Raw genomic sequence first — 284,833 nt, forward strand, 5'->3', positions numbered from 1 at the left:
TTTGAATTGTCATACTGCTTAGGGAGATTTTATATTTTTTAGTTAGTCGTTCACGATTCTGATGTTAGATGCTTGCAGGGTTGAACTCAAAAACTTTTGTAATTATTCTGTAGTGGTATAACTTTAGATACAGTCTACATATATTTTGCGAATAGATTCAGTCTAAAGCTGACACGTGTCAAGGCGTGGCTAGTTATGTCGTGGCTAGTTATGTCGTGGCTAGTTATGTCGTGGCTAGTTATGTCGTGGCTAGTTATGTCGTGGCTAGTTATGTCGTGGCTAGTTATGGTGTGGCTACTTACGTCGTGGCTAGTTATTCATTAAATCCATGCAAGATATGTTGATATCATTATTTGAGAAGATTTAGGAATAAAAAACTGTCTTTTATTTTGTATTAGATTTAATTCTAGTTATTTATTATGTTACGTTTCAAACTTACAAATAGGCCTATTGTCAGATTTATTGACATATATCCTAATGGTCGCTTTATATTACAGATAATCAATGATATTTTGCGTCGTAATAAATTAAAGGTATGATTATTTGGTTATAAAAAGAAAAGCGGATAGTTCTAAAGCATTTATTTCATCCCTCCCCCGGCCATACCACAGACTCTATCCAGTCCAAGTATGAAGAGACCCTGGTGTAGACAGCTGGACTCCCAGACTGGGCGCATCTGTGACCGAAGGACGTGATGCCGACTATATGGAACACGCACTTGTTCTCCCGGGACACCACCTGGAGGGGGGACCCAGAGTCGCCCTGGAAATGTGGCTCATACTGAGAAAACTGGTCCATACTAAGGTAGTTAGAGGAATAGATAGATATTTGTTAAAGGACTATTAGCATTCAAATATATATAAGACTGGTTTTTTTATATATAATTCTACTGTACGTGTGTTTGTCACCAATTACTAAATATCTGGATCGATTTCAATGAATGTAAGCATTTGTGTGTATGTAATACAGATGGTTTTAATTCACAAATCATCCCGGCAGATGGCGCTGATGAGATCTCATCATCATCGTAGCAAGAGTCTTTGCAGACTCGTCGTGGTCACCACGTATCAGTGATCCGTATACATAATGATTTTCATGGGAAGATACTTGCATTGGTTTCCCCTTGCTTTCTGCACCAGCACTTTTATGGGGCTATTTAGACCCCAAGGCTTGCTATGGCCTCCTTCCAGCCAGTGGTGTCTAAACACTCTTATAAAGTACATATGACTCGACTCGGAAAAGATCACATTGGTACTTGCCAGGTTTCGAACCCGCGCCCCCACTTATGAGAGGCGGGCCTTTAACCTCCGGGCCACCACGGACGGTACGTAGGTTATTTAAAATGCATAGTGTGCAAACGCAGGTTACTTCGTCGTTTTAACACGATATATACTACTCTCAGCGCAACTCTGATGGTCCTGTGTACGAAGTTGCGGTCAAAAACTAGTGTTAAAAGAGGCGCCATCTGTGCCGTACTAACTAATTACTAAAATATACTATAATCCTTATGCTATTATAATTAATCATAATACTGAACCATTGTAATTTTGTTATGGCAACATTTGAGTATCAACTTGTATTTGTAGCTATTAATACTGTCTTCAGCCATTTTGTAGGACATTACTGGAAGTAGCGCTGAACATTGAGAATGAAGCCTGGATTTGTACCTGGAACTCTAGGCTTATACAAATAACAATCATTTTTGATTGGCATTCCTTGTTTGTTACCTGACAGGTGTCCTTGCCGCCTCTCAGTTCTCCAGCACACAGCTGGTCCGCAGTGAACCCGTCCATCCACAGTCTGTTCCTCTTCGTCTTTAATAGAACATTACAAAAATCGTTCTCTAGTAGCGTCAGCGATACTTTCTGTAATTCGTTTGAAGCGCGCTGTGTACCTGTGAAGAATTAATTATCATTGTAGGTAAAAAAAACATTAAATGTGATGAAATCTCTTAAATTGTGACTACCCACATACAAAAGTTACATCGATATTGGTCGTGTTGTTTCGTATAATTGATAACAAACATACGAACATATATAATGTTTAATTATCTTCTAATCGCACGCTTTGGTGGAACAAAGTGATTTTTTTTTCCATCCAATGTTACAAAAAGTCGACAGTTAGGTGAAAATCTATATATTCAATAGTATATTCAATAGTATATGTTCAAAAGTAACGAGTCAAAAGATTAAGAGATTAGTAACACACACACACACACACGAGAACACATTTACACAAATGTATACACGCTCACACACACATATAAACACACGCACACATACACACGCATTTCCAACATCAGTAGTAACAGAAAAAATACATACGCGGGTCAACAACCCCCCAGCCGGTGGCCACTGCTTTAGTGTGTCCAGGGAAGTCGGGTCTGTACCAGAGGCAGGCTGGTCTGATGGAAGAGTCGAAGTCCACGTCGGACGCCAGCTCCAGTAACGCTATATCATGATACTTGCCCGGGGACTTGTATAGCGGATGCTTTATTATATTCTTTATTGGCACCTGAATATAAAAACATTCGCGTGAAGACGCGGTAGCTTTACTAGTAAAGCGACCGGGACGCTACGTCAGACGTGTCGCAGGTTTGAATTTAGTAAAGCGACCGGGACGCTACGTCAGACGTGTCGCAGGTTTGTATTTAGTAAAGCGACCGGGACGCTACGTCAGACGTGTCGCAGGTTTGAATTTAGTAAAGCGACCGGGACGCTACGTCAGACGTGTCGCAGGTTTGAATTTAGTAAAGCGACCGGGACGCTACGTCAGACGTGTCGCAGGTTTGAATTTAGTAAAGCGACCGGGACGCTACGTCAGACGTGTCGCAGGTTTGAATTTAGTAAAGCGACCGGAACGCTACGTCAGACGTGTCGCAGGTTTGTATTTTAATCTATATATTATTCATTAAGTAATATATACAATTTAAATTATTTTAATTCGTACGTTGGTAACAAATTTTCTTGAAAATACATAACCGCTAGTTACAATTTATACCTTATAACCTGTTAAAAAGAGGTTCAATTTATTTTGTAAAACGAAGAAACCATGTAACTATTCAGTCCTAAATTATATTATTATTATTATATTATATAATACATGTATATATTTTTGGACATTCTTTATATTTGTAACCGACTTCAAAAAAGGTTAGAATCAGTATATATTTTTTTATCATTAATAATGAGATCTAATATTTCGCGAGTATTGATTTAAATGAAACTAATATTTTTAAGATTTACTATGCGTTTTTTTGTTATATTACCGATTGTTACTTCGCAGCAGCCGTGATCACGGACAGACGAGATGTGAAATACGCGTAGTTATCCGAAAATATTAGTTTAATTTAAATCAAACTTCACCTCAATGGGGCTGGCGCCGTCGTTGACGGACGTGTCCAGGTTCTGGTCTCCAAGCCTCACGATGACCGGCTTGGGTTCCCTCATCTTGGAGTACTTGGTGCAGTGCGCTGCTGTCAGGATGAACTTGGAGCTGATCAAACTGCCGCCGCAGAGGAAGGAGTATGAGCCTTCCAAGTTAATCCAGCCTATTGCGGCCTTTGACAGGTAATAAATCAAATATAACCATTTTATTAACGTTTTACTTGTAAATTTTATTATATTTATTTCGACTATATATATATTTATATATATAATATAGACGCGATAAGTCATCTGCCTCGATAATCACAGAAAACAATTCAAAAGATAATTTAAACAGATGAAAAAAAAATTATTAATGTCGGTACTCTATGTTATTACTTTATATAAAATACAAATAAAATATACCCATTTTGTTTTTCTAAGAAACTGAGAGTTCATTATTAACGGAAATCGTAATATTCTTGTTGATTTCTAAACTACCCTCCTAAATCTTAATACTAACCATGTGTGGAAACTCTCCTGTATCAGCGTCCTCTCCGCCCACGATCAGCTCCACACCGTTGTAGTCACATTTTGGGGCGGATATAGACATCGTTTCCGGGTCCGGTACCAAAGCTATGTAACCCACCGTCTCGTACACACGTTTGCTGTACTCTTCACATTCTAAGATATAGATAAATCACATCACTAATCATCGATAAATACACATCTGGTAAGTAATGCGTTAATATGCTATCACTAATGTGAAGTAAATTTAAATTTAACTTGATTTTATATTATATTTATAATATATATTATATTATTTCTACTTACTCAATTCACTCAGTCTACGCCCGTCTTTTGATGCTGTCTGCTGATGAGGCAGCGGTTGTTTCCGGCTGCAATCATGAATAGGCTTTGAAGTTACTTCGTGGAGATTATTGGACAAAAATTCATCTTGATTTGCAATGATTTAATAAGAAATGTTGGGGAAAATGAACTGAAATAGTCAATGGGTCATGACACAGGTTGGATACGAACTAGTCAGTAAGTCTGGCAGTCCCCTTCGCCCTTCCCCGAGGGCGGCGGGGCTCCAAGAGGATTTATCAACCCGAGACGAAAAAAAAGGTTGGATTCGAACTAGCGACATCTAGTAGCGACCCACTCAGTTTACCAAATGAACTATCTCGTAAAAGTATACGTTAGGTTTGAATTGACTGTAAATAATACTTATTTCTGCCTCTTTCTTAGCTTACGTCATTAAATTTTGTATTAATATTTGAGATATTTGTTAATTAATAATTATAGCGTCATTTATTCAGAATTTTATGTTTTATAAAACAAACTTACACACACATGCAAATATACACAAGCTTACACACACGCACACACTCTCACACACACACACCGTCGTATTTATAAACCTAAGCCTTTTTGAGTAGTAACTCACTTATTAGCTGTATTCAGTATGGAACTAGCGTCACTGCAACAGACAGTGATCGACTGGAGGCTCCGGCTACAGAACGTCGGAGTAATCCCATTGCTTCTGGAACCAGAAACATTATGTTATATAATACTAATGTTTACATACGCCATTACACGACATGCATACAAAATGGCGGACGTCAACTGTCAAAAATAATATTATTATATATCACAAATATATTTCTTGTTATATCAAAATTGAATTACAGTACATTATCATAGGTGTATGGATTAAACTGTGGACTGCTCGTATTTAGTTTGGAGATAAACTGATAGTAAGAATTGAATCCCTCACTGATAGTCTCTCCTCGCTGACTGACAGGAGGCGGCCGGCGTACAGACTCCTAAAGTGTTAGTATGTTCCACTGTACATGACTCGCCTTCTGAAAGTTAATGACAGATTTTCTCACCTTCAATATTATTATTTTGAAGTACATTTCCAGTCTCGATTCTTAATATTCGTTCATTCTAGTAACGTCCTACAAAATCGCTGAAGTCAGCATTTAAAATTAAGACTGAAACTATCTCGGACATGTAATTACACAAAAACAATAATAAAAGATATATTCTTATAAAAATATAGACGAAATTTCAAGCGAAGAAACAACAAAAATTAATTTTAATAATATTTGGTTCTTTGACAATCCAATATGGCGTCTACAACATCAGCTTGTCTTGTCATATCTAATAATGGTCGAACGCGCGGTTTATAAAAAACAAACATTAACTATGTTAAAATTATCCAGAATTGCTTATAATTGCAGAAACATTCTTATTTGTCTGCGAAAAGAAATAATTCTACTTAAATTATTATGTTAATGAGAAACTATATATGGTTTATAATTTTCCCGCCAAAATACAGTCACGTGACTGACGTGACGTCACATATCGTGAAACATGGCGTAATTCAGAATAGAATATCCAGTTTGTATGATGATATTTGTTATTGAATAAAGAAAAAAATAAACAAAACCTCCGTTTTTTAAAATATGTCACATATTCATCCATATTAGATAAGGCAGAGAGGTAAACGGCGTTTGACAGCTCGTTGACGTAATACGTTCTTATAGGTCGCCACAGATTATAAATATTATTAATTATTATTATAAACAGATACAGTATATCAAAATAAACGTTTTAGTTGATACGCCGGGTTTTTTCTCTCTGATGACGTCATGATTTTTGTATACTTTGAAATTATCACACACACGTTTTATATGCTTATAACAATATACATATATATACTAGTTTCAGGAAGCGACTCCGTCCGTGGACATCAGAGTTACGCTCAGAGATAAATGTTTAAAGTGTATTGAAGCAATAAAACGTAGCTTACGTTGCAGGCTTCTTATTTTGAATAACATAAATACTGACTACAGCGCCATCTGTCGGACTGCTTTATGGCATAAAACCACACAAATGTAGGAATTCTTTCAGATCGGTTCAGCCGTTTAGTTCAGTGACATACATGTGTAATACATACGTCTAAAGATATGTATTTCGTAACTTAAAAGTTAAATGCACATTATGTATGAGTATCGTGTTGTTAAAACATTAAAAAAGAGAGGGAAAATGATACGAAGTAATTTTTTAAATAAATAGGCGACATATGCAAAACCTATTTTCTTCCAGAGGCATGCACCTTTGTATTTTTTAGTACTTGCAAAGAATATAGGAAACGTCGATAGGAGAATATACGAAAATTATTAAAGATTTGTTTTTTTTTTTTTGTTATCCGACAGTTAATGGCAACCTTACAATAATATACAACACCAGTGAATACGATACTAGATTTAATAAGTAAATTTTTATTTATTATACGAATAATGATTTGTTAATTGAGAAGAATTAAATAAAATACGTATTTGTAGGAAATAGTTGTGAAGTATAAAAAGAAATTTTAGTTCAGTCAAAGGTTATAGTGTTACTTAGAAAAAAATTGTTTTCGAAATCAGTTCTCGATGTCCAGATAACGAAGTCTGTGTCACCCAGAGAAGTACTGAAGGAAATTAAGATATCGCTGGCGAGAGATGAGAAATAACGTGACTGTATGACACTGATCTCGTCTTCGTGATCACGGTCTCTGTAAAGGATTCGATAGGTCGTGCTCATGTAGATATAAGATAATAAAAGTAGTATCCGAATAAGTCAAATAATTTTCATACCCGTCTACCCTCAACGAGCGGGCAACACTCAACGTGAGGTCGGTTTTCAGGTGTGCAGAGTATGTTTGTCGATAGATGTCAAAATGTATGACATAACAGAAGATGGAGTTAGTACGATGTTGGAACGGATCACGAATATACTTGTAAGTATATACATATATAAGGAAAATGCATAATTAAATAAAAAAAACAACTTGGTTATTTATCATCAATACATCTTGATCGAGCGCGTATTGTGAACTTATGTAAATAAAATATTTTAATTCGATTCTTACAATGTATACGTTTATAAAGGTAGCCTTGCTATTATTTTATTTGTGATCTTACTACAAGTGTTCGTTGTTAAACGATGGGATACGTTACCGGTTTGATACTTTACATCGATCGCGTTTAGTTTTATTTGCAAACTTATAGTAAGGATACTGACGTTAAACGAAAACGCTTGTTAATTTTTATTTCGAAGTAAAAAATAGCTTTCGATTTATTTAGCCGGAATAAAAAAATAAATAATTGTATTACTTAAGACTTATAAATCAATTATCCTATTTAGGGGCCTATTTTTTTGTCAGTTGACACGCAATAGTTATTAAAAAGAAAGAAAGGAAAGATGAAGATGAAGTTAAAGAATCTTAAAGATGTACTCACGATGTCTCTGGTGATTTCTTAAATTATATTTTCGTGTATTTTCTACACATTGATAACATTTAAACTCCTTGTGATTTCAAAGAGACGTTTTAAAATAGTCAATCAAAAACATTTTAAAATTCAATAAACAATATATTTTATATTACTATAAAATTGTTTATATAAAAAATACAATATTAGATTAAAATAAAAATTAGTTTAAAAGAAAATAGGAATTATTATACGTTGGCAGTTTGGCATTATGTTTTGTGCTGTTTATTTCTCTAAAAATGGCGACTTATCATTCTTTACTTACCTTGTTGACAGAATCCTATTTCTCCGGAGAGTATTAAAACAGCCGCGAACAGGTGAATTTTCAACATTATATCTTTTCTTTTATATATCTGTAACATAATATATTAAATAAATTACGTCAAATAACTTACCTACTATTGGTGTTAATATATATTTAGGGAACACACATTCAATTTGAACCGAACCTTAAAATTCCCGAACGCACTCGAAGGGCGCATTTTCATTGGTCGATAAGGCCCGCATTCGGGGTGCGGGAGATTTCTGTAACGCATGCCATAGGGCCCGCAAAGAGTTTATCGTTTTCACTGGTCGTCAGAGCCCGCATACGGGGTGCGGGTGATTTCTATAACGCATGCGAATTCCGTTATTCCGGAATGCGGATATCACCCGCACACGTTTAATCGACCGAGTTATCGACCAGTGGATTTCATTGGTTGTTAGCTCGCATGCGGGTACTCCCCGCAATCGGGCTAACTACCGACTTATCGACCAATGAAAATGCACCTTAAGACAGATTGAGCGGAGCGAGCGGAACGCCATGCCGGCGACTCAGGTCATTCAGCCACGGAGATGTCCCGGCAACCGAATGTACGATCGAGTTTTTATGAGATTCGAGGTTTTTATGTGTATAGCCCAGTTATCCAGGGTGGTGTTTATCGACCAAAAATAGAGGTGACCACCGACCACCAATTTAAATTTTAGGCCCAGAAAACGGGACCCATGTCTTAAAAAACGTTTCGGTAACTTTCGAAACGAAACGAAAACGAATACGTAGTTGCATTTCCCGGTTAAATTCATTAATAAAGTTGAATCAATATATATATATATGAAAAATAATTCGATTTTTATTACAAGGCACATGTTTTCTATTCAGTGAGATCTTTGAATTAATTTTATGATAAATTTAAATTGCGAGATGGCGGAAACGTATATTGATTTAAAAATCTCGTTTCTTTATTGAAAATTCCAGTTTCGATTACAACAAAAATATTTTAAGTCGCATTCTTATCACGAGTCCGCGTCCTCGTGTTACGCGGACGGTGTAGTTTCGCATTCGTAAAACTCCGCACGGTATAGTATAAACGTAATGAATGACTGAAAACTTTGAGTGTTTAGTTTCGAATTCACACTCGTAGTAAGGGTTGTGGATACAACGTGCCTGTCTAGTTTAAACCAATGCGAATGTCGATCAGCTTTTAAAAAATATACATACATGTATAGATTAAATGGCAATGTTTTTAAGCAAGTCTTTATTGAAAAACGAGGTTATTGATATAAGACCTGTTTGGACATTCCGGTAGTGACAGACATACATACATACAATAGACAACAAAAAAAAGTACGACTCAAGTTTGTTTTTCGACACTGTATCAAAAACAATGATTGCGGGATTATAATAATTACATACATACATTTTTAAATAAATTATCATTTATGAGAGAATATGAAAAAAAAAACAAATATTTTTCCTGTATATATAAAATGTTGGTTCATAAAGAACTCGTAATCGGATTTATGAATGAGAACTCTTAATACCGTTAGTGCGACCTGGCTTCGTAAACGTCAAACTTACGGTTTGCACGTTAAACGTCGGTAATGAGATAACAGTACACTCATATTAAGGTAACACTCGAAAGTTAAAGGTCTTACAATAACTAACAAAAGCAATTTTTGGTCATAAAAATTTTAATAAATATTTAAATTTGCTTACGGAACACACAAATAACATACAAGTAGCGGAACCACACTAAATACGGCGCGTTCTAAGTCGTTCTTTCGTAAATCTTGTCACATATTTTAAAATCTTCTAAAACACGCGAAAAATTTAGTATGTCCCATGCAAGCCAGTGGCGGAAAAAACTACTCGGCTTTGGCTGTAAGTTTAATAAAACGCGTCTAAAATTTTCTTTGTTATATATATATATGTGTGTGTAAATCAAGGTATAAAAAAACGTAATAAATAAAGCTTTAGTATGGAAACAAAAACTTTCAACAATAAAATAAATTCCAAACATAAACATCGAGCAAGCATTTTTTACAAAGCTCCGCTTTGTTAATTGACGCGGGCGTCATTAAAAAATGGCGGTAATGAAATTATTGTCATTATACATGAAAAAGAAAATCGTTAAAAATGTATACGCGTTATCAGTTATAATAAAAATAATAAATATTCCCTAACTTTCGTTATTAAAAATATATTTTAAACATACCTTTGTTTATCACAGCACTTATTTAAAACATGTGTTTCGTATCACGCGGCCATTTTGTATTCATAACAATCAAGAGTGAAGCGAGCATTTGTAAATAATTTTCCTTATTCTAAGGCGACGTCCGCACACCAAGACTTTACGTATATGTGCTAGCCAATAATTAAGATAAATTTTGACCTTAATCTGAGGTCGAATGATAAAAATTTTATTTGTATAGGTATTGCAGATTTAATACTGGCTTTTGTATGATGAATATTGAAAGTAAATTCAGTCCTGTTTGTTAATATAACTGGTTGTGTAAGTTAAGTTATCGTAGTTAAAATTTATAGCGTCTATGGATATTTTTTTATTCCGTCTATCGCATGTCGTGTTACAATCAGCGAATGGGTGGGAGTAAATGAAAGGCGGTCGTCAGTGCTTGGCTATTCTGGCTATAGCCGATCGGTGGAGTAAATATTTTCTCTCTTTATTATAAGTTAGAACCGCTATATCTTTGATTTATTTTTAGATTTTTATTTGTATATAAACTGTGGATAGCTTTTAAACTGATATTTATCGTGAAATTAACAGAATAATATTTAAAAGACCAGCTGAATGTCTTGTCTTTAATGATTTGGCTTTTCTTTAAAGTTAAAATTCTAATCGTTTTATTTAGTTATTTATTTTTGTGTTTTGATAATAAATATTGTCTTTATGTTCAGCAAGACTTTCAATAATCACTACATACGAAGTGTTTTATGTTTTTCATACAACGACCTACCTAATGAAGAAGAATTAACGCTCCTTTCCCAAAAAATGTGTATGATGTAAGTTTACAAGTATATATATAAATAAACTAGTTGAACGCGACATTGTTCGCTTGCACTTTGGCATTCGAGTGTAATGTATAATATGCGTAATATAATATATATGTGAACCGACAGTCAGCGCCATCTATCGTCTGTGTCACGTTACTTCATACTATACAACCGTTATGAAGTGTTCCGGTGGGAACTAGACGGACTTGAGGGTAAATTATGTACTATGTCTCATTCTTATATCTAAACTACATAACTGTGAAATTCCGTCAAAATCTGTTTAGTAGTTTTTGCGTAAACAAGCAACAAACATCCATATATATATAATATTATTAGTATAATTGTTAGTTTGTTTATCTTTTACAGAAGAACTGATGGTTAGATTTTAATGGGACTCGTTGTCGCGACAGATTGGGCTTAGGAGAGAGACATTATAATAATAAGAAGAAACTGCTCAGGATGGCGTCTTTTCGTCGTCCTGTGCGTGTGAGGCCTTAAATGGTTCGTCAGGATGGCTGGTGAGAAACGAGTTTTAAAATATGTAGATACAAAAAAATTATAATAACCTAATATTTGAGAAAGTTTAGTTTATATAGAGGAAAAAAATCTTTATGAAAATACGTATGTATTTTGTATCGTAAAACAATTTGAGATTTTAAAATTCTTTAATACTAATTCGTAAATCAAATAAATCGTCACGTGTAAATACATTAAGAATAATTAATTTCAAACATGTTTCGCTTGATTTTTATTTTTAGGTTATCATTCAATATTCTCGTTATCAATAAAATTTAAGGTATTTAAGTAAAATTTTCGTTTTATAGAAAAAAAAAAATGATTTCACCTCTCTCTTTGAAACAACCATAGAGATTTTTGTTGATTTTTGTTAATACTAGCGATGCTTTATGACGTTACCAGCTTTATAATCGGGATGATTTGCTTTGACTGTAATACAGTTAAAATTACTCACAAACTTAAAGAATACAGTCGTTGAACGGGGAAAATTGAGATTAATGCTTTTTAAAGAGGTTAGTTATGACAAAAAAGTAAAAAAATTTGATTCCGGCCAGGATCGAACTGGCGGCCTTCTGCGTGTAAAGCAGATGTGATAACCACTACACCACGGAACCACTTTGTCGCTATTTCGAATTAATCAATAAAATTAGTAAAGTATGAGAACTAAACAATTTACGTAATGTCATATGTAATTGGGAAAGACCTTTTTTTTATAGAGTAGATACAATACGAGCAGTATTTCAATTGCATTCAAAACACTCTTGTTTAGTTGATGTTTGTTTTTTCTTATTAGTGAATAGTATAGAGACTAATTTAAGAATGCGCTATTAGATGGCGCTGAAAATAAAATATTTGAACATAACATGTATTAATCAGACGAATAAAACATTATGGTAGGATTATTAGTTGTTTAATAAATCATTTAAATGATTTTCGAAATATTTTAAGGTACAATTCCGAAAAGTATCATACCTTGTTACTGGTTTTTTAAATTATTATTTGTAGCAGTTACAGTATTAGCCAATAGATGGCACTTTCGATAATAAACACGCTACATGTATTCAATAAATCAAATGAGTTTTCTAAATTTAATAAGAGATGGCGCTGAGTATAATATACAAGAATCGCAACAAATAACAATATATATATTTTTTTCTTATCTGTACAATTACGTATACATGACACTACGCAGTAAAGTAACTACCGCTGTAATAAGTTAACATAATAGCATATTATTCTTAATATACCCACATGAACTTAAGAACTTAATCTTTATTATTTTGACAGTTAGTTAGTTAGTTTCGTGAAAAATCATATATTGAGTATATCGTATATTATTTATATTTAATTTCTTTTTAAGGAACCAAGTCTCAATACCAACTTAGGAAAATATACCTTATACCTATAAGTTCTTGTTGTTTTAATATAAATTATAAAATGAGTCTAACGATTCTTATACTGAAAACTCACAAAATTTGATATTTCCGGGTCCAGAGCTTTCGTCCAACTCGATTTAAATCATATTTTCTTGTTCATACAAATGTAAATAATATTTAAAAATTTCTGAATATAAGAAAGTTAAACAAATTGAAAGTCGCTTGTATTTTCATGTCCGGGAATACTAATGTATTTTATAATTTTTCTTCCTTCTCTAACGACGTTTTCATTCAAACAGATATACAATAACTAGAAGAGACTTCAAGTGACATCGTGAAAACTATTACAGCAAAGTGATGGATGCGTCGCCTTAAAAAAATACCTTTATTTATATACAAGTTTTTGTCCTTTTCATCGTCTGTATGTACATTGTATATATATCACGTGTTTAGTATACGTTCACCAACAGTCAGCGCCATCTATCGCGTGTCGCGTTACTTAACAAGACAACTGTCATGAAGCGTTCCCGGGAACTACACGGACTGAAGATACATTATATACTTATGTTATTATGTGATATGTATCAATCTTTTTTTCCCGTAAGTAACAAACGTCCGTACACATAAAATATCAGATGTATTATCTTAACAAATCGTAAAGCATTTAGTAGAAGGCATCCTTCGAGTTTTATGTGCAATAAATTTAACCGCGCTTCACGAATTCCGTGTATTTGGTATTCTGGTCAAGTTTCTTAGCTTGCTGTTTTAGAGAATTTTGGTTGTTACAATCAAAACAGTTGATTAGGCACCCTTAAAAGTTAAACTATTTCCTTTATGAACATGTGCAAAATTGTACGCTTAACACAAGTTATGTAGACACTACATGCGAAGAGTGTCCCGTCTCTCAATTAATACTACGTGAGACGAAACCTCTCATCATTCCATGGATTCATCGTGCGGGTGCCGGGTCCATTGCAGGGAGAGGAGCTTCAACAGTGCCTGGGACTTGACCCACGTGTAGGGGCCTCTATCTAACGGACGATAAACGCTCACCTCCACTCCACCTATAGTGGGAAGTTATGTACGAAAAACTATTAACGTTACGTATTTAGTACGTACAAACTTATGGTAAGTACACTAAGTTTAGATGCTTAAATATATGCGAATAATTTTGTTTTTGTTTGTCTGTCACATAGACAGTAGTTCCGGTTAATGTCAGGAACAGCTGGACCGATTTTGGTGATAATTTCGCTTGCAGATAGGCGATTCATGATTACCTTACACGAGTTATATTTAAAATATTGTTCTTATTTTAAATGTTATAAAATAAAATTATATTCGCGAACACATCCGCGGGTAGAGTTAGTATATCAAGTGGGCCATTCTGAATGAGGTCAGTTTTGTAAAAGGTAAGTTGAATACTAAAACACAAAAATTTTACCCGATATTTGTAATAAAAAAAAAAAAGATTTTTAAATAATATTATATCAATAAGAATATTATTTTATTTAGAAGAGTCAAGAATATTTTTTTGTATACCAAAATCTAGAAAAAGAATTACGATTTCTTTTTTTTTTTTAAATAAAGTATATAAAAAAAAATCGTAATCAAATAAAGTTTTGCGTAAGACGTGACTAACTATATATACATACATTAGTGAGGATAAAAAAATCTTAAAGCTGAGCATCTTTAAGAAATACGTTCTATCTGAGCTTCATAAAAATCTTTGCTCGATTCATCAAACGAATACGTTAAGCCTTAAGTCTAACACGTATAAACTGTCGGTATAAACGTATGCATGTAACAGTGACTAATCAAATAAATTGATTCTCTCATTTATCTTTCAAAATTTAAAATTATCTTGTTGCATTAAAAATAATTTTGCTTTTAAACCGACTTTAAAAAAAGTAGTAACAGCTCATCACTCCAACCTAACAAAATGCCATTGAAACATAAAAATTTCTGTCTAACTCATCAAAAATTCTCTAACGAAGGCTTAGATAATCAGACAAAGTCGCGGTAAAGAACTGTAATTGACAACGTTATAGTCTAATAGCTGTAGGAATTAACATTATTTCTCCATTAATATCAATTAATAAGGTTACAATGTGATTGTATATAAAAACGAATGCTTCGTTATCACGTACAGTGCGCTCACAGACGCGATCATGTTGAAAACTTTGAACCGCTGTGCTGTAGTGAAAAAATACACTCGCACTATAAGTTCGAAGATACAGGGGTTTGTACTGAAATATATAAAAATAGATTTATATATATATATTAAACAAGACTATTTAAGAATCAAATAACTATTTATAATAATGTGATCTAAGACTTTCGCGAGTTTCATTCATTTTAATGTAAGTAATATTTTTCGGATAAACTACGAAATTTTTATTATTTAAAAAACTACGTAATCCCGACGTTTCGGTTACTTTTCAGCAACCGTGATCACGGGCGGACGAGATGTGACGACATCTTAGGATTGTGTAGTTTTTTCAAATATAAAAAATCCGCGTAGTTTATCCGAAAAATATTAGTTTCGTATTTATAATTTTTTTTTGTTCGTACATAACGAATGTTATTTATACGACAGATTGTCTTATTTTCTTTACGCATACCTTAACAAACCATGTCGGGTTATAAACCCGACATGGTTTGTTAAGGTATGCGTAAGTTTTTATAAAAAAACTTTTTATTTATATACAGTAAAATAAATACAGAATAATTTAATACGATTCGATTCAAGGGGACGTTTTTTTTTTTTGAAATAATGGTTTTAAAAGTCTCGATAAAAAATAATCGTTTATCGTGGAGCAATCACTAGCAACGTGTATCTTAGAGACATGCAACATATATATGTTATACTAAGTAAAGAATCAAACTGATATATAAGTACTTTGGACGTTGCAAACATATATATATGTATAAATATATAAAATTAATATATTTTTGATAATATTTATGCAACATGATTATGCTTAATCCAAGTTTTAAGATACGGCAAACGCTACGTATGCAGTGACGATACAACTTGTGTTAAGCGTGAAGTGATAATGATAAGCCATTTCGTGTTTATATCCAAGGATAAAATACGAATAGTCCAAGATTACGCCGGGGTTACTCTGAGAGTAAGCTTTTATGAGACGAAACTGGACTTGACGAACCTATTTCGAGTTAGTTCGTTTGTGAGCTCGTAATATTTACTGACCTTGATGGCTTGGTCTTTGGGGATGTTGGTTTCCTAAGACCGTAAGCTCTATCATCACAACGCGCTTTAAGATTCGCGAATACATAAATATGTCTGGTCTGGAGGACGAAGCACAAATATCCTATGGGACTTTGTATTGTTTCTCGTACGTTTAATTTAACTTAAGACAGTTGATAAAATTATCAGTACATTTATTTTCCTATCACACATTTTATTATTATTATATATAGCTTTGAAATTGCATTACAATAAAAAATATGACAGTTTGATTCATACATATAAAGGGTTTTAAAGCGGATCGTTTATGCTTATAATGGTCTATAATGGCTCTTTGTTATCGATAAAAAAAAACATCGTGCCACGATTATATCGAATGGTTTTATTCATTTAGTGTTTAATTTGTTTATTATGTATATAAATGGATAAGCAGGAAAAAAAAAGTGATTGCAGGTGAAAATTTTGATATACGTAAATAACCAAATATGTTCACTAACAAAAAACTTAAAAAAAAAATCAAAACGAAACAACTTAATGTATTAAAGAGAGTGTAAAAAAATATTCTTTAAGGAGATTACATTGACATCAATATTATATGTACGTACCATAAGTCTACAGACGAATATACTGACGTTTTTTCGTTTTTGTAGTAAGGTTAAATTATATGCGTACTCATTACGACCAATCACATTATCGAGATGAAAGTCACTCTTATTGCGATCAAAATACATGAAAATGTATATATATATATTTATATTTCGTTGAGTACGATATTTTTTAGATACCTCGTAACCAAGTTTAAGTCGTTGCTTGTATGGGACTCGTCAAGATAGGCTATACATTTAATTTTCCCTGGCTTCATTTTCAACAATACATATACACTTAGTCCAAGTTCACACGACATGACACTACATACGAAACGTTTGCCGTTTACCATTAAATAGTGCGTTAATACGTGAGAAATTGTAAATGAAGAACGTTGAACAGTCCGAAACTAAATCATACTTAACAATCAATCGCGACTATTAACTCTGTTAAGTTTTACTATCAGTTCGTCTTGTCAGACTGATTACTGATAGTTTTTAGTTTTTGATAAGTAAAATCGGGTTTAACAGATTTCATTACTCGCAATACTTTCTTGTGATTGAAAAATTTTAATTAAATGTTATCACAATATTTAAACGAATTTAGAGGTCGCATATCGTCGACAGAACCCGCATGTGACGTAACGTAACTCGACTTTAACGCCTAACAAAGATAACTACGAATAGACGGTACAATATCATTTAATTTTTATATATATACAAAACAATTGATATATATAAAATTGATGTGAAACTTTCCTAACATTTAATCATAAAGATGATTATATGAAAAATATCTTGTTAAGAGATCATTGTACAAAATAAACAACTGTTACGTAAATATTAATTTAAGAATAACATACACACACACACACACACACATACATATATATATATATATATCAAATCAGACAAGTTATATTTTTAAAAAATCCAGCAAACGCCTTACTTATATAAACTACGAAATTAACATAATAAAATAAATATCATCGGTAATAAATTAAAATTTTAATTCAACAATTGAAATTAAATCATTCAAACAGCTAGCTTCCCTTGGATGAGTGACATACCTATATTATTACAGTCACGGACTCGCTGAACTGCCAGTACGCGGTTAAACAAGGGCAGGCTGAGGTCACCTTAAACAAATCCTCATCGTTATAGCATCAATGCAGCCTTAACGCGAGAAAACGCTAACTACGCAGTTTGTGTACACAAACCCGTAATAGTTATGCGTTGCTTTTTATCAGTATATATATATCCATGTATATTATAATATATTTACCATTCTGGGACATTGAAATTCACACAGATTACAGTCATTTTGTTAGAATCATTTAAGTTCACACTCCACACTTATTTCTGTCAAACCTGTCCCCAGTCAGTCACAATACCAAATACGCTGTACCCAAATACGAGCTCTTTGGTAGACTGAATACGGTAAGTAATGCGTTTCAGCTCCAAGTCCGAGCTGTTACGTGTATAAAATAGTATATAAATCTATTTTAAAGACAAATGAGAAAAATATAAAATTAACATTGTTAACGTATTAAAAGTTAATGAGTTTTAAATAAACGTATCGACTCAGTACTAAAGTATAATCATTTTGTCCGTCTGTCAATAAGTACAAGGATGTTTTGTAGAAAAAGTATTAATTAAGGTAAAATCATTCAAGATAGTTTTAATGAAGCGATTCGTTTATTGCAGAACCTTCGAATATTTTTCCTTTTGACCTATATATATATATAAACTCATTAACTTGCAGGATTTGAACCTACGACTTCTGTTATTGAATAATTAAATTACTTTATACAAGAAAAAAATGGTCTTCATCGAAGATTTTCCTCTGACTAGCCTCTCCAAAACCTGGACCGATTTTGATTGAACTTTACTAAGATATAGCTGATACAATAAATAGAAACACGCGCGCTCTTAAAATTTATTTGATTTTAAACATTGAGAGATCCGAGTGGAGATGTTTTATATAAAACGTAAAAATCTCGATCTTTATTAAAATTAATCACAAAATATTAAAAATCTATATCCAAATGATGCAATAGGAAAAACGTCTTGTTACAAGTAATAAATTTTGCTGACAATAATTACAAAGACAAGAAAATAGCAGACTGTTTTTTTTAGTCACTTTGTAGTCACTCGCAAAAATAATTATTGGAAAATATTTAAAGATTTGGTGTCAGTTAAGACATTGTTTGAACTGACAGACAGGGAAGGAAAACATCGCGAGGAAACCTGGTCTTTATAATTTCAAATTATAAGTTTGTAATCGCCAATCCGCTTTGAGCCAGCGTGGTGATTAATGCTCTAACCTTCTCCGTGCGAGAAGAGGACTTTGATCAGCTGTGGCCTCCGACAGGCTGATGATGAAGTTGAAATACTCGTAAACATGTCTACCAAAATTATATGAAAAATATTGCGCTAACCGCGTTTAGGTGAAAGAAAGTTAATGATTCATTAATATTATACAAAACAGTCTTAATACAGGTTGTAATTAGTATAAAAAAAAAATTTCATATCTTTAAGAAAATTATCTAATAATAGAGATTACGGTGTCTTGGGAAACCAACATCCCTAAAGAACATGCCATCAAGGACAGTAAATATTACGAGCTCACAAACGAACTCACTCCAAATAGGTTCGTCGTGGATTTGTACGCGGTAGAAGTGGGAGCGAGAGGTGTAGGGGCTAAAAGACTTGGAACTGTCCAGAACTAATATCAATTCTTTCTTGGAACGTACTTTGGAGGCAGCCCTAGTAGATTTTTTTAAATTTGGTCAAGCAGTGAGAGGAGGTTGGACGGTAGAGGTGAGCGTTTTACGCTCGTTATATAGGGACCCCTTAAACCTAGGGTCGCAAGTCCCAGGCACTGTTGAAGCTCCTCTCCCTGCATGGCCCGGCGCCCGCGCGCTGAATCCACGGAATGATGGGAAGTCATCTCTTACTTCAATAAATTTGACAGAAATATTAACGATAAATAGTATGGTTAAGTAACTTAAACTACAAATCTTAAAGTTTAATCATACACACATACGTACGTTTACGTAGAAATACATAGATTTATGTGTACACATATTTACTACACGTTGAAATGTAATTTTTATGTTAAACTCGTTCTAGGAATTACTCGTGCTTATTATTCAGTTTGAAAATGCAAATTTGTAAAATAAACATATAAATTTACCCGGTTTTGTCCAATATTAACATATATGTATGCAAATATAAGTAGGAACGCCTACGCTTTTTGCAAAACAATGACATGCCATTACGAATTTTAACATAAGAGCATTAATTTGATTGGGACATTACATCTTAATATTTTATTCATTCTAAAGCCAAATTTGTTTTCTAAATACGCGATTATCATAAATAACTTCTTTTTATATTTAGTATGAGTTTAAAATATATATATATATATATACATTTTTTTTTATATCGCAAATGGTTTTTGTTATTAATTTCAAACATGTCATTATTATTTTTTAATTAACCCGCCATTACGTGACGTTCGGAAACCCGAGCTATAAATATACTAATAATGATTTTTTGATATTTTAATGTTATGTGTGATGTGAAAACTTTATTATTATTTATTTTATTTCAGATATGATGAAGTCAATAAAACAAACACACAAAATGTGGCCGACTTTTACGCGGGAAAGTCGATTTTCATGACGGGTGGGACCGGGTTTGTAGGAAAGGTACGCCGATAGATGGCGCTCATACTAATGTTCAATACTATTAATAAAAAACAATTTGTTATCACATCGACCGGCATAATTTGATGTAATAATCATATTTAAATGTTTTTACTAATATCTCATCGACAGAACAAAAACAGTTAATTGCAGTCTTTGAAAGTTCTAATTATCGCCAATAGATGTCACTGTTCTAAAAAACCTAATTACGGTAAATATGTTCATATAGGAATATTGATTAGAAATTTAAATTTAATACATTTATTTCTTTAATAGTTGCCTTTGTTACAAACTTGATGCCAGAATCTTAGAACTGCCAATTGGTATAGTATGTGATGTTTTATTTAGGATATGTATTATATTTACTTTTTGTCAAACAGTGACATCTGTTGACGATAAGTAGAACTCGTACGGACACTAATATATTTACAGGTCCTTATAGAGAGACTGCTTTTTAATTGCAATGACATAGATAAGGTGTATGTTCTGATAAGGGAGAAGAAAGGAGCGAGCAGTGACGAGCGCCTCAAACAGATGTTTGACGTACCGGTAAGAACTGGAGATGATTAAAAGTGATTGATACTTTAAAATAAAACCGGTAATTTAATTAATGTTTAACGATCTATTCGACTTGAACAAAAATACTGATTTTACTCAAAAAAATAGAAATGTTTCTATGATATGAATTTTCACCTTAATTGTCTTTGTTTTGTAAGTTTGTTAATTTTTTGCTGTTGATACAAACTTAAAATGTAAATATTAGCAATGTTACAGCTTTTTGATAGACTGAAGCAAGAAAAGCCGCAGGCTATGAATAAAGTCGTGCCAATCGGGGGCGACCTCTCCCAGCACGACCTGGCCATCAGACCTGAGGACCTGGAACAGTTGGTTGAGAAGGTGGGTTTGACCATGTGCGAAACAAAGTGTGTATGTTGTTTATCCTCTAAAGGCCTCTTCTCACATGGAGAAGGTTAGAGCATTAATCACCACGCTCGCTCAAGACGGGTTGGCGATTTCAATCTTATAATTTGAAATGAAAAGTCTAGGTTTCCTCACGATGTTTTCCTTCACCATCTGTGAGTGGTGTCTAAATACTCTTAGAAAGAACATATGACTCGGATAAATCACATTGGTATTTGCCAGGTTTCGAACCCGCACCCTCTCGTGAGAGGCGTACCTTTAACCTCTAAGCCACCACGGCTTATAGTAATAGTGATATAAGGTACTTTTATCACAAGTGTGTTTAATAAAACGAAACTTATAGTAAGGGAGGTATATGAATACTTCATACTCTCTGTATTTCGTTTGTCAAAGCGAACTGATGGTTGGAATCCCGACAATATGTCTGCATTAATAACAGTGCATGGCGTCCCTCCGGGCTGAACAAGTATAACATCGTAATGTTTGAATGAAAACAGGAAGCGGTGCAAGTTGATTTTTAAGGAAATTTTTAGTATTTGTTTAAGACAAACTAATAACATTGCTCAAAAGTCAAAATTGACCCGCCCATTAACTCTCACTCCGTCTTTTTCTATCCCCTCTCCCTTTAACGCAACCTTGATTGACGTCGTATTAGAAGATTTACTTTTAAAACTAATAATATTTGTCGTGTTAAAAAATAAACTGAAAATGATTGCTTCAAAGGGATTTGTTTAACTTTTTCCTTCCTGGAACGTTCAGATTGAGATCCTGATAATGTATATATATATGTGTCTGTCTGTCTGTCCAGGTGTCTGTCGTCTTTCACTCCGCCGCCACCGTCAGATTCAATGAAAAAATCGAAGAAACGATGAAAGTGAATTACGGCGGAACGAAAAAAGTCATAGAGCTGACGAAGAAGATGAGGAATCTGGATGTGAGATAACAACACACGCTCACTCCTTCACTCACTCTCTCACTCACTCACTCGCTCACTCATCAAAGGAATTTATTTATCCGCAGACGTTTCTCTACATCTCCACGGCGTTCTCGAACATGCACCACATGATAGTAGACGAGAAGCTCTACCCGCCGCCGAGGACGGAGCAGGAGGTGTGGGACTTCATGAAGAGCAGCGACAGGAGCGCGGGCCGCTTCAGGAAGTTCCTGGGTCAGTGACCTTTTGTACATGCGGCTACGTGAAACTATGAGATGTTTAAATTATATAAAAAATAATATTATTGTAACAAAAAAATAAGTATTGAAACATTTATTAGGAGGGAATTTAATATATATATGTTTTATTTTCAGGCGAATATCAAAATCCCTATACGATGTCCAAATGTCTTTGCGAGAACCTCGTCTCACAAGAAAAGGGCGACGCCAAGACGGTGATCGTGCGGCCATCTATCGGTGAGCGACAGAAACTAATATGACGATAAACTCAATAAGAAAAATATGTATGCAATAGCTTTGAAAGACAATTAATACGAAAATAGGTTACGATATCAAGTCTTAATAGACACATTGATTGGCGCCTGCATATTATATGTGAAAAAATATTTTAACTTCGTTATGTGGTTATGAGAATAGGGAAGGGTAGAAAGGGATTTTTTTATTAAATTTTTAGTGCTTTTCAAAACTAACTTTATTACCATTAATTATGAGCCACAATTGATTGCCCGCATGTTAGACGTGTTAAATGTTAAACGCAACCTTGTCAAAAGTTGCGTGAGAAGTTTCACTTCGCAAAACTCCAAATACCTCCATATCACTCCAGTCGGTCCTTGTCTGTCATCGCCATTGCCCGGCTGGTTGGACACTTGGATAGCCAACACCGCCTTGTTCAGCGACATCTCGCGGGGGATGACGCGGGTCTTCTACGGGGACAGCTCCGCGGTCTGCGACATGATCCCCGTTGATTACGTCTCCAACTTCATCATCATCGCAGCAGCCAAAGGCGCCAGGTAACATCTTAAAGCTCTTCATTAAATTTAAACATATATATATATATATAACCTCCAACTCGATTTAGAACATAAAATAAAAAAAATAAATATTTAATTCGCGATTGGAAGTATTTGCTATTTTTTATCGTGAGGCGTTAGAAGTTTATAATGTTTTCATTATTCGAGCTTGAAGTTAATGTCTGTTGTATCTTATTAAGTATAGATTTTTTATTCTAAGAAACGATCGGATCCAGCTCGTAACTAGTTTCTGGTCACAGTAGCGTAGAATGAAAACTTATGTCCTTTAAGAGTAATATTAAAATCATATATTAATTCGTTTCTGCCAACGAATTCGTACTACTTTCTTTGGAATAAGGCTGAGAGGAAATGTGGCCATTACAGAGCAGATACGTGTATAGTTGACTTAAGTCTACGAGTGACCTAACTTAATACAACACTCATAAAGTACTCCCATGGGAATAATCTTTCTTATATTACATACTTCATCTCGTTCCGATGTCTGAGCTACATAACTGTAAAGTTTCATCAAAATAGATTTAATAGTTTTAGCGTTATACATCAACACACACACAACCTCACGCAAATATAATATAAGTGGGATTAACTTTTCCCAGCAGTGGGATTAATGCTATACACATTACAGCAACAAGGAATTGAATGTTTACAACATATGCAGCAGTTCAGTGAACCCCATCAGCTGGAAAGCTGCCGCAGACCTGTACCTCGAGGAGAGTCTGAAGCATCCCAGATGTCAGTACCACGACGTACAAATACGATAACGAGTTATAAGATTTCCGCGAGCTTTATATTAAAACTAATGTTTTTTGTCGGTTTTACTACGCGTTTAAAATAATTTTTGTCAACTAACATCACACTAGAAATAAACACAAACATGAATCACCCGAGACCAGGACGAAGTGTCGGACTAAATAACTACAGTTTGAGAGCAAAACTATACGATAGCTCACCTAATGAAATTTTCAATGAAAAATCCTTAACGATTTTTAAGAGAAAAATATTATCTTACTGTAAAAATACTTACATTACTACTGGACTAAATCGTCGGCTGAGTTATTACGTAAAATATCTCATTTAAGTGAACATTGCGTGTTCTTTATGAGAAAAAATAAAATTCTTAAACCACAGCTACGAGATATAACAAGACCGACAGACAGACATTCATCTCGTGTCCGTGACCACGGCTGCTTCCAGCGACCGAAACGTCGGATGTATAATTTTTTAATAGTAATAAAATACGCGTAGTAATCCGAAAGTAATTTCGTTTAAATATTATATGCAAATAGATTAAATTAAACAATTACTACTAATATTATTATTTTTTACTAATTTCATAGGCTGTTAGTTTAAAAAAATTACGGGGTCTATCATATAAATAGATATTCTTTTACCAAACAAACAGCATGTTTATATATGTATTCTTCTCCAGTCCCTGGTCAACTGAAGCCCACTAAGGCTTTGACCTTTAGATCTCCCTTCCTCGTGGACAGTTTGACCTTCGCCCTCCAAACAGTACCAGCTGCTGTCGCGGACTTGTATTTGAAGATAAAGGGGGAAAAACCGAGGTACGAACTAATAACTATATATATAATAAAAATATTTGTCTGTCCGTTTGTTCCGTCTGATCTCTGGAAGGGCTGGACCGATTTCGTTGGGACTTTCGCTTACAGGTAGATAATATAATCCAAAGTGTCATAGGCTGCTGTTTAACCGACTACGAAAAGGCTGAAATTTTTTATTCTGTTACTTCTACAATTAATTTTATAAATTTTCTCATACAACAGAATGCTCTAATATATTTTCTTTCAGACATTTACACGAACAGAAGCGAGCTGTTCTGCTCAGGGACATACTGAGGCAGTTCTCGTCACCGGCGCTGTTCATAAGGTCTGACAGGTCCAGGAGACTGATATCAGGACTGAGCGAGGAGGACCAGCTGCGGTACCCCTGCGACGCTGGCGCCATAGACTGGAGGGAGTACCTGAGGATACTGTACAGCGGGGTGCAGAAGTACATGTTTAAGAGAAATATTTGACACACACACACACACACACACATAAGAAAAATAATTACAACAACCAAAACGGTCTTTTAATTTAAAAAAAATCTCAATAATATTAACAAATCATTAAAATCTTAAAATATTTATATAATAAAATAGATTTATTCCGTCGTAGACCTCGTGTGAGTCACGACGATATATCAGACCTCAAAGATAATTAGTTATAAGTATAAAGGTACATAAACTTAAAATTAGATCTTCAGAGATCTGTTCCGATAAGTCTTTATCCGACAGTGTGTGCAAAGGAGGGTCATGTTTTTCCGTATGTCTGTACATCCCCGTATGCGTGAATGCGAAACGTCTTAAGTACAAACATAATCACATTAAAATCATTCTCTTACAATACAATGTGTTTATTTGAAAGGCAAATTTTTAATACGATTTAGAGAACTACGTATTTCGGTATCCTTATTCCGAGTCACCCTCGTCACTGCGTACGCAGAGTTAACAGTGATTCGTTAAAATCCTCACTCATTATAGTATTGAATATATATATATATATAGGATTTAACGTGAAACGGTTGGTATGTAGTTTAGAAACTTGGATTAAGCATAGATTTTATAGATCGTAATTAATTTATAGCTAAAATAAATGGAAAAATCAAATTTTATATGCCATATCTATTTCTCTGCTATGTAAATTTTTATTTCTTATCTAGTAGAATTACATTAAAGAGATAAAAAAAATAATAATAATATAATTGTGATTTCTGTGTAGATTAACAAGTTTCTAAGCCGTTTTCTGTCACCTGCGTTCAGTGATAATGTGTGCAGAGCTACAAAGTTACAGAGGCGACGATATTTAATGTTTGATCAATATTTTATATGATTATATAATAATTTTTAACATAAAAAAATAAATCTTTTCTATTTATATTATGAACGATGGGAATTTATTACGGCCCTAATTGTACGCTGAGACGCGAGTTGATTGTGGCCTATAAAACGAATATATATCTATTTATGTACGTGTAGGCATGAAATCAAAGTCACGACGACTTCTATCGATAAAGAAATCTATGAATTACCGAAAATCATCGATAATATTTAATCACAGCGATAAATAGCTTCGGATTATTACAATGTGTGAAGCAGGTGTGACGATAAGCATGGACAAACAAACGATCCTGTTATTTGGTAAGTTAATTGTTTAAAATAATATCAGTACTAAAAGTATTTTTTCGGCTAAGCCTTAGAAACTTCTGTGATACGTAAATATGAGAATAATTATAGGTGCGTATTGTGTGGATATTTATTGCAAGTACTCCCGAACTGGTCCCTAGAGCGGTTCCCATAGCATCTGATGTACTAAACCTCGCTCATAGTAACCCTGGATTTGGTTGTGACAGTATTAGGAGAAAATTGAACTAGCTTCCCATATGATCTGGTGAAATCTGGTGACTAGGAACACAACCAGAATGTACCTTTGGCGACTAAGTCCATAGCAAATCACAACAATTAGTCAGCAGGATTTATTTGAAAAGATAGACTTTAAGCCTTCAAAAGAGGACAAAGTCAACCGCACTTGATTATGAAGATGACGGGGAGTGAAGACTTGGAGGATCTTCTGACAAAACGAGTCGTGGATGAACTTTGACCATCCAAAGATTCGGATATCGACTTGTCTTAAGTCAAACAACTGAAATGTGACTTACGAAACGTCACTTAAACACAGTTCAAAGTTTTTTGTATTCAAGAAAGCAGACTAAAAGGACATAGATAGCAATAGTTGTATAGTACCCAGCTTGTAGACCGCGATGATTATGCCCAAAAAGTGGCAAGGCTTTGCAATTGTTTTGAAGTATTGCTATAATCACCAGTATCGATAATTTTTCCGTTGATCATCCGACATTGTCAGCAACAAGGGACATTTGGGTAAAATTTTATTGGTCCAAATCAATAATTCTTGTTTGTAAAAACAAAATATATAGCAGGAGACTTGGTTATCACTGAACTGATCTGAACGTGTCACCAGGGATTAAAAAATAGTGATAGTAGAACTGACAACCTTTAAAACAGAAGGTGATCTGTGGTCGATATTAGGATATTTACGTCTATTGAAGTCCACAAAGAAAATAGGTTAAGATCAAAATATAAAGCAATATTTAAATAGACAATGTCACGACAGAAACAATGAGGAGTGATTCAACATTAGGCTGGACCTTACAACCAGTTGGGTGGATATGTAAAAAGTGGTAGATGTTTAACAAAAAAAAAATCTCATAAAAGTATAATATGCAAAATAAATATTCAGACGGCTAAGGTAAAAGTTATAAATAGAAAAAAAAAAATTAAATGAAACTAGTATTGTTCGGATTTACTACGCGGATTTTATTATTTAATAACTACATAATCCCGACGTTTCGGTTACTTTGCGGCAACCGTGATCACGGGCAGACGAGGTGTTTTTAAATAATAAAATCCGAATAATACTAGTTTCATTTAAATGAATACTCGCGAAAATCTTAGATCTCATTAGAAAAAAAAAATTAACTTTTCAAAATCTTATTAATAGACGTTGTGTTCGACGTACAGTCGCAGTCTATTCTTAATGTTAAGAGTTACTTCCAAAATGGCTGAATCCAGTATTTAAAGCTCTCAAATACAAGTTGACACCTCAATGTTGCCATAACAAAATTACAATGGTTCAATATTAATTATAATCTGTCATAAAAATAATTCTAAGGATAATATACTATTATAATTAGTACGGCACAGATGGCGCCACTTGTAACAATGGGGTCATATCAAATAGATATGAAAAGGTGAGACCATAAGAGAATTACTCAATAAAAGCTCTAGAAGACTTCGTTTGTGATACCAAGTGTACTGAATCTTGCTGGAAGCCACTGCAAGATGTCTATATAGGCAGAGGATGAGATGAGAATAGTGGGAAGTAATGAAGTGACTCAAATGAGATTCTCGCAAAAGTATGGAAGCAGTTTAGATTACGAGTCTAAGAGAGTTCTCCATCAGTCTATTGCCACGCTTCTCAAAGCAAGCATGCGCCATAGACAACTAATTCTCCATAGACCCATAACACTACTACGTCTTCTCCCCACTCTTCTTTAGTCCTGTGAAAACTCATTTGAATGAGCTGTCACAACACCAGGAATTGTCGGTCCCAACGATTTGTCCGTCAAACAAAGTCCTTTAGTAATTCATGTCTGATACAATATTTTGTTTTTTTTTTAAGGATTTTTAGAAAAACATAGAACTTCAAATGACTATGCTTCCCGTTCTTATATTAAAAAATATATATATTAGCAAAGGACAAATTAATTTAACGTAAACTATACTTTGACACTGCTATGAATAGTTACGGACCGTGCAATATATTTGCTTGCATGTTAGAGTCACAATTTCTTAAGTGTTGCCCACACGAGCTATTTATCTCCCATTAATCTCACAGTTTAATAGATAATAAGAACGCCTTTTTATTTTATACAAAGAAATTTAATTTTGTCGCGTGAAATACGTAAGAAACATGATGAAAACTACATCTTCCTTAAAGCCCTGCTCCTGAACGCTTCGCTGGTGTGTTCACAATGGGTGTGCAGGCAGGACAGCGACTGTTCGAGCTTGTCTGGCAGTTCATGTACATCAGGTCAATGCTCGTGTGAGCCGGGACAGCAGGCGGTGTTGGGAGGCAGTGTGTGTATAGATGGTGGGTACCAAAATTATGTCATATTTACTTATTCAATGGGACATTTTAATTATATATACGTAGGGATTCTTTTACGATTTTGCATGAACCCTGGATTAGTGCAAATATGTTTTTGACATTAAAGCAATATTTATATAGTATTTTAAAGCTGAGTCAACTTGGAACGTCTAGAGCATGGCGTTGCAGCTGCTTTGACACGATAGCTCAGCTGGTAAAGCAATTGGGACGAGCTATTCTAGAGGTAGCAGGTTCAAATTCTGTCAGCGTTTGAGTTTTTAATCTTAGAATTCATAATATAAGTCAGTAAATTGGCTGTGGAAATGATTATTTACTTATATTAACATTCTTATTACAGAAATGACTTAGATTTTTTTTTCGTCTATTTATATACTAGGTACTAGCCCAGGCTTCGCACGGGCCCTTTACCAGAAATATAAAATAGCCTATGTAATTATGAGAATTATTAAACTTATATTATGCTAACATTCAAACGGTACGCCCGATTTAAATGATTTAAAAACTAATTTACAGATACTGATGTAGGCTTGAAAACGAAGTAATTTATTTTGATAAGACTTAGTACCGTATTTATGTAAATAGCTTTCCAATAAACGCTTTAGGAATGACAATTTATATAAGTTGTAAAATGGATATAGTATGTTATCCTTCATGTATAGACATGTGCCCCCGCGGACTTTTTTGCAGACCTATATAAGATACACAATACCACCTTATATTATTTTGCTATATCTCAAAGACTTTAGGCAGCATTTTCGTTAAAAGCTGTCAGACGGCTCATGTTTTCCCGACATCTTAGACAAATATAGTTAATGTACACACAGGTAAATACAAAAACAACAAATTATATACTAAAACCTTTCTCGAGAATCACGCTATCCAGTGGTGGTAACTGTTTGGTAATCGGTGTAGTAGTTTTTCTGTTTATCGCGAACAGACAGACAGACAGACGCGGCGAGGGACCTTGTTTTATAATATGTATTGATTGATGAAATATCGTAAAATACACCGTGTTTGCGGCAACACTGTTCTTATTAACTAAGTGTTGCAAGTTCAAATTTTACATTATATTTACAGTGGCTCCCTACTTCACATCAACGTGTATAGAAGATTTTCAGTGTGGTGGGTTATTCACTGGCTTCGAGTGTAGAAAGAATGGAAACTCTACAGGTCGGTAAAGTGATGAGTAATTTTTCTTTTGTATATAAATAGACTCTTATATAGGTTAGCTTATCTTTATATATATATATATATATATATATTTCCACTGTCCGTGTGTATGTCACTGACCTACAAACGGCTGGAGCGAGTTGAATGAATTTTGTATGCATTGGTCGAGGCCTTGGATGCTTTAAATTCACAAATCATCCCGGCAGGTGGCGCTGTCTGTATGTAGGTTATTTAGAAAGAAAATGTTGCAACTTATCTTACTATGTATTATTTTAACACACTTTATACATTTCTCTCTGAGTGAAACTCTGATGTTCACGCGGACGGAGTCGCGGGCCCAAAACTAGTATATATATATATAAAACATTCTTACATCGTAATTTTACCTGATGTATTTTTTTTTTTAATGGTCGCTTAATAAATGTTACTGCTATTTAAGATTTTTATTATCAACGTCACACAGTGGGCCAATGCATGTGCCAACCTGGCTTCCACTACCTCAATGGTAGATGTTGGAGGTCAAAGGAACATGGACAGGCCTGCAGCACTAGTGACGAGTGTATGAACCCAGCGAGAGATCCCTTCAGTCTCCAGTGTAACGTGACCTGTCAGTGCGCTGAAGGCTACTCCGAAAGACAGAGAGGCATCTGCAGGAAGACAGCCAGTGGTGAGAACGATTTTTATAATAGAGAAATCTCTAGATTTTTTTTTATGCTACGGCGTAGAATATTCTGCCAATGTCAATGTTTTTATTTTTTTGACGAATTTTAATCCTGAGTACTTACTGTGGAGAAACCACTAAGGAGTTTCTGCCTTGAATTTTATTAATAATAAACTTATAACTTATCTATACATATACGTCGGTGACTTTCAGAACTGTGTTACCCTATTTAAATGTCAAATTAGTGTCGCCATTACAAAATATATATAATTACTTGACAAGTGTTTTGAAATGAAACTAGTTATATATATGTATTCATGATAATATTAAATATTATCTCACATTATTATAAATATAATTGATGTAAACTTTATATGCAATTAAAAAATTAGGTTTACATACAACCATCATAGATGGCGCTTATAATAATGTAATCAAAATTCATATATATATATATATATAACTTCAGCTGCTGGCGAGGCTTGTGTTCTGAACAGCGACTGTAACTACCCCGGCGGTGTCTGCAATCCGCGTACGTTCGTTTGCAGTCATGAAAACGGTGAGTGGTCATAGAAAATAATCACTACTGAATAGATACAAGCGAGAATGGCATGTAATGTGTCTCTTGACATCCAAGCAATGTTATTAAGCAAGGAAGTCAGCTTCTATGTCGATATTTGAGACCTGCGAGTATTAATTTAAAAAAAAATCTAATATTTTTCTATACTTCGCGTTTTTTTTGTTTATTATCTTAACCACGTACTACGACGTTTCGGTAAGTTTGTAGCAGCCGTGATCGCGGACAGACGAGATGTGAATGTTTCGCGAGAATGAAATTATTAAATAACGGCTGTTTGTCCGAAGATACTAATATATATATATATACACATATATTAGTATCTATATATACATATAGTTCTTATTAGTATATATATATATATAGTTCTTATTAAACCTCCTCACAGACACATCAACGGACAGTCCGTTCCGTAACGTTGAAATACAAACACATCAGAAAATCTCCAGAGTCCGCTGTGGCGGAGGCCAGCCCTGCGCGAGCCCGTACGTGTGCTCCGGGCTGGGCATATGCGTGTGTCCCGCGGGCTACTACGAGAGCTCCCGGGGGGGCTGCTTGGCCGGTGAGCACTTATATACTAATATTATGAAAGCAAAATATGTTAGTGTGTTTGTTAGTCCTTCCGCTGAAATATATTGAACCGATTTTTATTAGATTTCCACATAATATAGCTCACATATCAGGATGTGACATATTATATAATGTGTGTTCAGTCCGTGTAGTTCCCGGGACACTTCATGACAGGTGTATTGTGAAGTAACGCGACACGCGATAGATGGCGCTGGCTGTTGGCTATATAAACCTTTTAAAAATCACTACTTTTCATATATATATATATATAATGTTAGTGAGTATATCAGTGTTAAATGCTCTCCAGAGCTCGGGTCGCCCTCCACTCCGGAACAATGCGTGGGCTTCCTGGCGGAGGTGGTGGGCGGGGTGTGCACGTGTCGGGACAACTTCTTCTTCGACGAGAACATGAGGGATTGTGTCAAAGGTAAAAATACGTATAACTATAATATTTTAATATAATATATTTTCCAGGCATATTTAATTCTGACATACTTATCCTGGGTAAATGTGCTAGTTTAATGTCTTTTAAGATTCCCTCCCCCCCCTCCTGCTCGGAGCCGCCCGCGCGTGGATCCGCGGAGTGACGAGAGGTCTCGTCTCTGTCGTTTAATTTCTATTTAACCTCTTTGTCATGTATTTTTTTTTAATTTACATATATATTACAAATCGTTACTATTTGTCATAATGAAATATTATTGTAATAGCAATATAAACTACTTACTTATATGTGTATTATAATAAGAATTACATATTAAAACTCATAACCTATACCTTAGACTATGATCGCCCCGATGTTAGGACAGCAATCCCATTCCATAGCTTGTGTGGTATCAGGAATCTTCTGGTTCACACGGCTTGGTGTTGGTTCCGCGGAGTCAGCGGCGTCACTCGTTATATGATATTTTATCCATACAACGATATTTCCCCGGCGATGCTCATTTATTTCATAACATGCAGCGCGTGCGTTACAAACGTGACTAATATAACAATAATAAAGGATTTTGGTTCATTTAAAGTAATTAACTGTTTCGTCTGTTTCTCTAGAATAAAATTTAAATTTAACGCTTTTTCCATATAACTAGGTTTTACATGTTTCCAGTGAGCCGCTCCCTCAGCGACTCCTGCCTGTCGGACGCGTCCTGCCTCTCGTTCGGGCGCGCGCGCTGCGGCCCGCCCTCCGCCCCGCACGGGCTGAGGTCATGCGAGTGCGTGGACTCGATATGGGACCCCGGCATGGGCGCGTGTAGATACTTTTCAGGTAAATAGTTTTGGAGCGGGGAGTATTTTGGTATTTCCTTTTTTGGTCGAAACGCAAAGAGTATGCATCGAAAATAGCATATGCATGTTTAGGATTGTGATAAAATAATTTTAAATAATATATCTGTCGTATAAACTCACTACTTTTTTAAAAACAAAACGGACCTTGACTGGAACGAAGTCGTCTTAAAGATTTTTTATTCAGTTATTGTGTTAATTGGAAACAGATTAAAATTTAATTTACAAACACTTTCCCGCGCAAACAAGTAACAAAGCAAATGTCATCGCTGTGACGTCACTTCGGGTGCGTTCGGGAATTTAAAGAATCGGTTCAAATTAAATGTGTGTACTAAAAATATATATATATATTATTATAATATATTATTTTTATTATATTATATATATATATATATAATCTATTTCATTTGTTTTAAAGGCGTCGGTGAATTTTGCGAACAAGACAGCGACTGCCTGGCCGGGGATAAGGTGATAGAGTGTGTGAGGGACAGCGACGCCGCCGGGGTGTGCGCGTGTCCTGAAGGACAGGTGGAGTACGAAGGGCTGTGTCTTGAGTCAGATCTTGGTGGGTACATTGACATATTTTTTGTCTACCAAAGAATTACGTTCAGCTAAAAAAGAAATTACTGAAATTTTCTGAAAATAGAGTAATTTTAAACAATAATCTTATGATATTTATTTACGTAGGACTTAAAGTGTGTTCATTATTTGTCTGTTTAATGTAATAACTGTATTTAGTCACTGAGTATGTTCTCATGTCTTTTTGTCTTCCAGAGCTCGGTGAGGTCTGTCAGAACTCTCTGGAGTGCGGCGGGAACCACACGGCCTGCAGCGCCGGCCGCTGCGCCTGTAGCGAGGGTTACAGACAGCAGGAGACCGACGGGAGAGCTGTCTGCTTGCCAGGTACAAGACATATATTGTCAGCATTGATATCTCACACAAATATATTTATTATCACTACGAAGATATTTAAAGCTATAATTCTGTTTTTAAAAAAAGAGGTTAAACAAAAAAGGTTTCATTTGGATTGTTTAATTAAGTTCCTGGCGACGTTTAGGATAAAATAAAAAAAATAATTATATAATAGATACGTTAGAATGTTTTGAAAGTTTAATAGGAAGGTATGAAATATCGGTCTGAAAAGAAAACTTTTATATATAGCCTTAGCCATAGCCATTGTAACCATTTTAATTTTACTAAATATATATATATATATTTAGGGAACAAACATGTAATTTTAATTATATATATCGGCGCAAGCAGCTTCAATGACGGATGCAACATGAAAATAACTCAAGGCTGGCATCAATTATTATAACATCTTATTGGTCGTCGTTACTATTGTTAAAAGTAAAACGAAATCAAAGAGAATAGAACTATGTTTGAATTCTGGTATAAATATGACGTCTGGACGCACGACAGCGAACGGCAGAGTTCAGCGAGTGCGGAGCATAAAGAATGTGATTATGAAGAACCTTCGAGAAATACAAGAACATTTAGAAGAATTGAAGTTTCATTTTAAAATATCTGGAACGTACTGAAACAAGTGACATTAGAGACGTCAGCGAGGCTGGCGTCCTGTCTTTAAAACAACGAATTTATAATAAAATCCGATACATATATAGTAAAAATAAAATGGTTATTATGGTTAAATTTTATATATATATAGGATTCAATTAGATAATTTCCAACAATGTGTCCAGCCATCGGCGGCGGGTGCGAGGGAGACGAGGACTGCGTCATCGAGAACACGTCGTGTGAGGACCGCACGAGGACGTGCCAGTGCCGCGACGGGTTCACGGCGTTCGAGGACATCTGCTGGGAGAGTGAGTTATATATATATAACACGAGCTACATGCTAGACCGCGGTTTTGTCCGCGTTTATTATAATTTTTTAAATATTTATATCTAAATTATACCTTATCATACACGCTATCCGCCAGTGAAAGTCTCGACAGAATCCATTCAAACGTTTCTGAGGTTACGCAACAAACAGACAGACAAAGAAAATTTCAATGGAAAAGGCGGTTTTATTAATATAACAAACGCATCACACAATGTTATTTCTTCGTACATTTAAATGATTTCATATAAATTTTTAAAAATATATATTTTATATTATAAAACAGAACACGCGTTGCGTTTAAAATCATTACAATGTTTTACAAAATAATAGTTTAAAAAAAAAAAACGAAAAAACTAAAAAAACACGCTTTTTATAGAAAACCGAACTTAAAAATAGAAAATAAATTTAAATTAATAATAGTGTGATAAAAAAAAATGTATTTTATTTTAAAAAAATCGTGGGGTGCTTTTAAAGATATTATCGGCATGATAATCACTCTACTCATATCTGTCAATAAAATATTTATAACTATTGACACCGAGCACCTTATCGACTATACATGAAAATAGACCCTCTCATATTCCTACATTGATTCTCTCCTACCCTCTCATATTCCTACATTGATTCTCTCCTACCCTCTCATATTCCTACATTGATTCTCTCCTACCCTCTCATATTCCTACATTGATTCTCTCCTACCCTCTCATATTCCCACATTGAGTCTCTCCTACCCTCTCATATTCCTACATTGATTCTCTCCTACCCTCTCATATTCCTACATTGATTCTCTCCTACCCTCTCATATTCCTACATTGATTCTCTCCTACCCTCTCATATTCCCACATTGAGTCTCTCCTACCCTCTCATATTCCTACATTGATTCTCTCCTACCCTCTCATATTCCTACATTGATTCTCTCCTACCCTCTCATATTCCTACATTGATTCTCTCCTACCCTCTCATATTCCCACATTGAGTCTCTCCTACCCTCTCATATTCCTACATTGATTCTCTCCTACCCTCTCATATTCCTACATTGATTCTCTCCTACCCTCTCATATTCCTACATTGATTCTCTCCTACCCTCTCATATTCCTACATTGAGTCTCTCCTACCCTCTCATATTCCTACATTGATTCTCTCCTACCCTCTCATATTCCTACATTGATTCTCTCCTACCCTCTCATATTCCTACATTGATTCTCTCCTACCCTCTCATATTCCTACATTGATTCTCTCCTACCCTCTCATATTCCTACATTGATTCTCTCCTACCCTCTCATATTCCTACATTGATTCTCTCCTACCCTCTCATATTCCTACATTGATTCTCTCCTACCCTCTCATATTCCTACATTGATTCTCTCCTACCCTCTCATATTCCTACATTGTAATAATTTGATATCCTGACCTCCATATCACTAAACGTAGAGTAATATTCATCACGTCTCGCCTCCAGCCTCCGCGGGCTTCAATTCTTCTTGCAGCGTGACAGCGGAATGCGCTCTGCAATCAGCTGTTTGCACAAACGGGCGCTGTGCCTGCCTCCCCAACCACCATTACAAGGACGGCGACTGTTACCCCATGATTGGTGAGATTTATTATGAAGTTAAACATCTTATGCAACTCCCGACAAGGTTGCGTTGAACTTCAACGCTCCTGGGGAGGGGATGAAAAGATGCGGAGCGAGAGTAAATGTGGGGATAGTTGTGAATAGGCAATGATGTTAATAAAGTTCGTCTTAAAGAAACATTAAAAATTCCTTTAAAATCTATTTCTACGCCTTCAAGTTTTTAACCCAAGGTTAAAAGTTTCAGTTATATTTTTTTTTTTTAAATTTATACAATTAAAATAACTCGAATGTCCACCATTATCTGGTTTATCTATACTTTATTTTAATTTCATCGTCGTTCTTATTACTACGGGTTTGTATTTATAAACTCAACACGCATAGTTCGGAGTCCCGTTCGTATAGTTACGTTACTACAGCCAATGTTTCAGCGTCAACTGTCCAGACGGACATATTAGTATCATATTGTACTCGTCTCGTAATTTGTGTAATTGTTCTTTGATTTCTTCTTCATATAATTCTTCCTTCTTCTCAGCGCTCTTCTCTCTGTGCACGCGATCCAGCGAGTGTTTCCTGGGAGACGACATCTCTGATAGAGTGGTCTGCAGGAACGGAGTGTGCCAATGCGACTTTGACTATCCTTATTCAGAGGAATTAAGGATTTGCAGTAAGTTTATAATATTTTATTATATATACTATTTAAGTGTGTATTACTATAAGTCGTGGTGGCCTGGAGGTTAAAAGGCCGCCTCTGACACGTGAGGGCGCGGGTTCGGAACCTGGCAAGTACCAATGTGATCTTTACCGAGTCATATGTACTTGTCTAAGAGTGTTTAGACACCACTGAGGAACGGTGAAGGAAAACATCGTGAGGAAACCTGGACTTATAATTACAAATTATAAGTTTTGTACTCGCCAATCCGCCTTTAACGTGCGTGGTGGTTACCGCTCTAACCTTCTCCATGAGAAGAGGCCTTCCTCAGCAGTGGCTCCGATAGGCTGATGATGATGACATTATTTAAGTATTTTCCTATTCTCTCTGAACATATTGTAAAATATTTAGTCATATATCAAAGGCAAGTGATAACACACGTCACCCGGTCTGCATTGAGCGCTCGTGTTGTGTTCATGGATGAGATGAGGTGTTGACAGAAAAAAACAGCCTCAGAGTAAGCAAAGACGTGAGTTAAACATAGCTAACACCAAAACAACAACTTGCTCACTCTGTGCGTCACGTGTTGACGTGGATTCTAAGCTCTAATTAGCATTTTTTTTAAATAAGGCTTCATTCACACTGGATGAGTTATTGTATTCTTCTGATAGCGTCATTTTTTTTTGTCATTTTCAGCGTCTTCATCCACAACTCTGATGGCAACCTCCTTTGTGATCGTAGCTGCAATACTATCAATACTAGTTCAATAAATAATAATGTATTTTTAATATATAAATATAAGAAAAAAAAAATATTTTATTTTCCTATCCTTGCGATTATTGTATTTGTATATATCTACGTTTTTGATACACAACTAAATATATACATATATATATATTAGTTTTGTGACAGGAAACCTATACGTCGGAGTAGCTCGTATAAATTTCTTTACAGACTGCTTAGAAATAATACCACAGACTACACAGTAAAATATTTATATTCAAACTTCGGGAGTTTCGGCTTACAATGTTATCACACTTGGTGCATCCAAGAGAATAAATACCCACTAACAATATCAGCACTTTAGAGACTTGTTCTGGTTTCAATATTGTGTAGACGAGGGTGACACAAAGTGGTTACAAACTCATTTAGAGCTAAAGAATAAGAATATAAAACTTTTAAATATAATTAATATTATTCTATTATTATTATTAGGTCTGGCCCCCGGCTTTGCTCGCAAGTTTAACCTTTGGGATACGCGAATATTCTCATAAGTTTATCAAATTCTGAAGTATCCTATCATAATCCTGATATGTTAAGTCCATTAAAAAACTGCCGAAAAAAGAACGAGTTAGCTGTTCCAGAGATTAGATGAAACAAACAGTGATAGATACAGTAAAATAAAGTTTTTTGTAGCTCATATACACCAATAAACAGACAATTCAATTTTAATCATTAGTCTTATATATATAAAGATTTTATTGAAGGTATTTTGAGAAATTTTCGGCTTAAACATTTGAGTGTTAAACAACACAACACGCGATGCCCTAATAATTGTTTAACGATGTGTTCTCATGAATTTTATAAAATAAATATTAATTGCTGCGGCTATTAGCTGTGATTTTATTACAAACTGGACGCTTACTATTAGTTTGCAACGTCAAACAGACAGTCTCCCGTTCTTAAAACGTACACGATATTATTTACGTAGTTATATGAATGTCAGACGTGACATTGTTTTTATTTAGTTATGGTATCCAAGGTTTTGGTAAGAGCCGTATGGAGAGAGAAATTTATAAACTATATTTAGTTACGTTGCAGCCTTTTAAATTTAAAGAATGCTTAAATATGTTATATCTACTTTTAAACCCTATAGTTTTTCTCGGGGCATTTGTCGCCAGTGAGCGAGCTTTTCAAAAATATTGATTTAACTAAATACCTTTAAAAAACTGGTGTTTTAAGCTAAATTTAATAAATTAAAAGTTTATAACTTTCGAGGGTTAGTCATATTGGTTAAGCAGAGCTTGTGTTTTCACTGAAACCTTTAGTTTAGGATTTCGTTTCAAATATTTAAAGCTAACAAGTCAGGTATAGCAACGACCTTAAAATATTTAATGTAATAAATTATTCTATACAGTAAACGCGGAGGCCATGTTTTTGATTTCCAAAGTTTTTTTTTTTTTAAATTAACATCCAAAGGGTACACGCATGTAGCATTTAAAGAGGTCGGTAAAAACTAAAACTCCTTGCTCCGAAAGAATTCAAAGAACCACCCGCAATCGAAATTCAACTCTACCACGTACACAATACAGCATAACCCAGAATACACTACGTTTGACGTTTGTATTAATAAAACAGATTCTACAAGAATTCATGATCGAAATTCCTACATACAAACTTCAACTTTATTGCTAGTGCATTAAGATCGAATCCAGCTTAATTGTGAATTGACGTAATTTTTTTTTCAACCAGCCAACAACGCTATCGTGTAATGCCATAGGTCAGGTTAAAACATGCCCTTAAAAATAAGAATTTATACTTAATCGATAACTACATAACATGTAATTAGTTGAAGTAATTTTTATACTTATTTTCCATACAAATCATATAAGTCTTAATAAGTATAACAAGTAAATTAATAAAAACATATTAATTATATATCGGTGTTTCATTATTTGCTATTATTATCATATTCAGATTATTAAGTATATAAGGAAAATTATTACATAAGGAAAATTAGTACATAAGGAAAATTAGTACATAAGGAAAATTAGTATATAAGGAAAATTAGTATATAAGGAAAATTAGTACATAAGGAAAATTAGTACATAAGGAAAATTAGTATATAAGGAAAATTAGTACATAAGGAAAATTAGTATATAAGGAAAATTAGTATATAAGGCGCGTAAGTATATAAGTAGAGTAAGTATATAAGGAGCGTAAGTATATAAGGAGCGTAAGTATATAAGTAGCGTAAGTATATAAGGCGCGTAAGTATATAAGGCGCGTAAGTATATAAGTAGAGTAAGTATATAAGTAGCGTAAGTATATAAGGCGCGTAAGTATATAAGGCGCGTAAGTATATAAGGAGCGTAAGTATATAAGGCGCGTAAGCATATAAGTAGAGTAAGTATATAAGGCGCGTAAGTATATAAGGCGCGTAAGTATATAAGTAGAGTAAGTATATAAGGAGAGTAAGTATATAAGGCGCGTAAGTATATAAGGCGCGTAAGTATATAAGTAGAGTAAGTATATAAGGAGCGTAAGTATATAAGGAGCGTAAGTATATAAGTAGAGTAAGTATATAAGGAGCGTAAGTATATAAGGAGCGTAAGTATATAAGGAGAGTAAGTATATAAGGAGCGTAAGTATATAAGGAGCGTAAGTATATAAGGCGCGTAAGTATATAAGTAGAGTAAGTATATAAGGAGCGTAAGTATATAAGGAGCGTAAGTATATAAGTAGAGTAAGTATATAAGGAGAGTAAGTATATAAGGAGCGTAAGTATATAAGGAAAATTAGTACATAAGGAAAATTAGTATATAAGGAAAATTAGTACATAAGGAAAATTAGTATATAAGGCGCGTAAGTATATAAGGCGCGTAAGTATATAAGGCGCGTAAGTATATAAGTAGCGTAAGTATATAAGGAGCGTAAGTATATAAGTAGTGTAAGTATATAAGGCGCGTAAGTATATAAGTAGAGTAACTATATAAGGAGCGTAAGTATATAAGGCGCGTAAGTATATAAGGCGCGTAAGTATATAAGTAGAGTAAGTATATAAGGAGCGTAAGTATATAAGGAGAGTAAGTATATAAGGCGCGTAAGTATATAAGTAGAGTAAGTATATAAGGAGCGTAAGTATATAAGGAGAGTAAGTATATAAGGTGCGTAAGTATATAAGTAGAGTAAGTATATAAGGAGCGTAAGTATATAAGGCGCGTAAGTATATAAGGCGCGTAAGTATATAAGTAGAGTAAGTATATAAGGAGCGTAAGTATATAAGGAGAGTAAGTATATAAGGAAAATTAGTATATAAGGAAAATTAGTATATAAGAGAATTGAGTATACTCATATGATTAGAACAACAAAAAAAATCCTTTTTTATTTTCATAATTTTGTAAGTTTTCAAATCACAGCATTGATTATCATTGAACTAAGTTTCACTTCACGATCAACGTGTATCCGAGCAAAGTCGCGGTAATTTATATACATATGTAGTAAAGTTGTACAATGTATATCGCCTTTTGTTCTTTCAAAAGGTTACGTGGGTCTTTGAACTAAGGCATTAATGGATTAAAGTTTTTTTACATCAAACAGTGATTTTAAACCGACATTTTAATAATCCACACAACCTATTGGCCGCGGCTTCGTCTGTATTTTAAATCGATTTTCCTTGTACATATATTAATATTTTGAAACACTATAATGTTTAATAAAATATAAATACAGGTTTAAAGATTCACAAATTTAGAACCAAATTTAATGACGGTACCTAAATTTAGATTATGATGTAATGCGTACCGCTCGCTCAGTCGAACTAACGACAGACGTACAGTATAAAGTTTTTCAGTGTTAACATTCATTCATAAAACTGTCAGTATTAAGTTAAGAAAAATTAGAAAAGAACTTTCTAGAAAGTGTCCTACAGAGTGTTATTACCTAAGTACTTTCCACTGAAAATATTTACAAAATTTTTATTTCCTCCTAACTTATTCCTAACCATAGCGAGGCACTTTTCATTAAAGGCTTTATTTCATCTGTGCGAAGATAGCCTTTTTCCTTCCTCGTCCTTATGCAGAGGATTTTAAGAGTACGAATTCAATCAGAACTTTAGTTCCTGTAACTTATAGTGACATGGCAAGAGCCAACTTCAAGTGATTTTATTACGTTCGACTTAAATCCACCTACAAAATGGTATTTTTATCATAAAGAGGAAACTTTGTTTGTTTGTTTGTTTGTAATGAATAGGCTCAAAAACTACTGGACCGATTTTAAAAATTCTTTCACCATTCGAAAGCTACATTATCCGCGAGTAATATAGGCTAAAATTTATTTTGGAAAAAATTGGGTTCCGTAAGATATTTCTGTTTTTCGGACAAAAGATGTAGAAAATCGACCAGAAAAGCTATTTATTATGCGTACGCTGCCTAAACTATAAAATATAGAACCATAGAATGTAGTAATTAATGGTAGATCTCACAAATATCTAGGCTATAGGCTACATTTTATTTTTAAAAAATTTTAGGTTCGTAAGAAAATTGCTCCCTTGTAACCGGACGTGAAAAACCGAAATCCTATATATGCGTGCGCCGTAAAATCTATGTACAACAGAACAAAATAATATACTACGAATTTGTAGGTTCCACTACGATCTAGAAAAATTTCCCGAAGAGTATGTATCTAAGTATCATAGTTTAGTCACAATATCCGCTTTTGTGCTAAAAAAAATTATATTAAATCGTCTGAAGTAAGAAACTACGTTAAATGTGTTACGTAATATTAATCCTTATTCAAAGTAAGCATTGTTTTCTCGCGGACATTTATTTAAAAGTAAAATACCTTTAGTTTCATCCCAATCGGACTTTTCGTTTAGTAGTTATCACGAGTATAAGACGCTTGGAATTGTTTCAGTAATGTATTATATGGCAAAGAGTTTTATTAACGTAATACACCTAATATTAAAGTTTAGTATTTTGTACGAAGAAAATTGTCTTTGAAAACATCAAAAAACTTAATTTCAATTAAGATCTTAGAATAGTATCCCTGCTAATATTTAAAATGCGGATGGCTCCATCTATCTATGACGTTTTGACGCCTAAATCGCTGAACTGGTTTTGACGAATTTTGGTTTGATGTATATCATATATGGAAGCTTGGAGAAAGAAGTTGCTTTTTATCCCGATCCTGAATCCCGAATCCCGAATCCCGACTCACGGTCCCGACCAATCCCCAAAACTACAGGGGATGAACCATGAAATGCAGTTCTGATTTAGTGGCCGTAGTGGCAGAGAACAACTCTGATGATCATGCCGACGAAGTTGCGAACAAAAGCTGGCATTATATTATATGTATGTAATGCAAATTTTTCTTTTTGTTGTCCGTCCAACGTATGATACGTTTAAAGTTTTTAATTAAAAAATAAATAAATAAAAACATGCAAATAAATAAAACTATATAAAATCTATCCGCCCGTGATCACGGTTGATGCTAAGTAACCGAAACGCCGGGTATTTAGTTGAAATAAAACAAAAACACGTAGTAATCAGAAAATAAGAGTTTTGTTTAAATGTAATCTTGCGAAAATCTTTGACAATAATCGTTACTATATAAAAATCTGTGTTTTCTCTCAGAAATAACTTTAAATCAGACATTTAAATTATAAATGCCATAATAATAACAGTCGCTAGTTTATTGACAACTGTATTAATAAATATGTGACAAGCAAATTAATATTAAGAGTAAAATCGTTACTCCAATGACACTGCCATAGTAATGACAATATTATATATTGAAAATAAGTTAATTTTAAAAGCGAAACTTAGTAAATCCGCAATATATTCTTAATAATTCTGTATTACATGATTATAGAAAATAACATTGTCAATAGCAATTTACTTCAAACTCGGAAAGTCCGCCATCTTGTTTGTACACCAAACATGACCTTGGAGGCACGAAATTGTAACTAAATGTTCAAGACTTAAAATAAGCTTTGAAATATTTAAATATTCTCATCAATTATATTATTTTGATGAAAAGTTTTAATAAAACGAAGATAACAAAAGAAAGGAAGTAATAAATTATATTGAGACAGATAAAATATAACTTTGCATGAACGAAATAAAAATGTATAAAGAGTTGAGTAAAAAAAAAATCACTTAAATTACGTTAAAGTATACTATAACTATTTTAGATTAATGTAAAATTATACGGACATCATACTATCCCAAATATATCACTTCAAAATGGATTACAAACAACAATTATAAGAAAATCAATACATATATTATAAGATGGTAACATTTTGTTAATATATCAATTAAATTGCCATAATCAAGTAATACCTCGTTTAAATCCAATCTCCTTGCATATATATATAAGGTTTTAAGGAGTATATATTTCGTAATCAAGACAATATTTGCATATTATATATTATAAAGGCTGTTGTAAAAAATCGCGTGCCTGTAATGATTCCGTGTCACGCGATACACGATGCCGTTACTCAGCTTGCATATCAATTTACTCGGGAAGCGAACCCACTATACGGGTTTAAAGTAAACTATACTACTGTGACTACAGCTGTTATTGTTAGTTATTTACGTCATAAAAATCATCTACCCTCAGTAAAATATTACGCAACCATATTTATCTATCTGCCGTCCATCTTGTTGACAATATTTTTTGGACTTTTTATGTAATAAATGGCCTAAATTCAATAAAAGGTATAATTAAAATGACAGTTGTGAATTTAGAAACATTAAGAAAAATTTAAGATTGTCTATACACATTAATATAAATGTCAATAATTAAGATAGTTTCACTTACGCTTACTACGCTGCATTTTTTCATAGAATACGGATACATTAAATAACTTGTATTCGTATGCTTTTTTATTTCTTTGTGTAAGTTATTTAATGGCAACACCAACGCGGATTCCTGCGAGTCATTTCGTAGGTCCTGCTTGACTTAATTTGATAAAACTATACAGGACGTTCATAAAGTTCATAGTTTTATATATTAAATTATTAATATAACTTAGTTTTGGATTATTATAAGCATAATTATTAATTATTTGTTTAAATTATAATAGTAAAATAAATGCATTTTAAATTTTATTTAACTTATGAAAATAAAGGATAATAACATCATTATTTTGGCTTCATATTATTTCATATAAAAGCGCTTATCGGATTATCAATTAATTAATTATATTCAATAAAAAAAATTATCGACTTTTGTATTATAATAAATAACATACTTATGCAAACACCATGTATATCAAGAAAGTTCTTGTTGTGAGACCGCGTTCGCGTCAGTACCGCGTCGAGCGCCGCAACACCAAGTAACTAAACCATACCGGCACTGTGATTAAAACTGATCTAAAAGAAATATTATAAAAAAAAAAAAACAAAGTTTGTTTCTGGTTAAACGCTACCTAAATGACAGATATAAAAAAAGCACGCGGCACGCTTCTATCATTACTCTGTGTTTTTATGTATGTTTTACTATAATTATAGTCTTTCGTATGATCCTTCGAGATTTATTACATTTATGGGTCTTTCGTAATGATCCTTTAGATTCCTTTGTTTTTTTTTTTTGTTATTAAAATAATGGGTCTTTGTTAATGATTCTTTTTTTTGGGTCTTTCTTTTTTTTCGTTACATTATCTTTTGTTTTATATTTTTTTCACTGCCGCTTTTCAGCACAAATTCATTCGGACACAGTCTTCTAAATTAGCAATGTATATTGCTGATTTATAAGACTAGAATGACAAAAATAGTTTGTTATTTGCACATCATCGAAAGCTTGGCACTTTTCATTTATAATTCCATTAAAATTCCATTTTAACGCTATTAGCGTTATTATAACAAATATATATTGTTCCTCTTCAATTTGTACAATATTATATTTTATTTAGTGCAGATTGCATTACAAGAACATCATCTTTACTATTGAATATTTTTTTGGTATATTTCATAAAGTAATTAAAGATAAATCCTAATCTAAAAATAGTTTTTATATATATATCAATTTTTTTTTAATATATCACAAAGTTTTAACATAAAAATAGCCAAATCAGATAGTTTATATATATAAATATATAGTTCTTTTATTCTTTAATTTATAAAAATTAAATACAAAAGACATGGCTGTATGGGCTCTGGTCTCTTTGCCTGTTCTGAACGGAACGAAATTAACCAAAAAAAAATGTTTAAAATGTCACGTCACATTATGTCAAATTTAAATGTCATATGTACAAATAGTAATATCAATTAACTATTTGAATAAAAAAAATAACGCTGATGGCCACATTCCATAGTATGTATTGTTATTACTCTAAATATAAAAGAGATATTTTTTTAATTAATTCGTTAATGTTCATGCCATGTTATTAAAAATACGTCCATATTCTATCATTATTATAAATCAAATGAAAATCATTGTCATTGTCATTAAATCATTAATTTGAGAATTATCTGAACGTTATAAAGGATATAATAAAAAAAAATCCAGAACCACAGGTAAAATTAATAATGGAATTAATTATATTTTTTACAACGTACAGATAAATAAATAGCTTTATAATCCAAATTCAAAAATATTTAGTCAGGATGTGGTATTTTTCAATTAATTTATTGAAGCTCGGTTTATTAAATTAATTTAACTTTGTATTTTATAACAAAGTTAAAGAATTACAAAAATTACACAAAAAAATAACAGATAATGAACGAAAAATCTTCGAATTCATTAAAAATTAAACGCGATCCTTTAAGACGTAAGCAAAGCCTTATTCACATGTCATTCTGAAATTCAACATTCATTCAAAAAACTCAATCAACACGGACACTCACATGAACACAGACATAAAAACAAAAAAAAAAAAACAAAAAAAAAATGGCGCTTGGACCGCCATCCACTCAACACCTCACAATAATATTATCTCTACTATCTCTACCGTCAGACAATGTGGTGCATTTACATATTGTTTATGATAAATGTCATAAACGTAAACTGTTTCGGGATATCGTCGTTCGGGAAAGCGAACACAGAACCCCCAAAGCCCCCGACGACGACGCCATCACCCGGTAAGACACTAACTTAAACCAAGCTTGAGTAACGCCACATCTTGAACCGTTCTTGACTTTGGATAGCATTGGCAACTCGCGAAGACTATAAAACTATAAAAGTGAGCTGACAAACACTATATTATAATTTTGACGTTATTTATTAACTATGGCCTCTTAGTTAGGTCGCTGTCAGAATTGACAGCTCGCTTTTATATGAAACCTCTTTAGATAAGTCTAGTGGGCTGTCAAAAAAAAAAAAAACCGCGCGGCACCTCACTTTTTTAAAATTATCTCTTTACGATTGGAAATTTTCGAAACCAATAAATTATTAGAACCATAAGAATCGAGTGAGCTGTCGGGTCTCACTTATTTTCGATCAACCTTCGGGTGTTGTGAGAATATAGTGAGTTAAGAGCGCGGTATGAATGTGTTTTGGCGGGTCGAGATGTGGTGCCGGCGGCAAGCGGCGGCGGCCATTTTGCCGTTATTGTTGGCTGGATGGCTCACGGGTCTGTCCTCTGAGGCCCTGACGACCTTCGGGAAGAGTAACACGGCGCCTCCCAAGGAGCTCGCACCGACCGCGCCGCCAGGTAATGCCTTTTTATCAGACGCGGGGATAGCCACCGAAGATCTTATCTTACTCAGCCTTAATTTTTTTTTAAATGTGTGTTGCTTCTAAGTCTTACAGCTTGTACAGCGTGTTTTGAAAAGAGAAAAATGGTTCTACTCCTGATGCGACTATCATTTAAATTATATTCAAATAATTAACTCCAAGATAGAATTAATCCAAATCTATGTTAAATATAGTATCACTGAAAAGCTCATATTGTATTAGATAAACTTTAATAAATTAAGTCCATACCAAATATTATAATTATATCATGTCAATGGTAATTCTTTATAAGTTCTAGGGTTCCGTACACAGAAACGTAAAACGAGCCAATTACTAAGAGGCCAACATCAAAGAACGTACATCCGTCACCAGACTGTATCTCACGAACTATTATTATCTATTTAGACGGTTTAAATTCACACAGATTATGTATTTCCTTTAAAAGCATAAAAATAAATAACGAAAATAAGAACAAACAGATTTTTTGCTCGAGATAGTCCTTAATAGTTCGATTTGGTCCTACAAATATAATTAAGGATTTAATTTTTTAACTACAACGGCACAACAAAAAAAATTAACTACAATGTGCATATGACCTGACCTACCTACGGATACGTATTTTGGTCAACTGAATCCAAATACGAGCTCAATTTGACCCAAACACCCTCGATATTTCGAGAAAACTTGGAAAAATCGTAAAAATGATTAATATCTGTAGTTTTAATGATAAAAAATTAATTTTGGAACCAAACTAAGCGTGATTTTCATGTATTCCGATCCGCTGAAAGCTATCAAACCTATTTCAATGAATTACAGTAATGTATCTTAGACACAAGAATGGGACATGAGATATAAATTATAAGGAAATCCCATATAATAACCGCAAAATAAAATCGTAACATTTGTATCGCGTATGAATTCATTTAAATTTATATATGAATAGATTTCACTAACGTTTGATTGTCATATCCCAGCCGAATTTGAAGTCCAATGGACGAAGTCACAGGCAAAAAATAGTGTAGATATATATTTTTGTGTTTGCGCTTATATTGTTATGAAAGTTAATACTTTCCGCTGTATTCTCGACCCACAAACACACACACACGCACACACACATATGTATATATATATATTTAGAGGACACTCGAATTTGGTAACCGTGCCTGGCGCGTGCTGTCCCGGATTGGTACGTAATAAAACGATGACATTGACATTACATCAATTACAATTATAAAGTCTCGTAAACATGAAAATCAAATTTGTAACTGAAAATCAATAAGACAAATTTAATTTAATGGGACCAGCCGTATTCGCGACGTCCGACGATCAAAACGGTTTACAATAAATAAAATTTCTAAACTGATAGTAGTATTTGTCAAAGTTAGTCTTGCCAAGAATAAACAGAATGTTCTGAATATTAAAAAAAAACCTTCCTTTCTATACTTAACTTTCTATATATTATTTTAATAATTCTTCTTCGTTCCTATAAATATAAAATTATTAATAATCTGGCAACATTGATCTATATAATAAAAAAATTATTTAGAATTACCTATCAAAATATATATTCATATATTTTTTTCTACCGCCATTTAGTTCATGCGTCAAAATAGTTTTTCACGGCTATAAAAAGTATATCTGATAAGTTTGTGTGACGTAACGAACAATGTAGGCCGAAAATGTATACCTGGGTTTATATAAACTTTGACATTTGAGTGTACTAGCTTTCCAAAATGTTAGATGTCATTGCAAATATAAGAGATAGCTAAGAATAGCAAATGTTAATTTCGGATAACAATAAAGCACTGTAAAGAGTTTTGTATTAAACATAACATTTAATTAATAATAATAATTTAATGAACGCCTTTATTCCATTCGAAAAACTCCTTCGTGTTTTCTCCACACAGTATTCGAGATTATAATTCGTCCAAAAATATAAAAAACCTTGAAATCGACAAAATATTCCAAGATCCCATTGTGAAGGAAGCCATAGCATAAAAAACACACATATATATATAAACACAACCCATTAACTGAGTAGCAAAATAGATTACATAACTATTGTAGATATAAATAAAAATAATATATTCATAACATTTTTTTGTTTTTATCAAAATCATAAATTTACATAAAGCTATCGTCCAACACGACGCATTGCTCAAAACCCAAGGAACTTGACAGTTTCCATTATAGTACTATTTAATTGAGGTCGTTCGAGTATAATAAAAGTAAAATTTATTATCTTTATACACACGTAATATTGGCTGAATGTACTGTGCACGTTTTGAATGAAAATTTCTATGGCTGTATGGATTGACGTCATTGCCACTTTTATAGTATATGATTAAAAAAAACAACTGTCAAATGTCAATTACAAGTTGACTTGTACAAAGCAATAATTAGATAAATAACTTATTAATGTTTATCATTTAAATGATTTTCTTCTTATAAAAGAGTAAAAACACCTGAATTAATGATATATTCTATTATTATTTTATTTGTAACAACTTCATTGGCTACACATGATATATGAGTGACGACTTGTCAATTTAAAAGTCAGCTATCATTGGCACGCAATAGTTTACAAAATGTGATTGATAATGCCGTAAGTTATAAATAATTCTGTCAACGTTATGATTTAAACTTTGTCCACTTGAATATAACATAAATGTTTTTTATTTTATGTATGTAAGTTACTTTAATATAAAACTCGTCGAGTGCTTATTTTATTTAAAGAGTAATGAACACTTAATCAATTAAATTAATTAAGATATAAAAAAAATTGTCCCGGATCCAAAACGAAGGGGGTATGAAATTTAACTTTCGTGTGTGTGTGTGTTTATGCGTGTTGAGTGTATGTGTGTGGCATCGTAGCTCTCAAACGGTTTGACAGATTTCGATGTAGTTTATTTAATTTGAAAGTCAGTTTCCTTGCTGTGGCTTATGATTACCCGTTACGTTTTTTGTTATTTAATAAAGTGTAGTTATAATTTTAAAATTACTTATATTTTTAAATGTTTTATATAAAAAAAAAATCTACTAATCAAATTCATTGTAGTCGTAAACATTTAAAGACTAAACTTATATCTCTAAAACCATTATTAAGGGGTAGATATCTCTAATCGAAGGGACTGTCCCTTAACCTACTTATATTCACAAATTTAATGTTTTCATTTAATGACAACATTTCCGTTTCATTTGTATTTAACAAAAATATAAATATACTGATATATATATATATTAAATAATTACTAAATTTCTCTGTATCAACGAAACCTAATTCAATTCAGAATTGTTTGTTTACTAATACGTCTCTTAGCAACGGAAGCGACATGACGCTTGTCAAAACACCCACCAAAAGTGAAAGCCCTTTTGTCCTGATTCGTTAATTTGAAATGTGACGCAATTTACGGATGAGTTCAATTAATTAAGGCACTTTATATGTATATATGTGTGTGTGTGTGTGTGTGTATACAGCAGACGGCCTATCGATGCAGGGTAGTCACCGTCGCCCATGGACATCTGCAACATAGTTTTGCGGATGCTTTGCTACCCTTGATCTAGGAAGAAGGAGAGGTGACGATGGGAAATGGGAACCGTCTCTTTCACTCATCGGACGAAACGCAGCCATTAAAGACGCTGTTTCTGTGGGAGGGTGGTACTTCCCCGGTCGAGCCAGCCCATGTTCTAATTGTAGTTGACCACAGCTAGGCTCTACCACCTTAAAAATGTATGTTTGTGTGTAAAGTAAATTGAGAAAAGCTCTCTTTTATTCCAACTATTTATATAAATCAGAAAAAAATGTGTTCCAAAATAGGTCCTTGAGGAACTCTACACGTTCTTCACACAACATAACCTTAACAACAGTTGCCTATAACATTTATGGCTATAAAGTTATTAAATTCAAATAGTCAATTGATATATTGAAATGATTTTTGTGTTTTATACGGTTCTCTGCTATTTTTCTTGGAATCACTAAATCAAACGCTTGTTCCTAGACGTAGTATGGAATAAACATTATGAATCATTGTGCTTCAGACATACAAATATAAGGTTATTTTGACACTATTATAAATTAAATCTAATAGCGTTAGATAGGGTCCCCTTAAATCTACACCTGGGTTTGCGTCCCAGGCACTGTTGAAGCTCCTCTCCCTGCATGGAATGATGAGAGGTTTCGTCTCATTGTTAAGAAAATACTTGGTATATGATATAAGCAATTGTTTTTATCGTAATATTGACCTTCCCAGAAAAATTCGTATTTAAAATTAAGTCTGGGTGTATGAATGGATAATAATAAAAATAATAATAATTTGTTTATTTCAGACAATTTACAGTCCATTAGTTGGTAACAAAAAAAAAAATAAATAAAAAAAAATAAGTACATATGTGAATGTTATTTAAATTTAACTGCGATAACTTTTTTATAATAAACTTATCATTAATTATCATAAAGAATATTTACTTAAAAATATTAATATTAATTGATAAGTGAATCGAAAAATTTGTATGTCTTTCACAAAATGCAGAAATTAAGTCGGAACCGATAGTTTCGAAGATTATTTTTTTAAACTTAAACTTTAAAACTGTTAAAACTTAAATTAAATACGGAGAATATATATATATTTTAATAGATAAGAACATTTCTATCGACTGTCCAGTGATATGTAATTATTTTTAACTTAACATTTTAAAAGGAAAGGATTTACTTGTTTAATATTTAACTATAAAGCTAACAAGAATTAACTTGACTTAGTCAAGGCCGAGGGGATGCAGGCCGCTTCCGACCGAACCGCTTGGAAGTCGATGAGGGAGGCCTATGTCCAGCAGTGGAACTTACATGGCTGAAGAGAGAGAAAGAGAGAGAGAGAGAGCTAACAATATGTGGACATATAACTCTACATAATTCTTGAATTACTATTCTAATACATTAAATTTTCGGGTAACCTAAATTACGTTTTTTTTTTCGTCATCAAAGTGTACAACTTTAAAAAAAAACATTTAACCTGAATAAAATTAATGTTGAGACTATAAGGAGCGTGTCTTAAAAATTTTTAAATTAGTTAAGTACATTTTCTCTTGACTCATTTGACTTTTGCTTGTCCAATATCATATTTTCACTAGTGTTATATAATATATACGTACATGCAAACGTCTGTGACCGGATAATTATGTTTGCGGAAGTTTGTAACTCTTTCGTATACAAATCGCTGAATAGATGGTAATAAAACTATACAATGACATAGTTCATACATTATAATAGCACATAGTATATAATGTATCTTCAGTCCGTGTTCAGTTCCCGGGAACGCTTCATGACGGGTGTATTGTGATGTAACGCGACACGCGATAGATGGCGCTGACGGTTGGCTCACATGCATTATATTAAACACTTTACTCTCTGAACACGTTGCCCAAGTAGGGTAGAATTAACAAAAGGTAATCCTACATAAGTATGTGAACTGAAGACATGCCGTTAGTTTTAAAATGTTTTGGATAAAATTGTAACATACGTATAATGCAACAACACGGAGCTCACTACAAAACTGTTTCTGTCATTAGAATCTAGATGGTCCGATCAAAGACACAGCGTTCGTCTAAAATAGATTTCTAGATCGTTCCTTTCGTCAAAACTGATCGATTTATGTTTCTTTATTCCTTTTTTTTTCTTAACTCATCTTTAAAACAACACTCTATGAAATATAGAAGCGATTTGCTTCATGTTAATTCTTACTACTGATAGGTACTATATATATATATATATATATATATGTATATATATGGTTTTTCACCCATAAACTTTTTTTTTTTGAACGATTTTTTTTTTTATAATGTGGCATCAAAAAATACATACAACCCTAATTTTTTTTTATCACCAACCCCTATTCTTTATGTATATGTAAACACAATACGAGTGTATGTTTGTTTCGGCTAATATCTAAAATGGCTGAACCGTGTTTGACGGGTCTTACTGGCAGGTAGCTGATGTAATAAAAAGTAACTTAGGGAGGCAGGGCGCATACGGGGCTTTAAAGTTTTGTCATAGTTTCTTATTATTTTTCTTACGCAGACGGAGTCGCGGGTAACGGCTAGTATATATATGTCTAATTGCCTAAACATTTCACGCCCTACCCACGATTCGATACATCTAACAATCATTACATTACCAATAATTTTGTTAGTTTTCAACTGTTTATAACGAAAATATATGTGAATTCATGCTAAAAACTTCAAAACTCTCATGCAAAGAATGTACAAATGAAACTCTTTTCATTTGTAACGCTATGTCTTTCTTGTAATTACGTGATTTTAAACGAAATCATACGTTATTCTGATTTATGATTTACGATGTCGTAAAGTAAAATCAGTTCAGTAACTTTTAAATGTAACGTTCAGAAACAACTGTGGGGAAAAAAACGCTATTTAGTATTATAATCATAGTCTACGTTATTCTAATTTACAGTTTTTTTTTTTTAATAATATTAATAGTAAGTAAAAAGTGATTTGGTTTTGATACAGCCAATGATATTTTTCGACTTTGTTTAATATTTATTTATTGTGTAAATATTTAAGCAATCAATTGTTGGAATCAAGAACCTTTAAGGTTTTATCAAACTAGGAATATTAATTAAGAGTCTCCTATAAAGACTTTGGACTCCTATGGAAATAATTTTGTTCAAACAATATTAATAACTAGTTATGCCTGCGACTTCATCCGTTCTGCCTTCTCAGTTGGTATCAGACTGATCAGTAACCATCAGTAACCAATCATCAGCGATATTTATACTCTGTGGCATGTGGCGTCACAGAATACGATTATGCCTCGATTCTGCGGATACCACATAGAATTATGCGATATTTTATATTCTATGTCATATTCTGATATCTCAACTACATTACTGTGAGATTTAATAAAAATCCGTCGAGTAGTTTTGACGTTAAATAGCAACAAACATGCAGACATTTTAACAACATTTTATTTATCTTTTTAGTAGGATCGATTTATTTGTAAGTCTTAGTCCTGGTCATTCATAGTAGAGGTAAAATGTATATGATTTTCATACAAAATGTTATAACGAAAGCCAAATAGGTTACGTGTTTTAGGACGCAATTTAATACAGAAATATGGTCATTTCACCCCTTTTTATGAGCATAAGAATAATTTATTGCGTTTTATTAGCAATTTATTACACGACGAATTTATTACAGATATAAAATATAATGACATTTAATTCGGACTTTTTGGTTTTAAATAATAAAAAAAAAGACGAACGTCACTGTCAGAAGAGCCGCTATAATTATTTTTCTTCCGGCCGAGTCTTTAATATCATAGCAATAGATCCCAAAATGCAGTAACAACAATTCCTGTATAATTATATGAAAAATAGATACAAACCTCAAATGAATTTAGACCGTAAATGAAAGGAATTGGGTTCATATTTCCATGTGATTATATTCAGTACAGATAACGTAGAGATACGGTGGCGGCCTCTGTTAAGGAAGTTATATCTAGGTTAAATATAAGGGCGTGATCACACTATTTTCTTACTATGAAGGTTTTACGTGTACGAATAAACATTTTTATGTTGAAGTAATTTAAATATTTGTATAGAAATTTAAGAAATTGTAATCGTAATTATATTTTGAGTAAATTAATAACAAAACTCTTATTAGGAACTACCACTAATATTTAAAACTAAAAAACATATATACACATATATGTATACGGTAATAGTTAAATATATATATATATATATATATATATATATATATATATATATATATATTTAACTATAACAGTAGTAAGCCCTCCTAAGTCTTGATAGTGGAACCGCGGCTAACCGGAAGTGATATCGCTGAGGGTGTAAATCTCACTCCTTCCGCACGCCATCTTGAATTAGGTTAACCTACTATGCATATTGTTCTGTTATTTATTTTCGGGGATAACAATTTATACAACTGTTCTATAAAAACTATACTATGAACGACATTTTGGTCGATTTTATATCCATATGAAAGATATAATTAATGCTTTTATTTTATAAATTATTAGTAATTTTATTTCGTATATAATCAGATGAAACAAAAAAAAACTAAAATAATTATAAATAACAAATATTTTTAATCGTATGGAAAAAAAGACAATTTAAATGCATTGTATCGTTTTCTTAATACGATTATAGATTTAAAAAAAAACATTTCTGACTGACAGGTTCAGATGACGTCATTTCCTTAAATAAACTGTCATTGTTATAAAGTAATGTTTGTCATAACATATAACTATTACTTAAACATAATGTAACTCGCTTCTGATTACACCAGTTCAATAAATACACCCGTTAGCTTACTATGAGATTACATCGTGACTACACACGGAACGCTGCCAATTTTTCGTTCATAAAACTTCGTACTAAGATAAAATAATTATAATTTTATTAAATTACAATATCAATGTGTTTGGTACTAATAATTGGATAATAATATAATAAGAATTAACGTTGGCAGTTTAATAAGAGACGGCAAAAGATCGTATGTGACACAAACTTGGACTAAACATACCTACTGAATATTAAGTATATTACCACAACTTATTCATTTCATTATAAAAGAAAAATTCTTATTATGCTACAAATATTGAAATAGCTTTATAACAAAACATTATCGGTGATTACAATGTACAATATAATTCATTTATGTTGCGCGCCAAAGAAAATACGAAAACGTCAAATTCTGACACATGACATATAAGAATTTTGTGCCTGTAACGTGAACGTTTAGTTATTGCTATGAATAAATTTATTTATACAACGAAAAATATAATATATATATATATATATATATATATATATATATATAAAATATGCTGTTGTATTGCCAGTTATTATTTAAATAGTATATATTTTTTTTATTTAAAGAAGACAAATTTGTTATAAAAATCAATTGTTAATCTATCTTTTTGATTACGACGCAAAGATTTTTTCAATTTTTTCCAGTTTGTCCAGTTTGTAGTACTTTTAGTAATATTTTTTTTATACATTTCTATTTCTTATATTCAACTCTGTAATTATATGTGACCTTTTTGTATATCACATTAACATAGGTCATACTGATTGACCTGTATTAAGGGAATTAGGTAAACATTTACTTATTTATTGACATACAAGCTAATAAAAGGGCTCTAATATATTTGCCCAACTTATTGTCATATATAAATATTGGACATGTAAACTGATATGTTTTATTTTTTTCCAGGACGTTACTTCTATTTAAAATACTCGTAAACAAATACGATTTTTGTAATTGACATATTTATGTAATTTTCTAAAACAACATATTAGAAAATTTTCGCTTTGCAATATCAGGTTAGAAAGAAACAAACCCTTCCATCTCGCTCTATCCTGTTTTACTGTCATCGAAATAACTTATCTATCAGATAGAAATCTTATTTGTTACTAACCAGTAACAAAATGAGATTATACATCTGTGACTATTCACAAAAGATTGACCAACAAATCTTTAGCCCTTTAGGAACAGAATGAAGACAAAACCCGTTGCAAATGGTCATAATACCAATTTTATTAATCCCAATTTATTATGCCAGATCGTCCAAAAAGGTTCTTACATATCCAACCTTCTTGCAGCCCGCTCTTGCAGCCGGCAGGCGGAATGCGCTGGCATCAGTAGCTCGTCGTGCGTGAGGACCCACTACGACCCCACCACCAGATGCCTCTGTGGGGACAACTCGCCCCCCGTCAATGGACAGTGTGAGGCCGTCACTAAAGGTACACGCAATTTCAAACTAAAATCGATTAAGAAATTCACTACATAACAAAATCGAATACGTCAGTGTCAATTCTAATATTTTTAGGGCTTTATGTAGACAAAACTAATATTTTCGGATTACTACGGGTTATTTTATTATTTTAGACTACACACTCCGTTTCGGTTACTTTGCAGCAACCGTGATCACGGGCGGACGAGATGAAATGAGTTTTCTGTGTGAAGCTTGTTTTATTTCTTGCTAAGACCAAATATATGGATAGTACATGTTATTCTAAAGCGAGGGACACGATAGCTTTAATAGAGGAACGTCTGGACCATTATGATTTAGAAGACGCGAATTCTAATCCCACGACATTAATTTCAACACATAATATAGTTTAAAAATTATGCCAAATTAATCACAGATTACAAAAAATTTCCACTATGATATCAAAATACAATCTACCCTCAAAAATATTAAAAATTTGTTTCACCGTTAAAGGTGATAAGTACAAAAAAAATATTTAATATACATCATAAGATTCAAAAGTCATAAAAATTATAAAAATATCATCAAATAAATAAAGTAATTAGGCTGAAATTGTATTCTATATGATCAACAGCTAATTACAGCGCGAGCCATTAAAGTGGGAAATGAAAAAAAAAACTTGATTGATAGCTTTATTTACGTTGACTTCGAACAGCTCAAGGTTCTGATATGAGAAAATAAAAATATTATTAGCTTCTGATGTGTATTTTTTGAGAGTATTGATATATTTTAGAAAATTTCCCTTAACTGGCCCCAATTTTATGAATGAGACAATTTTTATTGGATTTTTCTTTGTTTATTACAAATTTTGTAGATTATTCTATTTGTTTTGTTGGAAAATTGGTCTTGTTTATATATAGATTGGACACAAGGATCTGGTCAAGTAAACAGGCGATGTCACATCATACTTAGATGATATGTTAATACGAACTATTTGATTAATTATGTATATTTTATTACTTGTAATTAAAATATAATATAGTATAAATTCATGCGGGTCGCCATTACGTGACCTTAATCTAACCAACGCTTTATTCATGTAGGCCGAAAAAAATATAACTTGTTATAAATTTAATGGCGTATTTGGCTAACAACCTCCAACAGCCTTACCGTTAACAACAATTCAACAAAGTTAATTCAATTTCGCATTAAACTATGACAGATAAAAATATAGATATCGCCTCAAAAAAATCATTTTAACTTTATAAGTAATGGTTTCTGGTTTCTAATAAGAATTTCGACGGGGTAAACTCAGTGGAAACTACTCGTAATTAGTGTATTTCAATAGTATTATAATACTGTAAGGCCACACTATCGTTATGGCATCTGGCACGAGATTTTAATTGCGACTGTTTAAGTCGAAGGGCGATGAAACACGGAAAGCTCGTTCGTCAAAGTCGACAACAGATGGCGCTGTTAGCAATTAAGGGTACATTATTTAAAAACATGAAGCAATAAAGGGTATTACATTTTTGTGGTACCTATGATTTGAATTTATTTCTCTTACTGGATAACTATCTTTTAATTTAACGGAGCAACTGTTAATTTTCTTACCAGATTTTCTGAACAGATCATTATAATTCGGATTTAACCTCCCCACTCACAGAATACACCGAGCTTTCACGTCTTTATTGTCGAATCCAAACAATTTTGAAATGACTTATTCTAAAGTATATTTGGTTTACTTCAACTCAAATTTAATTTCCTTTAATGAAATAGTGGTATATTTGTAACATTCTAATAAACTGCCTGTTACAAACGAAATTCACCAAACAATATATATATATGACAGGCGAGACGAAATTTCTCATCATTCAATGGATTACCGTGCGGGTGCCGGGTCCATCATTGCAGGGAGAGGAGCTTCAACAGTGCCTGGGCCTTGCGACCCAGGTGTAGGTTTAAGGGGTCCCTATCTAACGCGTTAAACGCTCACCTCCACCGTCCAAGCTCTTCTCTCTCTACCAAATTTGAAAAGAACCTCCTAATAGGCCTGCCTTCGAAGTACGTTCCAAGAATTAATTGATGTTATTTCTGAACATGCCCAAGTCTTTTAGATGTTGTTGGAATAGAGATTGAGCTGTTATACGCTCCCACTTTTACGCATCCAAAAATTCCGTACACTTACAATGAGACAATTCTGCCACAAAAAATCTATACCATTTTCCAATTGTACCCAGATTATTATTACTTCTAATCATAGTCTAAACAAAAGGCTTTTTTAGTATGTGCATAAATCTCGTTCTGCGAACACGAATTACCTCTGTATATCAGCAAAAAATCCTCCCCAGCACAATTCACACTTCGTCTGCCCGTGATCACGGTCTGCAAAGTAACCGAAACTTCAGGTGCGTGTAGTTTTTTAAAATAATTAAATACGCGTAGTAATTCGAAGATATTCGTTTCATTCAAACCTCCCCAGCTCTGTACCACGTCTGCGCCAACTCCGACGAATGCAACGACGGTCTGATCTGCGGCACTCCGAACATAACCGGCGCTGCACCGGCCCATCTCCGAGTACTGTCAGCCCAGGACAAGATCTGTCTCTGTGACGTCGAGAGCGGTTATAGGGAGAAAGATCACACTTGCAACGGTAGGAATACATGTATATAAGATTTGTATGGAAGAATTCGTATAATTATATAAATAAATAATATGTCTCGCGCATAATAACAATATTATATGATGTACCTTCACTATCATAAGTTCCAGGAAACAAGTTGCAAGAGTTTTGAATATAGATGTCGCTGTATAAAAGGTGTAAATTATTTTGTATCTACTTAACTATTACATTTAAATTACTGAAAGATGTTTGAGAAAAAAATCAAAGATATTTAATTTATTTACGAATATAAGTAATTGTCACAGCTGATACTGTTATATAATTTAAGTTTAAAAGTGACTCGAAAAGACAGATAAAGAAAAATATAGAAAAAGCCTTTCAAAAACATTACCACATAAATTAAGACAATAAAAATAAAAATTTTACATTATATAAATATGATCGAACCTTTTTTATTGAAAAAGATGAGTAAATTTAATATATATTTTTATAAATTATGGATTCACACGCACTATGATCGCGGAATATTATGCCAATGTCAACGTTTTTATCTGTTCGACGAAGTATTAGTACAATATTAAAAATAAATAAGCATCCTCAAAACACATGTAATACAACGATTATATTAATTTATCTTTCAGATGCTGTTATTCTCAAGACCTCGATCTTCGCCATAGCTGTCATGACATGCATCAGAAAAATATTAATCAATTAACCTTTTAAAACAACAAAACACACTCAGCACGTATTCTTTGAACATTGAAATTAGTTTCGATTCCAAACACTTTGCACTAAAACGCATAAATTTTTCTTCGATTTATAATTCCAATCAATCGTGATTATTTTTTAAAATTCAAATTTAGAATCAACAACGGCTTCGGATTTTAATTATTCAGATTAAAAATTAAAAAAAAAAAACTTTAAAATATTATATTCGAATAATCGAATTCACATTAAAACAATGGCATAATAACGGATTTTTTGAATTTGTAAATATTCTAAACTGAATCTCAAGCGTGATTGTAAATAATTATTTTATCTGTGGCACCTTTATAGCGTTATACATTGTAACTTTTAATACAAACTCAATCCGATCGCACATATACTTTTAATAGATAGGCTTGGTCTAGATGTATGAGACGTTTAGAAATGTGTGTAGCATAGACTTTAATTCAGAGTTTAAATAAATGTTCTCACGCAAAACTTCTGTTTTATTTCTAATATATATGACCCAATTAAATCTACTTCATTGTTTCAAAAGAGCCTTTGTTCTCGATTGTCGTCAGGATCTGTTATTGAAGTTTCAGTGAGGCCGCTTTTTGTTACAGTCTCGCGGCGCCAACGAAAAGACAGGCGGCCGGAAACATTTTCAAAACTACCGAATTCAATACTTTTAAAAAATAATATCCAAATAATCTTATATATAAAATTCTCGTGTCACGATGTTCGTTCCCGTACTCCTCCGAAACGGCTTGACCGATTTTCATGTAATTTTGTGAGCATATTGAGTGGGTCTGAGAATCGGCCAACATCTATTTTGCATACCCCTTAGTGATAAGGGTTGTTCACCCTTAACTTTTTTTTTAACGATTTTTTTTTTCATTTTTTTATGTTGCATCAAAAAATACATACAACCCAAAATTTTTGCTTTTCTATGACCAACCCCTATTTATATATATATGTAAACACAATACGAGTGAACGTTTGTTTCGGCTAATATCTAAAATGGCTGAACCGCGTTTAACGGGACTTATTGGCTGGTAGCTGATGAAATAAAAAGTAACTTAGGGAGGCAGGGCGCATACGGGGCTTTAAAGTTTTGTCATAGTTTCTTGTTATTTTTCTTACGCTGACGGAGTCGCGGGTAACAGCTAGTTTATATAAAACATTACTTTTTCAATAAATATTAAGGCGGCTAAGACTCATTTTAATTATTAAAGTTATCAGAACCTAATTTAAACAAACCCACAAATATTTTTTATAATGTTTCTAAAGTATTTATATTTCGTAATATTTCTAATAATTACCCTCATTATGCACATAGTTAAATATTAAAAAACCTTTATAATGTTTATTTTAAATTAATTCGTCAGTTTTATTATTAATTTAAAAACAGTTCTGAGATATGACAGAAACCTTTGTCTTTTTTATGCCATGGCTTCATTCGCACTGGAATCGTAGAATATTATGCCAATGTCAACCTTTTTATTTTTTTGGGACGAATTATACCTTGAGTACACTGTGCAGACCATTGGGTCTCATATTTTGTTATGCTCGTTTATCATCCATTGAAAATTAAGACCTTTGTTGTTCACGATATATAATTTTCATTTGAAAATATCTCGTCTTAAAGTACGTCAGCATCAAAATATACCAAATAATTTTTAAGTCATATATTTTTTGATTACATTAAACTTATGAAATGTGATATTTTTATAATCTGTACACATCTGTTTGAAATGTCAGATGTCACAATGAAGTTGACATTTATCATATTGCTTCGATGTAAACACTGCGTATATCCACGATATAACCTATAAATTAAATAAAAATGGATCAGGATCCACTGAATGAGCTGCTGGAATTCCTCAAACCAGAGTCTAGGTTAGACCTAAAACACATATCTCTCGACCATTTACTAGGTCTGTCCGGTACTGAAGACGGGATCCAAGTTCTACTAAATAATGAGAAAATAATACAATGTATCATCGAATTGACAGACGATAAAGTCGCGGAAATAAGTAAAAACGCCTTACTTGTGCTCGTTAATGTCACGGCGAACGAAAAGGGTGCGTTAGATTTGTTAAAATACAGACCCAGTAGGAAAAAAAACATAATTGAACTTTTGATCGGTTACATACTAAATCCGGACAAAAAAGATGCTGACGCTGCCTGCATGATACTATCCAACCTGACGAGATCGGAAAACGCTGTCGAAGTGTGCACGGACACGTTCCTACCGCACTTAAACGATTTATTAAACGTGTTTGTCAACACTAGTTACAACAAAACCGGATCTAACCTGAACTACCTCGCGCCTATATTTAGTAATCTGAGCTGCTCCCCGCGAGTCAGGAAATGGCTTACAGACGAAAACCCCTATGTACCGTTAATTAAATTACTACCGTTCTGTAATTACCAAGCCTCCAGCATCCGGAGAGGCGGTGCTATAGGCACTGTTAGGAACATATCGTTTGACACAAACTATCACGAATTTCTACTATCAAATGACATAGATCTGTTGACTTACCTGCTGTCCCCGTTAATGGGCAGCGAAGACTATCCAGATGATGAAATGGAACAGCTACCGATAGCCCTCCAGTATTTGGGCAAAGAAAAACACAGGGACCCCGATATTGATATACGGAAAATGATCATTGAAACGTTGAACAAACTATGCGCCAAACGTAACATTAGGGAGGTACTGCGGGATAATGGTGTTTATTACGTCTTAAGAGAATATCACAAATGGGAGAAAGATCCGAACACTTTGCTGGCGTGCGAGAATGTGGTAGATATCTTAATACAGAAGGAAGAAGAAGTTGGTGCGGAAGATTTATCTAAAGTGGACATTCCAGAGGAATTGAAAGGCAAATTTGAGGAAATGGACAAAGAATATGTTGATAATGTACAATAAACATTAAATTCTAATCATTTGATTTATTTAGAGCCATTTTTATTACTTCCAAGACGCTTGGATGTCATATTATGAAGTGTTTGCTTCCGTTCAGTTGCACTATTATAGAGCAACTTCATCAAAATCAGTTCAGACATGTTACACAATTGTAGAAAAACGGAAATGCTATACATTGATGTAAATATAAACAAATTTCACCTTATTCTAAGACATAACATAGGTTAACATCTCAAAATATAGGTTCATTCGTGTTGTAGAACAAAAATTACAGCTGAAATTAAAAAGGTTTCTACATCTAATAATAAATATTGTATTAAATTAAAGCAAAATACTATTCGTTAATTTTAATTAAGTTATACTTGCATGCATACGGCACTTAGTCAGATAATCATAAGTCAAAAATGTCAGCAGAGATAGTGTTATGCCGTTATTAACAAAAAAAATATGACCCAATGCAAGTAAATTGGTTTGGAACACAGAAAACAGCATCAAAATTAGTCAATCCATTCTAGAGCAACAATATCACTAAATAAAACAATAAAAAACTAATATGTCCTAACTTTTTGGTGTAAAGTGAGACTATATATATATTACATCCATGGTTTCATTGCAGAAATGGCCACTCTACTATTTAGTGAGAGACAAAAATAATATATAATTTAAAAATATGTATTAAGGAAAATTATATATTTTTATATTATTAATTATTAACATTCACACTTGATTATGTCTAGATGTTTTATTGTATAGGAAGTTATATATATTTATGTATGTATATATATATATATATAATAACAAAACCAATACCTGTACTAATTGAAAAAGCACAGGTATATAGAATAATTCTCTTCATGAAAATATCATTCTTTGTATATTTTTTTAAGTCTGAATAACAACTACAGGAATTTAATCTATGGTTCTCGAGATAAACATTGATTTACATACATACATACATATGATTTGTCTCATATAAAGGGAACCAAGTGAGGTCTTAGTGCTAAATGTGGGTTAATGATCAATTCTCCGAGCCCCTGTATGTCTTGATGGCTTCCATTCTAGCCTTCCGTCTCTCCGACGGAGTTGCACCTTTAACTTTGATTATAATATGATGACTTTTCTTAGCTAGATCTGGTTGATAGGACGTCACATTCGACTGTAAACAAAATATATATATGACAAACAAACAAAATTACTTTATATATATACATATATATAGGTATACTTTTTTTTATATAAATGACATTTAATGTATTATTTGATTTTACTCAAAAATAGATTGTATGAGACTATGTTGATATCATCAAAATAAAATTTTATATGAAATTTGATTAATTACAGAATTGCCATTATAGGAGCATGATAGTTCAAATGGCAAAGTGACTCTGATGACACATCACACATGTAGCGGGTACAAATTTTCACTACTTAATAAAAAAAAATTTATTAATTATTATTTAGCTGGCACATAATATATGAAGATATATATTTTGCATGTGATTACTTTATACTTCGCTGTTTGTTTTGCCTGACGAAAAATTTATAGAAATAGTGTAAATGATTTGACATATTTAAAGAGCATTGTAAAACTGATAATCAAGGATATATTACTATTGATTACATGTAAATACTCACGTCTTCCCAATTTTCTTCGCACTGCACATGAGTCGGTGCTGTAACTTCAACTTGAGGACGGTGATCATTGTCAATGACATACATCTGCGCGTCTAGCATTTCACGTTTGGGGCACACCGATATGTGGTACTGGAATAATATTAGTATGTAAAGCCAAACTGTTACAAGTTTATATTTCAGTTAATTTTGCTATCTCCTAACATCTAATTCTACGTCATTTACGACGTGTGTGGTATCAAACGGGCAGGTCATTTTGTTGCAATTAGGGTGCTGTTTACGACACTTCTGAAGGTGGATGTGCATTCGGTAATGCTCTACTTGATGTGCTTTATTGTATGGACAGGTTGTCATCTGATGTGGTGCGGGGGCCGCCATACCTAGAATCGGAATATACTTGGTTAGCAAAAAGGTTTTATGCAATCTTTGTTAGCCTTATTTAAGAGTGCCATAGTGTTTAACTTTTTAATAGGCTGAATTAGTGAGAACGTGTTTGGAGATATTCAATCACAATTCTAGATAGTTTTCATGAATATATCTATGAAATAAAGAGATTGTTGTATTTCTATTAATATTTAGACACATCATCGAGATGAATATAATTAAATGAAATTAATAGTAGTCTGGGTTGTTCATTTGAACTCTTATAATTTAAATATCAACTTTTTGCAAAATAATTGAGATGTACTTGTATCTTTTTATTAACGGTATGTATGGTATCGCATTACTCAAGTGGTATCGCAACTGAAATAATAATCAGTTTTACTTACTTGAATGTATACTTCACTGTAATATTTATTTGTTAATAATATTAAACAATTAAGTGTGTAGAAATATTTTATATTTTGTCTTGACGTCAAAACTCAAACATAAATTCATTTTTCCCCCCAAAGGCATGACATTGAGAAAATGTTTTGCTTAAATGTGACATAACTAAAAGGCACGAATCAAAAATGAAATAGGAAATAATTATTATAAAAAATATAGATTGGAAAATATCAAACACGTAATTTGAACAGTTATTTATAAATCATTTATAATGTAATATCAAATATTCCATAAATGCAGAGTGAATGAAACCATAGCTTAATTTAAAAAAAAATCAAATGGAGGGACTTATAAAATGTCATTACAACTAACAAACTTTTCAAATGATGAAAAGTTTGTATTTATTTGTTAATTAGATATGCTTTTTGTTTGTTATTATTTTTGAAGAGTCTATGTTTTCTTTTTTCTGCTTCGTATAGATTAATTTACGAATATAAATATCTGTTATCCAGAATTTAAAAGTTTTATATTTCTACGATGGAAGAAGTATTTAAAGATCCGGTGCCATTCTCAAAGGGAGTAAGACTACAGTCAGTAATACGAAACAATTAAATGGAAAATAATGTTTTATACAACAAAGGCTTATTATAAAAACGTGAATTTTCTTCAGGGATCTCATTAATGGAGAGTCAGAGTTCCACATCGACCTGGATTTTAAGAAAACTCAAATGGGTTTGATGGGGGCCTGTGACGACGACTTGTTCCCAGATATGGAGGAGAATGATAAGTACATAAATTTGTTATATAACTATCATTTATCAGCCATTATAGGGACACTTGGACATATTTAATTTATGCTATCTTGGACATAAAATTGTTCATGTGATTGTTTTAAAAATATATGGACGCAATCAGCTTATGCGAGTTCAGCTTCTAGATGTCAGGCCTAAAATATATATTTCTTACACCTATGCAATATATAAAAATATTACATTGATTCATGTGAAACTGATTATCAGATATTTTTGTAACTCAAACAAATATCGTATATATTCAAACTACAGATAAAAAATTTAATGTATTCAACAGAAATAATGCAGTCTGTGGATCAAGCAGTTTTTTTAATGTTATTAAGTGTGCAAGAATCTTTTACTATGGAAATGTATAATTAATAATTTTTATCCTAAATGTTCCTGAAGCTATCGAAATTGTTTAAATTCATATAAAGAATTATATTAAAAATTATGTATATTAACTTAAGGATCGAGTTGTATGTGACGGTTATTTTTTATTTCTCTTACTCATCAGCGATACAGATGACATGAAACTATTGGAGGATTCTATGGAGGCTGTGGTTCTGTCGTGCCCCGAATATCGCAGCTTTGACGATTTAGCATCTAAAATGATTGACTGTGTGCCCAGCGGTGATGTAAAGATGTTGATTATTGAAGAAGGTAAACATTTATTTAATACAAGCCACTATATAGCTACCTATTGTTGCAAGTGGCGCCATCTGAGCCGAACTAATTATAATACACTATAGTCCTTAGAATTATTTTTATGTCTGATTATAATTGATTATAATACTGAATCATTGTAATTTTGTAATGGCAACATTTAAGTATCAACTTGTATTTGAAAGCTACAGGCTTCGGCCATTTTGTAAGACATCACCGGAAGTGTACGGAACTGTACCTGGAACACAATATAAATATGGTGTTTAACCGATATCACATTTATTGGGTCCTTTGGATCTCTCTTTACGATAGACTCACCCGAAACCAATCTACCGGCCCTTTTACACACGACAAACAGATTTCTAGAACATTCTAAAACATCCTCACTTATATTTCTATGTACTTGTATACGAACATTAACAATAGACATGTTCTAGTAATCGTTTGGCTAATAGTTTCGCCACTCGTCACGAGATGGCGCTGTCGCTAAATGTCTATTAAACTGAAATCGAAAAATTTTACAGACTATAACAACCATATCATTAATATTGGTCTGTTTTTTAATCTTATATATCTTATTAGTATAATGTTTTCATTCTTTTAACGCCATCTCGTGACAAGTGGACGAAACTATTAGCTAAACGATAATATATATATATATATTTCTTTGTCAATCATATTATATAAGGTTCTGGATGTCTCATACCCCCGGATGCGGTTGTCACAGTCCACTATGCCGCATACTTTGAAAAGGCCAGAATCCCCTTCGACTCTACACTCACCATGAACAATGGGTTGCCATTGGTAGGTATATAGTTAGATATATGTCTGTCTGTTACAAAAACTAGTAAACCCGTTAAAATAGAATTATTTATCATAGTAATAGTTTTATAGAACATGCAGTATTTTTATACTATTTAAGTCATTCATAATAAAAAAGTTTTTATTTTTATTATAAATGTGGTTCTAGCAAAGAGTCGAATTTTTTTTTTAAATATCTTCGGTGTAAAATTCCTAAAAAACTTTAAACGGCTAAAAAGAAATATGTGTGTGTTTGTCTGTGTATATTATGTATATATATATATATATATGTTCGCCCAATGTATTCTGCAAATCCTTTGGACCTACAATGCATTGCTAGCACGTCAGTACACCATTGTTAGTAGTCCAATATTATATATCAATTTTATAGCATAGTAAATGCATTTAAACGATACATCTCATTCATTATCTGTCTACAATACATTAATATGTGAAATAAGATGAATGTATTACAGAAAATGCAGCTAGGGAAGGGCCGTTTCATACCCGGGTTAGAAATAGGCCTCACATGTGTCCACGGACCGAAGGCCCATTTTCAATTGATGCTGTCTCCTCGGGTGGCGTGGGGCGAGAGGGGAGCCCTGCCTCGTATTAGGCCTGATCGAGCCCTATTTGTTATCCAGCTATATGATGTTACAGACGTCTCGGCCCCAGCAAGGTTAGTTAAGACCATTGTGCTCACAAGCGCCATCTATTGTTGAATAGCTTTTATGTATTAATTTTTCTTTACATTAAGAAAGGTTTTATTGAAATGTAAATTTAGGTAGATAGGTCTTTAATATAAATTTAATGACGATATTTAATCAGTTTCAGAGATTCAGCTTGTTGTGTATACATATATATATAAATATATATAAATATATATTGTGTTTACAAATACAATATATAAAAAATAGGGGTTGGTGGTAGAAAAGCAAAAATTTAGGGTTGTATATATTTTTTGATGCCACATTATAAAAAAAAAAATTCGTTCAAAAATAAAAAAAAAAACAGTTTAAGGGTGAACAACCCTTATCACTAAGGGGTATGCAAAATAGATGTTGGCCGATTCTCAGACCTGCTCAATATGCTCACAAAATTTCACGAGAATCGGTCAAGCCGTTTAGGAGTTTAACCACAAACACCGCGACACGAGAACTTTATATATTAGATATATATATAATAATAATAATAATAATAATAAATGTGTGGCTTTCAGGTTCAACGACCTACCGATGGAGGAACAGAGACGGTTCCAGGTGACAATGGAGACAGTGAAATCAATACATTCCCAGGCCAAGGAGCTGTACTCCAAGAAGAAATACCTAAAGGCCATAAGAAACTACCAGCAATCAGTGTCGATTCTGAACATATCCAACACTCGAGACGAAGAGGAAGAGAATAATGTGAAAGATTTAAAAATTAAAGCCTACATCAACCTCGCTGTCTGTTATTACAAACTCAACAAACCCAAATACGTCCTCAACATGTGCGAAAGCCTAGACTATCTCACAGACACGGACAAACACAGCAAAATACTGTTCTACTACGCCCGAGCTCACGAAATGCTCAACAAATACGACCAAGCCGTGACGTATTACAGAAAAGCACTAAAAATCGAACCGCACAACAAAGAGATAGGCGACGCGTTGACAAATTTAGATAAATACAATAAAAAATCAGCTGTCACAGAGAAAGAAATATGGCGGAATGTGTTCAAAACGGATGTAGATAAGAAGGTACGATATAGCGTTGATCGAGATTTTCAAAATGGCGTCCTTGACATGTGTCAAGAATTGGCGGGAAAGGTTGAGTACTCGAGGTTTGATTTACCAAGCGGCTTGACGAAGGATGAGCTCGAATGTATCAAGGACTTATGTTCAAAATTCGAAGGACTGGTTGTCATGGAAACCGGAGAGGGCAAGAAAAAAAACGTGTCCATTGTAAAGAGGTTGTCGAGTTGAGGTTTTAATTTGTATTAGAGGTTTAAAAAGTGAATATATTTTTATTTTGATTAAATGTATTCTATTAAATTTTTGTTTATTTTGATTCTTATCGAAATCAGGACCTTAATTTTAAAGAAATTAGTTAAGGATTACGTAACTTTCTTCCTTCAATATTAGCGAACGATTTAACCTTAACACATATAACGAAGTTAGAACCACTACATTGTTTTAAAAAGAGTGACGTCAGCGTAACTGACGTCATCAATGCCTTGGTCTTCTTGGCTTCTTAGGATATTGAACATAACCTCATAAACAGTTTGACAAATCTTTTATTTCGGAGAAGTGTGATCGCTGTAACAGCCAACAGCTCGAGCGACCCTGTTTTTAATTTTACCATCCCCTCTATTTATATCAACTGACACTCATTGCTGTGACTGCACTTGCACAGGTTATGCGGGTAGCACCTAATAATTTCAACTACCCTCAATTATCGTTTATACAAACAATAGGAATTGCGCCAATATGTACGAGTCAAAGAAATAATTAATTTAAGTACGGAATAATTTGGTCGTATTGAAAACATTTATTCAGTGATGGTTATATAAATATACTTAACTTTAATTCAATAGGATTAATACAATATTTAAGTTACTTGTGAGAGCTTAACACTCGCATTTATTTTGTTTATTTTTAAACAAATTATGAAAAATTTAAAAGTATGAACATCTATTAAAGTATTAGTTATGTTATTTTTGTCCTGTATTTGCTGTTTTTGGCCGGCAGCGTATATATCTATTTGGCAACGTCTTCCAGCATCTCAACTCACAAAAATGAAACTAGTATTATTCGGATTTACTACGCGGATTTTATTATTTAAAAACTACCTCCTCGTCTGCCCGTGATCACGATTGCTGCAAAGTAACCGAAACGTCGGGATTATGTAGTTTTTAAATAATAAAATCCGCGTAGTAAATCCGAATAATACTAGTTTCATTTAAATGAATACTCGCGAAAATCTTAGATCTCAACTCACAAAACTTGTGTTGTAATATACTAAATATAAAATAATTTTATTGAATAGTAATTTAAATAGAAACAAAGAGAAGAAATTTTAATATAAATAATTATAGTTATAAAATATTAACTTGTGTAATATAATTTACAGTGAATAACGGAACGTAAATGTCAAGTGACATATACAAATGACGTGTTATTAGGTTTCCCAACCAGATATTTTAAAACGTCCGCAGAAATTGAATAAAATTTTATCGATAACATCGATTCGATAAGCTATTTTATCGTGTGTCCACGTATCACTTATACAACACATTAATTTTACACACCTTCGCGGTGTTTAAAACAATATTTGAAACGGTAAGTCAGAAATACGAGTGGAACGTAAGTTAAGTTGTGTTTAAAAGTTAGTTTTAAGTGATTTTGTGAATTGTGATAAACGTTTTCAGAAAATGATACGTTTATTGATATTACTGGCGGTGCTACAGTGCACAATATCGCAGCAGTATCAGCAGAAAGTAGCCCCGGGAGTACCGCCACAGAATTATCAGGTAACTTGTTATAATATAACAATTAATATTATAATTTTATTCCAAATAACCGGACTCTAGAAGACCGCGGCGAGATCAAAATAGAATCAGTCTATATAAAAAAAATATTTTTTGTTACATACGAAAACAATTTAAATTTTTGTGTTATAAATATATGTTATAAAATAAAAATTATGTTTGATAAATTAATGAATTACATGAATTTTCGATTAACACATAATATATTATATCATTTATATTGAATTCCTTAACACTTTCTCTTTCTCAACGAAAAGTGAAAGCTTTTTTGGCCATATTGCTATATTAGTATATGTTTTATACATAATATTGCCATATATTAAAATAACCTCAATTCATAGGACTATGAAAATTGAGAGTAAGAATTTTCCTTAATATACATATATATATTGTTGTTACGACTCAATGTGGTTGGATTGTTCAGCTTATCGCGTGATGTCAGTATCGGACTGTGTTTTTTTGATAAATATACCTAAAATTTGGGTAAATACCTAATAATATCGCACACATGATGGTCATTCGACAATCTTTGTATGGAATACTGCCTAATAATGTGTATTACATATAACTTTACCATATATATATATGTGTGTTACTATAAAACTCGGACTGCGGTAAACCCCAAAATTTTCCCGTAAAACCTATGTTTCATCAATTCGTGATGGTAAATGTCCGATATATATGGCTGGGTTAGGTAAATTGGAGAAAATAATTAAGGACATTTCGTTGTGGTATTCATACTACCAACACATAGCTGACAGCACTGGAACTTATAACTTAAAAAAAAAACATCCTCTTTTCCACATTTACAAACGCATGTCGGTAAATCCTGGGTTTTACTGGAAAATCCTAACATTATATATATATATATAATCTTTATACTATTACAATATCGAGCTATGACAAGTTCCGTCTCCAAATTTGCATTAATTACAAACACTGTAATATATATATATATATTTTTTTTTAATTTTTATTAAAACATTGTACGAGTAATTATATTATTGAAAGAATATTAAACACGTGCATTTTTTAATATCTAAGCATAATATAGATAGTTTTTAGCTAGTACCTGTAATTTTCTGACGGCTCAGAAGCTGTCACATAGGAGCGTAAATTTTGTGACGTCATCGTACTAATTCCTGTGTAAATATTCCGATCTTATTTGCGACGGAGGGACGCGACACCGTTGTTCTTCTATAATAATAAAGATTTTTTTAACTTAATTCGCTTAAAATGTCTCAGAACAACGCTTTAGTCTGTGATTTGTATTTTAAAGATGCTCTGTTTTCTTTGTTGATGTATCGTTAAATTTTTTTTTTACTTCCGTAACATAACCCTCATTTACTCCATCGGTTAAAGCACCTGCAATAATTTTCTCAGCCTAATTTTAAACCGCACTTGTTAAATTTTTAATCTCAGTCGTTCCTTTTTTTTTAAATTCAGATCTTTAACTAAAGGGAAAATCTGATACAGCGGTATATTTTATGTGGCTTATGTATTTTGAATTGACTCGTCTGAGTACTCGAGAATAACTAAACTTATAACTTGTAATATACTTGTATTAGACGTAAAGTCGGGATTACGTGCCAGTACGTAGACATTGCAAGTACGTCGATTTTAGATAGGATATGTGACTGTGCTAGACAGAACCACAACCAGTCGTCGTGGTGAGTCCCCTTTCGCAAGAGGTTACTCCTTTAAGGTTAAGTTTGATTAAGCAAATTTCAAAGAACACTTACGTATCTTGAACAAGGGCGAAACAAGAAAATTTTCAAACAAACGACCCGTCTTAATGTCGCGGGCAGCGCTCGATGACGTCATACTTTCATACGCAAATGGCGCGGCGTAGAGTTTTGCAAACTTGCGATTGTATACTAAAATTAAATTTTCTTAATAACTAAATTTAATTAATTAAAACATGTTTATTTGTAAAAGAGTTTTTTTTGCAGGATGTGCTTTTAATAAAAATTAGATTGATAGTTTAGCTTTCCTTACGAGTTCGCACTTCGCATCGTCAAATAAAACAGACAGTTGCCAGTTAATTCACACATCACCGTTGATACTGTCAGTTTGAACGTATATGAATGGAATACTAAATTTTCTGAGTTTAAATTAGTTAATATTTTCGGATGTACTACGCGTGTTTTGATCTACATACTCCCGACGTTTCGGTAACTTAGCAGCGTCCGTGATCACGGGCAGACGAGATGAGAGATCTAATTTCTACTTTTAGTTGGCAAGGCGAACTGGTGGTTAAGTTACGGGTTTGAGCCCGTGGCCTCTCTAGGTTAAACAATTGACCTATCCTGCTCTGATAGTTTGGGAGTCCTAAGCGTGGAAAGTCGAATGTTTTGCTTATATACCGTTAAGATAAGAAAAATATTATTTAAATTACCAATGACATTTCGTTTGTCACAATAAAAACCGTTGCATCGCTCGTCTTCACGATGTTCCATAATTAAAAAATTAAAAAAAAAAAAAAATAAGAATAAGTTACGTCTTGATTGAGCAATACACTCATAATATGGCATTTCGTAATTAAATATAAAATTACAATAATTTAATTTAAAACTAATTTACTATGTGTATTATGATATTTTTATTGATGGGGTTTTTGTGAGAAATTTTGGCTGTATGACGTCATAGTTATAACACGAGCACACATAGTTATCTCGTTAGACGGAAAATAAAGTATCTTCTGCTAATTCTACTCTTATTGTCTTTTGAAAATGAATATCTCAATACGTTTACCACAAGTTCGAAACGTCAAACTGAATAGTTTTCAGTCAGACATTCTTAAAACTACCCACGTGATAGTATCATGAATGAAACTGTTTGCTGTATATAGAAATATATATATATATATATTTCTTTTCCAGAACTATCAACAGCCTCCGCCTCCTCCACCCCCGCAACAGAACTACCAACAAGTAAGTTAATTTAGAACTCACCGTTCTTTAAGTCGGTTAAAAATGTCCCGTATGTATATATTTAAAAACGAATAACACCAATCTTCAACATTGTAATTTTGCAACCTCCCTTCCGCTAGTCATGTTAAAAAAAACTAACTACCCTCAAATAATTTGACATGATAATTCCTTTAAAACATATTTGTGCCATTACTAGTACTTTGTACTGTATTTTATCTTCAAAAGGTTTCAATAATGTCTCGGAAATATATGTATATATTAATGAATGAAAAATATAAAACATGTTCTTAAACAAATTACGCTAAATATCAATTTTAACGCTCATTTATTCGATTGTATATTCTCTTTATAGCAACAACAGTTCCAACAGCCGCCCCCACAACAATACCAACAACAGCCACCGCCTCCTCAACAACAGTTCCAACAAGTCCCTGTACAACAACAGGCTCATGGCCACGGGCACGGTAAGAATAAAGTTGTGACGACAGGTGGCATTAGTTGTCATACCACTAAATATAAATTACTTCACTACGTCGCCGATAGATAGCGCTGATTTGAATAAGAAATAATATTACTTGGTACCAACAGATGGCGCTAACAGGAATATTTTGATCGATCTCATATTTCGTCATAGTCACAAGAAAGGATACTTTAGAATGTTTTTTATATTAATTGTTTTATATTAAGCAAAATCGGACCTTGTTCGTATACAGTCAGGGTATAATATAATTATCACTTACCAAGTAAGTACATTTATATACATATATCGTATTTATTTTTCCAGATCCTCAACTATTGAACGCAGCTAACATCGCACATGAGAGAGAGTGAGTGGAATAATTACAAAGAAAGCAAAATAACTAAGAAAATTCCCTATAAATTTTCTCAATATTTTATCTAAAGTTCCATAATGTTATTTTATTTAGACATAGTGCTAGTTAAATTAAACAGATATGTAATTTTATTAATCCAAGCTATAGTACCGTTGTCTGATATATGTGGTATAGTTATATATTGTGTATGGACATATTTTATTAAGATCGAAGGCCATTTTCATGATACACACACATACACACACACACAGACACACACACACACTCACTCAATATCTTATACGTGGCATTACTCCAACATACCAAATTATACTGAATTGCACCAATTTTTTAACCACTCGTGTAAAAGCTAGCGCGTTTTAAATGATCACTCGCGGTTGACACCACTCAGCCACATCCAAGAGCACCTGGACGTGCCGATAGACGTGTCCAAGATGTCGGAGCAAGAGCTGCAGTTCCACTACTTCAAGATGCACGACGCCGACAACAACAACAAGCTGGACGGCTGCGAGCTCATCAAGTCGCTCATCCACTGGCACGGTGAGTACGCTGGCGGCTGCTTGATCAGACATTCCGATTTAATGATACTAAATTATTAAAAAAATAACCTATTTTTTACGTTTCATTCGTTTTTTAAGGTGATTTTTTGTTTATATCGTGTTTGCTTCTCCCTGTCGGTTGAACTTATATGTTGCGTGTGTCCGGGGCTTGGCATATCATTTTGCATGCATATGAATATTTAAACTACTCAAGATGTATTTAAAAAGCTCACTGTATACTTGCTCCTGTTCGCGACTTTTGTCGTTATCTTCTGTATTGTGTCTGTTTATTTAGCACACGTGACTTATTTATAATACATGTATTGAATTAATATAACACATTTGTGAAACTATAATCAGCGCCATCTATCGTCTGTTTCACGTTACTACATACAATACAACTGTTATGATTTGTAGTCCAATAAAATATTTTAGGCAGGAATAAATTGTCTCTTTTACGTTATTCTGATGTCCGAGCAACATTATAGGGAAATTTCATTAAAATAGGTTCAGTATATTTTAGAGGAAATATCAACAGACGTATATAATGACGATGTGAGTAGGATTACATGATTACATAATGATATAGCTCATGATGACTTCCTTAGAGCAAGGCCATAAACAGGAACAGCAGCCAGGAGTGCCGCCAGTCGGTGAGAAGATCTTCAAGGACGATGAGCTCATAAATCTCATAGATCCGATACTGTCAACCGATGACCACAACCAGGACGGTTACATAGATTACCCGGAATTCATCAGAGCCCAGCAGAAGAACGCTAACAAGGACGGAAAATAATGGCGACACTATTCTATTGTCAGTACGATCTGAATGGCAACACTGATAAAGAGATTCTTAATACTTCTAGTAATGACTCAATGAAGATTTATAATGGGAAGAACATCTAAACAGCAAACTACCCTTAACCAGGGGTTAAGGCGCGAATAGTACTCCTATATAATATTTACATACACGTTTTCCCTAAATTATATTTCTATACAGCGGTCCTCATTTTCTAACATTCCACTAGTGTTGCCAGCACAAAAGTTGTATATATTTTTCTACGAAGTGCTTCCACAACATCAATTTTTTTTTTTTATAACGATCTGTAAAATCTCGAATTAAATAAATCCTTCTCCGTCCGGGATTTTATTTAATATAATTAATTTATTTATAAAAAATATCTAATTATACAATATACTCATTATCTCAATGCGAATTCGCTTCTGGGTTAACAGATTTGAAGTTTGTCACAAACGTGGGTAGTCTCAAATAAAACGAAGCTATTGCTGTCCCTTTCTGTCTTAAGTAATTTTATATACCTATCTCACATTACTTCAAATCTGTAAAATGCTGTCCTCATTATGCAACCATCTCTTTCTACTGGATATTTTTATAGTTTTATTCAAATATAGCTCCACAGCGTATAGAGATAAGATTCGTTTTACAATAACCTAATATTCTTTCCTTGATCTAGAAAGACATGATTGCGATTTTGTGAGAAGCTCGATATGGGTTTATATTTTTGTATGTATTTTATTGGGTTGTGTCTGTCTGTGAGTTGTTGAATAAATTTTGTACGGAATGTGTTTGTTTTATTTGGCATATAAATGGCTTTATACGAAATTACTTACTCAAATTGCAATAATAATAATGAGGTAATAAAGTTTTTTAAGTGTATATTTTCTGACTACCTTCATATAAAAGCGAGGGTAGATGCTCATTTCAATCAATTCACTAATGACGCGAGAGCTCAGTAACCGCTGTGACGTAACATCACTAGCAACAGATATGGTTTTTGCTTGTTTAAAGTAATCTTTGGAGTCCGCAAAGTGAGGACCTCTTTTATTCGGTTATTTGTAATCAAGCGGTTATTCCCCCAATAATCAACACAAAATAACGATTACTGATGAAAAACAAGACAAAATACTCTCATGAAAGAGCTTTTTATTTGCTTTTATTTAGTGTAAGTCTTGATGTGAGAAACTACCTACATAACTGACACGTAGGTTATATGTTACTGTAGTTCTTCCGTGCAGTGGATTTTCTTATTTTGTGCCGTACCAAAAAATATCCCATAAAAAATGGGAATATCGAGAATAGCAACCCATGTTATCACTGGGGTGAGTATTGTTTTGTTGTTTCTATGTATGCGAACACGCAGTGTTGACAGTTAGTCACTCGTAACACCGAGTGTTTCCGAGGACAATGTAGTATTAAAGTAGGTTTTAGATGAGAAACTCGGGGTAAGCTACCGCGATAATTCATCCTTGTTTACTGCGAACAAGTTAGGAAGCAGATAATGATGATAGATTAATATATTTTTTATAAATAACGCCATATTGCAGCTGCCATATTATCTTTTTAAAGTATTTTAATCTGAAACGTTATCACTAGATGGCGTTGCACTCAAAAGCTATTCTGCAATGTTTGACTTAATACATATGACAGTTAACAATTTTATATTTTTAAGTCACAGAGCTGAGACAGTTTTAAATATACAGAATATGTACCCGCAGCTTTGCTTACCCGATAACGTATAATCTGCAAGGTGCCTCTCAATACGTATAGTTTATCAACTAATTATATAATCATATTAATTTTTCACAAAAGTTTTTATATAATATTTTAATTTTTATTCTAATTTATATGCCTTCAAAAACATTATATACATACATATACATATACATGATTTTAGATCAGATTGATGAAAACCACGAAGTTTACACTGACGATCAAATAGAGGCTGTGTTAGACGAAGCTCTGAATTACACAGACTTAAACAAAGACGGCTACGTCGACTACCACGAGTACAGGATTAATTTGGAGAAGGGGAAATTGAAAAGGAGCGGACGAAAAAACTAAACGTTTATACTACGCCCACGTTTAACTTATGCCCAGATTCTATAATTCTTAAAAACGTTATATTTTTAATGTTTCACTTGTTCTCGAAACAGTTCATTGATTTTCTTCATCGGATGAATGTAATGTGCAGTTAACAGATTTTGTGAAAAAAAAACCATCTGTCAACTGTCAAAGTGAACGTCAGTTTTGACAGCAGTAATAGTAATGTGGAAGACTCGCTATTTTTTTATACAAACCGGGCATAAGTGCATTAATAACGAATTTAATCAATTTCATTGTATTTAATTAAATCAATTATTCAATAAATGATCTTGTTTTATTTCTTTTTAACTAAACATTGCGGTTTGCTGTTGTTACGTTCTTAATAATAAAAAAGTGTTTTGTTTGATCCCATATCAAATAACCTTGGATGGATGTAAGTTTAAAATATTTATTTGATATAAAAATGAGAAAGTATTGTTTGTAATTTTGTGTTACTTTTCAGACGATGACGGTGAAAAGCACGAGTCTCCAGTCCAATACACAGATAAAGATCTCTCGGAAATAGTTGAAGGCGCTTTAAAACAGGCGGATCGGAACAATGACGGATACATAGACTATGTCGAGTACAGATCCGTCACGGCATAGACTATAAAGAAATTAAGTGACAGCGCCTGTCAAAATCTATAAATCCAAACTTATTTAAAAAAAAAAAAAATGTTGCCAAAGCAATAAAAAAATAACGATGATTATTGCTATGAGATATGACATAAAATATATTTTATATTATCTATACGAGACATTTGTTTCACACAAAATTTGTTTATTTTTATACATTTATATTATATTGTTGAACGTCTTAGTGTCTAGTCAAAATGGGAATAAAACTATATAATAAAAAAACACACTTTTATTTTATTCTACAAATGTCTTAGAAATTTAAATAAGACAACTAATTTTTGTAACACAGCTATATATTCAATTAATGTTAGACCGAATGCTGTTCTCGCTGAATCGTTTTATAAATAAAATACGAGGGTAGGTGTAAAAATTGTCTTGAATTTGAAACAGTTGGGAAATATTACTACTATGAACAGTGAAAACTTTTAAAAAATCACAGACGTATCTTCCGAATAAATCTATTAATACTAATTCGGCAGCGGTTATAATACAGTTTTCTGAATAGAAATATATAATATTTAATTATTTACGTCTACCCTCCACATATGTCGGCTCAACATTATTTTCCTCACTGGTTAAATAAATCTTCACTCTTAATACAAATTATAGCCAAAAACTAATACAATCTATAGTTATCATTAATTTGTGATGTTTATATAACTTTCTACCAGTCCAATGGGTTCTGCATGGCGTCCCTCAGTGGTATACTGTTCTTGCTGTAGAACTGAGAGAACCATGTTCTGAAAGCGCGTATCGTTTTGTCCGATTTGACGTAAGTAGGTGAATTGACGTATCTCTTGCTGTTCCATATCGCAACGTCGCGTTGAAACTGAAAAAGATATTAAAGAATTAACATAAAAATTAATTTATATAGAGAAGCGAGCGGAACGCTATACTGTGGAGTCAGGTCAGTCGTCCACGGAGATGATCTCGTCAACCGAAAGTTAGATCGAGTCGAGGTTCTTATGTTTGTTAGACCAGTCACCTGGGGTGGTTTTTGTTAAAAAAATAATTAATATACCAAAATTAATTTTAATTATTTTTTTTTCCGAGGGAAGTGAGAAAAAATAAAGTTAGATCTATTAACAAACCGACTATTTGCACACGCAACGTATGCATAAGGAAATAAATAAGGTACATGATCTGATAAAGTCCTTAATAATATACGGCTCTATATTTATTGTTACTGATAGCCCAGGTTAAGATCCGAATTCCTGTGTGAGAAATAAGTTTTGCCGTCCGTCTATCACCTTCAGAGTTTATTAGGTTCATCCATGAAAGACAAACCTGGTAGGCTTCCAAAACGACTAGTGCAGCGCCCAGCGGCGCGTTCAACGTGGGGGTGTACACGCGATGTATCACGCGCTGCAACAGAGGTCCGAGCGGCGTCACTGACTGAAGAACAACCATGGGGCCCAGAGGAGAGGTGAACATAAGACGGACGTGCGCTGGACCTATCTGGAGATAATAGCTCTGATTAAGTGGGGTGGTAGCACGAAGGAGATTTCTTTTAAAGTATTCGTAATATGCTATAAGTATTTGATTATATATAAACTTTTTTAAAATTATGTCAGATGATGTAAACATCAGGCGCACATGAGATGGCCTATCTGGAGATAAAAGTTCTGATTAAGGAGGCTGGAAGAGTTATTCTAAAGTAATATTAATCTGCCATAAGTGTTTTATTACACAGACATAACTTTTTGTGACATATGTCAGACGTCAAACGTTTTTGGTGACTTTGAATATATTTTATTTCATTTCCTCCGATATCATTTATAATTTATATGATATATATATTTATAATAATTTTAAAAACATATCTGATTATGAAGTCTCTCATTTGTACATCCCTCTTTACACAGTTCAGTATAATATTCACACGTGGCATTGGCGAAATGTATAAGGATGCCAATAAATAAAAGAAAGAGGGGGAGAGAGCGAGAGAGAGGGAGAGAGAGAGAGAGGGAAGTATTAAATATCTCCATAGAACTTCAGACAAAAATATTTCTTCAGCTGATATGTAGTGAAGAATATCATTCAGTGATTATAATAAAAGTTCCTAAAAATATTTTCTATATAATGTTATGAGATCTAAGATTTTCGCGAGTATTCATTTAAATGAAACTAGTGTTATTCGGATTTACTACGCGGATTTTATTATTTAAGAACTACATAATCCCGACGTTTCGGTTACTTTGCAGCAAACGTGATCACGGGCAGACGAGGTGTGGCACACCTCCGAATAATACTAGTTTCATTTCTATATAATGTTTTGTGGTCACTGGTCATGCATGTTTGTGTCTATTGTCGTAGCGTCTTATCCACATTATGACTGTGACGTTAACCTTATCGTATATCCAAATTTCATCCAACTGCTTGTGATTTACTTAGATCACAGACCAGTATTGCCAGTAGTTTAATTCACCCGAATTCTTTGGATGAACTCTCACTCTTCCCCGACTTGGTATAACCTACTTTACTTCTTAAATTCTTTCGATCGCTGTTATGAATCCTTAGAAACTCGCCAATGGCTGTCCGTTGGAATACAAGAATAAAAAATCTTATCAGTCGATCTAAAAATATCTTTAGAATCACCTGTGTCACAGTGACATCTATCGGGAAGATGTCTAATTTCATGATGAGGTATTTTTGAGTTATTTTCATAGAGGCGGTGTGGTCGTCACCCTTCAACCATTCAGCGTTCCAAGTGTGGTAGCCTATTATATAATATTACACAGGTTAATAGTTACAAATATGACGATTTACATTACTTGGAATTCAGATTAATTTTGAAAATAATGTATTGTTGCTCTTGTGAGTCCTTTGAGCTGTTTGCAGGTTCGAGTCCTGCTCGTGTCTGTAAATTATCCTTCATATTTTCTAAATTATAATAAAAAATGTAATACCAATAAAATGATTGAGGAATGGATATTTAAACCCGACGTCACTCAGCATGGAGACTGTGTGCACCGCGTTCAGGTGAGCAACATCCGCACCGTTCTCGGGTATTTCCTGTTGAATTTTATTAAATTTATATATTGTTACTAAGTTGTGAAAAGATATATAAGTGTAAAAAAAAATAATACTAAATGTAAAATGTCCATGACGTAGAAAAAAAATTATTTGACCAATTAAGTTACTTTCATCACCTCTGGGACTACATTACAGTAAATTTTTTTGGTCTTTACTAATTTTACGCTATAAACATCAAAACATGAGACATAACTATTGTTTACAACACTTGTCAAACTTTCAACTCACAGTTAACAGTCTACAACAAACATCTAACCTGCAAGTGAGCGTTAACTATGAACTCGTTCCGTCCCCTGTATCCCCACGTGTCTATTTCCGGGATTCTGTCCACCGTCCATAGAGGCTCCCGACCTTCGACATCATACCACACCCACACCGCCCCATCAATTTCCATCGCGTGGTGGGTCTTGATGGATATGCCTTTTGGTACTGCAAAATACATGGGTACAATTACACTGTCATCTATTAGAGGTTTTAAACATGTTTTAAGTTTTAAATAAGCTAATATCAAAAATACTTTGACGTACAAAATATTAAATCTTTCATTTTAAATCGAACTGCTCTGTATCGTAGGAGTCGAAGGTAAACACTAGTCAAATAAATAATTATAATTATAATATCGAAAAAGACTAGTTCATAAACTTACCCGCCTCAACGTTAGGTATGCTCACGCAATCTCCATTCTCCCCAAACCTCCACTGGTGGAAAGGACACTCTATGCAATTACCACAGACGGTTCCACCCACGGCTAAATTCGCACCCAAGTGGGGACAATAGGCGTCCACTATCCTGGCAACACCGTCCTCCCCTCGGTATACGCAGAAGTTAAGACCTAGAAAATACTTAACGTAGAAAAAGTCCAAATAGATCATCTGTATTGTAAAAGGACTCAGTAGTTAGTGGGCTTAGTAATAACATTTATTTTATCCGACTTTAAAAATGGATGAAGATTTTAATTGAATTACATACAAAAAAGTACAATTAAATTTACATAATATTAAAGTAGCTATTAGGTTGGACAAGACGGAGTTGACGAGCAATTCCTAGTTATGTTAACTTATAAAAATATACTTATATAAAAATAATTCACAGTGAGAAATTGTATTAATACATTATAAAGGAATCACTTATATTAATAGAATATTTTTTCGAAAATTCAAGAAAGTCTCACCCATAGCATCCACGGGTATTACGGACCCGACCTTCAAGTCCCGACTCTCAACCAGAGCGAACCATCCATTAGGGTAGGGCGGGGGCAGTTTATCCCCCAAACGTCTTGTATTCTGAGCTCTCAGGATGTGCAGGGGTCTATCTGACCCCTTGGAGAGGTGTTCGTAGCCCACTTCAGATAATTCCTGCGAATAAAATTAAAATATATATATATATATTTATATATTTCGCTTCTGTTCCACATATAATTAATAATAATTACCTTCTTGTATATAACCGGAGAGCAGTAAGATTTGTATATAATTAAACATATTATTATAAGTATCGAGAGAAATATCCCTAAATTGAAATATCTGAAGCCGTAATCTGCTACTGCGTGAAACAGAACGTTCAAAACGTAAAACGGCTCGTGACACGGGTTCGCGTCAAACGTCAATGCGTCATGGGCCGCCATCTTGATTGCATCAGCATTTTAACTGAAATGAAATCATTATTTATATTACTTATACATTAAATTTATTAAATTTCAGTATTTATATACAAGTTTTAAGACCAACATTATTATTATAATATGCAAAAACCAAGGAAAGTCACTCCAAATCGCTATACGATTGTATATAGTTTTTTTTTTTTTTTGATGATGCAGGGAAACTCTTTTTACGAGCCGTCTCACCGGCCTTGGTGGGGCCGGAGAGGATGTGTGAGACTCGACCTGGGCAGGTCCCTACTCACTAAAACCACTGCGAAAGCCATCGGCCGCTATGTTGGTGCACCCCGGATCTGTCAGCGACAGGGCACACCAGCGACTGGCCGGTCCTGGCAAAGACCGGACTTACTCCCTCGGCGATTGTATATAGTTGACCTATCTTCATCTTTGGTGTATTTAACGTCCCAAGCAAAGAGGGTTTTTATAAGTTTAACGTCAATGTGTGTCTGTATGTAACATTGTAGTTCTGAAACGGATTGACTGATTTCGATGCGGTTTTTTTCATTTGAAAGCCAGTTTCCTTGTTATAGTTCTTAGCTGTATCTGATTAGTATAGAGCAAGCGGTGTAAAAAATGTCATCTCTTTTCTAGAATGTGACGTGTTTTTATATAGATTAGTTAACGTTAATTTAATTACAAGAATGAGTTATGGTGTTTCATTAAATTAAACAATTTAAATATCATGTTGTATTCCTTATAATGTAAATCAGACTGTTTCAGATATCAGAGGCGACACATCTATGTATAATTTATAACAAATATATTGTTATGCCACAAACAATGTTTTGGCATAAACGTATTGTAAATTCAAGTTATTTAAATATAAAAGAAGAGAAAAAAAAGGTTATAACTCATGAGGACAAATCTAGATTTAATTTCAAACACATTATAATAATTTAAATACTTACACAACAAGGTAAACATACGAAAAATATTAAATTATTATTAGGAATGGTAATATCATTGATGAACTTTGACATTAATGAAATACCAGTTTTATTAATGTCACAAATATTGTCAATTTCTCTTTTATTTATGTTAATATAAATTATTAATGTGTTTAAAGTAATATATAAGTGACCCGACAGTCAGCGCCATCTGTTGTCTGTGTCACGTTACTTCATGCAATACGACTTTTAACTGTTGATTAGTCCACGTCTGCATTGTCTTATAAGATACGTAGCATTACAAGTTTCTCAATCGTGAATATTCGCAGTTGACTGAGGTTATTGAAAATCCTGTAAAACAAGGGATAAACTTGTATGCTATTCCCATGTATAAACTACACCATTGGAAAGCTTCATCAAAACTTGTTCAGTATATTTAAATGAAAAAATTAATTTATTTTTAATATAAAATTATAGAGCGAATGTGTGTTATTTGAGCGGATTACGTAGGAGGATAATCATGTCTAACATTCAAAACTTACACAAGGAAAATATATTTAAAAGACTATTATAGGACTATATGTTATTATATTTTTCACGACTACCCACTGGATGCTGTTTGTCGGTGCTTTTATGATTGACGATTATACTCAATACTGACAGTATCAAAGTTTTCGTAACTCCTCATATAATTAGTTATTAAATATTAACAAGTAGGTCCAATACTGTATCTATATAAGTTAAGTTAAGATAAAAATAAGTGCAATAGCTTAAGAGAGAGGAGCTTGGACACCCTCTCGGTGCATCCATGGAATGATGAGAGGTTTCGGTTCACCGAGTGAGTTATCGTTCATAACATTAAGTTTGAGACAAAATTATTAGGTCAGGGACATCTAGAAACAGGTGTGATAAAATTTCAAGAAAAAAAATTATAACCTCAGTATAAATTAAGTTAAGACAAGTTATAGCCTCAAATCGGAAATATTCAACGATCACGTATAATAAAATATTATATTTGGAAAGCATTGTTCTCATTACTAAATATTTTATTCCCTACATAGCATAGCAGTGTCCAAATTAACTAACTCATAACCTAACTATTGCTATGATATTTCAGTTTAAACTTACCACGATTTTTTCATTAATTTACCTCCGTTGATACGTGCTAAGGAAACTTGTCTTAACAACATCAAAGGAAAGCACAACGCGTATACATAATGAGATCTAAGACTTTCGCGAGTTTTATTCATTTAAATGAAACTAATATTATACGGATATACTTACTACGCGTGCTTTATTTTTGGTTAAAACTACATACTCCCGACGTTTCGGTTACTTTACAGCAAACGTGATCACGGGCAGACGAGATGTGAATCACACGTCGGGATCATGTAGTTTTAAAATAATAAAATTCGCGTTGTAAATCCGAAAAATATTAGCTTCATTTAAATGCGTATATAATTGACAATATTCTTAATTTTTATGGCATTATAAATTAAATAAATTTTCTTCATCATCATCATCATCAGCCTATCAGAGCCCACTGCTGAGTAAAGGCCTCTTCTCGCATGGAGAAGGTTAGAGCATTAATCACCGCGCCCGCTCAAGACGGGTTGGCGTTTTCAATCTTATAATTTGAAATTATAAGACCAGGTTTCCTCACGACGTTTTCCTTCACCGTCCGTCAGTGGTGTCTAAACACTCTTACTCATAATTTTCTGAATATTATTTATTTATGAACCGATAGTTTTGTTAATAAAATATATGTTTATATTTCTTAATATACATGTTCGTTATTTATTGATGAACTATTATATATTTTTTCGACGTTTTGAAAACTTTGCAGCAGCCGTTGTCACGTTTTACGAGTTTTAGAACTAAAACTAGTGTCTGATTTGTTTCCAGTTAATATTATCTTAAACTAATGTTTAAACTAAAACCCGTAAAACCGTGTTTCAATGAATGTTACGTAAAAATCGTGATGTTTTTTAATGTAAGACAAATAAATCGATTTCAATTCAGGATCGCATAATATCTAAGGCGATATTTATATTGTTAAAAAAAAAAATTGAATTTATGAATATTTTCTAACAAGATTCAAATTTTTTTTTTTGATTCTTAAGATTATTTTCTTAATAATTTATTTAAAAAACAAATCGTTTTCTTGAAAACGAAATGCAATAAAATTACTTTTATTTAAGATTAAAAAAAAAAAAGATTTTTTTTTTTAAATAATCGAAATACTATACGCGATAGTATAATGTTATCCGGCATTAACGAATGTTAATATACAACAATATATAAGTCAGTCTGTCTGTCTGTTCCGGTCACACTGAACGTACTTATCTTGTTCGTGATTGTTATGTAAAATTGGTATATATATATTATTGTAAAAGCATATATACTAGTATTTTTCAACTAGTATCCTGTCCTTAGGTTGCGTCGAAAAGCTGAGAGTAATTTATTTGGCACAAAATTTTGTATTAATACTCCAAACGCTTCGTATAGCGAGACGACGCAGTGTTCTGTAACGCATACGAGTACAATTTTCGTGTGAAAATCTGTCACATACAAACGTCTATACATATTTCTCTACATATATATATAAATATCAATTGAATTCAAGGCTAAATTCTTTTAAACCTCTTCAAGAATTACGTTACACGTAACAGCGAAAGCTGACACCTCAACAAAATTAATTGTTTACTTATTTAACTATAAACTATATATTGGTAATGGCGTCTGTGTTACGAGGGAATACTGAATGTTAAATAGAGTTATTATAACAAAAGAAAAGGTTAATTTTAATAAGAGTAGAAGCAGTGACTTCCGGAAAGAACTTCGTTACAACTAACATTAATCAAGATATTTTATTTTAGATACACGCGTGTATTGTATTTTATATAAAAAAAAATGTTTTTCGTCTGTCTGTTTGTACGTGTTATAACCTAAACGGCTTCACCGATTTCGATGAAACATCTCACAGGTAATAGTAATATAATTTGTGACAAATAAAAATATTTACGGCGGACGACGTCGGGGTTCAGTTGCTAATGCTCGTTCAAACAAGGTCACGGTGAGTCGTCACTCGATACGTAACGTTCCTAAAAATTAAGTGTAGTTTCCAAGAAATTTTTCCGTCCTACATGTAACAAGACACTGGTGCTGGCTTTTGATGGGTTCGCAAATTGTTGGAAAAATAATAAGCTAGTTCTTTAACGCGACTTCGACCGCGCAACGGAATTAGATTAGAGGAACGTTTAGCGTGGTAAATATAATGTGAACCGACCGTCAGCGCCATCTATCGCGTGTCGCGTTACTTAACATTACAACTGTCATGAAGTGTTCCCGGGAACTACACGGACTGAAGATACATTATATACTATGTGTTATTGTAATGTATGAGATATGTCATTGTAAAGTTTAGTCAGAAAAAATAATTCGTGTTCAGTTAAAGAGCAATAGTCCTTAATATTTCGTATTTATAATGTGATTCGACTTAAATATTATGATTAGATTATATTAAGGGTCTATTGAATTGAGACTGACGAAATTACTTGAGAGTATACAAGAAATATTTTAAAGACATATCGGAGTGTATAAGATAATTTAAATGATACCTATACTAATGTAATAAAATATATATATATACATATATATATAGTATTTATATTATTCGTTAGCTATTTTAATTTAATTGTTATTTGCACGTTTTCTTTTATGTAAACTTTATTACTTAATATATATATATTTTACTCTTCCTTGTTATTTATCTAGAAGATATCGCTCGTTAGCTAAAAGACAGCTAAGATTGTACATTTTTATATATGTGTTATAATAATATTGTCGTTATTATTATTATTTAATAGGGTAAAATCCGCTATTAATGACCTAATATGCTCAGTGGAAAATCGATTTTATATTTTCATATCTGAATCTGTAGGTAAACATATTTCCTTATTAAATTCAGTTATAATTACATTTACCTTATCTTTTATATCACAGAAGATTTCAAAGATTACTTATTGGGTGATGAAAGACGGTGATCTGACTTAAAAAAATAAATTTATTTTTTTTAAACTTCGCAACTGACAGTTTCGCGTTCGTCTAACATAGATAAGGAATTTTGCGAATGAATTTTTTTAAAGCAAAATATTTTGAATAGTATCGAAATTTTTTTTTTATAAAATTTTCTTCTCTTTCTCGAATAACGTTTTTATTTTGGTCTTTGCGCGATTTAATTAATATGCAACTGTTTTTACGTGAAAGACAGACAAGATACCTACAAAAAATACGACATATTATATATTTATTTAGAATTCTAAGACCCTTAGTACGAATTCGCTGTTTACGTTGATACGGAAAGTTTGAGGGTTTGTAATGACAAACCCTCAAACGACAAACCCTGACAAACCCTCAAACTTTCAATACAAATGTGTATGAATATATATTTGTGTCTTTATCAAGATGGCTTCATCATTATTTATGTCAGATATGACAGTGTGAGCGGAGGCTTATATGTGAAACTGGGAACGCCTCGTATTAGTTGTGTTTGAGAATATTTGGTTACTGTATGCAAACGGCATGTTTATCATAAATTTTATGTACGATCTCTCTGGAAGAAATCATAACTCTCAATATTTATGAAAGTATAGATTTTATAAATAAAAAAAAATATTTTATTTTATGAAATTTATATAAATTTAAAGTCTCATAAGTCAGTATTAATTCACGGCTGAATTCAACAACATAGTTTTCTTATGATTGTTAAAATATAAAATTTTTGATCAATTTAAGACCGTCACATATATTAACAGAGTGAAATTGAATTACCTTAACGTGTTGTTTTTGAAAAAGTAGACTAAAAAATTTATAAGAATAAATGAAATAAAATATTTTTGCTTATTTTATTTTTACTTGATTTTAAATAGCGATAAAGTGAATAATGAAAAGATTGATACGTATTTAAAAAGTAAATAATATATATATACATACATAGTTGAAAAAAAATCGTTAATATATCAAAACGTAAGTAATGTTTGCATTAAAAAAAGTACTTTTTCGATTTATTACAATTTAAAATCTGCTCACCGTGACATGAATGTTAGAAAGCACACCACCGTCATGAAACACGACACTCAAATGACTAAGTCAACTCAGTAACTCGACTCCGTACAATTTATTCATGATTTTAAATTATGGGCTCAAAAAAACTGTATTGGGGTAAAACGTTCGATTCGTTTGACAGTACCTTACATACTAGTCACAACACTCAGCCGCGTTCGTTTTTTATTTGCAAGGAATGTCTATAATTTTATTTCCTAATAACATTGTAATAGGTTTTTTTGTCCGTCAAACAAAATGTAAAATAATAATGTTTTTGGAAAGATACTACGCAAAAGACGGGCATTTTTTGTTTTGATATAGCGTTATTCTTCGTTAAAAAAGAAAGAATACTTATAATTACGTTTTTATCAACGTTAATTCTCGTAAAATAAAATTGTATTGTTACTTCTACTATCATTTTTTCTTAATTTTATTTAAACAAAACAAAAGAGCAGACGGTGTATCTGATGGAAGGTAGTCATAGTCGCCCATAAGTACCCGTCTGTAAACATAAGGGATGCTGCGGATGCGCTGCTGTCCTTGATTGTGGATGAGAGCGAGGAAAAGGTGGGAAAAAGAAAAGGGTAATCGGTTCTCACAATTAAAGACTACTTCTCGCCGATCTTCTGTGAGAGGGTGGTAATTCTCCGGTCGAGCCAGCCCATGTTCGAGCTATAGTTACTTGACCACATCTAAGCCGTGCCACCTTAAACCTTATTTCTTAAAATCCGGTAATTTTTATATCCTAAAAAACCTTACTATTGTGTATCACTTCAGCTCTCCGTCTGAATTTCTGAACTCAAATAAAACGTTAACAAAAAAGTCGAAACTAACACTTCTTATTATTTTAATATAAAATTCAAAAAACTATTTTATATTCGTTAATAAAAGCGATTTTTTCCGCATTTTGTATACTAACCAAGTTATTAAATGTACACGTCACTGAACACGTGGCGTTTATAGGAATACTATCTTAAAAGTCTAAGAACTTTTTATAAATTGAACTCATTTTTTACTCCGTTGTTCGTTGTTGGTTTTATTCTATATTTAACTGGCTATTGCTACCTACTTTGTTTGGACACAATAATTTGTTTTAAACAATATATGTGCGAACTAACCGTCAGCGCCATCTATCGTCTGTGTCACGTTACTTCAGACGATACAACTGGTAAGAAGTGTACCCCAAATATACCACATTTATAATATTTTATACGAAAGTAATTTTAAATAATAATAATAAAATAATCAGATAAATAAGACAAATAAATAATTTGCTTGGAAAATATGGATTTTATTATTTTCATCATCAGCCTATCGGAGCCCACTGCTGAGCAAAGGCCTCTACTCACGTAAAGAAAGTTAGAGCATTAATCACCACGCTTGCTCAAGACGAGTTGGTGATTTCAATCTTATAATTTGTAATTATAAGACCAGGTTTCCTCACGATGTTTTCCTTCACCGTCCGTCAGTGGTGTCTGAATACTCTTATAAAGTACATATGACTCGGTAGAGATCACATTGGTACTTGCCAGGTTTAGAACCCGCGCCCTCACGTGTGAGAGGCGGGCCTTTAACCTTCAGGCCTCCACGATTTTTATTATTTTATTAACTTATCAAATCAAAATGTATATATATATATATATATGTCAGTTATTGTATATATATATGATGCTGGCAGTACCTTCCTATTCAGTATTTAATAACTCCAATCCCTACAGTGTCTGTGATCGATTGCTTACAGACTATAAGATATTCATCATTGTTAATTAGTTTATAGTTAAATAATTTGTTGTTAAGAAAAATATTTTTAATGCACATAGATCTTGTAACCGATGTTGATTAAATAAAAAAAATATATGTAAATTATCCTATAAAATATATTGTTTTCTATGATAAAAAAAAAAATCTCAAAGGAAAAGAAATATGCAACGTCCTTCATTAAAATCCCCACTTATTTATCTGGTCTATATTGTTTTGTATTTAATATGGTTTATTTAGCTTATGATTGGGAAGACAATGTTTATTTCAAATTTTTAGTTTAATTATCAAAGACAGACGAAACTTCTGAGCATTCAATGGATCCACCGTGCGGGTGCCGGGTCTATTGCAGGGAGAGGAGCTTCAACAGTGCCTGGGCCTTGCGACCCAGGTGTAGGTTTAAGGGCTTATCTAACGCGTTAAACGCTCACCTCCACCGTCCAAGCTCCTCTCTCTCTACCAAATTTGAAACAAACCTACTAGGCCTGCCTTCGAAGTACGCTTCAAGAATAAATGAATGTTATTTCTGAACATGCCCAAGTCTTTTAGATGTTGTTGAAATAGAGATTGAGCTGTTATTCCTCTCCCTCCAGCTCGAGAGAATTTTCTCCTTTTTCATGATTGATATATTTTAAGTTACAATTTATAATTATCTATTTGCCAGGAGAGACTATTCTCAGCAATGACCTCAGCTTCTCCACGAAACACTTTTATAGTAACCAACGCATTTACCTTTAATAATTTTATTAATTGTGTCGTATCTTTGATCGTCACGAATTTGGGTTGTACCGGGTAAGGTAAAACATTACTAGCTTTTACCCGACATGGTGTTAGCTGGGACTTGACATGCATTACTATTTTCTATTGATTAACTACACTAGTTGTGCCTCGTATCTTGTGGAACTTTCTGCTATAGAAAAATTCTAAATATATATGTATATAATGAGATCTAAGATTTTCATGAGTTTTATTCATTTAGAGGGCACATCTCGTCTGCCCGTGATCACGGTTGCTGGAAAGTAACCGAAACGTCGGGATTATGTAGTTTTTAAAAATAATAAAAATCCGCGTAGTTTATCCGAAAAATATTAGTTTCATTTAAATATATATATATTGGTCTTTCACGCTGATACTGTTGAACGCTTTTTGGCTGATCAACGACTTCTTTATTAAAACATAATTCTGTCATCCGCGACGTGACAAACGGACCTTTATTCGAGAAAACACGATACCTTCAAATACCTCAGTCACCTTGTTTAAACTGGTTGTGACGAAAAAGTTGAAGGGTCAAAGGTTGCGTGGGTTACCATCGTCTGATACAATTGTAGGTTATACGTGATTTTTAATGAGACTAATATTTTAGGATTGTGTCCGCCCGTGATCATCGCTGCGGAGTAACCGAAATGTTGGGAGTATGTGGTTTAAAATAATAAACTACGCGTACTAATACGAACACATTAGTTTCTTTTAAATGTATAATATCGATAGTCTTATATATGATTCTATTCAAAACTGGTTGTTATATAATTATTCAAAGCAAATATCTATTTTAAGAAATTTAAGTACCTTAAGGTACCGAGATCGCCAGTCAAATTGATATTTCCTATATACTAATAAATTCTCTGTACACGTGTAAATATATTTTAAATAATTAAACATAGTTAAACGTATAAATTAACAATTATATTATATTCTCCCTTTTAATTACTACTAAAATTATAACAAAACATATAATGAGCACAATTTTTTTTAAGAGTAATCGCAAAAAGTTTTGAGAATTGACATTGAGAATGTCCGTCTTATATGTCGGTTAAATTTAACTATAATGATAATTTTGTAGTTAATTTCAATGTCATACTAAACTAACAAACGTAATATATAATATATCTGTTAACTGTAATATATTTAATAGAAAAATTATGTTGTTTTTCTCGTTTAAATCATCTCTGTTGCTAGTATGAATTAAATTTACGAACATGCGAACCGATAGTATCACAGTTTGTGGTTAAACGATACTAAGGTAGTATTATTTTTACATATATATAATAATATAATATTTACTGTTCATGAAGGTATTTACGATTAATTTTCAGTAGCTAATTTGATTGTCAGAAATTGAGGTTAAATAATTTATAACCATTTAAGTTACACGCAAAAGTATGTGTTTAATAAAACGGGTCCAAAATTTCTTTACTGAAATTTTGAAAAACAATTTTGTCCTTTACATTTTTGATATAACTATATTCTCGGTCGCCGCGAACTGACCGAATGTAGGGAGTGTGTAGTTTAAAATGATCAAAAAACGTATAGTAATCCAAAAACGATAGTTTTATCTTCTCTATATTGATGTAAATCATTTAAAAGGTCGTTTTACACACATAATCGATATCACTACCTTCATTTTGACGTGAAAATTTATCATTGACAATATACAACACGCTTACTATAAGTTCGCGTTACACTTCATATACACTACATATACGTTAGACGTTTCTCATTCAATAACGCGTTAATACTAAGCAACGTGCGGAGTGAAGTAATCAAAAATTAACGCAACGTATCTATTATCAAACACGTATTAAGGACGTATAAGATATAACTTAGTTATTAAATCTTTTAAAACATACGAAATTTTTCATCTCTAATAAATTAGGTATGAGAACAAATAAAGTAGTGTTATTTTTAAATAACGATAAGTTTTTCAATATATATATATATATATATAAAATTAGATAAATATTCATGTATATATATATATATATATACTGAAAGCATCTGTCTGCGTATAAGTAAAATTGACTGCGTATTGGATAGTCTATGAGATATTTAAAGGATTTTGTCATTAACTATGAGGATAAAGTTCCGAAAAATCACAATTATGACCTAATCGCTATTTAAATATCGCATTTAAAGACATAAAATTTAATATTTATATCGGCTAGACTATGACTTTTATTATATATATATATATATATATATATATATATATATAAATATTCATAAAAAAGATTAACGTTCCATACAGAGATTAAGGTTTGAAGCGTGTAACATAAAAATTAAATTTACATACACGAAGAAATTTTATGTTACTTTATAAATATACACCATTGCTATCATTGAAAACAAAATAATGTATTTACATTGGGAATGAAAAAAAAAACAAGATTTGGTTACTATTGACGTAAGACATGAAATGTATTATACATGGACTCTGCGAGTGGAGACTCGGTATACGGAGAGTGAATACATTTTTCCCCCATACATAAATATAAACATAAATAAATATATACATTACTATATAGACGTCCGGTTCAAAATAAATATAATATGGGAAAATAGTTTGAATTTTTCTTTTTTTCTTGATAAAATATTGTCATACAAATATATATATATGATAATATTGCAAGCCTATACATAAATCGATCTTGATGATTTTTACTTTGAAATGAATCGAAAATAATAATGTTACTACTAGCAAAAAATACACAGATAACCATGATTTTTTGAACCAACTTGTTTAAGTGTGGTTAGTTCAACTAGATGGCAGCACTGAACCTTGTTAGCTCGATCTTAGGACTAAGACTGTGCTTCTGTATGTGTGATCACCCTTCTTCAGAAAAAGTGTTTATACAATGAATTACGTACGCAATACAAATTAACATAACTGTTTTAATTATAACTGAAATACTTTTAATTACACCGCGCTTAACTTTATTAGAATATAGCTCGTTGTTTTTGATTCACGTAAAATTATAATATTATTACTTTTGTCTATAATATTAATGATTTATTATAATATTTTCCCCATTTTCAAAGGTTACATTTTACGTTTGAGGAAAACTGGACATGATTAATAAATTTTTTTTTTTAACTTTAGTAAAAACACGTTAACGCTCTTGGTTAGTCCCATTTTATTGCGTTTATATTTAAATATATATTTTTTAATGTGTAGATAATTAAAATTGTGATTATTTTTTTAGTATCACACGCCTCGTGTCCTTGTACTCACAACTTGAAAGTTATCTTTCAAACATCGGCAATGTCCGTTGTCAGTTACTCCAAATTTAACAAAATGAACTCGTACAAATATATATATATATATTTAAATTAAATATCGAAAAAATATGGAATACATACAAATATATAAAGTAGTGGTTTATTATTTAAATGTTACGAATATTTTAAATAATTTGTTTTCAGTGCCGCAAAATCGTTTGTCTAACATCACTAAGAACAAGTTTCCGGACGTGATATGACATTAATGGTTGAATAAAAATAAACAAGTGCGAGTCGGACTCGCGCATGAAGGGTTCCGTAGCAGCAAGTAGATGACATAATATAAAAGTTATTGCAGTGCGTTGCAAGTTTGATCGATGTTTTATTTAAAAAAAATAACTTGGTTTAACATAGTGTTTGTATGAACGAGAAAGTCGTATATGCGTTTTTTGAAAACGTATTATTTCTTAAAAACTAATAACGATATCTCGTTCGAACTGACTTTCGTTGAAAATTTCCATTGAAATCTACAGCGTATATATTTTTTTTAGTTTTCTCACTCTCTTATTTTGAAAGTCAGGGAGGGGGGGAACACTCATTTTTCCACTTTGGAAGCGTCTATTTTTCAAACAATTGATTTTGACGAAAAATACTTTTAGGAACCTCAATGTCTTTTTTAAAACCCTATCCATAGACACCCATCACGTATAGGTTAGCTGAAAAAAATTTGTGAATCACCTCCATGTATAGAGGGCCTAACTTTAATTTTTAAATTTATTATTTTTTATTCAAAATTCGAATAGCGGTTACCAGAATACATCAATCTACAAAGTTTTAACTATGTAGGCTCAACATTTTCGGACATCAATGGCTGTGACGGACGGACAGACAGACATGTCAAATCTATAAGGGTTCCGTTTTTCGCCATTGGCTACGTAACCCTAATAAAAAGATATGACAAAATAACAACAAAGTTTATAAAAATATGGCATAAAATTCTGAATTTGTTAATCATAAGATGCCTGCTCTTAAAGATGCTCTGAGTGTCTATTTAAATTTTTTTGCGGGTAAAACCTTAAAAATTACGGAGCGAAATTCATGAAAGTCACTTATAACATATGTTTTACTATAAAAGTAATATTAAAACGGACTATAGAGAAGAAAAATTTTTTTTTTGGTTGAAATTTAAATGGTCTATAGTCCACTACTAGAACGACATACTTGAAATAACAATTTTTTTTTTAGTATTTGAAAGATTCTATAAAAAAAAAATATATGTTGACATTTACGTTCAGAAAAAACAAGTTTATATATATTTTTTAAATAAATCTACTTTGAATATACAATAATAAGGATAAATTTTTGACATTCAATGGCAGTATTTTTTAAGAGACTTCAAAAAGGAGGAGGTTTCTATATTCGACCGTATATATGCTATTTTTTTATGTTTGTTCCTGGATAACTTCGTCGTTTACGCATCGATTATGATGATTGTTTTTTATTGGAAAGTAAGTATTTCAAAGGTGGTCCCATTATGAGGAAACCAGGGTCTGATGACGGCAGACCAGAGAAATCGAGGGGCACTTTCAAAAATAATAGTAGTACGTATGTAAATTTTTTCATTAAGTATTTTAAGGCACTACCATTTGATGAAGGTCTGGGGTAGATCTGAAGATGGAGATGAGAGACGGTCGAGGAAACTCTCCAGCGATTAATAGCAGACACTTTGTTGGATTTGTATTGATAAGAACTTTACAGATAGATAGACGGTGACTGTCATTAGGGATCTGTTGACGAAGACGAAGGGAACTCCTTAACGGTTTACAGCAGTTGCCTCGTGTTTGGAATTAATTCATTTATATTGTTGAGAACTTTGCACTATATGGACTATAATGAAGGTCTGCAGTGTATCTGATGATGCACCATCGCTCGGTCTGCCCGTCACTTAAAATCGTGTAATAAAATATTTTTTAACCAAAACAAGAACCGACTTCAAGCAGTGAACTAATACGCAAAAAATATTATTTTTTTTTCGTAAAAATAATGCGTATTTTCATTTAGTTAAATAGAAAATAATATTAAAAAAATATTTTATAATCTTGAAGTTGGTGCCGAGTGTGTCGAGATATAAGATAGCTGTTATCAATCTTTGTCACAACTAATTAAAATATTAGTAGGTTATTATCAGGCAATATCTGGTCAGTGGTGATTTTCAAGACTCGGCGACCACGCACTGACACAATTGCACATATTATATATATATATATATATACAGTACTAATAGACGAATGGTCATTAGCATGATATATGTACATAGCATAAACAGATAAAAAAAGGCCTTTTAATCCATCAATATATAAAAAAATATATACCAAAACCGAAATAAAAGCGAATTTTTATCATCAATAATCCCCGTAAAAATATAATGTTAATTTAGACAAATTAATCGTTACTGAACGCTACCCGAAACGTCAGTAACAAAACTTTATTCCCGCGCTAACTCCATCTCCGTTATGAAAGTTCGAAATGATTTTAAAAATAGAATAGGTATATGTTAATACGTAACGGTTTTGAAAACGAAATTTTCATCAATAAACACTAACTGTAAAACAATGAATTTCTAAGCGTTTTGATTTTCACCGTTACCCACCGTCCGCCATATTGTTTGCGTTCGGATTGTTGTACTGTAACAATAATAAAAATATATATATAATAATAGCAACGATTCTCGCGTTTAAACAATTGAAATAAAATTATGTTTATTTGATGAAAATAATAAAAAAATCGATAAACTATCGGAAAAACTATTCAATATAATCTATTTTCTAGACATATCAATGTTTTTCTTTTTCCTTTTATCGTATAATTTAAAACCCTCTGATAGAATGACATGGAACGATTTCGACATATAAAAGTAATTCACTTCTGATCTGATGAAGTGATTATGAAGGTGTACAAATTAGCAAAGTTATATATATATCATGATATTATAATATTTAATAGATGTGTTTGTTAGATACATTAAGGAAGACAGATAAATGATTACAGTTATAAATAAAGTTGTATAGCTAAGATTTGAATCTTAGTAGTAATTAGATTAGATAGATTAGATCTAAGACATCAAGAGCATCCAGAGCGGTACGAAAGAAAATTAAGAAATCGATGGCGGTAGATGACAAATAACAGGAACAACTGACAGACGTTCACAACTCGTCTGCCCGTGATCACGGCTGCTGAAATGTAACCGAAACGTCGGGAGTGTGTAGTTTTAACCAAAAAGAAAGCACGCGTAGTATATCCGAAAAATATTAGTTACATTTAAACAATCTATCACAGCCAACGTATGTGCTGAGTATCCTTAAGGTGGAATTTGTTTGGCGAAATTAATTGATCATTAGTTACATTTATATGAACTTTACTAAGAGTAAGTTATAGTCGACAAGCTGATATCTCAGATCAGACTAAAATGAAAAGATAAATCCATAATTGACTTCGTCTCTGCTTTGGTTTGTGTGATAATGGAGGGTCCCTCGATCCCTGATCTTCTTAAACTTACTACTACTATCTACAAGACAACTGTTTATACTTTAAATGACAGACATTTTACTTAACCGAGTTGTTTATATATTTATATACAACACTATAATCTCCACATAGGTTTGGCTGTTTAAACTCAACACACGCTAACCTGAAAGTCTTTTTATTTTTTTATAATAGGAGTACTTTTACCTTTTAGTACAAAACTATAATAATCTTTAATTTATAAAGAATGTCACCAACTTAAATAGTTAAGTAAACTGATTGTACTTAGGCTAGTTTTAGAGTTTAGCCCACCACGCCTTTAAAATTTGGGTTGCTGGGACACAAATGTTTAATGTAGCTTCTGTTGTGGAGATTTCAGTAGGCCTTGGCCCATACAGCAATACGTCATACGAAGAGAGACACTATAGTCTAATTGGAAGAGAGAGAAAGAGAGAGGGTGAGAGAGAGAACAGAGTTTCGATTTCAGCTCGTGTTGTATATATTATTCGTATATTATTATTTCAGTTTTATTTAATATGTTTAAAACTTCGTAGTTAGGTAAAGAGCAATGTATACGTACATCGTGTTAAAATATCTCACGGGAACTAATTTGTTTCGTATTATTTTGATGTGCAAGCTACGTTATTGTAATCTTACATTAAAATCTGTCACTCAGTTATTGTGTGAAATAAATCTAACAAGATTCGTATCCTAAAATATATATATATATTTATGTGTTGAATAAATACACCCAGTGCGTGTATCCGAACAACAGTGGCCGCAATACAACATTCATGTTCTGCCTGCGTCACATGTTTGTATTTATATTAAGTGTCTTGCGAAATGCATGACCGTGAATTCATATTTGTTATATTATTTGAAATTTAAACTTATTGAATCGTCCATTTATATATAATTTATAGAATAATTCATTGCCTTCTAAACTAAAACGTGTTACTAACATATACTATTTTTTTTGTTTACTTTTACGTACGATAGATGTCGCTTATCTTAAACATCTATTAAAACTATAATAAAATTTTCGTTCAATAAATTCCTAAGTACATACGGAAGGAGTCGCGGGCAGAGATAATAGTTGATAATTTCAATTTCTTGCTATAATAAGCATTTATTTTGTTATTTGCGTTATATTTAATAATATTACTTTATAAGAATTAAAGAATAATATGTAATAGTGACCGGAAATGACATTTTGGAAGAAAATTTCAGATTCCTCGTTATGAAGAGGCTCTGTTACAATAGAATTTAAATATTTAAATGTAACTAATATTTTTCTGATATACTACGCGTGCTATTTTTTTCTTAAAACTACACACTCCCGACGTTTCGGTTACTTTTCAGCAACCGTGATCACGGGCAGACGAGATGTCATGCACGCGTAGTATATCAGAAAAATATTAGTTCCATTTAAATGAATAAAACTCGCGAAAGTCTTAGATCTCATTAAATTACAAATATATTTTACTTGTATTCAATAAATTTTTCATATAAAAAACTTTATCAGTGGAAGAAGTTGTCGTCTTATGGCTAGCTCCTGGATTGCAACAAATTTTCCAGTCTATCGTCCAGGTGTTACAGAATATGGAAAACGGAAATACAGCTGGAAAATATATATGTTATATTTTTTATTCGGAAAGAAACTGTGGAATATTCTGTCAACGCTTAGCGTTACATTTACTGAACTAATTATGATATAACTTTGAGTACTGTACAGAGAGAACAAAGGAGTGTGTACAGTTAATTGGTATCCCAAGTAGGTTCACGTATCCAAACTTAATATAAGAAGCTCAATAGTTTTTACTCTGTAAGTTTACGTGAGGTGATTATTTAAAAAGGACTTTATACTAATCTTTGAATTAACTCGATTTAGTATCTGTACACTATTTGAACAGAGTATAGAGTGTCAGACGAAGACAGTTCTCGTAACTGACGCGATCGTTAAAGAATAAGTTAGCTAACGACAGAAAAAAAAAAAAAATTTTTTTTTGGCCACAAATATATATATTTTTTTATTTCGTTGTTATCTTGAATCGCCACTGTTTTTAGCCGTGGTAGCATCTATCAAGGAAGGCGGATAAATTATCTCTTTCGAGTTTTTCTAAGACAACTCGCGGTGTGATACTGAACAAGACATGAACATTCAGCACTACGTACCATAAATTTTCCACTTCTAACTTATCAACTGCCAGTTTGTAGTATTCACGAAAATACCTGAAATATTGTTTTTGAACGAAAAACAATTAAATAAGCAAGATCTTAATCACCAGCACCAATATCAGATGCAAACATTACCAAACGCATTCAGTTTAAATCATATAAAGTTATTTAAACTAATTCAGAGACACGGAAATACAAAAAGTGTATCAAAAAAATAGAAAAAACACAAACGAAATATATTCTATTCTAAAAAAAGCAAATTTAAATAAAATAAATAAGAAAATATTTGGTATTCAAAATCGTATCAATGGCGACCGTCCCCAAATATACAAAATGGCGGGCGACGGGTTTTTTTTTTGTCACAAAACGCGGGATACATGATAATTTTTTTTTCGCTCGTCTGTCTCGGTAAGGTCAAAGGAGTTTTGCATATTTTTTCACCGTTTCCGTGTAACGAGGGCTGGCGATACAATATATGGAATAAAAAAAATCCCACTCCACTTATAATCAAATGACTTGGCCCTGTCATATATATGACTGTCGACAGACATATGAGTTACGTGTATATTTTATTCAACCGTATTAATATCGATGTTTTCGTCAGTCACAGCCCTAGTATATTCCTGAATAAATTGGGTCAAATGGGGTCACAACAAAATTCACATTTCTTCCGGTGTTAAAAAATTTCAATTCGTTATCGTGGCTGACAAAAAATCTCGACTATAAAATCTTATATATATATATATAGACATACATACATACATACACACACATATATATATATATATATATATATATATATAGCGTAAATAACGAGTTGCCATACATATAATTAAATATTTGATTTCCTTCACACATTTTCCTATAAAAATTTAATAATTGCTTATACGTACTAAAATTATTGTATTATATTTTTTTTTTACCTCATTTTATTTTTTCTTGTTAGGAATATTCCGTTCACGCCACATGGATATGGTGTGATATACATACATACATATATATATGTATGTATGTCCCTTTGTCATTGTAAAAATCAAAATTTTCCATCGCCAAACTTCATAAATACAAAGCGTTAATATATTTTTTCACACATCATAGTATTAACGTAACGCAAATAATGAGGAACGTGAAACGCTCTGTATGTAGTGACTATACAACTTGTGGTAAGGGGAGCGTTTATGAAAAACAAATGTTTTAGGATGGCATGACCCACAATCACGCTTTCCTTTGTCTCGCGGGTTCTAGAAATTACGCTGTCACATCAATGTACGCTCACGTAATTTTTTTTTAAGGAAAAGCCGATCAAATTTATTAACAATCCTTCAATATATATGTGTGTTTGTATGTGTGTTCCTCAGAATGACAGAGCTGTGTCGTTTTAGATAAAACTTTTTGTTAATACGCTGATGAAGAAGGGAATTTTGGTCATATGTTGTCTGGTTAGACATCAAGTACCAAGTGAAGTTGAGTTCAACAAATCGGCGGTTAAATTTAACTGAGTAAAATTTTGATTAGCTTTTCTTATCATCTTATTTACTGTTAGTTTATAGCTTTACTATATGTTATGATAATATTGGCTTGCATAATATATTTTATCCTATGTTTTTTGCACCGTGCGGGTGCCGGGTCTATTGCAGGGAGAGGAGCTTCAACAGTGCCTGGGACTTGCGACCCGGGTGTAGGTTTAAGGGCCCTACCTAACGCGCGTTAAACCTCCGCACCTCACCTCCCCCGTCCCAGCTCCTCTCTCTACCAAATTTGGAACGAACCTACTAGAGCTGCCTTCGAATTACTTCCTATTAATGATTTTACGTATAACCAAACTTAAAATTACACTATTCAAGTATTATTTTAAATTATTATTTCCGTTTAAATATTATAATTAAATTATTTTGATAATCAGTTTCTGTAACAGTATGGGAAACGATATACGAGGCAAGGCTTGTACGTTCTCGTACACGAAAAACGTAATGCAAGTTACAAAAACGTTGATAAATAATATTTAATATATATATATATATATATATATATCGTTAACACGACAATATTAACGTATTTTTAAATGCAATGATACTGTATTTAATGACGTTGAAAACTCGTATTAAGGTATATACTATATTTATTTAATATTAAACAAGTAGTTAATTTCAACAATGATGTTCTTAAAAGACAGTTGTGCATTTTTTTGGTAATTTTCTTGTTTAAATAATCAATAAATTGTTTCTCTGAACAATGTTAATTGTAAATAATAGGTAGTGCGTTTGAAATATATATATATATATATATATATATATATATATATATATATATATATATAATATATATATATATATATATATGTGTGTGTGTGTGTGTGTGTGTGTGTAATTTAATTTAAATTAATGAATTTTATAAAAAAAAAACAATTTAATAAAATAAATAATAATTGACCAATACTACAAAAAAACTTAAAATATTTAGACATTAAATAGTTTTTTGTATTAATTGTATATAATATTGTATTCACACAAGTAAATAGCTTATCTTTGGGAACGACATATGTACAAGATATTTTTTAAATTAAATTTATTCTATTCCATGAATAGAATTCTTTATTTCTTCCCATTCATTTAAACCTATAATTAATTAATGAGTTGAAACACAACTTATATGATATCAAATTTCCTAATTTGTAGACTATACTTTGATCACAGTTTTATCGAAATCTGATCAGTAATATTTTTGTATATAAAAAAAATCTGCTTTATATGGAACCTCATAAATATAAAACTAACTGGGTCGCGAAAATGTAGGCCAAAATACAGATTCCTAGAAATCTAGGTAAAATATGCACCTGTTGTTAACCAGCAACGTCCAGGCGGGTTGTGTTTTTACCCTAAACATTATAGAAAAAGTTTTAAATAATTCGACTATATATATAGATTTAATAGAGCCAATAGATGGATATAATTATCACAAAGTTAAAAGTTAAATTTAATCTTGAATAGAAATCGAAATATGAACACAAATTAGGTTAGGACGTAGATTTATCTCAATGCAAATGTATATTTATAAACATATTTTTTTATTCATCCCAATTTTTTCTATCTAAATCTAAGTTAGAGGCGTTTTTTTATACACGAGACTTAAATCTCAAAATTAACACACACACACACACAAGTGCACAACATACGCACTCGAGAGCACAGATACATAAAAAAGACAATAATTAATTTCAACTACGTGAGATCGGTCGTGTCTTAAACGAAACCAAAATGGATCAAGGATCATTGTTGTTTGTCATAATGTACATACTTGTTACATAGATTGTATAATTATATATATGTAAAAGTTTCGGCTGAACAAAACCATCCTTCGATTCCGTTTTGACAGATGTTATTTTTTTTTTTAATTAAAATTTTATTCCATTTGTCATATATGCCAATGTCAAAGTGACGTTCGAATTTTATATTTTCAGAATTCGCATGAAGCCTTCATTTTATATACACATTTATTAAATCACGAGTGTGATGACGGCAAGAACAATACGGTTCCAAGTGAAAAATTACGTTTTTTTTCCCCGTATCTTTCTCCGAAATAGGTTCTGAATTATTCAAACTGTGCTACTTTTGATCTAGGTAAGGTTAGAGCCGGAGGGAAGATGACGTTCTCAGTATGAGCGAGCGAGACGCAAGATGTTTGTATCGGACGGGGGTTGATAGGTTAACCTTACACGTGTTCTTTTTTCAAACACAAAGCTCCAGCACAAGTCGGAATGCCGCGAAAAGATATATTTGATGAATTCTATAATATATTTTGGACAAATGCAGAACACGGTCGACTCTTTTCAAATTCAAAATAAAAAAAAAAACAAAACAACTAAGCATGAAATAAGAAAAAATAAATTACATAATGCCCAAAATATATACGCCAAGAACACATGATTTAAAATTTTAATACAAATTTTTATATTCCATTTCACACGTGCCCTGGCTTAGTGACGTCAGTGACTTAGCAGCGAAATTTAAATTAAATGACAGTTACTTTTTTTTTTTAAATTATCATAGTTTGTGTCAAGGGAAGTAAATTATAATGCTTTTGAATGAAACGTTTTGGATATTTAATTATTAAATTACGACGGAATAAAATTGATTAATATTGAAATATTTATTTATATAAAAAGATAATTCTGTTTAATTTTAAAATAACGGTCTTAAAGTTTTTTCTTGAGAGTTTTCGACATTATATGATAGGAATGGATATTAATTTATAAAACACGATTCGTTTAATTATCGAAGCGTTATTTCGTTTTATAATATATTATATATAATTATTTTATCTTCACATTGTCACATCATTAATACCATTGTTACTTTGAATATTTTTTTTAATATTGACGATAGATATATATATATATATTAATGAAAATGTTAAAAAAATAAGTTTTATACATTTATTAATTTTATAATGAAAATTTATAACACTTTTTTTTACGATAATAATTTTTGAACGCATCCATTACTTCTGATTAGAAAATGTTTGATGCTTTGTTTGATTTATTTCAGTTTAAATTTAATTTAAAAATAATATCGTTCTAAAATCCCTTATCCCATTGGAATAAGATCCATGATATAAGTTATAACGTATACATTTCATGAAAATGCTAATAGCTGACTATAAATATGGCGGCCGCGTTACAGATGACGCAGTGCCGGCTCGAGGCTCCAGCCAATCAAAGTCACTCGAAAATTTCTTTTTAGAAATGAGTGCGCTGTTGATTCTAGCGTTTTGCGCTATCATATATAAATTATTTTCACGCAGAACTATCAAATGGAGAAGGGCTACTAAGTATGGAGAGGAGAAGGTGGAGGATTTAAAGCAAGCGCCCGGTCCGATAGCTTTACCGATAGTCGGGAGCTTGCATCTCCTGGGCAAACACGAATCCCCGTTCCAGGCTTTCACGGAGCTGAGCAAAGACTACGGTGATATATACAGCATAAAGCTCGGATCGTCCGAGTGCTTGGTCGTCAACAATTTGGATTTGATAAGGGAGGTCCTCAACCAGAATGGCAAGTTCTTTGGCGGCCGTCCCGATTTCCTCCGTTTCCACAAACTCTTCGCCGGCGACAGGAATAATTGTAAGTTTATTTTATAATACTCACATTTAACATCGACGATAACACGTCCTACGGATGCGACGTCCGCATCCGAACTGCCCTTATTTCATGACCTATTAGCAATAAACGTGGTAATTGTTAAGTTCTAAGTAAGCCTATCGCCAATGATTCGCCAAACGTTCCTAAAGCACGTCTTCAAGCGTTTCCAATGTTTATTTTTCGTCCAACGTTGGCACCAACGTTGGCAGACACCACTAATTACACGAGGTTGTGTGTAACTTGATCTGTCAAATTATTATTTTATATTTACACTCACGACATCTACTAAAACGTATGTCTGTGCGTAATATTTTTATTTAATAACAATAACATTACCAATATATAGAAAAATGAGGATTTGCTTTTGTTATTTACAAGAATAATCCTCTTATAGTAATTGCAAACTTTTCAGTCAGGAACAAAGAAGATATTTGCTTAAAAATCATTTAGTTAATACATAACAAATATTATATATATGTATATAGGCACTTAATGATACTCTTGGATATTTTTGATTTAATAAATTATTACAGAAAATTTTTTTATTCGCTTGTGTGTATGTGTTACAGAAGTGTAACAGAACACCTTATTGCTATACGAGTAATTTGGACATGCGACACTCGAGTCATAGAGATAAAAGGAATCCAAACAAAAAGGTCTCATACAAAAAAAAAAAGAACAGACTCAAAAACCTCGAACCCAACTTCAAATTAAATCCGTTTTATGGAACGTCATAAAAACGTATGTGCCAAATTTTTTGATCTTCATTGTAACAAATCAAATGAGGTTGTATAATTTAACTAGTGTTGTATATATATATATTTTAAATATATTAGCAATTAATACGTAATGTGATATGTTTTTATATTGGCACACATTAATCGCTGATTCAGGATAGGATATAGGTAAGGTCGTGAATCGGAATGAAAAAAAAATTTATACGTTTAAACTATTGATATATACGTGAAAAATATTTTTATAACTTCTAAACTGATATGCATAGATAAAAAGTGGCATATATATATATATATATATATATATATATACTTACGAATAAATATCTCGAACTAAAAATATATTTTTACTCAAGATTGTTGTAAAAATTAAAATAGTTTGTATGTAAAATATAATTTGATTGAATGAGAAGCTAAGTTTTGTTGAGTTTAATTTAAAAAATGTCTTGACCAATTGTGATGGCAACCTTACAAGACATGGTAATGCCTCGCCGTCTGTACGTCAATCGTACATTATGTATGCACATACATAAAGGATAGCTTTTGGTATGTATGTGACTGATGGGGTGAAGTGAAATTGCAAAACACATAAAATTGTTTTGTTATTTATATATGGATCCGGATGAACTTATATATAGATAAAGTATTTTATATCAAATTAATTTAGCTAGCAAAATTTATGTGCACAGATAAAATATGTGTACAGATAAAATTATATATATATATATATGCTTTTTCTTTATAATCACTAGTTAATATAAAACGTTTATTTAACGCCAGGCGAGCATAAATGTATTATCTTTAAAAACTTCTGCGTTTATAAATGTAGTTGAGTATAAAAATAAAATACGCAGATTTAAATATTTTAGATAGCAAAAACATTATTTACGCCCCTTAATATCCGTTACTAGCTTATCCCGTTTTAAATTATCCCATGACTTTACCAAAGTCGTTCGAAAAATTTATAATAAATTTCAATATATTTTTTTTTTAAAGAAATATTTTAATTTTTTACATAATTCCGTTTAATTAGACTGGCAACACCAACAAATGTCATTTTGACAACTAAATCGATATTATAATGTCAACGCGTCAATATATGTACGTAATTACTTATTTAAATATAATATGCTTTTGAAGTTTTTATATATTTCACTTTCCTATTCACTAGAGCGGTAATCCTCGCACCATTGCCTCTTAACGGACGATTGCTTTATAATGTATAGGTACTTCAACATACTCACGACTTGATTGTATTTAATGATATAGGCTTATAGTATGAGTTGATATTCACTTTAGGACTGATAGTTTGTTGTATTATTCGACCGTAACGTATTACTTACGAACACTGGTATCTATTTGTTAATGATTTCTTCTAAGAAGATTCTAAGTAAGGCTATTGTGAAATATATGATTGTTAATTTTCGACCTTAGTTACAACACGTCTGATATAATAACAAAAGTATTGCCTGAGATTATAGTACAATATCTTTTTAAATGAGTACAATTAAATGAACAATATAAGGTACTATCGAGATATGAATATTATTTATTGAGTATTTTTGTTTCTTTGTCAACAGCCCTCGCTCTATGCGACTGGTCCAATCTCCAACTCCGAAGACGCAATCTCGCCCGTCGTCATTGCGGTCCGAAACATCACACCGATAACTTCTCAAGAATTGGTCAGGTAGCTACTTTCGAAGCCATCGAGCTGGTGCATACTCTGAAGAACATCACTAGGAATTCCACTGACAGCATCAATTTAAAGCCACACCTGATGGCCACTGCTATGAATATGTTCTCCAACTACATGTGCAATGTCAGATTCGATGACAACGATGCTGAATTCCGTAAAATCGTCGATAATTTTGATGAGATCTTCTGGGAGATCAACCAGGGTTACGCGGTCGATTTCCTCCCTTGGTTGGCGCCGTTTTATAAGAAACATATGGATAAATTGTCTAACTGGTCCCAGGATATAAGGACGTTCATTTTGTCGAGGATAGTCGAACAGAGGGAGACGAATTTGGATATGGATGGTCCGGAAAAGGATTTCTTGGATGGTCTTTTACGTGTTCTCCACGACGATCAGACGGTAGACCGAAATACTATCATATTTATGCTAGAAGATTTTCTTGGTGGGCACTCTTCTGTTGGGAATCTAGTGATGCTGTGTCTCGCAGCGATCGCCAGAGATCCAGAGGTCGGGAAGAAGATCAGGTCTGAAATTGATGGTGTCACAAAAGGAAAACGACCAGTGAATTTGACCGATAGACCATCCCTACCGTATACTGAAGCTACCATCTTAGAATGTCTAAGATACGCCTCATCTCCAATCGTACCTCACGTTGCTACTGAAAACGCTAATGTAGCTGGTTATGGTGTCGAAAAGGGGACAATTGTTTTTATAAACAACTACGAGTTAAACACTTCAACAAAATATTGGGACGAACCGCAGAAGTTTGATCCATCTAGATTTTTAGAAAGAACTAAAATTAGAGCTAGACGAAACTCACTTTGCGACTCGGGTATGGAGTCCGATAGCGAGAGAACCGGTCCCATAAACAGAGCGACAGAAATAGAGAAGGAAGTTGTGTCTGTGAAAAGGAACATCCCACATTTCCTGCCGTTCAGCATCGGCAAGCGGACGTGTATTGGCCAGACGTTGGTGACGACAATGAGTTTCGTTATGCTCGCCAACATTGTCCAAGAGTTCGATGTCGGTGCTGTAAATTTGGAGGATTTGAAACAGAAACCAGCGTGTGCTGCTCTCCCCAAGGACACCTTCAACTTATACCTCCTGCCAAGAAAATATTGAACTCATTCTAATATAAAATCAAAATCCCCAAAACTTTGTGCCCATTGGACAAGTTTCCATGGGCACGACTTTTGGGCTTGTCGCTCAAAACTAATTTATTAATTTTGAAACGTTTATAAGTTATAGGCTGGAAATTTAATAGAATTTATATATAAGACAACGACTGCTTTACGTTCTGTGGATTATTGTGTGGATGTGTGTCTGACAAGTAAATGGAATAATTACTCAACTGGCCTTCTATTATTTTATGCTTATGTAGATTCATGTGAAAAAAAAATCAAAAACGAGACGGGGAGAAAATTTATATAGATTACATTGAAAAAAAAATATTAAAAAAAAAAGTCCTAATGATTGAGTAGTCACTAGTTTGACAAAATATATTTGAATGTGAAATTAATTTTTTTGTTTAATTTCATATACACTAATTTTGGTCTAGTCTTCCGACCCCATATGAGGTTGGGTTAATTTAGTGAAAATGAGAATTTAAGTACTATTTTATATATATTAAATTTTTTTATATTTATCAATATCATCATCTCTTAAAATATCAAAGGAACAAAATAAATGCGTATCCATTTAAGAACTTTAGATGAAAATTGCAAGAAATATATAAAGGTGTTTAGTTTATATATGAGAGCAAGAAAAAATCTATGATTTCTTAAATTTTTTACGTAAAAAATATATTAAATTACAATCCAATCCAATCTCTATTAAGGATCTTAAAGTAACATTTGAATTCAAAGTTGGCGTCTTGAGTGTTTAAAAAAAAAACTATTTTCGAAAAAAAATAAAATCTTTTGTCTATTCTGCAAATATTTTTGCGAAGTGATAAACGGTTTATGATATAGGACGGAACAAATATAAACAATTTCCTAATTTATCCTGACACATTCTTACATCTTATTGTTAAGTATGAGACGAAGTTACTCAGCATTCCATGGATACACCGTGCGGGCGCCGGGTCCATGCAGGGAGAGGAGCTTCAACAGTGCCTGGGACTTGCGACCCAGGTGTAGATTTAAGGGCCCACTATATAACGGCTCACCTCGACCATCCAAATTCCTCTGTCTACAAAACCAAATTTGAGTAGAACCTACTAGGGCTGCCTTTGAACCACGTCCCAAGGATGAACCGGTATGAGTTCTGAACAGGTTCAAGTCATTAAGTAGGTTGTAGAGAGATTTTGCCGTTATCCTCTCGCTCCCACTTCTACCGCGTACAAATCCACGACGAACCTATTTGGAGTGAGTTCGTTTGTGAGCTCGTAATATTTACTGACCTTGATGGCATGGTCTTTGGGGATGTTGGTTTCCTAAGACACCGTAAGCTCTATAATTACAACGCGCTTTAAAATTCTCGAATACATAAATATGTCTGGTCTGGAGGCCGACGCACAAATATCCTCTGGGATTTTGTATTGTTCCTCATACGTGTCCATAATGTTATACTAAGATTAAAGTTGCAAATTACTTATAACTGCGAAAAAATACAATAGATATGATATATTTTTATTATCTATGAGCTGATTCAATCATTTCATTTTTCTTACGCTTTGTTTATATTACGTCGGATACATTATTCTTGTAACTAGTCTGGAACTAACAATTTATTAATTTTTAATGACAGCGCCATCTGTGTTCCTAAGGTGTAAGCTTCTAACAATGATATGATTTGTTTATCCTCTTTCACGAAAAAACGACTGAACATATTTGAATGAAACTTTACAGTATGATTGATTACACATCAGAATAGGGCATAGACTATAATATAATTTACAACGACTGTGTCATGTGGTCAGACTATAACGATATTTATGGCATATTTTTGTTTTTGTAATTACCGAAAGGGGGCGGTGCAATGCTGTCAGTATTTGTATTACATATAAAAAAAATACACGCTTTTATTGTATAATGTCAAACAAGAAATCGTAGCGTAAATATATGTTACAAAACATCAAACGGTTATTCAGTACTAGGTACCAGCCCCGGCTTCGCTCGGGCTTTTACAAAAAATATAAAATAGCCTATTTAATTTTGAGAATTATTAAACTTATATTATGATAACTTACAAACGGTACGCTCGATTTAAATGATTTAAAAAGTAATTTACAGATACTGATGTAGGCTTGAAAACGAAGTAATTTATTTTGATAAGACTTAATACCGTATTTATGTTAATAGCTTTCCAATAAACGGAATGCCAATTTTTAAAAGTTGTAAAATGGATATAGTAGACCTATTTAAAATAGATAATTCCACCATACATTATTTTGTTATATCTCAAACGGTTTTGGCAGCGTTTTTAAAAGCTGTCAGACGGCTCTTGTTTTCCCGACATCTTCAGCAAATATCGTTAATGTACACACAAATCAATACAAAACCTTAACAAATTATATACTAAAACCTTCCTCGAGAATCACGCTATCGAGTGGTGATAACCGCTTGACAATTGGTTCAGTAGTTTTTCTGTATACTGCGAACAGACAGACAGATGGCCAGGTACTTTATTTATAATATGTATAGATAAATTAAAATATTATTTTCTCTCTGTATGGAAAATTATTTTTACACTCTTCAGTTTGTAATCATTAATAAAAGCGTGTTCTTTATTGATTTCTTTTTAACTAAATAAAGACAGTGGAGTCGCAAAACGTAATGGTAAACATTAAGTTATGAAACTAGTGTAGGCTCACCCCGTCTGCCCGTGATCACGGTTGCTGCAAAGTAGCCGAAACGTCGGGATTATGTAGTTTTTAAATAATAAAATCCGCGTAGTAAATCCGAATAACACTAGTTTCATTTAAATGAATACTCGCGAAAATCTTAGATCTCATTATTAAGTTATGTTTTGCAAATCGGAAAATCGGCTGAAGTTAATTTTATTAAACCACTCAGAAACTGTGTATATCAATATATATATATGTCGGATTTATTACAAATTCATTGTTTTAAAGAGAGGACGCCAGCCTCGCTGACGTCACTAATGTCACTTGTTCCAGTACGTTCCAGATATTTTAAAATGAAACTTCAATTCTTCTAAATGTTCTTGTATTTCTCGAAGGTTCTTCATAATCACATTCTTTATGCTAAGCACTCGCTGAACTCTGCAGTCCGCTGTCGTGCGTCCAGACGTCATATTTATACCAGAATTCAAACATAGTTCTATTCTCTTTGATTTCGTTTTACTTTTAACAATAGTAACGACGACCAATAAGTTGTTATAGTAATTGATGACAGCCTTGAGTTATTTCCATGTTGTATCCGTCATTGAAGCTGCTTGCGCCGATGTATATATTTATTTATTGTACAAGGTTTAAGGTTTTAATCGAGTTTTATTACGCAAAATAAATAAATCATTATTTGTATGCATGTACATATTTTGTTTTGTTGTCAATTAGGAGCATGTTTGTAAAGCACATATATTATATTATTATTATTATATGGCAATAAAATGCATATTTAATTCATCAGTACATTTATAAATTTGTACGAACGAAGACGGAAGTTACAGCATAAGGAAGTGTTAGACTTCCCACGCGTTTCTGTACGCTGAGTGAGTGAGCGCTTTACTAGCTCTGTCGTTATCTCACTCAAAGGATGCGGAAAAAATTGTTTAATCATGACAAATCTACTCAGGATGATGGGACAATTCAATCGAATTATTGCACTCACCAGCCACTGTTAGGAGTCAAAGTTAAAAAGTGTTGCAACGTCGTGCTCAAAGGCTTTGATTGCATAAGGGAAGCTTATAAAAGCGTGGTAATAATGACACTTTTTATCACATGTATATATATATATATATAAATTTAATTTATACCAATAGTAAAAGGTTTTAAACTACACCGTAGTTTTTAAATATATTAGAGACGCTTTGACCTTGGTTGTTTTTTACGTCATCCACCAGATATTGCTTTTTGTTTTCATAAACGAGTTACTTTGTGTCGTGAGCTACAAGTTTATTTCAATATAATTATAACCAACAGTTTGCACAGCTCGCTCATGGCCCTTAATCGTCGTCCACAATATATTTTTGAACTGTAACTAGACCCTCCCCCTAAACATAGCCCCTCTTTGGGGAACCTCCACAATTTTTTGTCAAACGTAATTAGACCTTATTCTATAACAATGCCGCAATTTCAATTTACATAACTATGTATAAATGTGACATTTTGTTGTTCGTCTGTGACCAATCGTGATTGTTACTGTGGGTTAAGGATTTTGGACATATTCGGTGTTCGTAACTTAAGTTTTATGTAAACATTAGTCCCCCTTTAAGACATTATAGCTTCCGTAATACGTACTATGGTCTCATCCTGTTATAAGATCAACTCGGTTTTCAAATAAATAACAACGGATTACTTCGATTTAACTAGATTTAATATCCACACTTTTATGTCGACCGCTCAGTTTTACATATCGTGATTAACTACTACCCTCGTCCAATGTCAGAGGGACAACCGCCACTCTCGAATGACAAGTGTCACTCTGACAGTTGACGTTACAAAATATATTTATAATTGATAATATATGGAATCGATTTATAAAATAAATAATCGATTCTTACACTGTGTATTCTTTCTTACGACAGCTGACAATTTTAGACCAATCTCTCGAGTTGGTGTCTATATTTTTGTGAATGTTCCATTACTATTGTAATTTTATATTTCAGTATCAAGCCCCATCTTTTGAGTCGTTACAGTATTTTAAGATAATTCCTCGTCCACTACCAATTTCGTCATGTTTGAGAAGTTTTTTATGATTTCACTAAATCCATGTCCCTTGCTCTGCTTCTGGTTAGGACGTAATAAAACTGACAGACATAGTGTTCTTTCCGTCCCTTGGCGTTACTCTATTTTGATGGTTTGAGAGAGGGATGACCAGATATATATTTTATACATGCTTGTAAAAATCCTGTCGTAGCAATATTTTCCTTTGTCGCTGAGAGTATTTTAAGGCCATAGCATTCGAAGTGATTTTCGTAATGGTTGTGTAATTTTTACGGGAATACATCCGCTAGCAAAAACTAACCAATAACAGGTGATGGTGGTCTCGCTGCTGTCATTACTAACCGTAGTTGAAACGAATTGGTGTGTTTCTGATGCCGTTCTCTTAGCAATATTTGCTGTCTAATCTTTCCAGTTTTGCGAATATTTTGGGACTATGAAATAATGCGGAATAACACGGTATCGCTTCCATATAAAAAGAACATTAAGTTTATTAAAATGCATATTTCAGACGCAAATTATTTTTGTTACAAAATTTGTAATCACGATCGCAAACGCTCTGAAAACGAATGACATAAGAAGTAATAAACACGTAATTTCTGTAACAAAGAAGAGTGAATATTTTAAATTTATGAATTACTTTTGTTTTCGGAAAAGTATTAGTGAAAATATGTTTCTGTAGTTACAATAATAGACAAATACGTTCTGTCTGTCCAAGTTTCTCGGATGTTTGTCTCCATATCTCACCTTTTTTAATAACTCCGGAGGTCGCTTGTATTTGGACTAGCATTTAGATATTCTCGTTCAAAGCTTAGATGTTATCGCTTTACAGAATAACAAGTAATTAATAAAAAAAATATCTAAAGATTTGGTTTGGTACATTAAATACAAAAAAGTTTTTTTCATACTTATCCACACGATGTTGCTCTCGGTTAGATTTAGTCCATTTTCATCAAATACTGCCTTTTGTTGTTCACAGCGAAGCGTGGCAGGGCGCGGCTAGTAGTATAATAAATCAATGACTGAGATTTAGCTTGTCTTCAGACCTGTTGCAATATCAACAAAAAAAATTATATCACATTTATTGAAGGAAAATGTATATATAATAGAATAGTGACAGAAAATAAATATGTTAAGATATTTTATTGTATTTCGACCCGACTGTTGGTGTTAGACCTACTATTGGCTTTGACAGCGTCTTTTAAGGGTAGTAGGTAGTAGGTAGTGTGATGGAATCTACCCTTGAAATACGGGCCTGAAGGACCCGAAAATTCACACAGCACTAGACTTAAAGTGATTTTTACGTTATAGTTATTCAATACATTACAATTACTAATTATAACTAATAATTTTTTCACCTAAGCAACGTTTATTGAAGTTTATACATTGGACTCTTCTTTTACAACTTCAAGTTAGAATTATTTTACGGTCACTAATTTTCGAAGTGATTTCACATCATCGCAGCATAGCTGCACAAAGTGTTGCCCAAAATCGGTTTTGGTTGTTCTTGCGTTTTTTCAAGACAAAGACTGCCTAATTTTAGCAAAATCAAGATCAAGAACAAGACCAAGCCTGTGAGACTCATGCGTCTGGGAGTTAGGACTGGGAGTAAGTATAAGTTCAGGGTATACTATAAGACGCAAAAAAGATTTTTTTTTTGAAAATTGGACCTAAGCGAATACACTAAGTACCATAAACAAACGTACATAGCGAATGAAAATATCCATTAAAAGACTGCTTCCCTAGTTTGGACCATCGGCACTGTGTGTGATACTGGCGGTGCATTGTCGGCATCATCAAAGGTCGGGTACTGACCACTCATAGAAAAAAAAAAAATTCCTTATAAGTTATGTTTTCTTAAATGTATGTATAAATTAAACAAAAAATAACTTTAATTTCGTATCTAACATAATTTAGGAATGCAACAGTCGTTTAAGAAGATATGTTTAATGTTTACGACAATCTTCTTAACGATAATTTAACTCGGTTAACTATAACACTCCAACCCGACTCCGCCTCCACCAGGCCAAGTTAATATTTGCTTTAATATAGAATAATTTATTTTATATAATAAAAAAATATTCATTTATTTATTTGTAATTGGTATTCTTTAAACAGTTTTGGTTAAGATGAGGAAAAAACTAGTTACGAATGAGATGGTAGTGATGGGAATTATGTATACAATACACTCGATTATTTATGCGAGTGAGGTAAATATATCAATTAGTTATATATATATATATATATATATATAGTAAGATTTTATTATTTACATTTTACTACGAAACGACGAAATGTCATTTACTTGAATACTATGTGAATCATAGTTCACTATGGAATTATATTTACATATATATTATTAAATAAATATTTAAAAATTACTTTCATTATAACGTGATTATAAATTGAGACAACAAAATCAGTTTCTTCAAAACATCCATCGTCCCACTATCCGCTAACACTCGCAGCTACCTTAATTTATACGAATGTTTAATATGGACAAATTTTCTTTCATTTTCACACAGTTTTCCTAACTTTTCGTGAGTGAACCGACTACTGTGATGGGTTTTAGCTCTCATAAGGTAATATTAAGAATACTTTGATCGCTGATGATAACTTGTAGAAGTTTGATCTCGCTTCGTGATTCATTTTCGTAAATAAATAAGGTTGCCTTACAGACAAGTTCATGTAAATTAAGTAATGGAGCTCTTTAAAGTTGAAAATTAAGAATTAAATATTATTAAGATATATTAATAGCGAACGAAAAATAATATAATGAATTAAGAAAATTTATAAAGAAATAGACAAGGACATCTTGAACTCAAAGTTGATTGACACAATTAGTTGTAATCAATAACAGACAGTTGTATTGAACCTGTCTTCCAGGCGCTGATGCTGGGCAGCCTCAGCTCTATAGCTGTCTCAAACGGATTCCTCTTCGCCCAAACAACAGGAATGATAAAAAGCCTGCAGAGAAACGACGATGGCTTGAATCTCACTGAGAGCGATATACTGTGGATAAGTGAGTATGATAGATTATAAAGGGTTTTCCATTAAGGGCGCTTGATCTTTGAAATGCAAAAAAAAATACATGTAGGAAAGATATTTGCGAAATTTTTTTTTATTTGGAAGGTCTATCGACCCCATTATGTATGGAATATGACATCATTCAAATGACCGCCACGGCTTCGGTTGGTGGCGCGCACACGAAAGGTCCAATTTTCGATGACTCTGGCGCACAAATCGGGCTGTATTTGATCGATGGCGTGGCGTATGTTGACTTTGAGGGCATCGGTGGTTTGCGGCTTGTTGGCATAGACCTGCGACTTAAGAAAACCCCACAAGAAAAAGTCCAGCGGGGTCAAATCGCACGATCTCGGTGGCCAGTTCACGTCGCCTCCGCGCGAGATGACCATGTCCAGAAATTGCTCGTGCAGAACTTCCATCGTAGCGTGTGCTGTGTGGCACGTAGCGCCGTCCTGTTGAAACCACATGTTGTCCAGATCCATATTCTCGATTTCAGGCCAAAAGAAGTTGGTTATCATCGACCGGTATCGCTCACCATTGACGGTGACGGCCACACCATTATCGTTTTCGAAAAAATACGGACCAATCACGCCTCCGGCCCAAAATCCGCACCAAACAGTCACTTTCTGCGGGTGCATTGCCACTTGGTGAACCTCGTGTGGATTGGTCTCGTCCCAAATACGGCAATTTTGCTTGTTGACATAGCCATTCATCCAAAAATGCGCCTCGTCGCTGAAGATGATTTTTTTGCCAAAATCGGCGTCAACTTCCAACTGCTCTAATGCCCAGTCAGCGAACACACGGCGCTGTCTATGGTCATTAACCTTGAGCTCTTGGGTCAGCTGGATCTTGTACGGGTGCAGGCTCAAGTCACAACGCAAAATTCGCCAAGTTGTCGTCTGCGAAAGGCCGAGTTCCTGTGCGCGACGCGGAATTGACTGCCGCGGGTTTTCGAGGACACTGTCGCGCACAGCGGCGATATTCTCGGCAGATCTCGCGTTACGTTGACGCACGGGAACCGGCTGATTGTTAGCTGACCCGGTTGACTCGAATTTGTCCACCAATCGACGGATAGTCGACTCGGCAGGACGATCATCGCGACCGTAAAACGGGCGAAGTGCGCGGAACGTTGCTCGAACTGAAGACCCATTTTCATAAAACAATTTTATGATTTGCACGTGCTGCTCGACACTGTAACCTGCCATGGTGGTTTGGGAGGACGGAGTGAATATAACACACTGCATTTGACAGCTGTCACTTAAATAACATGGCCGCAATCAGCTGTCAAAGTTCAAGCGTCCCTATTGGAAAACCCCTTACAATGTAATAAAGACATGACATTTAGCGTGTCTTGACATTGTCACTGGAAATTTGTTGCAATGCTTTATAGTGTCTTCCGTCCCAATTTGTAAGTATACAAAAATTAAGAAACCTAACTAACGATAGATTGGAGTTTTGACTGAATCGATAAAATAATGTTATTGGCAAGCTTTCTTCGTATATTTATCTAATAATATATTATTTCAGCATCCGGTCTGACGATGTACGGCTTCCTTGGCTTCGGATTGGCGACGTTGAGTGACAGGGTCGGAAGACGCTGGCCATTGATGATATCCTCAGTAGCAATAGTTGTGCAATGGATTATGTTATACAAGGCACAAAATATATATCATTTTATGCTGTCAAGGTTCATCGCTGGAACTGCTGTCGGAGCTAGATACTGTTTAAATATACTGGTAACACCTGAATATACTTATCAGAAACCCGAGCTTTCTTCCTCAATATAATAACATCAGTGTCGCCAGCTATTGGCACTGGGCTGGGCCACTACTTGGGCAACATCTTCCACTGGAGAACTGTTGCTTTGATATCAATTTTCCCAACACTTTTTGGTGTTATTGTGCCTTATTTTTGCGTCGAAAGTCCTCATTGGCTGGCCTCGAAAGGCAGGTTCCAGGAATGTGAGGAGAGTTTCAGAAAAATCCACGGAAACAGTCTAAAATCGGAATCAGAACTGCAACATCTAATAAAAATGGAAAAGTGCAAACTGAGACAAGCTGAAATCACCAATACGAGGACCAGTAAAGCAAAAATATGCTTCGCATTAAAGAAGAAGTACTTCTGGAATCTAATACTTCTGAGTTTCTTTATGAGCTCGTATATTGCTGCAACTGGCAGGGTCGCATTCGCAATCTTAGCGACAAACATTCTTGAAGACATGACTGGGACTCCTAATGTTGTTCTTTATAATATTCTGGTAGACAGTTTTATCCTGGTAGGCACCAGTTTATCCTGCGTTCTGGTGAGGAAAATGACGATGCGTACTGTGTTATTTTCTACTGGATTTTTGGCCAATGCTTTTTTGGTAATTCTGAGTGCTTGCCTTTACTTTGGAGATGGTGTAAAGAACCTGCGGTGGGTTAATGTATCGTTGTTGGCAGTGTACTTCATTTTAATGGAAGCGGGTCCCTCCCCAGTGTTAGAGGCTTTAATAGGGGAGATCTTTCCCTTAGAAATAAAAGTGTACTGCATGCTCGTTATTGGTTTTATGCTTTCTGTATTTTCAGCTTTATCACTGATCTTATTTCCAATAATAACAGAAGTTATTGGGTATTCTGGAACATTCTTACTGAACGCTGTAATAATGTCAACAAGTCTAGTATTTATAAAGTTCAAACTACCAGAGACTAAGGGAAGAACGCTACAAGAGATTGAAGCGTTCTTCAAGACTAATATATTTGATATTGACGAAGCGTTGAATGATGAGAAGAAAAATATGCTGTTATAAAAAATACTTTTGCTGTACTATATTTTTGATTAAAAGAACTGGCAATTAAAAAGGTGATATGTGGTATGGCCTGAAAGGTACTTGGTGGTTGACAGTGGGTGGGATTTAATATCTCATCAGTAAAGAGAGATATTTACATTACCGACAGATACAATAGAGTCAAGTCCTTCACAACATGGGGCGTAGCTACAAATACGTTACAAAATATAAATCAAGTAAATAATATTTATTATCAAGAAAGGTATAGTGAAGACGATTATGAGGATGCGCAATTTAACTGTCATACCAATATATCAGTCATCAGCCTACACACGTTATGATTGTATTTAAATAAATAAATACAATAAAAAAAAGAAATTATTGAATGAATTCCATTGGTTTTTTCAATCAAACCATGGAGTCAGTTGGATGTCTTCAGAAGTGCGCCAACCATACTGTCAATATCCAACTCCAAATCGCCACCTTTCTCAAGTTGGAACATCCAGTCTCCAGATGAACTGCTTTTGGATAAGTTTGTCTGTCGTATCATCTGGCGACACGCTGAGTGAGATGAGATCCTGGCAGATAACAGTATGTTATGTGTTTACCAGTATTGTTACGCTAAATAGTGTAATTCTTTTTAGTCACAGTTGTAACTTCAAAACAATCAAGGTTATTTCATTGTAAAACTTAATTTATGTATGAAGGCTGTATTGTCGTGAGTAGATTTATGGCGTTTTGTATAATAATCAAATAAATATTATATTTTAAGCATTTCCTCTGTCTGTTGGTCCCAGTGGCGCGCACACCATAGGTGCAAATGAGTTCTGCCTACCCTACCCATACAAAAACTAAACCTACATAGTTTAATTCTTATTTACATACTTTTGATAATACATTACGCAATACGAATGTTTACAGACATTTAATATGTCATTAGATTCATGATTCTGCAAAGGCTAGCGCCGCTTCCCAGTCAAAGTGGCTGTAAGCACAACTACCCGGTGCATATTCCATACAAATAATCTCAAGGGCGATCTGCAAAGCTCGCGCTGTATGCAGAAAACATTAGCATATGTGTGTAAAAACTATGCATGTTTTAGTCTTCGAAAGGCGCTCATTTCTTAACCGTGGTCGTTTTAAAAAGCCATAGAAACTGAGTTGATTGTCAAATGAAAAGGGACTGTTTAATTTGTTGGTATAAACTTCAAATATTGTTTTCGAAATTTTTGTTATTGTCTGGCAAGCGCAAGTGAATAAGTTAGCTAATAAGTGAATTTATTAAGGAATTATGGAAAATTATAGCTGTACCTGTGATGTGTCTTTAACGAAATCAATTACGAGTACATTTTCAATGTTGTCATTTGATAATAAAATAAAAATAATTGCAAAGGGAAGATGTGTGACCGCATAGACTTTACTAAAGAAAGGGTAATGTTAGTCGTTTTGATAAAACGTATTATGATAGTTGTAATCAGCTAGCAGGTCGTGTACACACAAATAATTTATTGTGTTCTCCTTGTTTGTTGTTGTCAAATAATAATAATGGGAATGTTTTTGGATCCCCACTGGATATTCCGTTTTAAATAACCTTCAAAAAGCGGTGATGAACAGATCGTAATCGTTTTAAGGTATTCTCGTGGCTCAGTGGAAGTTGATAGATTCATAAAATATATAGATTGGTTCTAATCGGACAGCTGTAACTTTATTTGCCAATATTATCAATGTTTCAGAAGAGGACCTTAGGATGAATATTAGTATGTTTTTTCTATCTTCTGCTTACCCTACCCCAAATCTCTGCGCACGCCCATTGTAATATTATATAAAAAAGCTCAAAACTAAATACAAGAGCACACAAAACTTACAGATTTTCCATTCGCAACAAATATTTATTTCTATATGCTTACTCCAAGTTCTCAACGTTACTACATACGGAGCGTCAACAGTTTTTTCATTCATAAAACTTCACATACTAATAACGTAGTAACCTTGGTCATTGCGTGAGTAACGCTAAACGACTCGTGTGTAGTGACGATTACAACAATAATAGTGGTGAATAACATTATAATACATTACTTACTTAATAGGAATTAACATTATCTCGAGAGATATTCTTATTAAGATATGGAATTTAATAAAATATTTTAGTTAACAAAAGTCTGTAATATAAGTACATATACTTCCACTGTATTTATGTATGTTACTGAGCTTCTGAACGACTGGACCATTTTGAATGAATGTATACCTATTTGTGTGGTCCCAGATGGTTCAGATTCACAAATCATCCCGGTAGATGGCGCTACATGTATCTAGGTTATTTAAAATGTAAAGACTGTAACATAGATTAGTATACATATAGTTAAAACACTATACGAACGGAGTCACGGTAAAAAACTAGTATCTGTATGTCTGTGTGTTACAAAACATGGAAATAATTGTCCTTAAAAGATATATCGTAGCGTTTGGTGAACGACAGATAAATATTAATGCAATATAATAAAAAAAAATCCATTAAATTTGAATATATAAGTACACTGTCATATATACACTGTTATTAAAATTCTTTAAACGTACGTAACAATTTTAAACCGTAATTTTTGAAACTATGACAATCAATACGCACTTTACTCGGTGTCTGTTGTTAACAAAGAATAGTATCGGTCCTTTGTCACATTCAAACTTTTAACAAAAATGTGTACCTAAAACTAATTGTTGTAAGTGTTCAATCTATGTTGAAATGTACGAAATTATGTTAGAAAAGTCCTCTTGTATACAGAATATAAATTTCCGATGGATGTAAGTACTAGGAGATTGACCTTAGTACTGAGAGAAAAAATGATCTCAGTGATAGTTGGATAAAGTTACGTTTGAAGTGTTTTCGGACATGGCTGCCGATTTTCACAATTGCAATTGAAATTGTTGGTCCTATATATTTTTATACGCATCACGATGTATTAGACTTTGGCTCCCGTTTTTTCAGGAGTCCAAGCAATTATTGTATTCAGTGGTAGAGCCTGGCTGTGGTCAAGTAACTACGGCTCAACCGGGGAAGTACCACCCTCTCAGAGAAGATCAGCGTCTTTAATGCCTGCGTTTCGTCCGATGAGTGAGAGCGTCGGTTGCCCTTTCCCTTTTCCCACCTTTTTCCTCCCCCTCTTCGGAAATCAAGGTCGGTAGCGCGTCTGAAACATTCTTTATGTTACAGATGTCCAGGGGCGACGGTAACTACCTCCAGCAGGTAGGCCGTCTGATCGTTTTCCGCCTTTGAAATAAAAAAAAGGCTTTTGAATGTATCAGGATTTTGGTTAGAATTCATTTAACAGAGACGAAACCTTTCAACATTCCATGGATTCACCGTGCGGGCACCGAGTCCATCGCGTAGCAGGGAGAGGAGCTTAAACAGTGCCTGGGACTTGCGACCCGGGTGTAGGTTTAAGGCCCCTATCTAACGCGCGTTAAACACTCACCTCCACTGTCCAAGCTCCTCTCTCTACCCAACCAAATATGAAACGAACCTGCTAGGGCTCCCTTCGACGCACGTTCCAAGAATGAACTGATGGTAGTTCTTGGCAGGCCTAAGTGTTTTAGCAGGTTGTAGAGAGATTTGGCTGTTATACCTCTCTATCTATATACACGCGACCATCTTGAAAAATGTTATGAAACACCCAACGCAGCAGACAAATGTATAACATCATTTATTAATAGAAAATTAAATTACTATGATTTTTCTAAAACTTTTCTGTATAAATAATATGAATGAATAGTATTTGTTCAAATTTTCTTTAGTGCGTAATATCTTTTTCTTGTAAATGTCATAATAGCGTTGAATAACATGGAAGAAGAAACTTGAATTAGTTAAAATAATCAATTAGTGATGGCTATTATAGCTACAATTCATACGCGTGTAGGGTACTCGTACCCACACGACACTTGCAATAATATATATGTATATAATATAAGATATAAAGAAACAAAAATCTACTTATTATATACAAAATATAACTTTTTTTAAAGCGTTACTTTCCTAAAATACTAGCGAGGGTTACAATTCATAGAGTAAGTTTCTTTAAAGTGTCCGCCGTTCTAGTGTCCGCTTATACTCGCAGCTACCTTAATTTACACGAATGTTTTATATGGGCGAATTTTCCTTCATTTCCACACAGTTTTACTAACTTTTCGTGAGGGAACTGGTAACTGTGATGGGTTTCACCACTCAAAAGGTAATATTAACCATATTTTGATCGCTGACGATAACTTGTAGAAGTTTGATCTCGCTAAGTGATTCATCATCGTCAATTAAATAAGGTTTCCTTACTGACAAGTTCATGTACATGTAGAAAAGAAAACTGTATAATGTTTCAAATTACATTTAAGATGAAAAATTGATTGAAACAATCTTCCAGGTGCTGATGCTGGGCAGCCTCAGCTCTATAGCTGTCTCAAACGGATTCCTCTTCGCACAAACAACAGGAATGCTAAAAAGCTTGCAGAGAAACGAAGATGGCTTGAATCTTACCGAGAGCAATATACTGTGGTTAAGTAAGTAACAGTTTTGTTATAAATACTTGTGAAATGTATTCAAAACAGACATTAAGGCTTCATATACACGATTGGAATCATTACTACATCACTCACTTATACCTGTTATAGGAAAGAAATAGCTGTTGTAAAATTTACTTCAAGTCTTACAAACTAATTTTCTTTCAACAAATGACGTTTAAATGTTATTAGCACAAAAATATTACGTTCTTTCTATATAAATATCCTATAATTACTTTCTTTCAGCCTCTACTATTTCAATGATATTCTTTCTTGGCTCCTTTTTGACAACTTTAAGTGACAACATGGGAAGACGCTGGCCATTGATGATATCCTCAGTAGCAATAGTTGTGCAATGGATTATTTTATACAAGGCACAAAATATATATCATTTTATGCTGTCAAGGATCATCGCTGGCATTGCTTTCGGAGCTAGATACTGTTTAAACATACTGGTGACACCTGAATATACTTCCCCAAAAACCCGAGTTTTTTTCCTCAATATAGTAACATCAGTGTCGCCAGCTATTGGCACTGGGCTGGGCCACTACTTGGGCAACATCTTCCACTGGAGAACTGTTGCTTTGATATCAATTTTCCCAACGCTTTTTGGTGTTATTGTGCCTTATTTTTGCGTCGAAAGTCCTCATTGGCTGGCCTCGAAAGGCAGGTTCCAGGAATGTGAGGAGAGTTTCAGAAAAATCCACGGAAACAGCTTAAAATCCGAATCAGAACTGCAACATCTAATAAAAATGGAAAAGAGCAAACTGAGACAAGCTGAAATCACCAATACGAGGACCAGTAAAGCAAAATTATGCTTCGCATTAAAGAAGAAGTACTTCTGGAATCTAATATTACTGAGTTTTGTTATAACCTCGTATATTGCGGCTACTGCTAAAGTTGCATTCACAATCTTAGCATCAAACATTCTTGAAGACATGACTGGGACTCCTAATATTGTTCTTTATAACGTTCTAGTAGATATTTTTATCCTGGTAGGCACCAGTTTATCCTGCGTTCTGGTGAGGAAAATGACGATACGTAATGTGTTATTTTCCACTGGATTTATGGGCAATGCTGTTTTGGTAATTCTGAGTGCTTGCCTTCACTTTGGAGCTGGTGTAGAGAACCTGCGGTGGGTAAATGTATCGTTGTTGGCAGTGTACTTCATTTTAATGGAAGCGGGTCCCTCCCCAGTACTAGAGGCTTTATTAGGGGAGATCTTTCCCTTAGAAATAAAAGTGTACTGTATGTTTCTCGTCGGCGTTATGATATCTGCCTTCGTATCGTTAGCGCTCATCGTGTTTTCAATATTAGCGAAGGCCATTGGATATTCTGGAACATTCTTACTGAACGCTGTAATAATGTCAACAAGTCTAGTATTTATAAAGTTCAAACTACCAGAGACTAAAGGAAGAACGCTACAAGAGATTGAAGCGTTCTTTAAGACTAATATATTTGATATTGACGAAGCGTTGAATGATGAGAAGAAAAATATGCTGTTATAAACAATTTAATTTAAATTGAAATTGCAATGAAAAACCTAGCTTCATGTATGTACATAATATTATTATATTTATCCAATTGATATGTTTATTGCCTTTCAGTAATATAGATGTGTTTCGCGTAATATTGACAACACAAAGAGTTAGAACTAGAAGCGTTAGTCACTTATCATTATATTATATTAATGAATTTAATACCGTAAAATTGTCTACACTCTATTGTCTACCCTTCAACCTACACCTGGGTCGCAAGTCCCAGGCACTGTTGAAGCTCCTTTCCCTGCAATGGACCCGCACCCGCAAGGAGAATCCATGGAATGATGAGAGGTTTCGTCTCACTGAGACACTGGAAATTGAAATTCAAAAAGAAGGTCACCCTACATTGTCGTCAGTACAACAACAGATGACGTCAACTATATTATTCACAAGACTAATAGTTTTATTGAAGTAGAAAAATAATAGAATTGTCATTATAATTAGTATAGCTATGTTTTAATAGGATTTATGTTGTATTAAGATTATTTGGTGTATTTATCTAACATAGAATATAGAATAGACTTAATAGTCGTAGAAAAATATCTCGTCAATTCATTCTTCCCACATATTTTCTGCCTATTTTCTTCTTCAAAGTTCTATGCACTAGTACTTTCAAGGTTCGTTTGTCTTCTATGTGTCATTTTCTTGTATTATATAGGATAAGTATGTCATTTAAATTAAGTCTGTCCGGTCCACTGACGCTGGAGTTTACTCCTCGAGTTAAATTAATATTTGTAAAAATATATTATGATGCAACAGTCAATATATAAAATATATTTATTTCAACAGTCCTCTCATATATTACTACTAGGTACTAGCCCCGGCTTCACGCGGGTTCTCTGCAAAAAATATAAAGAAGCCTATTTAATTTTGAGAATGATTAAACTTATATTATGATAACTTTTCTCCTGAGGTGGTAGAGCCTAGCTGTTGTCAGTTACTATAGCTCAAAATGAGCTGGCTCGACCGGGGAAGTACCACCCTCTCACAGAAGATCAGCGTGAAGTAGCCTTTTATCCGATCCGATGTGTGAGGGAGCCGTTTGCCCTTTCCCTGTTCCTACCCTTTCCTGCCATTTTCTTATTCCCACCCCGCCCTTTTCCTCAAAAACCAAGGTTGGCAACGCATCCGCAACATAAGATATGTTATGGATGTTTATGGAAAAGGAAGTAATTTATTTTTTTATAATACTTAAGACCGTATTTATTTAAATAGCTTTCCAGTAAACGCTCTAGGGATGCCAATTTTTAAAAGTTTTAAAATGGATATAGTATGTTATCCTTCAGGTATAGACATATGCCACCGCGGACATTTCCGTAGACCTATATAAGATACACAATTCCACCATATATTATTTTGTTATATCTCAAAGACTTTAGGCAGTGTGATGATGTGAAATCACTTCGAAAATTAGTGACCGTAAAATAATTCTAACTTGAAGTTGTAAAAGAAGAGTCCAATGTGAAAAAAAGGTGAAAAAATATTAGGTATAATTAGTAATTGCAATCTTTTAAACCGAAGTGGTGTATCGGTCGGGATCATGGGAATGTGAAGAATGCTTAACGAAGTACTAAAATAAAAATTTATAGGGATTATTGTAAAGTTAAGTTTTCCATTTGCCAATGAAGTATCAGTTACACTTTGTAATGAGTGTTGACTGCTTCATTACAATGGTAGAGTTTTTTATTTATTTATATGAATGAAAAGTAATAAGATTTTTTAGAGTTAACAGCTGTCCGATCAGAACTAACATCTGTATATTTTATAAATCTATCAACTACCTCTGAGCCACGAAAGTACCTTAAAACGATTACGATCTGTTCATCACCGCTTTATGAAAGTTATTTAAAACGGAATATCCAGTGGGGATCCAAACATTCTCATTATTATTATTTGACCACAACAAACAAGGAGAACACAATAACTTATTTGCGTGTACACGACCCGCTAGCTGATTACAACTATCATAATACTTTTTATCAAAACCACTAACATTACCCTTTCTTTAGTAAAGTCTATGCGGTCACACACCTTCCCTTTGCAATTATTTTTATTTTATTATCAAATGACAACATTGAAAATGGACTCGTAATTGATTTCGTTAAAGACACATTACAGGCACAGCTATAATTTTCCATATTTCCTTAATAAATTCACTTATTAGCTAACTTATTCACTTGCCTTTGCCAGACAATAACAAAAATTTCGAAAACAATATTTGAAGTTTATACCAACAAATTAAATAGTCCCTTTTCATTTGACAATCAACTCAGTTTCTATGGCATTTTAAAAAGAAACAAGGTTAAGAAATTAGCGCCTTTCGAACACTAAAACATGCATAGGTTTTACACACATATGCTAATGTTTTCTGCATACAGCGCGAGCTTTGCAGATCGCCCTTGAGATTATTTGTATGGAATATGCACCGGGTAGTTGTGCTTACAGCCACTTTGGCTGGGAAGCGGTGCTAGCCTTCGCCGAATCATGAATCTAATGACATATTAAATGTCTGTGAACATTCGTATTGCGTAATGTATGATAAAAACTATGTAAATAAGAATTAAACTATGTAGGTTTAGGTTTTGTATGGGTAGGGTTAGCAGTACTCATTTGCATCTATGGTGTGCGCGCCACTGGGACCAACAGACAGACTAAATGCTTAAAATATAATATTTAATTGATTATTATACAAAACGCCATAAATCTACTCACGACAATACAGCCTTCATACATAAATTAAGTTTTACAATGAAATAACCTTGATTGTTTTGAAGTTATAACTGTGACTAAAAAGAATTACACTATTTAGCGTAACAATACTGGTAAACACATAACATGCTGTTATCTGCCAGGATCTCATCTCGCTCAGCGTGTCGCCAGATGATACGACAGACAAACATATCCAAAAGCAGTTCATCTGGAGACTGCATGTTCCAACTTGAGAAAGGTGGCGATTTGGAGTTGGATATTGACAGCTCAACGCCAGTATGGTTGGCGCACTTCTGAAGACATCCAACTGACTCGATGGTTTGATTAAAAAACCAATGGAATTCATTCAATAATTTCTTTTTCTTTTAATGTATTTATTTATTTAAATACAATCATAACGTGTGTAGGCTGATGTCTGATATATTGGTATGACAATTAAATTGCGCATCCTCATAATGGTCTTCACTATACCTTTCTTGATAATAAATATTATTTACTTGATTTATATTTTGTGACGTATTTGTAGCTACGCCCCATGTTATGAAGGACTTGACTCTATTGTATCTGTCGGAAATGTAAATATCTCTCTTTACTGATGAGATATTAAATCCCACCCACTGACAACCACCAAGTACCTCTCAGGCCATACCACATATCACCTTTTTGATTTCCAGTTCTTTTAATCAAAAATATAATACAGCAAAAGTATTGTTTATAACAGCATATTTTTCTTCTCATCATTCAACGCTTCGTCAATGTCAAATATATTAGTCTTAAAGAACGCTTCAATCTCTTGGAGCGTTCTTCCTTTAGTCTCTGGTAGTTTGAACTTTATAAATACTAGACTTGTTGACATTATTACAGCGTTCAGTAAGAATGTTCCAGAATACCCAATAGCTTCTGTTATTATTGGAAATAAGATCAGTGATAAAGCTGAAAATATAGAAAGCATAAATCCAATAACGAGCATGCAGTACACTTTTATTTCTAAGGGAAAGATCTCTCCTATTAAAGCCTCTAACACTGGGGAGGGACCCGCTTCCATTAAAATGAAGTACACTGCCAACAACGATACATTAAGCCATCGCAGGTTAACACCATCTCCAAAGTAAAGGCAAGCACTCAGAATTACCAAAAAAGCATTGGCCAAAAATCCAGTAGAAAATAACACAGTACGCATCGTCATTTTCCTCACGAGAACGCAGGATAAACTGGTGCCCACCAGGATAAAACTGTCTACCAGAATGTTATAAAGGACAACATTAGGAGTCCCAGTCATGTCTTCAAGAATGTTTGTCGCTAAGATTGCGAATGCGACCCTGCCAGTTGCAGCAATATACGAGCTCATAAAGAAACTCAGAAGTATTAGATTCCAGAAGTATTTCTTCTTTAATGCGAGGCATAATTTTGCTTTACTGGTCCTCGTATTGGTGATTTCAGCTTGTCTCAGTTTGCACTTTTCCATTTTTATTAGATGTTGCAGTTCTGATTCGCATTTTAGACTGTTTCCGTGGATTTTTCTGAAACTCTCCTCACATTCCTGGAACCTGCCTTTCGAGGCCAGCCAATGAGGACTTTCGACGCAAAAATAAGGCACAATAACACCAAAAAGTGTTGGGAAAATTGATATCAAAGCAACAGTTCTCCAGTGGAAGATGTTGCCCAAGTAGTGGCCCAGCCCAGTGCCAATAGCTGGCGACACCGATGTTACTATATTGAGGAAGAAAGCTCGGGTTTCTGAGGAAGTATATTCAGGTGTTACCAGTATATTTAAACAGTATCTAGCTCCGACAGCAGTTCCAGCGATGAACCTTGACAGCATAAAATGATATATATTTTGTGCCTTGTATAACATAATCCATTGCACAACTATTGCTACTGAGGATATCATCAATGGCCAGCGTCTTCCGACCCTGTCACTCAACGTCGCCAATCCGAAGCCAAGGAAGCCGTACATCGTAAGACCGGATGCTGAAATAATATATTATTAGATAAATATACGCAGAAAGCTTGCCAATAACATTATTTTATCGATTCAGTCAAAACTCCAATCTATCGTTAGTTAGGTTTCTTAATTTTTGTATACTTATAAATTGGGACGGAAGACATTATAAAGGGTTGCAACAGATTTCCAGTGACAATGTCAAGACACGCTCAATGTTATGTCTTTATTACATTGTATCATTTATCATACTCACTTATCCACAGTATATCGCTCTCGGTGAGATTCAAGCCATCGTCGTTTCTCTGCAGGCTTTTTATCATTCCTGTTGTTTGGGCGAAGAGGAATCCGTTTGAGACAGCTATAGAGCTGAGGCTGCCCAGCATCAGCGCCTGGAAGACAGGTTCAATACAACTGTCTGTTTTTAATAACAACTAATTGTATCAATCAACTTTGAGTTCAAGATGTCCTTGTCTATTTCTTAATAGATTTTCTCAAGTCATTATATTATTTTTCGTTCGCTATTAATATATCTTGATAATATTTAAATCTTAATTTTCAACTTTAAAGAGCTCCATTACTTAATTTACATGAACTTGTCTGTAAGGCAACCTAATTTATTTACGAAAATGAATCACTGAGAAAGATCAAACTGCTACAAGTTATCATCAGCGATCAAAGTATTCTTAATATTACCTTATGAGTGCTAAAACCCATCACAGTAGTCAGTTCACTGACGAAAAGTTGGTAAAACTGTGTGAAAATGAAAGAAAATGTGTCCATATTAAACATTCGTATAAATTAAGGTAGCTGCGAGTGTTAGCGGATAGTGGGACGATGGATGTTTTGAAGAAACTGATTTTGTTGTCTCAATTTATAATCACGTTATAATGAAAGTAATTTTTAAATATTTATTAAATAATATATGTGTAAATATAATTCCATAGTGAACTATAACTAACATTGTATTCAAGTAAATAACATTTCGTCGTTTCGTATTAAAATGTAAAGAATAAAATCTTATTAAATTATATATATATAAATGAACTAATCGATATATTTACCTCACTCGCATAAATTATCGAGTGTATTGTATACATAATTCCCATCACTACCATCACATTCGTAACTAGTTTTTTCCTCATCTTAAACAAAACTGTTTAAAGAATACCAATTACAAATAAATAAATGAATATTTTTTTATTATATAAAACAAATTATTCTATATTAATGCAAATATTAACTGGCCTGGTAGAGGCGGAATCGGGTTGGAGTGTTATAGTTAACCGAGTTAAACTATCGTTAAGAAGATTGTCGTAAACATTAAACATATCTTCTTAAACGACTGTTGCATTCCTAAATTATGTTAGACACGAAATTAAAGTTATTTTTTGTTTAATATATATATAAATTAAAAAAAATATTACTTATATATATATATATATATATATGTATTAACTGTCCGTTACCAACCCGCTTCTTAATTAATTTTATAATGTCTATTGTTAACACCGAACCCCGCAATAACAATCGGGGTGAGTTATTACAAAGTCACTCGTAGATAATTTCTACATTTAATATGGCAGATTCCTAAACAATGTGGAGCTTCAAGTGTTTTAAGAACGGGACTTTTCTGCTGGACGGGACGGGACGCTGCTGCAACACCTCTTATGTGTAAATTTTACTCTATTAAATATAGATAAATATAATGATGTTATATATGTCGGCACAATTCTTATTATCTGAGTAACTAATGATTGAGGGTAGTTGAAATTATCAGGCGTCAGCCGCGTAACCTGCGGAGCCAGCGGTGCGAGTGTAGTCACAACAATGTTTGTATAAATAGAGGCGAGAGTTCAGATAACGGATACTGCCTCCGATGGCAATCCTCAGGCCCGCATGCTGGCAAAGTGCCAATGGCAACTAGTAGTTAAGATTAGGCGTCCCAGACACCCCTCCTAGACCCTGACAACAAACATATGACCGGCAGTACAGACATAACAGTCCTCAAGACACACAAAACATCATTACACTAACACACCGCCTTCGCCGGCGAAGACGAGGTCCCGCTTCTAACACGTCGCTCCGGCGTTCTGCCGTCGGGGGCCGTCATGCAATCCCATCTTCCGATGATATCCTCCACTTCAACGACGTCCTAAGCCGAAGTCCGGCCTCTTAGAGGCAACCTTGGGACGGGCGTATCCCTTCGTCGGGCCTTCCGGGCCCGAATTAAACGGCAAGGTCCCATCGGGCCGCCCACCCCTCCCGGTGACGCTGTAAAAGCCAATAAAGCTAACAGCTACTGTCAAGTCTAAAAAAAAAAGATTACGGATAGTCTCGCTCGAGCCGTTGCAGGGTTCAGACCTCTTCGAAGTAAGGGATTTGTCAAACCGTCTATGGGGTTACCTTAAACAGCTCGGAGCCTGATGACAGGCAAGAATAAAGTCATTGGTGACGTCAATTAGGCTGACGTCACTCTTTTAAAACGACAAATTACTTCCTACTCCGACATATATCATTTGCTATACAATATGTGGTATTTATTTTTAACTGTCAGTAAACAATTAAAACATTAAAAACATCAACTTATATATATTCTTATAATTTTTGATTATAAAGGTTTAATATTATTTATGAAAGTATAAATAATAATTTGTTTATATTAATATCATCATCATCAGCCTATAGGAGCCCACTGCTGAGGTAAGGCCTCTTCTCACATGGAGAAGGTTTGAGCATTAATCACCACGCTTGCTTTAGACGGGTTGGCGATTTCAATATTATAATTTGAAATTTTAAGACCAGGTTTCCTCACGATGTTTTCCTTCACCGTCCGTCAGTAGAGTCTAAATACTCTTTAGAAAGTACATATGACTCGGAAAAGATCACATTGGTACTTGCCAGGTTTCGAACCCGCGCCCTCACGTATGAGAGACGGGCCTTTAACCTCCAGGCCACCACGACATAATATAAATTAGATAAATATGTACTAAGAGACGAAATGAGAGGAAACTTCTCAGCATTCCATGGATTCACCGTGCGGGTGCCGGGTCCATCGTTGAAGGGAGAGGAGCTTCAACAGTACCTGGGACTTGCGACCCGGATGTCGGTATAAGAGGCCCCTGCCTATATTAATCAAATAGAGTTGAAACGACAATGTGGGGGCTAATTTTAGTCTAAAACTAATTTAGTCTAAATTTATGGCTAAGAAAATGAATTCAGTGTCAAAAACAGCTTTCGTCAAAACGAAGCACAGGTCCGATTGCGTGTGAAATATTGCCGTCGCGTCTGACAGACGCTGCGAAATTGCACCTCAGCCTTTTAGACTCCGCAGAAAGACATACAAAAAGACTTGTAGGACTACAAGTTGGTTGAAAACATTGCAGTCCTAAAGATACCAGTCTCTCGACACCCTATAAAATCTATTTTACAGACTGTACATAGGAATTGCAGGATTCTTTTGCTGATTATCCTTAAATTTTCCCTTCAATGCTGCTATAATATATATTTATATGTAAGCACCAATAATCGTAGTATTAAAGAACATGGAAGGATAAACCAACTGTCCTGTGACCTGTGACCTTCCAACCTACACTCTATTCACAAGAACAGTAGAATTAAAACAAAACTCATAAAATGAACTCTTGACAACCATTAATTTTCATTCTTTTTTTATGCTATGGCCTCAGTCGCACTATGATCGCGGAATATTATGCCAATGTCAAAGTTTTTATTTGTTTGACGAATTATAATCTTGAGTAATGTGTGGTGGCAACACTGAGGAGTTTGTAGAATGGAATAAAGGCGTTTATTTTATTATTATTATTATTCTTTATTAAAAATACTCTTAGTTATTTTAATGGCATTCTTTCCAAAACATCGTTCTAAAATTTGACAACCAAATGGATTGTGACTGAACACTTACAGGCGTTCTAATGCGTTAATAATTGAAGCATTTTTTTAACATAATAAATCGCTACATTGGGCATATACATTATGTGTACACGTTTTACTAATTACAAACACGTGGAAATTTATTTAAAATTCTCAATGAAACATAATTGGTAACAATTTTTTTTTTTGTTTCACACAATCGTATGATAAATCAGTCTTAAACGTTGTCATATTTTTGTCCAGAAAATAACAATTTTATAAGATCTGGTGACATGACAGAAGTCGTGGTGACCTGAAAGTTAAAAGGACCGCCTCTCATACGTGAGGGCGCGGGTTCGAAACCTGGCAAGTACCGTTGTGATCTTTTCCGAGTCATATGTACTTTCTAAGAGTATTTAGACCCCACTGGCTGGAACAGGCTTCAGCAGGCCTTGGGGTCTAAATAGCCCCAAAAAGTGCTGGTGCAGAAGGCAAGGTGAAACCACTGCAACTATCTTCCCATGGAAGTCATCTTGTATAGGGATCACTGATACGTGATGACCACGACGAGTCTGCAGACTCTTGCGACGATGATGAAGAGGAGGTGACATTAGGCTTGCCTTTTTAAGGTTATTCATCAAGGTATTAGTATTAATACTAACAAAGGCGATTACAATTTTACCTTTATTTATAATAAATACATTTTATTTTCACATATTAAATATATGTTTCATTTAATACATTTGATTTACATAAAATTGTGTCGTCTTCATTAATTTGAGGTGGCCTGGAGGTTAAAGGCCCGCCGCTAGTGCATGAGGGTGCAGGTTCGAAACCTGGCAAGTACCAATGTGGTTTTTCCGAGTTACACGCATTTTATAAGAGTATTATATGTGAAGGCAAAAACATCGTGAGGAAACCTGGTCTTATAATATCAAATTATAAGTTTGAAATCGCCAACCCGTCTTGAGCGGGCGTGGTGTTAATGCTCTAACCGTCTCCATGTGAGAAGAGGCCTTTGCTCAGCAGTGGGCTCCGATAGGCTGATGATGATGAGAAATGATATCAAGCTTAAAGTCAAATAAACTATAATTTAGTTACACTAAAGTCGGTGACGTTCTTGTATTAAGAACATTTAAATGATCTTTTTTCTATAGTAGTTTTATTATAAATAGCACGAATAAGTTTTTACGTAGTTCAATATGGCTACGTATTATCTCGTATAATCAAAATATGAGGGACAAATTCGACAAATTCGCGGCCTGCTTGATGGAAGGTACGAACGATCGCCATGGACATCTGCGACAAAAGGAATGTCTGCAACATGCTTTGCCGACCTTGGTTGTGGGAGAGGGAATAGAAAGGGTAGGAAAAGGGAAATGGCAACCATCTCTCTCACTCATCACACGAAACGCAGCCATTAAAGACTACTTCACGCTGATCTTCTGTGAGAGGGTGGTAATTCCCCGGTCGAGCCAGTCCATGTTCGAAGTGTAGTTACAAGACAGTTAGGCACTACCACCTTAAAAATACTGTCAAATTAAAATCACTTCCAACATTTTTTTTATTCAATAACAGTTAAATTTACGTACAAACGTATTTATACGAACAAACAGATTTAAAAAAACAGTATATTTTTCTTCCACCTAGACGTACATCAAATTATAATATATTTTAAATTTTATTTGATAAATAGCCATAATCATAATTTCAAATTCCACTGACATTGTCTTAGGTCACAGTCCAGACGGCTGTTGAATAACTCATGTATATTGTGATAGGTTAGGACTAGAACTTCCTGTAAACACTAATATGTACCTAGATATAATATCTCATAGGTTATTATGAAGAGAAGTAGTAATATAAATATATATAATATATTTATTTTTATTTATATAATATATATATATATTTAGGGAACACACATTCAATTTGAACCGAACCTTAAAATTCCCGAACGCACCCGAAGTGACGTTAAAGCGATGACATCTGGTTTGCTCACTTTTACGCGGGAAAGTATTTTGTCGACGTGACTTGTGTCTTTGTAAATTGAATTTAACTTATTTAAGGTGTTTTGATCTAAGATAATAACAAGTTTGTTCTAGTTAAAAGTACTGGCTTTATGAGACAACTATATATTTTTTTAATAATTTTGTTAGAAACCTTAATATATAATATATTTAAAGCAATATTAATATATCACTTTACTTATTCTATACAAATAAATATTTATTTTTAAACATATGTATGTATAAACGTAAATAGTGACAAATAAATAATTTCCGCTATATACGTATATCCTATTCATTTCAAAGAATAAACAAGTTTTATATTGAAAGTGTGATAGAACGTGATTCTTAGTAATTTTTTGATCAAACTAATTTTCATATATTTAAAGCTTCTGACCAATTAATTACAATTTTATGTCACCAATGCTATCTAACTGGTACTATAATATAAAAATTATAGTTAGTACATTGAAGTTAGCAAGATTATATGAGAAAAATATCAATACCAACAAAACAATAGTTTATTTTTTAAGCCAAACTCCTTATGCTACTTCCAACAAGGTTGCATTAAACGTTTCACCTTCCGGGGGGTGGGGAGGGGATAAAAGGTGGAATGCGGGCACTCAATTGTGACTTGTAAGTAATCTTAATAAGGTTGGTCTTAAAGAAACACATAAAAATCCTTAAAAATCAATTTCTACCTTTTCCCGTTTCATTCCTACATTACGAAGTTTCACTTCTTCAGCGCAGAATGTCTCCAGGCACATTTTGTGACAATCGTTGAAAAACTTAATAGTACTGAAATAGGGCCGTCGTTTTTAAGACGCAAAAAATTTTAGAATTTATGAAACAACGCCACCTGTTGTGCAAAACTTGTATCATGCACAATTAATTTCTTAGTTGTTTGGTTTAGTTTCCTCTTTCACGTTCTAGATGGCTGTATACAGAAACTTCACTCGAACTTAGAAAAATAAGCCGAACATTGTCTTAAACCCTAGTTCTTATTAAAAATAATAAGATAAGGGTGATTTGTTCATGTAAAACTATATAAGATTGATTACGAAAATTTAGACTAAAGTCACACTTTATTTTAATTTACTCTACTTCATTCACACAATCTCTTCGCACACAGACACGTTTCTCTTATAATTTTAATATAATGTTAGTTTGTTGTAATATAATGTTAGTTTGTTAATAACTTATCTAACCAAATTTTACAAATTTGCCTTATAATAAAACATAGAACGCAAGCTTACGTTTTTGCTATAAAATTGTTACAGGCGTTACAAACGAAGATAAAAAATATACATATTTCGTAAAAATTTCAATATTTCTTAATTTGTTTAAAACGTTCGGATATCAATAAGAGACAGCACATATGCATTTATGATATATTCCTTTTAAAACGATCACCTGCTGAAGTTCCACATTCTTATAATTGTTCATTCCTCGATAAAATTTATATACATTCTTGGAGCACCGCCTTACTTCTGTTCGTGTATTAAAGATGGCCTTATCATAAGATCAAATCAATAGCCTATGTCATATAACTATCACAATTAATTCTTTTAACGTAGACATTATTATCAACTCGAAACAAGTGTAATGTTTTATTTTTAGCACTTTAACTAAATGTGAATAACGAGATTATTTAGCTCTCTTTGAATCTGTCTCTTAATTTAAATCCAGTTATAAAAATAACCTAGAACAAACAAGTTTAATTTTATTTTCGGGTGTAACTGTTAGCCCTAATGGCTGACAGCGTCACCGGCTGGGTTAGGTGGCCCGATGGGTGCCTCTAGCAGGCCGCACCTCGGCTTAGGACGTCGTTGAAGCAGAGGGTGACATCTAGTGATTAGTAGCAAAGTTTAAATTTAATTTATCGCTGTTCCTGTCTTACTATTCGATGATTTGTGAGTGTAAACTCATAACTGTAAGTGTTGACGATGCAAGACATAGTAATCACAGGAAAATAGTTTTCATTTATAGAATTAATTTATTGTTTTTATCGTGTGTAATTCGAAAACCATTATATTTTCAGTCAATGTAACTACTATATGTATAGTGCCAGTGTGTACACGACTTTAGCCCAAATTTTTATTAAAGCGTAATTTTTATTACACTTAAAGACATGTTTAATGTAAATGTGGCTCTGGATATTTTTATAGCCTACAATATTTTTGAGCGCGTTGTTTATGAGAGATTATTATGGCGTAACTATTTATATACTTCGCTACATTAATATATATATATATATATATATATATATATATATATATATATATATAATATCACTACATACGGACCGTAATTTTTTTTATTTATAAAACTTCTCACATAGTATCAACGTATTATTGAATGAGATACGGGAAACGCTTCGTATGTAGTATAACGCAATCCCATGGTAAACATACTTGAAAAGTAAAAATTAACTCACCACATCCGAAACAAATTATATCCAAATACAATTAATTTTTATATTATATCTTTCAAGAAAGAATTTTAATGGGAACTACCTAAAGTTTTTGAGATAATCTTGAACATACAAACAAACATGCGTTTATAATTAAACTACAGTACTAAATTGGCTCTGAAATAGAGCTCTCATTTACGTGATAAAACACATTCTATCCCTAGCACGAGTTCGCGGTCGTAAACTAATACGAGACAGTTTTGAGTTTTAACTTCAACATTCTAATACCTTTTTAACAGTGCACATAGTTTAACAGACAGAAACTCACATTGCTATATGTAATTTGTACTGTTTGTAATTATTTAATACCCTCATATTCATTAATCGCATAAACGCTATGTCTGAAGAAGGGTAATCATACATACAGAAGCACACAGTCTTAGTCCTAAGATCGAGCTAACAAGGTTCAGTGCTGCCATCTAGTTAAACTTAACCACACATATAACACGTATATGTACCTCTGTATATTCTACTTACTAATAATTCGTAATTAAATCCTTTATAATTACAATATAGTATAATAGTAGGGATAGTTTTATATAAAGAAAGATTGACCCATAAAAAGATTTTTATTATTTTTAATTAAACAAACATTTTTCATATACGCCTCATTATATTCTGTCCAAATTTACGTCACATTATACACGGATCGTTCCCGTGTCTTATAAGATAAGCTAAGTTAATACTATAATATGATAAGATACGTGAATGAAATACTTCAAACGCCTCGTATATAGTGTGACATTAAACTTGTGGTAAGCGCAAACACTGTATCATCTGATAAGAATTCTTTATTAACCAACACATTCATAGTACTTCTTAACAATGACTCACTTGTTAGCACTTATAAACTCCGTGTTAATTAAGGAAAATACTGTATTTATTACACAAAATAACAATGGAAAAGTGATTACATTTTACGACATTAATATTAAAAAATGTTATATAAAAATATTTCGAAAACTTTGAGAACGCTGACATAAATTACAAATAAAATTTAGACCGAAAAGCAAATGGCGACCGTAGCCTTGCTCTTGCTGTCTTTTTTTTCCTTGAAGTTCAATGTCATGTTGCTGATATACCTAAAATTCTGTCATTTTATAAAGTTACTAAGTTTATAAATATGCATTTACAAGCAATGACATTTCACTTCACGACTTCAGGACTTCATGATGTTACTGAAAGAAAATCTTAGTCATTCCAACAAAACAAAAATGTTACTGTAAACTTATGATTCAGTCTGTTGGCAAGGAACAGCGTATGATAATGTACTATTTTCGTTTTATGTAAATCTACACCAGTGAGAGTATAATAAATTTAAGAACACCACAGCGAATGCCAATTCTTTTAGTTTTTGTGCGTGTAAAAGTATTTTTAAAATGTAATACATCAAATGAATAACGAGTAGCGTTCACAATTTAATGTCTGGCAATATTCATTACTTTCCATTATAATAATATATAATCTGTTAAAGTAATTTATAATATCTAATGGAGTATTAAATCTTTTGATCTTTATATAAATTATTAGGGTTTAGTTTAAATAAATAAATAAATATATAAATAAATAAATATATAAATAAATAAATAATAACTATTAAAAAGGACATGTAATGATTTTATTAGATCTTATAATAATGATCTTATAAGAAATTCTAAATTCTAATATTTCTTTAATAGTTAATGATATAGTATATATATCATAAAATTATCGATTATCGATATATAAATCAAAAAGTTATTATTAAGTCAAAACAATGAACAAAATATTAACATAATAAAAGTTTCACTGTAGCGTAAACAAAAATAAACGGGATCCGGCCATCTTGTTTTTTCTAGCGTCCGCTGTCAGTTGATGTTTGTGTCTTGTAAGTGAAGCACGTCATTGTGAGTTATAAATTTTAATTACGATTATGACAAATATTATAATATTTACTTATAAGTATACAATCATACATAATTATTTGTTTAGTAAAATAAAACAGCAGAATTTAATTATTTTTAATCTAACTTTTTACTTATATTTGTACGTTAAATGAAATAAATATTGGCAGTTGATACTTAATAGCCGACATTTATCACGAATCGATACACTATTCCTATGTTTCAAAGCAAAATCTTGTTTAGTTGATATATAATTCATTAATTACTCTATTATAACTTGTTTCACCCGGTTTCCCACGTATTTAAAATCGATGTAGAACTTTAAAATAGATTAATAATGTCATAAAATGTAGTCGCGAGTAACAAGACATGTGAATTTTTATTAGAAGAAGGAAGTATGTGTTCTTAAAGGAATGATTTAAGTAAGTTTTACTGATTGATATCGTTTTTATACAGAGTTTTAAAATTTTACGCGCTGTGCAAAATTAAGATAAATTTTACTTTTTATGCATTCTTTTGTTAAATTAGTTTTGAAAGATTTTTTATAAAATGAATGATAGTTGTGCAAGTTTTATATAATGGATTTTCCTTAATAAAGCCTTCGTCTAAGACTAAGCGAACTAGTCACGGTTGAAGTTTTAGTAGCAAAGCGTTACTCTATTTAAATTAAATGCGAAATGATATACATGTCTTTTCACCTGATGTTGCTCGAGTAATAAAAAAAAAATCTATTATTTTCTTCAAAACTAGTTTGATTAATTTATGTACACATATATATATGTATTCTTAATAATAATAAAATTATTTCGATCGATCCCAACGACAAGCTCGCCTTTACTACTAACGAAATATTTCCCGTTTCTCATATATTAATATTTATTTTAATGCCATGACCAAGATTTAAGGATGAAGAAGAACTGGAAATGCTGCGTATTTAGTAAGGATAATGCAAACTTGAGTTAAGCAAACTGAAATCTGAAGTGATGATAAACGACTAAGTAGAGACTTCATTCATATTTAGACTATTCAGATAACTAGTATGTATATATATATATATATTATACGGGAATTATATATTATGTGAGTAACAACTGTCGTGATAGTATTTTTATGATGTATTGCGATCGATCGGTCTCGGCGGGTAGGGTGGAGCTGGGCTCGCTTCACAGGGACTAATTTGGGGAGCGATACGATGATGTCATGCTATTTTATCATACCTAGAAATGAAAGCGAAAGGTCAACTAATTTAGTTTATAACCTAATATTGTAAATGCGACATTTTGTGAGGAAATTTGTTGTGTTTGGAAGAAAAAATATTGCAAATATTTTGATGAAACTTAACAGTAATGTAAGTAACATTGTAAGATATAAGAAACACAGATAAGTATACAATGTATAATGTTCCTTCAGTCCGTGTAGTTCCCAGGAACACTTCATAACAAGTGTATTGTATGAAGTAACGCGACACGCGATAGATGGCGCTGACTGTTGGTTCATATATATATATTATACTAGCTGTTGCCCGCGATTTCGACTGCGTAAAAAAAAACAAAAAGCAATGAAAAAACTTTTAAGTGTCTCATGCGCATGACCTCCCACTCGTACGTGATAACGCCTGATTTTGGGATTAAAAGTATCCTAAGTTACTCCATGTTACATCAACTATTTGCCAATAGTAGTCCCGTCAAAGTCGGTCCAGCCATTTCAGAGATTAGCCTTAACAAACAGACAGACGAACAAACATTTTAAAAAATCTTATTTTGCTGAATGTACCGTATGCATGTACAAAAAAAAATGTTATTGAAAAACTCTAAACAGACATTCCAATTTTATTTATATGTATAGTATTTACACTACATTTCTCTGAGCCCAGTTAAAAAGTCCAGGCGGGCAAAGTCGCGAGCAAAAACTAATCTTAAAAAAATAATCACGAATCCAGATTCCAGACGTAATAAAGCTATAATACAGCGCTAAGTTGTCCTATTTTTTAATCTATATAATTGTGAAGTTCAATAAAAATATGTTTAGCTATTTTTAAATAAAATACGTATACATTAATGAATCGTTTGTAATAATTATAAAAGTTCTTGTTTTGTCTCATTATAAATTTATAATGAACAACAGTTCGTTAGTGCGTTATCAAAATACAAATTAACTGATAAAATTTGTATAACGCCGCTACTTACGGTATCAACGTAAACACTGTTAGCCTCGAAGTTTTTACTAAAAATCGTGGATAATACACATTAAATCTCACCATTTTAATGCCGTTAACCGACTTAAAAAAAGAAGTGTTCTCTAAACCCGTTCGCGTTTCGTGTTTAGTACATTTCCACCAAGAGAACCCAAGTTAATTCCATTTTTTTTATTCAAAAAGATTTTCTTATTGATATTGATTAATATTAATAGTCTGACCATAAACATTACTATAATATTTTTTATTTATCCCACGTTTTTAATTATATATTTTGTATTTGAAACGCGTGTTTTGTGTAGAAACTACTTTCGTTTCTGCAAATTTTTATACGTACATTTAAATTCCCTTGGAAAAAAACATTGCGCGGATCAATAGATTTCGCCTAAACTGATGGTGTTCCTTGTAATTAAGGATGGCTAGAGCTAGACCGATTTTGATGTGAATTTCACTGACTATTAGTTAATTATCCTTAACCGACTTTAAACGCGACGAAGTTTTCTACACTACTATACGTCTGTTGCGCTATCACTCCTTAAATCGGTTGCTGATTTTCAAAATTACCGTTTTAATAAAAAGGGCGAGTCAGGATCAAATGAAATGTCCTTGGGAAATTGGATGAAATTTCATAATTATGATAACGCGTATCTCAAAAGGAACCTCTTTGGGATGAGGGCAAAGCAACAGGCAGGAGCTAGTCTAGAATACATGTTCTAAAAATCTAGAAGATTTAGGACACATTTGGATGCTAGAAAATTAAGACAATATTCTAAATAAAATGATGTGTTTGTAAGACACAATTACTATGTCAATGTTATGAGATTTGGAATGTACATCGCAACACTGGCGGAACAAAAATAACTATTACTATATAAAATATAAATTAAATTCGGAATGCAAGCGCATCCATAAAATATAGATTTACACGTAAATAGTACTGAGAGGAAGTAATAAAAGTTTGTTCAAATGAGGACAACGTCCGAGTAAAACCGCAGCAAAACTATATGCGGATTTAATACATCAATGGCAAATAGGATTCTACCCTCTTAAATATTTTTTATTTTTACTCTTGTACACGTCCATTAAGCAACATCTGGCGCGATCTATTTTCGGATGGGTGGCAAACTAAATGTGAAAACCATACTATATTCGATAATTAAATATATATTTTTATATTAATATAGTTATTATTTAAAATTCGTTAAAATATTTTCACCAATGTCTTCATCATTGACGCGTGAATCAGAAAAAGCACACATTAAAAGTTGGTTTAAAAAAAAGGGACCGAAATTATTTTTTCTATATTAATTCAGTTAGAGTTATATTAGAAAATATATTAAATTATATAAAATAAACGTCACACACACTACCACGACTCACACACACATAGAATTTTTTCAACTACTCAATGTATATATCGTCTCTGAATGTCAAACAAATATATTATACTATTGGATATGAAATAGCCAATATAATTGCACTATATATTTAAAGAACTTCATTAAAACCATATTAACTTATTATCGAACATTAAGGTGAAAATTTTAATCGTGATATCGAAATTTTCGCCCGTCTATCGCATGTCGCATTACCTGTCTGTGTAACATTTATGTTTTGAATCACTGGAGTTCGCAGCTATATCTATTGATCCTGATATGTGATTTAACAAAAACTTGATTAGTTTCTATAAAGGATTGCTTGCTAAATACGATAAATAAAATTAAAATTAATAACTAGCCACTTTATATAGTAAACTCTATTAAAACTATATATATATATATATATATAATTTTATCCTTTTATTACCTATGATGTCATAATTTTATTATCCAATTCATTTTCTCAGACAATGCCGGAAGTACATCCCGCGTTCGCTAATTCTGGAAAAAAAGCTGGGATCGAGATTTGGAGGGTTGAGGTAATTGACAGACGTACGAACACACACTAAGCTACGATTACAATTAAAGCATATTTATATAAAAAAATATACACAATAATTGATACGAGTTCTTCGGTTTATTTTATTTGAAAACGTCTCTAGTACATAATTTATATCATTTAATAGCACTTGAAAATTAATACAAAAAAAAATTGTTATGGAAGTCATCTCATCTAAAATAGATAGTGAAAAAGATTACTCAATGAAAAATAATCAAAAACATATGTTTGTATATGTATATATTGAATATGATCCAAGCGATTGATCAATGTCGGAGCGAATAAAATGACTGTAAGACATCACTGACGCTCTCAAGAAACCGTTTTAGACCTTTAAGCCTCCCATCAACACGGCTCTCGTCGGCCAACCACGTGTAAGATCTGGACTATCCATAGATTTTGTTTGTCTTACTCTTCTCTTCGGCTTACATAGGAACGCCGTGCATACATTGAGCTGAGCATTCATAAACTTAGTCAAAAGTAGCTGTGGTTACAGCAGAATGAAATACAGGTTGCGCACCAGACGAGACATTTGTTGAGATAACTTATAACAGAAGAAGTAATTTGTTCTGCATACACCTTTATTTCCAAATAAAATTTTTTTAAGTATTAACAAAAAAACATTTTTAAAGTATTAGTAAAAACAATTTAATGTATTTATATTGAGATGTAAGATTTCCGCGAGTTTTATTCATTTATATGAAACTAATATTTTTCGGATAGACTACGCGGATTTTTATTATTTAAAAACTACATAATCCCGACGTTTCGGTTACTTTTCAGCAACCGTGATCACAGGCAGACGAGATGTCCGTGATCACGGTTCAATAAAAATCCACTTAGTTTACCCGAAAAATATTAGTTTCATTTAAATGTATAAATATTTTGACACACACCAAAACTGTTTTATAGGATTTCGAACCAGTGCCTGTACCCAGCCACCAGTATGGAAACTTCTACAGCGGAGACTCGTACATCGTGTTAAAGGTAAAATATGTTGGTAGTTTAGGAGTTTACTTGGTGACAAACGAGCTGACTGGCCACCGCATCAATTTGTTTGACGAGGACTCAACCAAAGTGTGCAAAAGAAACGACTTTTACCTCAATACAATTAAATAAGGTTATAATTTTAAAAAATTAAGAGATTTTTTTTTTCTATACAGACAGACAACATCATCAAAATCAGTGGAATCCAAATCCAATGCTATGGAATTTTCCATAAATCATGCACACACAATTTCCATTAGAAAAAAAAAACATTAAAAAGATATATATATATATATATATATTGTTCTGTCTGTCAGAGGCCGCTTTTTTTTTGGGGTAGTTCAAAAAGCGAGGGTAGTACAGCGTATTACGCGAATTTGATGCCCAAACTCGTGGAAACTTTTCTATACCGATTTATACCCAATCAATCGAACATTGAATCGACGAATCAAGGTCAATCACAACTGACAGTGCGTGTGTAACTATTTTAGTTGTAAACACTACATTGAAATAGTTATATTCCCTATCCACTTGATTGCTGATTGTAACCACATGTATTGATCGATTACTTGAAGCACTTGTATTACACGCGGAGAATTTATTGAAGAACGTTTAGAATCTATTTATTTATATGAATATATATATATATATATATATATATCTTCTTCCTGGCAATTTATCCCAGCATTAGCCAGGGTCTGCCTAAATATATATATATATATATGACGGTTAAGTTAGTTGACTGTAATGAGCACGATAGCCCAGTTGGTAAAGATATTCTATTATCATTAATGAGGTTGCAGGTTCGATTCCTGTTCGTGTTGGTTAGTTGTTATTAGTCTGTATAATCCGTTTGAATTATGTATATGAATTAATATATGTTACTGCCTATATAAAAAATATACTAAGGAAGCTTTTTTATCTTTTATTGTACTCGTAAGTGGAGATTATCTAGAGTTTTTATCTGTGGAAATTAATAGCATATATATGGAAAAAGAGGTTTTAATCTAGTTAGACTAATAACGGTTTGGTCAAACTTATTACCGTCTGTTTGAACGTTAGACAACAAAACTACGACATCGTTGTTTATACGATTGACTGAAATAAATTTGACACTCTATTCAGTTTGTGTATCGAAGATCTTAGTATGAAAAAATATAGTATTTTAATGATTAAATCTCAGGTCTAATTACTATTATCAATTAATCATTTTTAAGTAATAATTGTTTTCCCTTAAATCCTTTGTTATTACAAAAAAAATAACCCTTTTTTCGTAATGTCTATTTGAAGAAATTCTTAATAATATTACTAATATTATAATATTGAATGTCTATGAGAATGTTTTAATGCAATGATGTTTGTTGCTCTTTAACACGAAACTTACTAAACTGATTTAGATAAAACTCTTCAATAACGTAGCTTAGACCTCAGAATAAGACATAGGCTTTATTTCATCTCTAAATTCTATTTAGTTACTTCAAAATGAAATGAAAAACAATTGTAATGTATACAGTGACGTAACGCACACGATAGATGTGGCTAGTTGTTGGTTGTCAAATTTATTGTTCTAACACTTTATACATTTTTCTCTGACCCCAAGTCTGAAGTCTATGCGGACGAAATCGGAGGCAAAACCTATTATAAATACGATATCAAACTATTTTCCTATGACCGTATACATCCGCGACTAATATAAACACATTCATTTTTCCCCTTTAACATTATTCATAACTAAAAAACATATTTTCAATACAATAAAACAGAAGAAATCTTAAATATTTAGACGAGCGGTTCATCAAATCTATCCTGGGATATTCACTTCTGGCTGGGATCGAAGACATCTCAAGATGAAGCAGGTTCAGCCGCGATCTTATCAGTTAATCTGGACGACGAACAGTTCCAAGGGAATGCTGTACAGCATCGCGAGACCCAGGGCTATGAGTCCAGACAGTTCCTGAGCTATTTTGAACCAGGTAAGATAATAACGTAGAAGATTATTTGAATACCAAATATATTACGTCGATAGGTGGCGCTTTCAACAATTTTAACAAAAAGTGAAATTAATGATATATTAAATGTCTGTAAACACTATTTCGTAATGTATGATTAAAAGTATGTAAGTCAAAATTAAACAACATAAGTTTACTTGCTATAAAGGTAGGGTTTGCATATATGCTGTGCACTCCATATATATATATATATAAGAAACAAGATGAAAATTGATTTTAAAATAATATTCAATACAATTTCGCTATAAATATATTGAATTTACACAAAACTAAACACATTTTTAAATTAATAATTTCCAACTATATCGCTCTAAAGTTATAACACAAATGAAAGATTTAGACGCACTCCGAAAAACTACGATCGATTAATATGTCACACCAACGCGCGTTGCGAACTACAAAGAGTCCTGACCTCGTTTGACAACTGCTTATATGTGTTTTCCCCCACTCCTACCTTCTCATATATATATATATATTTCAAGCTATACGTTATCTCGACGGCGGCCATGCTTCCGGTTTCAACCACGTCACTGTGAACGCTGGCTCAGAGAAAAGGTTATTCCAGATCAAGGGCAAAAGAAACGTGCGAGTACGACAGGTGAGCTATATTACACCTACTACAAGTTCTTATAGCCGGACAGATTACGCAGCGTTGATAGTATTCCGTTTATATATCGATATATCTAGCGGTGAGAGCGTTGAACTATTAAAATCAATGAATAAACATCAAATGTATGAAGAAAGTAATATGCCTTATAAAAATAACAAGTTAAATTTAACTTTTATTTCAAGTCATTTCAGTGAACCGCCTTAACACAAGTTTCCATATTACATACGGATGGTAACCAGTTTTTCTTTCATCAATATTCTCACGTAGTATTAACGTATATTATAGAATGGGAAACGGGAAACTATTCGTATGCAGTGTAAAGCAAAACTCTGAATTCATACTAAGACAACTAGTTCCTGTTACAGTATCGATATAAAAAAAAATATTTTCAAAAGAAAGTTCCGAAAAATCTATTATATTTTACTATTATGACTTCTTTATCGTAATATTTATTAAAATTTTTTTCGAAAACATATTCCAGAAAATCAATTTTTTTTTTATTATTTCGTTGTGACAATGTATATTATTTTATAATATTGAGGTGGAGGCTTCGGTGGCATCTATGAACAAGGGAGACTGCTTCATCTTAGATGTAGACCACCAGATACTGGTGTACGTTGGAGACGGTTCTAAGAGCGTGGAGAGAATGAAGGCTATCACAGTCGCCAACCAGATACGAGACCAAGATCACAGCGGAAGAGGAAGTATCGAAATCATTGGTCAGTACACAGATTATACGAAAAACGATCGTAATTTATAACTATTCTTGCCACTGAATTGTGTATAAAGATATTATTTGAAAAGAATGTATTGAAATATATTCAATTATATGAAATAAACATCACACACACTACCACGACTCACACACACTACCACGCCTCACACACACTACCACGCCTCACACACACTACCACGCCTCACACACACTACCACGACTCACACACACTACCACGACTCACACACACTACCACGCCTCACACACACTACCACGACTCACACACACTACCACGACTCACACACACTACCACGCCTCACACACACTACCACGACTCACACACACATATATTACATCGATCCGTGAACACTCCTCAATGTGTGTGTCGTCACATCATAGAAATAATCAATGAATTAAAAATGTCTACATATATTAGGCCATACAATATTTTCATCATATATAATTCCAACAAATACACGTTTCCAGATCCTTACTCCAATGAAGGGGATGTCAACAAATTCTTCACAGCCCTGGGCTCTGGAGACCAGGACTCCGTGTCTGACGCCGAAGACGGTGGTGATGATGAGGTGAATAATCTCACTGACAAACGAGATACTTCCTAAAATGTCTATTACACATTCTTGTAAAATATACTTGACGGATTTCGATAAAACTTTTAAATATTATAGCTGACACGTGAGATAAGGACGGGCTATAATTTATACATTGATATAAAATGTATTTCCTTGGGAGCATCTAACGGTTGCATTGTATGTAGTAACGCGATTCAGACGCTAGATGGCGCTGACAAACAAATACATTTTACTCTCGAAACAAACAGATGCACATGATGTAGACGAAGTCGGTAGCAAAGGCTAGTAATATATTTTTCAATAGGAATTTGAACGCGGCGAGTCCAGGGAGGTCTGTCTCAGTGAAATATCAGACAGCTCGGGATCAGTGAAAATAAAAAAACTGGATGCTCCTTACACAGCGGCGCTTCTTGATACTAACGTGAGTGCAATTAATTCCTACCACAAGTTTACACTGTTACACTCAATACAGATAGTTTACCGTTTCATTAAGACACATGTTTGATATAAGAATACTGTCTACACATACTTTGATGATTCGAACCCTTAGTAGGGACACTGGTAGCATTTTATATACTTTATGTGATATATATATATATATATATATATATATATATTTGATTGTTTTATCAGGAGTGCTACATACTGGACACCAGCTCTAGTATCTATGTGTGGGTCGGAAGACACTCCAATGGAAGGGTAAGTGGATTTATATATAAGCAAAACTATATTGTCTGTTTGTCTCATCTATAACGGCTGGAACTATTTCTATAAGGTTTTCACATGTATATAGGTAATTTAAAAATAAGCAAATGAGGGTAGTTAAAGAATTTATATTGAGCTCGAACAGAGTCATTAGAGCTGGAGAATATGATGATTTTCAATAAATACAATAATTAATTGTTTGTGTGTGTGTATATATATATACACATATATATGTATTCGCACACACACACACACATACAAATATATATATATAGACATATAATATTTGTTATTTAAAGGAGAAGGCGGAGGCTATGAAGAAAGCACATCAGTATTTGGAGGCCAACAATCATCCGTCTTGGGTAAGTTATATATGTTAATTAATATATTATGTAAAGATCATATAAATAATAGTTTTGTAAGAACTTATCATTGTTGGGAAACATATATATATATATATACACAAGTGGATACTACCTTTTAATTTTTGTATAGGTTTTATGTGCACAGGATAGCAGAAATTTCTGCCAAATTAGTTATATTTATATATATAACAAATCCATCTCACTCTGTCACAGATCAAACATATTGCCGTCTCATTCTATCACAAAGAATGTTTTTTTTTTTTAGGTTCACATCTCCAAGGTTGTGGAAGGCGCTGAACCTGCAGCATTTAAACAACATTTCCAGGATTGGAACTGATTTTATATATATATATATGTTGTTATATAAGCACAATTCTGTAATGCACAAATACATGTAATTCAGAACAAAAATATCTTTATTATTTACAAAGAACCTTACAATTTTTAGCTGTTAATTTATCACATATTTTTTTTCTCTCAATGAAAAAGGGTATTTGGGAGAAAATAATTGATTATAATAGGTTTTAAGGAAATTGTAGAGAACAATCAAATTACTCAAGTATAGCCGGGGCATAAGTCTGTAGAACCATTTTGTGACCTACAAAATGCTGATTGTGAACCATCGATGGGAACGGGATAGTGTTATAATACACTATAATCACTAGAATCATTTTTATGACAGATTATAATTAATTATAATAACAAAATTGTAATTTTGTTATGGCAACATTTGAGTATCGACATGTATTTGAAGCTATTACTGGCTTCAGCCATTTCGTAGGACATTACTGGAAGTAACGCTGAACATTGAAAATCCAGTCTGAAACTGTGGCTACGGAAAACAGCTTTTATAAGTACCGAGAATTCTAGTACATACTGTGCCACCAAAAACTCATTACTTTATATATTTTTTCTAATAATTCTATTAAAATATAACCACATATTTAACAATGACCTGCTCTTAGCTTAAATAAGCCTTTTCTAACCACACACTAAACGTTAACAGTTGATTAGTAAATCCTTTTAGTTTTCACGAAGCTTATAAAAAGGAAAACGAGAGACTCTTCGTTAGTGGTGAATTTAAACAAACATGTGGTAAACATACGGAATATAAACTAAAAAGACGTCATATCACTATAAGAATTCTTTATTTGTCTTTAATTTCACTAACGAACCAATCGTGTGTGCGACATGCCGGCGTCACGCCACGTAGTGAAGTATTGCTTGAATATAGCGGGTTCCGTACCCTGTGGAATCCTCGCCACGTGTACCTAAAATATAACATTGTAAAATATATCATATATAAAATAAATTTTGGACAAAGAAAATACAGACTACGATATAAATATACATCAAAACCTAATGAAATCACTAGAAAAATCGTATATTTAAATTAGTGTCATTTCGAGTGTATTTATACATTACTTAAATAAATACATTCAAAACTTAAAATAGTTTAAACTTTCATTAAAAACATTGTTGTTTGTTTGAAACATGGCCTTTATCGGTGCAAATTAAAAATAAAAACATTTTTTCAACATGCACTGGACATTTAAAATTGACGTTACTCGTAATGACATTAATTTACAGATAATAGTACAAAACTTATCTAAATCGTATATTCTTTTATTTATCTGGAATAAATATTCTTGACACGTAAGTAATATAAAGAGCTTAATTATTTTATATTTATATAAATAAGAATATTTAATAGAATAAGGTTAATATTTCGTTCAGTAATTTAAATTTATTACTCACCCATGACGGATAGTTCTTTGAGCTCAAATATTGTTCGGCCTTGGACATAGCTTCACTTTTTTCCTATATAATAAATACAATATGTATAACGTTATATTAAAAACTTATATTAAAATTTTTATACGAATTAAGTTATGAATTTATGAACTGTGAATTACAATATAAATTATTGCAATACCTTATTATATTTCAGTTCAACGATTTGACATCACAATAACGTGTGAAAAATTTTTTCATATGTAAGGGGAAAAAAATATGAAAGGAGGAACAAAAAATATTTTTAAAAAATTAACCTTTGGTGAAGCTTGTTTCCCAACCCACACATAGATTGAGCCGCTGACAGTGTCAAGTATGTAGGTGTCCTAAAAATATTAATAATACATCAGAAGGCTTTCAACAAGGTTGCGTTAAACATTCAACGCTTCGGGGTGGGGAATAGAAAGAGACGGAGCGAGAGTAAACGGGTCTGTTGTGAATTGTAAGCAATGTTTATAGTTTGTCTTAAGCAAACAATATAAGCTCACTCAAAATTGTTTTCTACTCCTTCCTATTCTCATTCCCACATTACGAAGTTTCATTTCTCCCACGCAGAGGGACTCCACGCACTATTTTTTTTTATATATCAAGGATTTCGATAGTTGACTTAGGTTTTAATTTAAAAAGACAAAAATATTTACTTGTGGCTTCAGCTGGTCCTGGCGGTAGGGTCCTGTGAGTGGAGTTATTTTTAATTTCCCAGAACTGTCGGACACTTCTGACAAAACGACTGACCGCTCCTCATTTTTCTCGAATGTCTGAAAACGTGTTCGAATTTCACAATACCACTAAATACGTTACAATATTTCAAGTTATCATTATCTTTTTGAAAACGAGAAATAAAAAACAACGCCTTAATTTTTTTATGAGTTTAACGACAATAATGGCTACTGCTAAGAAAATCTATTAGGCGCTTCCAACATTAGTTTCAACATAACATTACTCATATGGTATATCTTACTTATACTTGATTTAGATACAGTTTTCAGTGCCTTTACCTGATCATCTCCGCCGGCACTTTCATCTGGCACCAGATTTTTGGATCCAGAACCCAGCGAAGTAAAGAATTTGTCGACATCTACGTCACTAGAATATTGGTCTGAAAGATGAGAGTATATTTAAATTACCTTACCTATATGACTTGGGATTACAATTTCATTTATGTATAAAGATTTTTTTTTTTGTTTATTTAAAGTTATGAGACGGTATCATGGTTTTTGACAGCATAAACTTTTTTTAATGCTATGTCCTCATTCGCACTGGAATCGTGGACTTTTATGCCAATATTATTATTTGTTTGACGAATGATAATCTTGAGTAATGTGTCGCGGAAACAATATGGAGTTTTTAGAATGGAATAAAGGCGTTTATTTTATTATAATTTTAAAGAAGAATCTAGTCAATAAAAACTTGTCGATAAATTGAATGATATAGTTGATATTGATCCAGGCGTAGACAATAACCGACGTGGTTGTCACAAAAAAAATATAATTATATGTCGAATAATGAAAATTATTATTTTTTTAATATTGTGTGATATTCAAAAAATAATCATCAACAAAATTCATCCTTTAAAATGTTTTATAACAACTGTCAATGAATTATCGTAATTACAAATCGAAAGTACATCTACAATGAGCGTAACTATTTTAACGTAAAAATGTTATAAAGTATAAATCCTAAAATAATTTTCTACTCACCAATAATATCAACTTTCCCCCGTCCGTTGTGATCCTGATCTCTTATCTGATTGGCTATGGAAATCGCCTTCAACTTCTCCACATTCTTCGCTGAACTGCCCACGTACACCAGGATGCTGTTGTCCACATCGAGTATGAAGACGTCGCCTTTGTTCATCGACGAGATGAGAGGATCCACCTGTGATACAAAGCATGTTGCGGCCCTGAATAAGACTTAGAAACGATTGATGTTATAAGTGTGACGTCGTTGTCTGCGCGTTTGTGACATCGTACCTCTCAAACAGATAAACAGATTTCAATGAGGTTTTTGTCACTTGCAAGAGAGTTGTATTTTGCTTAACATCTGTCCAGTAGTGCACAATGTTTACTACCTTTTCCAAAGCATTTCTTGCGTATGACAAACACTATAAATAATCACGTGTCAGTATAAATGTCTAATGATAATGTGTTTGGGTCTTTGTGATGTTTTAATATATTTTTGTTATTTTATAAAACTCGCTCTGTCCACTATTTAATAAATACTAGCGAAGATGGGTGTATACATATATATATATATATTGAAATACATGACGACAGTGTCAAAAAAAAATGTCGACTTTAATATTTTAGCGGGCGTGGTTTATAATTCATATAAATAATAATAATAATAAGGTAAAAGATAATAAGATTAATGAGACTTTTATTGATATGAAACATTAAAATATGCACCGCTGTCGGCGGTTTTAACTTGAAGATTATTAGATATACATACATCTAGTGACTGCATCCCTAAATAAATACTTATTATACGAAAATACTATAATGTATATATATATAGACTGACACATACAATAACTCTTCTTTATCGAAACCTTACACATCGATCTTACCTGTCTAACCCTAATATTCTTCTTTCCTTTGACCTGGAACAGTCGTTTCTCAGCTCCCGGGTTTGTGACCACGTGGTTGAACCCGGAGTCGTGACCTCCGTCGAGGTAACGTACAGCTGGAAGGTCATGATTACATTTCAGTTTGAAAAACAGTAATAATTTATCATAATTTCGGAAGTATTCAAGCCAAGAATGCTCTGTTGCTAGTATTGTTATCTTTCGGAGTCATTTCGAGCTGACGGTAACATTTTTTTCTTACTTCTTCATACTCTGTGCTCGTTATTTCAATAGCCGCGGACTTAATTTTTATTAATCAAAAATCATTTTTTATACAAAAAAAATAAAAACAAAAAAAATATTCAACCCTAGCTTCGAATAAATCCTTTTTGTGCATAAAAATTCGATTCGCATGAACAGTATAGATATATATATTTTAAATACAGCTGTTAGTACTATTTAAGACAGACAATGATTTTTTTTAGTTGTCTAAATGTCTTACTAGATGGAGTTACTGTCTATGCAACGATCTGTCATCGCTCGGTCGTATAATGCTCTCTCGTGTCAACTACTTAGCTGCGTTTTGATTACAATTAAATCCCATATCATTGTCCAATACCATCAATAGTTAGCTGTGCTTAAAATTTTAGGACATTAATTAACAAATATACAATATTTAAATGAAACCAATGCTTCGGATTGCTACGCGTTAAATAATTATCTAATAAAAACTACGCGCTCCCTACGTTTCTGTCACTACTGGGACGAGATGAGAGTTTAAAGGATGAGAATAATTATAATAAAATAACCGCGTGGTAATCCGAAAATAGTGGTTACATTTAAATGAATACTCGCGAAAGTCTTAGGTCTTAAATATATGTTATTTTTAAACTGCAATAATATCCAGTATCTCACCGCCATTCTTGAAGTATCCAAGGAACTGCTGGCTCTCGTAACCCATGGCTTCTCTGTGCTGTATCGCCTTATCGTTGAATTTATCATCCAGACCCACAGACAGTATAGCAGCAGCTCCGGACTCGTCCTGGGATGACTCGCTGCCGATCCAGTAATGGATATCCCAGGATAAATTCTTTTTTTTATCTGATGTAGTCTGTGACAACGTGATAGTTATGTGTATATATATATATATATATATATATATATATATATATATATATATATATATATAAATTCAGATATTAGATATATTATTATAGATTACTTTTAGGACAATATATGAATCTCCCTTGTAGAACTTTCCATGTTCTGCGGCTGGCACTGCGACGGGATCGAAGTTCTGAAAACGAGGAATATTATATAGTCTTATTTTACTTGACAAATTATAACTGAAAGAATACAGATAGATTTACTACTCCCTTTATCTAAATAACATCATAGTTAATTAAATTGTAAGTCCTTAAAAATAGTTATACGAAATGACCAGACGTTACTTTCATTTTGTACATTAGAATTAAGTTATATTTATCTGATTTTAAAACTACCATCACTTATTACGGTTCATAAATAAGAGGAGTATGTCGGAGTTGTCTCCTAACTAGATTAATTCTTTATAATTACCTCAATTCTCCATATTTCGAGTCCAGCCTTTGTGCCGGCGTTCGCGAATGCTGGGTGGACACTGGCCTTCTGGCGGGCATCCTGTTAAGGGAACTTTATTAATATATATATATATATATATATAGATAGGTAGAGAGAGAGAAGCTGTTAGCATCGCAGAACCCACATACAACCAAAAGTTTCCTATATGCTTTAGTACAAGTTCATCTACATTCGGAGTTGACTACATACGGAGAGTTAATGGTTTTTCCTAAAACATTTCACATTATAGTATTAACGTAGGTTATTGAATGGGAAACGGGTAACGATATATATATATATATTATAGTTGATTATGTCTTAAAATTGAAGAGTTCCTACCGACGCGGCGATGTAATACTCGGGAGAGGAAGCAGTTAATTCACAAGACTCGCCTTACAATGAGTCTGATAGATATTTTTGTAGTTATTTATAGATATCCATTCTTAAATAATACGTTAATAACTCACGTGAGCGTGTTAGAAGATAAATAGGAATGATATTTTTCATATACAAACGTTTGTAAACTATAACATAGTATTGTTTATTAAAAAAAGATAATTTTTTAAATTAAAAGTTAATAATATAAAAATAGTTTGTTATTTTTTTTATTTAATTTCATGCAATTGACGAATATTAGGATAGTTAACTGTGCATTTATTTATAGGACAGCGTACGGAGCAGCGACGACGTAGCTCGTGAGTCGTAAGGATGGGAAAATGTTTCGGTTTCCGTGAACAATTTAAACGAGACATAGATGATAATTGGTTAGCAATGGTATAATAACTCTGGTAATTTTTCCGTAACGGCACACGCTATTTAAGGTCCTTGATGTTGTCGGGTACAGTACGCGTTTTTTTTGTTATTTTATATCGACCTGATCCCGACGTTTCGGTTCCTTTGCACCAACCGTGATAACGTAGACGAGACGAAAATACCAAACGAAAGACAAACCAGTTTTAGCATGTATATTTGCCTGGTGTCAATCGTTTTTAGAAATTTTACAAAAATTTATGTTGTTGCTACCAGAACTGCCGAGTTTGACAACTCAAGTTAAATCAACTGAGTTAAAATTAATACAAAATATAAAAATTCTATAAAATACCCGAAAACAGAGATCTTATTGAAAGTAGGATCCGAAATTAACAGATGGCGCTATCAACAAAAAAGTAAGCATTATTTATTGCCAATAGATGGCGTTGTTACTAAAATTGATACTACCCACCTTATCGCTCAGCGATGTGATGTGTCCACTGACAGACTGCTGTCTTACCGCAGTCCTTGCTTGCGTTGAAACCGCAACCGCGAAGATTGTTACTACCGTTAGGAGCTTCATTCTGAACAAAATAGTAATATATATACATATATACCATTATAATAAGCCCATTCTAGACAAGAGCTGGTCTTCACCACTTTAGGAATAAACTTAATTATATTGATTGAATTATATTTTAACGATACAGTCATTCAAAATAGCTCAGTATTGGATTCAAAATGAAATGTTACATTCGTAATACAAGGAAAATAATGTTCTAATAAAAATATATGTTAACCAACATACATAGTATGTGTTAGTATACAATAAATGTACGCCTGTTTTGAAATTAAATTACCTCATGAATCATTACAAACAATGCCTTCAATTACTTAACAGGAAATATATAACGTTAGTTCTCCATTGCCGACATATAACCTTTTTATAAAACTTAGTCATGGCGATATAAAAGACCGGCTAACTCCAAAAAAGGAATAAAATATCATCATTGTTTCATTTCCTGTATAATGTATGTATTTTGTTTGAGGCTAAAACCTTTAGATGAATAATTAGGGATATAGTCAAAAGATGGCGCTGTTATTAATAATTCTTCAACGTGAGGTTTATCACTGTATTGATTAAAAAACAACCTAAATAAGACAAAATCAGATAAACTACTATAACAGCTTACTACTTGTTTCGCATAAACTAAAATTAAAAAATCTCCATGTTCTTCATAGTCTTTAACAAGGTTATTGTTGCTATCGTTGACTCGGAATAACCGTTCCTTAATGTTATTTTAGAAAGCTTTCAAACGTATCTTTCTTAAAACAATCTTTATCTTTTAAAGGAAATAAATATGATATAGATCGTTATTTATGGTATATAATTGGTAACTTTAAACCGGATATAACATACAAATAGTTGGTATATCTATGTATTATGTAATGCTTACAAAAGATAGTTACTTGAAATAAGCGTATCTTATCACATATAAAGGTTATTAAGTCATTCTATAACACAATATTGCTAGATAAATCTTAATTAAATTTAAATTAAATTAAATTAAATTAACATATTTATTGTATTCATTTAATATTGTATAATTTTGTCGGTTTAAGAAACAAAATAATATAGTTATATTGTAGTCTCGATTAATAGTAATGTTTAAGGCTTAATTTAAATTTTGTATTAAAATTTTATGTTCTTCAAACAATCTCACTAACAATAATAAGGGCGCTGTTATTAAATCAGTGTTTTAAGAATAAGAGCCATTGAGTTTGAGAATGCGAGATGCGTTGATTAAGTTCTGTTAAAGTAATAAACATGTCTTGTAAACAAGAGATTTATAATTTGAGTTATTTTTTTTAAAAAAAAGGTAAATATATTGTCAATAATTTTTCTAATTAATTCGGTGGTTGAATTCAGATCTTTATTGTTTGAAGGAATTCATAAAAAAACGGTGGAATGTAGGTTATTTTTGTCGATTATCCTTTTCATCATTTCACACACATATATATATATTAATAATATTTTCGTTTTTATGATTAGATCACATAAAATCATTTCATTATGTGTTAAGTCTGTATAAATTTTTTTAAAGTTTGATTTAAAGTAAGTAACAACACAATATTATAATTAGGTATATAAAAACGTAATGAAGTTTAGAGAAATATTACTATAATATATTTCAATGGGTACATATAGCCATTTTTATCCCTAGTACGAGTATTCCTAGTATTAAACGAGATACATACAGTTTTGACGTTTTAACTTTCTATAGGTATCTAAATTGATGCTAACTCATGCGTAGACTTATGAACGAATTAGTAGAAACTTTCAATTTGTAGTTACGTGCGAAACTTGTATTAAGATCGCAGCAAAACTAGTTCTTACCTCCCCTCTAAAACGAAACAGTCACCAAACGAGATAAGTATTAATGATTTTTTCGAAGTAGGTAGGTTAGAAATAAAAAATATAAGACCTCTTTGCTATTCAAACTATAAATTAATTATATCGGGAATTATAATAATATGATAGAAAAAATATATATATATATATATATATTGTTTATTAATTGAAAATAATGTCTTAAGATATCTCTTCATTTATTATGTCCGTATAAAAACTAAAACGATTAAATAACGCAATCCGAATGAATTAGAAAAACTTAACAAAACATATTTTCATTAGAATTAAATATAACTTAACCATATCACAATAAAGTTAAGTCAAAAATGTCGTACTCACGTTAAGGAGCGTGCGTCCGTAACAAGAACAACCTCACGACTGAGCTGAATGAGACGAAATACTATGTAAGCGAGGATAAAAAACAACAGCAAAAAGTTTACGTCACACGAGATACGGCGAGTTTAATGTTTTCACTTTATAATAATAGTAATATTAGTGTGAGTGATATAAAACACAGCGTCCCGACATGTAGAATAATTTGGAAGGTTCCTGTAAAAAACTCGATGCTATAACCGATCATCATCACCTATCAGAGCCCACTGCTGAGCAAAGGCCTCTTCTCACATGGAGAAGGTTAGAGCATTAATCACCACGCTCGCTCAAGACGGGTTGGCGATTTCAAACTTATAATTTGAATCATAACCATTGACCAGGTTTCCTCACGGTGATTTCCTTTTCCGTTTGTCAGTGGTGTATAAATACTCTTAGAAATTACATGTTACTCGGAAAAATGTATATCTATTAATGAGATCTGAGACTTTCGCGAGTTTTATTCATTTAAATGTAACTAATATTTTTCATATACACTACGCGTGCTTTATTTTTTGTTAAAACTACACACTCCCGACGTTTCGGTTACTTTTCATCAACCGTGATCACGGACAGACGAGATGCCGTCTCGTCAACTATAGGAGTATTCATAGAAGAAACAGATGCCAAATATATGATTTTTGATATTTTTGTCAGTCTGTCTGTCTGTTGTAAACTTATAACATAAAAACTACTGGACGGAATTCAATAAAATTTTATATGGTTGTTGCCGATCACGTGATGCAACATTTGGGGAACCCTTTACCGCGGGACTCATTCCCATGGGAATATTTTTATATTACTTTGAACCAAACTTTTGTAAAGTTACTTGCATGAACACTTAATGCGTTTAATAATGACATGTTGTATTTAATTAATATACTAATTTCCGAGGGACAAATCATAAGTTGTGTCGGTGTAGATCTGCGTACGCCCTGTTTTTCTTAAACACAGTTATATGTAGCATTATCTCGAGTGAGCAAAGCAAGAAGCCTGTTTACACTCACTGAGACTGCTAATACGACTTTTAACATTGTTTATGAAGAAATTTTGTAGTAAGGTACTTTTTCCACGCGAACAAAGTCGCGGGCACAGCTAGTATTCAATAACAGTTAGATATGACTTAACAGCTGTGCGGGCTTTGAACCGAAAGTTATTTAAAATTCTTACTTAAGTTGAGACTTTTATATAAAGGACAAAATATATATATATGTATATATATATATATGTTTATAGAATATACATTTTTTTTAATTTTATTTTCAAAAATAAGTAAACATATATAGAATGTACATTGGTATAATTTTAAGAAAACCATATTTTATCGTTATTTCAATGTAACATTTAAAAATAAATATTTGTTGTGAAAAAAATCTTATATGAAAAGGATTTACGAATGAACTGTGACGGATAACAGTTGTTGATATTTAAAAAAAAATAAGATATTTTTTACAAACAGCGACATCTCTTGACGGGTTATAGAAAACTATATATAATGAATTTGGTCTTTCCATTAAGGATACATTTGAATTATTACATTAAGTACATATGTTTAGTACATTTCAATATAAAACTCGCTTATTATTGTTGTTATATTGTTTAAAACTTATTGCATCAACATAAACAAACTTCTTCATAGAATACGAATTATCTCGGTGAGGTTATCAAGTGTCAGGTGTTGGGTGATTCTGCTAATTTAGGATGTTAACAAAGATTATTTGCTTGCTGTCTAAACTCTTCTGAAATTTAACTATTAGGGACAACAGAATGATGATCAGAAAGATATTTAATGGTATAGCCATATCATATAAAAGAATTTAAAATATAATTCATAATGATTTAATATTCATGAAGTTTCCTGCGTAATTGGCACCGATGTTCTATTGAAACAAAAAATTGCAGCCGTTTTAAGACTTTCGGCTAATATCAGTGTTTTTGTATCTGATCTACAATAACTTCTGAGACAATATTGTTTATTTATTTTTTCAAAGGCGGTAAACGAGCGGACGGCTTACTTGACGGGAGGTTGTCACCGTCGCATGGACATAGCGGATGTTGCGAATGTGTTGCCGACCTTGATTGTGGGAGAGGGGGAGGAAAGGGTGGGAACAGGAAAGCGGAACCCCCTCTCTCTCTCATAGGACGAAACGCAGCCATTAAAGCTACTTCACGCCGATACTGCTAATAAAATTTGAATTAATCATAATACGTCTGAGTTATAATAACAATTAATAGAATGGAGGTGACCGAGTAGGTCGACTCCAAAAAAACTCTAAACAAGTTTTATCTTTAAATAACGCGGTATTCATACACTGAGAGTCGAGGGAAATACAGACGTGGGCAAAATGTTCGAAGTCTTTGAATAATTTGCCGCGAGACAAAAGATGAAGACTTACATCGTTCTGTCATTATACAACCTTGAGGAAAAAAAATAAATGAAATCATAACAGAATCACCCAATTAGACAAAAAAAAATACGTTAATGATTCAAGGAAAGCGGTCTCTTCTCAGACCGGTCCTGTTTGTTTGAGATTACTAAGAATTATTTACAAATAATAATATTTTATTAATCATCGTTGTTTGAACGAACTCTCTATTAACTTGCATTATATATATCGCGTAATATTAACTGTTTAATTCGTGCTTAGTATTTAGCATTAATATTAATTGATATTTTCAATTCCCTTTACGGAATTTCTATTGAGATTTAAAATATTTAGCTCCTTGTCTGTCATAGAATATAGTTATGCCTATATTAATTTGTGATAATTTAAAACGAGATTTGATATTGGTCCTTGGAATATTTGTCTCTGTGCGTCGGTTCCAAGTAATAGTTGGACTTTATCGTTGCTCGCCATTAATCTATAAAAAGAGCATGACAGAATGAAAATTAAAAAGAAAAAAATTTTAAATATGTCGTCTCTTCTTCGTAATCGATTTATAATCGATAGATAGACATATCGATTTACAATCGAAAGATACGAGATTTAAACAACTTTAAGTGTATTTTACAAAGTGTACACGATTTATTAGAATCATTGTTTTTTAGATAGTTTTAGTTTATACGCTAAATTGTATGTTGATAAGGAAATTCAGTATGAGTCTCCAATCAAAAAATATTACAACGTTAAAATGTCAAAATAAATCCTCTTTTCTCATTATCGTTGTTACTTTAAAAGCATATTTTTTAATAGTGATAAAATCAGCGGGAAATTTTGGGAAACGAGTCGACTTTTAAAACAATTTTATCGATGTTTGTATAAGGTTATCGATATTTAAAACATCTTCACGTTGACATGACTATAAACAGTTATAAGACTCACCTCGTCGAGATGAGACTGCTTTTGTTGACTGTTTTTTTATTATCACAAAACTTTGTTTATAGCCGAAAGTTAAAAAATGTGTTCTCTTGGAAGCAAATCAGTTATAATATAGACGGTGTTCTGTGTAAGTTTCTTTGTATTTTGGTTTCCTTTTTGTTGCATTAATTATATGTTGCTAAAAGTATTTATTATTTAAGACGATAAGGATTCTGACTCATTGAATGGAAAAGAAAATTTTATCCAATACAACAACGTACCAATAGGATTCGAAGTGTACAAAGAACGGGTTTTCGTTACCGTTCCTAGACGGAGATTCGGTAAGTTATATTACTTCACCTGATATTTTAAAATAGCAATATAATTAATTTAATGATTTTGCTCTAAAATATAATCAGACATTTTTAAAAATTCTGTCGTGAATTTAAATATTAAAATATTATACATTTAAATGAAACTAATGTTTTTCGGATAAACTATGCGTGTATAATTTTTGTAAAAAACTACATACTCCCGGACGTTTCGGTTACTTTTCAGCAACCGCGATCACGGGTAGACGAGATGCTTTATTTATGTAACAAATTAGAAATTGAACACTGATACCAAATATTCTTTTTACGGTGTGTTATTAAATTTGCTTTCAATCTTAACACAATACTTTCTTCTGGAACTTTCAGGTATACCCTCGACTCTCAACATAGTGACCAGGTCATCTAGAAGTCCAGCTCTAACTCCGTATCCTGGAAGTGAACACCTCGTTTCCGTGTATCGACCTAGAATTGACGTCTGTGGAAGACTCTGGATGGTTGACACTGGCCTTTTGGAAGTTCCTGGTGAGGTTTAAGTTTAAAAAACAACTTAAAAGGTTGCAATTATTGCCAATAGATGGCACTTATCACAAAAACTTGTTGTTTTGTAGTTTCTGATATAAAATAGTGATAAATATACATACACATTGAGTAACCCACATAGACGGTAGCGGTACTAAGTCTTATTGGTCTAAGTACGAAGCGTTGTTAGTTTTCCATTTATCAAACTATTTTCATACTATCAAGGGAGGGGAGTTACTAGCGGTAATGCTGTTTTATCTAATTTAAAACAATTTCCTAAGAAATACGACCATATTTTTCGTGTAATCGATTATTTATTTCGTTTCAGGTAACAGAAGTCAGTTACAGAAACCAGCAATCGTTGTTTACGATCTGAAAACTGATAAGCAGTTATTGAAGTACGAATTGAAAGATTCTGATCTGGTCAGCGATAGATCCTCTGGTGGTAAGCATATTATAATACTAGTTTTTGCTTGTGACTTCGTCGTCTACTTTAAATGTACGAACGGGCGACTTCTGTTCTGCCTAGGAAGCAGGAAATTAGGAGATTTTGAATTTTATTATATTTCGATCAGCGTCATGAAAAGTATTCTAGACTACTACTACTACTACTACTACTACTAGTTCTAAACTACTTTATTTTCATCAAAATCCGTACAGCCGTTCTTGAGTTATAAATGTTGTAACTAACAAGACTTTCTCATATATTTCTCTTATATATGTATATAACAGAAGTATTATAAATATACATATATATTTCCTGTTTATAATATTATAAACAATAATATTTAAACATTTTATATAAAGCTTTACAATAATGTTATTCTCAATTACAATAACATAATATAGGCTCTATAGTTTATCTCTTCATTCCAAGTAGTTCCCACGAACTGACGATAGATGACGCTGTCAAAAAAGTTATAACATACCTTCTATGTTTCTAATTTAGCTTAGCCGTAAAGCATTCTTTTGACTCTTTGATTCGGTCGGAACATAAACATGAATTATCATTTCCTAACCACCTTTTAAACAATAAACACTATTTAAATTACGTTTCTCTGTAGGACTGACATCTATTACTGTGGATGTGACAGCCAACGACTGTGATGATGCCTTCGCCTACATCAATGACCTGGCAACTAACGGGATAATAGTGTTCTCGTTGAAGGCCAGGGACAGCTGGAGAGTTAGCCATCCTAGCTTTGCAGCTGATGAAACAGCCCTTAACTTCACTGTTGCTGGTATGGTGTCACAGATTATTTAAATGTTGATAAATCTATAAAAAATTAAAAAAAAACCTCTACAAAGGCTAATGACGTACAAAGTTCATAAATCTTTTTGTAAAACTACTGCCTGCAAATACTAGTTTTTTCCTAAGCTTTTACGATAACAAATAAATAGTTTTGTAACTTAAAGCAAGAGCTATTAAAAAAATAATTATGTTAAATTACTATTATTTTCTATAGTTATACTTTAAATTTAACACAATGACCTTACAAGCATTATTACTTTAGAAGCACCTATAACCCTATGTTAGTTGTACTGTATTGTACACTTATGTACTATCAGGTTATCCTATAAATTGGAAGGATGGTGTATTCAGTATAGCTCTGTCGGGAACAGGCGACGGCGGAACAGCTTATTTCCATCCACTGGCATCTCTCCAGGAATATTCCATAAGTATCCAAGATTTAAAGGATGGAAAAACGGATAGCATACAGGTAGGCAAAATATTAATATTATAATGAAAAAATAAGTGTCTTTTTTAACACGATTTGTGACATATTTTTCGTGAAACGATCAGCCCGAGCTTTTTTCACAATAAGTTACAATTTCACGTTCCTTCTAATTAGAATATTCTGACTATATGGAAAATTATTTTACAATATTTAGTTTTGATATTATTCAATGAAAGCGTGTTTATTAGTTCTTAAACAAATTTTTTTCGACTGGACAGTGCTTGGCTATCGTTCCACCTGTTGGAAAGTGGAAGTCCAGTCGTAAGTGGTAATGGGCTATCTCAGTATCAGCCTACTAACCTTATTTTTGAGGACAACAATTCAAAAGTTTCAGAGTACATTTGTAATTAATTAAAGAACCTTTTTTTTAATTACACTACACCCTCTCAAATAAAGCTCGTAAACCTGTCACGTAAATTCAAATGGAATGACAGACGTTAGCGCTGACATAAGAGAGCTTCTGTAACCCAAGCCTACAAATTCTTTTTGTTCCTATCAAAATAGGCATAGTTTGGGCCTGAAATTGATTTAATCTTTTTATACTTGTTTTTCAAGATTCTTATAATGGTTTGTTACAGCATAAGGTGAAAATTTATTAGGAGTGATAAAAATGTTGTAAATTTTATTATATATACCAACACCCAATTCTAATCTGACTTATGGGCTAAATTAAGATAAAGTTCCGGTTAGTCGAACTATATATTTTTTTAACAGTAAAGTGTACGCTCTCTTTTAGCATCTAGGCACAAGAGGTAAAAATTCTCAGAGCGGATCCCACGACTATCACAGAAAAACAAAAACATTGTTTTTCGCCAACGTAGCGCAGGACGCCATCTTGTGTTGGAACGTGGGAAACAAAATGGCGCCCGAGAATATCGGTGTCGCTGTACAAGATCATAAAAAACTAGTTTATATTTCAGGTATTTTGCGTTAATTTTAATAGTTACATTAGAATTACTGACAGGTTAGGATTTTTTGGTCATATTTGACGTAATCACATCAATTAGATTACGTCGTATCGTCAGATATTTCCTAAATTATATAAAAATTTGTCATATTTGTCATTGTTTTTAGATTTAAAAGTTATCGGCGACGAGGTGTGGGTTCTTGTTAACCAGATGCCCAGATTTATCTACTCGGTTCTCAATACTAATGAAGATAATTATTTCATATTCAGGTAATTATTTAATCTAAGTATCTCCTCATTCTCAACACTTCATCATAATTAATAGATTATTTCTATTCAATAGTACAATATAAACATTCAGTGACGACACACACATTGAGGAGTGTTCACGGATCGATGTATTATATGTGTGTGTGAGTCGTGGTAGTGTGTGTGATGTTTAACATTCAGTGACGACACACACATTGAGGAGTGTTCACGGATCGATGTATTATATGTGTGTGTGAGTCGTGGTAGTGCGTGTGATGTTTAACATTCAGTGACGACACACACATTGAGGAGTGTTTTTCTATATAAATTATATATTTTATATAAAATAAATAACCTTGTGAAGTTTTTTCGGTTAAGAACGTCACAAAAATGACTACAAATATAATGTACCTACATATATTCACAAAGTATACATACCAGTATATGTAGTTGATGTCTTTTGTCAGCATCAAGTGCTTGGAATAGTTTTTTTAAGTAGTATTCTATTTAATACTGTATAAACATCAATTGATCATTTGATAAAGCGATTGATTGATTGATTGATCGATTGATTGATTGATTGATCGATTGATTGATTGATTGATTGATTGATTGACTCATCAGATTAAATACTTATTTTTTTTTATATAGTGAAATCTTTTTTAAGGCGATAAATATTTTGATCGAAAGCAACAAAATTGATAATTAATTACTTGTAAAATCAATAATCATATACATATTTGTTATATTTAATATTTCGTTTTTTTTTCTTAACATAAAAATTATAATAGTTGTTGTGCGAATAATCAAAATAATTTAATTTAAGAAAATATATTATTTCAGATCAAAGGTAGACGACCTCATCCGTAACACTGTGTGTGAGAAAAAATTGAAATAAAAATCTTTCCGTTTAGAGTGGGTCAAAATCGCGCCCAAAGAAGTCGGCTACAAACAAACATACAAACATACATGTGAAGCTAATAAAAAGCTAAAAAAAGAAGAAAATAACATTATTTTATTTATAAGAAATACCGTATACCATACAATTTCATTGAAAATACATTTAAAGCTAATATAATTTCAGGAAAGATGTGCCTACATTTTTTTACGATGGCTACATTCTTTATTTATGACAACAAAATCACGTTCATAATTTTAACATAGTAAATGAAAATTTAGAATGATAATTTGATGTCGCTAGAACTAATAACATAGTATATCAAATATATATGGTTTATCAGATTAGTGAATATATGATTAATACTACAAATGCTTTATTTAAATCTATGAACAAAAGATTATGACGTAAACAATAGCCCCCCCCCTTAACCCCGATCAGCTGAAAGCTGTAATGCGACATGCGATAGATTGACTAGAAATCAGGTGTATTTTATAAAAGTTGCACTTTAATAATTTAACGATCTTACCATAAAGGCAACCATGACAAAATAATCATTTATTTAATGTCATCATCATCAGCCTATAGGAGCCCACTGCTGAGCAAAGGCCTCTTCTCACATGGATTTGTTAGAGCATTAATCACCACGCTCGCTCAAGGCGGGTTGGCGATTGACCGGGTTCCCTCACGATGTTTTCCTTCACCGTCTGTGACTGGTGTCTGAATGCGTTAAGAAAGTACATACATATATCGTTCAATTATTTATTATATATATCCACACTAGCAGGCATCGAATCGGCGACCAGCAGCTCGTGTAGGGATTATATTTTTCATTCTTATTATCTGTTACATAATATATAAGCTAAAAATATTGTTAAGCGTAAACAAACTATCGAATTAGGAAAAAAAACACTATACTATGACAATATTTATTAAAGATATAAAAAAAAATTCAAACAAACACGCTTAATCCAAGTTTGGAGCGTCACACTGCAAACGGAGCGTCAATAGTTTTGGATTCATATATCGCATAGCATTAACGTGGGTTGTTGAACGGGATACGGCAAACGTTTCGTATGCAGTGAAAACGCGGACTCGTGCTAAGTGTTAATGAAATATAGAAAATCATTAATCGAACATTGACTTCGACTGACACACTGTGTCAGATATCAAGTCGTACACGTTGGCTCTGAAAATAAAATAAACATATATATAATATTTATCTCTTTCTCTCTCTTGTTCTCTCTCTCTCTCTCTCTCTTGTTCTCTCTCTCTCTCTCTATCTCTATTTATATATATATAAATCTAATGTGTGTATGTATGTCAATGAACTATACGACTGGACCGATTTGAATGATTTTTTTGTACGCATCTGTGTGACGCCTCAGATACTTTAGATTCACAAATCATCCCGGCAGATGGCGCCGCAAGTATCTAGGTTATTTAAAATGAAAAGGCTGTTATATAGCTTACTATATGTTGTTTTAGCATACTATATATATTGCTATCTGATGTTCACGTGATTGGCGTCGGATACAAAAAAATCGACAAACGGATAAAATACAAAAAATATTGATTTATTTCTCAAAATATTATCATATGTCTATAATTATGTTATTGGAGTACTTTAGTTAATTATTTTAAAAAATTGTCTTATTCCACCTAATATATTGTATAACTTTATCAACATCGATTCAATAATTTTGTATATTTGAATACACAGACAGACACACCGTTTCTGTCATTTAATTTGTCTCGTGTCAATCACCTGTAAACATAAAAGTTGTACTCGTTCGGGTCCAGCCTTGAGTAACCGAATCGTGGCAGCGTGTTCGCCATAACCCAGACCTCATCACCAGTGATGTGGAGATCTGTATCAAGAGACATGTTGATTGAAAAGCACAGATCATAAATAGACGTTGTTTGAGAAAAGGTACAATATATTTACATACATTATAATGAAAGGAACAATATTACAGGTACATTCCCGTTTATTATCTGTGAGAATTCAAACTGACACAATGATTTTAGTACATTATGTATTAAAATTGAAATGGCTTAAAAAGCATTTAAGACTCGCAATAGTTCGTAATACAGATTAAATATAATTATATATTCTATATTTAACATAAAAAGTCCGTTGATTAAATGACAAATAAACAAAATGGCGTCGATTTATAAAAGGAAAGCAGTTTTAACGGTTTAATATTGAGATAATCTGAATTATTGTTTGACAAAACATCTCTATCTCCTCAGTAGAAGTGGAAATGTATTGCAATACACATTTTGTGTTAAAGAAAAGTCGGTTTAGGGAAATCTTTGATAACCACCATCTACTATCCCGCTCATGTACCATAGAAACGAACGAGACACAATGATCAAGTTTATATGTCAGGACCGTAAGTATTAAATTTTCACTTGTTATTTTTTTTTAATTGAAGTTGATTAGGTTTTAAGTTTAGGTTTAAAAAAAGCTGTTTATGTGCCCGATTAACAAATACTAACAGAACTATATATATATATATATATATATATATATATATATATATATATATGTGTGTGTGTGTGTGTGTCCAAAATCATATTCTTTTGTTAATCTTATATGTTCGCATGTACACATTTAACATTAAACTATGTGTGGGATGTACCACTTACTTTTTCTATTATAAGTACATTTATCTGACGTTTAAATTAGTTTACACTAACATTGGGAAACGCGTTATCAAATCCGAAAAAATCTTAATTCATTACCGTAGTTCATCCGTCTCATTCTATGTATTTACGTGTAAAAAAGATAGCGTAACTTGAAATGAGATAAAGGTCCTACCAGACGGATAGCTCATCCTCTTCCCATCCCTCACAAGGACAGCCACATTGGCTGGGTTGAGGACATTTCCGCTATTCCAGCAAGATACAGCATCCCTGCCGATGTCAGCGAAGAAGATAACGCCAGTCTTCTCGTGGTACCCGTGCATCGTGGACTGACTGCTCCGGCCTCTGTCACCAACGTACTGCAACACAAACAACGATTGCATCAAAACGAGGTTAGCAATCAACCAAAAGTAATAAACGTACTACCAGTTTCTATCATTAAACTTAACACAGAGAGTTCGCAGTTAAAACTACATTCCTAATACATTACGTTAGACAGTATCGTAAGAGGTATAACAACCTGACTAGAAATTTAGCTTAATTTGTTTATTCAAACTTGTATTAAGGAACGTACATATATATTTATTTGAGAAAATATCTTTTTTTTTTAATTTTAAACAAAGAATAATTTATGTATGTATCAGTCTAATCTTTGTCTTACGTTAAATAAACCAATTGTTTGTTGTATTTGCTGGTGGTAAATTAAATTTATTAGATATTTATAGTACGTTTGTAATCACTTCATTACTGTCTCTCTGTATATTAAGAAAGACATACAGAAATATTTTTAGAAGCAACGAAAAACAATATATATATACTAGCTAATGACCAACTACCTACAGTTATACTACAAACAGAACGTCCACAGTTTTTCATAGATTACGTTGGTTTTTGAATGGAAAACGGTGAACGCTTCGTATATAGTACTAATGAAAACTCGTGTTAAGCGACACGTACATTATATGAGTCGAAGTAGTAACGATCAGAGCTGGCGGTCTTATTCTTCAGCAGGCATGTTGATACAGAGAACTCTTCAGTGCTGATCAGCGGGTGGAAGTACGCTGTGCGGCAGCGGGCCGGCGGCGTCAGGGTTATACTAAACAAACCGTCACTCCATTGGAAGAACTGACCTGAAATTAGTATAAATAGCTACCAAAAAATATGTCGAACTACCGCCATGGAAATGAAACTAGTATTATTCGGATTTACTACGCGGATTTTATTATTTAAAAACTACATAACCCCGACGTTTCGGTTACTTTGCAGCAACCGTGGTCACGGGATCACCTCGTCTGCCCGTGATCGTAACAAATAAAGACGAACTTATCAATACATTAGAGAAATAATGTGACTCACCTGAAACCTGCAAATTTCCAGCTATTGGATTGAAGTGGAAGTAGTTATGTGTCAATCTCCAGCTGTCCCGGTCTTTCAGCGAGAAAACTATCAAACCGAACGTCGTCAAGTCGGGAACGTATGCGAACGCGTCTTCACAATCCCCGTTGATGTCTATCGTTATAGAGGCGAGACCTTCAATGGGAAATCTATTTTTAAATATATAATTAAAGGTCATTTTTCATATAAACCTTTATTTTAATTACGAAATCCTGAAAGCTGGTCGGGTACAAAATTAAGATATAACATCCATTAGAAAAGACCTTAGCAATCTAAAAAATAGTTACCATTATTTATATTTTAACAATAACACTAATATTGGACATTTTCCGGTAAACGTGACTTAAGTAAAAAATTTCTCTATTTAGGTACTTACACTGACAAATATTTGCAGCTCAAACGCAAACAAAGACGCGGGCGACGAGTCGTGAATTGATAATTTTGTAAACAAAATACCCTGACCACAGATACTTAACTTACTACCATTCGTTTTAACTTTTAATTCTGCGTTAATACCAAGAGTAACATGTGAGAAGATTTCTGAACGAAAAGTTTTAATATTCACTAATATCAGATTTACGGATTCGTTGTTTTTGAAGAGAGAGACACGTCATCGCTGACGTCACTAGCGTCACTTCTCTCAGTGCGTTCCGTGATGTTTCAAAATGAGACTTCAATTCTCCTAAACGTCCTTCTATTTCTAGAAGGTTCTATATCCTTCAGCGGTCCGCACTCACTGACCTGTACCGTCGCGCGGCCAGGCGTCGTGTCTACACCGACATACAAACGTAGTTATACTCTCCCTTAAACTAGTCTCTGATTTAGTTTTATTTATAACAATAATTATGAATACAAATAAGTTTTTATAACTGATGACAGACACGAGTTATAGTTATGTTGAAAATGAAAACTCGTCATTAGGTACCATACTGGGGCTATATTTATATGATGTAGGTAATTACTTGACCTCGTCTCATCGCTAACACACATTTATTTACAATATAGAGGTCACACAGGTCACGCGTTACTAATAAAATTGATTCTCAAACATCAATATTAAATCCTTGTTGAGATAAAGCGATTGCTTTAGAATATGTAACGTCCTTTAAAAACATAGATATATATAAACCCATGTCTGCGCTCTCTCTGTTTCCCTCCCCCTCACTCACTCTCTCACTTTCTCTCTCTCTCTCTCTCGCTTAATCAATACATCAATCAATTCATCATATTATAAAACAAAGTCCCTCGCCGCATCTGTCTGTCTGTTTGTTCGCGATAAACAAAAAATCTACTGCACCGATTATCAAACAGCTATCACCACTCGATAGCGTGATTCTCGAACAAGGTTTTAGTGTATAATGTGTTAAGTTTTTGTATTTACTTGTGTGTACATTAACGATATTTGTTGAAGATTTCGGGAAAACATGAGCCGTCTGACAGCTTTTAACGAAAACGCTGCCTAAAGTCTTTGAGATATAGCAAAGTAATATATGGTGGAATTGTGTATCTTATATAGGTCTACAGAAAAGTCCGCGGTGGCATATGTCTATACTTTAAGGATAACATACTATATCTATTTTACAACTTATATAAATTGTCATTCCTAGAGCGTTTGTTGGAAAGCTATTAACATAAATACGGTACTAAGTCTTATCAAAATAAATTACTTCGTTGTCAAGCCTACATCAGTATGTGTAAATTACTTTTTAAATCATTTAAATCGGGCGTACCATTTGAAAGTCATCATAATATAAGTTTAATAATTCTCAAAACTAAATGGGCTATTTATATTTTCCGTAAAAAGCCCGTGCGAAGCCGGGGCCGGTACATAGTTTATATACAATTTACCTGTGGGAGTATTAGCCGCTGGTATGTCAGAAGTCTTGAAATCGTATCTCAAGATCTGTCTGTCCGTGCTTAGATTGTATATAACAATGGCTGGAGGTCGTATTTGTTGTGGGTCCCCTTGAAAATAGAATCGAAAAGAAAAATAATCAATCAATAGTACTAACACGAAGTTATACCTAAAATCTAATGAACCAGCAAGCCATGAAGCAATTCCCTTCAACAATAACATTGAATAAATCTTACGCATTGATTTATCGTAAAAATTTAGATAGATTTTAATCTAATTTTATTGTGAAGGAAAACATCGTGAGGAAACCTGGTCTTATAATTTCAAATTATAACATTGAAATCGCCAACCAGTCTTGAGCGGGCAGGGTGATTAATGCTCTAACCTTCTCCATGTGAGAAGAGGCCTTTGCTCAGCAGTGGGCTCACATAGGCTGATGATGATGATGATTTACTGTGATATATATATATGTTACCAGGTATCTCTAGTAAGCCTGTATCCACCATCCAGAGACGTCCACATTCATCAGCTCGTGTTCTGTACACGGATATGAGGGAGCGATCTTCAACGTTCGGGTAAGGTCTCAGCTCTGGCGAACGCCCCCTCTCTTGTAGATTCACGTAATTTAATGTCGCTGGTATGCCTTTTAAATAAACACACATATTTTAAATCAATTATTTACATAATGGTTTAATATTTTATCATTACTATTAGTAACATTTCTATGCAGTTGTAAATATATAAAAAGTATATGGAACTAATATTTTTTGCGTTACTAAGCGTATTTTATTATTTTAAACTACATAGTACCTAATGAGATCTAAGATTTTCGCGAGTATTCATTTAAATGAAACTAGTGTTATTCGGATTTACTACGCGGATTTTATTATTTAAAAACTACATAATCACTATAAAAAAACTACATAATCAATAAATACACGATACGAGGTGACACCTCGTCTGTCCGTGATCACGGTTGCTGCAAAGTAACCGAAACGTCGGGATTATGTAGTTTTTAAATAATAAAATCCGCGTAGTATATCCGAATAACACTAGTTTCATTTACATAGTACCTACCTTTACCATACCTTTGTCTTGTCGGCGACATCCGAAAAATATTAGTTCCATTTAAATCAATACTCTACATAGTCTTAAGTGTCATTAATATAAAAAAAAAATAGTTTTTAAAAGCTTTTCATTCACGACAAATTTTAAACTTCAAGTGCTTTTCAGATGTAAGTTATTTAAATGTTAACTATGTTTCTGAACGGTTATTTTTAACTCGCTGTTTATATCAGTGATGATACGTTTAAACTTACCGTATCGTCGTCTCGGCAACGTTACAAACAATCTGTCTCCGACTCTCTCCACGCCCATGGGCACGTTGTTGTATTTGATGAAATATCTCCCCCTTCCATCTGGTTTATGAAATATATATATAGTGTGAGAGACAGAGAGAGAGAAAGAGAAAGAGAAAGAGAGAGAGAGAGGAGATATAGGTTTATATAGATTTTTATGTATGCTATTTCGAAAATTTATTTAAAAGATTCTCTTCACACACATTCAATAAACGCATAGATTTAGATCTAAGCAAGTGTATTATAATAAATAAGAAAAATGTGAAAAATAATAATAAGTTCGGGAATTAAACGATTATAATCATTTCCTTCTACGACTGACGTGTCCAAAACAGACAGGCTCTAATAAAGTAATGTATCTACAGACTACGAACTTATATATATATATATATATATATATTTTTATGAAGTATGATGTATTTGCTGTTACCGCTGGGACTGAGAGTGGAAGAATTATCAAAACTCTGTTCTCCTGAAACAAAAAAACATTAAAATATTCTCATATAATAATATCACGTACTTATTAAAAAAAAAAAATTACATATGTATTAAGAATAACATTCAGTCTGATATTAATTGATTTATACTAATGTGAATTATAAATATAAACAATGTATTATTTAATCAAGGAAAATCTAATACGTACAGAAAATCCTTGGAATACTTAGTGTCACAGCCGAGCAATAACCGGTAGACAAACATATACATATATATGTGTGTGTGTGTGTGTGTCGCGTGAGTGTGCGTGTGTGCTACTCAAAATTATTGTGTATTTTTAATGCCTTAAGATACAAATATAAGTCCTGTCTAAATTCAGAAGACCTATTTATCCAACGGATCGTTTAATGTGATCGGATATTTATTTATGCGAACTGATCTCTAACCGTGGAAAAATCCACAAAAATTCTCTATTGGCTTTTTATTTAAATGTTGTTTTTACATGAGCACTATCTGTGGCTCGCGGCTTTGCTTGCATATGAAACCTCCTCTGATATAAAGGTTATCATTTATATTATTTATCATTCCAATTTAGTGCAAGTCGATGCATCTCAAGATATGTAGTTTGGATTAAAAAATGAAAATGGGCCTTCGATTCAATGAGTTACAGTGTAACAAACACATTGTCGAATTTGGAAGTTTTAAAATTTTTCAAGTCGCATGAAAAGTAGCCTAAGTTACGTTATCTGCAACGAAATTTCCATTAAGATCGGGCTAGCCATTCCAGAGATTAGCGGGTACAAACAGACGGACAGGCAACAAAATAATCACTTCTTGATGTAAGTACATGGCTATGTATCATATTATTCTTTATGCGTTCAGTTAAAATTAATAATTTGATATCACAAACAGACAGTTTAATTTTATTTATTAGTATATATTAATGTTTATAATATACCTATTTGTCTGAATACATGAACCTTGATATAAGCCTACCTCCAATATCTGCCCGGTCGTCAGCGAATACGAAGTCGTCTTCCCTTTTCCTTCTATTTTCTGAAAACCTATCTTGAAGTACTGCAACAAGAAAATCAATTAATAATTAAATATGATAAAAATAGTACATTAATGTGTTACTATACATAATAATTAATTATCCAGTATGTATGTGTGTTGTATTTTATGCAGAAAAAATTTGGTTAATATAATAAGTATATAAGACGGTACTCTATATAGATATCTGTATATGTGTATGTTTGTGTCCTATTTTCTTGAAAACAACTAAGCGTTCACGAAGTCACGACTTATTCTCGGAATCAAAAGATATATCGATATATGATATCACGTAAAAGATATATACATATGTGTGTATGTTTATTCTACAATAACGCAAGAACCAAAGAATTTATTTACATGTTGTGTGAACTTGAACCGATGTTTAAATTTAAACATGAGGTTAATTATCTCCACTCGATGACAATTTGACAATTTGGGTCTTGGGAAAACCTAAATTGTACTTGTAAATTTATATTTAAAGTCTAAATAAAGTACACACACACACACACACACACATATATATATATTTGATAATTATTATGTTACTACTGTTAGGGCGCGTTTATTTACTTTACATAACAAATGGAACGGTATATAAAAGAAGGCACTTGATATATCAATATATATATATATATAATTCTGTAATTTGTATATAAGTAAAAATATTAAATCAAAGAAGATATCCTACTTTCTTATATGTGACTACTCACAGACAGCGCCGTTAATGTCGTAAGTTATTTGTTTCCACGCGTAAACCTCGGTGAATTTACCCAATTTTATTCCGACACAATAATAGTTAATCATCAATATAAAAGGGATAATAATCTTCATTTTGACAATAAATCACTTATAACCACAACAATATTATATTTGACACTGTTCCTGAACTTTTTTCAAAATGACCGCTTATTTTTTTATCTCAAACGTCATTGTGACATCCTGTCAAACAAAAAAGATATTTTTCTTGATATTTTTTTTTTGTTAGTAATGTTTTAAATTATATATAATAGTTTAATAATTTAATGTGAGTGTCTTATCTGAGTATAATATTCACACATCTGTAGGGAGACGATATTAAATAAATGAGACAAAGTTAGTGTCTTAACCGTGGCACGCTATTTTATCTACTAACTAAATCTTCATATCTTCACATTATATACCTCATAGATGTTGATGCATTTGAGATGGAATTACATCGCTATATATAAATGTATAAGACGTATGTGAATAAAATAGTTTTGTATGTTTGTAATATTTATTCTATGTATCAGAGGTTTTCTTATTAAATTCATATATATATATACTAGTTTTTACCCGTGACTTCGTTCGCATTGGATAGTTTTTTTGTATAGTAGTATGAAAAAACCTGAGCTGTACTTTTTTGTACGTATGTTTGAATTTGAGATGGGATGAGGCCACACTGAGTGTGATTGTCATAGGTTTAGTTAGGTTAACACATTTTTTTTCGTGGCGTCAGAACGTGACGACCCCATCGCCCACCGGGTAACCGGTGCAATCAGTCACGGGGGGGGGGAGGACCTTGACCTCCTTGTGGGGTCTTGGTCCAGGGCTGGGGGTCAGCCCATGGAGGAGGCGGCCGTCCGCGGCTGCCGCCTTTGGCGTCGGGACGTGACGACCCCATCGCCCACCGGGTAACCGGTGCAATCAGTTACGAGGGGGGGGTTCGCCGCTGAATGCGGTGAACGGAAACACGGGCTTCTTCGGAGGTCCGGGTCGCTTGATGGCCGGTCTCCGTTCTGTCTGCCGTTGGACGCTTGCGCTCGGCGGTGGGTGGTTGGAGACTGACCGCGTGGCCTTGGGTGGGAGGGGTAAGGGGTTAACCCTCTCGCGATTAAGCAAGACCGCCCGGCGGAGGGACGCTACTTGTCACGTAGAGTGAGCCCTCAGGGGAAGGTGGCCGTTCGCGGCCTGCCGCCGGATCGTCGCGGATGCTTGCCTTGAGCGATTCCCGCGTCGATCCACCAGGCGATTAGGAGAGTGACCGCTGGTGTTTTAGTGGGTACCATGGGCCTTTCTGGTCCGTGAATCCCACATAAGATCCTCCGTCTCCCCTAGACGGAGGGGTAGGTATAAAACCTTTCACCGCGTTAAAAAAAAAAAAGGTTAACACATTTTAAGAAAAAGATAGGTTACTGCAATACATTTTTATATACGATGTTTTTTGTTTTTCCTTCCTTGGCCAGAAAAGTAATTTTTCCCATGGGAATGCGTTGTTTTCCCGCCGTCAAAAGTAACTCATGTCCTTTTTTAAGTCTCAAACTATCTCCTTACCAAATTACATTTAAATCTGTTCAGTAGTTTAGGCGTAAAAGCGATCGGCGATCGGTATCAAAATATCTCCATACGAAATTTCGTGCAAATTGTTTCAGTAGTTTAGGCGTGATTGAGTAACAGACAGACAGACAGACAGACAGAGTTACTTTCGCATTTATAATATCAGTATGGATATTTAACCAATTTTGCTACTATGTGTATCATAATTTCTTTGTGTGTTTTTCGTTAATGATAAACTGATGCACGTGGTTCATTGTTATGGACTTATGGTAAAAATTACTGCTATATATTTTTCCTACGCAAATTGTGCCACCCCCGTTAACCCCCAAGGGGTTGATTTTCAAGAAACGCTTATATATGTATCTCATAATTTGTATTGCAGAGCATTATATCAGTGTCACGCAAAATATTTCAATAGAATTAAATTTCCCATACAAACTTAGCTACCCCCTTTATCCCCCAATGGGGGTGAATTGCGAGAAACACTGAAATACCTGTTTCATTTGTACTAAAAAGCATTAATTCAAAGTTTCATGCGAAAATGTGCAATGAAAATATTTTTCTCATACAAACTTTGCCACCCCTTTTAAACCTTTTAGGGGTTGAATTTCTAAAAAATAATATGCCTATGTCCTTCTCATGAATGCAAACTATTTCCATACCAAATTTCAGCAAAATCAGTTTGGTGGTTTAGGCGTGAAAAGGTAACAGACAGACAGACAGACACAAAGACAGAATTACTTTCGCATTTATAATATTAGTGTGAATTAGTGTGGATATATATATATATATATTATACTTGAAACAATATCTTTTTGTCCGTCCGTCTTTTTGTTTTATATATATATATATAATCTGTGACGGCTGGATCGATGTTGAGTTTCTGTTTAGTTGCTAAAGTGATGATATATCTCCTATATTTCATCTAAATGAATTTGTGTGTTTAGATCTACTAACAAAGTTCCTAGTTGTGACTTCAGATGAGGCTGTTAAATTTTATGTCATTAAAAAGTTAATCCCGGATCGCGTCTCCTTTTTACGCGACATTAGCATAATATACTATGCACGTTTTTGCACGCATGAAGGCCATATTTTAAACGAACAACAAAGTGATGATGAGTAACTTAGGCTACTTTCATTTAGGCAAATTTATTTTTTTCATGATAACATTTATAATTAACGAACTATTCCGTAATAATTCTAGTATATATTTTTTTTCTGTAATTACAACCTATCCTTCGTATCCGCTGCACAGAATTTGAGAAAGATTTAATAGATTTTTATGTATTTTACGAAAAATTTTGTTAAACGTTTCATTAAAAAAATGTATAAATAAATATTTTGAATCGATGATCTCATATTAATTATAAATAAAACGGAGTTTTTAAAGATGGAAGACTCGTCGTCACATAAATAACATTTTTATATATAAAATTTATGCAAACAAAATTCTTGTTACTTTATTTATTCCGAGATTTAAATGTTAATAGTATTTTGAAATATCATCAGGACACTATTCAAAATTCGTGCGAAATTTAAACAAATGTTTTCAGGCATTTTAACAACATTCAACATCGTATAAGGTGGTAGAGACTAGCTGTGGTCAGTTGCTATGGCTCGAACACGCTGGCTCGACTGGGGAAGAACCGCCCTCAGAAGATCTGCGTGAAGTAATCTGTAATCATTATAGCTGTATTTCGTTCGATGAGTGAGAGAGACGGTTGCTCTTTCCCTTTCCCCACCCTTCCCTCTCCCTCTTTCACAATCCACGTCGGCCACCCACCCGCAACTAATGTTGCGGATGTCCATGGGCGACGCAATGACAGTGACTACCTTCCATCAACTAGGCCGTCAGCTAGTTTGTCCCTTTAGCAAAACAAAATATGATATTAATAATGATATTACTAATGAGAGCCCTGGTACCAATAAAGTAGAATTAAGTACCTACAAATATAAATTTTCAATAAAAATATTTTAATCAATCGTTTTTGTGACGTTACACGAGATTTTATCCACACTACACATATGACAGCGTTACCTATTTTACTTTCATCAACTGAAATTGATACTATTACGTGCGTATACAAATTGTATACTATCCGTTAGTAGTGTGCACTTGTGGTAAGGCTACTGATGGAACTTGCATTCTATGATACATAGAAAACACTTTCACCTCTTTCTTGTATTTGATCGTGACTGCTTACGAAGACAAAATCTTCAGCGTATGAATAAATTCAGCAGACGAATGTTGTCTGGGCCTACGTCCTTTTATTCAACAATTAAGGATTCTGGACGCCATATTAATGTTTGTTGATATAGTCTACAATAGATTAAAAATAAAATTATATACGTCTAATTTAGTGCCAATAGATAAATTATTGAAAAATTACTTATAACATAGTGGCTCACAATTGATTAATCTAGATGACATTTATTGTTTTTTTTAATTGATAATTAAAATCATCTCTCTTGCACCACTATATTGAAGGCCAATAGATAAAAGAGTAATTTAGAATTACCCAGCGATAAAACTCGTTGGAACTGGGAAAGGAACTTATCCTTAACACAATGTGTTTTTAAATACACAGATTTAATCCACAGATAAAAGAGTAAAGTATCTCATACCACAAGTTTCGGACGACACACTACACGTAGCGTTTCCTGTATTTTATTACATTATAACGTTAATACTATGCGTGAAGATGAATAGACAAAAGATCGCTTGGGGAAATCATTTATTGTTGAGGTATAGTTTCAGTCTTCACTCTTAGAGTAAGTTTATATGACAGTGCGGAGCCGCGCGTCGTCGCGCGGTAAGAGCATTAACATGACGGCAAATGTATGCGCAGCAGTCTGGCAGCAACATTGCTTAAGGGCGCATTTTCATTGGTCGATAAGGCCCGCATTCGGGGTGCGGGAGATTTCTGTAACGCATGCCATAGGGCCCGCAAAGAGTTTATCGTTTTCACTGGTCGTCAGAGCCCGCATACGGGGTGCGGGTGATTTCTATAACGCATGCGAATTCCGTTATTCCGGAGTGCGGATATCATCCGCACACGTTTAATCGACCGAGTGATCGACCAGTGGATCTCATTGGTTGTTAGCTCGCATGCGGGTACTCCCCGCAATCGGGCTAACTACCGACTTATCGACCAATGAAAATGCGCCTTAAGAATGGACGTAGAGGAGGCAATTTGCTTATGGATTTTATACCGAAGGCTCAGACGTCGTAGAAGAAGACAAAGACGATACTGGGTGCATCCCATTTTAAGTGAAAGACTTTCTTATCTGTACATTACTTCATATCCCGACCTGAGACTACATGAAAAAAAATTTTTAACTACTTCAGGATGTCTGTTGCATATTTTGATTTTTTATATGATTGTGTTGAGAACAATTTAAAACCCAGTGGAGATGATATTAGATATTGCATATCATCAAAGGAAAAACTCATAGTAACATTACGTTAAGTTAATTCTTTATTAAAAGAAACAATCACTAAACAAAAACGTTGCCATCACAAAACTAACATATTTACTTTGAGTGTCCACGGGTGCATTAATTTATTTTAACTATAATCTGTCATATATTACAATTAGTACGGCACAGATGGCGCCACTGTACAATAGCTAGTTTTCAACCGCCTTGTCAGTTGACATAGTTATGTAATTAGTTAAGTTTGGAGTGTCCTAGTTTAGAAATGAAACTTCTAAAGCGACTTTCAACAAGGTTGCGATAAACATTTAACGCTCCCGGTGAGGGGGTAAAAATTTTTTACATCTTGTTGAAAGACAATTCATTAGTTTTAATATAGATGGCCGATGATAGCGTCAGATTTAGCAAGATGTAGAAATAGGTTTTTTTTTTCATTCTGTTCCGCGGATAAAGCCACGTGGGAAAACTAATAACTTATTCCAAATCTTTAGTTAAATTCTTATGATTAAATCGTATATATAATAATATATATCAACTGCTGTGTAAAGTTTGGAGAGCAGTGCGAGGGACGAGGCAGAGTACAAAAAACACATATATAATGAGGGTAGATTGAAAAAAAAAACACCTAAAAGTTAGTTAAAAATCATAAATATAAGAACAATTGCATCAAAATTAAATTATGTAACTCTATGTAACTAATATAGCAACTTTTAGACATTTGAAGTAGTCACTATCTTAGAATAACATTAATAAATAAAAATCAAACAATGACATATATTTTATTCATGATTCAGTATAATTTTGTATTGTATGTTTTTGTCTTGCCAACGCCAGAGCTTTTAGTCTCCGGTGAGGGTCCGAGGTCCAGTCATAATCACCGGTTCTTGAGGTCACCAGCTTTGATATCAGCCATCTCATTAGTTCCATTTTATCGATAAGCACTTTGAGCTTTCTGGAATTTAGAATGTGTTTCATATATGGCAACATTGAATTAAAGCAATAAATTGGAATTCAATTTAAATGGCAACACTGAATGGGAAAAATTCATCTATATCTTATACACAGATAATAAAATCTGTTCACATATGTATAAAAATATTTTCAACTCAATCGAGATAAACTTTTTACAAGCACACTACAGTACTGTAATTTTCACATACATATATAATTAATAATAATATGAATACACATTAATAATAATATTCTCAACAATAGTACTAATCGGACATAAATTACTCAATAACTCAGAATTACTCAGTATAACTCAATGACTCATTTACTCAATGCTCAGTAACTCAATAACTCACTTGTACAACGGTCCGGAACTCTTTTCCTCCACTTGTGGTAATTTCCTACTCTCTTTCAACCTACACAGTACATTATGCCAGTTCTCTCTTGATTCCTTAAGCTGCTCCTCTTTCTCCTTCATCACTGCCTCCAGGTGACGAAGCTGACTTTCTTGTTGGCGGAATTTTTTCAACTGATCTACTATCTTTCTGTAAGTTAATATATATATGTATAAGGTAATAAGTAACATTACTGAATATAATTTTAGATTTTCATATTAGGATGTCATTGCATGGAGTATTGATAGTCGTCAAAAATGCAAAACTTTAAAAGGGTGGACCATGAACCGATTTTAATGAAAATTTTACATTTATATAGTTCATATGTCAGATAATCCAACGGATGAACATTTGAGATTTTTTTTTATTATTTATTTAGATGTAAATTTATGTCAAACTATGGAGGAGAATAGTATAAATATTTTATAGTACATCATTTACTATGAAACATTATAAAACCTTACTTGAAGAAGAATCTGTAAGGCTATTCACACAGATTATATACTGACATTGATGGCTAGAATTTCAAGCAAACCCGACCATAACGTGATGACCTTAGCATGACCAAGTGACCTGGACATTTCTTAAACATCACCCAAATGTCCTCGACATATCTTGTATACAAATTCAGTACAATCCCTCATAACTTACTCCTTCCTCTCAACCAACTCGGGATCCAAGTTATCGTTGGATGTCGTTATAAGTTTCTTGACAGTATATGTTTGCGTTAAACTCTTTATGACCTGATGTTCCATAATCTTCCACGTAACAGTGTCACCGTATTCCGTTATTGTGTGCTCGCTTTTATTGCATTCCGTTACTTGTGGAGTAACTGGAATTTTATAGATATCGTGTTTTATAGCGTTTAATGTTTTAGTTTATTATAAAGGATAACCACATCCTACTTTGTAGTGGAACCAATGTGAAAGTTTAATAAAACTTTCAATACACGAAATCTTTACGAAACAGACAATAAATAAGAATAGATAATTTGTTCTATTGTAAAAATTTTGACTCCAAAATATGAATTAAATAATTCTTAACTAAGTTAACTGTTGATAAATTGTAATTGTTAACATCAAAGTGGCTAGTACTCTCGTACTTGTATTAGTACTATATTTTTTTATTACCATATATTAATGAGAGGAAAAAAATTAAAAAGAATTACATTGTCATATAAACTTACCAGTTAAGGGTTTGGCTTGTAGGAGCCTTAATTTTGAATAAAATAGTGTTAAATCTTGTATTTTTTTGGCAACAACGTCTTCAAACGGTTCGCTGACCTTAGCGGAAAATAATTCCCGAGAAATACGACGAAGTTCATGTTCAAAACTATTACTGATGTCACGGAGATTTTTAAACGCAGCCATTTATGTGATATGAACCCCTAATCGATACTTATACTAATTATTTATAATTATACAACGTTAGTAACAATAACAAACAAATAACCGTTGGTATGTTTGAATCGGTGTTGACACTGTCATAATACATATGTCCATTGAATAAATAAATGTATATATATATGAATGTATACATTATAAATAAATAAAATTGTCAAATTGAAAATGTTATTCTGGAATATGAATATAGGAAAGAAAATAATAGATTTTACAATTTTATTTAGTTGAATAGTATAAAATTAGTTTTAAACTAAAATTTTTATATTTTAAATCAATATTATTAGATTAATTGTTTTATATTAAATAAAAGATTCATTACAAATAGATTTTTTTCAAACTAATGAATACATATTTCCTATTTTTTTCTTAAATTGTAACACTTCTCATCAATCAGAAATGTCAAGTTGAAGTGTCAATAGTTGATGTAACTATGAAACGAAAATAAACACTTCTACATTTAAAAACACAATTTTAAATTACAATTTGTAATGCAAATATGAATTAAACATAATGATGTTGTGAATTAAATATACGAACTATCGTGCATTGCTACCAAAAAATATCTCTACATACTGTTAATCAACCATGATACAGGACACTGAGTCATTTATACAAAATTTCCCAACCGAACTTCTCCTTTACATTTTCAAGACGTTGCTTCCAAAAAACCTAGCAATATGCCGTCAAGTGTGTCTGCGGTGGAAGAACATTATCGACAGCCTGTTCAGTTGCGGGAGTTTGTGGAGAAAACAATGCATAATCGAATATCCTGATATATATGAACAGACGTACTACAAACGAAAACCAGGTCTGGTTTGGGCTCATATCTACCGATCTCTCACTCTGTGGTCTAAACTGCATCTCGCAATCGAAACGAGAGACGAGTTCGCGTCGGCATCACGGCCTAGAGATGAAGTCCGTAATTTTCAAGTACTGCAAAACGGCCTAATAGGCGTCCACACGCGCGGAGGTATCTATTATTACGATCTGGCTACATTGAAGTTATCACCCAGGAACTCAGTGGTCGGTGACTATTTACGATATATGGAAAACGCTGAAAACATAATTATATTAGGATTCAATTTAAGTTTAATGGTGATAAAGAAAATTATTAGATCACAGCAAGATGACGACATGACGTTTCAGCATGTGAAGCTCTTCATACTTGGTGATGATAAATTATTCTTTGTCACATTGAACGATGAGGTGTACATGTGCAGTTTGAGCTCACCGAGGCTGGAGACGGTGCTGCTAAGAAGAATGGACTTCAGCGTCATGTCTCTCGGCTACAGCAACAATAACTTAAACATCCTGACCTTCCAAAGAGACATTTTTTGTATAGAAAACCACAATCTTGTATACAAATGTACTTTGGACTCGTCATGTAATTTACTGCACGAGCTAAACAAGTTCAACTTCCTCGAAAATCTGGACTGGAGGGTCTACTTCCAATGGATGTATGTCCTCAACCATTCGGTGCCGCAAGGTCCGTTACGGGATATAATAATAGTTAAAACCTATGGGAAAATTACATTCGTCGGCTCAAACTGGGGAGTTCTAAGGATATATTACAACTCATACCTGAACGAGGAGTTTGATATATTCAACACGGAGCCAATAAAGCAGTACAACTTCATGGAGCGATGTGACTGCCCGGTGCTGTCAATGTGCCCCATAATACAGATAGATGTTGTCGAAGGGGAAGACAGTCATAAAGTCATTGTAGCAATGCCAAAAAAGATAGCTCTATTAACATTCACACACGATATCACACCGACCAGTTACCCTCAAGACATTAGTTACATCAAACAATAATATTTTACACATAATTTAATAAATAATCGATCAATACCACAATATCTTTCTGATGTTTCAAAAGATCAGTCCTGTGATTGAGATCTGTGTAGATTTTTTACTTAAATACCGATAATAGGATGAATAAACGCGGTTGTAGATTTTTTATGGAGTTGTGATAAAAAAAAAATGACATTACCAATAAAAAGGTATTATAGGAAAGGTTTAAGTGACCTTAGTGTTCGTTTTTTACATAGAAAAAATTATCTGTGATCAGTGTATAAATAGATAGTCTACCACAACTTTAACCGATAGTATCACGGTTTTTCATTAGAACTGTAGAATACGTGCATATGCAGACCTTAGTACGATGCAGTTGTCAAACTGTTATAGTTTCCAAGACTTATACGCTGTGCTTGCTACGTAACGTAAAATACCGATAGTTCAGACGTATTTCTTTCATAAATCTTCGTATATAAAGGTCATGATTAATAAATTATTAACTTAATAACCGTCAGTTAAAAAGTACGTGATTCTTAATTCTAATTATAATATGATACAGTTATTGGTTTTAAGTACTTAAATATTTAACCAACATCAAAAAATTTAGTTCCAAACTTGAAATATTTATATTTTTTTTATATAGATTATTTTATATAGATTATTTCACAAAGGTTTAAAACCTTCGGTTGTGATGCATTATGAACCTCCTTAGTGAAAAGAAATGTTATCACGTGTAACCGAACAGTTTCCGTTAGTCGTAACCATCATACCGAAAGTATAGCCAACAAATTAATTACTTTGACAAGCTTGAAATAGTTTTTCTGTGATTTTTACCATCAGTCAAGTGCTACGAACTATCATGAGGTAAGTTTTGTACGGAGTTTTATATATTCAGCCTGCTTCCCACAAGTTTCATCGTCACGTACATACGAGACGTTGACTCACATTCATTCATCTTTGCGCAATATAGTAGTAAAGTAGGTTAATGAATGAAAAAAAACTTGTGCTAAGCATAAAAGACTAAGTTACTGTCGCGGCTTCTGCTTTGAGGTAATTGTAAGCGCTCGTGTGATGCAATTTAATTCCTAAACGGTGATAATTTTCCAATATACAACGTATTTAATTTAATATCTTATAAAATTTTATATTTAATAATAATATTTAAACGTACTTAATATTAAAAAAATATACGTGTTGTGAACATCGGTGTTGCAATCACAAATAATTGAACTACAATTTTCTAATGACTTTTTGAGAGCAAAATATTTAAACATGGAAATAATCATAAAAATATAAACGTAGATAATAAATAAAACGCTTTTTAATAATAGGATTTTTAAAAATTTCTAATTTAGTCGTTTCATTATTTAAATTTAAATTTCTATAGTAATTCTATTGCTTTTATATTATTTGTCTTGCTAGAATTAGTAAACACGCTTGGAACATTCTAGAAAGTAGACGCCTAGGTTAAAAAATTCGACAAATAAATAATAGTGTACACGTGTGTAAAAAGGCTGTGCTTTAAATATAGGACTTTTTTGTATTTTATATAAAAAAATACACAAAATTTATTTAAAATACATTTCTTGATTTTATTAATAACCGCATACTATACGTGTTGAGTTAACCATTTAAATTGTACTAATGGTCCAAGTTCACAACAATTTCACATCTTTAACTTAAACACGTTCAGTTTGATGGTTTTTCGTTTATAATCATTAAATATAATTTGAAATTTCAATGAATATTATATGTATTATTATGAATATTTTATTAGGCAATTAAGATGACGACTTTAACCCACTAAGCACTATGTAGTTACCACAAGTTTCAAGGCCACACTACAAACGTAGCGTTAAAAGTTTTTCGTTCATATATCCTATACATCGCGATTGACCCGGCACCCGCGCCGTGAATCCATGGAATATTTCGGAGTTTTCGTCTCGTTTCAACGTCAGCTATTGAATGATAAACGTTAAACGCCACGTATGTAGTCTGTTTAAACAAAACTCGTAGTAAACATACTGCAATAATTATGTTAATGTATTGATTGGGACCGTTTGTTTTGTATTGAATAATTTATTTAAGTTGACTTTTTTTTTATTAATTTTCTTTTTGCAATTTTATAAACGTTATGCAATGTTTCATTATTTATAATAAATTGTATTGCAAAGAAATAAATGAATCTGTTTTTTTTATGGAATCCTTCTTCTTATTTAACAAAATACACATTTCCTACGACACCTAATAACTTATTTGAATATATATATAAATATAAACATATGTATAAACGTTATAGTTCGTCTCAAGCAAGAGACCGCGTGTTCGAAACCTGGCAAGTACTAATGTGATTGTTCCGAGTCATATGTACTTTATAAGAGTGCTTAGACGCCACTGACAGACGTGAAGGAAAACATCGTGAGGCAACCTGGACTTATAGTTTCAAATTATAAGTTTGTAATCGCCAACCCGTCTTGAGCGAGCGCGGTGATTGATGCTCTAACCTTCTCCATGAGAAGAGGCCGCTCTGTGGGCTCCGATAGGCTGGTGATGAAATAATTTTTCAAAATCTCGTTTGCGAGTAACCTGTGTATGTGTTGTCTTTTTTATAGCGTTTGTTATATACAGTGGCCCAAGTGACTATTGTCGCCCCACATACACAGCGTTTTCAGTTTGAATTCACTAAACTACGATTTAATATTGGCAAACTAGAATTGTCCATTATCCAAGATGGCGGACCAGAGCTTCCACGATGATAGATTAAAACAAAAATATAAAAAATACGAAATGTTTATTTCATTTATAACTCAATGTTAAAATCAGAATAACGATAATTTTATAAAAAGTACGCTTACTCCAAGTACGCGTCGTTACTACATACGGAGCGTTAGCAGTTCACCATTCATAATCATCACATAGCATTGACGTATGTCATTGATTTAAACAGGAAACGCTATTTATGTAGTAACGACGTTAACTCACAATAAACAAGGATTTTAGGTTAGACTAACTATTTTTCATTTCTGTACTCGAATAATAATGTCACAATTGTCTTTCATACAATTTTTTAAATCAATATTATTTAATCCGTGTCCTTAGTAGGGGTTTCTCAACTTAAACATGGACTATTCAAGAATTTTATATACTTTCTTCATATATAATGCTATCGTCTGATATGTTTCCATTACACGATTTAACTGTCAGTATCTTGGTTGATACAGATGAACACGGACAGTTTTAAAGTGTCCCATTTGTAAATTAGTTTACTTTTAATATGATCGTGATTTCGGTAACACAAAAAAATGCTATTCATTACGCAAATTATGTTGTCCATTCTTTTAGAATATTGTTAGTTTTGGGAAATAAATTAAATATTATAGTGTAAAGGTCACTCTTAATTTTCAGTCATTGTACGTCGTGTAGTGGGTAGTTGGTGAAATAGGGAAGTGGAATGAGCTGCTATAGTCATCGGAGTCCACGTTAGAAGAGGACGGGGCTAGAGGCACACCCGTGTGTTTTGTCTCTACGGCTCTCTGAACTTTGACCGGTTTCTCGTAATCGTAGCCATAAACTTCTAACGAATGTCGCGATGGGAACCGATTGGTATCGATTTGGAAGGACCTAGAAACGATTTTGTCTTTTTGATCAGATTTACGGCACCTCTTGTTCGATTTAAACAAAACTTTCCTCCTCAACATGCAGTCCTTGTCACTGAAACCCTCCATGTGTCTGTAACGCGTGGAAATTCGGCTCTTCTTTTTGTTCCTAACCATCACTTTCAATGCTTGGTATAAATTGCCCGGTTCTTCGTAAGTCGGCTTACAAGCATCTTTTGTTAATTCCTCTTTCAGTATGTCCAATAACGCCCTCTTGGATTTTCTACTTTTTTTGGGCACATAGAAACTGTTTAATTTCTCCGTTTTATCTTTTTTCGTATTGATCAAATACTTAGTTTTTGGTCTAGCTTTTGGCGTTTCCGGTAAGTTATTATTCAACGTCCTTTCATAAAAACTGCTAAGAAATTTATATTTTTCACTATCGATGTCATTATAGCTTTTTTTGTTGTCCACCTGCGACTGACCGTGTATAATCAACTTCTGTAACACAGACTCGTTCAGTTCTAGGCCCGTTTTGGACTCTTTGACGTTGTCGTTCAACTCTTTATCATTGTACATATCAAAGGTCGTTTCTAAAAGCTCGACAAAGAAATTATAGATCTTCTTATCGACCTGTTTCTCAACGTTCGTTTCCTTTGGCTCGTAAACGCTCATTTGCTTTCTTGAATCTATTTTAAGGACGTCCTTTGCTGGTCCCTCCGCAACTCCGCTGTATATATTGTTGTCCAGAACGTATCTGATAGATCTCTGGTTGGATTTCTTGTTTTGTGGTGTATAAGACACTTTATAGTTATCATTTCTGCTGGAGGTTGAAGGTGTTTGTTGGATGTCTTTCTTTGATTTCAACACTATTATACTGTCATCCTTGTAAGTGTTTAGAACCCTCGATTTATATTTCTTCTTATGTTTATTAGAATCTGATTTTTGTGTCGACCGCGGTTTAAGTCTCTCTTTTATTCTGTCCGAGTTGTCTTTTTCTGGGTATTGAGTAGCGGCTGTTGATTTTGATAGTATAGTTAGAACTGATGCTAAGAATTTCTTTTTGCCAGGTCTCGATCTCTTCGGTGGTTTTTGAACTGTAATTTTTAATGTGAATATTACCAGCTTGGCTCTTGTGTGCCTCGATATTAGAGTGTAATAAAAGCTCACCGTTAATTATATATTGAACTGTCAAATTGCTAAATTTTCTATAGCTAAATCTACTGAAAATTTTACATTAAAGTTTAAATTGAACTTGTCTAAGCACAACTTCAATGATATCATTTAATCTAACCTAACAAGTTCCTAAACACGAAACTTATAGTACGTATTAATAATTAATATAAAATAAAATTATTAATTAATGTTAAAAAAAATAAACTCTCAAAGAAATACTAAGACCATTGTAACAAACATCAGATAAATTGAAAATGTTAGGTTTTTTTTTGTTTATTTTTTTTTTTATTAACCATACCATCTTCACGGTTCGGTGATTTCTCGACGTAAACACCGCGTCTCTTCGTCGAGTTCGTGATGATGTCATAATTGCTGAGGCATTTCGTGTTCTTTTTGTCTACTTTGGTTATGATGGCGCTGTTCGATGACTTAGATTTAACCACGGTCGAGTTTTTTTCCATTATTTTTATAAAACTTTATAACTATGTGTCATTTTGTCATATATATTTTTTTAAACTGGCGTCATTGTGGATTTTGACAGCAATTTTTTTTTTTTGTTACTTGTCACATGTATTTTACAATAAATTATAGTCTTAAATTTATTTATTAATTAATATAATCTTCTAGTATATATATTTAATTATATTATTTTTTTCCGTCACATATAAAAACTTTTTGTACTGTACCTATTATATATATATATGTTTTTTTTTAATTAATTAAGACGTCACAGATATTATAGTTTGTCATAAACACAACTCAGAACAAATCGAAAATTCACAGTGATATTTGCAAAACATATTATGGAAAATTTAAGGATGGACAACGCTAAAACATTAAAAGACAGGGGGGACAATGCCAAGAAGAACAAAATAAGAGCCAAGAAAGACGTGAAAACCAAAAACGACAGAGGGGATTCTCAAATAAGGTCATTTTTTGATAAATCTTCAGAATCCGTGAAACGAGCAGAAATAAAAAGTGAGGCTCCAAAAACTTTTGATATAACAAAAAGACAGAGTGAATACGAGAAAGAGAATAAAAAATTGATGGAAAAAAGAAGAAAAATAAGAGATAAGTATACAATTAAAAACTATTTAGGACCGGAAGTAAATAAACAGGTCGCTCCAAAGGAAGTTAAAGTTGAAATTAAGAAAGGTAATATTCACTTTACTGTATTAATGTTTCATAGAAATAATCTAAGCTGCCCTCACTTATAACAAACGGTAGGAAAATTATTACGTATATCAATTCGTTAGCTTTGATACGGGCAGTTAAAATCTTTACGCGCTCAACTGAAGTCGCAACTCGTATTAAGGATATAAAAAAACTATAATTTATATACATAATATTTGTATTATAAAAAAATATTTCAGGTGACGATTTCTGTTTAAATTGGTAATATAAAATAATTTTCTCAGATGTCGCTATGCCTTCGAAACAGGAACAGAATGACAAAATCATTCTAACAAAATCAGACACGAAGACATACAAAATAGAAAAGGAAAACCAAAAAGTACCGGTCATAAAGACAATAACATGCAAACACGACTCACGAGTATACAAGGCCGTCACCTTCCGAGCGCCGAGACAGAAGCCTACGTCCTTACAAATAAACATTCCGACTGTCACAAGGAACAACAACCACATTAATAGGATACCGAAACTAATAAAACAGAAATTAAACACGCCGAGCAAAACCAGCGTTAAGCCGAATACCGAGAAAAAGATCGGTAGAAAATGTAGACGTTGGACTCGAGGTCAGATATCGTCACCGGTTCTGAGAACGGGGCACTCACCTACGACTGAAGTGGCGAAGTGGGCGCCGGACTGCATCAACAAACACACGAAACCGTACTACGAGGCCTGGATAAACACCACGCTGACCGCCATATCTAAGGACACGAAGGGAAAGAATCTCAACGCCAAGCAGCTTATGAAATCGTTCAAGCAAGCCCTGGAGAGGGTGCAGAGCCCGGATCTAGTGTATAAAGACTTCACAGACGAAAGGAACGTCGGCAGAATCAAAATAAACCACAAGTGACGTGTTGTCTTTGATTTGGTTTTAATTATTCATCCGCATTAAGACCTTTTTTTGGACACAGATTATGTAACTATAAACGAAACGCGCGCGGCGTCCCTTCGTTGTGTAACTTCGTTAGTGGAAATGAAAATAGCAAGGGGTAGAAATCGAGTTTTAATGAACCCATTGTTTTAAAACAAACTTTATAACGTTGCTTACAATTCACATTTTACCCTCTCACTCTCGCTCCGTCTCTTTCTCTCCCTCCTCCAGGTGCGTTGAACGTTTAACGCAACCTTGTTAGAAGTTGCATTAAAAAAAAATATCGTACGCGATACAATTAATTTTAGCTTTTAAATTACATTACATATGGTTATTACTCTCCGAATATGCTATTAAAGCACTGCTGATATTAATGCAATGACAGGTCTGCTCGCGGTAAGAAACACTCGCCTCATACACAGCCCTCCACCAGTTCTTCAATCCTTAGGTATGTGCAACTCCAAGCGCCGGTTTACACCCCTATTTGAAACTAATCAACTTCGTTAACTTCGAAAATCAATTGAAATGTTCTGAAACATTTTCCAGCCTCGCGGGTGAGTCCTAATGACTGCTAAGTTTTCGATAAAATAATAAAAAAAAAAATTGTACAAAAAAATGTGTAGGTACCTTCAACTATTGCTACTTGTAATAATCGTTTGCTGAAAACTGTTCATAATTTTTGTCGCTTCTTCAAAACTAACCCCAGAACCTCTCGAGTCTCTTGTTAATATTGAGAACAATTCTACAGGTGTAAAATAAAACCAATGTATACAAAAATGTATTTATTTAAAATCAATTAACAAACAAATAACCAAACGAGTTAACATTTAACTTTGAATGTTTGATTCTCGGTTACATTATTATATATGAAAGGTTGTCGAAAAAAATGATCAAAGAACATAGCCACGGATACCTACCTTGCTATTGTAAGTAAAATGAAAGAAATCCGCCTTAGTACAAGTTCAAAGCCAACCAAACACCGAAAGTATCAACGTTTTGGAATTAATAAAATTCACGTCCATACGTATTAACGTACAAACAGTCAGTGTTCGGTTTGGTAATACAAAATAGTACTAATGGTATCATACCACAGACGTACTGATACCAGAAAGTACAAACAGGCACCATAGACAAATAATCGCTCAAAGTGTAACGAGATACAGAAAAAACAACAGCCACATAACATTACAGGCTGCTGGAAACGATCTGTCAATCTAAATGTATAGCATATAACTAATGCATACATACTTAACAAATGTTACACCCTTATAAAATCGTCATCGAACACAGTTTACATTTAAAATGTATGCGCAAAACATAGTTCAGGAAAATATAACAACGAAAAACTATTAAAGGAAATATTAATTATCTGAAAGCAGTCATGTGGCCGGAAAGTCTGGCTAGGAGTCCCCATAGCAAAGTAAGCCAAGCCACATAATGTGATGACTTAAAAGCATAGCTGTATGTCATTCTTAACCAAATAAGCCCAAGACGTGTAAAATTATGAACCCCGAACCTTTCATGCTAGGGATGGGACTTAGCACGAGTTCAACAAACCGGCGATTGTACCGTCACTTGCCAACTCAAGCGATAAGTTGAGCACTGGACAAATGTAAATGCCTCTGTTTGTTATGTAGGAAATATCTAAGGACTTATAAAAGAATTGGTCAGTCACTATGCCCCATACTATAAGCTAAGGGACACAGATGGCGCCTCCAGTCAGTTACTATACATATATATATATATATAAAGTATACATTAACAATTTTTCACTGAACCCACACAATAAGTTCAAAAAAAAACTTACTACAAAATATATAAACAATGAAATTCTGAGCGGAAAAATTAACTTTGGAATCTTTGCATACGAAACCAGTTAACATATAACTCGGTCGAGACATATATAATATTAGAAGGATATTTTTACTTATACAAGTGTATTTCAAATGCCTCATCAAGAATAAACAAGGAGGTTGGCATACATTAATAAAACCTCTTCAGTGAGTTTATAAATTTTTGTCACAGAAGTAACGACAACGTATAACACAAGCACCTTGCTTATATTTTTTAACATATCACTCATGACCTTTGCACTTATCGCCATATTGTTATCTTAGTTGCTAACTTGACACATCCCTATGAAAGCTACCCACCCTACCGAGCACTTATTTCACATCATCACATTCAACACTATCACTAATCACTGTAAAATGTCCCATCACTATGACTGCATCATGGCAGCCAGTAGACCCGGCGCTTCCACTATATAGAAGCCGGGATCGACTTTCTCGCACTTCTCCACTGTGAGTTGCCCTCGGCCCTGGTCATCTATCTTCATGTACTGCAACGCCCGCGCCAGCTGGCTGTCGGATGGGTTGGCGGGAAAACCTGCAACACGTGTACACTACAGCTATATGATAAACATTATAGAGGGTCTCAGTTTAACTGAAGATATCAGTGTTACACATCAGATGTGGTCAAAACCGAGCTTAAATTGAGTATATTATTTTTGAAGACAAGTTATTGTTGCTATAAATGGCCAAAAAGAATAGTTGTTACAGAGGCTTAGTAAAACAATATATATATATACATATATATGCATACTGTGATGAGTACAGACTATATTTTCACAGTACCAAGACCAAGCCGACCTGGTCCATGTCCATCGTTTGTGAGAAGCGATCGCTTAGTTCTCTTGACATCCCATTCCATAAATATTTGTGGAAGTGTTAAGTTATATCTAATTATTACCTTTTGCTCTACGAGTCACCCACGTGGTATCTGCCATAAGCCCAATTCCCAAGTGCATACTATCACTATATATGTATATAAACTAGTGATGTGCTGGGTAAAATAACGGCTGTACATCACTGATGTATGTTCTTTTTCGTGAGCATGAATTCAGATAACTGTCAATATAACATAACTGTGCGTGTATGTGTGTGTGTGTGTGTGTCAGTGTGCGTGTATGTGTGAGTACGAGCGTACCAACCTCTGATCTCGGCGTGGCAGGCCAGTGCGGGCGTGTTCGTGAACTCCCTCATCATCTTCCTGAGCGCCTTGACCTCGACAGTGTCTACGTTGTTGTAGTCCACGTAGCAGACGGTCGCCTCGCTGGAACCGGCTGTATGATTGCACAACACCGCCCTGAAGTACTGAGGATCTGGATGTAAACATCAAGAAGGGAACTTAATATAATATATATGTGAGCCAACAGTCAGCGCCATCTATCGCGTGTCGCGTTACTTCACAATACACCTGTCATGAAGCGTTCCCGGGAACTACACGGACTGTACATACATTATATACTATGTGCCACTCTGATGTCTCAGCTACGTTCTCGCTAAGTTTAACGAAAACCAGTTAAGTTTACCAGTTAGTGGCAACAGGACACACACGTACCACAAATAATTTAAACAGCCAAATCAGAGTAATGACGATAGCAAGACATATTTTTTTGCATGCTATCTATATTTTGAAACGGTCCCATAACTATTTTAATTGTATAGAATTTTATATCTTAATATTAATATATAAAATTCTATTGAAATAAATTAATCACAGACGACGCAACGGTTTAATTGTGAACGTCATATTCATGTCACTGGTTCGATCCTGCTCGTGTCAAAGAAATTTGTACTTTAAGCAATGTGCTCAAGGTATAATTTAAATAATAATATATATTACATGGTGGACAAGGCGCCAGGCAGAGCTCCTCAATCTTAGGTAGATAGGGATCTTTACCGAGATCGCTCTTCACATAGGCTTCAATCTGAAATACAAAATATTATATATATATATATATATATATAGACTAGTTTTTAAGCGCGACCCCGTCTGTGTGAATATGAGTTGCGCCCAGAGAAATATATAAAGCTTGTGAATACAACATATCGTTAGCTATATATCAGCCTTTTCATTTTAAATAACCTAGATACGTGCGGCGCCATCTGCCGGGATGATTTGTGAATCTAAAGCATCTGAGGCGTCACACAGACGCGAACAAAAAAATGATTCAAATCGGTCCAGTCGTTTAGGAGTTCAGTGGCGTACATAAAAACAGTAAATTTATTTAAATAACATGAGTGGACGCTAGTACGTGTAAAGATATGTATATACGAGTGGAAAACCGGAAACGCTACGTATTCAGTTTGTCGTTGCAAACGTGCAATGTAACTGTTACCTGTTCCGTGACAGCCTCTAGCCGTTGTTCGTGACCGATGGTGGCGTCACACACCCCCAGCGCCCCCCCGCGGATTGTACTTATATCCAAAACGCACAACTCGCACTTGGCACTCGGCAGGTCATAGTATTTAAGCGAACTGTACATTAACGGCTCGCAATCTTAAACAGACAGACATTACTATACAGTTATATTAGTCATACTTTTTACAGATATAATTCACCTTCATGCTGAATAATGTACGTTATTGCATTTCAACATAACCACAGATTAAAAATTTTATTCATTTGTACAGTGACAGACTATATAGGTGAATAAAAAAATAACAATTTTTTGGAACAATCTTCTACGTAAGTATTATTCTTATAACCTTCCAGTATATATATTTTATCTTTCTTTACCAACAACATCCCCTCCATTTTGTTCAATCTTCTTCCACTCCGGTGAGCACAGCATCTCCAATTTTCTGGTTACAGATTCCTTCGTTTTCATCTCGACCAGCTCAACTACAGAACCGCTTTGGATGACCACAGATTTATCCTTACAGTTCTGCAATTTCACACAGATAATAAATATAATTTAATAATATAGTGTTATAGAACAAACTACACCTAGAATATAATCCGTATCTTAATGAAATTTATATTCTGTTTCGATTATAGAGAGACCACATTGCTATGGCAAAAATTATTATTATAAGATGTAAGCAAAACTTACAATTAGTATTATTTCAATTACTTGTCCTAATAAAAAAATATATATATTTTATTTTACAACAGATTTTGCTTATTGATTCCTAGTTGCGGAAGTGACGTCACCATTGAAGGTCTTATCCTCGTCTGTCGTGTCGTGTGTAATAAAAAAAAGAATGCTACGATTCAGGCGTAAATTTCAATGTACACAACTATAGCAGCGTTTCTCAAAGTGGGCGACGACGCTCCCGTGTTACCGCGGTAGTGAGAGACAGAAAAATGAGTGTAAAAATATCTAGTTTATAATATGTTATTATATTTAGTTAGGATAACTTGTAGTAATCAGATCTAAGACTTCCGCGGGTATTCATTTAAACGAAACTAATATTTTTCGGACCACTGCGAGTATTTTGTCATTTTGAACTGCGTACTCCCGATGTTTCGTTTAGTTTGGAGCGACCGTGAACGATATTTATCTCAGATATTTGTTCCATAAAGTTATAGCGTAGTCTTTCGGTAGGAGAAAAACGTGGGTGGCTGTACAAAAATGTTGATTCTAAAAGTGGGCAGGAGTCAAAATAAGTTCGGGGACCCCCGAATTATAGTAAGTACAATATTTGTGAGAACATTTACGATTTACAATAATAGAACCGTCGAAACTGGCCCAACATGGACAATCACCCGCCAATGATCAAGTATTGCAATCTTATAGAATTGCACCAATATTGGCCCAAATTGGCCCATCATGCCACTCACCACTACCAGCTCCACTTCATCATCCCTTATCTTCTCCAAGTACTGCTGTCCCTTCTCATTCAGAACAGTCTCCATATCTAGTCTGACGAGTGCCACCGGTGTCGGTGTATTCTTTACGTCCAACTCTTCAGGACACGGAGACAGCTTCTCTAACTCACTGATGACGGTGTTGCCTGTAACAAAATTCATATAATATTATATGTGGTTCTGTGACATAAGAGACGCGGCTGTTTGCAGTTTGGGCCATGTTATAACATAAATATTTTATGAATGTTATAAATTAAGCCTCGGTAACTCCAATGACTCACGCGTGACATCGATTTTTGGACTGAACTGAGAAATCCTACCTATAGGAAACATGTGCGTTGTTAAATAGACATACTAATTTGATTGTGCGAATTAATACAGAATATATAACCGAGTTGCCACAACCAAAATACATTATACGACGTGAAATGTTGCTAGCTTCTTTAATTCCTTTATTTTATATTTAATTATGACACAACAGATCTAATCTTATAGTATACTCGGAACACCCCTACCACGTGTCAATATCTCACCGTATTCTATAAACTCGATCATGTACTTGTTCTTCTTGAAGTTAGTTCTCTTACAGAGGCCGCGGTAGTAGTGGCCGTCCGTGTGTTGGCAGAGCACCGTTTGACCGGCTCGGGGCGGGTCTTTTAGAGGCAGAGCTAGAAAAACATATAATTATAGATAGTAAAACATATATGTATATAGATTAGTACATTATTTATGTTAAGTATCAGCTGTACTGCTGAAATAATAGCGGGCAGATCACTTTATCGTGTTAGTTTCTGTCATTAAGTCTCGCTACTTAGCACAGTGCTTACATGACGAACGTAATAATTTTATTGAATACAACACTTTATTTATAACTAGTTTTTGAAAGTGACTTCGTCGGTGTTTGCTTTTAAACTACCGTCAGAAAAAAAAATATTAATTTTATCTTTATCTAATATACATGTGAGCCAACCGTCAGCGCCATCTATCGCGTGTCGCGTTACTTAACAATACAACTGTCATGAAGCCTTCCCGGGAGCTACACGGACTGGAGATACATTATATACTATGTGTTATTCTGATGACTGAACTACGTGATTGGTAAATTTCATCAAAATCTGTTCATCTCTACGCTTAAGAGTAACATATGTGTATACATACATACTCAATCGCAAATATTCGTATTTTTTATCTTACTTGGATAGAATTAAGTTACCTTTCATCCCAGCAGCCACTCCGTCCTGTATAATTCTCTCAAAGACACCTCGGAGCTTGGATTCCGCGGGACGAACAAACATATCAAGACCTGTATTCTGCACTAGGAAGACGGCTGCCATATTTGATAGGGATGGTCGTGGCACTTCCGGTATGGATGCTAAAAATATATATCATATATTATGTCGGTGATAACAAATTGGTCCAGGTCAGACCCGAGGCAGCTGTACAGCAGTGTAAACAATAATGAGAGTCACCAATGCAAAGGGCTACGAAAATTTTGTCCGCTTTAGTGAAAACTATAATATCTTCGAAATTTTCAATTAAATTAATATAAATATATGGAAAACCTAGAAAATAGCGTGCCTGTATGTTAGAAATGAGAAATTATAAAAGCGCATTCATTTTATACTATTCCTAGCTGGTTGCGTTGAATCTTCGGAAATTAGGTGTGAAGTTATAAAAGAATCAGGACATAAAATAATATATATATATATATATATGTGTATGTGTATGTGTATGTGTATATATATATATATATATATATATATATAATTAAGGTAGAAACATATAAATATGAAACATATTTATTTGTAACCGACGTCACCGGCGAATGACATGACGTTTAACGGTATCAGTACGATAATAGTAAAACAAATACGATACAACGAAATAAAATAAAAAATATAAACATAAACTTCAAGAAATTTAGTAATTTGCTAACTAGATAGTATTATTATCGATGATTACCAGACGTTTTATCGACTTCATACTGTACGGCTGGTCTCCACCTGGTCACTTCCCCATCCCCAATAGCAGCATCCGTTTCCGCATTCCGTAATGATACTTTGAAGCCGTCACTAGTCTTCGACACCAACGTGCACTTCAGATTATCGCCCACCTGAAAACCGATTATATTATATTATATATATGTAGATATATATACATATATATATGAGAAGGTAGGGGGGGGACATATAAGCAGTTGTCAAAAGAGATCAGGTCCTTTTTTCGTCCGTACCGCGCGTTGGTGTGACAGATAAATCTATAGTAATTCTCGCAGTGTGTTTAAATCGAGATAGTTTGAAAGTTCTTAATGACGAGCATTTAAAATGTCAACCGTTATCATACTACCAGTAGTATTGAGAGATAAATATTAATGGCAACACTGATATTTTAAGTACAGATCACTGTCCTCACAAGTTTGAATATTGACTACACGGTGAGCTTTAAAATTTTTCATTCGTAACGCTTCACTTACAAAATATAAGCGTAGATTTGAGGCGGGCTTAAACTTATATATTACTGTTTACTACGCGTTCAAAATACGCCGACAAACTAAATTATAACCATCCTTGGATTTCCTCAATGGATGCCGGGATCCTGACCATACCAACATGTCAAAAGATCCCATAGAAAAGACATCGAACACAGCCGCTGGACCCTCCGCGGGCAGGTTCACGGTTACTCTGTCATGTTATCGGCAACATCGGTATAAACTAACGCGTAGTAAACCGAAAAATATTAGTTTCCAACGCCTCAGACCTCAATGGATTTAAAAATTCACCTGTACTCCTCTCGCGTTAAGCTGACAGCAGCACTCCGGTACTTGAAGGTATTCCGGTGGTAAGTCTACCATTCTGTCGTTGGTGGTCACATTTACCACCCTGCTGCAGTCTATTAGCGCGACACGATCACCTGACAGGCGCCGAGCTCTGTACCACGCGCGTTCCTCCGAGTAATACAACGCGAACAGATCACCCGCGCTCGGACTGGAAAATAATTAAGAATTTAATTTATAAGTCTACCCACCACAACGTGTGCTATGATAGTATTAGGCGGTGGCGTGGACGCTATAAATGCAAATAAGCACTGCTTACCCAAATAAGCAATGCTTACTACGCATACAACGAAACTTACATACATTGTTTAATACTTACATACATTTAATCATATATTACGCAAAACGAATTATAGCCATTTGGAGGACTTTCGTGGCTCAGGTAGCTGATAGATTCATAAAATATATAGATGTTAGTTCTGATCGGACTAGTGTAACTTTATGCTCGAATATTATCAACGTTTCAGACGGGGGAATTATAATGAAAATTTGATAATTTTTTTCAAACATTCTCTGTTTACCCAAAATCTATGAGCACGCCCCCGGTACTAGTGACGTGTCGGGGCCGGCAGTACTATATGCTCTACTACGCCAAGTAGAGCGTATCAGAACCGCAAGTACAGGATTTAAAGATGTCGCAGCGTGATTCGCGTGTCGCCACTAGCGAAATATTGTCGCAAACAAAATATAAGGCTCCGTACATACTATGTGAGGTTACAGATTGGTGAGGCAACGAACCGCTGGACATAGACTCATATTCTTCAACACAAAGATACGTTCCTGGCTGACAAGTTCCTGTCACTGTCATAGTTACATAGTGGGTAGTCCTTAAATAGTAAGCGGTGTTGACATAATGATTGAAATTTTATAATAAAGGAAGACAAATGTTTTCGACACGAGCGGGGTTTGTTAACCAATAGGAATATGATTTTTGTAAGCTAACCAGCGCCTTGTATGACAGTTAATTATATAGAAAAATTAATTTATCTTTATTTCGACTGAATATTATTTAATTAAGATTTTATATAGAAAACAGACAAAACAAAAGTTCAATGTAATGTCTGTATGAGTAAATTGAATATTATTCGAAACGATTTTGTAATATGAAAGCTAATAGTTTACGAGAGAAACGGAAGCTAGAAACAGTGGCGCCGTAACGCGTTACGTTACGTTACGGAACTGTCTACCCTCAAATAAAAAGTTATCACTTCAAAATAGCCTAATACGTTTTTAATTCCGAGACTTAATGAATGACCAGGATTGCCATCACTAAGATTAAGTCTAATCTTGTTCTTGAATGTTGGCAGCACTAATGCATTTTGGCAATAAGCTCGCATTTTGTGTATAGATGAACTAATATATATATATGTTTTTTGTACTCACAACACCGCCTCTCGTCCCTCACACTCCTCTCCAAACTCTCCACACAGCAGTTGGTAGTCGTGTTCGTTGGCTTCGTGCAGAGTCAGACATATGAACCCACCGGCCGCCTCAGATTCCACTGACAGTAACACTGTCTCGTTCAAGGATAACTTATCCAGCAGATATCTGGAAACGATTTAATATGTTATTAGGATCATTTCTAATATATATATTATACACTACACTACACTACAACACTTCAATTGTAATTCATTTCTATATATGCCATATGTGTCAATAGTTAAAACAAAAATCAATTACATTCTAGTAAAATTAATGTGCTACGTACAACCACACACACACACACACACTCTCTCTCTCTCTCTCTCTCACACGCACACGCACACACACACATACACATATTCTAGTTTGTTCAAATTTAGAAAATAATAAGACATATATATAAACCAACTCTTTAGGCACGATAGTCCTGGTCTTTGGGGTGACATCTTGTAAACTGGCCGGAGGTTTCGGCGGTTCCTTATCTCTTGGTTTGTCATCTGGTTTCGGTTTGGTTTCCTGCTTGGTTTCCGGTTTGGTATTTAACTTGTTGGATATGTGATTGATTGTTTCGTCTCGTTTGTTTCCTGGAAGTTTAATATATATATATATATATATATATATATATATATATATATATTTTATTTATTTAGTAAAAAATATCTATCGTTGACCTTTGGCCTATACATTTATTAAAAAAATTATCACCCTAATTATGTTCATGAATTTAGATAAAAAAAATTTAAGACATACATACATAAAAAATACATAATTACTCATAAATTATACTAGCTTTTACATGCGACTCTGTACGCTTAGTATTAGTCAATTTATATACAAATATTTTTTCATTAGTAAGAACATTCAAAACATGGTTTATTTGACACTAACTGATAGAGAAGAATTTTAGAAGATTGCAATTGATTGAAAATAATAAGAGAATAATTTAATCGGATATAGGCCTTAAGAGGACACAATATAAGTACATAGACTATCTATTAATATATTCTAAAGTGAATATAAATATATATATATTTTCACTGGCCAACCCTACAATATCTTGTGTATGTGACATACACCTGCATCACCTGCACGTTCTGGGCTTTCTTCATTATCATCACGTCTACCAGGACGTCTCATGTTTTTATTCTGGAAGCTACCGTTGTTCCTCGTTTGCTTTTGGTTGAAATTCTAAAAATAGATAAAATTAAATTATGTATTTAAATGACATTTTAGCGTAGCATAACTTTTGCGAGCATCATATTTAAATAATAACAAAAAAAAAATCTATTCTATTTTTAAAATTAAATCACTATGGAGGATTTCTGAACTGTACCGATGATAGTTCGAAAGGTCAATGGCAGAATACTGTTACCAAAAACAACATCTACCCTCTTTCGAAGTATATAAATACCTTTTTGGTTTTATTATTGACATCAGCCTTATAATCCCTCCTGTTGGACGAGTGAGGCTGACGGAGAGGGGCAGGAGTTGATGTACTGCTAAGATAGTTTGAATTAAAAATAGTACCTTAAGTTCTTTGGTTTGAAGGTAGTTAAGCATTTTTTTATATCTTAAACTACCCTACATTAAAAAAAATCATTTAAGCTGTATGTGTCCTTATACATTCAATTTCATACATATAGGTAAATACGATATATATATAGAAAATACTTACTCAGGTTCACCAGCATCAACAGTCTCTTTGACTTTCAACTCAGAGGTAGTAGAACTGAAAATACAAAATATAAAATTAACCACATACAGCAGAGAGCAATTTATTTGGCTGCAATATAATATAAGCGCACCAAGGGTATGAGAAATATTCAGACTTAGGTTGTAAATACATTATTTCTACGTAGTTATTCAGTTAAGTATTGTGGATTCCTATATTGGAAGCTCTCAGACAGCGCTTTGTAAAGACTTTCTAATGGTAGCAATTTGTAAGAAAACTCCTTCTTCAACATATCTTTAATATACCAAAATACGTTTACAGAAATCCAGTCAATTCTTCATTAATCAAGACGAAGGGGTCACCAATGAGAATATCAATAAAAACTAAGACAAAAAAAGGTATTTTTTTTTAAAGAACAAAAAAATTTAATATAAACGAAATCGGCAACGGTCTATGAGATTATGTTTTTTGGAAATTAATTAAATTTGTTTATATCAAATCACGTTAGACAAGCTTGGAATGAAAAAAGAAATGAAGGGTCCAAGTTGAAAGGAAACCTGCCCCCCACTTCATTAATGCTCGCGCGTAATGAGTTTCGATCTACCCACCACGCCAGATTATGACAGACATGTTTATGCCTGCGGTTCCAGTCGCTTTGCTGGCATCTCTGGCTGCAGTAGGGCGCCAGGCCGCAGTTCCCGCAGTACAAGTCTGCTACACCGCCGCACGATAGGCATGTCCGTGACGACAGTCGCTGGAGCGACGGTAGTGTTAGCTAGGAGAATATATATACGAGATACATTTATCTCGTTTAGACTATAGATATATACTCAAGTATAGACTATAGACTATAAAGCAATAGTTTAAAGCTTAAAATTTTTCGGTACATAAAGTAAGATTAACTATTGAGGGTAGTTATGCAATATTCGTAGTAAGCCTTGAAACTAGACTTATATTGATTGAATTTATAAGCAATAGAAGATTTTTAACTAATCTTCTTAAACGCTTCTAGAGTAATCAAAATATTTGGCAAGATACCATCATCAGCGCTTGAGGTGCATATTATCGGAAACAGATAGGGATGGTCTCATAGATTCTACTATATGATGGAAGTGGGAATAAAGGATGCTCAAGTTAATTGTGTTAGAAAATATGTATTATTAAATATTGTATAGTTATAATGTATACATATTTGTATTATTAGATTTTTCATATCTGTATCATACACATATTTATACTAATATTGTTGGTGCTAAATCTGCGTTTTATTAAACTACAGTAAAACTACATCAATTTGATTAAATAATTTTAATAGGGACGCTTTATTTTTAATATGGCCTTCATCAGTGCGAGGACTTGCACAGTATATTCTGCCAGTGTCGGGTAGAATGGGGACTCTTTGATATGTAAATAATTTTTTCATATATGGAATACAAAATTAATACAGATAATACAATATCAAATATTTATTTAGACTTTCGCCTGTTTGTTGACAAAAATAGATCATCTTGGCCATTAATTTCTACCGTTTCCTACAAATCTAAAGTTAAACAAAAAAAATTAATAGTTTCCGTAGCTAAGCAATAGATGGCGCTACGAGATATACTTCAACGCCATCTACTATCATTATATTCACCAGTTGCCACTCGCTGAGGCTAGTTATTCCTATATATGTACAATTATTATAGTAGTTGCTGTATCCCAAAGACTATCGCTTCAGCATCATTGCCTGGAAAAGGTACTGGCAATTTTGTTTTCTAAGAAAAATTATAGCAGAACCTTGGGGCGGTAATTATTTTAACAATTTTTTTTTGGTCTACCCTCGTTTCATACTTCTATTCAGTCCCTACTTCGAGGTCGGAGCAAGAAGGTCCCATGATAATAAAATACATAGCTTTAAATATATTTAGTATCGGAATACAACTGTTTTCATAACGCAATAAAATACTGATATACCCTATTGTCATGCAATGGAAAACAGGTGTGTATATATATATATATATATATATACACACCTGTTTTCCTGTTTTTGTTTTATATATATATATATATATATATAATCTTAATACGCAGTGATGTTTTTTCACTGTCCAGTCGTCGTGACAACCTTATACCCAGTGTTGAGTGTCTCAGTGACTATAGGGTCCTTGATAACAATACATATTTAGAGAACTTCCGATTCAAAACAAAACCCAACCTAACAGTTTTTAAGTATTTCAATCAAACTTTCTACATACGATTAAGACTCGTAGAATAACAAAATAAAACAATAAAAAAAATTAAATTTTTATTAAATAACAATCTAGCCGACTAAACGATAAAAACAATAGCCTAAATAAATAAAAAAATCCTAAACTAATGTAAATAATAAAAATTTGATAATTCAATCGGGGATTTATAAAATTATTACAATCGACATTTTGTTATGTTAAGTTATCACATTATTTTGGTCAAAATTTCATCAAATACTTACTTATAACAGAGCGCACAGCACACGGCGGTCGTCTCTACGAGTGTACATCATTCATAAACGAAGACCCCATTAAACGTTCAAGTCTTATAAAAAATTACGTGCGAAGATTTTTTTTTGGGGGGGAGGGGTCTCGGGTTTAAAAATTCAGTACAAAAAACGTGACGTGACGTACAAAAACTCCAAGTCAATATGCTTATAGGAAAAAAACGATTTTACGATTAAAATCACAGCAGACATTTAATTTTCTCACCGCCCAGTGTCGCGTCGAAGTCCTTGCCTTTGATGACCGAGGCTGATCGTTTGTCGATTAGGATGTGGAACTTGCCTTTGTTAAACTGGGACTGTTTGTCGACTACCCACAGCTCCGTATTGAGACCTGGATTCTTATCTTCCAGGAGGTCGAAGATAATGTCCAGGCCGTCTTTACAATCGGGCAGAATGTTTGTCGGAACCTTCAATATCATCTTCATGTAGTCCTGATTGTCATCGATTTTCAAGCTGTTCGCGGAATCCTTCTCGGACCTGTTCAAGCCGGTGTAATAGAATATTTTACTCTCTCCAGCGTTCAGTTTGAACTGACTGAATATATTTTCGCTGTCAACCTCGTTAATGGACTCCTTCTTTTCCACTACATTGGCGGAATTCTCTCTAGACACATGCGTATATTCTGGAACTTTGGAATCTTCTTTCGGTGTACTCTTAGAAGCAATCTTCTCTAATCTCCGTTGTATGGGCTTAATCAGTGACTTCAAATGGCCCAATTTGAATTGCACAAAGTTATCGTCGATTTTAGCATTGAACCCATCGCTGGATATGACTTGCGCTGATAGCTTGTCGATCTGCAGGACCGCGTCAATCTTCACCCGGCTGCGGACTGTGCTGATTTTTCTCCAAAATTTCGTGCGCAGTCTCGGATTCTGTGTCTGGAGAATACCAATAACATCGTCCGTGCTCTTATCGGTTTTAACTAACATGCTCACGATGCCCACGGCTCCCCGGAACTCTGTAGCTTTCAGTGCGACGTCCACTTTGTAATTTATATTTGGTATGTTCCTCTCGATCCACAACCTCGATGGCATGTTTTGGCATATGATGAAGATGACGCCGTCGAATAGATACATGTCGTGTAATTTCGGTATAAAGTCGTCCCCATCAGATCCTTGTGCTTCCACAACGATGTTTTCTATCGTCCTCTTTATGGTGTGGAATAGATTCTCATCCACCCGTGTCTCTGGATAGTTCTCCGGCCCGACGTACAATTTCAGATCGTCCTCAATAACATCGCAGTAGTGATTGGCTCTGATTTTGGTCAATTGGGAGTTCAGTACCTCAGGCTCGAGCAACATGTACATGGCTTTTAAAATTTTGTCCCTAACCTTCTTCGTATTCTCGTTCTCGCTATGTTTCGCATCAAACACCTGGGACTCGTCCAAACTGACGTCACGTTTCTGTCTGTCGATGACACGGAAATTGAGTTTCTCTCCATCGCAGGTTGGATCAAACTCAGCGCTCTTGATCACCTCCAAAGACTCGGGCTCGACGCCAAACTGACGTTTCTGTTTGCCAGCAACGTCAGAATAATACTTCCAGCAGTCCGGCCTCAGATTGGGATATTTACTTTTAAGCTGCGCCAATATGTACTGAGATTCAAAATGTGACAACTCCTTCGGCAATCTCATGACCACCCGCGTGTATCTCACCAAACTCTTAATATCTCTAAAACTTAACTTAAGACCCGTAGAATTTATAAGTTTAGGTAATATTTCAGTCAAATAGTCCTTCGTTTCAAGACTATCACATATGTATATCACAGCTCCGTTAGAAAGGTAAATGTCTTGGAATTTTGGTATGATCAGATTATTAAACTTCTGCATCTTCATATCCTTGTGGAGGAATTCCTTGAAGAGGTGCTTCAGCCGCCGTATGTGGGTACCTTCCAGCTTATTTTGGGGATATCCCTCCAGTACTATGGCTACTTTCAGCTCGTGTTCTACGTGTAAGTAGTTAGTACGTCTGTGGTACGCTATACCTCGGTTGCTATCTATATTCAAATTGCTATTTCTACCGATGACTAAATTCTCGCTACTCTCGATTATGGACCCGGTCGCTTCAGACATGGCGACCGCTGACGAGCTAACTTCAGTTATTTCCACGCCTTCAGATTCGATAGTTTCCATATTCTTGTTATCAGTCCATTCGCTGTCATTAATTTTCTCATCATCGTCGTGACCGTCCACAAATTTGTCAATTTCCACCTCGTAGGTCTTCCTCTCGTCGCAATCGCTCTTCAACTTCGCTTCATCGGTCTCGGATTTGATTCTCGGTGTGGTCTCCAGGGACCTCAGCTCGTCCAGCAGCTTGGCCCTGGACGCTACGCTGGATAGATCCTCGCACTCAGACATAAAACACTCGTAATATATTTCAGTATAGCCGGACAGCTCGAACTCCATCTGGCTGTAATCTATGACGTTTTTAAAATTGGGGCCCCGAATTATTTCACCAGATACCCTATCCACCAAGAAAGACGTAATTTCCACGTCGTTCACACATTTCTTGGAGTAAATCCTCCACAGATGAGTTTTTAACGTCGGATTAAAATATTGTAGAAGCTTAAAGGCATCCGGGGCGGAGGCCGGCCAGCACGACTTCGGTATTTTGATCACAGCCAGACACAGCCTTTTCACTTTACATTTCAGATACGTCAGATTCGTGCACATCCGTTCTCTCAGACCGGGCGATATCCTGAATATCCAATCTCTGGTCTCGGCGTCCTTGCAGATACACACTATGGCGCCTCTATTCAGGTAGTAGTCTACAAACGACGGCGTCTCCTTCAGCAGGCCGGCCTTGAACTGCATGTTGATGACGTCATTGATGCTCCTCTGGAACGTTTCCATTTGTTTCAGACGCATCTTCAGCTTCGGATATCCGGCTAAAGCTATTACAATTTTCAAACTATCGTGTACTATGTCGTCATAATCGGAATGCCTCAGCTCAATCAGCCTATTCGTCTCGTCCTCGTCACTATCGCTATATATGTCACTATACTTAAAATCAGCAATTTCGCTCTTCCTAGCTACAATCTTACTGAATTCCGACTTAGACCTATCCATCCCATAGAGACTGTACGACTTCTCCGTGTCAACTTTAGTTTTTTGTGACGACTTCTTATTGCTTCTATCCTCCGAGCAAAGGACACAAGTGGACGGGGTGGAGGTCCCGGAGGTATCAGGGCCGATCCAACGTTCGCAGGAACAAGAATTCAACGCCCTCTACAAACAAAATGTTTCATATTGTCAGCGCTCGGGGACTAAGGAGAAGCGTCATGCACTTTTTTATATTTTAAACTAATCTCCGGACAAAACATCGGGGCCACCAAATGATAATCATGTAAATTTTGTCTCAAGTTCGTACGGTCGGATGTAAAGATTTTGCGGACATCCGTTACACAGCTCGAGAGGTTAAACTGAAGAAACCTAAATAGTGTTTGCTATTTTGCATTCTCAAGTAATTTATCATAACACGAGAATCAAACGTACGTCCACCGTGACATCGAACGTAGCTTACCGTCTCCTTAGAAACCGATATTATATCAAGCAGACAAAATTTAAATTGCATTTAAGAGAATGTCGTTAAATGTGCATAAATTTTTGCGGTAGCAGACGAAAACGCAATTTTTAAAATCTATCAATATATATATTTTAATATTCTGTTAATGTTAGTATGTTGTGGTACGGTTAATAATTAAATAAATGTATATATGTATACATTTTAAAGCCATGTGTGAAGATTTGCGGAGAGTAGGGGGAGGGGAGTAGAGGGGGGGCAGTCTAGACTCTAGACCCTTACAAACCTTGAATCCATAATAAGAGCTCAAAAAATTTTCTTTACGAATAATTCCTAGTACACATTAATATCACTCACCGAATCACCAGCAGCCGAACTGTATGTATTGTCAGGCTGGTCGGATCTGTGAAAAAATATATATTTAGGGAACACACATTCAATTTGAACCGAACCTTAAAATTCCCGAACGCACCCGAAGTGACGTCACAGCGATGACATCTGGTTTGCTCACTTTTACGCGGGAAAGTATTTTGTCGACGTGACTTGTGTCTTTGTAAATTGAATTTAACTTATTTAAGATGTTTTGATCTAAGATAATAACAAGTTTGTTCTAGTTAAAAGTACTGGCTTTATGAGACAACTTTATCTTTTTAATAATTTTGTTAGAAACCTAATGTAAATGTAAAATCTTTGGAAGAGGCATCGATGGACATTTGTTGTCCATTCACCCAAAAACTGTTATACTGATTTTGGTGTAACTTAAATTTTAATAAAACATTAAAATGAGAATTTTTCTTTAATCACACTATTAAATTATCTCCGAGCTTAATCCTGAAGTCAATGCGGACGATTCCGCAGGCAAAAGCTAGTAGACCCATAACACATATGCAAACCAAAAATGATACATGTGTTTTAAAATCTAAGAAATATTTAGTCGAACGAATCGACTGACAACTTTTAAGACACCAATCATAAAAATCCTCTTTCTGAACATAAATAACTGTCTTTCTTATACCAAAAAAGCAAACAAGTGATTGTGCGATACAAATTGAACAAGTCCGTCTCTCCTTTCAGAGTAATTGTCTATGGAGTCTTGTCTATGTTTCATATCAGAGACAAGTTCCATAGTCCATACTAATCTCTTAAATTCGTTCCTTGTACTCTTGGGTGCATTATTAAAGAGAGCAGATATCAGTACTGGCCTGTTAAATATGACCACTATTTTCTACATGAGAAATACTATGTTGAAATCTTACAATATATATATATATATGTATATATATGTATATATATGTATATATATGTATATATATATGCATATATATATGTATATATATGTATATGTATATATATAAACCATTGAAATATCAATTGAGCTTACTTGTCACTTGTGTTCCTAACAACAATCCTTCCGTCTGGCAGAATACACCTACTGGATTTTGACCCCTGTAATAGAGTAAGATGATTAATCGGTCATAAAAATTTAGCCATAATAAATTTCCCATATTGTAAACCGGGTGATGGCATATAAAAAATATATTGATTATAATTTTCGAAAAACAAGTACACGTTTAAATATTTATTATGTAATTTCTGGCCAAAGAATATATATATATGTATATATAAGACCTAATATTTAGCAATTCTCAATATTCATGTAAAGACATACTTTATTCACACATCCCACTCAAATAAAACCCGAAACAAAAGTAACAATTGCCCAAAATAAGACAGACGAAATGTAAGAATTACCAGACTTTGTAGGTGATGTGAATTTTTTTTTAAGATTTAGGCTCTTCAAAATATTTTTTTATTGATAGCTGATGTCACAGCAACGTATTAGTGCTCAGTCTGTGAGACAACAAATTATCATTCAGACTGCATTACAAATGATCAAGCCAAATTTCTTTTTAACGCCAATGTAGACTCAGCCTAGAATCAATATTTTTGCTGGCAACATTTTAACAATATATCCTTATATCATGTAATGCTATCTTTAGGAATAACTGTAAAAATTATTGTCAGTTATGAAAATTTCTATTCTCATAAGTCTTTTATTAACTATTTAATTTACCTTTTTGGTATTATCCCAGAATATTGTGAAGTTTCAGTGATTTCTAAATTACACTCGACTCAAAGTTTAAAAATTATTTTCTGCATAACAAAAACAGGTCGGGATATATCATTAAATCGGTTATCATAGACAGCCCTGACATTGGCGATACAGGCTTGGCCTAGTGTGGACGTAAAAAATCATTTTAAACATGTAAATGGACACATTAAATAAATATTATTATTGCGTTAGGATTTATACTACTTTAAGTTGAACCTAAACAGTTTAATAACTACCGTGTAGCTAAGATCGCCTGGACAGAAGATATTGCTTTGATACCGTCAAAACTTACACTCTTCTTCCCTTTATTGAGCAGCAGCATCTGTTGCTTGCAGCGGAGCTGGGCTTGCTGTAGCTTGAGCTGCTGGAAACGCAGCTGCGTCAGCTCCAGCTCCAGCTCCGTATCCAGCACTTCATCCAGGCCCTAATGTCATCCCGACGGAGACTTTAATTGTATATATGTAACACGAAACTCAATATCCAATAACATTATACGTACATAAGTTTTAAATTCCTAAAGTATGTGTTTTAAGCAACTTTGTAAATACTTTTAGACTGAACAAAAAACTATGAAATATATAACAACCTATCACAGAAATGTACTAAATAAAAAGGTAAGAGCGGAATTAATATATTACATGTGTCACTAAAACATATTTACCAAATCATCATCATTCATGGGGTCGTCCAATTCATTAACATTTCCATTTGTAAACTCATCAGGCTTTCTGTAAAATAAAAAAAATAATTATATATATATTTAGAGCTTTGTTAGTTAATATCATATTAACATTTCCTTCAAGCGATGCCCCTGATAACAAAAACAAAAACCACTCACAACAATCTAATTCATAGCGAGTTATGTTCACTCATTTATTGGAATAGCTAGCTGTAGTTGTAAATTTACTCTTGAGTAGGTTAATTTTATAAAATACGTGACAAAAAAAAAATGTGACAGAGCATTTAGAAAACATTTTACAACATCGTCAACCTACACGCTATTCACGTTACTTAATATATATAAATATTTAACAGCAGTACTTTCAGAATATTGAATCATAACTAAATGATTGACGTGATTAAAAAATTATCTTCTATTTTTGACTAATAAGGCAAGCAAATTAAAACACACACACAAACAATACAAAGTTGAATTTTGAAATTATTTGACAGACACTTTCACCAGCTTGTACTTGCCCTGCATTTTCTCAATACTACGTAATTCATTAGCATACTATGTACTAATTATCTTTCAAGTTCTTTATTTTCGAAATGACGGAAGGATCCTAAACTAAGCTTTTAATTTATAATTTAGGTTGGAAGAAAAACTATACTTATAATATGTTAGGGGAGGAAAATACGCTAATGGGCCAGTTTTGGCTGTAATTGTGAAAATATATGCGTACTATAAAACTCACTTGGTTTCGGTTTTATCCATGGAATCAAAATACTTTTGTAACATCATATTACGACTCATAATCCACAAACGCGTAATTCCCAAATTAATTTTATTAATGTGAAACTTTCATGATTAATAATAACACAAACTTTTTACATCACTGACAAAACGGCGGAGGAACGCTTAAATGCAGAATTTAAAATATTATAAATGTAACGCTTCAAGCGCTTTATACTCGTTGCTGTTCTACTAAACTATTCAAGTATAAAGCGTTTGAAGCACTTAAATATAAACTTTTAAGCGATCGCCATTTGTTGAAGTGACAGTTTTTTTTTTAATTTACCGACATTAATTTTATTAAGATTGATATTATAGAGTTTATAAACTTACTAGTTATTGCTCGCGACTTCGTCCGCGTTAACTCCAGTATTAGAAATGTAGAACTGACTCGGTAAACTCTGTTCCACATTAAGGTAGTGGAAAAGGCGATTTTGTATTCGAGTGATTTTTACTTTTTCGTTCGGATTGTATGAAAAGTGTCCTTCGTCCGTCTCCCGTTTTTAATCTACATCTCTACATATTTTATAGTCCACACGGTACAGTCGCCCTTGATTTATTAATGATTTAACTCGACTTATATATATATATAAATTAAAAATTAAAATGTCCTTTAAATTCATCAACGATTTTGTTTTTCTCAACACCATATTATAAATTAATATAGTCTTATAAAAGATTAACTTTACGCAAATCGATATAATTTAAAAGCATTGCAAATTTTTTTAACACAATAATTATGAGTTACAATGTTAAAAACGTCTGCACAATACATTGAAATCTTTTTGAAACTATTTATGATGTAAATTAAGATATATATATATGTATATATATTTATATTGTTCTGGATCAAACAATATTATACAAGATTTAGGCCACAAAAATTTAATAAAAACTATGTATTCTAATGAGGCGCCAGCCACAATATTTAATTAATTCAAAATAATCACGCAACCTGGCAACCCCGATCATTCTTTAAGGGGGAATCCCTAGACATTAACGTAATCTTATTTCAACTCGAGCTAAAAAAAAAAAACAAGCGTTGAATTGGAACAAACGTATTCGAAAATTAAAATCAGTTTTAAGATATCAAAGTATGACAAAATTAATAATTTTAATTAAAATAATATTTGTACCACTTGTATTCGAGAATAGTAAAGAAAACTGACCGTTATTCAACAGGTGTGTCATATTTGTCAATGCTATGATTACATTACACATTTTTTTTCGTCCATCTATCGCATGTCGCATCAGCTGATCGTGTAACATTTATATAACTAGCCACATGTTGGTTATCTCGGTGTAATCTCACCTCCTCCCTTTGCTGCTGACGCTCGCGTCGTCACGATAGCTGTTAGATTCCCTGGGTTTCATTTTCCTTGTGTCTTCCCTTGATTCTCTTGAATCTTGATTACTTTTCTGTCGATTAAATATATTTTAATGAGTAACTAATCATTTGTGAATAATACATATCATAATATAAGAAAGGTTTATAATTTATTAGCTATAAGCATAGTAACTTAAGCTGTTTCACACATAGCTTTGAGATATTTAGGAATATGAGTGTTGCGAGGCCTTTATATTTTGTACAAAAATCTGTTTAATTCGCAATAAAACATCCCAATCCTGGCTTGATTGGTTTCAGACGCAATGAGAATTAAATGGCCTCTGAAAGACTGGTGCGGAAGAAGGTTCTTTACCACAGCTATTTCTCAAGAAAACCATAATTTTAAACGAGCCGAGTTAATAAAATTTCCATGTTTACATATATATAATATTCCTAGTTCCCACTGTTGTATGTAGCCATATAAAAGTTCAATAACCTTATGAGCTATGTTAATGTTAAGTCGCAGGGGTTCAGTCTTGTTCAACTTCATCATAGCCAGTTTCGCCTCTCTGCAACAAAGTCAGCATTAATATACTAGGTATAAGAATTTTCATCATTTCTTGTATGGCCAGACTGTAGGCTTTGTTACAAGTTGTGTGATCTGACGGGTAAAAGCTGACTACAAAGTTTATATCACTGTCCGTTACGGCTACATAAGCCCAAAGATTGTTTTAGCATTCCAAGGATCCACTGTGCGGGTGCCGGGTCCATCGCGTTGCAGGGAGAGGAGCTTCAACAGCGCCTGGGACTTGAGACCCAGGGAGTAGGTTTAAGGGGTTAAACGCTCACCTCCACCGTCCAAGCTCCTCTCTCTACCTAACCAAATTTGAAACAAACCTTCTAGGGCTGCCTTTGAAGTATGTTCTATAAATTAAAGTGGACTAAACAGTTTTGGATATCTTTACCGACACACAGATTATTCCTGTCCACACCAAACTTACTCAGCAGCTTATATGAATTACAGATACTATATTTTTAATTAACAACTATTCTTAATGTTTCTTCCGATTACCTCATCTTAGAAACATTTTCTTATCTACACTCATCTTAAAGACAAAACAATAAATTGCTTACCATCAGTTTGTTTGTAGTATAAATATATATATGTCTATTCAGATAAACTTGAATTAAAAATGTTTTTAATATAAACCTCTTTGGTTAATTTACATACCCGGGTGTTTCGTATGTTATCAGAGCATATCTCTTGGCTGGATCTCGACTGACGTGTACTTTAACAAGAGTGCCGTACTTGGAGAAGGCGGTTGTGAGACCTTCCTCGTTCAGAGCACGGGATATATTTGTTACGTATAGTTTGCAATGATCCAATTGTACACCTCCTCTGGAAATAGACCAAAAGTAGACAAATTACTTTTAGTAAAACATATATATATATATATATATATATATATATATATGCTACAATTGAAAGTTTGTATGTTATGTTGTCAATATTCACGCTAAACTTATGTTCGATGAAAAATCAATTTTAAATCGTACATTTCTCTACATTTAATATTCTTGAGAAAATGATAAGATGATATTCTATAAGGTTTGCGTAATAAATGATAATATATTAAATCTCAATTTAATATATAATTATTATTGTTATAAAAATCGTATATTAATTTAGTGATTCTATTTTCCATTAAATGTTAATAAATATTATATTATCCATAACATAGAAGCCAACTGGGTTGCAATATCTCAAAAATCTTGGACACATGACTTGGAAAAGACGAGTTGGAAGACGCGATACTGTAAAATTTGCATGTTCCGATCTTGAATCACTTTGTTTTAATGTATTATTATCTTTTCTAAGTTTAATTTTCAAAACAGCTATATATTTCGGTATTAAAAGTGATTTATGTACTAACTGCGTTTCCTCGTCTAGATACTGTGCATCGAATGTATTATCAAACTCCTCACGCTCCCACTCCTGGGGCTGATAGCGACCGCGAGACGCCATCACTGGAATCATAAATATTTATTATTACAAAATTTTATTTTAATAAAACATGTGCATTAGTGATAAATACACTATTATTGGCTTAACTTTAATGTTAAATTAAGTTCCTTTGAGAGTATTATTATAATTATAACTTTCAGATTACATTTATTAATTTGGTTTAGTTATAAATCAAAAAAATTCTATAAGTAAAACGGGTTCGCGAAATTTTGAAAGCAAAAAATTCGTTGGCGCACATGTGAAAAAAAATGTTATTAATCCTTTTTACATTTTGTTTATCACTCTTTTACTATAAAAATATGATATTGCAATAGATTTTTGACTTACCGGTATAATAATGTCGAAAAAAACAATTGAAAGGTGAAAACAAAAAATATTATGAAGTTAAGAGTTTGGCCAGTGTTGACTGGAGTTGGTACGGTGTTGCAACTTAAACCCTGATTTTCTTTGAATACCCCAATTAACCCATATTAATAGTAAAATTATGTTATGGAAATAAAATGCACTTAATTTGAAAAAGCAGTAAATCGATATATTAATAAAGAAAACAAAGTTTCTTTAAAATACAGACCACAGACTCAACTGCAAATACATTTTTGAAGTAGAACAAACTATTGTTAGGGGTTCTTTTAAGTGACTCTAAGGTTCGAAAATATTATTATTGAAGAAATATGTTTTTATGTTCTTCCATTAGAATAAGACGATAATATTCAGTTACAAAAATTCGTAAATGTGTGAAACAGACGTCTCGTTCTTATTATGCTGATTGTAAGATGACGTCACAAAATAAATGCTGGTAATTAAATTAAACAAAAATTCTTTATTTCCAGCATAGGCAATATAATTGTTCAAGTGTAATTTTTTTTGTCATTTAATTACTAATAAAATATATTTCAAAAAATACGAAAAAACCATGTACATTCCATATTGTTGAAATTTTAAATTATTCGTTTTACTTTCAAGTATTTAAGGTTTTTAATTGGATCCTTTAATAATGTCGAAATGGGAATATTTAATAAATCTTCTTAGTTTACTCTTTAGTTGAGCTAATAGAAGGTAAGGTTTATTTTTTATATTTTAAGTATAGAAAATAAAACAGTGTTTTTTAATTAATATGTTTTTTTATTTCATAATTAAGATAATAAATAAGATTCCGTTCAGAAACCTTTAACCTATTTGACAGCGGACCATATGACAGCAGTTGACATATTATATATACATATATAAATAACCTATATTTTTATGAGTCGAGTAGACTGAGATATTAGTTTTATAAGAATAAGCAATTAAAATCCATTTTCAAATATGAAGAATGGATGATATTGGGAAACACGCTCCTTCTTACCAATTGGATCAAGATATATTGAACGGTGAGTAGTTATAAACGCATTTAATGTAATACGAGCCCAAGCACTTCTTAGAATCAACAGGTTTATGTGACGCAAAATTGTTGTTTTTGTTTGTTTGTTTAACTTTTTTAAGGACTTGTATAAAATAATATACAAACTTTTTGCTCTTAATTTTACTGTGTCAAGTTGATGTAATGTTTTAATACATTGTAATCTTTTGTCGTAAATACGTTCGAACACGATTCAAGTTCAAGTTACAATTAAGTTAGGTTTTTAATATTAATTATACTATATAATTAATGAAAACTTTATTTCTAATTCACATTATTATTGAAATGTAATAACTTTTTTTATTTCTGTACTATTTTTCTTTGACTGCATTTTTAACCACATAGATATATATGATTAAAGAATATATATCAATATTTTAATATTTGAGTGACATAAAAAGTGAAGAATTCTCAACTAAACAACAATTAATGAAATAATGAATATTCAATATCAATTAATATTTTGTTACATTTTTCATGTACACCGGTCAACTGTGTAATGATATATATATATAATGTGTGTAATCACTTAATATTTTCACTGTTTTATTTTCAATAGACATGATCGATTTATGAAGTTTTCATGCATAAAGCGTATAGATTTCTGATGGAAGTATTTTATGTCATAACTTTAATGATATAATGGAATAATGATATCTAAGACTCTAAAAAAAAAAAATCGTGTTTACTACGCGAATATCTGCCCGTGATCACGGTTGATCAAATGTTACCGAAATGTTGAGATTATGTAGTTTAGATAATGAAATACGAGTAGTAAATATGATAAATATATGTTTTATGTTAAGAAATAAAGGAAATGATACATATATATGCATGATTTTGTGCTTCAGTTAAGAATTCAGACCTGATGTGGTTGTTATATCTAAGTCTGTTATTTTATATGATGGGTCGCTAATAAATTTGTTCGTTTACTAAGCTCGTGGTATAGATATGACTGTAGAGGAAGTCGCAGGCTTGCCAACCTGCAAGTACTCGGACCGAGTGCAGTCTCTCAACCTTAGTGAGGATGATCTAGCCTTCCTGAAGGGGCTTCGACGGAGGATTAAGAACAGGGTGAGTTTGAAAAATGATATTCCCTATACAGGTAAACTTAAATAATTTGCTCATGAAATTTTTTTGTATGTGTGTCAAATAGTGACAGTGACATATTCTTTATTTGATTACGCATCAATGACATTTTATTTATATAATTTATCTCGTTTCGTTGGACATCATTTTAACTCGTAAATGTGTTAGATAAATTTTGTTCTCCAATACAACGAAAAGAGATATATGTACATCGTATCTAATAAATAATTGAAATCGCCAACCCGTCTTGAGAGAGCGTGGTGATTAATGCTCTAACCTTCTCCGTGTGAGAAGTGGCCTTTGCTCAGCAGTGGGCTTCGATAGGCTGATGATGGTGATGATGATGAAATAATTTAGAATTATAAATAGACATTAAATAAGATACTTTATTCGTATGTTCAACATTAAATCAATGTTGAAGAGAATACTTGTATTAAAATTTGTATTAAAAAAATTCGTTCTAACGAATGGGAACCGAACCTGTCGTTGTTGGAATGTTTGATTTCGGTCGCTTTTCCAAACAAGCCATCGTGTCTGGACACGAGTTGGTAAATCATTTATATATATATATATATATTTGTGTCCTGTTATCAGTAAAATACGTTGAAACTTACGGTATTTAGTTTTCCTATTATCAATAATAAGTATTAGCGTTATTCCGTTTGAAATGAAAGTTTCTATGGTATAAATTTATTTTATTGATGTTTATTTATTACGTTCGCTTCTACTTCACGAATCTTTCTTCCCGCAACTCAAATGACAAGACATTTAATACACTCGCTGTTATAATGTGGTTTTGTGTGGATATGTTTTCACATATATATCTTCATATTTTCATATATATATATATATAAGTGATATTTTGTTTTGGATAGATATCAACTAGCAGATATTTTTTTGTTAAAATATACTGAATGTACGTAAATTTTGAGAATCTACTAAGAAGTAAGTTGTATGTGTGTTTGTTTGTAACTCCTTAAGCGATGTCTTTGAAACCAAAGTGTCGATAAAAAAGTGTCATTATAATGAGTAATTTTTTTTTTTTTATCTTTTAAAATTAATTCTTCGACTCTTAATATCTGTTCGCATTGACGGAACACTGACAGTACAGAGTTTTACTTTGATAGTAATTCGCATATTATAATATCAATTAGAAATAACAAAATGTCAGTGATATGAAAATGAAAACACGTAGTAGGTTTACCGAAACTCGTCTGTAAAATGAATGGTATTGAATATTAGGTATTTAAATTATTAACCAGGGTTTATTATAAGCATTTTAAGAAAAAATAAGTAAGAAACATCGTGTGGGTAAATATATATATATATCGGACCAAAACCTTAGTAGTTAAAACAGGTAAAGTCGGCTGTGAAACTTGTGTAAAATGCTGAGATTTCTTAATTATCAACTAAGCGTATATTGCGGTTAAGTAATTTGATATCACTACCGCTTCGAACGGTGAGAGGTTCGATTTAACCGACTAAAAAATAAGCTGGTTATGGTTTGACGTGTGTGTGTGTTTGCAATGAGTTATCTCGATAACGATGAAATTTTATGCTATTTCTGTTTTTATATATAAGGTTATCGTTAAAGTTTTGCTAAGAAATAACTCGGTATGTATAATTTACTAGCTTTTGTTGGCGACTCCGCCCGTGTTGATAACATTTATGCACTAAATACGAAATTATAATCTTCTCCGAAGTACGATCTATCGCCATGACGGGGTTCATCATAATCTGCTTAACAAAATACCAAAATTACATATAAACTAATAAAAATAGTATATGTTGGAATAACTATGTACCCTCGAACTCTTATTATTTCAACATATGATCTCATTATTAAAATATTACGTAACACGTAGCGTAATTTCCAAACGGCTAATCCGATATCGATCAAAGTTAACACTGACTATAGACGAATTTGAAGAGCAAAGTATTCGTAATTATATAAAAATCGTCTATTTTACATTAAAAGGATATATTATGTAAAAATTATTTTTTCACGTGTAAAATATTGACCCAGCTATGAATCACTCCATTGACAGTTGACACACACACACACACATTACCTTGTCTATGTGTGCGTCGTATATGTTACTGTATAAGCTCGAACTACGGTACTTCCTAAGATTTTCCACAAAGACAAGATTTACCAATCCATAATGGCAAATGTCCAGAAACCTTTTAGGTTAGGTTAATTGATCTAAATAATTAAGTATTGCTAGTCGTTTTATTCCTAAAACCATCAGCTACCAGCTGACAGCACTACAACCTGACACAAATATACAAAAAAATCCTCCTATTTTCAACATTCACCACCTCGTATCGGTAAAACCTAGGTTTTAGTGGAAAATATTAAGATTAACCATAGTTCGGGCTTTAACAGTAACATATATAAAGTCTGTATACACTATATATTATATACAGAAATAAATTCGTACATTTAGATGTAATAAATATGTCATAAAAAGATTCCACTCGCACACACACACACACACACACACACGCACACTCATAAAGTCCGTAGCGACCAGAGTGTTATTGATTAATTTATTCGTTATTCCCCAAGCTGGCGTCACAGAACAGCCGACGGCGCAGTGTGGAGCATCTCCGTCGCCTGACCAGGGAACTGCGGGCGCTCAGGGCTTGTAGGGACGACGCGCTCTCGGAACGGCGTTTGCTGTTAGACACGAGAGCCGAGCTAAGGGATAGGTTTAATACGCTCCGGAGTCACGTCGTCCAGGTGGGTTTATTTGCCGTTACCCCCTCAGCTACCCCCTCAGCTACCCCGAGTGATTTGCTTTTATTGGCTATTACCCCCAGGTACCTTGAATATTTTCTTCGTTCATTAAGTCGTTTACTTTTAAATAAAACTATTTTCATGTTTATTATATAGTGTTGTATGTAAAAAGATATTTTTTTAATACATATTTAAGGTCTGGTATGTTGAAATATATAAGAAATTTAATGTTTATTAAATTAAAATATATGTATAATTTTGCAGTACCTCCAGGAGCGTTCAGATTATACCGAAGTACCGAACATAGATCACACTAGAATAAACGTGGACGAAGATAAAACGGAACAGAACAGACAAACAAACAGGCAGATATATGAATGTAGGCTCGATAAGTTAGTTCAGCAGAGCGTCAACCATGTTTACAGAGAGAAGATATGTGCCAAGACTGTGTTTATTGGAGACGAGGTGCTGGATCTCTGTGTCAAGAAGAGAAGCCACGGCAGGAAACAGCCCACGCCGAAGAAGGTCGCATACTGTCCCGATTACGATGGTATGACACATGTATTTAAATTATGAAATTTTAAAAATCTGATTGCAACAATTATCGACTAGATGGCGCTGAACTAAATAGTTGCTGAAGTAACAACTAGATGGCGCTGACATAAATGCGTTGTCAAACAATTAACAAAACTTCAACCAGGTGGCGCGAAATATAATACCTTAACACCGGTGTCTCATAACGAGCCAGCTACTTTAGTTGAAAAAAAATATACAGTAAGCCTATTTTTTATGCATTTAATGATACGAATTAAAAGATAAGAGACAAAAATTTACTTTTTAAACACTGCGTTATATAAATTATGGCCATCACGTTGACGGCGCCCCTCAACCCGTTTGCGTGCACTTACAAAAATATTTTTGAAGAAGTGGTCGAGGAATGCTCCTGACTTTTTTCTTTAATATTTTTTCTTAAATCTGTCAAATTTCGTGGATTAACTCAGACTAACACTTAAGATAACCCCACAGGGAAAAATAAGGTGGGGTCAAGTCAGGGCTCCGAGGTGGCCATTCATATCACTCCTTCGCGAAATCACCTTTTCCCGGAACAGCTCGTGCAATGCAGCTAAAGAGTTGTTAGTGGTTTTGATGTAGCCATGCCGGTGAGGCCATGCCAGCTGGTTATATCACGTCTGCGTGCAGAAGTTACAGTGACTGTACCTCCTCTGTTATCGTCATAAAGATATGGCCCAATAATGCAGTCCGCTGACAAAGTCACCCACACGGTCACTTTGGGGATACGCGACGGGCGTTTATGTTATGTCTGTGGAATCTTTTCTCCCCAAAAACGACAATTTTGACGATCAACGTATCCGTCAAAATGAAAATGTGCCTCATCGCTAAAGAATATGTTGTTGAAATTTTTAAATCTCTTTAACATAACATACACGAAATACAATCCTGTTGCATAGTCATTTTCATGAAGAGCTTGCACAATCTGAAGGTCTAAATCAGAAACTGTCGCTGGTGAACTGTCGCTCTCGATACGTGATAACCCCAGCTGAGACTCACGCTCTTGACGCTGAGTCGAGGCCGTCGGCTTTCAGAATCTGCAACTGACTGATGGTTCCAGCAGTTCTTGCTGTCCTTGGACGCCTATGACGGATTTCACCAATAGCGTTTCCAGTGGTATTTAATGTGTGGATCCAAGTTAAACTTATTGCTTGGAGATTCCGCGATGTTGCACAGTTGGTAATGCAACTGATACGTCCGACGAAGTCGAATGAGTGATCGATTGTTCTCGAAAAACGCGCGCAAACAAACCGAGCGTTGCTCTCCCGCGTACGGCATGATGGCAAATAAAAATTTAAGAAAACGTAACCTCCCGTAACGCCTTCACTCTCGAAATAGTCGGTTCGTTTTGGGACACCCTGTTTAATTACTTTATTCGCGTTATAAGGATGCGATCAAAAATAATAATAAGCCTTAATAATATTTTAAGCTAAGGTTTTAATTTTTCTGTTTTTTGGTATCCTTGATTTTGGTATCCTTCCTTAGTTGTGTCAATATTTTTTTATTATTTTATAACTGGCTTATGTCATTGACGTGTACGTAAATTAAACTTATATGTTTTTTCTTTAAGATGGCGTCCTCGATCTAAAAGTCAAGAAGGAGAACCAGTGACAGGAAAAGAGAAATTAAATTAGATAATACGTGTTATGAACCAAAAATGTTATTTTATTATATTTTGCACGGAAACAAAATCACAGCTGTCGACCCCGATTCGGTAGTGGGACCAATTTATTAAAAAAAAAAAAAAAGTTTCTATGCAGATTTTTTTATCTGTGCAAATCTATAAAATTAGGGCCTCGACCACTATACAGATGTGTTTCCAATGGATTTATATATATATTTATGAGCGATATACAAAAATATATTTATTTATTTGAATATATGTCACTACGGATATCGACAATAGGATTTACAAATTAATTAGTAGAGCTAATTTAATTTTAATACTAATAATGGAATGATATGTTAAGAGAGATAAAAAAAAAATAACTCCAGTAATATAACTTTATACATATAATTGTATTTCGCTTTCTAACAAGATTTTTTTTTTTAATCATGTCTAAAAAGTTAACCACCAAAGAGGTTCAATGTAAGCAGGAGCGTGTTTTAAATTCTCATTCCATATTTAAAGGCACCAAAATAGTATATAAGCTAATGTATGTCCATAACTATAAGTTTATTTCTTTAAAAAATGTTGCTATATATGAATATGAATTAAAAATATTAAAAATATTAAAATTATTGAGAATCTCTACCATTTATTAAAATTTTTATATAACTGTTCATGATTCTTATATGTATGAAAATTTACGTGATGTTGACATTTAATAAACTGTAGTTACCCTGATTTCCTTTTTATTTTTATTATCTGTGATCATTTTAAGGTTTAATATTAAAAATTTAAACGAAACTAATATTTTTCGGATATAATACCGTTTTCACGGGCAGATCTGTTGCTGAAAAGTAACCGAAACGTCGGGAGTATGTAGTTTTTTACAAAACTAAAGCACGCGTAGTATACCCGAAAAATATTACTTTCATTTAAATGAATAAAACTCGCGAAAGTCTTAGATCTTTGGTTAATAACCTCTTTGTTTATTATTAGAGTTAAACAAATCCTATTAAAAACTAACTTTATTCAATAATTCAAAGAATTTTGATCAATATTTGGGAAAGAAATAAACTATGACTGCGGTACATAGTTTTCAGACTGAGGGCAATCCTAAATTAAAATTCGAAAAAACAATATTATAATAAAAATTATCCAATTATTTTATCGATTAATACCAAAGAGAATTAAATCTTATTAGACTTTTTTTTAAGTTGGAGATACCTTAACTTTTTTTAATTATTGTTATCGATTGAGAAAAGTGCCACCTATCTATCGAACTTAATGGATTGCCTGCATAAGTATCTGCCATCTTGTATGCAATAGCTAAATTTGATATAATCTAACCTAATTTGTTTTAACTTTATTCAAGTGAAAAACAATTTTTTTAATGAAACATTTGAATATAAAAATTTGACATAATTTTTTTTTTATAAATAATAATAAACAATTTTAATTGTTATGGTAACCCATAATTAAACAGCGCTCCCTAGCGCCTCAAATCAGAAACTTTCCTTTTGTCTTTTTCAATCCAATATGGCGGTAAATGGTGTATGAAAGGTGTAAAATGTTTTGAATCGAATCGAACATAGAAAATCATAAGAAATACCGTTTATACGTATTAAAGTACTCAAAATGTCTGTAATCATCATCGAAATATCGTGTTAAAGGCATCGCTAGTGCGTTATAGTCGCGTGTTTTGTGTTAAAAATTGTGTTATTTTTGTGTGATGTGAGTCCTTTTCTAATGTGTTCAAAAGTGCTATGTGTTTCTAGGCCTTGTGATAGATATGTCTACTAATGATAGAGTTACATGCTCGGGCGTGACTGACAAAAGTTCTGCCGCAGCTGACACAGCTAGTGTACAGAGCGACGATGTTTTTAAGAAAAAGGAATACAAACAGAGAAAAGTCTGTTTTCCTGAGGAACATCAATTGGTGACAAAATATTTTGAACCTTCCAATCCCTGGCAAGACAGTGAGTATCCTATCACCACATAAAAGTTCTCTGTTTATTATGTTCCCCTTGCACTGAACACTAACCACGAATGCATTGTTTGATTAGTCGATTTGTTTTTTAGAGAATTCTTATAAGATTCTTAAATAGCTATCGAAAATAACATACAACAAAAAAAAATTTGTTTCATTTTGCTACGTTATAAACAACAGCTGATGTGTACCTAACAATAAATAATCATTTAAATATTAAAATATGCAAATATATGCAAACAATCTGACTGAATAAATTTTTATGTTTCAACAACAATACAGTAATAACATATAAAGATAATTTACATATACATTTCAGTAACATTATAATAGATATATAATATATATATAATTTTCAAATAATAGCTAACATATGAAATTCTACTGAATATCTTCATTGCAATACTGAAATTAGCTTAAAGAACTCATAATTTCACATTATCTAACCATAATAATTTAATAATTCATACCTACCTACATATTTTATAAATAAATAAATTCTATATAACTCTATAAACATATAGCATTATATATTTAAATAGATCATAGCCAAGATATACATAAATTAATATAATGAAGTAATGTAATTGGTGTGACAAATTAGGTTTGTGGGTGTCGGTACCTATCAGTCTACTGGACACTGGCATTCATTCAAATTTTCCATAATTAACACATAACAAATGTTATATACACATACATACATACATATTATATATATATATATACATAAAATTTTTTGTACAGTAATTTTTTTGCTTCCATCCCGTCAATAAAGTTCTTGATTGTTGTTAAAGTAACATATAGTAATGTACACATAGTAATATTATATATATCCAAAATAAAAAAAAACGAAACAACAATATATTTATCATATGTATGTCAGGTCAACTTCACACGACTGTAGGTATATTGACTGAGATGTGGTTTAAAAGAAAAAATTCACTATTAACTTCTAAACGTTCAGTTCATTTTAAACATATGCAAAAAGAAATTATAACAAGATTTGGTAGTTACATAGTTTTTCTTGTGCACGGAATGATTATTTCGTAACAGTTCCTATATACTCCTTTTCCCTTTTCCCACGTTTTCCTCTCCTTTTCCCCAGATAAGGGTGGTTATGCACCCGCAAAATAACTTCTAATGTCCGTGGGTGATGGTATTACGTCCATCGGGTAGGCCGTCTGCTCATTTGGCCCCGTGTCATAAAGAAAAAAATTAATATATATATGTATATATAATATGTATATATATATTATTAAAAAATAACTATTCCATAGCTAGATAGCTATGAGATATAATTTGTATATAAAAAAACCCTTACTATGACATCATCGTGTAAAATTACTCACATCATCTGTTAATTTCCTCTCGTCTATTGATCTTTACATTTTTTTTTTAATATATGTCTTGTGTTCAACTTCTATGATTCATTCTCAATAATCCAAGCTGCCAACAGATAATTTTAGTTGTAAAATAAATGTATAGGAATATTACATCTATAGATTGTTACTAAACTAAATGTATTATTTAAATGTCTGTATCGATTTTGATGTAACTTTGGTTGAAACATCCTGTTGAGTTTATATATACATCTTGTCTCATGCCCAAAGTTTTGCAATACTTATGTCTTTGTATAACATATATTTATATATATATAACTAATTGCTTGTATCAACTCCACCATAACCAGGACCCAAACCGGAATAGTCAGAGGTAGTTCTTAAAATGTCTGATGATTTATATGAAAGGATTAAAAATATATTGTTTTAACGTTGTCTTATAATTGCTCTTTCATAGTACGCTGTGTTAGGGATTGTCCGATTTTGATGGGACTTTTGTAGTCATCATATTGGATAGAGTAAGACTCGGTTAATAGTACTACTAACAATGATACATATATATATATATGTATATATAGTTTTTCATATAATTATATTTATAATTAGATTTTATAATTGTACCTATTAAAAATTTTAAGCCATTTTATGTCATGAATGCAATAGGTTACCTTTGAGTCTAAGGTTTTCTCGTTATGAGGACTATGCTATATTTAGTTTTAGAGCTATGACTAAACATGAATCATGTTGTATACAAAGTTTGCACTAGTTTTAGTGTGACACAGTAACAAACGGACACACATACAAATTTTTTGTTACTTTTTTTTTGTTCCTAAAGCCGAAATAATTACGCAAGTATAGTCATATATGTTCAAAAATACATTGAATTGTATTTTTTTTTTTTTTAAATGAGTACTATAAATATAGTATAAATGTTATTTTTGAAGAAAATTAAGATGATTTAGAGAAGAATTTTAAATGATTTTAATTATCTCATTTAGTGATAATATTCTTAAATGTACGTGGACAAAACTAAGGCCTTAAACTATTATATATATATACATATATATGTATATATATGTATGTATGTGAGTATATATGTATGTATAGTGACTGTCAGCGACATTTCTAGTCTTTGTCACACGACTTCATGCGAAATACAAATGTTATGGCTTGTTCCTGAATAAACGAGATATTTCGGGATTAATTGTAGCATCTTATTCTGATGTTTAATCTACATTGGTGGTGAGTTTCATCAAAATCAATTTAGTGAGTAGTTTTTCGTTGAAGGGCAACCTATAACGATACATCGAAACAAGCTCGCTCGTTTTTAATATTAATAGGATATACATATTTTTTTAAGTTACAAATTGTAAATAGTTTAAAAAAAGTACAGAATGTTACACACACACACGCACACACACACATATATGGAAGCCATTTTCTTTGTAGATGTTAAAAAAATAATTTACGTCGTTTATTTACAGCATAATGAGTTACATATATGTATGTCTAAGACATTTTTATATGAAAAAAACTTTGATCTAATGGAGCATAGAGAAAAGCATGTAACATCATAATGGCTATGCAGGTTTTGATTGAATTACGTATTTTATATGAAAGGTCCGAGAGAAAAAATTGAATTGATGTGAGAAAATATCTCATTACCAAGGCATTCATGTGATCTGTTATTTCGTATATACAGAGAAGTGATGCTAGTTACTAATTTATATAAGTTATCCGGGAAACGTTGGTTAAACGAGTAATCATACGCCTAAAATGGTTTACATAATTTTGCAAAAACGGTTTTTTTTTTAATATTAACCAAACTTACCTAAAAATCACTTCAATGAAACTGAGTTTCCAGTGAAACGAACCGCATCGAAATCGGGCGATCCGTTTCAGAGCTACGATGCCACGAACGGACATTAAGTTCAAACTGTGATAAATGTTTGGTGTCTGGAGTTTAAAATGAGGACTTTGTTTCGATAAAATAGATATTTCATTTTTTCTATCATATACAAAAAAAAAATATATATATATTTTTTGCGTTCATCAATTAAATTTAAACCTGGACTGATTTCAATAATGCCTCACGGATACAATCATGAGTTCTTTTCAAGAAAAATACAATCGAACTGTTTCCCTCCCTTTTTGAGGTCGGTTAAAAATAGACATCCCTAACGCGCACCAAATATACCTCCAGTGATTATTGTAACGTTTGTTGATAATATTCATAGTAGGAGTGTTACTAAAATATGTAAGCGATTTGGACCGAGTCCAGGACACCTCGGAAGTGTTCAGAGCACCTCAGGGGTGTTGCGACTCCCGCTTTATAACTACGTTTCATTGTCACGTGAATCACGAAGGTCATTCTTTCCAAACACACGGGCATCAGTTAAACAGGTAACAAACGATAGGTTTGCCAAAACAGGCCGACAGTTGCGTTGGTGAATGTTTGCAATGTGGTAAAGGTTTGCGTTATCACTGCATACGACGCGCCATCATTTTTTCTTTCATAAATCTTTTCATATCAACGTAGTTCATCGAGTCCAAGACGAGAAACGTATCGTAGGTAGTAATCTGCAAACTTAGAGTAAGTATACCGGACAATTTTAATTAAACACTTAAAGATAATTTTCAACAAGTTAAAATATGGTATATATGTATAATATTGGTGAATACATAAACGTTGAGAAATACTAATCCCATTACCAATAATATACATGAGAAAATCGGATATAGAAACGTTTGTATAAAAATAAATTAGATAGTTATAATTTAATAGCTTTAACTTACTATAGTTAATTCACACGACATACTCAGCGTTTCACGTTTCTCACTCTGAAGTCTGAACCTACGTTGATACTATATATTTATTTTACGATTCAATCTTTTGCATATAAATGTTACGGTTAATGAAACAGATGTATCCTACACGGCCAATTTTAGTTAGGACACGATGGCTCAAACGGAAAAGGTGACGAAAAGCTACATTAAATTGACGTGGGCCGGGTGTTCGAATCTTGTATGTGAATATTTCACATTTCGCAAGCGTTTTATATAAGATATTTATAATTTTTTCGACTTAAATTCGACTGTTTGGGATGAAATGTTGCATACATTACACATTCTTAGCTGTGTGACGTCATAGATCCAAAATGTTGGAGCGTCCAAGATGGCAGACCAGGTACATATTTGAATGAGCCTGGACTTAAGAGTAGGATCTTAATATTAAGAATGTCTAAATATATGAAAAAAAATAAATTATAAAGTAAAATTTAATAAACAATATAAATGTCACATTCATTAATATTTTCACTATTATTTCGGTAGTCAGACCAAATTTTGGATCCAACATTGGCGAGTGCCGTCTCCAATATTTGATATCTTATACAATCCGCGTGCCTCGTTTTATAGTAGCCATACTGTCTGCGAGTGTTTTTGGCCGAGTTATTTATTTGATTTTTAATGATTTGAACAACAAAAAAATTTATGAGTTACTGCATTGTAGATCAACACACACGCAGTGGGACAGTACTCTAATCTATCCAGCTAAACTCTGAAACGGCTGGACCGCTTTTAAATAAACTTTCACTCCCAGACAGCTCATGTAATGATTTAAGTTGCGTTTAGATTTGACATTAAGTTAGTTTAAATGAAACTAATATTTTTTCGTATTATACACTACGCGTATTTTTTTAGTCGCTGCAGAGCAACGGAAACTTGGATAGTATTAGTAGTATTTAAAAAATAATAAAATACGCGTAGTATATAATCCGAAAAATATTAGTCTCATTTCAAAGAACCCACGCGCTTGTCTTAATTCTCATTACTCGTCTGATTGTTATAACGCGGACATAGTCGCGGGAACAATTAATTTTTATATACATACCTAACTATGTCGTGTTGTAATTTTTGTTTCAATTCAAAATCATTAGGGTCAAGGTCCCCGAGCGGTACGTCGGCGTATTACTAATCAAACATTGTTTGAAATACACCCGAAACAAAAGTTCAACGGCCTTTTTATTATATTCATGTAAATCTTTTCGGACTCTGTATGTATGTATGTATGTGTGTAGGCGAGTTTATGCTGTATTTTAATTAGTGTATCGATTTTTTACGCTGTTTTTTTATTGTTGATTACTATATTAAGTCGATTTATATACATATATATATATATATACATATATATATATATATATATATACATACATGCATACGTGCGGTACATTAATTATTATTTATTAGTACTGCGTATTATTTTATAGTAGTATTCTATATTATTTGCAGTCATAAATGCTATTTTCTACGCTTTCCTGAACGTTAGCTGAGATATATATGTGAAATGAAGATATATATATATAAAATAAAATCGTCTTACCCTATTCATAGCTCAAAATCGGTCGGGAGAGGTATATATAAGAAGTATTTCAACCAAATAAGATGATACTATTGAAGTTAAAGTTATTATACAATTTGTATCTGTATAATAAAGTGATGAATAGAATTAAAAAATATATATAACACAGTGACCTGGACCTTATGTATAATAATATATAGAGACGTCTTCATCTGATATAGAGTTATTAAAGTTTTAAGATGCCACTATCACTATAAGCACCGCGTGTTCAGTCACGCGTGCTCTCTCGTACATACGATAGTATTAATATAATATACACGAACAAAGTCGCGTGTAACCGCTAGTGTATTAATCATTTTTGAAGTCTGATAATGTTAAAGTGGTGCTTAAAGAGCTCGCAAGAACTTAATCACAGCGTTATAACTAACACAGAAACATAAGTATTTTTATTTAGTAATTGTTACACACACAAATGCGAGCACCCACACATACATAAAATAAAATTTACACATAAAATTTACTAACACATAAGTCATGAACAAATAAATAAATATATATAGTTGTCTTATAAACATATTACTTTTAAATAACAAATCAAACCTTGACAGGAACTAACCCGTCTTAAAGAGTTAACTGATTGTTATCTTAAACCGGAACAAGTTAAATCTACAAAGACACTCTCAAGTCGCGTCGACAAATACTTTCCCGCGCAAAAATTAATAAAGCAAATGTCATAGCTTTAACGTCACTTCCGGTGCTTTCGGGAGTTTAAAAGTTTTGGTTCGAATTAAATGTGTGTTTCCACAGACACACACACACACATATATATATGAATTGTCATACGGATATTATATGTTACTATCTGATTTTAATATCGAAGCTTACGCTGACGAAATTTATGAGATGTTTTTGAACTAAAAGCAGTACAGCTATGAACTGTTTGAGCACATTTGAAAAGACACATGCTAAATGTTAGCGGTCTCAAATATAATGTGAGATAACGTGATGTCAATGACCTTTAATGAATTCTTTTTGGCATTTTTTAATGAATTCTTTGGCAGTCATCCACTAACGTTATTGTTGGACATATTTTAAAATTGTCCTTTCAACAAATCTTACATCACAAAGAGTTTTTTAAATAGACGGTATATCTTTTTAATATATATATATATATATATATATATATATATATATATATATGGAGGTGAACGTTTTTGTCCGTCCATAATGGTAAAATATATTGTACCCAAAACGTGGGACAAACATTTAATCAATAGATATTTTACTAACGATCAATTAATTTCGCCAAACAAATTCCACCTTAAGGATACTCAGCACATACGTTGGCTGTGATAGATTGTTTAAATGTAACTAATATTTTTCGGATATACTACGCGTGCTTTATTTTTGGTTATAGCTACACACTCCCGACGTTTCGGTTACATTTCAGCAGCCGTGATCGAACAGACGAGACATCTCGTCGAAATAACACACGCGTAGTGTATATGAAAAATATTAGTTCCATTTAAATGAATAAAACTCGCGAAAGTCTTAGATCTCATTACGTGATAGATTGTTTGTAAATAGTTTTCACGACATAAGTACTAATGATTGTCAATGAATATTTACCTAGAACGAACAAAAACGCATGCACAATAAACGCACCCCTCGGGTTGAAGTTCAACGTCAAGGTCGCCAATTGTCAGATAAGACTGGGGCTACATGACGCACTGTGGAAACATTAAATTTGAATAATGATATAATGTAATATAATTGAAATTGAATTCTATTTTACGTTATTTTTGTACTGTGACTTTGTCTTCAACGTGTTATAAAAGAGTTGGTTTACGTGTGATAGTGTTTGTTCTGAAGTTACTCTAAAACTACTGAATTTAGTTGATAAGTTATGAGTAAGCAGGCTATGAGTACGGGATATAAAAGAGCAAAACTCGCGACGAAATGTAGTAAAAAAATTTACAACGTAAATATTTTTAATATATATGTCGTATGTCACTGGCTTCATGTAGCCCGAGTCTTATATAATCCACCAGAGAACATATGTTAAGTAAAACTGTGTTTACATGCCGTTCATACCAAAATCAAGTGTTTTATTAGTTTTTAATGAGCTGTTTGTCAAGGTCATTGTTAATTACTTAAAGGGAACTCGCCATACTAACTTTCATTCTGTATGTATGTCTATCCCTTTGTTTCTTCTATTCTATTCAAAAACTAGTACATAAAAATGCTCGGATATTTATCGTTATATGTCTCAATCTTTGTGAGTATATGCATTTTACTATAATTAACGTGCTAGAAGCGTTTTTGTTGAAATACTATAATCTGCCTATCTCATGGATAATCCCACCTCAAATAAAAAAAAATGTCTCTAGTAAAAATTCTTTCTTTGATGGTTTTGATTCGATTTAAAGAAAAATCACTGCTGTCATGAAATTTTTATTATAACAAATTATTTATGTGATAATTAATCGATTGTGTTCATTGCAAACTAGTTTTCGTTTGTGACTTTGTTCGAATACAAAAATTTCATGGTGTCATTTGATTTCTTGAAGTTTCCTTGTTTTTTTGTTAAAGAATTTTGTTAAATCTACATTATATTATTATTCAGCGTCCATACTACAGGTTTGGATAGTCAAAAATCAAAACTACGTTACTAATGCCTGTTTGTTATATATCTAGAAACGCATCGTATTTGGTTCGACAGTGAGGACTTGTAGTAAGGGAACTCTAGATGTAATGCTTCAGAGGTAACAGTGACGTAACGTGTTTGCCAAAATTAAGTCTCACGTCAAACAGATAACTGATGTGTGTAAATATTTTTTCTTATATTCCAGATGTCATTTTTAATTCTGACATATGACAGGTTGTCCGTCAACTTCCTGATACTTAATTTTAATTTTAAAATATATATATAACGATTATTTTATCTTCTCCAGTCAGGACACGATAGTTCAGTGCGCATATCAACAGAAAATTCAATATTTATATTGACCGCTTCGAATCTATTTCGTGCACTTTGTCCTGGAAAAGGATTGTATGACATATATTAACTATGTATTAATCATTATATGCAAAAATGATTATTATTGGAATTTGCCCTCAACTTGATTCTCGCGGACTTAGGAACTTTGTTTAGAGAGGAATATACATATAATGTTTTTCAATATGATATATGTGTGAACCAACAGTCGGCGCCATCTATCGTCTGAGTCAGGTTACTTCACACACGGAACAATTGTAACGACGTGATCCCTCGGGAAGTACACGTCATCAAGGGATGCGTTGTTTTATTTGTTATCCTGATCAATAAGCCACATAACTAGTTAGTTTTATCAAAACGTGTTCAGTACTTTTTGCGTGTAACAGTGACAGACATACATCTATCACAATACCATCACAAAATTTCCACTTATAATATTAGGAAGCAGTGGGATTATAGGGCAATTATATATAAATATACACAAACAATTTTATTTCTGTATGTATGTTTGTGTTTTTTGCAATTTTTTTTTTATTAAATCTTTTTTTCTTTTCCTTTCACAACTTTGACAAATTTCCTTACTATAAGTTATGTCATTGTCTTCACTGTTGAAATTGTTGATCGTACAAATATGTAACACGTTGAAACTGTCCGTCCTCAGGTGTGTGATGGCGACTTATAGTAAGGGTGCTTTCTTTTAATTAAATTTCAATACTTGGATACTCTTCGAAAGTATAGAAAAGATTACTGTTTGCTATGAATATATATATATTGATATATATATATATATATATATATATGTTTATTTATTACATACGTGTTTTGATTCGTTTGTTACCACTTTCTTATGTAAATCACTCACTATTAAGAATAAGATACATTAATACAATAATATTATATTCAAAGGTTATCGAAGCCGTATATTCTATACTCTTATATTGTAATCTACATGTATGTCTGTTTATCTGTTCCCAGTACCCACGACTACACGGTCACAACTAGCAGCAGAATATTTGGAGTCATGCAGAAAACACAGAACACCACCCATAGATTCTGTCCTGCAGCAGATAAGGGTGAGGATATATATAATATAGTATAAAAGATTCTTCTGTATAAAGATATATATACAATATTTCCTGACAGCTATTTAAACAGCGCGATAACATTGTTTTTCAATGTTCATCTTTACGTCCAGCAATGTCTTACAAAATGTCTGAAGACGGTATTCATAGTTATTAAATGTTGCCATAACAAAATTACAACGTTTCTGTATTATAATTAATTATAATCTGTCATAGATATAATTCCATGGATAGTTTATAATGTAAAGTACAAAAAATTTGTTGGTAGTTTTTAACATAAACAAAAAAAGCAATAATTTAAATTAATCAACGGTTGCTCAAAAGGGCATGTACTGCATGATGTTAATCTAGATAATAGAAAATATGTATTTTTTAATAATAATTTTATTGTTACAACGTGATCGACCACATCACCGTTCTAAGTATATAGTGCCTGTATTAAAAAACCGTGTCTTCACATAAGATAAAAAACAACTTTTCTCTATTCCCCCGTGTATATATTTTGGGTGGTTCTGATGATTTGTTAACAATGTGAAGCCCGTGAGGGTACCCCGTTCACTACACGCCCGAACGGCTGTACATATGTGGATACGTAATAATTATATTATATCTATGTAGTTATATACAAAATTCTATATAAAGCGGATTTGTTTTTAGACTTAAAATATATAAAATATATTTATTAATATATGCGTTTTTTTTGTTTGTATGAATGATAATGAATAAAGTTTTTTATAAGAGAAATTTTTGCGTGCATGCGTGCGTGCCTGTATCTTAGCTGATCTTGTACGAACCAGCATCCCTAGCTCCTAGCCGTTCTTTATCACAATATAATATAACTAGATTGTCATTATTTAGTAAATATAATCATTATCCTACTTCGTAAATGGTCTCAGATAAACCTACTTCGAATAAGGAGGTATGTTTTTTAATTTTTTTTTGTGGTAACGTACTTGGAAAGCTTCCAAGACTAAGCAGGCTTACTTGCTGTGATAAGATTGTGATGTAATGCATACGGATTATGATAAACATGTATCCAGTCGGGAATCGAACCTGTGGCCGTTTTGAGAGTGGATATGATATTACGAAAGCAAAAATTAAATTATGTCAAACTAGTCTACGCCCGCGGTTTACCTTAAAAACTGTGATACGTGATACTTGAGGTCATACAAAATACAACTCTGATGACGTGTTCCTTAGGGGCCCTCCATAAAGTACGTCACGCGAATTTTAGGACTTTTGAACCCCCTCTCCCCGTCATTATCACAGGATGTCCCATTTTAATCCCTCCCCCCCCCCGACTTGACGTCAAATTTACATCAAGTACGTAATTTTTTTAAATTTTCAATTCACATCCAATTTCTGCGTTATTGTATTTTAAATTTTATCATGTGACGTCATAAAACTATACAATCCCCATGTCCCTTGTCACACGATGTCACACTTGGTTATACCCTCCCTCCACGTCAACGTGTGACGTACTTTATGGATGGCCCCTTACGGAAGAACACGGAATTATATATACACAGATAACCTAAATGTTATAATGATAATATTTCCAAACGATAATAATCAAAATTTTCATCAAAATCAATTCAATATATTGTATATCGGAGAGCAACAAACATCCCTACGTTCACATACTTTCACATTGTCCTAGTTATCGTAATAATACTTGTTCCTATAAAACTACATATTCTTCTGCTTACATAACCTCAAGCTTCTCTTACCAGGAACTACCAGACAATACCATAGGTGGTGGTGTCAGATCAGCTCGCCTGACCCTCTCCCAATGTTCGCTTCTCGGACCTCGTCCCATAGACGCTCTGGAAGCCCTCATGAGGAAGGTGCAGTTCAGACGACTCGAGTTGGACCACGCCGATATAGACGATGAGGGAGCGGTGAGTACCGACAGACAAAAAAGTAATTCTACGATATCGATTAGTACCGACAGAAAAAATTACTATTATATGATCTCGCTAAGTAAGTTATTTTTTCTTCACTTTCGCATTTTTTTTTTCGCTTCGTTAGAAAAAAAAAATCTCTAGGTGCAAGTTGAGTGAATCGTACTCAGCATTTAGTCTGCGAACTGTGTTTTTTTGGACACGAGTTCCGTTTTCCGGCCCTATTATTGAAATTGGTGCTCTGATCTAATTTTTTTTTATAACACACAGTTAACAGATTATATAAAGAATAAAATATATATCGCTGTACGGCAATTACTTTTCTGTGGCCACAGAAAACTATTTGTCATCTTTATATTTATCTGAACGCTTCCTCATTATATCTGAATCCTCAAAACAAGAAGAAGAATCGGTTCAATTCCTCTCTAACCATTCTTCTAGGAGGCGTTATTTGACATGATAGAATTCTATGAGAGCACATCGGCGATATGTCTGATGGGTCCCCAGAGGTTCGGCATCCGGGGATGGCAGGCTGCTTCCAGGATGATCAAGAAGGTATGTCTGTTCCAAGGTCATTTAAAGGTCGCCAGCGAAAGTATAGCCCAGGGACAAGTTCCAAATAGCCCATCAACTATGACGTTTTTTTTTTTGTAGTGGATTAATTTCTCGATTATTTTGTAATTGATTTAATTAGAGGTAATTTTATTCCGTTAAGATTTAATGTTAAATACTAACTTCTCTTGGGCCTTGGTATAGTCCGTGTTTTTAGAATTAGAGATTAGATATTGTATCTCATCTGTGAGAAGGTTTGCCAGCAATTTGTGCATCTCAATTTCGGTAAATAGGCTTTGTGGTGACCTTGCCAAAAAATATACCAGTTATGGTGAGAGGCTTAAACGGGGTTAGAATTAATCAGGTAGGAGGTCTCTAATAATAATTCTAGGACTTTAGAACCTACAGTTTTTGGAGCCATTACAGACGATATTGCGTTAGGAATAAGGTCTAACTCCGAAAAACTAGTCGACCGCGGATACGGATATTAACTATTTTAAAAAATCTGACATTGTGAGGACCTTCGTTGATTAGTAAATTATTTGTTGCATTTCTACTTAATTACGAACTAGTACGAAAAAGATTGGTAAAAGATACACCAACTCTCTTTGGGGTTCCGTATAAGACTGTATATCATGAACTGTGATAGACAGTTAAGATTGTCTTAGTTTATGAACTTTTCTTGCTTCTATAACAAATAAAAAAAATGTTAAAAATAATAAAATAAACATTTAGGGTACTGTAACTCAATAACAACTTTTTTGGTCGTTCCATAGTACGGAACCGTATGCGTTGTAATCCAACTATCTAAGCCTTTCGCGAGTATTCATTTAAATAGAACTAATATTATATTTTCGTATTTACTACGCGTTTTTTATTATTTCGAAACTACACACCGGACGTGTCGGTTACTTTGTAACTTGTAAAGCTACTAATACGAAAATATTAGTTTTACTCATTTGGCAAGACCGATCTCTCCGTTATTCCAGAGTGTAGAGCTGACAGAGTTGGAGGTGTGCGACAGTCCGTTAGAGTCGTCACACGCGCCAGTCCTAGAGAGGGCGCTCCGCCCCGCCTCGTGTAGGTTGAGGGTGCTCTGCTTACAACAGGCAGCGCTAGCCGGGGAACCGCTGCTATGCCTCGGTGAGTTAGCGGTTGATTCAAGGTCGATGAACCCGTTAAATGAATTAACCATAAAATAATATTTAGATTATTTAAAATATTCCCCAAACGATCTTTGTGACGTAAGTGAGTTTTTGCGTTCAGACCAAAAAAATAAGACCAACTGACAGACACTGTCGTCCAAAATCAGACTAATTTGAGATTTACCGAAATGTAGGTTAAAATGAAAAACAATGAAAGCAAACTAATATTATATTTTTGTTTGAATTCAATTCCGCAGTTATAGCGTTGAAGACGAACACATCGATCCGCGAGCTGCGGCTGGGAGACAACAGACTCACGCCGTCAGACGCGCAGCAGATAGCATCAGTGCTGAGATACAACACGAGATTACAACTATTGGATCTGTCTAATAACTTGATACAGGTAAAAAACACCTAAAACGGAAATATATCTAACACTCAGATCAATAGGTTTCTCATCTACTAAGGACGCTATAGTTGAGTTAGAAAAGCTACCGGGATCCCGAATCCAACGAGACCCGAGTTCGAATACTCAAAATAATATCGCGGGTAGTTGTACATTACTCTGTGTTTCTTCAGGACTCTGGCGTGGAGTACATTTCGTCAGCTCTTGTCGAACAAGCGGAGCACTCGCCGCCGTCCGCGGTAGCGTCCCCGCTCTCACCGCACTCCGGTACGTGTGACGTATTGCGTTACTAGGACTAAGGTTTTTTGGTATGTTCAACTATATGTATGTATGTATATTTGCATAATTTCAGCCTGCGGCTACGAGTCCACCGGTCTGGCGTTTCTCGTGCTATGGAACAACCAGCTAACGAGGAACTGCGCACAGAATCTAGCTAAAGTACTGGTAGGTTGAGGGTAGGATGATTTTCACCACCGCACACACACACACACATATATATGTATATGTATATGTATCTTCATACAAAAATTTATGTTTCAGCGCACATCAAAGTCCCTGTGCGTTTTGAACGTCGGTCGTAACCCCCTGGGCTCGGAGGCCGTGAGGTCTCTAGTGGGGCGAGGGTTGGTGTCCCTGGGCCTACAAGCCGCCAGGCTCGGACCGGACGCGGCCAGGGGACTGGCTGATATTATAAGAGGGGGGGAGAGACTACAGGTTAGTGCTGGTATAACATAACCACACATGTGACAGTTATAAAAAAAATTAGGACATCTAATGGCTTCCATCCTATATAGTAAACATTTATGTATATAGTGACTATAATTTGGTCTATCACAGATTTTCTTGAGTTCTAAAACACTTATGCTTTATTAAATTGATTAAAATCTTATATAAAGATAAGATATCAATACAATCATACCATGATGCATAATGATTCCAGAGGTTGGATCTCCGGGACAACAAGCTGGGCGTGCCAGGACTACAGGCGATACTAGCAGCTGTTAAAGAACACGCCTCCATCACACAGATAGACCTGGATGATCCAGCGGTGAGATTATATATATATATATACACTAGTTTTTGTCCATTACTCCGTCCGAGTGAACACCAGAGTTGCGTTCAGAGTTCAATAATACATATAGTAAGCTATATATCAGCCTTTTTATTTTAAATAACCTAGATACGTGCAGCGCCATCTGCCGGGATGATTTGTGAATCTAAAGTATCTGAGGCGTCGACCAAAAACCAAATGCATAAAAATATTCTATCAAATCGGTCCAGTCGCTTAGTAGTTCAGAGACATACATATGTACAGTAGAGTATATATATATATATATATATATATATATATATGTAAATGAAATGATATGTAGCTGGCTAACAATGTTCCTTGGTGAATTTCCCAGGAGTCACAGACGGGCGTCCAGAGCACGGAGGCTGCGACAGTCGCGCGACTGTTGCGCGAAATTCGTGTCGTGTGTCGCGGGAACGAACCCGCGGCCCCCGACAGGTTAATGAGGAAGATCAGCCTCACTTGTCATACAGTCCCTATGATTAAGGTAAACATACATACATACATATAGGGGTGACCTATTGGACTAATTTACTCTCTACATATGTATTTTATTAAATAGTTTTGTGTGTCCGTTTGCTTCGCTCAGTTTGATAGTGTATTCGTTTTACCATTACATAGTTCATATATCTTCCATGCCGTGACATATCTCTATCTCTCTCTATCTCTATCCCCCTCAGACTCCTGCCGCTGATGATGATCGTCGCGTCCGCCTCCGTTCCCCAGCGCCGTCTCCGGCCCCCTCGCCGGCTGGTAGCCCTGTACCAACACCTACTGGATCACGATTTTCGGTTGGTATATATGTACATACACACTATTTAGTTTATTATATTATATACGCTGAAGTTGGACACATAGTATATAATGTATCTTCAGTCCGCGTAGTTCCTGAGAACGCTTCATGACAGTTGTATTGTTAAGTAATGCGACACGCGATAGATGGCGCTGACTGTTGGCTCACATATATATTGTTATAAATACATTATCCAATTCTCTACATAAACAATATAGGAGGAACGGACGAAGTTGCAGATGAACACTAGCATATATATATGTGTATATATATATATATATATATATATATATATATATATATCATAAAACAAAGTCCCTCACCGCGTCTGTCTGTCTGTCTGTGTGTTCGCGATAAACGGAAAAACTACTGAACCGATTATCAAACAGCTATCACCACTCGATGGCGTGATTCTCGAGGAAGGTTTTAGTATATAATTTGTTTAGTAAGTTTTGTATGTTCTATTATATATATATATATATATATATATATATATACATACATATACAAATACCTAAATGTGCATGGTTGTCAAACAAAAGCAGATTTAAAGAATATTATCAGTGATTATATGAAATAATTCAATTTTACTTTTTATTTAATTAATAAATGTATGTAAAATATTATCTTATAATATCATTAGGCTGAATCTCTTAACACTTCCAGGTGACTCGAGTGACCCCCGAGCGGGAGATGTCAGATTCAACCCCCACGACCCCCACGACCCCCACCAGATGTACTTCATCAAGGTTTAAAGTTGTACAGGTTTGTAGAGTGTACTTAAATATTACGGAAATGTATCGCTCTTGATGTCAGTCGTTTTTTTCTTATCTGTATCTAGACCAATACATAGATTTTTATTATAATGTAAGTTATACGCTCTTTTAACTTATATACATATAAATATTTACTATATGTTTGTCTTGAACAGGTGGTGGAACCGCAAGTAGTGATGCCCAGGAAGTCTGTCTCGAGATTCTCAGTTACGAGGAACTATGACAGTACTTACAATCCCACGTTACCACCGACCACGCCATCGCCATCACCATCGCCGTCTCCGACACCGTCACCGGTACCGGACAGGAGCGAGAAGATTGGCCCAACTCCTTTGAAAAAGGTTGGCCCAACCATCGACGGTAGTGGCGCAAAGGTTGGCCATATCGATAAGCAGGCAGCAAATGAACGATCGAATATTGAACACACACAGAGTGTTGACTTTAAAAAGACTAACACAGATAATAAAGAAACCACGAATAAGAAAGAGACTGAGATGCTAGCGGACTTCAGTTACGACGAGGTCCGCATAAAAGATGTTATATTAAAAGATAAAGATAAAGATGTAAAAGATATAGAAGGTAGTTTGATAATTATTGACGATGTCAGAGACGAGGACGAAGAACCGTCGAGTGAAGCGGCTAAGGATTTAGATGTGTGTGATGTGCTTGTGACAAGTGACTTCGGTGTCAAACGCCAAGTTAGTGACGATAGTGTACACGACTCGGACAACGACGTGTTTAGTGATAGCGGGGACTTTAAAAATTTAGATTTAGTGTATAGTGATACCTATAACGGTGATAGGAACGAACAAATGTCTCATAGTGAGACGGTTGGCGGCGGGATAGAGACGGGTGTAGCGAGGTGTATAGGTGTGAGCGAGACGGATAGAGATATGACAATTGAAACAGATAATAGTCTAACCAAAGTACATCGCGACCAAAATGTAAATAATATATATAAGGATGATAAAGTAGCCATAGAGGATGATGGGAAAGGTGTAGATGTTGTAGATTTAAACGTAACCGTTGTACCTGCTCGTGATAGTGTAGTGTTAAAGAAGAATAAGAGTGAATCGAGCCTCGACAGCCCGGACCTGGAGGTGTCGAGGCTGATGCGGAGACCTGTGAGTGCCTTCTGTGATAGCAGCTCGTCGCTGGAGATATCCGGCAGCTCGATGGAGAGTCTGAACACGGACAGACCCAGGCTGATAATCGACAAGCATTTGTCCAAAGACAACAGCGTCGAGTCCACCAGTGAGGTGACACCAGTGAATCTTAACGTATCGATAAGTTCCAACGAGAGCGTCTCGCCTATTATATTCGCTAAGAAGATCCACGGATCGCTATCCAGCCTGGAGGCGAGCGTCAGTTCGGTTGAATCCGCTAAAGAGAAGATAATGGTGACGTCGGCGGATTCAGGGATAGAATATTCGTTACAAAACCCATCCGAAATGAAAGACGACAGTTCGTCCAATGAAGGCACGCTGACGAACTGCAGTTCGAGTTTGAAGGAGACTATGAGGAAGGATTCGCAGGATACCGTGACGCCGAAGCGAACGTCCAGCTTGTTGGATGTACCGGCTCTGAAGTCCAAGGGCTTAGAACGGATGAGGAAGATATCCTGGGTAGCACCGTCAGCAAGCTTCCATCTCCCCAAAGCTGATGAGAAAGTGGAATACAAGCTGCCGGGGAATCTGGAGAAATTGCTCAGCCTCTTCCAACATCCGAGCAGTCTGTTCTCTAGGAGTAGCAGTGACGATGAGAGAAAATCTAACTCCGGGACACCCCCGAGGAAGGATTCGTCTTTAACCAGCTCGTTCTGGTCCTGGGGGAGTGTCGCCGAGAAGAACGACGATGACAGTATATCGGATGCAACAGACTCGACGCTGTCCGAGCGCGTGCAGGTGTCCTTCGTCGACGAATCGTTCTCAAAGAAACTCGACAGCAAAACGCCTTCCACGGACACTGATAACACTCTAAGTGAATTTCAGTTTCCTAATACGGAGAAAGTTACCGTAACCACCGATAAATTAGTACAAAGTTTAGATGTAAGCGACTCGTGCTCGGCCAACCCGAGCGATGATCTCATTGTGCCCAACGATTTTGTATACGATGATAACTTAAAATCTGAAGATAAAGTTGATGTTAAACGAACCTTCGCCTCTGTATTGAAGTCGTCTGGTTCGGAGAATTCATTGGAGAGGCCGAATCCTGACGTGGGACAGACGGTCGAGAAGCTTCCCAGCAAGGTGATCAAAGGCATCAAGGAAAATATAAGCCCGGAGAATACTTTGACGTCCAGTATAGCGACGAAAGCCATGGCTATGGAAGTAGCGGAGAGACAGGCCAAAAATAAACAAATCGTCAACACAGTATGGGAGGTCACGAATCCGTTGACGGAGAAAAGTGATACTAAAGTGACTGAGAAGAAGACTCAAAGTGACTTGGCGCCGATAGCGAATATCGATGAAACTTGTGACGTATCAGCTGATGACGTCATCCAGCTGGCATACATCGATGATAAAGAAGATGGAGCCGATAAGGTTGAGAAGGTCCTGGAGAATATCGACCTAGGGAAGGACGCCTTATCGTATCTGATATATGAAAACCAAGATTACGAGGCGGATACAGAAACTGTGTTGGCGAATAGATCTCAGGAAGGATCTCTGGCTCAAGAACTGAGGGATGCTGAGATAAAGGAGATGCTAGATCTATCACCTGAGTTGGTGTTAGACGAGGCCCTAGAAATACCGGAGATATTCACTGTTGAAATCAAGGGACGAAAAAGCTCTCCAGTTATACCGGAGAGGGCGAAGATGAAGAAGTCCAACTCGCTGGAGGATTTGACGAAGAGACAGAATCTAGAAGAGAAAGAGAGTCCTAAGATGAAGACGATAGCGTTCAAAGTCCCCGAGAGCACCACTCCCAGAGACATACCAGAGAGACGAACGAAATTAAGATCTAGGAGCGGATCCAGTCCTAAATCATTACCGGAGAGCCTGAACAAACCTTGTCCCTTGACGAAGATGGATTCCATATTAAGCAAGAAGAAGAAAAAAGTGTCCTCGCTGGGGAAAATGGCGAAAGACTCGCTGCTAGCGTTGAACATGAGCGAGGAGGAAATCGCCGAGTTCAGACGCTCCTATAAACTGACGTCGGTTGAGAGTCTAAGGTCTTTGGAGTCCGTGTCCGAAGATGCGAACTCACACAGCGGGACCTCATACGATTCGAGATGCCGAGCCTGTCTCCGGACCTCACAAGAGAGTCTCATGTCGCTGGACTCCATCAACGAGGACTGCAGGTGTGCCGATGACGAGAAACGTCACCATAGATAATATGGGAGAAGTCGAACGGTTGGATATCGAATACGACATTGAAGTTGAATAACGCATGCGACATACAAGTGTTTCAATAACACACATTTGTAATCCCGACATTCGCATGCGACATCTGAAGCCCGAATCGTATACGACATATACCGAATTTCGTATGCGACACGCTTAACGGATAGTATTACGCCAGACGGTTAACTTATTAATGTGTAAAGTTGAATTGTACATAAGTTGTTTTTTTAAAAAAAAAAAAAAAAAAACGCCACTCTTGAAATAAATCGCTGTTGTTGGGTAGTTTGAAAAAAAATATATTTAAAGAAAAAATAATAATAATAATAAACAAATTTAATATTCGTTTTATCTGAAAAGCTTCGCGATTATAACCGTTTTTAAACGCTATCTACAGACTACTGTGGCTATAATGGGGTCGGAGTGTCCGACTACCGTCAGTTAATACATTGGACCAATGTGTTACACATAACTTTGCTCTGTGGAGTCGTTCCCGTGAGCTATGTCAGATTGACGTAGCCGCGTGTATAGTGTTGAAGGGATTCTCAGTAATGACACGATTAATTTAATAGAAAAAAATAAATTATGTACTTACTGAACGATTTTTATTTAAAAGAAATCACATAAATCTTATCCGACGAATACGATTTTGCTATAAAATCTGCGGTTAAATATTTAAAAAATACGTTATATAAAAAGGTATTAGTTTTTTCAAAGTAATTAATATTAATAGAGTTTTGTAAGACTGCTTTAAGATAAAACTACTGTATATACTATCATTATATATATAACACACAGACCTGGAGCTTATGTATAATAATATATAGAGGCGTCTTCATCTGATATAGAGTTATTAAAGTTTTAAGATGCCACTATCTCTATAAGCACCGCGTGTTCAGTCACGCGTGCTCTCTCCTACATACGATAGTATCAATATAATAAATATTTGTTAGAGTAAAACTATTTAAGTTATTGCTTAAAAATTCTTTTTAAATTAAATATAAATTGTACAACAAAAAAGCCTTCAGATTTAATGCAGGTAATTAATATGTAAGATTATTTATTTTGCTACAGATTGTTGATATCCTGAGAGAGATCTCATCTAAATTTTCGAGATCAATCCCGAAATAGAAGTAGCAAATTCTTTGGTGGCAACTAGCTTTATTATTAAGCTATAAGTGTTGCAATATCTTTAGCCACACACATTAAATATGTTGTGGCCAAGTTCAAAACAAACTCTTCCACATTTCTGAGTCCAATGTTTTTTGGACTAAAGACTGGCTTAAATGTATTCCTTAAATAAGTCGTCGTAAGTTCCCAAGTTAGAGAACTGGTAAACCTTCCACAACCCGATACCGCAGAAAATTTTGCAAGGCAGACTATAAGAGATTAGGAATTTGTGTGGCTGCAACATGAAGTCTTCAAGATGTACCAGATGTTAAAAGTCTGGAAGTAAAAAGCTAGGATTTGTGACTAAAAGAGGGATGGATTACTAAGTGTGGGGAATGGAGTGTGTGAGCAATTTTAATACAAAAATTTGCTTGATACCAATTAGTGTTAAATCTTAATAGAAATGTTTGTTTCATAAAACAGAAAGCTAAGTGGATAGCCACAGCTAGGTCTGCTTGAATCAGTCTTCCTATTTATTCCAAGATTTTTATTTGTATAACAAATGAAAATTTTGTATTGGAGCGAGCGGGACGCTGTACTGGCGACTCGAGTTATTCATCCACGGGGATGATCCCGGCCACCTAATGTACGATTGAGTGGTGGGTTATTGGGGGTGGTGTTTATCAAACAAAATTAGATCGGACCAACAACTACCCGAAAACGGAAGCCATGTCCAAAAAAAGATTAGGTACCATAAAGCTGAGGTCGCTTTTCGCTTTACCGCGATTTGCACCGACAGCGTTTCGTTTGAGCGTGTCCAGAAAAAATACGAAGATACATTTCCTAGATAAATTTTATCGATTATACTCTGGTTAAGGTATTCCTTATCTTCATCACAAGTTTCTTGATCCCATCCCAAAGTAAATATTTGTCCAGCCAATATTTGCTATAGTTAGACAATCGGCAACGGGCAAATTAAACCGAGATAAGCAGTGTGAGTAAGGTATGATAGAGTCCTTACAGTTAATATCACGAGAGAAATAATATTTATCGTGAATTAAAATAAAATCTAGACATAAATTGATATCTTATTACCAATCAGCATCCGATAAAAGGGAATCTGTTGAGAGGTAAATAATCTTAGGTAATGTATCCTTACTATTGTTTTACTTACCCGATACTGTAAACGTATTTTGAAAAACTTAACGACTTAGTGACCTTCACGCTTCTTAGAGGTTATCGAAGCGAATTATCAGATTTTCATGATACGACCTATGTATAAAGTAACATTTGTCGTAACTATCAGTCGGATTTTTATCTTTGGGATCAAAAAAAAAAATATTAGGATTACAGGAAAATAAATTAATTACACAAATCCCGAATTTGTCAGGGTTTTTGGCTGTCGTCTGTCGGTTGTCGTCCGGATTTCTTAATAGCGGCCATAAAATTTTATGCATTTTATAATTTATTCGATAATTAAAAACGAACGGCTATAATGGATTTCTGGCGAGCGTGGGTTTTGATATTGTTATGTGAGTATTATGTTGAGATTTTAAGAATTTCTTAAATTAGACAAAATAATTCCATCCCATTCTGATTTGATGAAATCTCGTGGTTGAAAAATTAGGAATTCTTCCTAGAGTCCCGTTTAAGAAACTTGTACAAATGTAGTCTGACGGAAATATCCTTGGACGGTAATTTGAAAAGCACTTTACGTAATTGTAACGAATGTTCTTTATCTCGTACATTTAAATAAAAGACAATTATTTTATGGATTACTTTTATTACGTGAACTTAAAAGCATAGATTATGTGCACTTTTTGTCTTTTCAAATCATGTTAAAACTCTTAGCCCTGAAGTTTTGTATAAAAATAGTTTAGTATAAAAATGTAATAAATTTATTCAATTATAAATAGACTAAATTGACCCTAATGTGATACAGATATCTGTTCTAAAACATTTTCCCAAAATTCCTACGAGCTTCGGCATATCGCTCGCAGGCTGCCGTACAGGATGTTAGACTTGATGTGGAACTACGTTAAGAGGTCTTCGGAGAGGATCGACGCTGCTAATTACATAAGAATAAGACACGAAGAATCACCCCACTTTGAGCTCGGTTATGTTATGGGCGAAGTTTTGGAAAGGTAAATTACGTTGATGGGACAAATTTAACGAGGAGAAAGGCGCGTGTAGTAACGTAGGGTAGAACTAAATTCAACCTAACAGGTTCTTATACTAGTTCAAAAATTTAATTCAAATCACATACACACGTACAGGAGAATTATATACATAAAGATGTTTACAGAATATAAACAGAGACAGGAATATGGAATGAAAGGAAATTTTGACATTTGTTGTGGACTATGTATAGCAATTAATGGTCAATGTGGTAGGCATGTGTTAATTAATATCTGTAATAGTATGAGGATGCGAATATATAAAGCGGGGACAAGGAAAACATGATTCCGGATGGACGCCGGCAGAAAGTGAAGGCAGGAAGTGATGTTTAAGGAATTGTTAGTGTTTCAACATAAAAAAATTATAAACGTTACTTACAAGTCAAAATTGATTGCCATTGATTCGAGCGTCACGCATTCCCTCTTGCTCTGCCTCCCAAGGAGCGTTAAACCTTAACGCAAACTTGTTGGAAGACGCATAAGTTTCACAATAACAACTCTTTTGGAAAGTTAAAAATACAGTAATCCCCTCTATAACACGGTACTCTTATAACGCGTTTTCATATAACGCGATTTCATGTCCCTCGTATAACACGTGTTTTCCCCCATATAACACGGGGATTCCCAAATGTTCTTGGTTTGATTTTAATAAAACGCATATATTTCGTTCATAACATAGTTTTTCCTTAATATTCGATTTAAACCCTCTTTAACAAGAAAAGTTAAACGTGAATCATTTGTATATAACGCGTTATACGAGGTCATACGAGCGCGTTTTACGAGAATTTTCGTACAACGCGTTTTCCTATAACTTGGAACAAATATACCGTGTAATAGGGGGGATTACTGTATACACTTTTTAATTACATTCTGTAGTTAAAATACCGGGAGGAAGATAAATTTAAAAACACTAATATTACTGTAGACCATTCTATGGTGGAAAAAATAAAACATACGTATCAATCAACATATATCCATCAATACATATCATAAAACAAAGTCCCTCGCCGCGTCTGTCTGTCTGTCTGTTTGCGATAAACGGAAAAACTACAGCACCGATTATCAAACAGCTATCAGCACTCGATAGCGTGATTTTAGTATATAATATGTTAAGTTTTTGTACTTACTTGTGTGTACATTAAAGATATTTGTCTAAGATGTCGGGAAAACGTGAGCCGTCTGACAGCTTTTAACGAAAACGAAAAGTCTTTGAGATATAACAAAATAATATATGGTGGAATTGTGTATCTTATATAGGTCTACAGAAAAGTCAGCGGTGGCACATGTCTATACCTGAAGGATAACATACTATATCCATTTTACAACTCTTAAAAATTTTCATTCCTAAAGCGTTTATTGGAATGCTATTTACATAAATACAGTACTAAGTCTTATCAAAATAAATTACTTCGTTTTCAAGCATACATCAGTATCTGTAAATTACTTTTTAAATCATTTAAATCGGACGTACCGTTTCAAAGTTAACATAATATAAGTTTAATACTTAACATTAAATAGGCTATTTTATATTTTTTGTAAAAAGCCCGTGCGAAGCCGGGTCTGCTATCTAGTATATATATACAAATAACTTTAACATGTTTTTATTGTAAGTTTTCTGTCTTAATAGATACAGAAAAATGGTCGGTATCATCAAACGACCGCTGAAATTCAAATCGGATGCTGTGTTCGATGTGATCAAGAGAACGGAGATGGTCGAGAATCTGTTTCTGGACATCCTGCACCTGATATACATGATCAATGAAATAAAGCGGAAGTACTTACACACGCAGCAGACGACGGGAACCGGCGGCGAGTACAACGTGACCTTCGAGGACATGGAAGAAAAGAGGAAGTTGCTGCTCTGGCTGCAGAAGAAGAGGCAGAAGGAAATGAAGAAAATCAGGAACCTGATATTCAAAGGCGAAATGGAATTCACGCCTAGAACGACGAGGAAAGCCAAAAAATGGTGGCCCTTGGACTACGGCTGGGAGATTGATTATCAGTGGTGGTAATAATTACTGGAAGACAATGAGATCCGATGGTCGAGAGTATTCATTTAAATAAAACTAATGTCTTCGGATTGTTACGCGTCGTTTTGTTACATTAAACCACATAATCCCGACGTTTCGGTTACTTTGCAGCAGCCGTGATCTCGCCTCGTCTGCTCGGTATCGCTGTTATAGAATGATAGTAGTGTAGTACATCCGACAAAATAGTTTTATTTAAATAACTGGAAGAATTTAAGCTATTAAATGCTACTATCATAATGGTTGTTTACTTGAATGTGATAGTATTTCGTTTGTAAGTCTTAGGTCACACAGTTATATCGTAGGCAATTGCTAAAAAAAGTGTGACAGTGTCAATCTTAGGTGACGTTTTAATAACAATTCAAACCGATGTTTTTATTGTGATGATAATCTGTAAACGAACTCAAAAAAGGGGGAAGTTTAGTGAAAATATCTGTTTGTATGTTTGTTAAGCGATCTCATAAATTATGTTCCTGAAGTGCTCTTATATAGTAGCTTTTTTATGCTGTGTCATCATTCGCACTTGTATAATAGAATATTTTGACATTGTCCACGTTCGTATTTGTTGGACGAATTAAATTTTTGGATATTGTGTGGAGGAAAAACGAAGGAGTTTGTCAAATCGAATAAACGCGAGTTATTTTAATTCGTTTCTTTTTTGTATTTATTTTGAACGCAATCAATTAAGGTGACGCTGTCAGTCCATTTGACGTATAAAAGAGATGACAAGTGACATAAGCAAAACATAAAAAAAAGTCAACAAATACTTCGTATCAATTTTCAATACATTTGTGGGTTGACGCTCACTGGTAACTGAGTATTTAATATTTATGTAATATAATATAATTAACTCCTTAACATTTTCAAAGGTACACAGATAAAGTATTCGTGTTATTTTTTTTTGACAATGACATATGCATGTTCCATTAATTTGCTTGGTTACAAAAGCAAAGATTTAGTTTCAACTGCCCAAATTATAAGTATGGCTTTAAATATATATATAATTGATTGAAAACAAAGGAATTAGACGGCCCATACCTATTTCAAATATATTATAATAATAATATGAAATAAAAATCTGATTTTCGCAACAGAGGTGATTGTTTACGAATTAGATTGGACACTGATATAATTTTTAATAAATTAGTTTCACGAGGTAATATATATATATATATATTTAACACTGATTAGTACAGTTACAAATTGTATATAGTAAATTAAATAATAATCATATAAATCCAGGTAACTATAATCTAAATCATATAATCTTCTTCGTCTTTGAATTTGGTTGTTATGTTGAGTTTTTTGAAAAAATCATCTCTATATTTCTTTATATCCTCCATGTTGTAATCTGGGAAATAAAATGAAGACACTATACATTTTGTTTATAAAAGCTCGATAAACTAATTCATTATTATTTACAAACTTTTTATTGTATTAAAACAATATTTAGGAATTTTTAACTGTCAATCGATCTTCTAATTTTTTTTATACTATGCCTTGATTTGCACTAGGATCGCGGAATATTATGCCAATGTCAACGATTTGTTGGACGAATTATAATCTCGAGTACTGAGTGGAGGAAACATGAAGAAGTTTGTCGAATGGAATAAAGGCGTCTATTTAAAATTATGTTCCTAATATTTATTTTGTGACTAGCTGTCACTCGTGACGTTGCCTGTCATTCCAATATTTTTTTCTGCTGTCAGAATCATGAGAACCAAGGACGACATTACTGATTTTAGTTTTATTTTTAATCAAAACCATTCACAAGCCTTGTAGCATTTTAATATTATGAATTTTTCGAAATAAATGAATTAAATGTATTACTCGAGACTTGTTGATAAGTGTCAATCGAGATGTAATTAAAACCTTACAGCCGAAATATTGTATCTTGATTTATAAAAAAAAAAACTGATTTCGATTATAATTTTGACATTTGAAATTATAAAGCAGCTATATATTTTTAAATAAAAATTTGACAATGCAAATAAATAAGTATACCTAGTTATATTATTCTTAGTATTATTTGTATTGCACACTATTCTACACTTCAATTTAATGGTAAATAATTTTATTTAGGTCAGAGCTGTATTGAAGTATATTAATGTTACCCGTCCTTCGATTGGCTCGTCTGAAGTTGGGCAATTTGAATGTCGCTTTGGGAACTGTAGTTTCTAAAACATGCACCAATCTGTCGATTTCGAACTCCAACCTATTCAGCAATTCCATCCTTGAAAATATTAACATTAAACAAATTATGTTTTCTATATATATACTATGCATTGGTTCACATAATGAGATCTAAGATTTTCGCGAGTATTCATTTAAATGAAACTAGTATTATTCGGATTTACTACGCGGATTTTTATTATTTAAAAACTACATAATCCCGACGTTTCGGTTACTTTGCAGCAACCGTGATCACGGGCGGACGAGGTGTCCTAATAAAATCCGCGTAGTAAATCCGAATAATACTAGTTTCATTTATACATTGGTTGTTTATGGTTCGGAATCCGAATGTGCCTTACTAAGTCTATATTCTGAGAAATCTTTAGGCAGTTCCAAAGTTTATTTGAACAGTAATAAATGTGAAGTAATTTTTATATCCATTGTTATTCGACTAACTATACTCGACTCGGAATGTCAGTGGTCCGGTTACAATATACACCGAGAATAGTTATAATTACAGATTAAAATATTATAAAACGATTTTGGTGCGCAAAAGATGACTGTAACCGGTTGATAATGGAAACGAGAGCAGATATTATGGTGTATGTTAACAAACAAGAGAAGGAGAAAAAAAGAGATATATTGAAATAAATATACAAACAAATATAAAAAAATTGAAAGTTAGACAATATATATGTACATATATATCGATAAAAAACACTATATATCTGAAGATTGTAATGAAAGAGGTTTCTTAAGTCGTTGATTGAAGGTAGATACGAAATACTTTGAAGCGCTGGCCTCATCGAAACCGAGTCTTAAGCATCATGAAGGAATGCTCCTGGATATCTTCTTCATCATCGTCGCAAGAGTCTGCAGGCTCGTTGTGGCCATCATGTATCAGTGATCCGTATACAGGATGACTTCCATGGGAAGATAGTTTAGTTGCAGTGGTTTCCCCTTGCCTTCTGCACCAGCATTTTTTTGGGGCTATTTAGACCCTAAGGCTTGCTGTAGCCTGTTCCAGCCAGTGGGGTCTAAATACTCTTAGAAAGTACATTTGACTCGGAAAAGATCACATTGGTACTCTCCAGGTATCGAACCCGCGCCCTCACGTACGAGAGGCGGGCCTTTTAGCCAAAAGGCCATCGCGACTATGGTCTTGGATATAAATGTACCTATACATACCTCAGGAAGTAGTGCAAGGGTCTTCTCACTGGGGTTCTTGCCCCTTGAATAGTTGCTTTTTTTAGATATCTATTTTCTTTCTGTTTGTAAACTATCAACATCGTCTTGTACTTCTCCCGTATGGTTCCTGTACAGAGTTGGGAGATGTCTACTATTTTAATGTATTTGTAGGCTAATATAATAATATTCACATTTGGAACTAAATCTTTAAATAATCGTAAAATATGTAATGAAGACCGCCAGGGTTTGAGCTAGGCTCTCGATAGCTTCTGGATTGCTTTGACAGATTATAATCTATAGTGATCTTAATCTATTTCGGAAACAAAATTCTATATATTCAACAAATATACCACAATGTACATTTTTTACTTTGAAATTTGAATTCAATTATTTTATATGCATTATAAATGAGCATAATTAAACCACATATTAGTATTCCCTCTCGAATTAAATAAATATCAGCGTCTCTGTCACCTCTATTTAAAGGTAGGGTTGTTGGTCCTAATAGTTGGACGTTCGGAAATCAAAACTAATATCTAATATGCTGTACTTATTAACAAAAAATCGTGAAGAAAATGCAGCCAAGAAAAAAAGAATCTGTAGTTTTGGCCAAGTAAAGTAAAAAGTGCGAAAACTATAGTAATTTTTTCGTCACAGAATAAAAACAATATTATTTGGGCACAGTGAACTGACTGCGACCTGTCTTTGTAAATGAAGATGCTATTTATCCCAAAGAAATTTTGTGGACATGGCCCACTGCTCATGTATTTCCTAGTCCTCTTTTTTTGGGCTCATACAAAACTTTATTTTACTCTTCCTTATATAATCATTCATTCAAACATTCATTTCGTTCTTTATCCATTCACTAAAATTAACTTTTTTATTTAACTGTCCGTATGACGGCCTTAAAACTTCAATTTAAGTATAGTATTTGTGGTAAAAATGTTAAAAACTTTATAACATTTAGAGATAGGAACAACTTGAGTAATGACTGTATCTCTTTCCTACCACTGACAATTTGGATATCTTCAAGATAAGAATGTGTGAGTTGTTATTGGTATAGCAAGTTTACCTTCGAGTTTCCACCTACCCTCAGGTGGAATTATCTAACAGCGCCATCTAGTTTATATTTTGAAAAAAGAAAAAGTTCCATACTTCGATGTCGCACTGTTCGACCTCCTACGTTTGGTGAGGGCATGAACTTAATGTATCACAACAACTTAACATTTCTTTACGAATATTTCCCACGTTTTACATTATATATCTTACATAAATATGGTAGAATCTTAATGAGGAAGTATCTAACGGGGATTATGTCGTGTGTTAGAATCAGAACCATAGTCAGTGAGTATATATAGTTAGTAGGTAATGTGTTTTCACCTATCGCCTGATAACTTAACCTACCCTCAGATATAACATCGGTCACTGCTTTTATCGTTGAAAAGACTAGTTTTTTTTAATCCAATAATTGTGTATTATATTCAGTGTAATTTAGTGAAACTATTGTGATTTCGAGAGTATTGCATGCTACGTGATTATAAAAGTGAAATTAAAAGTAATAGTATAAGGCTAAATGTCATAAATAATCAGTACGAAATTCACGTGTATTGGCTATGAAATACGTTACATAGTCCCCTAGCAAGTGAATATTTAATACATGCTCTTTAATCATAATCTGCTCTGGAAAATTATCTCGAACTTTCCAAACTCATTTTACAACAGCGACCCCGCTAACGTAAATTATTTTGTTTCTGAATAAAGTTAGTCCCTATTCCAATCGCAATAAGTACTTACCAATGATGGTCCCGACTTGGAAGCCAGCAGTGTTCGCGAACATGTTCCTAATGTAGTCCATCTGATTAATTTTATACTTCGATTCAACTAGTAACACTCTTACTAGTTCTTTGACTCTCTCCTTGTCACCTACTGATGTCCTGTCTTCGATATGGTCGTATTTCCATTGACAGATAACAGATGGCGTTACTGTAAATTGAAGAAATTTTTTACCTTTTTTTTTTAATGATTGATATTAATTTCTTTTAGGCCATTAAATGACCTAAGCTTTGCTGATATCTTAAGCTAATCTATCGAGTGAAGCGAGCGGAACGTTATACTGACGAGTCAGGTCGTTCATCCGCGGAGATGATCTTATGTTCGAAAGCACATTTATCTGGAGTGGGGATTTAAAAAAAACGGAAAAACAGTTCGAAAAAATGAGCCAAAAAACGTTTCGGTACCGAAACTAACACCGAGAGCTTTCTTCCGAACGAAGCGAGAAAAAATGCGAATCTTTTTGTCCAAGTACTTTTCCTTGTGCTTGAGTTTCTCTATTTAAATAAAATAAAAACAAGGATCCGCTTTAAAAAAATTGCAAAAGATACATTATTGTTTTTTATTATTTCAATCACAACTTATTCCGGACTAGACATAAATATAATTTAAAATTAAAACTGTCATATTGACAACCAAATGACCATAATTTTTTAAATTACGTTCTGCCACGGAGCGGAAAAAAAAGTAATAAATATAAATCCATCACAATAAAATACAAAAAAAAGGCTTTAAGACGAGAATTATACAATTGACATTTATTTGAGATTTATCATATGCGGATATTTTTGTTAAATTCACCTTTTTTTTTTGTACTGAATAAATTAACTTAGTTTTGGCATTAACTTTTGGATATCGGATTTCCTAATTTTTTTTAATATCAAAAAGTGATAACATATGTATTGATCTATTTTGTTCCTTACAATTATCATTGAGTCGCCAATACCAATGACGTTTCCATTAATTTGTATTTAAAACGACTTAAATTTAGACTTTCATTAATGTACCTACTTAATTTTATAATATTTAATAAATGACAAATAAGGGGTTTTCCAATAGGGACGCTTGAACTTTGACAGCTGATTGCGGCCATGTTGTTTGAGTGACAGCTGTCAAATGCAGTGTGTTATATTCATTCGGTCCTCCCAAACCACCATGGCAGGTTACAGTGTCGAGCAGCACGTGCAAATCATAAAATTGTTTTATGAAAATGGGTCTTCAGTTCGAGCAACGTTCCGCGCACTTCGCCCGTTTTACGGTCGCGATGATCGTCCTGCCGAGTCGACTATCCGTCGATTGGTGGACAAATTCGAGTCAACCGGGTCAGTTAACAATCAGCCGGTTCCCGTGCGTCAACGTAACGCGAGATCTGCCGAGAATATTGCCGCTGTGCGCGACAGTGTCCTCGAAAACCCGCGGCAGTCAATTCCGCGTCGCGCACAGGAACTCGGCCTTTCGCAGACGACAACTTGGCGAATTTTGCGTTGTGACTTGAGCCTGCACCCGTACAAGATCCAGCTGACCCAAGAGCTCAAGGTTAATGACCATAGACAGCGCCGTGTGTTCGCTGACTGGGCATTAGAGCAGTTGGAAGTTGACGCCGATTTTGGCAAAATAATCATCTTCAGCGACGAGGCGCATTTTTGGATGAATGGCTATGTCAACAAGCAAAATTGCCGTATTTGGGACGAGACTAATCCACACGAGGTTCACCAAGTGGCAATGCACCCGCAGAAAGTGACTGTTTGGTGCGGATTTTGGGCCGGAGGCGTGATTGGTCCGTATTTTTTCGAAAACGATAATGGTGTGGCCGTCACCGTCAATGGTGAGCGATACCGGTCGATGATAACCAACTTCTTTTGGCCTGAAATCGAGTATATGGATCTGGACAACATGTGGTTTCAACAGGACGGCGCTACGTGCCACACAGCACACGCTACGATGGAAGTTCTGCACGATCAAGCGCCCTTAATGGAAAACCCTATAGTTCCATCTTAATAGTCATGAAAGTTGGTATAAGAAATATTTTCTACCAATATCCACTTTGAATTCTCGATTCCTCCAAGGCTTTACACGACAATCTCTACGGTTGTGCCAACTTAAAAAAAAACAAGTAACTTACCAACATAAAGAAACAAAATATATTTAAACATGTTTGTATTATTTCAATAACAGAATTTGATATTTACGGTTTTGGAACGATTAATGTTATCTAAGCAATTAAAAATTAATTATCGTACTGGCAACACTTTTATTTTGCATCTGTACATAATAACTAATTATTACCGGAGTTTATATTAAAAAGTACATTTTTCTGTTCATAATAAAATATCATCAGACTTTTAAAACTTTTTAATGAACAATATTCTTTGATTTAGAAAAAAAAAATGACAATACGTTTATTAAAATAAGGCAACCGCACGAACCTGAACCAATAAAAAAAAAACTGTCAAAAATATTAACTAACTTTTTATTCATTTAAATGAAACTAATATTTTTCGGTTATACTATATATAACAGTGTCCGCGTCTGCTGAAAACTAACCGAAACGTCGGAAATGTAGTTTTTTACAAAAATAAATCACGTGTAGTTTATCAGAAAAATATTAGTTTCATTTAAATTAACTAACTTGTTATCAACGATTTGGGATCTTTATTTGTTTTATAATATAACTAGGTACCAGCCCCGGCTTCGCATGGTTTCACTACAAAAAATATAAAATAGCCTATTTTATATTGAGAATTATTAAACTTATATTATGATAACTTTCAAGTGATAGGCCCGATTTAAATGATTTAAAAAGTAATTTATAGATACTGATGTAGGCTTGAAAAGGAAGAATTTATTTTGATAAGACTTAATACCGTATTTATGTTAATAGCTTTCCAATAAACGCTTCATGAATGACGATTTTTTAAAGTTGTGAAATGAATATAGTTTGTTGTCCTTATAGACATTTCCCACCGCACACTTTTCTGTACATCTATATAAGATACACAATTCCACCGTATATTATTTTGTTATATCCCAAAGACTTAAGGCAGCGATTTCGTTAAAAGCTCTCAGACGGCTCATGTTTTCCCGACATCTTAGACAAATATCGTTAATGTACACTCAGGTAAATACAAAAACTTAACATATTATACACTAAAACCTTCCTCGAGAATCACGCCATCGAGTGGTGATAGCTGATTGATAATCGGTGCAGTAGTTTTTCCGTTTATCGCGAACAGACAGACAGACAGACGCGACGAGGGATTTTGTTTTAGAATATGTATGTGTTTAGTATTTTACAAATTATTTAAAAAAAACTTCAGCCTTATATATATATGTTTATTGCTGACCGCTACCCGCTTCCGGCGTACGGCGTCCGCTTGTTGATGATTTTGATCATGTCTATGAGGTGGCCGATCTCTATTCCCTTGTTCGCTATCTGCTCGTACGCGTTTATATGTTCCATCGGCTTCCAGTCATTGTACAGCCTCTTCAACGTCAAACTTATGTCTGTCATCACATTGTACTTGTCGGTTATATCTCCGATGAGGAAACCTATTTCGAAAGCTGAATAGTTTGAGTAGTAGGACCTGATGAGCTCGGCCCTTTTGACCTTCAGCTCGCTGTCTCTGACGGCTTCGTACATCAGACGAAACAGCTTCATCTTCATGCTGCTGTCTTCGTTCTTGACTGGCGTCATCAAGGACTTGGTGGACATGGAGTGTATTGTGGTGTCGTCCAATGTTCTTAAATACGACAAGCCGACTCTCCGTTCAGGTTTTTGGGGATATTTTTTTAATATCCTTATTTTGGTGCCCCAGGACAGTTCATTTATGATCCTGTCTTGAGGACCGAGGATCTTCAGAGTGTTGTATAGATCTGAAACTGAGATGATACGTTTTGAATGGTTTTGAGCGTGGAAATAAAGTTCAGCTAGATTGCTGGAAGAAGTATTGGTGGAAGAACAATGAGCTACATGAGCTATTAATTGATTAAAATGCTATATATATAAAAAAGTTAATATCTATTTAATACGTTCTACATACAAACCTACAGAAATATGTCTTGTACAATGAAAAAATGCTAAAAATAAAGTGAGGATAGCTCATAAGTTAGAGCAAAATTTATTGTGCATTTTTTCTTTCTGTGTCTGTTTGTGTACATTAATCTACGAAACGACTGGATCGATTTGGATGAAATTTTGTAGGGTGTTAGCTTATATCCCTGTTCAAGACATAAGATAGTTTTCATCCCGGTAAATGAAATAGTTCCCATGCGAAAGTCTATTTGTAAAATAGTTCTGTTGCCGAATCTTATGAAGACAATACGCAAGAAGTACATTCGTTTTCATACCTCCTGCTGGAAGTCAAACAATGTGAAAAATGTGTATAATTTGTGTGAGTCTAATAACCAAGACTTTCACGAGTACACATTTAAGTAAAACTACGATTTTCGGAATTACTGCAAACTACTCAGCGTCGGTGAAATGTAAAATAGTGACGTGAAGTAAAACCGAGAAGCAGTTTCATATATATTCTTCAGTTTCGTAAGATTTTTTAATAATTATTACAAAATAATTATATTTAAACAGTAATAAATAAATAAGTATTGTTGTAACTTGAATTAACAGCTTTTTATGTCTGTCCGTCTGTTCCGAATAATCTATAAAATGACTTGATCGATTTTAATGAGAAATTTACACGGACGCTGTAGGAAAACATCGTGAGGAAACCTGGTCTTATAATTACAAATTATAAGATTGACTATACGATTGTCACCTTATTACTACTCGAATTAAAGACCGATTTTCAATATCCAGTATCTATTTATCATTAAAAATCGATCAGTTTTGATATTAAAACCAATGATAATAAACAAACAGAGACATGTCTTATCTTATCACGGTAACACAAAATTAAAATCTGCAAGGATATTTTATTTGGCCAAATATCTAAGAAAAAACTGATACATTTTTGTAACAGTAAAATAAAACTCAATCACCAAAGAGCGGAAACAGGAAATGTGATGTAAATAACTTTATTTCCAATATATATTATTAATAACAAATTAACAATCCCCCTTTCACCACCAGTCAGCTATACCCTCGTCCCACCCGTAGTCCATTTTCCAGAAGTGCTTCTTCTTGGTCCTCTTTGTGGACCACCAGCCTTCCTTGATGTACTTGTCCATAACAAATCTGCTCTTCTTCTTCCCTTTGGTGACAAGCGTCACATGCTCAACCTCCTCCCTGTCCTTGGACGCCATCGTCGTGTTGTCGTCGCCCGTGCCGTCCCAAGCACCGTATCTGAACGTGGTCGTGTCCACGTGATTGTACTTCCTCTCTATCTCATGCAGCATGTTGGTTAAGTGGTTGATCTCCCAGTATATCTGTTCTATGTCGTGCAAGTATATTATAAGTTCCATTATGTAGAGCCTCGTCCTGATGGAGTGGCATGTCTTATACATGTCTATCATGCGCCTGTATCTGTCCTGTATGATGTGGGTCAGGTATCCCACTTCGAATGCTACATTGTCCGAGTTCGCCTTCTGCATGGTGTCAAGGAGGGATATCCTCCACGTAGTATCTTGGATTATGTCACCAACTAACATCGTCATCCTTTTTGCTAGAAGCAAATGTTCAGTATTCACGATCTTGGGCGGGAACTGACAAACCGTTTCTGAATCTGAAATATTTTTTTGTTGCTCTCATTCCGTCTATAAGAATAAGTAATAGGAGATTAAACTGACAAATAATTCTGTTCGACTAATTTTCACGGATTAATTTAATCATGTAAAAAGAAAAGAATAAATATATGTATATATTTTTAATATAAACGTAATATTTTAAGATACAGGAAATCGGTGAAAATTACAATGTTTTATTACGACATATACCTAAGGACATATATTTATTTGGCATGCTTCAAAATCGTATTACAGCCTCGAATCATGGCAAGCATCCCGGACAATATGACAGAGATTTACCTGGTTTCCTTCAACTCGGAACATCTTGAACAGATCTCACATACAACCAAATTCCTTTACACCCACAAACAGGGCGCGAATTTAATTTGATCGGATTAAAACATAATTAATCTATATGAATTAAAACCGATAATAACTAAACTAAAATATTATTATTGTCATAATAATATTTACGCGTATTTTTCATGTATATATATTTAAAATTTTATATTTTAAACAATATACTCACAGACCAATATAAACACGAGTAAGGACTTCATTATTTCTGAACGTAACACGTAACTCTACCGTTATATGTGATTAAATCAAAATCGTATAAAAAACGACAATTTTTATTGTTCTTATAAATGGAAATATTAGTTTTTTAAACGTAAGATTATTCTTTATTCTGATATCACTATAATAGGCTTAAATGTAGGTATACATATGAGTATTGTAAAGTAAAGTTGATTATCAAATAAATGTTTGTTAGAGATTAGATATTAAAAAGCTGACGGCTAGACCCGTGATGCTACTTTAGTGCGTGGTGGGTTATACACCTTAGTATTTTTATAAATATAATTATAAACCCGCTCGGGAAACATACCTTAAATACGTGATGGAGTTTTGAGTTGCCTAATTCAGCTTACGTCGGAAGAAAGTCAGCAATGCTTCCATTAAGTGCGATAATTAACACTGATATGAAATTTAATAAAAAAAAAACAATAAGGAAAATTGAAAATATAATAATAAATGAATAAAAAAATACTATAAATTAAATATTACAACTTTTTATTTTTAATTAATGTTTATGAGACGAAACCTCTCATCATTCCATGGATTCAGCGCGCGGGCGCCGGGTCCATTGCAGGAGAGGAGCTTCAACAGTGCCAGGGACTTGCGATCCAGGAGTAGGTTTAAGATCCCTATCTAACGCGCGTTAAACGCTCGCCTCCATCGTCCAAGCTGCTTTTCCTATTTAATTTCGTATAAATATATTTGTATTTATTTTCCTGCTAAACGATGAAGATGGTTTTTGTATTCAACAGCTGTTTGTTTGTTTGTTTGTATGCGATTATATCTGGAACTGTTGACTGGACTGGATATATAATTCTCCTCTCGAATCTTCTTAGAAACATCATAGACAAACCTATAAACGACTCAATGCATTTCAAGCGCATACAAAATATTTAAACAATCTACTAAAAATGTTCAAGTAACAAGTAAATTAGTGACATTGAATTAATATTAAGAAAGCATTTTTTCTTTAAATAATTATCCTATGAAATGTTTAATACTAATTAATAAGGTGAAAGAAGCAAATTAAAAATTAAAAATTAAAAATTTTAGAATTAGAGAAAATAAATTTAAGACGTTACTGGGAGTTTAATTACTCGGTGTATTTTACGTTTATAGCGACGTTAAAAAGTAATTCTAGTACTTTCACACAAATATAATGTTAAAGCTAGCTGTGTTTGCCGTTCGTAAGTTTTGTTTTTTTTTTTTTGACAAATTTTATTATTATAATAAATTAAAATTAATTTTAATTTGACATTACGCACGGACGTACTGAAGTATGGGCCCGAATGTATTTTGGAGAGGAGCTGCCACTATTGTTTTGCTGGACCGATATTAATCAAACGTAGTCAGGAAGCCGCGAGGAAACTGGGTTTTAAATGGAAATTGTCGCATACAAACTGGTCGATTTAAGAGATACAATTTCATAGACACACACACACACACACACACATACAAGTAAAATAAAACAACGAATACTTTTGTATTTTTATCATTGTCTGTTTTTAAGTACTGTCATACGTCTCTGGACAATTCGAAGCTCCACCATGGAGTCTGCCCTGGCCTGAATGGTCAAGGAAGCTCTCCTTCACCAGGCTCATTGAACTCACAGCCGAATTGATCCAAGGTGTGGGGTTCAAGACTATTTTAAGGGTTAAACGATTTAATATTGATTCGCCTTTTTTTCATTTAAGAAGATCTTATCTATACTTAATTTTTAAAAAATTCCATATTTTTTTTTATATACGTTTTAGAATTAACACTTGGATGTTTAAATTACTTTGACGGGATCGCAAAATTTTTCCATCAAGTGTTCTGTGTGTAGTAAATTTTTGGTGATAAAAAATTTCTTGTGAGCCCTTTTCGTCGGCATGATATGAATTTCAGACACCACTTACAAGCTGAAGCACGCGGAGAAGATCAGGGAGATGCACAAGCACAGCATCACATACGAACTTGGCACCATCGCTGCTGGGATTCAGGAGAGATTCTACCGGATGCTCAAGTTCTACAGGAAATACGCCAACATGCACTCATTCATAACAAGAAGCTACCAGATTGAGCATAACCTCAGAGCTATTCAGATCTTGGGTGAGTCCAAACCACACCCAAAACTAAGACCCTATCGACATATTAATTCACTCGTCTTTGTCCGCAAATTGACCAAACTATTGAACACTAATGTCTCAACTAATAGAATTAGTTTGAGAAATTTTCAACTAAAATAATTTAAATTATCACGTGTCGTATTATCGAATGTTAAGGGACGTACTGACATAAAGATAACCGTTCTACAGGCCTGTCCCAAAAACCTCTGTGAATTAATGATATACGACTTTACTTAACACCATAAAAAAATGAACGATTAATATTTTAGTTGTAATTACTTTATATATTTTTGGGAGATAAAAAATCTCCCACCAAATCAACCTGACATTTCAATATTGAAGATCCTTACCTCCAACAGAGGGAGATTACAATGAGATACGGACGGAGAAGGGTATTTACGCCGAAATTAAGGCTCGTTATGAAAGTACGACGACGGTCAACTTGAAGGAATTGATGGCACAAACGTCATCAACCCCACCACCCCCGCCGGGCGCCAGGAAGCGATGGTTGCCGAAACTTGATGATGGTTTTCCCGTTGTTCATCACACATAGAAACAGCTCTCTTCTTTCAATGAAACTAAGTTTTTCGGTTACTAATCGTTTTTTATTATATCTTATCTTTACAAATTTGGTTAGGTAGAGAGAGGAGCTTGGACGGCGGAGGTGAGCGTTTAACGCGCGTTAGATAAGCCCTTAAACCTACACCGGGGTCGCAAGTCCCAGGAGCTGTTGAAGCTCCTCTCCCTGCCACGCGACGGACCCGACACCTGCCCGGGGATCCATTGAATGATGACAAGTTTCGTCTCTGCCTTATTTCTACACGAACCCGACGTTTCGGGTCCGTTACAGCAGCCGTGATCACGAACACGAGATGAAAGTCTGCTTTCCTCTGAACATGTCTCCTGTATTAAAAGGGTTCCTAGTAGACATCTCTATTGTGAAATATCTTATCCTTTGTAAATCACATTTTTTTTACATCGTCACAATTTTTTGGTACATAAATAAATTTAAATAAAACTAATATTTTCGAATGTACTAAGCTTTTTAAATATTTTAAACTACATACTGCAAAAGTAATCGTAAAGTCGGGATTATGTTATTTTGAAATAATAAGATAACGCGTAGTAATTCCAAAATATATATATTTTGTAATAAATAACGGCTTTAGTCTTAAATATCATTACATAAATTATTTAAAACAATTCACGTATGAAATTAGCGATTATTAGCTATTACAGTTGTTTTTATGTTCGGAAAAATTTTTATTACTTTTTTGTCTTACAATTTAACTATCTGAAAGTAAAAATGCAATCAAAGTCTGTTTAATACAACATTAAAATCAAGTTAAACGATCAATTTTTGCCATATTGTATTTGATTCATAGACACTTTAAGTTATAAAAGGAAAAAATTTCTGTCACCAAACCACACCAGACGAAAGAATAGGATTTTGTTCACTAATTAATTTAGTATAAAAACTATGAGAATTTAATAATTAAAATATTCAAATTTTTTTATAGAAACAGTGTTTCAATGTTTAGACTTTCTGAGAGTATTTAGACACCACTGACAGACGGTGAAGGAGAACATCGTGAGGAAACCTGGACTTGCAATTCCAAAATATAAGTTTAAAATTGCCAGTCCACTTTTAGCAAGCGTGGTGATTAGTGCCCTCACCTTCTCTATGTGAGATGAGGCATTTTGCTCAGCAGTGCGCTCCGATAGGCTGATGATGGTGTTGATGATGAGAAATAGCTTTTGAATGGTAGAGCCTAGCTGTGGTCAAGTAACTACAGATCGAACATGGGCTGGCTCGACCGGGGAAGTACCACCCTCTCACAGAAGATAAGCGTGAAGTAGTCTTCAATGGCTTCGTTTCGTCCGACGAGTGAGGGAGACGGTTCCCCTTTCCTCTCCCTCTCCCACAGTCAAGGTCGCCAACGCATCCACAACATCCCTTATGTTGCGGATGTCCAAGGCCGACAGTGACTACGTACCATCAAGTAGGCCATCCGCTCGTGTGCCACCTTTGAAACAAAATAAAACAGTGAAGCATTATCCAGTCGAAATAATGAAAAAATACTTCATACATGCATACATAAAAACATATAAATGAAACTAGTATTTTTCGGATATACTACGCGTGATTTATTTTTGTAAAAAACTACATAATCCCGACGTTTCGGTTACTTTTCAGCAACCGTGATCACGGGCAGACGAGATGTGGGTGTCTGTCTGTCGGTCCTTGTTATTTATCACCTACCGGCATCGATTTCTGAATTTTCTGGCGTACCGCTCTGGATATTACAAAAATAAATCACTCGTAGTTTATCCGAATAATACTAGTTTCATTTAAATGAATAAAACTCGCGAAAATCTTAGATCTCATTAAATTAAAACATTGTTGGTAACTAATTAATTTTCATATAAGCGTATTATGTGTAGATTATTAACGCTGTTTTAACACAGTGGGTACCCATTTCAATGTTTCTCTTTCTTGTGTAAAATGTAACGATGATTTGGACTTTATTATTAATGAAAGGTAAATGAGGTTTTGTTAACAAAAATGTCTTATTATATCATTGTTTTTTGTCAACTAATTATAATGCTGTCTGTATGAAATTTGCCCGAATTAAATAACCATTTGTTGTGTTTTTGATAATTTTATGTGAACAGGTTCAGGCTTGGCATTATATGTAACACACGTTCATACATATAGGAATGTTATTTTTTTTGTAAATCTCAGCAGTTTTAACGTAAAACATAATGTGGTGCCAATCACAAGCTCTTGACATTGACACGATAACTTGATTGGCAAAGAAGCTAGGGTGAGATACTAGCAAAGTCGCAGGTTCGAGTCTAGTTCGGATCTGTAAAGCGTAAATTCAATATAAAATCAAAATTTAAATTCTTTTATAAAACCTTTTCTTGCGAGTTGTTGAGGATTATTCGTTGTAGCTCTGTGGTAATTTGTTTCAGAACAATCTCATTTCATTCATATTAAAATATAGACAATAAGTAAATTAATATACATAACATATATACAATATAAATAAAGGTTTATGCACATTACATAGAGTACAAAATACTAAAAAATACTTGCTTCAAAAATGACTGGTCGAATCATTTGGATTCCCTGACAGAGATATGAATAGATAACGAACATTTTAAACTCAACACTGTCAGTTTGAAAGTTAGTCAACAGTCGCCTGTACTAACGTAGTAACCGAAAGTTTTAACGCGTATTACAAGTTCGCTTCTTTACGACATACGGAGAGCTAATAGTTTCCCATAGTTATATCTCACGTATAGTATCACTGTTATTTTTATGAGATACTGTTTACTGTAGGTAACAGACAAAAGAAACTTTTAGTAAGATACTTGAATAAATTCTGTCATAAATAGTTTTGTTGCGTGTTTGTGAATATTCACAGTTGCCGTGGCGTTGGACGACAAGCCGGATGAGCCGGTGTCACCTATAATGGGGGATATGACGACACAGTTGTACGTAACTCTGGAAAATGGTCCTTTAGGTAAATGATACTAGGTGTCGGATTAATAAAAACGAGACACTAAGAGTTTGTTGATATAAATCAGTCACAACTTACCTTACCTTACCTTACCTTACCTTACCTTACCTTTATTACCTTCAATAGAAGGAACCTATGTTCTAGTTTTGTAACATCAATTGTGTTTTATCAGGTATAATGATTTTATCCTAGTTAGACGTTAGAAATTCTTAATGAAAATATCTTATGTGAAATATATATATAATTGTTAACACCCACCCCCGCAACCCCCTGTGGGGAGAGATATCGTAAAATTCGTTCATAAATTATTTTTACATCACTTACAGAAAACTCATACAAAATTAGGAGTCTGTAGGAGCTAGAAGTCGGAAATTTTTAATTTTCATTGTTAACGTCCACCCCCGCAATCCATATTGGGAGTAGATTGTCATAAAATCCGCTCTCAGATCATTTTTATATCACATATTGGAGATTCCTACCAAATTTGAAGTCGATAGGAGCTATAGGTTAAAAATGGGAATTTTCCATTGTTAACGCCCCCCCAACCCCTCTTGTGGGTGGAATTTCGTAAAATCCGTAGTTAGCTGATCTCTACTCGGCGAAAGGAATATTCCTACCAAATTTCAAGTCGCTACGCCTTATGGTTCCAGAGATATCGTGATGAGTCAATATATAGGTGAAAAATCTCTCATATATAGATATATTTAATATGTAATTAGTACAACAAGACTTACTGACAGACACTTTCATCACGTAAACCGTGATCACGGTCGCTGTAAAGCAATTTTAACCACCTGATAATAAAAAAAATTACACGTAAAACTAAATTGATACAAATAATATATTAAACTATAATGTTTCCGTATTTTATTTTATTTTTGAAAATCTAACCATTAGTAAGGGTTATAACTACAAACAATGTTTTCATTACCAGTAACATTTCGTTTCAGTGTTAAACTCAACGAGTGTGGCCGATATCATGAACGGAACCAGGAGAGACATCATTTTCAACATCAACCTGGTGAACTACGTCTGGGTGATGAACAGGAGGATAATGATGTGCTACATAACCACCATAGCCTACAGGAACGCGTCAGTTAATAAATCAATACGTAAACATATATCGTGCTTAGGATTTACTTGAATAGAGGAAAATTACGTGAATTTTACAAATGTTACTGCTTTGTTTTGGTAGTTTTAAATAGATTTTTGAATAGCTGACGCGCTTAGTTTGATTAAATTAAGTTAGCCCATCAATAGAAGTAATTCAACTACGACCAAAATAGACGTGGAATTCTCGCTAACTGTTTTATATTGATTTCTTGATGGGAAATTAAATTCTTTGACATTATATATATATTAGTAAATATATATATACCATACATACTACTTTTTGCACGCGACGTCATCCCAACGTACCGTCAGCGACACCCATAATATGCATCTCTTCATGCAAAGTACGACTATAGTGACGTGTTCCGGGAACTACACTGAGTGGATGCTGCATTGCGCGTCTTATTTCCACGTCTAAACTACATCAAAATCTGTTCAGTAGATTGTGTGAAAGAGTGACAAACATTATACTCACAAACTTTCGCATTCATTATACGAGTGAGATCTATACTTGTTAATAGAGCTAAGTAAGTCCAGTAATCAGAATGTCTTGCTATATGTTGTGTATTTACCGAAGTAATTTTAAAATATAGGACATTTATCGTCAGCAAATCGCATCGGATGCATCAGATTCATCTAGAGAATAAACAAATACCATAAAATTATCCCCGTTATCACTCTATCTTCCACAGATTATATTATATATAAGGTTATATTAATGTTTATTTGTTTCAGCTTGGCAGACATGGACAGGTACTTCCAAGTCAGGGACCTGTACGTCGGTACTTTTGAATACGAAGTGGGCTACCTCACTCACGAGGTCATCCTCCACTACCAGATGATACTGGAGCTGTATCAGATCGTTGACAGGAGATATTTAAGGCATCCAGAAAGGAATTTCGGTCCCGTGAACTACGTGTTCTATATGTACACCAACATACTGGAGCTAAGCAAGGTGATAATCCATCTCTGCAACATGTTGCACGAGCTGGAGAAGAAGTACAAGAAGATAAAAGGGGGTGTGTTCGGTGATGTCGGTGATAAAAAAGACAAAGCTGAAAAAGGTATTCAATTCTTCTTAATGAAGTTCTAGCAGATATATTAGTTATCTTCTTATAAATTAAATGCATATATTTTAGTTGAAGCCGTAATTGAATTAGGGTTACTAACATTATTAAACCTATTTAGTTATATATTTAAAACTTCGCTTTAATAATTTTATTAAAAAAAATATATGTAAATAAGATTGTTTTATAAAAATTTATTAACGTATCAATTGTATAGGAGGTAACGAGAGGTTCGAGGAAAACTACGAAACTTACTTATATGTATATTATAATAAAAAATTACATATTAAAACTTATAGCCTATACCTTAGACTACATGATTGCCTCGATGTTAGGACAGCAATGCCATTCCATAGCTTGTGTGGTATCAGGAATCTTCTGGTTCACACGGCTTGGTGTTCGTCTGGTGTCAGCGGCGTCAGTCGTAATATTATATTTTATACATACAATGTTGCCCCGGCGATGTTCATTTATTTTTTAGTAAATTGCGCATACGTAACAAACTGAGACACAAAAAAAAATACATATTTTTGTAAATCAGAACAAATATTTTCTGAACTGTAAAGAATTTGAAGCTACCATTATATCTTTGTTCATAATCTTCTATCTCCCACAAACCCAAGGAGAAGAGTATAACAAGAAAGTGCAGGAAATACAAGGCCAGGAGGCTGAATATGAGAAGTGGCTGGCCCAGCAGATTAAAGAACAGAAGAAGGCTTTGAAGGAAAAGAAGAAATATTACAAACAATTGGCCAAGCACGGAATGACGTCAGCTGTTACCAAGAAGAAGCCGAAGAAAAAGATGTGAGTTCAATAATACACACACACACGCACACACACACACACACACACACACACGAGTAGTATTTAACTAATGACTGTTCACGTTCAAAATATGGTTGTTCTATAAAATTTTAATAGCTTTATATTAAACGAAGACTTTGTTTGAGATGTGAGCAAAGATTTTTAATTATGGAACTTTGAAAATCGTATTTATTAGCTCAGCGGTGATGCACAGGTGCAGACATTTCATTCTATTTCTTGAGCAACATATAGCACTAATATCAAAGATAACATTTATCAGAGACATAGCTGTGAGTCTAGCTGCGAAGGACGAATATATTATTTAAATAATATAAATATATATGTCTAAATAACAATAAGTAGGTTGCAGCGTTAACGCAAATTATTGTTGTATTAAAAAATAGCAAAGGAGATCCATCGATCCATATAGAAAGGAACAAGAAGGTTGCATATAATATTAATAAACAATACTGGTGGAAAAATATTGAAAAAAAAATAAAAAAAAATGCATGTCAAAATTTATACTCAAATGTATGACGTAAGTCACTGATATAATTTTTTTCCAGATTCCCCCTCGACTATGGTTGGTCGATTGAAAATTGGTGAAATAAAATCCTTCACAAATTTATTTTTTTCTTTTTTTAAAAACAATTAATTTATGTTATAAAGAATAAGTTATCTATTATCGATTTAGTTTGTTTTTGGGAGCACAATTTAAATAAATGTTGTTAATTTGCCTTACCAACATAGTAGGTAATTGGCAAAATACCGGCCATTGTCAAGTTTTGTAAAAAACAATGTTGAAATTAAAAACTTACAAATAAATCTATTTTTTTTTTCAAAATATATAAAAGTGACAGTGCTTTACGTTTTGTAAGAGTAATCTACATTTAGACTAAAGGTATGTACACATGTATGTATAATAATGCTTTTAAAAACTATCACGTTGAGTGATACTAAAAAATAGAGTATAGAATCCAATATAATCTACACGAGATACCTAGTAACTATAAATAAAATAATCTTGTCTTGTAAACTATAATAAATATATAAACAAAAAATTTATAATAATACACCTACATATTATATACTGTTTAAATTTATTGATTTTTTTTTTATTTATAATCTGTGGCGTTAGGTAACCAAATATGGCATACTTTTGTAAAGTAACCATTAATTGTAACGACAAATAAGTTAAAAGTTCATGCCGAAGCTCTGTGTACTCATTTTATACACAGTATTTCGTTACCCATCCCGCGATATCAATGACACAAAATGTAACTCACTATTTTGCCGCACTATAGTCTTTATCTACCGAAATACATTAATTATTTTGAAAAAAGATAAACTTTTGTCTGATTGTATATAAAAAATATACAATTGTTTTATCATGTAAGTAGATAATAAATAAAATCCGAAAGATTTCATCAAAGTTGACGATAACATCATTTCTCTTTGCCGTATATCTCTAGCTTCTAAATTCAAATACAATCTTATGAATGTAATGATTAAAGTCGCAAACAGAAAAAAAGTATCAAACCTCTTTAGATAGATAATAAATAAATTAAAAAAAAACATATATTTTATGTTTTATTATATAATTCCACGCTCATATAGATATATAATTAGCGCCCATAGTTATCATTCCGTTCCACGAGTGTAGTACGTCATCGAGATTGTGTTTTGTTAAATAAAATGACCTTAGTCTTGGTTTGTACGCCGTAGTAGTCTGTTGTTTGTAATTCTAAATATAATCTGTGTACAAAGCGCGCCATCCGTTTGACGTTTCGAATTGATTGTTTTATAAATACATACGATATATTGAATTTGATTCTGTATTGTGACATATATATTTAAATATACATAATTATATTTTTTTGTGTGTTATATTGAAAGCGTCGTGTGTCTGTTATAGTGGTCTGGATTGAATATTATTTAATTTGTAAGTACCAATACAAATATCCAAGTGGCATGATTTGTAATGACAATAGTTTGAAAGTTTTTTTCCTTACGCTTTGGTGTATTATCTCATATACTCGTACAATTCAAGTTAGCGTTAAACAAAATATATATATATATATATATATGTGTGTGTGTGTGTTTAAATGTCTTGGTGTGAGATAATTCTTGATGTATTGAGGTGAAATAAAAGATTAAGATGAAGTTATTATCAGCGGACAAGACATATATATATATATATACTTTAAGTTTTCCTCCCTGGTTTTGCATGACGCTAAATCATATCAATCCAGCTTCGGACAAAACCTTTTTATTATTATTTTCTCTCTTAACATAAAAGAAATTTATTCAAATTTGCTATTTTATTATATTCATGCTTAACAATTGTCAACTTATTTTTTTACCTCCATAGTTATCACAGACGCGAAAATTATCGTACTTACATTTTCACTACTTTTTGTTAGTACGTACATACGTGTGTATGTACGATGCTTTTCCCGTTTCTCATTAAATAACCTACGCTACTAGATACTATTTATGAATGAAAAACTGTTAACGTTACGTTTATAGTATTTTGAGACTTGTGTTACGGGTACGGAGTAATTAATATCTAAGTCGTTCTTATCAATTGTAACAAACAACCATTCGCTAAGACTCACGACATAAACTTCGGTGATAAATAAAATATTAGCCCTTAGTAAGATTTTTTCGTCTTACTCCAATGTGACAGTTTAAACGACAAATGTTACGTTAAAAATTTGATATTATTTATATTTAAGCTAGCTATGATATATAATATATATATTATATACTGGGTGTAACATACGCTGTCCGTCTGTGTGTATACCTCAAATTAGTCCAAGTCAAGGTATACCTACTGTCGTATGTCATTGTAGGTTTAAACTTTAAGCCATCAAAAGCGAAAACATGGCGTAAGGTATATTAAAAACATAACCATTCTTCTTCACAGTCGAGTCATTTTGGCATGAAATGTTATCGAAGTGATAATAGTCCTTGAGATTGCGATAGTGAATTCAGTCATATTTTTATATAAATAGGCCTTGGGCTTTTCGTCAACAATAGATAAAGATGTATTTATCTTATTTTTAGTAAGTAACAGGCTTAGTGGTTACAGGGCTTTGTATTGTTTGCTAGGTTCGATTCCGGTTACGGAAATGTGTTTTATGAAAATTATTACTCGTGTACGGTTTAAGTGTAAAACAATTGGGATAATCGAAACAACCCACCACTCATTCAAGCAGCGTGGTGGGCGAATCGCTAAAATATTAGGGACGAAATTTTTTTTTCTTCAAAATGGCATACTCCCGACGTCAAGATTACTTTGCAGTATGTAGTTTAAAATATAAAAAAAATCGCGTAGTACATTCGAAAATATTAGTTTTATTTAAATTTATTTATGTTCCAAAAAAATGTGACGATATAAAAAAAAATGTGATTTAAAAGCATAAATTATTTCACAACAGAGATGCCTGCTAGGAACCCTTTTAAAACAGGAGACATGTTCAGAGGAAAGCAGACTTTCATCTCGTGTTCGTGATCACGGCTGCTGTAACGGACCCGAAACGTCGGGTTCGTGTAGAGATAAGGCAGAGACGAAACTTGTCATCATTCAATGGATCCCCGGGCAGGTGTCGGGTCCGTCGCGTGGCAGGGAGAGGAGCTTCAACAGCTCCCGGGACTTGCGACCCAGGTGTAGGTTTAAGGGCTTATCTAACGCGCGTTAAACGCTCACCTCCGCCGTCCAAGCTCCTCTCTCCAACCAAATTTGAAACGAACCTTCTAGGGCTGCCTTCGACGCACATTCCAATAATGAACTGATGTAGACCTGGACAGGTCCAAGTAGTAGTATTGTCTGATGAAAGCAATGTGATCTCATCACCAGATTCAGCTTGGTCCTTAAATCCGATCCGGTATCCCCCACCAATATTACAAATAATATAGGATAATTTTATTATTTTCCTCGTAATACTTTGCAATAACCGTTTTGCTGGACGTCGTTTTATTATTTAGACGGGTCATTCAACTTGTTCGTGTTTTTATAAGATCGTCCTAGAGTTCTTTAAATTAGGTTCTACATATACTAGGTACCAGCCCCGGCTTCGCACGGGTTCCTTACAAAAAATATAAAATAGCCTATTTAATGTTGAGTATTAAACTTATATTATGATAACTTTCAAATGGTACGCCCGATTTAAATGATTTAAAAAGTAATTTACAGATACCGATGTAGGCTTGAAAACGAAGTAAATTATTTAGATAAGACTTAGTACCGTATTTATGTAAATAGCTTTCCAATAAACGCTTCATGAATGACAATTTTTAAAAGTTTTAAAATGTATATAGTATGTTATCCTTCAGGTATAGACATATGCCACAGCGGACCTATTTTCTTTAGACCTATATAAGATACACAATTCCACCATATATTATTTTGTTATATCCCAAAGACTTAAGGCAGCGTTTTCGTTAAAAGCTGTCAGACGGCTCATGTTTTCCCGACATCTTAGACAAATATCGTTAATGTACACTCAAGTAAATACAAAAACTTAACACATTACATACTAAAACCTTCCTCGAGAATCACGCTATCGAGTGCTGATAGCTGTTTGATAATCGGTGCAGTAGTTTTTCCGTTTATCGCGAACAGACAGACAGACAGACGCGGCGAGGGACTTTGTTTTATAATATGTATTGATATATGTAAAAGAAATTACTAAGGGTTTAAATTGAACATTTTAATATCCAGTAATACTAATATATATATGGATTTGTAAATAGTTAAACACATTTTAGTAAAACTTTTCGAAATGCGTTTAATGTCCCAGTTTAATTGACTGCAGCCAGCAATCAAATTTGAGCTCTGGCACCATACTATAAGTTTGTAACAGCAAACTAATACGTTATCGTTTTATGTTTCACACTCGTAAGCCTACGTGTACTTGTGAAATAATTTATGAATGAAAGACGTTAACTCTCCGTATGTAGTTAGACGTGAAAAATTATAGTTAGTTATACTAATGTGTAGTTGTTGAGATAAAGGAATTTTATCATCACGGAAATACATACATGTTATAAATGTTTTATCTTTTGTGTAATTACATTAGTAAATTAATTTCGGTCTTCATCTGATATAGAGTTATTAAAGTTTTAAGATGCCACTATCTCTATAAGCACCGCGTGTTCAGTCACGCGTGCTCTCTCGTACGGAAAATAGTATGAATATAATAAACACGGACAAAGTCGAGCGCGTTACTAGTGTATATTATGAAATTGGTGAATTGATAATTTAAAGAAAAATATGTATGCTTACTATAAGTTTGACATGCTAAAACTGTGTAGTTTTCTATTTTATCATTCACTTCAAAGCAGCCGAAAACTTAAAACGTAGCTTGCTCAGTTTGATATATCAAACTTTTAGTAAGTAAAAATAGATTTACGAACTTCAAAATTACTGAATATCAATATTCTAAGTTAATGCTCAATTTATCTGAATTTAATCGATTTGTAATACATATATATATTATCATATTTATAGAAATTTATTTAAAAACCTGAATAATATAAAAATAAATAAAGATCAATATATTACTTACTTTATTGATTACTTTTCACTGGTTCTAAATAATATATATATATAATAAATGTCTTATTATACGTCAGCTACGAGGCAATGAAATTCAACTCTGGAACAGACGTTTCCGAGATAATCCAGTACAAACAGACAGACATAAAAATATGCAAAAAATCATCAGCATCTCTATGAACTTAGTGTTATTAGGTAATGCATATAAGAATATATATGAATTTAATATTAAACAACGCAATCAAAATCCGTAAAGATTTTTATGACATTCTTACATTGAAAATCTTTCAAATCTATAAAGATTTCAATATACCAAATCTGTTAAGATTTAACTATAATACGCACCTGCTAGCTGTACATAATGTGATGTGAAGTGACTGATGAAGAGATCTCCGTCCATCATCAATAACATCACCAGCTGATAATACTATCAATACTAACAATACAAATAAAATAATTAAAAATTTACTACAAAACATATTAAGTAACTAATTTTCCTGTCAAGAACCGCGGCCGCGTGGACATCACATCTGTCATGATTATAAATAACTCTATCAAGCCAATATAATCTTTATAAATATATCAATAAGAGCCAGTGACATATTACGTATTGTTGCGTAACACAACCAAACAATACTAACCGAAGATAAAAATATACTTATTTTTTTTTTAATAATAATTAATAAAATGCGCTTTATTTGTCACCAGTCTCATTATTTTGAGGTTTCTTTTGTGTACAGCGCCATCTATGTTCCAAGCTATCAAACATTGGTCGAGTAACTTATAATCTTATATGTATATACACCGACAGACCTTTTTTTTATATTTAATTCATATCTTCAGTGTCCGTAATGATTATCACGTGATAGTGACCCGTACGCTTAATACAAGTCTGCATTACACTACACACGAAGCGTTCACCGTCTCATTTAATAACCCACGCCAATACTATGTGAAGGTTTACGAATGAAAAACTCTTAACGCTCCGTATGTAGTTAAAATTTGCAAAGATGTGCTTATTAAGTTACGATACTAGTAGTTCACAGCGTCTTCGCTTGTTTTTAATTTAATATTAATCTCTCACTCTATGTACGATTGTTTATTTTCCATGACAATTTTTTTCTCTATATAGGTAATTAATAGTAAAAAATCAATTTAAAATTTATATATAGAGATGCAATTGTATGGAAGTCATTCATTGAGGAAACGGATACTTTTTTAATGTTCTAGGAAATCCTTATTAGCATAAATTATTTTCCTTATAACGTTTCAACTATCCGCCGGTAGATGGCGTTGCACTTTTATTACAATGGCAGCTACAATTATTACCATTGTTCGTCTAGGCTGAAAAGGCTCGTACCCGGAGCCGTAAAACCATTTACAAAAAAAAAAAATACTGTGACGTGAATGTTCAAATATAAAAAGATGTTTTACTATATATATTTAGTTATTCTAGGTTACCACAGAAATGAATTAGCGCCGAGTATTCTGGACTTAAAAATATATTTTTTTGGTATTAACGTTAGTTTTTCGAAGAAGAGGAGAGACGTTAATTTTATTGTCATTGATTTTGAGTGGAGTCTGTATTGTCTCACGACCGTTCTTCGGAGATGCCACACTTGTGCCCAAGTCGTTATCATGCACACATCGCTGCAAGATATAAATATACATACATAAAAATGAGCCTTACGAATCAACCGTGTGGTAAAAGGCATAGTTTTTTTTAATTTACTCTTCATTTAACAATAATGATTAATGCTCTAACCTTCTCCATGTGAGAAGAGGCCTTCGCTCAGCAGTGGGCTGCTATAGGCTGATGATGATGATGATGATGATGATGAAACAATAAAGTGCCAAAGAGAGCAAACTGGTAGAGTCATTTATCTCCTTAAAGTCGCCTGTATTCTTGAATACAAATGGTTCTTTAAATCTTTAGACGATTGCAGATATTTTTTGCTTTTTATATGAATCCTGGGGCAACAAACCAGGAGTTAGCTGGCTTAATAACTAAGAGACTCAAATGACAAATCACTTTTGGTCGAAGTCTGCTAACGATTTTTTCATATATTTATATGGTGGAACAGAAAACTATTCTTCGGAGAGCATGACATTCAAACGATTTGCCAACGGTTAAATTCAATATAAGTTCTGTGACACAAAATAGCCAGTTTTCGTTGTCCGAGCTCCTCACCAGCTCTAAACAAACCTCAGCAGACACTGTGATCCTGAAGACCCCAGAAATTATCTAAAACTCTAAAACTCTAACACGCGACCTATTCTATAAATAAATTTTCTGCTGAACAAAGGAATATTTGGGAGTTATGTGTGGCGAAAGCAAGACTGAAATGGTTTATAATATGCCACAAGTGTTGTGACAAACCCAGCATGACCTGATGAGTGACCAGTCAAGAAAATTCTTCCTCCAAATATTTCCCACAACATCCACCACAGTCTTAACAATATTTATCAATCAAGTATAGCTTTAAAAAACTTAATTTACTTATATGAACACTGTAACACTTATTTGCCTGGAATTTTTTCCTGGTTTAGGAACATTGTCGGAACAACCTAAATGACTTAGCCTCTAGGTTCTACTTCATAGGTTTTGTGTGGGAATTAGAATATTAAGGAAAATATAGATTGCTATGAAAACTATATGAAAGGAAAATAAAAAATTACTGCATTTTGGCCTTACACAGTTGCCCATATAGAGGAAAGAAGATAAGTTAATTTCATACTAGTCTTAGTTATACAAGCAATACTTAATTGACCGCAGCATAAAGTGCTAGTGAAGTAGTAGCTTCTGGGAGGGATATTGTATCGTAACGTTACGTAACGCTAACGTTAGGGATATCGTAACGTAACGCGTTACGGCGCCGTCCAGTTTGGTCTCCCACTCTCTCTCGTATACAGCATCAGTGTTACACGCGTGCGGACAAAGTTGTTCTACTAATACTCAGTTTATTCAATTAATGTAAATAAAATTAAAATAATAACCTAAAGCTAGCAAAGTTACACCATATCTATATTGAATATTTTAAGTTTCCACATCTGTGAACGTCCCGAGAGGCACGAATTTGTTTCTATCTGTAGTCTCGTACAACAGTAATGGCGTAATTTTTTTTTCTTTAAAACTTTTCGTGCGTTATCGATCCTTTTTTAGTCCTGTGCCTTTTTTGTTTAGTCCTGTTTCCTTTTTTTTTAGTCCCGTGCCTCTGCCGACAATAGTCCAAACTTATCTATTCCCGTCTCTACATGTATAAATTGACTTTATGATTATACCAAATGATTTTCTCGTAATGATGTTCGAACTTGGAAGGTTTTTGGCAAAACTAAGAAGATTACGTACAGACAATACACGATTTCTCAAGCCGATCTGCGAATAAACAATCAGAATTTTTACCCAAAATAAGGGACCTTATTGAGTTCGGTGTGAATGACGCTTGTTTTTTTTTTTGCGGGGTAGAAAAGGCCAAAAAAAAGGTAATAAGGAAGTATTACCTTTTTCCTTATTTTCCTTTTTTAAATTCCTGTTACTGAGAGCAACACTACAATGAGGGTCATTCTTTTGAAGGCAGACTAACTAAAACAAATGCCCTTGCAGGAGTATGCGGTTTAACTCTAAAACTATCTTATTGTTTATATGCTATATAATAAATTAAAAATATGTAATGTAAACCATGAATAATTGTTAATTTTTACGTTTTCTTTCTGTGCGCTTAACACAAGTTTGGATCGTCCAACAAGAAACAGAGCTTTAAGAGTTTGTCATTCATAAGTCATCTCAATTATAGCATTAACGTCGATTATTGAGTGAGACGGGAAACGCGTCGTATGCAGTGACGATTGAAAATTGAAGCAAACAATTGGGGGCTGTTAAATAACTAGACGAAATTTAGAGCTCCGTCAAATCTAGATAAATTGACGAAAATATTCAAAAAATTCTAGGGAAAAATTATTCCTATTAAAATTCTTATAATATTACATTTACATGACAGCTCAGATGTAATTTTGTTCAACTACCTTAAAAAAAATTACGATATTTTTTTTGTTTTAACATTTATTTATGTTATTAACTAGGAGATGAGCCTTCGTACTGTTTTTCTCGTTTCGTTCAGAAAAAAGCTTTAGGTGCAAGTTGAGTAAAGCGACCTCAGCACTTTGGACATGGGTTTAGTCAAAGTTAAAGTCACTAGTTTTCCGGAGCTAACCATGAAATTGATGGTCTGAGCTCTTTTTTTTATAAACACCATCCGGATGACTGGTCTAACGAACATAAAAACCTCGTCCCGATCGCAGTAGCGGATTTAGGCTTCGGCCCGTGAGCCCCGGGCCTAGTGCGCCAAATTTTGAGAGCGTGAAAATTTTTAAGATGGCTAAAATTAAAAATCGATTGGGATTTCTGGAAGCGGCAAGACCAAATTGTAAGGTTATTTTTTTTTTTGCGATCTAAACATTAAAATATTTTTTTAGGAAAGTACTAAAATCCAAAATATCTAACAAAAAGATTTTTTTTAATGCTGGCATATCATCTATTTACAAAATTAGATTTTGGTTTATATGTTTCATTTAAAATTATATATATATACTGTTACGGACTATAAAGGGCGCCAAGTCGTCATTTTCCTAGGGCGCCGTCGAACCTAAATCCGCTATTGATCGATCATACATCCGGTTGCCGAGATCT

The 284,833-nt window shown here is 33.5% G+C and overlaps 29 protein-coding genes and 1 non-coding gene across 51 annotated transcripts in view; 18 read left to right on the forward strand and 12 right to left on the reverse strand.

Annotated features, from left to right (window-relative positions):
• Nucleotides 1–566: 566 nt before the first annotated feature.
• Nucleotides 567–10,317, reverse strand: LOC116778312 (serine protease snake-like). Of its 2 annotated transcripts, none has more exons than XM_061525833.1 (10): nt 10,165–10,317; nt 7,956–8,043; nt 5,146–5,233; nt 4,816–4,908; nt 4,200–4,264; nt 3,889–4,049; nt 3,366–3,560; nt 2,325–2,514; nt 1,728–1,894; nt 567–762 (listed from the first exon to the last, which is right to left on the reverse strand). In XM_061525833.1, exons 2-10 carry the CDS (start codon nt 8,020–8,022, stop codon nt 586–588), a joined length of 1,203 nt encoding a protein of 400 aa, XP_061381817.1. In that variant the 5' UTR covers nt 8,023–8,043; nt 10,165–10,317; the 3' UTR covers nt 567–585. The 2 variants fall into 2 exon arrangements, with proteins under 2 accessions (XP_061381817.1, XP_061381816.1); XM_061525832.1 differs by having other exon boundaries at nt 4,816–4,911.
• A 1,061-nt stretch (nt 10,318–11,378) lies between these two features.
• LOC116778249 (putative fatty acyl-CoA reductase CG5065) lies at nt 11,379–25,760 on the forward strand. 2 transcript variants are annotated; one of them, XM_061525949.1, is made up of 12 exons: nt 13,841–13,981; nt 15,003–15,092; nt 20,265–20,361; nt 20,791–20,907; nt 21,133–21,255; nt 22,088–22,213; nt 22,300–22,447; nt 22,588–22,689; nt 23,057–23,243; nt 23,890–23,996; nt 24,694–24,829; nt 25,074–25,760. In XM_061525949.1, the coding sequence occupies exons 2-12, from the start codon at nt 15,022–15,024 to the stop codon at nt 25,297–25,299; spliced, it is 1,440 nt and encodes a 479-aa protein (XP_061381933.1). In that variant the 5' UTR covers nt 13,841–13,981; nt 15,003–15,021; the 3' UTR covers nt 25,300–25,760. The 2 variants fall into 2 exon arrangements, with proteins under 2 accessions (XP_061381934.1, XP_061381933.1); XM_061525950.1 differs by lacking the exons at nt 13,841–13,981; nt 15,003–15,092 and adding an exon at nt 11,379–11,479 and having other exon boundaries at nt 25,074–25,759.
• On the reverse strand, nt 12,019–12,091 carry Trnav-uac (transfer RNA valine (anticodon UAC)). The gene has a single exon. It is a non-coding gene; the product is annotated as a tRNA-Val (tRNA).
• A 557-nt stretch (nt 25,761–26,317) lies between the features above and the next one.
• LOC116778248 (multiple epidermal growth factor-like domains protein 6) lies at nt 26,318–38,147 on the forward strand. Its single transcript, XM_061525931.1, has 14 exons — nt 26,318–26,463; nt 28,841–28,993; nt 30,089–30,181; nt 30,645–30,848; nt 31,312–31,401; nt 31,808–31,981; nt 32,297–32,416; nt 33,092–33,250; nt 33,686–33,832; nt 34,042–34,170; nt 34,971–35,093; nt 36,573–36,704; nt 37,219–37,350; nt 38,032–38,147. The coding sequence occupies exons 1-14, from the start codon at nt 26,409–26,411 to the stop codon at nt 38,103–38,105; spliced, it is 1,785 nt and encodes a 594-aa protein (XP_061381915.1). The 5' UTR covers nt 26,318–26,408; the 3' UTR covers nt 38,106–38,147.
• Nucleotides 38,148–45,379: 7,232 nt separating this feature from the next.
• Nucleotides 45,380–61,313, forward strand: LOC116778546 (uncharacterized). Of its 3 annotated transcripts, XM_061525909.1 has the most exons (5): nt 45,380–45,467; nt 47,018–47,141; nt 57,378–57,518; nt 59,970–60,140; nt 60,752–61,313. In XM_061525909.1, exons 2-5 carry the CDS (start codon nt 47,021–47,023, stop codon nt 60,823–60,825), a joined length of 507 nt encoding a protein of 168 aa, XP_061381893.1. In that variant the 5' UTR covers nt 45,380–45,467; nt 47,018–47,020; the 3' UTR covers nt 60,826–61,313. The 3 variants fall into 3 exon arrangements, with proteins under 3 accessions (XP_061381893.1, XP_061381894.1, XP_061381892.1); XM_061525910.1 differs by lacking the exon at nt 45,380–45,467 and having other exon boundaries at nt 46,753–47,141; XM_061525908.1 differs by lacking the exons at nt 45,380–45,467; nt 47,018–47,141 and adding an exon at nt 47,183–47,713.
• Nucleotides 61,314–62,591: 1,278 nt separating this feature from the next.
• On the forward strand, nt 62,592–63,761 carry LOC116778341 (protein HGH1 homolog). Its single transcript, XM_032672318.2, has one exon. The coding sequence runs from the start codon at nt 62,662–62,664 to the stop codon at nt 63,745–63,747; it is 1,086 nt and encodes a 361-aa protein (XP_032528209.2). The 5' UTR covers nt 62,592–62,661; the 3' UTR covers nt 63,748–63,761.
• LOC116778342 (gametocyte-specific factor 1-like) lies at nt 63,756–66,305 on the reverse strand. Its single transcript, XM_032672319.2, has 4 exons — nt 66,147–66,305; nt 65,581–65,756; nt 65,380–65,508; nt 63,756–64,900 (listed from the first exon to the last, which is right to left on the reverse strand). The coding sequence occupies exons 2-4, from the start codon at nt 65,752–65,754 to the stop codon at nt 64,763–64,765; spliced, it is 441 nt and encodes a 146-aa protein (XP_032528210.2). The 5' UTR covers nt 65,755–65,756; nt 66,147–66,305; the 3' UTR covers nt 63,756–64,762.
• Nucleotides 66,306–66,499: 194 nt separating this feature from the next.
• Nucleotides 66,500–70,435, forward strand: LOC116778246 (inactive peptidyl-prolyl cis-trans isomerase shutdown-like). Its single transcript, XM_061525810.1, has 6 exons — nt 66,500–66,734; nt 66,815–66,931; nt 67,453–67,598; nt 68,290–68,405; nt 68,879–69,081; nt 69,622–70,435. Exons 1-6 carry the CDS (start codon nt 66,682–66,684, stop codon nt 70,364–70,366), a joined length of 1,380 nt encoding a protein of 459 aa, XP_061381794.1. The 5' UTR covers nt 66,500–66,681; the 3' UTR covers nt 70,367–70,435.
• A 1,108-nt stretch (nt 70,436–71,543) lies between these two features.
• On the forward strand, nt 71,544–79,970 carry LOC116778484 (multiple coagulation factor deficiency protein 2 homolog). Of its 4 annotated transcripts, none has more exons than XM_061525790.1 (7): nt 71,544–71,722; nt 71,812–71,913; nt 74,814–74,864; nt 75,217–75,328; nt 75,649–75,691; nt 76,089–76,237; nt 78,933–79,349. In XM_061525790.1, the coding sequence occupies exons 2-7, from the start codon at nt 71,815–71,817 to the stop codon at nt 79,097–79,099; spliced, it is 621 nt and encodes a 206-aa protein (XP_061381774.1). In that variant the 5' UTR covers nt 71,544–71,722; nt 71,812–71,814; the 3' UTR covers nt 79,100–79,349. The 4 variants fall into 4 exon arrangements, with proteins under 4 accessions (XP_061381774.1, XP_032528389.1, XP_061381773.1 ...); XM_032672498.2 differs by lacking the exon at nt 78,933–79,349 and adding an exon at nt 79,584–79,970 and having other exon boundaries at nt 71,545–71,722; XM_061525789.1 differs by lacking the exon at nt 78,933–79,349 and adding an exon at nt 76,845–77,819 and having other exon boundaries at nt 71,549–71,721; nt 71,795–71,913.
• A 7-nt stretch (nt 79,971–79,977) lies between these two features.
• LOC116778471 (cholesterol 7-desaturase nvd) lies at nt 79,978–107,180 on the reverse strand. Of its 2 annotated transcripts, none has more exons than XM_061525787.1 (9): nt 107,041–107,180; nt 84,228–84,441; nt 83,967–84,150; nt 83,442–83,627; nt 83,052–83,224; nt 82,669–82,774; nt 82,358–82,479; nt 81,047–81,217; nt 79,978–80,588 (listed from the first exon to the last, which is right to left on the reverse strand). In XM_061525787.1, the coding sequence occupies exons 2-9, from the start codon at nt 84,417–84,419 to the stop codon at nt 80,424–80,426; spliced, it is 1,299 nt and encodes a 432-aa protein (XP_061381771.1). In that variant the 5' UTR covers nt 84,420–84,441; nt 107,041–107,180; the 3' UTR covers nt 79,978–80,423. The 2 variants fall into 2 exon arrangements, with proteins under 2 accessions (XP_061381771.1, XP_061381772.1); XM_061525788.1 differs by lacking the exon at nt 107,041–107,180 and adding an exon at nt 90,431–90,553.
• LOC116778470 (cytochrome P450 307a1) lies at nt 106,595–110,815 on the forward strand. Its single transcript, XM_032672480.2, has 2 exons — nt 106,595–107,016; nt 109,349–110,815. The coding sequence occupies exons 1-2, from the start codon at nt 106,641–106,643 to the stop codon at nt 110,584–110,586; spliced, it is 1,614 nt and encodes a 537-aa protein (XP_032528371.2). The 5' UTR covers nt 106,595–106,640; the 3' UTR covers nt 110,587–110,815.
• A 9,062-nt stretch (nt 110,816–119,877) lies between these two features.
• Nucleotides 119,878–121,370, forward strand: LOC133319863 (uncharacterized). Its single transcript, XM_061525738.1, has 2 exons — nt 119,878–119,914; nt 120,097–121,370. Exons 1-2 carry the CDS (start codon nt 119,878–119,880, stop codon nt 121,122–121,124), a joined length of 1,065 nt encoding a protein of 354 aa, XP_061381722.1. The 3' UTR covers nt 121,125–121,370.
• A 3,907-nt stretch (nt 121,371–125,277) lies between these two features.
• On the forward strand, nt 125,278–127,775 carry LOC116778466 (uncharacterized). The gene is made up of 3 exons (XM_032672476.2): nt 125,278–125,323; nt 125,507–125,642; nt 125,889–127,775. The coding sequence occupies exons 1-3, from the start codon at nt 125,303–125,305 to the stop codon at nt 127,148–127,150; spliced, it is 1,419 nt and encodes a 472-aa protein (XP_032528367.2). The 5' UTR covers nt 125,278–125,302; the 3' UTR covers nt 127,151–127,775.
• Nucleotides 127,776–129,975: 2,200 nt separating this feature from the next.
• LOC116778464 (uncharacterized) lies at nt 129,976–132,221 on the reverse strand. Its single transcript, XM_061525883.1, has 2 exons — nt 132,091–132,221; nt 129,976–131,863 (listed from the first exon to the last, which is right to left on the reverse strand). The coding sequence occupies exons 1-2, from the start codon at nt 132,218–132,220 to the stop codon at nt 130,605–130,607; spliced, it is 1,389 nt and encodes a 462-aa protein (XP_061381867.1). The 5' UTR covers nt 132,221; the 3' UTR covers nt 129,976–130,604.
• Nucleotides 132,222–140,877: 8,656 nt separating this feature from the next.
• On the forward strand, nt 140,878–152,599 carry LOC116778244 (gelsolin-like). Of its 3 annotated transcripts, none has more exons than XM_061525881.1 (11): nt 140,878–140,944; nt 146,113–146,184; nt 147,117–147,191; nt 148,975–149,164; nt 149,683–149,798; nt 150,352–150,529; nt 151,012–151,112; nt 151,423–151,539; nt 151,752–151,817; nt 152,123–152,185; nt 152,454–152,599. In XM_061525881.1, the coding sequence occupies exons 2-11, from the start codon at nt 146,116–146,118 to the stop codon at nt 152,523–152,525; spliced, it is 1,047 nt and encodes a 348-aa protein (XP_061381865.1). In that variant the 5' UTR covers nt 140,878–140,944; nt 146,113–146,115; the 3' UTR covers nt 152,526–152,599. The 3 variants fall into 3 exon arrangements, with proteins under 3 accessions (XP_061381865.1, XP_061381864.1, XP_061381863.1); XM_061525880.1 differs by lacking the exon at nt 140,878–140,944 and adding an exon at nt 142,008–142,075; XM_061525879.1 differs by lacking the exon at nt 140,878–140,944 and adding an exon at nt 143,388–143,420.
• A 720-nt stretch (nt 152,600–153,319) lies between these two features.
• LOC116778304 (gelsolin-like) lies at nt 153,320–161,797 on the reverse strand. Its single transcript, XM_061525878.1, has 12 exons — nt 161,650–161,797; nt 159,370–159,481; nt 158,127–158,207; nt 157,771–157,845; nt 157,464–157,659; nt 156,552–156,667; nt 155,683–155,860; nt 154,981–155,081; nt 154,624–154,740; nt 154,240–154,308; nt 153,947–154,009; nt 153,320–153,459 (listed from the first exon to the last, which is right to left on the reverse strand). Exons 2-12 carry the CDS (start codon nt 159,478–159,480, stop codon nt 153,355–153,357), a joined length of 1,212 nt encoding a protein of 403 aa, XP_061381862.1. The 5' UTR covers nt 159,481; nt 161,650–161,797; the 3' UTR covers nt 153,320–153,354.
• A 3,091-nt stretch (nt 161,798–164,888) lies between these two features.
• LOC116778333 (L-dopachrome tautomerase yellow-f2-like) lies at nt 164,889–170,115 on the forward strand. Its single transcript, XM_061525877.1, has 9 exons — nt 164,889–165,126; nt 165,200–165,319; nt 165,677–165,832; nt 166,158–166,274; nt 166,894–167,070; nt 167,399–167,550; nt 168,305–168,488; nt 168,643–168,745; nt 169,568–170,115. Exons 1-9 carry the CDS (start codon nt 164,976–164,978, stop codon nt 169,620–169,622), a joined length of 1,215 nt encoding a protein of 404 aa, XP_061381861.1. The 5' UTR covers nt 164,889–164,975; the 3' UTR covers nt 169,623–170,115.
• A 422-nt stretch (nt 170,116–170,537) lies between these two features.
• LOC116778243 (L-dopachrome tautomerase yellow-f2-like) lies at nt 170,538–179,504 on the reverse strand. The gene is made up of 11 exons (XM_061525876.1): nt 179,087–179,504; nt 178,317–178,397; nt 177,313–177,354; nt 176,844–176,942; nt 176,000–176,167; nt 175,518–175,634; nt 173,631–173,804; nt 173,232–173,404; nt 172,450–172,633; nt 171,391–171,493; nt 170,538–170,811 (listed from the first exon to the last, which is right to left on the reverse strand). The coding sequence occupies exons 1-11, from the start codon at nt 179,205–179,207 to the stop codon at nt 170,751–170,753; spliced, it is 1,323 nt and encodes a 440-aa protein (XP_061381860.1). The 5' UTR covers nt 179,208–179,504; the 3' UTR covers nt 170,538–170,750.
• A 5,365-nt stretch (nt 179,505–184,869) lies between these two features.
• LOC116778390 (uncharacterized) lies at nt 184,870–186,941 on the reverse strand. Its single transcript, XM_032672384.2, has 4 exons — nt 186,639–186,941; nt 186,104–186,284; nt 185,414–185,602; nt 184,870–185,058 (listed from the first exon to the last, which is right to left on the reverse strand). The coding sequence occupies exons 1-4, from the start codon at nt 186,820–186,822 to the stop codon at nt 184,890–184,892; spliced, it is 723 nt and encodes a 240-aa protein (XP_032528275.2). The 5' UTR covers nt 186,823–186,941; the 3' UTR covers nt 184,870–184,889.
• Nucleotides 186,942–191,426: 4,485 nt separating this feature from the next.
• Nucleotides 191,427–193,972, reverse strand: LOC116778564 (transcriptional regulator ATRX homolog). Its single transcript, XM_032672605.2, has 2 exons — nt 193,723–193,972; nt 191,427–193,345 (listed from the first exon to the last, which is right to left on the reverse strand). Exons 1-2 carry the CDS (start codon nt 193,883–193,885, stop codon nt 192,054–192,056), a joined length of 1,455 nt encoding a protein of 484 aa, XP_032528496.2. The 5' UTR covers nt 193,886–193,972; the 3' UTR covers nt 191,427–192,053.
• Nucleotides 193,973–194,138: 166 nt separating this feature from the next.
• Nucleotides 194,139–195,479, forward strand: LOC116778338 (uncharacterized). Its single transcript, XM_032672315.2, has 2 exons — nt 194,139–194,579; nt 194,843–195,479. The coding sequence occupies exons 1-2, from the start codon at nt 194,228–194,230 to the stop codon at nt 195,463–195,465; spliced, it is 975 nt and encodes a 324-aa protein (XP_032528206.2). The 5' UTR covers nt 194,139–194,227; the 3' UTR covers nt 195,466–195,479.
• Nucleotides 195,480–196,255: 776 nt separating this feature from the next.
• On the reverse strand, nt 196,256–220,470 carry LOC116778337 (uncharacterized). 6 transcript variants are annotated; one of them, XM_061525783.1, is made up of 25 exons: nt 220,124–220,342; nt 219,945–220,038; nt 219,242–219,409; nt 218,507–218,579; nt 217,996–218,102; nt 215,889–215,955; nt 215,520–215,651; nt 214,496–214,560; nt 213,472–213,517; nt 207,683–207,828; nt 207,078–207,131; nt 206,814–206,901; nt 206,479–206,590; nt 205,812–205,986; nt 205,361–205,525; nt 203,924–204,128; nt 203,107–203,257; nt 202,358–202,516; nt 201,678–201,812; nt 201,118–201,290; nt 200,071–200,218; nt 199,670–199,830; nt 199,174–199,258; nt 198,479–198,649; nt 196,256–197,874 (listed from the first exon to the last, which is right to left on the reverse strand). In XM_061525783.1, coding segments are annotated over exons 1-25 (3,048 nt in total). In that variant the 5' UTR covers nt 220,125–220,342; the 3' UTR covers nt 196,256–197,707. The 6 variants fall into 6 exon arrangements, with proteins under 6 accessions (XP_061381767.1, XP_061381765.1, XP_061381766.1 ...); XM_061525781.1 differs by having other exon boundaries at nt 206,814–206,898; nt 207,683–207,849; nt 220,124–220,341; XM_061525782.1 differs by having other exon boundaries at nt 206,488–206,590; nt 207,683–207,849; nt 220,124–220,341.
• Nucleotides 220,471–221,244: 774 nt separating this feature from the next.
• LOC116778421 (transcription factor NF-E2 45 kDa subunit-like) lies at nt 221,245–228,184 on the forward strand. Its single transcript, XM_032672423.2, has 5 exons — nt 221,245–221,406; nt 222,373–222,509; nt 225,097–225,270; nt 225,532–225,817; nt 227,408–228,184. The coding sequence occupies exons 1-5, from the start codon at nt 221,349–221,351 to the stop codon at nt 227,446–227,448; spliced, it is 696 nt and encodes a 231-aa protein (XP_032528314.2). The 5' UTR covers nt 221,245–221,348; the 3' UTR covers nt 227,449–228,184.
• Nucleotides 228,185–228,976: 792 nt separating this feature from the next.
• On the forward strand, nt 228,977–249,797 carry LOC116778420 (uncharacterized). The gene is made up of 14 exons (XM_032672421.2): nt 228,977–229,422; nt 239,107–239,204; nt 240,947–241,114; nt 241,559–241,672; nt 242,659–242,812; nt 243,072–243,217; nt 243,394–243,487; nt 243,573–243,664; nt 243,761–243,934; nt 244,161–244,268; nt 244,627–244,779; nt 244,973–245,083; nt 245,752–245,850; nt 246,017–249,797. The coding sequence occupies exons 1-14, from the start codon at nt 229,236–229,238 to the stop codon at nt 249,194–249,196; spliced, it is 4,878 nt and encodes a 1,625-aa protein (XP_032528312.2). The 5' UTR covers nt 228,977–229,235; the 3' UTR covers nt 249,197–249,797.
• Nucleotides 249,798–251,481: 1,684 nt separating this feature from the next.
• LOC116778422 (uncharacterized) lies at nt 251,482–254,791 on the forward strand. The gene is made up of 3 exons (XM_061525960.1): nt 251,482–251,844; nt 252,255–252,456; nt 254,117–254,791. Exons 1-3 carry the CDS (start codon nt 251,808–251,810, stop codon nt 254,499–254,501), a joined length of 624 nt encoding a protein of 207 aa, XP_061381944.1. The 5' UTR covers nt 251,482–251,807; the 3' UTR covers nt 254,502–254,791.
• Nucleotides 254,792–255,747: 956 nt separating this feature from the next.
• On the reverse strand, nt 255,748–261,957 carry LOC116778551 (uncharacterized). Of its 3 annotated transcripts, none has more exons than XM_061525951.1 (5): nt 261,829–261,957; nt 259,671–259,859; nt 257,877–258,003; nt 256,631–256,749; nt 255,748–255,867 (listed from the first exon to the last, which is right to left on the reverse strand). In XM_061525951.1, the coding sequence occupies exons 1-5, from the start codon at nt 261,857–261,859 to the stop codon at nt 255,770–255,772; spliced, it is 564 nt and encodes a 187-aa protein (XP_061381935.1). In that variant the 5' UTR covers nt 261,860–261,957; the 3' UTR covers nt 255,748–255,769. The 3 variants fall into 3 exon arrangements, with proteins under 3 accessions (XP_061381935.1, XP_032528475.1, XP_032528474.1); XM_032672584.2 differs by lacking the exon at nt 261,829–261,957 and adding an exon at nt 260,114–260,385; XM_032672583.2 differs by lacking the exon at nt 261,829–261,957 and adding an exon at nt 259,933–260,105.
• Nucleotides 261,958–263,031: 1,074 nt separating this feature from the next.
• On the reverse strand, nt 263,032–266,247 carry LOC116778406 (uncharacterized). Of its 3 annotated transcripts, none has more exons than XM_032672400.2 (2): nt 265,915–266,246; nt 263,032–263,585 (listed from the first exon to the last, which is right to left on the reverse strand). In XM_032672400.2, the coding sequence occupies exons 1-2, from the start codon at nt 265,943–265,945 to the stop codon at nt 263,053–263,055; spliced, it is 564 nt and encodes a 187-aa protein (XP_032528291.1). In that variant the 5' UTR covers nt 265,946–266,246; the 3' UTR covers nt 263,032–263,052. The 3 variants fall into 3 exon arrangements, with proteins under 3 accessions (XP_032528291.1, XP_032528290.1, XP_032528292.1); XM_032672399.2 differs by lacking the exon at nt 263,032–263,585 and adding an exon at nt 264,762–265,384 and having other exon boundaries at nt 265,915–266,247; XM_032672401.2 differs by lacking the exons at nt 263,032–263,585; nt 265,915–266,246 and adding exons at nt 264,762–265,384; nt 265,686–265,891.
• Nucleotides 266,248–267,049: 802 nt separating this feature from the next.
• LOC116778490 (uncharacterized) lies at nt 267,050–268,663 on the forward strand. Its single transcript, XM_032672508.2, has 4 exons — nt 267,050–267,148; nt 267,472–267,588; nt 267,849–268,052; nt 268,429–268,663. The coding sequence occupies exons 1-4, from the start codon at nt 267,121–267,123 to the stop codon at nt 268,620–268,622; spliced, it is 543 nt and encodes a 180-aa protein (XP_032528399.1). The 5' UTR covers nt 267,050–267,120; the 3' UTR covers nt 268,623–268,663.
• A 1,836-nt stretch (nt 268,664–270,499) lies between these two features.
• Nucleotides 270,500–275,408, forward strand: LOC116778363 (uncharacterized). The gene is made up of 6 exons (XM_032672350.2): nt 270,500–270,611; nt 271,504–271,602; nt 272,550–272,691; nt 273,448–273,776; nt 274,403–274,583; nt 275,150–275,408. Exons 1-6 carry the CDS (start codon nt 270,584–270,586, stop codon nt 275,187–275,189), a joined length of 819 nt encoding a protein of 272 aa, XP_032528241.2. The 5' UTR covers nt 270,500–270,583; the 3' UTR covers nt 275,190–275,408.
• Nucleotides 275,409–276,302: 894 nt separating this feature from the next.
• Nucleotides 276,303–284,833, forward strand: part of LOC116778361 (segmentation protein cap'n'collar-like) — a 60,880-nt gene continuing 52,349 nt past the window's right edge. For all 3 annotated transcript variants that reach the window (XM_061525939.1, XM_061525940.1, XM_061525941.1), the window contains exon 1: nt 276,303–276,525. The gene's annotated coding sequence lies outside the window, so the exon portion shown is untranslated. The remainder of the gene's footprint in view (nt 276,526–284,833) is intronic.

The sequence above is a fragment of the Danaus plexippus genome, chromosome 31 (genome assembly GCF_018135715.1).
Source record: "Danaus plexippus chromosome 31, MEX_DaPlex, whole genome shotgun sequence".
Classification (NCBI taxonomy): Eukaryota; Metazoa; Arthropoda; class Insecta; order Lepidoptera; family Nymphalidae; genus Danaus; species Danaus plexippus.

Coding starts and splice junctions, on each gene's coding strand:
- LOC116778312 (XM_061525832.1), bottom strand. CDS start 8,022: ATGTTGAAAATTCACCTGTTCGCGGCTGTTTTAATACTCTCCGGAGAA. Junction 4,050..4,199: donor GCGTAGACTGAGTGAATTGA/GTAAGTAGAAAT, acceptor TCTATATCTTAG/AATGTGAAGAGTACAGCAAA. Junction 763..1,727: donor GCGGCAAGGACACCTGTCAG/GTAACAAACAAG, acceptor CCACATTTCCAG/GGCGACTCTGGGTCCCCCCT.
- LOC116778249 (XM_061525949.1), top strand. CDS start 15,022: ATGTTGAAAACTTTGAACCGCTGTGCTGTAGTGAAAAAATACACTCGC. Junction 20,908..21,132: donor AACAGATGTTTGACGTACCG/GTAAGAACTGGA, acceptor GCAATGTTACAG/CTTTTTGATAGACTGAAGCA. Junction 24,830..25,073: donor ATAAAGGGGGAAAAACCGAG/GTACGAACTAAT, acceptor ATTTTCTTTCAG/ACATTTACACGAACAGAAGC.
- LOC116778248 (XM_061525931.1), top strand. CDS start 26,409: ATGTGTGAAGCAGGTGTGACGATAAGCATGGACAAACAAACGATCCTG. Junction 31,402..31,807: donor CGTTTGCAGTCATGAAAACG/GTGAGTGGTCAT, acceptor ACCTCCTCACAG/ACACATCAACGGACAGTCCG. Junction 31,982..32,296: donor CCGGGGGGGCTGCTTGGCCG/GTGAGCACTTAT, acceptor AATGCTCTCCAG/AGCTCGGGTCGCCCTCCACT.
- LOC116778546 (XM_061525908.1), top strand. CDS start 47,545: ATGAATGTGTTTTGGCGGGTCGAGATGTGGTGCCGGCGGCAAGCGGCG. Junction 57,519..59,969: donor GTGTGAGGCCGTCACTAAAG/GTACACGCAATT, acceptor AAACCTCCCCAG/CTCTGTACCACGTCTGCGCC. Junction 60,141..60,751: donor GAAAGATCACACTTGCAACG/GTAGGAATACAT, acceptor TTTATCTTTCAG/ATGCTGTTATTCTCAAGACC.
- LOC116778341 (XM_032672318.2), top strand. CDS start 62,662: ATGGATCAGGATCCACTGAATGAGCTGCTGGAATTCCTCAAACCAGAG.
- LOC116778342 (XM_032672319.2), bottom strand. CDS start 65,754: ATGGCGGCCCCCGCACCACATCAGATGACAACCTGTCCATACAATAAA. Junction 65,509..65,580: donor TAAATGACGTAGAATTAGAT/GTTAGGAGATAG, acceptor ATATTATTCCAG/TACCACATATCGGTGTGCCC. Junction 64,901..65,379: donor GCGAAGAAAATTGGGAAGAC/GTGAGTATTTAC, acceptor TTTTGTTTACAG/TCGAATGTGACGTCCTATCA.
- LOC116778246 (XM_061525810.1), top strand. CDS start 66,682: ATGGAAGAAGTATTTAAAGATCCGGTGCCATTCTCAAAGGGAGTAAGA. Junction 66,735..66,814: donor TCAAAGGGAGTAAGACTACA/GTCAGTAATACG, acceptor AATTTTCTTCAG/GGATCTCATTAATGGAGAGT. Junction 69,082..69,621: donor GACGTCTCGGCCCCAGCAAG/GTTAGTTAAGAC, acceptor TGTGGCTTTCAG/GTTCAACGACCTACCGATGG.
- LOC116778484 (XM_061525789.1), top strand. CDS start 71,815: ATGATACGTTTATTGATATTACTGGCGGTGCTACAGTGCACAATATCG. Junction 71,914..74,813: donor TACCGCCACAGAATTATCAG/GTAACTTGTTAT, acceptor TTTCTTTTCCAG/AACTATCAACAGCCTCCGCC. Junction 74,865..75,216: donor CGCAACAGAACTACCAACAA/GTAAGTTAATTT, acceptor TTCTCTTTATAG/CAACAACAGTTCCAACAGCC.
- LOC116778471 (XM_061525787.1), bottom strand. CDS start 84,419: ATGGCGGCCCATGACGCATTGACGTTTGACGCGAACCCGTGTCACGAG. Junction 84,151..84,227: donor CTCCGGTTATATACAAGAAG/GTAATTATTATT, acceptor TTTTATTCGCAG/GAATTATCTGAAGTGGGCTA. Junction 83,628..83,966: donor AATACCCGTGGATGCTATGG/GTGAGACTTTCT, acceptor AGTATTTTCTAG/GTCTTAACTTCTGCGTATAC.
- LOC116778470 (XM_032672480.2), top strand. CDS start 106,641: ATGAGTGCGCTGTTGATTCTAGCGTTTTGCGCTATCATATATAAATTA. Junction 107,017..109,348: donor CGCCGGCGACAGGAATAATT/GTAAGTTTATTT, acceptor CTTTGTCAACAG/CCCTCGCTCTATGCGACTGG.
- LOC133319863 (XM_061525738.1), top strand. CDS start 119,878: ATGTACGGCTTCCTTGGCTTCGGATTGGCGACGTTGA. Junction 119,915..120,096: donor CTTCGGATTGGCGACGTTGA/GTGACAGGGTCG, acceptor TATACTTATCAG/AAACCCGAGCTTTCTTCCTC.
- LOC116778466 (XM_032672476.2), top strand. CDS start 125,303: ATGGGTTTCACCACTCAAAAG. Junction 125,324..125,506: donor TGGGTTTCACCACTCAAAAG/GTAATATTAACC, acceptor ACAATCTTCCAG/GTGCTGATGCTGGGCAGCCT. Junction 125,643..125,888: donor GAGCAATATACTGTGGTTAA/GTAAGTAACAGT, acceptor ACTTTCTTTCAG/CCTCTACTATTTCAATGATA.
- LOC116778464 (XM_061525883.1), bottom strand. CDS start 132,220: ATGCTGGGCAGCCTCAGCTCTATAGCTGTCTCAAACGGATTCCTCTTC. Junction 131,864..132,090: donor GAGCGATATACTGTGGATAA/GTGAGTATGATA, acceptor ATATTATTTCAG/CATCCGGTCTTACGATGTAC.
- LOC116778244 (XM_061525879.1), top strand. Junction 146,185..147,116: donor TCGAGATTTGGAGGGTTGAG/GTAATTGACAGA, acceptor ACTGTTTTATAG/GATTTCGAACCAGTGCCTGT. Junction 151,818..152,122: donor GAAGACACTCCAATGGAAGG/GTAAGTGGATTT, acceptor TGTTATTTAAAG/GAGAAGGCGGAGGCTATGAA.
- LOC116778304 (XM_061525878.1), bottom strand. CDS start 159,480: ATGAAGCTCCTAACGGTAGTAACAATCTTCGCGGTTGCGGTTTCAACG. Junction 155,082..155,682: donor GGGGAAAGTTGATATTATTG/GTGAGTAGAAAA, acceptor CTCATCTTTCAG/ACCAATATTCTAGTGACGTA. Junction 154,010..154,239: donor GGAAACAAGCTTCACCAAAG/GTTAATTTTTTA, acceptor TTTATTATATAG/GAAAAAAGTGAAGCTATGTC.
- LOC116778333 (XM_061525877.1), top strand. CDS start 164,976: ATGACTATAAACAGTTATAAGACTCACCTCGTCGAGATGAGACTGCTT. Junction 165,127..165,199: donor TAATATAGACGGTGTTCTGT/GTAAGTTTCTTT, acceptor TTATTATTTAAG/ACGATAAGGATTCTGACTCA. Junction 165,833..166,157: donor TGGCCTTTTGGAAGTTCCTG/GTGAGGTTTAAG, acceptor ATTTCGTTTCAG/GTAACAGAAGTCAGTTACAG.
- LOC116778243 (XM_061525876.1), bottom strand. CDS start 179,207: ATGAAGATTATTATCCCTTTTATATTGATGATTAACTATTATTGTGTC. Junction 178,398..179,086: donor CGACATTAACGGCGCTGTCT/GTGAGTAGTCAC, acceptor TTCTTGTTGCAG/TACTTCAAGATAGGTTTTCA. Junction 171,494..172,449: donor GAGGATGAGCTATCCGTCTG/GTAGGACCTTTA, acceptor CTCTTGATACAG/ATCTCCACATCACTGGTGAT.
- LOC116778390 (XM_032672384.2), bottom strand. CDS start 186,822: ATGGCTGCGTTTAAAAATCTCCGTGACATCAGTAATAGTTTTGAACAT. Junction 186,285..186,638: donor ACAAGCCAAACCCTTAACTG/GTAAGTTTATAT, acceptor ATAAAATTCCAG/TTACTCCACAAGTAACGGAA. Junction 185,059..185,413: donor AGTTCCGGACCGTTGTACAA/GTGAGTTATTGA, acceptor TCTAAATTCCAG/AAAGCTCAAAGTGCTTATCG.
- LOC116778564 (XM_032672605.2), bottom strand. CDS start 193,885: ATGGAAAAAAACTCGACCGTGGTTAAATCTAAGTCATCGAACAGCGCC. Junction 193,346..193,722: donor ATCACCGAACCGTGAAGATG/GTATGGTTAATA, acceptor TAAAAATTACAG/TTCAAAAACCACCGAAGAGA.
- LOC116778338 (XM_032672315.2), top strand. CDS start 194,228: ATGGAAAATTTAAGGATGGACAACGCTAAAACATTAAAAGACAGGGGG. Junction 194,580..194,842: donor TAAAGTTGAAATTAAGAAAG/GTAATATTCACT, acceptor TAATTTTCTCAG/ATGTCGCTATGCCTTCGAAA.
- LOC116778337 (XM_032672309.2), bottom strand. Junction 218,580..219,241: donor ATAACATACGAAACACCCGG/GTATGTAAATTA, acceptor ACTTTGTTGCAG/AGAGGCGAAACTGGCTATGA. Junction 213,518..214,495: donor GTTAGGAACACAAGTGACAA/GTAAGCTCAATT, acceptor ATTTTTTCACAG/ATCCGACCAGCCTGACAATA.
- LOC116778421 (XM_032672423.2), top strand. CDS start 221,349: ATGGATGATATTGGGAAACACGCTCCTTCTTACCAATTGGATCAAGAT. Junction 222,510..225,096: donor GACGGAGGATTAAGAACAGG/GTGAGTTTGAAA, acceptor TTATTCCCCAAG/CTGGCGTCACAGAACAGCCG. Junction 225,271..225,531: donor TCCGGAGTCACGTCGTCCAG/GTGGGTTTATTT, acceptor ATAATTTTGCAG/TACCTCCAGGAGCGTTCAGA.
- LOC116778420 (XM_032672421.2), top strand. CDS start 229,236: ATGTCTACTAATGATAGAGTTACATGCTCGGGCGTGACTGACAAAAGT. Junction 239,205..240,946: donor CTGTCCTGCAGCAGATAAGG/GTGAGGATATAT, acceptor TTCTCTTACCAG/GAACTACCAGACAATACCAT. Junction 242,813..243,071: donor GGAACCGCTGCTATGCCTCG/GTGAGTTAGCGG, acceptor TCAATTCCGCAG/TTATAGCGTTGAAGACGAAC.
- LOC116778422 (XM_061525960.1), top strand. CDS start 251,808: ATGGATTTCTGGCGAGCGTGGGTTTTGATATTGTTAT. Junction 251,845..252,254: donor GTGGGTTTTGATATTGTTAT/GTGAGTATTATG, acceptor AATGTGATACAG/ATATCTGTTCTAAAACATTT. Junction 252,457..254,116: donor ATGGGCGAAGTTTTGGAAAG/GTAAATTACGTT, acceptor CTGTCTTAATAG/ATACAGAAAAATGGTCGGTA.
- LOC116778551 (XM_061525951.1), bottom strand. CDS start 261,859: ATGTTTAAATATATTTTGTTTCTTTATGTTG. Junction 259,860..261,828: donor TATTTTGTTTCTTTATGTTG/GTAAGTTACTTG, acceptor TTCAATTTACAG/TAACGCCATCTGTTATCTGT. Junction 258,004..259,670: donor CCAAGTCGGGACCATCATTG/GTAAGTACTTAT, acceptor AACTCTGTACAG/GAACCATACGGGAGAAGTAC.
- LOC116778406 (XM_032672399.2), bottom strand. CDS start 265,945: ATGAAGTCCTTACTCGTGTTTATATTGGTCT. Junction 265,385..265,914: donor ACTCGTGTTTATATTGGTCT/GTGAGTATATTG, acceptor AAAATATTTCAG/ATTCAGAAACGGTTTGTCAG.
- LOC116778490 (XM_032672508.2), top strand. CDS start 267,121: ATGTTAAAGCTAGCTGTGTTTGCCGTTC. Junction 267,149..267,471: donor GCTAGCTGTGTTTGCCGTTC/GTAAGTTTTGTT, acceptor TCTGTTTTTAAG/TACTGTCATACGTCTCTGGA. Junction 268,053..268,428: donor CAGAGCTATTCAGATCTTGG/GTGAGTCCAAAC, acceptor TACCTCCAACAG/AGGGAGATTACAATGAGATA.
- LOC116778363 (XM_032672350.2), top strand. CDS start 270,584: ATGATTTGGACTTTATTATTAATGAAAG. Junction 272,692..273,447: donor ACCATAGCCTACAGGAACGC/GTCAGTTAATAA, acceptor TATTTGTTTCAG/CTTGGCAGACATGGACAGGT. Junction 274,584..275,149: donor AAGAAGCCGAAGAAAAAGAT/GTGAGTTCAATA, acceptor ATTTTTTTCCAG/ATTCCCCCTCGACTATGGTT.